The 288,358-nt window shown below is 45.1% G+C and overlaps 1 protein-coding gene across 3 annotated transcripts; it reads right to left on the bottom strand.

The window, feature by feature from the left end:
- Positions 1 to 21,731: 21,731 nt before the first annotated feature.
- Positions 21,732 to 242,212, bottom strand: TBC1D9B (TBC1 domain family member 9B). 3 transcript variants are annotated; one of them, XM_078653542.1, is made up of 22 exons: positions 241,796 to 242,179; positions 237,204 to 237,314; positions 183,036 to 183,154; positions 153,442 to 153,670; positions 151,500 to 151,758; positions 127,694 to 127,901; positions 126,905 to 127,135; positions 125,334 to 125,495; positions 124,098 to 124,248; positions 84,675 to 84,889; positions 74,430 to 74,547; positions 73,390 to 73,675; positions 59,646 to 59,775; positions 58,268 to 58,366; positions 56,583 to 56,651; positions 54,492 to 54,735; positions 53,051 to 53,116; positions 52,682 to 52,753; positions 50,604 to 50,654; positions 40,881 to 40,946; positions 39,450 to 39,553; positions 21,732 to 25,583 (listed from the first exon to the last, which is right to left on the bottom strand). In XM_078653542.1, exons 1-22 carry the CDS (start codon positions 241,911 to 241,913, stop codon positions 24,891 to 24,893), a joined length of 3,801 nt encoding a protein of 1,266 aa, XP_078509668.1. In that variant the 5' UTR covers positions 241,914 to 242,179; the 3' UTR covers positions 21,732 to 24,890. The 3 variants fall into 3 exon arrangements, with proteins under 3 accessions (XP_078509668.1, XP_078509667.1, XP_078509669.1); XM_078653541.1 differs by having other exon boundaries at positions 50,604 to 50,657; XM_078653543.1 differs by lacking the exon at positions 50,604 to 50,654 and having other exon boundaries at positions 241,796 to 242,212.
- Between the last annotated feature and the right edge of the window lie 46,146 nt (positions 242,213 to 288,358).

Below are 288,358 nucleotides of genomic sequence, written 5' to 3' on the forward strand. Positions count from 1 at the left end.
TCCAAGCAGACCGCTATCTGCTCCCCATTTCTCGCAACAAGGTCCACTAGCAGGCGCCCCGAGTCCTTCGTGACCCACCTGTGAAGAATGCCCTTGTTTCTTTTTACTATTACTGGCATGGTAGTAACCCCTGCTGCTTCTCACTACCTAGGGATTGTGATCGCTCATGCAATTCCGCAAAATTAGGAAACAAAATCAATGGCCTTGTGCTAATATTGTTGCAAAAAAAGAAAATTAAAAACATCACCACACAAACTGTGCTCAAAGTGGGAAGGGTTCTCAGCATCTTGTCCTGGCACCGCACAGACAGGGCTTTTGGAAATTGGGCACTGTCTGCAATTAAATTACCCCTTGATTACAATACAATTCTTAAGCTCATTCAAGACCTTTCTAAGGGTCTGATCAAGAGGAGCAGCTATATCTGTATTACAGGAAACACAATAGTTATGGTAAAAAAAAAAGTATAATATTAAGCATTTTCCAAGTCTTGTGCAAGAGGTTAATGATTTGAAAATGGGGCAAATCAAGGTAGGTTTAATGAATTCTCCTTACTAAGAGAGTGAAGATCAAAGTTAACATGCCACCATTATGATGCCCGTCCCCCATCTTGAATAGGAGGATGGGGGTATGGATGGAAATAAACCCTTCCATATGGACTACTTCACAGGCCCGGGTCTCTGGTAAGCAAAAAAAACAACAAAAAAAAACTGAAAATCCTTAACTAGATCATTCCAATCAACATTCTCCACCTTGTTCGGCAGGCCGGCCACATTCCAGAACAGACATTTAAAATTATATTGAAGTGCAGCAGGCTCTAAAACAACATCTGGAGTTAGTCCAGAAACTGTATCCATGTGTGTGTTACCATAACAGAGTTTGTATTCTTAACAATTGTCTCCTCAACTTCCAGAGAGGCTGGATACTGCTTTTCCCAGGCTAGAAGATCTGTCAGATTTCCAGTATGGTTCCAAAAGTTTTTAGACACCATGTCAGGAAGCATCTTCCCAGATAATAACCGCCCACCAGTATCAGACTTCAAACCCTTGCTCCAGATTCAGCTCGTTCGCAAAACTGGATCCAGTGATAACATCAAGTCAAACAGTCAGTCTACCTGTTCAAGAAATGTAAAGCTGTTTTCTGTTGGTATTAAAAATGATCTGCATACAGGAACCTGGTCAATTAGTGGGTTCTATACTGGCTGGTCTATAAAAATAACCCAGGGACATCGCCTTGATGCGCTTGTAAAACTAACAAACCAGGGGGACAGCATGTCCAAGGGGGACAGCATGTCCAAAGGGGACCCTACAACATATGCATTCCTAAAATGCATTACGACACAATCCCCCAATTCCTCTTTTGGTTTTTTCCTACCCAAAAGACTCAATGCACATTGAATATATTGCTAAATAAAGCTTTGCAGCCGTACAAGTCTGTTGATTTTGCCAGCCAGAGTACAACTTTCTTTTTTTGTTGAAAATTATCCTCAGCCTGGTTATTTATGTGTATATATATATATATATATATATATATATATATATATATATATATATATATATTTATTATTTTTTTTAAAGTTAACTTACCTTTGCTGGCCCGGTCCCACGTTGTCTCTGCTCCTCTCTTGAACAGGAAGCAGGTAGCCTCCCAGGGGTTTATGGGGAGGCCATTTTCTCCACGTAGGCTGCATGCAGCCTACATGGAGAAAAGGCAGAGTATGCACGACTGGTTTGGTCAGCCCCAGAGGGCCGACCAAACAGTCAGCACCCTCAGCAGTGGTGTGGCCCTCCTCCCCTGCCCTAGAGCAGACTCACCCACCCCCAACCAAACTCTTCTGCTTTCTCGCAGCGCGAGAAGCAGAAACATAAAATGGTATTTATAATACCATTTTATGCTTCTGCTTCTCGCACTGCGAGAAAGCAGTGGGGTCGACACTCCTCCGCCCATATGGAGTAGCCGCCTCCGATTTCCCAGCTGACCAGCTATAGAGATAGTGCTTGTGGAGGAGGCATTGTTACACAATAGACTGGGAGTTGTGAATCTGGTGTACACCTTATTACCCAGATGGCCACTTCCTGAGCCAACATTGGTCCCACGGTGCGAAGTCCCAGCGTGAGGGGGTCTATGTATGTGTGAAGGGCTAACAGGTCATAGGCCTTTTGTCTGCCACCTGGGCTGCTATTCTGGCCTACTAGGATTTTCAGAGAAGAATCTATGTTCTTGAGAGTGGCAGGCACCAGGTCAAAAAATGTAGCCATGGGTATCACAAGAGCCTTGATGAGAAAAAGTGCAGCGACGCCTCTGTGGGTTTCCTTCTCACGGCTGCTTACAGACTGTATTAAGCCCTGGAGCGGCTGAAGTTTTAACAGTGTTTGTTGTTTCTTTTGTTGAACATGTGTTGGTAGAACGAGAATTATTACCTTTTGCCTTTTTTCGAGGGGGGAGGGGTGTCATGTTTTCATTCCTTTTCTGATTGTAAGATAAAAGTTCATTCAACCATATGCACTTGAAGAAATGTCATTGAGGTCCAAATGAGTACGTTTCTTTATCTGTAATCTTTGTTACACCAAAAAGCAACCAGCCTGTAACAAAGATTAAAGATAAAGAAACTTACTCATTTGGACCTCAATGACATTTCTTCAAGTGCATAAGGTTGAATGAACTTTCATCTTACAATCAGAAAACGTGTGCCCAGGACTTTGATTCTTTAGCTTTGTGCAGGATCTCTCCTACACACATACAGGCCTTAACCAGGCGGCGCCTTATTTATTAAACATAACTAAACACTGCACGCATACTGGCCAGAGCGCCACACTTCCTAGATCACTAAAAACCCTACAGCTAGAGAATACCTTCATTACTATGGTCTGAGCAATGCTGGTGTCAATTGCGAGATTACCATTGAAAACACATGGGTTGGGTCTTCTCTAGTAGCTTCATTATTCACGCTAGCGGCTATGGCCTGGTGGAGGAACCAGTCATGGCAGCAGAAACCGGGTTCACTGAAAGTGCTTTCTTTGTAGCGCCCCTAGCCTCATTTCCACACACTCAGTCTCACTACTGGGCGCACGCATAGCATTAGTAGGGAAGTTGGGAATTGTTGCAGATCACGTGCGCTCCTTGGAGGACAACACTACGGATTTCCTCTTCCCCGTTAAATCTTATCTTCAGAGACTGAATGTCCCTAGCAGTGTCACAGGTTGTAGAGCATGACTTTAAGTGGGCCAGGTCTCACCGGTGCTGAGCACCAGCAGTTTTTTAAAGGGGTCTCTATAGGGCTCTGTTTTGGACCCTGGTACAGGCGGTCCGTTTTTTCTGGCCTGCAGTGACAGGGGCACACCGATGTGTGCGTGCTCACACTGGTCACTTCTCACTAGTGGAGCAGTTATGGCTTGACGTCATGCCAGGTGAGCGTTCTAAGGCAAGAGTCATTTTCTCTCTGGATTTCCCTTCTCTTTTTGAAACTCAGGAGCAGCAACATTGTCGTGGTGTCACCAGGGCTTTAAGTGGAAGCTTTTTAAATACTATATACAAGCAATAGTTGCTGCTTATTTATCTTATGCAACTAACAACCATTGAAAAAGCCAATAGTCCTGACTTATTGTAGGTACACTATGCTAAGCACAGATTTTTAGTTTATGTGTTTTAAGCCACACCCTTAATTACATTGGCCATGCCTCTTTGAGAGACCTCCCCTTCCACCCAGTTTTTTTCTTCCCACTTAAAGCCCTGTTGTAGAGTATATTTGAGCGGGCAGGCCAAGGGGGTGGCCAAGTGACAGCCGGGTGCACAGGGGCCTGCTCTTTGCTTGGGCGCGTCTCACGCCACGGACAGTGTAGGAAGGTGAAATAGCGTCCAATCAGAGAATAAGTACAGCTTGTTCACCTCACAAGCTTGGGGCAATGCAGCAGTCCAGCCCCGGCCCAGCCCGCACAGAGCAGTGTCCCCATTTTTTAATCCCAGGACCAATCTAAGATTAGATTTGGCTGAGGACATCTTTGTTTCTAATTTGCGGACAATGATACAGAAAATTCACTTTTTTCTTGTGTTGCAGAATCCTTGGACAGTTACAGGCTATTTTGTTTATGGAGCGTGAATAGATGACAGCTTTATTAGTGACACTGAAAAAGATATGCAAGAGTGACCTGGCGTTTCGAATGAACAGAGCACCGAGAAGCAGCTTGCAACTCCAGCGCCTTGAGACCCTCAGGGGTGATCTGCCACATTTTATAAATCCTAATCGATTGATGATAGGGAGCGATAACAATCACATTTCAATCGTTTAGGTATCAGCTGGCGTAGGCTGGGCACATGCGCAGTCTCGCCAGCGAAATTTAATGTTTTCTAGGACTTTCACTAAAGGGTTTCAAGCCCCACCCCTCTTTCCCATTGGCTGGCGTCACAGTTTATGCTAAACAGTGGCCAGCCATCGGGAAAGAGCATTTTCTGACGTAGACTTTTCTCTTTTGGAGACGGCCCACTTGGACGGGCTCGTCTGCCTTACGTGTGTAGTAAAAGCTTTCTTATTTTACCGGGCGTGTTCCCCCCCCCCCCCCGTTAATTGGAGCATTGCAGCTGCTTTGCTGAGAGAGGAGTGCTTCTACGTGAAGGTAAACTTTTTTTTTTTATAGATTCTTTGTTGTTTTACTGACGTTTTTGTTTAATGTTTTTTTGTTTGTTTTGTGTTTAATTTGCAGGCGGACCCCATCCCGTTTTGGACTGTGCTTTCGCCGGTATGTATGCAGCGATGCCAGCACAAGTAAGGTAAGCGATTTTGGCTGCGTTTTTTTATTTCTAATGTTTTCTTTCTGTTTATTTTGCAGGCTGACCCCAGCCCGTGTGTGTAGGACAGAGCGGCCAGGACTGTGTGTTTTCGCCGGTATGTATGCAGCGATGGCGATGGTATGCAGGCGGCCCCCAGCCCGTGGTATGTATGCTAAGGTAAGCGATGTTGGTTTTGTTCTTTTTCTAATGTTTTCTTTCGGTTTACTTTGCAGCCGGACCCCAGCCCGTATATGTAGGAGAGGGTGGCCAGGACTGTGTGCTTTCGCCGGTATGTATGCAGCGATGGCGATGGTATGCAGGCGGCCCCCAGCCCGTGGTATGTATGCTAAGGTAAGCGATGATGGTTTTGTTTTTTTTCTAATGTTTTCTTTGCAGCCGGACCCCAGCCCGTGTGTGTAGGAGAGAGCGGCCAGGACTGGGTGCTTTTGCCGGTATGTATGCAGCGATGCCAGCACAAGTAAGGTAAGCGATGTTGGCTGCGTTTTTTTTATTTCTAATGTTTTCTTTCGGTTTATTTTTTCCAGGTCCCCCATTGCCAAGCGCGAGCACAGGATGGCGGACGGCAGCGATGCAAAGGTACGCTTTATTTAGGGCTATATTATGTTTTCTAGGGATGAGGTTGTTGACAATTGTGTAAATGTTTAAAGTGTTTCTATTTTTCCAGGTCCATCATTGCCAAGCGCGAGCACAGGATGGCGGAGCGCAGCGATGCAAAGGTACGCTTTATTTAGCGCTATGTTATGTTTTCTACGGATGAGGTTGTTGACAATTGTGTAAATGTTTAATGTGTTTCTTTTTCCCAGGTCCCCCATTGCCAAGCGCGAGCACAGGATGGCGGAGCGCAGCGATGCAAAGGTACGCTTTAGTTAGAGCTCTACTACAAACTCTCTACTACTCACTCTCTACTACTCCCTACTACTCACTCTATACTACACACTACTACTCTCTACTGCTCACTCTCTACTACACACTCACTATTCTCTATTACACACTCTACTACACACTACTACTCTCTACTGCTCACTCTCTACTACACACTCTCTACTACTCTACTACTACACACTCTACTACACACACACTCACTCACTACTACACACTCACTACTACACTCACTATTCTCTACTACACACTCACTATTCTCTACTACACACTCACTATTCTCTACTACACACGGTCTACTACACACGGTCTACTACACACGGTCTACTACACACGGTCTACTGCTCTCTCTCTACTCTCTATCCTCTACCTCTCTCGCTACCTCTACACCTCTAACTCTCACACATATATATACAAATGTATATATATGCATATGCATTTATATATATATATATATATATGTATATGTCACCACAACCTCCTTCAAAAGAACGAGCAGAGGCCTCGTAGGGGAGACTTGGAAGCATCTTTATTTTGTTAAATGGCGGATGCATTTCGGCCTTTCCGGCTCTCGTCAGCGCCATAAAGTTCAGGGTGCTTCACTTAAACATCAAAGTGCCTCCTGCTGGTCACTAATAGTGAGCGTCCGCTCCGCCCATCCAGTGTTAGCTCACCTAACCCAGTCCGTGATGTTGTGGCGGACTGCAGATCCCAGGATGTATTTCTCTCTCAGGTAAGTGGTGCCGGACATTTGGTCAGTACTTGTCCCAGAGTGGATTAGCGGACTGCAGGGCTAGATGTTTGTGATGCCGGTACCCTGCAGAGTAGAATGAAAAGCACCTCCTCGGGTCCCCAAAACCGCTTCAGCCGCCAAACCCAGGATTCAGTGGAGCGGGGGCAGGTATGACATGCATCCCGCCCGACTTCGAAGTAAAATACTCCAATGCAACCGATTTATGTAGTCCTGAGCTCGAGGGCGGGCCCAGTCCAATCTAATCACATGGAAGACACACAACCTGCCGAAGCAGCAGCCAGCGAGGGACCGGGCCAACTTGTAAAGCCGGGGCCTCTGTAGCGCGATACTGGCACGCACGCATAAATGTCACCACAACCTCCTTCAAAAGACTAGCAGAGGCCTCGTAGGGGGAGACTTGGAAGCATCTTTATTTTGTTAAATGGTGGATGCATTTCGGCCTTTCCGGCTCTCGTCAGCGCCATAAAGTTCAGGGTGCTTCACTTAAACATCAAAGTGCCTCCTGCTGGTCACCAATCGTGAGCGTCCGCTCCGCCCATCCAGTGTTAGCTCACCTAACCCTGTCTGTGATGTTGAGGCGGACTGCAGATCCCAGGATGCATTTCTCTCCCAGGTAAGTGGTGCCGGGCGTTTGGTCAGTACTTGTCCCAGAGTGGATTAGCGGAGTGCAGGGCTAGATGTTTGTGATGCCGGTATCCTGCAGAGTAGAATGAAAAGCGCCTCCTCGGGTCCCCAAAACCGCTTCAGCCGCCAAACCCAGGATTCAGTGGAGCGGGGGCAGGTATGACATGCTTCCCGCCCGACTTCGAAGTAAAATACTCCAATGCAACCGCTTTATGTAGTCCTGAGCTCGAGGGCAGGCCCAGTCCAATCCAATCACTTGGAAGACACTATATATGTACATGTGTATACATATATATATATATATATATATATATATATATACACACACATCTGCATATCTATATAAATACATGCATACATATACATAGATATACACATCTGCATATCTATATAAATACATGCATACATACATATGCATGTTATGTACATGAAAGTTTGAAAAACACTAATAAAAGCAAAGCTAAAAAAACACCTAATTACAAACAGAATTGCTTTAACTTAAACGAGGGCGATACCTATTGCATTTTCAATGCTTGTTATATAATGCCTTACAAACGGGTAAATGCATAATATGTAACAAAATCTCTAGCTTCATATAAAAGTTTACTTGTGCTTTACGCAAAAGCCGTTAGTTAAAAACAATTCCCATAAAAATTACTACTAAAAAAGCAGGGCAGATTTGAATTGATGGCTGCATAGATAAAGGTTGTACGAGCATTTCCTCCAGGCAGAGATGATTCCCAAAATCGATACCCGAGAAAACCTCACTTGCAGGACCACAACGGGGGATGTGAAGTGAGACAGAAAAAAAAGGAACATGACATCTCAATACCAGAGCTTATGAGGGCTCACATCTGCTGGGGTTGAATGAAATTTGCCTTAGAAACTACCACTGGGAAATCCTTAATCGCTGAACAGCTGTTCACGGAGTGTCGGCAATGAACTGCTGCCGAACATCTGGAGGGGGGTTGCATAGAGTGCAGAAAGCTGGTTAAGACGATTTAAAGCTTTTATTGTGAACATGATCACGTTACACCAGCCCAGAGAGAAAGACTGTCTGATCAAAGGGCCCTTCAATCTCCCCTCCAGCAGAGATAGGAAACTGCAACCGAGAAAGGAGAGGACCCGTTTCTGAGGGTAGAAACAAATCATCAAAGAAACATCATCAAAGAAACATTAACAGAGATTACATTCGATAGACTAATCCCAGTTACAAAAGAATGCACCCACGCAAGGAGAGGGACACTATACGAAAAGCTACAGTTAATTTGCAGGTGCAAGTTTCTTCTGATCGCCTACTAAATGTAGGCCTATACCGCTGCCAGCTGGAGGTGGCACGGGTGTATGTGGACAGAGTCAGACGGTAAATGCCAGGAAGAGCTCTGTAGTGGTGTGATTATCTAGGTAACTTGCCAGTGTTATATTTGCCAACATTTCATTCCAGGAGCGGGGTGAGGCTCAAAAGATGCTCCTGCAGGTTGCTGCGGTAGTAGTAGGCCGCCAATGAGGCAAAACGTCTTTAACCATTTTATTTACTCTGATGTGCATGTGGGTGACTGGTGAACAGCCGGTAAGCGGGCCTTTAGGCAGTGATTCCAAAGGCACTGCAGGACATTGGGTTGACCTGTAAAGTTTTTGTTGTGTGATAAACTCAGACTCCAGAAATCTTGTATTACTGCTGTACCCAAGCCAAGATCATATCGTCCAACCACAGACACACACGTATGCATTTCAAATGTTTGAATTGCTCATATACCACAATCATCCAAAACCGACCCCTCGAGGTCATCTAACTACACTAAGTGCCAAGTCGTTGGTGTCGACTTCACTCACTTGAGGTGGACCTGTGCTCCTGTGGAAAGATTATGGAGCAGTTTTCTCACAACTCTCGTTAATGCACGGGACCGACCTAGCCTGACCCACTGCTTGTCCTGCTGGGGTATGTAAAGGATATACCGCGTGGGGTCCATAGATTCACAGCTATATCATGCCTCCTAGTAAAGCGCGAGATAGCCACACACGGGGTTAGTAGACTGTGCCCTACTGTTCCTCACTGGTTGAAAAGCTTGACGTATTGCGACACCACTAGCAAGATATGGGTCACCCTACAACCCCCCACCCCCGGGATAGACACATCTGGTAACCACTCCGAGAGTATCTCCCGTCACAAGAACACCAGGGTCCGGAATGATTGGGAAGGCCCTATACTATTTACCAGTTTTATTCCTTATTGCTACCTTACATGAACGGTCACTGCTGTGATGCCCCCCTGATGAGCTCACCACCGCCCCTTCTTCTGCTGTATGCATCATGTCTTCTGCTATCCTGTCTTTGCTACTGTGTTTAACTTTCTGAATGGACCTTACGGAAACCCAGTTGTAGACTGCTGATCATCACTGCTTACCCACAATGTGGGCTCTACATTTGTATGTTGTGTACCTTATCAAAATGATAAAGACCAAAAAAATAAATAAACTGACCCCAGGTGAGAAATACAAACTTTGCAAATTCATTTTGCGCTCTTTTGAGGCAGTACATAAATCCAGATTGGTCTACAGAAACTCTTATTGGAGCCTCGAAAGGAAGACTTGCTCCACTCAAAAACAGAGCACACGGCAGCAACTTGCATCATAAGAGGCAAACATCAATAGAGGCCACATACGGTTAGTCAGTGGTCGAAGTGGGGAGAAAAAAGTAGGGGAACTGTGGGTGGAGAATCAGGGAGCGGGAATAACCGAAGATTGGATCAGTGGGCGGAGTAGGGGTGTGGCTAGAAATAGCAAAACATTCCAATTTTTAGTAAGTTTAGCATTTCACTGACCAGTCACAGCTTATAACGTTATTTAATTCAAACAATGGATAAACATGTTTATTTTAGGTTTAATTCAGGAAAAAGCAAACACTCAGAGAATGCAGGTTTATGTAAAGCGTGCAACATATGCAAATCAGTCTTGATCCTGCGCCCAATGGGAGCAGTCCAGCCCAAACTGCCAGGCCAGGTCCTCCCTGGACTGGAAACAAGCATATTAGGACCGGTTTCGGGCTTTCAGCCTTCATCAGCCAGGATAGCTTTAATCCAGTGGCATGGAGAGCACGAGATCCACGTCTGGGCATACCCGTCCCACTTGGGGTGATGGAAGCAAAAATAACAAGATGGACAGAATGCAGAACAATGTCATACATTCACCCTAGTACAGAGATCTGGACCTAAATCCTTTGTTTTTTGCTCACCATGCCATTCCAGTTTGGACCTAGCCATATGCAAATCAGTCTTGCTCCTGCACCCAATGTGACCAGTCCAGCTCAAACTGCCAGGTCATATGTATTCAAGTGTCCTTTAATTCGAGAAGTGAACACAAAGCAGTATCCACGGAACTATGCACATATAATATTGCTCTTTGATATGCATGGTACACGTGCTTTGCAGCAGGCATATTAACCCTCTGCGCTACCTTAGATGAGTAAAACAGCTACTAGACAAAACACACTCCCATCTCTCTGCAGCAGGTACATTGATCACCAAAGCTATCTTGGCACTTGTATTGTTGACCAAAACCCGCTGAATGTACAAAGAACTTTGCTGTGTTTTTAAAACTCCTGCACTTGTAGAAAAACGGTCCCCCCCAAACTAAACAGGCCCCTACCCTTCCAGTAGCCCTGGGAAACGCCTGATGCCTGGAACGGCCAGTCCGGCATAGTTTCCTTTTTCAATGCAATACTGCAGATATGTATACTTATTAGATATAAACGTCATGGATCACTGTTAGTGTAAGATACAGATTCTTCCTGAATATCCTTCGATTTGGGTTCCTACTTGAATGACACACATGAGCATGTTTGGTACACAAAAGAAGGTATCTGGGTAGATCTCTGAGGTATGCACATTAATGTTATTCATAAGGACCCTCATACATGACCACTTACCCTTTTGATCTTCCTGTACAATTCCTGCCTGTGCTTAACTATGCATAATCTTTTGGCAGATGTTTTAAAGTTCTCTTTAAAGTTAATCTTTCTAACAAGCAATATAATGTTTTTTAACTTCTAGCCAATTTTGTAAATTTTTTAGGGCCATTCCGAACAGAACAGAAGGCAGAATGCATTCATGGCATCTGCAGTCCTGTGACTGAGTTGAAGAGAAGTTGGTTTGTGCAGAGATGGGTTTGGGTCCAGGCCGGGGAAACTCCCAGCCAAACCCTTGCTGAGGCAGAGGTTCCTGTGTTGTGCCAGAGGCTAAGCTCTCCTCTTGCTGGTTCAGAGACACTCTTGCCATAAGTGGATTGGAAGCAGCGTGACCCAGACGGTGCTTTGTCAAGGCAGAGGACCATCCAGCTCTTTAGAATGTGTTCTGCCTCTTCAGGGCCTTTCTATTAGTCCCAGATTTGGCGGCACTGTCTAATCCCAAGTCTCTTGTGTTATTCAATGTGTTTCCAGTTTAGGGCGCACAGGTACTCAGTTCAGTGTAGTCAGTTTGTTAAAATAAACTAGTTTGTGTGCCTGTAGATAGAAGGGAAGGGGGAAGAGGTTGTGGGTACTCCAGACTAGGGTGGCCAACTGGCATGGGTGCAAATTCAGGATGGTGAGTGTAAGAGTTCAGGACAAGGGGTCAAAATTCAGGACAAAAATTTGGCGCAACAGGTATGCTTTGCAGACACATCAGTAGATGTCATGCAATAGTTAAGGTTTCCAAAATAAAGATGTCCAACACTGGTGCGGTGACCGATTGGTGAACCCTGATGAATCTGCCATAAAATACACATGGCAGTGAAACATGTCGGTTACAGGTAGTGGTATGCGACAGTAAGCTACCAGCCTTTTTATTTCACCAGATTTAGTAATAAAGTTGTACAATTGATGTGGCTGTTGATTTTAATCACTTTGTCACATCAAGGAGCGATTGCTTCTTGTTCAGCACCTATCTCTTTGCACTATTTTGTTTTGGACACTGCTTTCTTTTTGAAAAGGAATGGCGACCGATGATGAGAAAGGGACATAGAATTGGTAACATCTGCCAAGTTCCCCGAGGGTTGTTCGCCCGTGAGGTGCATTCCTTTTCACCACACATTTTTTGTTTGTTTATTATTTTTATTATTTAAGTGTGGGTGGATGTACTGTCTCAGTGGGGCAGACATCATTGGTTGTGTCGAGTTGAACTCTGCTCGGAATCTCCCACTTGCAGTTCACAAACTGTTTTGATGTGGACGGTCAGGCATTAGAGAAGATACACCTAACCACAAATATAGAGGGGGTGATGTTGGACTTAAATAGTATTTCTTCCAACTAAGTATATTTTCATACCTATTAGATGAATGCTAACCAATGTCCAGGGTACAGGGATTTTTTGGTATTGAATACTCTGGTTTTCCTCATGCGAATGATAAATGCGTATTAGCCGAATATTTTTTTTGCCTGTATATGTCGCCGAATGCAAATCGACATTATACCCACATTTAGTATTTTATTGCCATGGTCATGATGTGAGGGCATGAAAATGCTCGTAGTGTAAAAGGGAAAACATATTACTGCAAAGAGGCATTATTGTGCTGGGAATGTATAAACAACTGAGAATAAAGGAGCGATATGCTTATAATGAAAACAGAAACCTCTTCATTTTGTCCCAATTGTCTGTCCTTCCTTGCCAAACAACGTGCCTTTTTTCTCCCCATCAATACAAATTATTTTTGGGAAAATGTAGTTCATTCATGCTGCGTGAAAGGGGCATTTAAGGTTGAGCCGTGCCCACACAAAAGGGAAGGCAACAGTGGAGCCCTGGGAGCAGAAGGAGCAAAAGTTGGTTGATGTTCATTACTCATAGCTTGATGCTGGTGAAGAGGAAGGTGGGGGCAGAAGGAGCCCCACATCATTTTGTACCGCTGTATAATGTGCTACGCACACACACTCCACACTCACACACAAAGCACAACATAAACAACGCAAATTCACCCACAATAAAAACAAGAATGTGCACACATATAAACACAACACACGCAATCACGTAACACAAAATAAAAACACACACACATACAAAGGCACACAGCACACACACAGGCACACAGCAGCAGCATACACACCACAGCACATATACACACAGCAGAAATTCCCAATATTTGTTCTTGGCTAGGAGTTGATTTATTCCCCTTTTCGCTCTCAATCTCTTGCCTGCTTCCAGAGGCACTGGAAAACAGCCCTTGTTTTGGTTCCAATCACAGTTGAGTGTACATTTGTATATTTGTTGCACAACGAGCCATGGCCAGCACCCAGATACCAGAGACACCTCATGCAGATCTCACAGGCATATGCTAATGGCAGGCGCATTGTCATTCCAAAGGGGATAATCAGCCTCAATCGGAATGACAATGGGCCTGCCAGCAGTCTGTGCTAGCTCAGGGAGGGGCTGCTGCAGCCTCTGGAGTTCAACAGAGAAGTGCGAGCAGCCCCTGGAAGCGAACAAAAAAAATGTGTTTTAAGTAGTACTATTCTTGCCGTCCTGGGATGCTTTTTTTAAAAGAAAGAAGTAGGGGAACGGGCTGATATAATTTTTAGAAGTAGGGGCACGCCGTGCCCTTCCGTCCCCGCCCACTTCTACCGCTGCGGTTAGACCACTTTCTGCACTGGTGCCTGGTTGAGGACTGTTGCGTTTTCTACATGTCCCAACACGGTCCTGCATCACAATGCTCACAGCTATTTGGGTAAAAATCTCAGTAGGTCAAAAAGTCGCACTCTTTGCTACACAGAGAGGTTTTATGCCTAGAAATGACTATATTCTTAAAGTGACCATTTACGATTTCACCATATTTTGGGCATGCCCACTATATGTATGCAAGACACAGAAAAATATTTTTTACGATTTAAAGAAACATGCATCAAGCTCTAAAATAATACTCATGAATGCATACCGAAAGCTCAACTTCAGGAATCTTATCAAGTGGCTTAAAATGTGTTGTATCTATGATCTGTGAATTAAAAAATGTATCTGTCAGTTGCTGTAAATCATACCATTCAGCCGAAATACTTATTATAGTCAGGTGAAGTATTCCAATATAAAAGGTTTAATACGTGTGCAGCATCTAGCATCCAAACTGTCCTTAGCTACACTACCTACACGCAGCATTTACAAGTCATGCAATAAATTGTCTAAATTGTTGCTGTTTGGGACATATATTTTACAGAAAAGTAATGCCTGTGCTGCCCATATAGCACATTACAAAATATATAAACTAATTGGTAGTATGCAAACACAAAACTATATGAATGTCAGCAGCCCTACATGCCAAGAACAGATGCATACTGGGCATGTGGGCTGCTGAATTCATATCTTAGCAGAGACTGTATAGCAGTTTCTCCTCTAGTGGTGGTCGCCTGTACCAGCTGCAGTGGTTTGAAAAAGAGTTTTAAAGGACAGCCTGGCCTACTGCAGCTTGTTGCTTAGCTTGCACATCAACACAGTAGTGTTTAGTGATGGTGTGTATGGTAGACGATGTAGCTGCCCTACATATGTCTTCTAAGGGAATATTTCCTAGGAAAGCCATGAATGCCCCCATTTTGCGCGTTGAGTGGGCTTTTGGGGGAACTGATAAAGTGCGCTTTGCCTTTTGATAGCATATTTGAATGCATTTAACTATCCATCTGGCTATTCCCGTCTTAGAAATGGGATTACCCTTATGTTGTGGAGAAAAAGCAACAAAAAGTTGCTTTATTTTTCTGAATGATTTAGTTCTGTCCACGTAATATAGCAGAGCTCTTTTGACATCTAGTGTGTGTAGGGCTCTTTCAGCTACCGACTGCGGGTTTTGAAAGAAAACTGGCAATTTTATGGACTGATTGATGGGGAAAGTGGATACAACTTTTGGCATGAATTTAGGGTTAGTACGAAGCACCACTTTATCTTGGTGTATTTGCATGAAGGGTTCCGGAATGGTTAGTGCCTGTAGCTCACTCACTCATCTGAGGGAGGTAATGGCAATTAAAAATGCCACTTTCCATGTTAAGAATTGTAGTTCACATGAGTGGAGTGGTTCGAAAGGTGGCCCCATGAGTCTGGTTAGTCCTACATTAAAGTTCCAGACTGGCGAAGGTGGATGCTTTGGAGGGATAATTCTTTTAGGTCCTTCCATAAAAGCTTTGATAGGTGGTATTCTGAACAGGGACACGTGTTGGTTGTTTTGAAGATATGCTGCTATAGCAGCAAGGTGTAGCCTTATGGATGAGTATGCTAGATTACATCTTTGAAGATGTAGCAAGTAACAGATTATGTTTTGGATGGAGTCATCTAATGGATTGATTTGGTTGTTATTGCAATAGATTACAAATCTTTTCGATTTAGCTGCGTAGCATGCTCTAGTAGTGGGGCGCCTTGCTTCCTTGATAATGTTCATGCAGTCTGGAGGCAAGTTAAGGTATTCGAGCTCTAAGACCTCAGGAGCCAGATCGCTAGGTTCATCTGATTGGGATCTGCGTACCTGATTTCGCCATGGTTCTGTTAGCAATTGTGGCGACAGGCGTAGTCTTTGGTGCTGGACTACTGATAGTTCTAGGAGCGTTGTGTACTATGGCTGTCTTGCCCATGTGGGAGCAACCAAGATCATTGTGAGTGACTGTTGTTTTAGTTTGAGTGCCACTAATGGAATCAGTGGGGGTGGCGGAAAAGCGTACGCAAATCTCCCTGACCAGTTCATCCATTTCGCATTGCCCTGTGACAACGGGTGTGGGAATCTGGCGGCAAAGAATTGTATTTTGAATTTTCTTTTGTGGCAAACAGATATATCTCTGGTTGTCCCCATTTTTGGAAGAATGGTTGGAGAAATTGAGGGTGAATCTCCCATTCGTGTATTTGTTGGCTGTGTCGGCTCAGTAGATCTGCGATCTGATTGTCTATTCCTGGGAGGTGTTCTGCCAGGAGAAAGATGTTTTTTGGAATTGCCCACTTCCATATGCTCTGCGCTAGGTGAGACCGCTTTGGAGAGTGTGTCCCTCCCTGTTTTTGAATGTAGTACATGGCTGTCATGTTGTCCATCCGGATTAACACAGCCTTGTTGTACAAGTATCTCTGGAAGGTTTTCATTGCTAGAAATACTGCTAGTAACTCTAAGTGATTTATATGCAATGTATTTTGTTTGACTGTCCAGAGACCTTGGACTGTGTATTGAAGGAGGTGGGCTCACCAACCTGTCAGTGATGCGTCCGCAGTTAACACTACTTGTGGAACTGGCTCTTGGAACAGTCGCCCCTTGGAAAGGTTTTGTGGGTTCCACCACTGCAGAGAATTGTAAGTGCGACTGTCTACCAACACTAGGTGTCTTTTAGTGGTCCTTGAGCTTGGTTCCACTGTTGTGCTAGGCATTCCTGCAATGGACACATTTGAAGTCGGGCATGAGGGACAATGAATATGTAGGAGGCCATCATGCCTATAAGCTGCATGAACACTCGAGCTGGCAGGTAGTGTTGTGGCTGAATTTTTGAATGAGAGACTGTATGTTGGATATTCTGGCTGGATTTGGATATGCCTTCGCCACTGAGGTATCTATTGTTGCTCCCAGATATTGTTGTATGTGGGAGGGATGCATATGTGATTTGGGGTAATTTATGGAAAATCCTAGACTGTGCAGAAGCTGGATTGTCTGAGACGTACGATTTGCACACTGTACGTATGAGTTGGCTTTTATGAGCCAATCGTCCAGGTAGGGGAACACATTGATGTGTTGCCCTCTGAGGTGTGCTGCTACTACTGCTAGGCATTTTGTAAAAACCCTTGGTGCTGTAGTTACCCCGAAGGGAAGAATTTTGAATTGGTAGTGGTGACCCTCTATTGTGAACCTGAGGTATTTCCTGTGAGCTGGATGTATAGGTATGTGAAAGTATGCATCCTTGAGGTCTAATGTAGCAAGGAAGTCGCCTTGCTGGAGTAGCGGAAGTACTTGTTGTAGAGTGATCATATGGAAATGCTCTGAAAGTATATATTGGTTCAGAGGTCTGAGGTCCAATATTGGTCTGAGGGACCCGTCTTTTTTGGGAATAAGGAAGTATAGAGAGTATACCCCTGTGCCCTGGTGCTCTGTCATAGCGTGCTAAAAGAGCTTGTGTATTGGCGATTTTCCAGGTATTTGCTGCCTGAGAGGCCACTTCTTTCCTGAGGCTTCTAAGATTTTTGACTCTTTGTCAGGAGGACATCACCTGTTTGAGAATTCGCCCTTTTTCTGGTGTTAGAATTCGCCCTTTTTCTGGCGTTAGAAACAACAAGAGAGTCTAGTGGTAACTGAGACTTGATACAAGAGGGGTCTGTAGGGGCTGGTTTATATTTCTTTTCAATTCTTGGATTGAGGACACGCGCTCTGGCTGGGTCTTTAAAGATGTCTGGTGCGTGATTAAGTACTCCCTTTAGCATAGGTAGTGTGCGTATACTCTTCTCTGATGTTGGGAAGGTATTAAATAGGAAATCCTCTTTTATAGGGTCAGTGTGCATGCTTACACCATGATACTGAGCTGCTCTGTCAACTAGCTGGTTAAAAGCAACTGTGTTGTCAGTAGGGGATGGCTTAGTGGGCTATGTGGAGGGATCTGGTATGGGTTGTGTATCATATGGGTCATTAGGGTCATTTTGATCTTCCCATGTGTGATCTTGGTTTCCCTTATCATCAGGGTCTATAAAGTCCTGATGAGGGTCTTCACCCATGTCCTCTTCCTCATCATAATGTGGAGGTGTAGGAGAATATGGAACATAAGGCATGTCAGGAGTGAAAGGAGGTGTAAAAGGTCTAGAAGGGAATGTCCCAAAGTCCTTTTTCTTGGGGGGAACAGGAGAAGGAGCCTCAGTGTCCAGTTTTCTCTTGTTCTTATTGTAGACTGTTATATGTCCTGTATTAGGGTCTGTATGCAGTCTATTTTGGTCTGGGCTCACTGGATCAGGATGAAAAAGTTCTTCTTCCACTGTCCGTGGCTTCGGCGCCGATGTTTTTGGATCGGTCGCTTGCTTGTTTTTATTTTTATCTTGAGCTTTTTTCGGCTCGACGTCTCTTGTCGGCTCGACGGCCTTGTTGGACTCGACCACCTTCTTATGTTCGACGGTCTTTTTCCGGTCGACAGCCTTTTTTGGCTCGATGTGTTTTTTCGGGTCGACTACCTTCTTCGGTTCAACTGCCTTTTTCGGTTCGATGGCCTTTTTCGGGTCAGAGGCAGTGTTCGGATCGACCACCTTTTTCGGGTCGATTCCTTTTTTCGGCTCGATTACCTTTTTTGGGTCGACGGTCTTTTTTGGATCGACGCCCTTGTTTGGGTCGACCATTTTACTTGGATCGACGCCCTTTTTCTGGTCGACAGTCTTTTTCGGATCGATTACCTTTTTTGGTTGGCCGGTGTTTTTCGGATCGACGACTTTTCTAGTGTCGTGGCCCGTTTTAGGCTGTGGAACAGTCTATGGCCTTTTTGGAAAGGGTCTTGCTCGGTCCCGGGGTAGCGGAAGGCTTAGTAATGGTCTTCGGAGCCGAGCCGGAAGGTGGGGCTTCTGAAGCGGTGTTTCGGTCGCGGCTAATGCCTTTTGGCGATGCTTTGACCGGAGCCTTGTCTGGAAGTAGAGGCAGAGTAGGGGCTTTAGTAGGTTTGCCCTGGTGGGAGGTCTTCATCGGAGTCCGATTGGTCTTCTAATGTGACTAGCTCTAGGTCGGAGTCCGCTGCCTCTAGAAGTTCATGTTCGTCGCCGAAAATGTTTTCGGTCAGGTGCCTGTCGCTGCATCTCTTGTCGAGTAGCTCTTCGGTTCCGGATAGTTTTCTTCGACCGGAACTGAGCACAAGCTGGACAATCTTCCTCATTGTGCTCCGGAGACAGCACTTGTTGCATACTGTATGCTTATCGCTATGTGGAAACTTGGATCGGCAGTGTCGGCATCTTTTAAACGGGGTTCTTTCCATCGGCGGTAGGCCCACGTGGCATCGAAAAGGCCCAACGGCCCGTGTCCACTACCAGAGATGGATGGAAAGAGTTGTCGAGTCGAGGGATACCGAGCGGAAACAATACTGTCGAAATTATGAGGTTTTTGGCCTTAGAAATTAGGAATCTTTTGATCCCGAAGTTGGAGTTGTCGAAGTGCATCCGAACCCAATGGCGGAGAAAAACAATCTGAGGATGGAGAAGATGCCCATGCGCACTGAAGTCCAAGGGAGGAGTCACCCATCTCGTGATAATATGAAGACTCTTCCAAGACAACAAGGTGCAAACATCCGGACCCAACACTAGGCCGCGATCTATGCTAAGATATGAATTCAGCAGCCCACATGCCTCGAACACAATATTTCTAAAGTTGAATGATTGGTTTGACTTCGGTATGTAATTCAGAACTAGATCAAAAAGAGTGATGGTGTTTGGCAAATCTTTTGACACTGTTTCACAGACACATTAGTGAACTAATCAGCCTGGCTGTGGGACCAGGGGGTACCACTGACTGCTTCCTACCCACAAATGTCTTCCCAAACGGGAAACATTGTTTTAAGGCAGTAACAGTTCCTTTAGGAAACACTCGCTGGTTAAACAAGGATTGGCAAAGCCAATTGGCTTGGTCAACTTTTTTTTTGTCATGTTGCACAGCAGCACAACCGCTGTGCAGCATTGCTGAAATTAAACAAAATAAAAGAGCTATGGTGCGGTCAATGCCCAACCTCAATGGAGGAGGGGGGGGGGGAAAGGGGAAAAGGATGTGGCGCTATGGCTAGAGATGCTGACTTAGGAACTAGGTAAGTAGGTTAGAGTCTTGGCGTTGCCTCCAGATCCTGTGATTCTGGGGTAATCACTTATCTCCCCTCTCTAAAAATAAAAAAAAATAAAAAGAAATGAGCGGGAACTTGTGTAATGCAACTGATGCTCATGTAAAGTGCCCCAATACCTTCCGGTCAGGTTGTTGCTATTTAAAAATGCACAAAAAAAAAAAAAAGAAGAAGAAATATGACCTCAATTAAAGTGAAAGCAGCGGACAGACACTAATTGAGGTGATACATCTGTACTTGGTCCATGCTCCACACAAAGACAGGGAAGATACGTCTCACATGCACTGCAGAATTAGAAGGCAGCAAAAAAGTGATAATTACGCCAATAAATGGTACTTAATGGGTGGGCTAAAAGCCCCCTTTTAGAGGTTATTTTTACACAACAGATTGCTGCCAAGGGAGTGTATGTGCTCTGCCTTCAGGCAAGACCTAAAAAATAAGGTTCCTTTTTTTAGGAATGCAAACAAATGGATGGTAGTCTGCTGTGCTTTGCAGGCCAATTGCCCTTTGTAGCCAGTCACAATGAGCAGTAAATAGTTACCCGTTATTAGACAGTTGTCCTGTGTCTACTCACAGGTGTGCAAGGCAACATCGCAAAATTAAAAACAGATTGTAAAATGTCAGTATAAGATTTTCATACCAAGGACGCTTATATTCCATTTAATGAAATGACAGATTACAGTATTATGCCACTATGTACCGCTGCAAAATGGAGGGACATCACTGGACACCCTCAGACAGGAGAGGGTTTATATAATGAACTCAAAATATACGAAGACTAAAGTGCAGTGCCAAGAAAAATAAATACTGGTGTCCACAGGAAGAGACTAGATATAAGTTACTACAGTTTTGGGTGCATTTCTTGAAGCCATGCCTTCATATGTCTAGCTGAGAGCAGAACACAATGTTTCACTGTGACTTAGGTTTTTACAGCTAACCACATCTTGTAAAGCTTATCACAAATGTATGAAGCGGCCAGACCAAAACAAATCAGTGCAGTATCATCTTGTATCCTTTCATACCATCGCTCTTTCAAGTGACATGAATAGGTCATAAATCAGCTCAGGTCTGGCTCAGTAAGGAGATCTCTGATCAGTGGTTTAGTAGTCCAACTCTCTCCTAATGATTGTAATTATTAGCCAAGCCTTCATTAAGATTTTGTTTCGTTAGACACCTTTTAAGACCATATGCCAGCCCCACCCCAGACACTGAATGGGGATAGAAGAGATGATACATTCAACTTACCTCCTTTTCTTGGCACAGTAGTGCAAAGAATGACGTCATTGAATAGAGCAGTTACTTGCTACATCTGAAAGGCAATAGAGTGCAATGACTGGCTTCTTGAAAGAGTAATGATAACCCACCTTCCTTTCCTACAGGGTACTGAGGGTAGATCTGGATGGATCATTCAAGTTAAGTGGAGACATTACCTAAACTCCCTACAGCTTTTCCTGCTCGAATGTTCCCAGGTCTTTAAAGACTTCACTACTGCTCAGTCTTTACCTCCGTTTAAAGATTAAATGAACGTGTGTACTTTGAAGCTCTACTTTCTGGCAAATGGTTGCAGGAAGGAGAAGTGTTGCCTTAAGCAGAATTTGAATGGCACCTCAACTTCCTTTGATAGGGGCGGGTGCTAGTTTATGACATGTGCCTCCTTCACTACTCTTTGTAATAATGCTGTCATCCTTCAGTGAAGATCTCCCAAATGTTTCCATAAACCAGCTGAAGTAAACCATAGTGATGAATAACACTAGCATATCTGCAGCACAGCGGTGTGTGCAGAAAACCACACAGCACTTTAGCCGCCTATTCAGCTATTTTAATGCGGAAAAGCAGTTGTGGTCTAAGTGTGTGTTTATATATGTGCCACATTGATAGCCCTGGTAATAGAAGAGCAGAAGGAACCACAAACCAACACGAAATATTGACTTGAAACAACTCATTTAGATTGTAACTTTATTTATTGATTACGAGCGGGATTTGAAACAGACATTTAAAAGTCATACAGATTACAATATTCCACTTAAAAAACACAATTGAAATAAATTACGGTGGGATTAGCAGAAAGGGGGATGAAGCTGCCTCGCAAACACTCTGCGAGGGATCGGCAGAGTGGCAAACATGAGTGCTCACAAGTTCACTAAAACCTCCCAGAAAACTACACAACAGATGAGAGCCCTCTCCACCACAGTCACCCAAAAGAAGGTTTCTGTCCACATGCCCCCATGAATGATGAGGCTCACGTGCATTTTGTGAAGTAGCTACATCACAAATCCCTGCTAAAATCCAACAAAAATCGAGCGCCCTATTGTTATTAAAATATTTATAAAAAAAGTACAACAAAAGACGGGTTTTCTTTTGCTGTGTATGTCATTATTAGATTTGTCTTTGCTCTCACCATCTCACACAACCGTCTGATCTTCCACTGTGTGTGCTCCTGTGTGTGATCACCTGTCCAACCATGTGTGGACAAACTGGGAATGCCCAGCTGGGATAAGAATTCTGTATCCACTGCTGGTAGGTACTCTGCGAGGCCCTGAAAAATTGAGACTAACTAAGCAGTTCTATGGTCTTCCAAAAAGTGCACAAGACACCGCTTTGTCTATCCCCAAATTAATATCTTTACAACCCTTACTTTGAATCTCTTAACTCCACAGCAACTGAATTCCTTTGTTAAACAGTCTGTGATATGTGAAGGGGCATGACTAGACATTCCGTCACATGGTGGCAGCATCTCTTATGGAGGAATAAAATAAAAGTTTGAGGAATGTTTTAATTTTTAGCCAGTGCAAGCAGATGCTAGGAAATGCCGAGACTTAGTATGATATCTGAAATAGGTGTTTTCTGTAATAGAAGGATTACTGTTGAGTTGGTGAGGCCCTATGCTACGGTTAGCTTAGGAAACTCAGAAAATATATGGACTTAAAAAATGGGAGTGTTATTGGACGTAGCAAACATACATCCTCAGAATGATTGCAAGTAATACGCCAGTCATGGAATACAAACTAGCAGAATACTTCAAATGTTTACATCACAGCATTGCCCTAATTCACTGAGTTCTGTGGTAAGGCCGTTCACCAACATTAAAACTGCACACAATTCTTTAAAAATTTTGCACAAAATTCATACTGGGTGAAACAAAGAACTTTTCCAAACCACACCAAAAGGCATCTGCTCACCAGCAGTTGGGATGAATGTCCTTTTATGAGAGGTCTGCACTCTCGCAATTTGTCTCTCAAGCCAAACCTCCATTGGCAGAGTGAGCATCACCTCATACAAAAGACCAAGGGTCCTCCTCTCAGATATTCTGCTACAGCCCTGCCATCTTTCCCTTCTGAGGTCGGAGGGCCTGCAATAAACAAGCCTTGGCTCGGTTGTCATAGGCGAGCCATGGGAGCCAGAGGCTTTCTGCTGTGGCATGCTTTCTCTGATAACACACTTTGGATACGCACAGGGAATGATTGGAAGTCTTACTGTGTGCACAACTTCCACAAAAAGTGTTCACACAGCCTCCCCAACTTACGGCTAATACACAGCGGCACATGCACTGGTATATCGCACACATACCAGTGAATACAAAGATTCACATCATGAACCCTTCTATTCACAACTGCTGAGGTGTGTATACATTTGTGCGTAGACGGGCAAAGCCACACAGTCCCTTAATATGCAAAACCTATACTGGCCAACTGGCTTTCAAGGGCAGTCGTAGACCCAAGCAAGCATCCATGCAAAAATGCTCGTAGACCATGCCCTTAACCCAAGACGTCCATATGGACACAAAATCCTACACAGTCCTCATAGCCACTAAAGTGCAACAATGTCTACACTCACTAATTATCAGAAGCTCATACATACAATACACATCCTCAGCATTCATATCAGACAATCATCCACCTGCACTTCACACATACTCATGCATACAGAGTCCTATACCTACGGATAGCTTGCCACTATGCGCACATATGCACTCCCCAAACCAACCACAACAAGAGCGAGCTGCTGCCACAGACACACATAGGTTATGTATCGGTTGGAAAACTAAAAGCAGTCACATTAAGGTTAAGGATAAAGAAAAGACTATTCTTTTACATGTCAGCAGATTGAGCTTGCTAGGAAGATGAGAATCGGCTGCACTACTACCATCAGACCTGTTCCTACCAACAATTGGTCATACATAACTCCCATATCAACATAAACTTGTGTAGCATAGAAAGTTCTAGGACAGCACATGAAAGGATACCTTGGAAAAAGGAGATGGAATGGAGGCACATTCAGCATCAAGGTCCGAACCAAGCTATTCTGAAATGAATGAATAACGAAGAAACACTGTTTGCTCGACAAATAAATATGCCACTGGACTCCACAAGCACATCATTATGACCGGCCATGATTTGCTTGAGGAACCGACTATCATGTACTTTTCAGACCACCTTATAAAGTACAATTTGAGGAAAAAGGTTAACGTGGAGGCACACAACTGCACCAGATTTAGAGAAAACAGCGACATCCCTTTAAGTGCAAGGACAGGAATGTCGGAAGTGTAAAATGAAGCAAGTGACTTTAGCGTGCTGAGCTACTTCATGACATATGGAGGACGACACTGGTTCCCACAGTTTAGGCATTCAGGGCAAGTGGATAAGTACCACAACCATGGTGCAGAGCTTAACAATAGTTGAAGGGGGGTGGGGCAGGCACTGGAGGCATGTCAAGACCGGGTTCGGAGTGGCACATATTAACCTCTAGTAGCAGGGCGCAAACCATACTCTAAAGCATCCTACTGAAGAGACACGGCAAAGGGCTGCATGCAGGATGCATGGTGAAGACAAAGCCTTGGGGCTGAGGCGTTCCATTGGCTATTTATGCTCTTCACAAGTGCAAAGGTGCTTCCGCTTCCTCCTACAGGATATTAGAATTGGTCAGTCAGTGAAAAAAGACCCAAGTTTCATTCAGATGAATATATCTGAGGGGCAGAGATACAGTACATTTTCCTGGAGTGTTTCTCAGTACTTCATCTTGCACAATGAGACTACAGGGGGATAGTCATCAGTCCCACCTTTCCCCATCAATGGTCCATTGAGTATACACTGAGTTTGATAGGTCAGCCGGACACTGAAGAAAGCTCGTAGTCACTTGAAGAACTGATCTGCCTCTCCATTTTCTTCTGTTGCTTAATATTCTGACGGATGTCCACTTTCTTCTCGAAGTAGTCCACCAGTGGAGCTTCAGTGAGGATGGATGCCAAGATCTGCTCAAAGGAAATGGACCAGTCTGCATCAATAGTGCTACCATACCTCGGGCCAGGGCAGGTGGACTCGCTGCCAACCAGAACAGTGTCATCGGCAATATCTTCGCAGGGCAGGGACCCAGCACTGACCATGGAATAGGAGGACATGGATAGATCATCTTTGTTTTCATCATCTGATAGCAGCTGTGCTGGAGACCCCGTTCCTTCCTCACTCCCTGCTCCCTCATCGGACTTCTGGGCGTCCTCCTGAGCCTTTCCAGGGAGTTCATAATGAAGAACATCTGTCTTAACCTGCCCCCTTTGCTCCGGTTCTGCATCCTGGCTGTTCTCCGAAGTAGGCGTTCGTTCTTCCTCATCGCTTGGTGATTCTTCTGCCATTGGTGTTTTATCACCTGCTTTCGAGGATGGGTTTGAGAACTTTTTACCGACCTCGCCAATCCGCAAGAGAAGACTCGCCACCGTGGCAATAGCATGATACAACTCCTGCTCTTGAGGTACCTCGCTAAACATGTTATAGAGGGTCTTGCACAGTTCAATAAATTGTTCCTGGAAGAGAAGAAAAAAACATTTAATGACTCAGACTACAGAAACGTCAAATCCATATTTATAAATATTTATTTTCCCCTATAGCTGCCAAGTAATTCAGTGACTTGCACCACAGCAGCAAATCGTCTGCAATTGTACGAATTATTATGTGCATGGGTCAAGAATAACCCACTTTGTTGCAGCCGCACTGTTGCATTCTTTTTTAGAACTCATTTTTAACTACTAGTGGCATCTTGGCAGACTCACCTACAGGTGCCGCCTCCCACTAAAAAGCTAGTCATTACCAGCACTACCTTCCTTGTTTCACCTCTGACTTATGGCAGTTTCCCAAACCCCTTCCGCTTGAACCACTTTTCTCTAATACATCTTCTATGCCTTACTCCTACATCTGGTCTACTGTCCACTGCACTAATGGGATGCTTTTTACACCGCACATAACGAAAGCCCTGGGGCACTCATAGCCCTGTACCCAGCTCCAACCACCAAAATGTTTGTTGGCGTTCAAAGCTCCAGTCTGTTCTCAGGCAAATCACACATCTGTGCACAGCACCCACAGGATGCTCGGACACCATCAATAACTATAGTGCCTGATGGCACTTTTTCAACAGGAAGGAAATCTCTCCCGATCAGTACTCTGCATCTTTATTTGTTCTGCCACAGATTGAAGGCTTTAAGGAATATGAATGCCCGCCGCCTCATTTCAGAGACTGATCCACAGAAGTAACTCAGAGTACCTGGCTGACAGGTATCCTATACTATCTTTTTACATGTGTGCAAACGATTTTCTGATATATGCCAACGACTTCAGAGTCCAGCCTCTCGTAGAGATCTTGATTTTTCACTATGAAAAAGAAAACAAGTAGATCCTGTTTATAAGCTGGTCCCCCGGAGATCTGTTCTTGCCAGACAGACCCTCTGGATTACAAAAAGGCTCAAACCCAAATGTGTTTCCGTCCAGAGTGTGCTCGCTAGGGAGAGACCTAGAGGCTCCTACTAACATCACCCTAGTTTCTGATCTGTGGCGCTAAAGAGAACTTACACCAAGCTTGGTCCTCATGTACCAACAGGGCAATAATAGCGGGGCTTGCCTACTGAACGGACATGGTTCACCTGATGAGTTTGCATAAAAGTCTTAACATGCCAACAGAGGGTCTTACCCTGAAGTGCTCCGTAAACCTAACCCAAAGCTAATACGCCTCCTGAGACATGAACTCAACCATCAGTAAGTAGAGCTAGGTGAGTGAGCAAATCTCTATAAAGTGACCAGACCCAGGCAGAATAGCCTGTAAAAAGCATAAACTGTGCTGTTATGGGCGCCTATGGATGCCACAGTGTAAGAGAAATGTAAACATGGGAAGTAGTCACACTTCCGGGATGTCCCCTCCGCTTATTTGGGGTCTGCAAAAGAACCACTTTAAAACATATGGTACCATATTGAAGATGTTGTTCAATTAATTGGTGCAACAGGTCTAGCAGCATGCAAGTGTCATAACAGGAACCATCACCTCATTCACATGCTGAAAGGCATTTTCAAAACTCCAAAGACCTTTGCCAGCAACCAACATTCTATCCACAGACAGAAAAGTCAATGGAGAAAATAGACCTGCCAAGAACCTTCAGATACTGAAGTTTGTGCAACAGACAGACAACTCATCACATCAGCCAAAGCAAAGTACTACAATAAAATATTCAATGAAGCTGCCAACAGATTATGAAGCACTGCATTAACTGCCTGCCTAACTCTCCTATCCCACATTGCACATAAAAGCTATATCATCAACCTCTTTTTCACTTAAAAATACGGAAATCTGACAGCGTATCAATAATAAGTCTGCTTTTCTTCCTAGGCCTCCCCCTTATTGTAGCATACTGCAATGGACAGCCTTAAAAGCCTCATCTCCTTCCGATGTTGTCAAAATACTCCACTCCCTCAAAGATACCTTATACACGTCTTACTCTTGCCCTTCATTAAAGCTCTCGCAATAGAAGTGCTCTCACCCCTACTCCCCATTATCGTTCCCACTCTCACTCACTTCACAGAATGCCTAAAGACAACCCAGATCCACCCCCTCCCAAAGAAATCGTAGACCCTGAAGACCTGCCCAAACCCTAGAAGAAACACTAGATCACGATGACCGCACCAACTACCGGCCCATCATTTACAGGACTGTCATCAGCAAGATAATCTAAAAGAATAGCCTACAGTCAGTGCCAATGATCTTCAATGCAACCATCTTCTGTTAACCAATGTAGCTTCACATTACACTGCTGAACAGGCACAGCAACCTTACAAATCATAGACAATGCACTCCGGACTACAGGTAAAGATGGCCTTTGCTTCCCGATACTGTTGGACCTCTCAGCTGCCTTCCACACTGTCAAATATCCCACAATCATCCACACCCTGAAGTCCTGAATGATATTTACTGGCAAAATCCTTAACAGTTTCACCTTTTACCTATCCAACCAAAACCAGTTTTTTAAAATTAGCACCTTCAGATCTCAGAAGAGCCCCCAGGGTTCCATCTGGTCCTGTTTTATTTTCAAACTTTACATGAGGTGCTCATTTGGATGTGAATTGAGCTTACACTCGCTCAGGTCTCCAATATCAGCATGACAAGTCTGAAACATGCCCATGAAGCACAACTCTAATTGAAAATCTCCAGTGCTCCAGACATTCTGCACCTCTAGCAATGCCTGCAGCTCATCCTATCCTATCCAGCACCACCTTCAAGCGCAGCCCACCATGACTGAACTCCTGAAGAGGTGTGGCGCCGTGGCCAGGGCGACGGACGCTGGGGATCACGGTTCGATCCCTGGCTCCGCCGACGGGGGTTTGCCCAGCACCATGCGACTCTGGGCAATAGCTCGCTTAATCTTCCCAACAGCCCCCAGCGCCGAGATACCCCTTCGGGTGTGATAAGTGCGCTATACAAGTAATGGATTTACATTTTTACATTTATTTGCCGAGAGCAATAAGCAACATCTAGTCCACACCAGACTCCATGACATGAACCTGGAAGGATTCAAACCCAGAAATTGACCCAACCGCTAAATCACTTTGATTCACCGTGGACACCAACCTTCTACTCAAGCAACACATTACCAAGAAAACAAAGGCTGCCAAAGACCAGCTCTTTCCACAAAAGAAAGTGCAACTATTTCTCCCTGAAAGCCACTTTTGAATTTGTGAAACTATGGAGGGCAACAATGCCCCGTTCCATGGCCTCCCACACTCCATATTGGCCCACTAAGGCGCACCATACACACAGCAGCACACCTCGCCCAGTACCTGAAGAACGAGGACTACATCATCCCCATAGTAATGGGATGCCAACATGTCACTTTGCCGCCCTGCACCTTCTCAAAGATCAGCTGAATCGTATAAACGCCAGCACAATAAGCACCCCTGCATTTCTGACAAATTCACCATCTCTGGTGACTCAAGGCGTTATGAAAACCTTACGATTGACAAGCCTTTTTAAAGGGTTTTAGTAATGTCACATACCACACAGGCCTTGATGTATTAACATAATCCTGACTTGTACATCAGAATGAAGGAGAAGCTTTTAAAAGCGTCTGTACTAATGTAAGCTTGCATTTAAATTACCACGATTGCCACATATTTTTCTGTTGCTCGTAATAACAGGGCAGAGAAGGGATTTTTCATTCATTATCTTGTATCGATGGATGTGCTTTAGTAATATTCTTGAATATTGCCTATGAAATAAAACTAGAGAAGAGACTCAAGGGAGAGGTGTGGCGCAGTGTTTACTGCTTACTCTATAGTGCAGGGTTCACAATTCGATCCCTGGTGCGGCTAAGCTCAGCAATTTTGTGATTCTGGGCAATAGCTCACTTAATCTCCCCGACGGCCCCCAGTGCCTTGAAACCCTTAAGGGGGTGATATGTTCACGATTAACAAATCGGAATTATTATAACTATGGGGACAAGTAAGAGACACCTTCCAGTTTTCATTTTCTCTAAAAAGATAACAATTTTGAGCTTAAGAAAGACAACAGATATTATAACTATTATGGGAACTATAACAATCCATCAGGAGGCCTCGCTTGGGTTCAATATCCCAGGTAAAGTTGTGGGATGGCAGACTGTATACCTACCTAGCACATAGATTACCTAGGTTAGGGGGAAGGTTATTAGCTCACCGTGTTCTTTATGCAGCTTGACAAATAAGGTGCAAGGCGCACACTTACTTTTTTCATGGGATCACTCTAATCGTGGGGTAACCTTTACAGAGTATCCTTCTTCCCAACCTCAAGCTTCTAGCTTAATCGGTCAGTCATCGGCCAGCTTCTTTTTTCCATTACCTTCAGGCTACAGATTTCCTTCACAAACACAAAAACTTTACTATGAAAGTTTACTATGAAAGTTTACTTTGAGGAGCAGGAAAATCATAGTCAACCAGCAGCCCATGGTCTCCATCGAAACTTCCAGTTTAACCAGGTCTGCTGCTTCTATGGCTCTTACCTCTCTAATGGGATCAGAGACAGGTGGCCTGATCAGGCGAGAATTACCAGAGCCCTCACAAAAAGCTTTTTAACAGAATTCACCTAATCAGCCTGAAAACCCTAAAAAAAAAAAAAAAAAAAAAAAAAAAAGAGGATAACTTGGAAGAAGTGGTGGAGGAGTATTTTCTTTAAGTACAGGCACTTACACAAACACATTGACAATCCAGCAAGTCGCCCCATAATAGGAAGGGGGTTCTGGCTCTAATAGGTTTGCATATATATGGGCTAGGATCTTCTATCATTACAAAGGATGTTGGTAAAACGTGGTCTTTAAAATATGATTGCAAAATGGTACAAATCCCACTCTGTGATACTAAAGGGAAAAAAAGTCAACAGAAAGTCTGCAGTGGTCGTTTAGGGCAAGTGCCCCACGCCTACAGCACAGGAATGCTAGATAAGTAGCCTGAATTTATAACTGCATTAGAGATGTCTTTATTACAAGGTTTTTCGATCCCAGCTCAGAAGTCAATGGGCTTTTACCTTCCAAAAGTTTGAATAAGTAGAAGCTTATGGATTTGCACAGGGAAGACCTGTGCAGAGGAGCTACGCTTGTAGGCTAGGAGGTACAGCAATGCCGATTACGCTGTGCTCATCTTAACAAACCTTAGTAATTGAGCACGGTTTTAAATATATCCACCACTTGTATCTCCTAGTTTTCAGATCACAACTGGTTTGGAACCAGAATTTTGTTTTGTCTTCTCTAGTTTACTTGAGCTACGCCCGCTAATGATTTGAAAATGAGGTAATTGAATAATGATGGTGGTAATTTCATAAAAATTTTCCTCGTCTGTAGAAGGGTGAATTGTTTTTTCTGCCTTGCATCTAGTTCCTCTTGAACCCATTGTAGGATGGGCTGCTCCAAATCTTCATAATAGGTCGTCGACACAGTCTTCAATGTGGATGGTAGATTCAGAGTCGACTTTGGCTATGAAGTCAATGGTGGCCTTGGTGCTAGTGCCAAAGGGGCCCGAACTATTGTGGATCTTCGCGCTCGGCAACTGGTGAGGGGCGATGCTAGCAGACAGGCCTCGTTGGCTGTGAGGCTTTTAGTTGGAGCCTGCCAGAACCCGAAGGTAGCACAAGCCCTTGGATGTGGGGCTTCACGCCCCAACCCATGGGGGTGGCATCCTACCTCTACATAAGGCCATCGGAGGATTGCTGCTACATCTTTTGAAGTGCCCAACGCCTCTCCCACTGTTATCGGAGGTGTTTTTGTAACGGAAAGTGAGGCAGGCCTTGCACGCAGTTGTCGTGGGGTGGAGGCAAAGGTTACAAACCTCATGTCAGTGGGACCGGGAGAACTTTGCGTGACATTGGGGACAATTCTAGAAAGACGTCCATTCTATCTGTGTACATTCCTTAGGTCATCAATACAATGGGAGTTTCAAGGGGAATAACAGGACAACCAGACCCCACTCAACGGATTCACTATCAATAATTGGCTGTCCCTGAACTGATACACAATACAATAGAATCAAAAAAGTTTTTTGTATTAAAAACTTTTTATGAAAAAAGGGGGGCATGGATGGCATATCTCGGTCATTAATAGTGGGTCATCTCAAACACATTGTACTATTATTGTTAAATTGATAGGACCCACAAACTGATGCGCTTTTATCATGTTTATCACGGATGGAGCCAAGTTGTAAATTAATTTGCCATTCGTGATATTACAATTGTAGTCAGCTGGGCCGATTCATACACCCAGGTTGCTTTCAGACTTAAGTCTGAAAGCGAAGTCAAAAAACTTTTTTGATTCTATTGACAGACTCTTACGGGTATTGAGAATGATGGTATGGTGTTTGTAGATCTTCTGTGAAATGGAAGATTGTCATATAGTTGGCATTAGAAAGCTATGTTCCCCTTTACTTTCAATGTAGTTGTGGGCTATGACCTGCCCTGGTACTGTAGGTGTGCGACTCACGAGCAGATGCCTTGACACGTTACACTGTGTTTATTACATGTGCAGCTGTGGCAATATTCTTATCAATGGGCTGGGTCTACAATCTGTTGGCAACTGGAGGAGCGCAACATAGTTGAAGTGAGCCAAATTACATTTGTTTTTCTATCCCCTTCCCCATTCCATGATGGCGGCTATTATGAGCGGCTCTGATGCCGTAAACACGTGATCCCCGAGCACGCGCCACGTAACGTGACACGTCACACCGTGTTTATCATAGACGTAGCTGCAGAGATGGCGGCCGGACGATTAGAAACGCACCAGGTCCGAGGTCCCGGTAAGAGTATGAATGGCAATTAAGGTAGTGAACACGAAGTTGTGTATGCTTGGGGAGGTTAAAGCTAATTGTAATAAAGAACGTGTTTCCATGATAATTATACATTAACGAGTAACAATGAAAAGTGGTATGATGTATACATGAAAACCGATATTTTCACCGCTGTGTATAGTGAAATGGCGAGACTCCCTCAGATGCAGGGGTTGTGAGAGACCCTTCAAATGAGGGTTGTGAATTTTAATAATATCTATCATGGATGGTCATGGGGTTGTTCTGCCGTCTGAATCCGATTATAGGTGACAAGACCTGCTGGCGGTTACCAGACGGGTGCGCGATCATAGGACGCATCTTTTTCGTTTCAGTGAGGTTGCCGGTATGCTGCAGTGACGCAACCGGAAGGTATGACATTCCTGTTAACCTTTGAAACACTGATGTGGAGTACTACGATATACTGGGAATGCCATGAAAGAAATTGCAGCTATAACTCGTTTTTACCTTCTTTGTCTTTATTTACTATCATCACAGGTTTGATGCAAATCCCACATGAAAACATTTATTTGGATCCCTAGCCCTGACGAAGTTGCTTAAAGTTGATAACAAAACATGTTGGCTAGTTGTTTCTTGATTATGACTTGATAGGAGTCATTTTTAATGTGGAAAAGCTTACAGCGAGGAATAAAGAGTATCAGGAGCAATTAAGCTTTACCAATTTTTATTGATGAGGATTATGTTTTTGTTCTCACGGGATCCTTGAACACGTGGATGATTCTTATACACATAGGAAGTACACTCGCACTTAGGTTTCTTCTTTTTGTTTTCATTGGGCTGAGGTTTTGTCTTAATACACATGCACATTTCCCTACTGGAAAGGAGGTAACCAATGATAAGTGGGTTTCTGGCGAGTACCAGTCAGGTTTCCCCCTTGGTGTTGCTACCGTGAGGTGCCTTCTTTCCTTCTCACACTTTTTTCTGTGGATGAAAGGTTTCTGTATGGTAGTCTATTTCTTTTTATTTTAGAAATTGGATACACTACAGCCTAATGACCAATTCAATTGGTCCATGTAAAATGATGTCTCAAAATTATTGACCCGTTTGGGCTGTAACTTGAAAAATATTCATGGTGTATCAGTTCAGGGAGAGCCAATTATTGATAGTGAATACATTCCTTAGGTAACAGACATCCAAGACAAGAGGGCACGTGGCCACAGAGAGGACCTGAGGTCATAACAGATAGAAGCCAACCAAATAAGGTGTGTCTCTGAAGCATGTTGCCAAAAGCACATACGATAAGTTTCCAATTTTTCCAAATATCTTGTTGAATTTTACTGCAAAGGCCTGAAGGAACGTGATGGACAAAGTGAATGTCTGAGCCCCACTGGTAAATGCCCGAACACACTGGCGAAAAAAACCAAAACACAATCTAACAGAGTTGGTGCCCGTGTGCATTGTACATCCTGTGACTCGAAAAACGTTCTTAGAAGAAAAACAACTTGCAAACTTCCCAGCCCAATAGATGGCAGGAGTATACCAGAAACACGTTTTACTAACATAATATAAATTATTTTTTTATATATATATATATATATATGATGCTCAAAGTCTCCACCAACTTCAGTACAGACCACGCACTCAAAGGATAGTTTCTCCAAAATTATTTATTACGCTTGTAACAGACGCGTTTCGGCGCTCCGCCTTCCTCAATGTTACAAACATTGTGGTTAGGCGCCATACTTTATCTGTCGCGTCCCCGTGACTTAATAATGGAAACAAACAAGGGACTAATTTCTCCGCCATTACATTGGTACAATCTTTATATTTGAGAAATACCTTGCCCATATGTAAGCTGGTTTAAAAACGCAATTATTATTATTTCCAAATTGCGTTTCCATCTGAGTTGAGAGTAAGCAGCAACTCAGAGTTCAGTCACGGTGTTTATCGTACATGGCCCCGTATTCGTATTGAAACTAGCAGCGCCATGTTAGTAGTTTTGAGCCCGGACTATCTAGAAGTATTCAGCCATGTATTGGCTTAACCAGATTACAATTGGCAAGGTGCATCTCCATGCGTTATCAAGCTGTGGATCGGCCTATATCCCTTGACACAAATTGTTCCCAAAATAATAATGAGTCAATAATATTCTTAGTTCATAAGGGGTACATTCATAATCAATTTGCTAATCATTCACTTATTTCTAACAATAAGCGATGCTGGAGGATTTCTCACAAATAGGTTTCAATAAATTCCTAGATCACTCTCTCTATAAGATACAGTACTGAATTCACTAAAGTATCAAATTATAGAGAATATTTATCACAAATAATTAATTACTGGTTTCAACATACTTTCAAAAAACTTTAACTTTTCAAAAACACTATTCACATCAGTTTATTCCCCCATAGGGACATTTGTAGGTGTCATTCAATACGTTTTTCAATGTTTGTAATGTTCTCATGCACACATACCCTTGGTCACCGTTTCGGGGATTGAGTTTTGTTACTCTTTCACTTATTTTTCTTTTTCTTTTACTTTTTCTTTTTTATTTTTATCCCTAGAATCCGATATGAGACGCTAATTCTTCTCCCGCATTAAGTCCCTTTGGATGTTTTGTCATCAAATCTATTATATATCGGGACTCTAATCTTCTCAATTTGTGCAGCCTGTCTCCTCCCCTTGGGCTCTCTACTACATGATCCAGACCAAAGTACTGTAATTGGTGTCTATTGCTGGAGTGTTTTTCCTGAAAATGCCGTGCAACCGGATAAGCTTGATCATTTTTATCGATTGCTCTTAAATGTTCTAAGATTCGCATTTTCAGGGGCTTAATAGTACTTCCAATATAGGAAAGTCCACACGGGCACTTGAGACAGTATACAGCATAAGGGGTGCTACAGGTAAGATATTTATTAATAGTTTTTGTTATTCCTGTGCTCGGTATCTCATAGCTTTTTACTCTTCTGCTGTGCGCACACGCTTTACATTTAAAAAATGGTTGGAATCCCTTCAAATCTGCAAGAGTGTTAGATTTCTTTTCCAATTTTGGTAGGTGACTTTGTACCAGCATATCTTTCAATGATCTGGATTTCTTAAAAGTCACCAATGGAAAAGCTGGAATATCATCTTTGATAACACTATCTGTCTTCAATATATGCCAATTCTTTCTGAGCATATGCTTGAGGTGATTGGCTTCTGCCGAATAGGGGGTTACCAGCCGGAACTTTCCCCTTTCTGATTTGTTGGCTTCAGATGTTGTATCTTTTGTTCCCAGCAGGTTTTGCCTAGGTATGGATTTTACTTTCTTTAAAGCACTTTCCAATGTGTCCATGGCATAACCTCTATGTTTGAATCTGGAAACGCATTCTAATGCTGCTATTTGGAAGTCTGAATCTCTAGTGCTATTTCGTTTCAGTCTTAGCAATTCCCCGTAGGGGATACTCTGTATTAACGCATCTGGATGATTGCTGGTTGCATACAATACAGAGTTTCCTGCCGTGCTTTTCCGAAATAGAGATGTTTCTATCTTTCCATTCAAAATGAACACTTTCAAATCTAGATATTCCACACATTTATTGCTTGTAGACCCTGTGAATCTTAAGTTAACATCATTACTGTTGAGGACATCAATGTAGGCCATGGCTGTTTGTTCTGATCCCTGCCAAATTATGAATAGGTCGTCTATGTATCGACACCATTCAATCACCTGGCCCTTTTCTCCATCCTTTTCGAGCGACCTGGACACCTGCTCCTCCCACCAGCCCACGAATAGGTTCGCGTAGCTGGGGGCGAAGCAGGTGCCCATCGCTGTCCCGGATGTTTGCCTGTAGTATATATCCCCAAACATAAAAACATTGTTCCTCAAACAGAACTCCACAAAAGTTACAAGCATAGTGTTGTGCTCCAAAAACCTCAGTTGTCTTTTGTTCAGATAGTGCTTCACTGCTTCTATACCCTTGTCATGACTGATGCACGTGTATAGACTAGTTATGTCTAAAACCAGCATTCTATAGCTGGGGTCCCATTTTATTTTGTCCATTTTTGACAAAAAGTCTTTTGTGTCCCTTACATAAGAGTCCAGTTCCTGTACTAGAGGGGTAAGAAAATGGTCAACAAAAACAGAAAGATGTTCGGTTAAGCTATTCTGGGACGAAATTATAGGTCTCCCAGGAGGATCACTGCAGTTCTTATGTATTTTTGGGATGTGGTAGAAAGTCGGTGTTACCGGATTCTCACTTCTCAGAAATAAGTACTCTTCTTTACCCAGCATGTTTTTTTGATACCATCTATAGATTAGTTCATCATACAGTTGTATGCTGGTCAGATATTGTTCCTTTGTAAATATTTCATAATTTCTCGTATCCGAAAGTTGTTTGTTCGCCTCTTTACAGTAATTGTCTCTGGTCTGTAGGACGACATTTCCGCCCTTATCTGAGGGCTTGATTACCACATTCTTATCCCGCATTAGATCAGTAATTGCTTTCCTTTCCTCTTGATTGATATTGCTTCTGTTGCTGCCCTTTTTGGCCATTTTTGATATTCTCTGTCTATATTTCACCAAGTCATTTGTCATCGGAAAACACATCAATGGCATCTAGTGTTAACTGGGGATTGAAATGTGATTTAGGTTTATATCCACTTTCTTCTCTTTGTTGTTCAATGCCTAAAGCCTCGGCTCTTATTGATGGGTCATCTGTAATTGATGGAAGCTGACTTGTATATTCCTCGAGGACTAGTCCTTGTATAATCTCTACTGCAGGTAAATCCTGTCCTCTTAGTGCATCCGTTGATGTAACTCTCATGGGTGTCCCAATTGTATTTTTTAGATTTGGTCTCATTTTAAAATATTTGTGTAATTTTAACTTTCTGACAAAGTTGAACAGGTCTATACGTGTTTGAGTATACTCAAGGTGGCTTGTGGGACAAAAGGAGAGTCCTAAACTTAAAACTTTTTTCTCCATGGTGGTTAGAACTCTCGGTGTCAAATTTATGATTGTAATGTCTGCTGTTGGTTTTTGGATTTGACGTATTTTTTCCGGTTCACCCAGTTGGATCTCTTGGGTCTTCCGCGTCCTCTTCCTCTTGTAGCCCCCCCCCCTCCCCTTCTGGTTTGTCTTCTTCTCGTTCTGGGGGTTTGGTCTTGCCATCTCGTAACTATGCCTGTTTGATGACTCGGAACTCGTCCTGAATTGGTGTCCTAGTAGTAGTTGTGGCTTGGTCTCTGTCCCTTGTTGTGATTTCATCTGCAGATTCATTTTCCGTTGCGCTTGATTCTGAAGTTTCTACTACTGTTGTTTGATCTTGCCCACTTCTCTTCTTTAACTCTTTTCTCGGGGCATCGAATTTCCGCGCAAACGTTAGAATCCTTCCTTGGGAATAATCTCTCTCATCGCGGTCAAATTTTTCTTGTTTCCGCGTTTTTATCTTTTGTTCATATTTACCAAGTCTCACTTTCATCTGTGTCCTGATGTTTTCTATAACCTCTTTGTCTTCCTCCAACTTGGCTAACTCCTCTTCCATGATCTTAATTTCTGCTAACGCCTTATCCCGGTCACTCCATGCATATTTTATTAGGAGTCCGAGAGTACCTTTACAGTAATGCGAGGTAAGTTCCTCTCAGTCCGTCAAAAGCTGTGGATCAGGGTTCTCGTATGACGGGACTGTGTAAACTCGTAATCCTCGTGGTACCATTTAGTCATCATAATAGTGTTGCAGACTGGTTGCTTCCCACCATTTCCTGACCTCTCTTTCATATAATCTCTCCAAAGATGTTACCAGGTCAGTCATTTTGCTAGGTGGGCTTTGCTTGGAGCTAGTTACCCCTTCTTTACGTTTTTTAAATATTCCTTAGTCACGGTGTTTATCGTACATGGCCCCGTATTCGTATTGAAACTAGCAGCGCCATGTTTGTAGTTGTGAGCCCGGACTATCTAGAAGTATTCAGCCATGTATTGGCTTAACCAGATTACAATTGGCAAGGTGCATCTCCATGCTAACGCATCTCCATGCTAATCTGGCGCTGCTAGTTTCAATACGAATACGGGGCCATGTACGATAAACACCGTGACTGAACTCTGAGTTGCTGCTTACTCTCAACTCAGATGGAAACGCAATTTGGAAATAATAATAATTGCGTTTTTAAACCAGCTTACATATGGGCAAGGTATTTCTCAAATATAAAGATTGTACCAATGTAATGGAGGAGAAATTAGTCCCTTGTTTGTTTCCATTATTAAGTCACGGGGACGCGACAGATAAAGTATGGCGCCTAACCACAATGTTTGTAACATTGAGGAAGGCGGAGCGCCGAAACGCGTCTGTTACAAGCGTAATAAATAATTTTGGAGAAACTATCCTTTGAGTGCGTGGTCTGTACTGAAGTTGGTGGAGACTTTGAGCATCATAATTTTGCGGATCCTGTCACCGCAACTCGCACCCGTCTGCGAGTGCTCCCGAATACCGGCAGGAGGAACGAGCGCGGATATATATATATATATATATATATATATATATATATATATATAAAGACTTTGGTCATTTAAGGAGGCCCTTCGCCACAGAACTTAACTATTATTATTGTATTAGTCATTCCCTGCAAAAAAGCATAAATGCACCTGCAGTTCAGCTCAAGTTGGTCTCGGGTCACTGATACACCACATATTTTCTGTAAGCTTTATGCATTGAAACTTTAGGGTTTGTTAAGTTTTTTAGGTGCTTTATTTGTAGAATCCCCAAATCAATAAAGTAATTATTGTTAATCTTCACATTAGTATTACAGAAGGGGACTGGGATGTAGACATTAGCACAAACGACTGACTCCAGTGAATACTATAGTCCTAGTCTGCGGTCCTGCCACCCCCTGCCTCAGTCATTTTAAGCCTTTGAAAGTGGCAGAGAATAATGAATGGATTTTAGGAAGACTGCTTGTGCTTTCAGGTGGGTCTTCACACACGCCTGGCATCAGTAATTATTAAAAATACTGGACCTTTGCTGTTGAAATGTGTTGTGAAGGGTAGATTACCTATTTGTATGGTTGACAGGAGATGAAGTACTCAGAACATGCAACTGGTTTGTTTTGAATTTAGAAAAGAACTATCTGGGTGCCTAACCTGGTTCATCTTAGGTAGGTCTTTTATGGTCTCCTTCTTCGGCTCCCGCTGTTTGGCCCACATGCGCAGATAGTACTTGTAGTCAGGGGGTTTGGCCTCCTCCTCTGAAACAGAAAAAAAATGCAAAAGGAGGTTATGTGACAATGTGCACACAGTATTCAAATGCATACTCCGTGCTACCTAGCAAGAAGAAAAATATGCATATTTCCCGAGACGTTTGTCTATGCAACACAGATAAGGGAAAATCAAAAAAAGCGGAGGTAGAAGTATGCAGAAATCTCCACTCAACTTCCAATCATAACCAGAAATAAATCAAAGGGGAGTGGATAACGCATGATCACGTATGATAGGATAGTGTTCCTTTTTTATATTCACATATAGGGATCTGTCGCAAGTAGGTCCAGAGAAAAGCCACTAGACCAGGTCTGAGCCCAGGTGGCTAAATAATGTTACCACACTTTCACATTTGATGTAAGGGATTATAATTACCCCCAAGTGCATCTCTTTCAACCTTACCCCAATTCCCAGCCACATAATAAATATTGTTTAGGGACGTTTGAGGTAATGTTAACACACATTTCACAGATGCCATTTTATAAGTGCTCCCACCGTGAGGCAGTTGAGCGCACTCAGCCACATTAGGTAGCTGTGTATTGACACGATTTTCAATGCCACCGCGGTAACATGGCAGGTCGTAGCGACTCCTGGTGGGAGTGCTACCGGGCGGTGACGTGGGACGGTGGAGGAGCAGGGTGGGGGGTAGTAAACACTGGAATACGGATGAATGCAGTTAAGTTGACAATTAAATCAATAAAAAGAATTTCGTTGCGCGCGCTGCATCACATTTTAATTGTCAACTTACCTGCATTCATCCATATTCCGGTGTTTACTAGCCCCCCCCCATCCTGCCCCGCCCCACGTCACTGCCCAGTAGCACTCCCACCAGGAGCCGCTACTGATGGTGGGTGAGGGTCTCTTGAAAAACCTTAAGGGATTCCTGGCTGTTTCTTTGAGGCAACCCACTCTCCTTGGGTTATTGCAGCAGTATTTTCTTCTTGTGCAACATAGATAGCCAGGAGGCTACGTCGCTGCCCATTGCCAGCTACATAGTTTGAGGCAGGCCTAACATACGACTCAGTGTGCCTAAGCATTATCGGACTTTTAAAGGCTCAACATTTACTTGCTAAAGTCTTATTTACACCACAAACTGTAAAACCAGCCAGAGCTGCGGTCTACTAGAACTGTGACACTTCGGTCCACTGGTTAAGCTGTCAGCAGTGGAAAATGGCTTGTATCGAATTTCCAAGTTTGAATTTTGGTTAAACGTCATATCTCTTTGCACAATTTATCCTAGCTGTCAAAACTGCGAGTCTACGAATGGATAAATGCAGAAATCAACTGGTGTATGAAAAAATGAACATTTAAATGTACCTTTCTTCTCAGCAAAGTCCTCATTCCCATCAGCAATTCCAGCTGTGTTCTCTTGAGCAGCAGCTTCTAGACAAAATGGAGCAAGACAATTACAAGGTCATTTACATGTTTTAATTCAGGGTGAAACAAACAGTGAAAGTGATGCAGAACAGCCAGGGCTGCAATGTGACATTAAATAGAACCACTTAGTTGCGCGGGGGCTACACATGATAAAATTGCCTTATTATTATTTCTGTGTTTACCTCATGAACATAACCTTCTCTTTGTATTATTACTTAACGCATTAGCTTTTCACCATATTCAGAAGGATGAAAGCCCGATTCTGTCTTGTTGGGATTAAAGCCTTTAAACTGTAGGTGTTTGCCTTTTAGACACACAAGCTCATTGAGCTACCCATCCCATTGTTAAACATACACCCTAAGTTTTGAGTTGAAGCTTCACTGAGCCTGGAAGACATTAGAAAGTTGCTGGCAATGAAACAGAGGCAAACAGACCAAGTGATCGTGACTACTGCCAAGGACACATGGAGCTTCACTGTGATCAAGGAAGTAGGAGCGCTGTTGATCGCAGTGCACCATGGCAGCATTGTTTTGCCCCCGGCAAGTAGGGGTGGTATTTTGCCCAGGTGCCCCTCCAGTACCATGTCAGCCTAGCAACTATCGGACTTTGGAAGCATGGGGAACTCCGCCAGATATCTTTAAAGTATAAAAGCCAAGATCAGACACGTACTAACTGTAGAATAAAGGAAGCACAGTCAATACTCTAAGCAGTACACCTCCAACCCCTACCATTGCATTCACTGATTAAACAAACAGAAGAGCGTCCAGGATGAGCGCACACCCTTAGTATCTAGACGTTCATTTGAACGCCACGATGCTCTCGATTCAGCATCATCCTATGAATTACTTATCAAGCCTTTGCTTGAGATCAGCTCAGCATTCTTCCATCTCAAAAAAAGCGCCAGAGAGCATGGGAGTAGCATGTGAATCTATAACAGACATCAAGCCACATACTAGGGCTACCGTTAAGGAATGTTTTCTTTTGCAGCATGAATCGGTTATAAATCAAAAGGCTGTGCACAAGGCAGCAAGCAGTACCTGTTGTAGGCAGTGTCTAAAGGCTGACAGAGTACTGAAGACAGTTTCTAACACCTACTGTCACATTTAAGCATCTAATTTGAACTCCAAGCATGTGATGTGGCAGCCCTGTGAAGGTTTTAGGTGCATTATTCATAAATGCCACTATTGCCACTTTCATAGGTGAATGGTGCTACTGGGTGGCCATCAGATGACTTAGTAACTGACGGCAAATGCAAACCCGGGTACAATCCAAACAGCTAAACTTGCATCAGTAGTTCCCAGGTAAGAGCCTTGTGTTTCAAATGCCACCATTTTGAAAATGTCAGTGTTGTGGCAACTCTTTTTGGAATTTGTCAGAAGCGTTGTGGCAACTCTTTTTGGAATTTGTCTGAAGCATTAGGAAGAATACTGGCAATTCAATTTTTTTTTAGATAAATCCAATATGCTTTAGACAAAAAAATGATAGACCTGGCCTCATTATTGTTTAAAGCTCAAAAAAGCTAGTAGCACAAAATAAAAAAAGCCATAGTATAACGTCTACTTAAAATACCTAACATTATTTTCTTTTTTACTTTAAAAGGGGTTGCATTCTTTTGCCCCAAAGTCATTATTCTTCTTTTTGCACTTCCCAAATTCTGTCTCCTCATTCTGTGATTTCCTAATTTGTGAGAAGTTCAATCTTGGGAGTCCAGATGATCCCAAAGTAATATGTGATAATGGTCACAATGCACAGCACTTTTAATGAAATGCCTTATATGCCATTATTTCAGTAAAGTGAAGTAGAACTTCAGTCCTTCTTGGAAATTGTGAATCATCAGGGTATTAAATAGTTAAAGGATTCCCAATCACCTCCTACATGTTTCGGGGTGAATAGATTTAGGTCTACCCCTCATTTTAATACCTAACTCTATGAAGTACAATACATACACAGTGTTGTACTGCACGGGATAATTGTTACCTGCCTCACACACCACATTTCTTCCATTCAAAAGACTTCTGTTAATTCACCAAAGAGCTTCATAGATTCAGGTGGACAAATTAAGTATTAAAAAATCTACAACCCCAATAGCTATGCTTCCAAACCCATGATCTTTGGGCTGAGGTGCCTTACTCTCAGATTCATTCTACTCTGTAGTTGTTCATGTAGAAGAAAGTTGTGATAGAGCTAGGAGAATCCTGTGATCCCAGTTGTAAAATGGCGTCCTTGGCCAAAACAGGTCAGCTTCATTTAAAAGCAGGTTTGATGCTAGAACTGAAAGCAAAGTTTCAGGTGCATCGAGAGATCTTCAGAAACAAACATGCAAGACTGACCAATTAGATTGAAGTATGTCTCTGCAAACATCTGAATGCCAGACAGCAACGTCTCAACATAATTATCTGTCTTGAAGCCAATGAACGACTTATTTTGCCTGAAAGAAAAATGGCCAATTTTACAAACCAACGAAGGTCTGGACTATCGTGTTCGAGGCAAGTGCTAACCATAGCAGATGAATTGAAGGACTTGTGTAAATAGAGGAAACAATTTTCGGGCCTGAACTGATAGCAACTCCCAGGCCAGGCAAACAGCATTCTTTTACATCAGATAGAAAGAGGCAAATTTAAGGACGTTTTGCAGTTTGATGTCTAGGGTTATTTTAAATTCCCAAAATACATCAAAGTTTTAATTATTTAACAGCCACGAGAAACTGTCCATGCAATGCATGCAGTTAGATATTAAAAGATATGCTCTTAAGGCTGAAAAATATGGCTTATTCTTCTCATTCAGATGCATCCTTTAGCAAGTCATCCAATCTTGCACTGAAAGTAAGCAGCAATGGAATTCAATGTGAGTGCCTAAGTCCTAATTATTTTATATATAGTTCAGTGCCATTTAACGTAGGCCTGGGTGCCAAAGGAGGACCAATCTACAAGAAAAAACACTGGCAAAAAATACTTTTAAAAATACCATGGGCTGAGGCAATCCCTACGACACTGCATGAAAGACAACATGCTTGGGAAAGAAAAAAAGGACAAGCTGAAGAGACTTAGATCAACTTGTTAAGAAATACAAAAATAAATATGATAAGAAAGTTAGCAGTATACAACAGGATCCAGTGATACACAGAATCAATGGCAGCATATATACCCAGTCAGCCACAAAGGTGCCAAGACCACTTTTAGCAGATTTACCGGCCTTGCCCCCAAAAAGTGCAGTTTGTTTCTAGAAAACTGGACTAGAGCGGGAAACGGCGGTGTAATTTGTCTAGAAAGAACTGTAAATAGGCTACATTAAAATTTTCCTAACTGTGGACAGAACAGGAAGAAAGTGATTGTCTACAAATTGCTTAAGACTGGCACATCCATGCTGGATTTATTCAATAAAGCTAACATATCTGCCTCTAGCACAGGTAGTCACAGTTCCCTCCTTTAATGTTTAGAAACGCCGAAATATCAACATGGTCTTTAAGAACCACAGAATGCACACTATGCTATGAGGTGCCACCTGACTTCAAGTACTTTTACAGCAATGGCACAGTTTCCACTTTCCGTAGGTGAAAGGCAGAGGTGACTACATAGGGAGCTAGTGAGATGGCGGCATTTTTGGTTAGGTAAGATGTACGATGAAAAATAATTCAGCACCACATTTGCCAAAGACACTTCTTTAGATGTACCACACTGCAGCTCTCGTAATGACCACTCAACCCAGCAATTCTGCTGCATACTCATTCCTTAAATGACTTGAAAGCGAGTGGAAATGTTCTTAATTACACAGGATATCATGGAACTGTATTTTTGCTAGAATCAATTTGTTTTGCTCTAATTTCTGGTATATGCATACCCATCCTATGAAGGAGGCATCTGTTCATATAGTCCTCTTTGCAGACAGGCTCTTAAATGTACTTCCTTTTGACAGGCTCGATCACTTCTAATGTTATTTTAAAGATTGTGCTAACTTATGTTGCGTCACAAGCAATAGATTTCCATTTCACCCTTCAACTACATCCTTTTCTGGATCAGTTTTGAGTACAAAATGGCACCAATGCCAATTGAAAACCTAGTTTGTGCAAGAGATGCATGAGTTGGGTATTGTACTTGCTTGGCAAGCGTAATCATATAAAAAAGTTGTGTACGCATGGGTAGGAGTGAAGGCCTTGCCGTCTCAGATTTAGTCAGTGGGGTACTGTCTTTTATGCATATTAGGAGTGGAGGTTATTTTGGCAGTTAGCACTGTGATGAGTGGTACTTTTAGTAAACAGAAGAGAAAAGCTATGTATCTGACTGGAATACAAAAATGTGCATGCACCCTTAATATGTATTGCCAGTGTGTCATCAACTTGTTCTATAACATGGATTATGTCTTGTAATGTCAGCATTCAGGATGTCTGAAGAGACTTAGATTACTTGGGGTGGGAGACTGCCCAACTTAAAGAATAATCATAACTCTAGTCAGAGTGAACCCTTACAGTCACTTAGAGCCAGATGTACGACCAAGCATTTTGCGAGTAGAAAATTTAGTCGCAATTTGTGACTCGCAAAATGCTAAGTACAACAGTGTCAGAGACACTGTTAGCAATTCCCAATGGGGTTGTGAAATGGGGTTGTGAAATGCGAGGCTCATGCATATTAATGAGCCATTTACAATTTGCGACCCCATTGGGAATGGCAGGCCCTCCCAGGTATGGTGGTCTGCCGGGCTCAGCAGACCACCATGTCTGGGACTGCTTTTAAATAAAGCAGTTTTTTGACTGCAGCCCGTTTTCCTAAAAGGAAAACTGGATGCATTTTTTAAAAAAGAAATGAAACATTTTCGTTTAATTTTTTTAAGGGCAGGTAGTGGTCCCTGGGACCACTGCCTGCCCTTAAAAAATATTTTCTGAGCTAGTCACAAAGGGGAAGGGGTCCGTGGGGTCCCCTTCTCATTTGCAACTGCATTACCACCCTCTTGAAGAGGGTGGTAACATGGCGCATGAGGTTTTTGCATGGGCAAACGGGTCGCAAACCATGCAAAAACATCTGGCCCCCAATCAACCGGAGCTGAAAACCTTGGTAGCGGGGTAAAGAACAGGCCGACTTAACTTAAGGCAATGTATTAAGTATTTATGCAGTACGAAATCTGTAATTATCTCAAAATGCAAAACAAGAACATTTTCAAACCAAACTAGAAAAACAGTCAAACTGAATGAACAAAATTACTAAAATCCGATAAGGGGAAACAGATCTACATTTTAAAAATTTAATTAGAAATAGCTTCAAAAAGCACAAAGGGCCAATGATGATCACTAGTCCCGGTACTCTGACCAAGGTGCGATTTGTCTGAGATTGCAAGGGAGCACCGATTGCAAAAGGCCTCTTATATCTTTTTGTCTCCCTTTAGCCACACAGGGGGTCAGCCAACTGACCCTTGGAGCCTACTTCTTTGTCCTAGGTACACAAGAGAGTAGGTCTAGTCTTTTAGGACTCCTTCCAGGTTTTCAGCAGGTCCAGAAATTGTTCTGCAGTGTGTGCGCCTGGAGATGCCGCATTTATTCCTATCACGAGCAAGTGAGTGGAGTGACTCCTGGGACCTCCCTAGACAATGGGTAAACATTTCTGGGGACGATCCTACTCACTTTTCAGAAGTTCGTGTTTGCCTTATTGCAAAAAGGCCCAACATGCAATGTCAGGTCACTTTCAAGATGGTGAAAGTCTTTGGCCACACTAAACTTGGGTTCTGAGGGCTGGGTTGTTTGTGGGGTGTGGACTATGGTAATCATAGGTTCTCCCACATCTAACACTAAAATCCAGCTTGAGGCAGGCACTGTACCCAGAACAAACTCAGAGTCAGAAGTTTGGTATGACAAAAGTAGGGCCTGTCCAGCAACCGGCAGTGGATACCTGTTATCCGGTTCTCTCCCTTTCAAGTATGCTTAAGTGCTACATATGGCTCAGACTTGTCAAGTAGGATTTGACATTTTGCTATCAAAAGGAGGCCCGCAGCCCTCACCCTGCATATTCTGAGGAGTTCAGAGGAGTACTCTCTGCCCACTCAGGTCAGCATAGGTTTGCTCATGAATGGCATTTCACACCTTTTTCATCTGCTCAAGGCTGATCCCACCTATGCTAACAGGCCCACATATGCTAACTGTGGCAAGTAAAGGTAAAAGTTCTAAATATTACTTTTCCTTTATTAAAAAATATGTCAACCACTAAATTGTATTTTTAATTACTATTAAAATAGTTTTTTTTTATTATTTTCCTAGCTGGTCCCATTGCAGAGATACAATATAAGCATTTTAATCTGTACTCTGGTTTCTACAATGGACAACTAGGTCTGCCATAATCAATATAGCTTTTTGGGCCTTCCCACTGTAGGTATAGGGGAACAATGTTTCTACATGACCCACCTTTACATTTCACATACCCTGCCTTGTGAGTTACAAGGGTTACATAGGTGTGCCTTACTAACATTATAAAAATAGTTTTTTAACTGTTGAAAAGTGATATTTAATCTGGTCACACTACAGTAGTCAGGGTACACAGGGTAGGCCTCAAGTCATGTTTTATTTTGTCACACTAGTGGATGGCACAATAAGTGCAGCAATCCACAAATGACAGTTAACTTTTCATGCCATGAGTGTACTTCCGCACTATATATTGGGGCCCTACAGAAAATTAAATCCGTAATTCCGGTATTAGGCAATTTACCCATGTTTAAAGTGGAAGCACAGGCACTTTACTACTGATTAGCAGGGGTAAAGTACACAGATTTCTAAATCCAGCCCAAATATAGAATTAAGCACAAGGTGAAAATCAGAGAAGACAACACAGAAAAGACCGATTGCCTACACTCTTCTTCCCTTGATGTCTCTGGAATGGCTTGAAGAGGACTTGTTCTATTGAACCTTTCAGCAGTAGTACAACTATCCATTTCAGTAGCAGCGTCACTCACCTGGGGGGCTAATTAGGAGAAGATGGAATGACTTTTGTGTATAGTGTACCCAGAAGCCATTTGTCAATTAGATATCCATTTGAGTATTGTGGGAATAATCATATACCTCTAATCAGGGTGTCATGATCAAAGACCTCCTGAAATTGGGCTTACCATGGAAGAGGCTACACCTGCAGCAACATTTTCTCCAATGCCTACTCTTACTTGGCCCGCACGGATGGATCCTCCTTTGTTAGTGGCACAACAAAAATGTTTGCCCAGAACATTTATAATATCCGCTTCTAGGTATCCCGGGATCTTTATATGAAGAGCCTTCTCTGCAGCAGGGCCTCTTTTCTGAATCTTTCAAGGACTTCATCTACACAGTTTATTGCCATCCTCGATAGCAATACATGAAAATGTTAATAAAGAGACCTTGATTAGAATAATGACACACTCATCCATTATTTGTTGGGCACACACTACAAAATTAATAGCCTCCAACCACCATTGAATCGAAGAAAACCTAGTCATTCAAACTAACTGCACCATGTATTATCAAATTTCAGCACACATGAATGTCAACTAAGAGGTTAAACAGATATCCTTCTGAAGAGAATTTTATATTTACCTAACAGTTTTCTGTATTACTGCCGTGCCACTAAGGCATTGGTAAGATGTAAAAATAACAATTAGAATTGAGTAATAAGTGCATCGAGCAGTTAATGGCATATGAAGAATTACATTAAAAACAGTTTAGGTGGAGCTGGAAAAGGTGAGTTTTCAAGAATTTCCTGAAAGAAAGTTTTTGGGGGAAAAAATTGCAAGTTATCCGGAAATAAGCTACGTAATACTGTTGCCGCATTGGTAAAAGACTGATTTTGAACCGGTGCTTTTATGAATCTAGCTTTAACCACAAGAAAGTTCCTGCTTTTGAGGACCCCACTCAAAAAATAGAAGGTTCATGAGGTATGAAGATTTTAGATGGATTGCTCTGATGGTAATGCTGCTTTTTTAAATTGGATAGTCACATTAATGAGGAGAAAAGGTAACTTGCTAATATTTGGGAAGGCATATTTAAACTTCACTGTGGAGGAGAGGAGTCCTGCTACTGAACGGAAAGTGGCTTTCAGTGGGGTGAGGAACTCCTACCAGTGTCTCCAAAGTTCAGACCTGAGATATTTATGGCATGGGCTGCTCACTTCTGCCCAGCTGAAGTCAATAGATTTTCTTTTCTTTATAGGATCAAGAAGGAAATGAGTGGATTTGTCAACCTTGTTGATGTTCGGGATAAGGGAGAGTGGTGTGTCAAAAATAAAGTCAAGTGATTAAGTGACGAAGAGCCACACAGGAAATCTGTGATATCCCACCCAGTGAAGCTTAGTTCAAAGGGTATTGCAGACAATTTGAAAACTAGTCCTATTTAGGCCTGCTGGAAGGTGAGATTTATTTATTCCTGAAAATATAGGGGGGACCCTTTAGTTAAGTCATCTGAACGCCAAACAAACCAGTTTAAAAGTAATGTGTTTGATACCGCTAGCCAGTGAGGGCTTCATAAGCCTTAAACTTTTACATCCTATTTTCTGTCACAGGACCAGCCTTGCTGTAAACTTTTGCACTAATTGAAACTACTCAATCTCACCACTAGATAATCATCTCAGTTTGGATTATGCATAGTGTGATGCCCAAAATCTCTCATGACAGCAACCCACACATTCCATGCTGTGTTGGTGTGCTTTTAAGAAGTTATACTACACTCGCCCAAGTCTGCAGTTTGTCCTCAGAAATGCTGGATGCTTGCACACATTTCCTTCCAGTTGCAACTGTTAGATGATAATACCAGAAATGGCCACTTACAGGGAAAGGGAAGACCCATCATAGAGCTTTCTCCACCAACATTTCTACTCTATTACTCTTTCTTTTGTGTTATTTCTAGGGTGCAGCTGATGTCTGCAAACCTCGTGTGGCCATCATCAATCACTGAATCGTTTGCCATACTACAATTTTTAAGTCACACATTTGTGAATTGCTTCAGGCCTTGAAGTTACTGATTTGGTTGTATCTGTCACGGAAAGGATGGCGATAAAGGGCTCTGTGAAGTAGTACAATGTGTGCAAAAGTGGTGATGCTGCAATATATTGTGGCTTTAGCATCTGAAATAAAAAGCTTTTGTGCGGATGTCACTCTACCATACATACCTGTGGCTCTTTGTAAAAAAGCTAGTTGTATGCCACCATTCCATCCTGTAGAAAAGGTTGTGCTGTTTGTTGAATTTAGGGATACACACAACAATAGTTGTTTATTAATTAAATATACATTCAAAATGACGTATACTTGCGACCCAAGTCATTCTTATAGCTTTGAGAGCTGGGAATAGTCTGAACTGTGGCATGCTGTTGTAAGTGCAGGTGTTGACATTTACGTGCAGGTGTAGAGCACCGTATCAGAAGCCACAGACTCAAATTAAGCACTGAGTAAAAGGGACAAGTTATCAAGGGCTGAAGCAACAGCATGTATACCTGAAGCGATTAGTCGCTCTGAGTGGATAGATGGTGCTTGCATGCATCTAATCCGTGCTACCCTAACCAAGGGAACTGCATCTGCTCAGGTGTCCCCAATAGCCTGCTGTTTAAGCCTTACTGTGGGAAATAGAGTATAATAGAGGGCTGTAGATGTCGATAGTGAGAGGTGGTGAATAATCCTAAAAAACAAGAATGGAGGGTTCACTTTGGAGCAGGGGGGATTCAAGACACTAACCTTGCGACTCGCAGTTCAGGAACAGCTCCAGCTCGGAGTCAAAAGGAGATGCTGCTGTCGGCAAAAGTAATCCAAGTAAACAAATATAGAGAGAAGCAGAGAAGGGAGAGGGAAAGAGGGACGAGGAAGCAAAAACACAAGAAAATAGTCAGAAACAGAAGAAATAGGAACACTTAAAAGGTACGGCAGGCATGGTGAGAACAACCAGAAGAGCCACGGTGGATGTAGGAAGTACATGCATCGTACCCAAGGCAGAGTGATTTCAAGCAGAGCGACTGGGGGCAATGCAAAAAGGAATAGGGAAGGCAGACTGAATACCAGCAGGACAGGTAAGATGAGAGTAGGCAGGTCAGATGGTGTGACGGAGGGTAAACAAACACGATAAGTGTATATAGTGTGACTGCAGTACAAGGAAAGTGAGTGAAGGCAGTAAGCATTCAAGCAGGGACAGCTGGCACAGCCAGGATAGACCAACGAGGTACAAACAGTGCAGACAGGCTGAGTGACAGCGGATGCAAACCGCAGGCGTTTCCACTCATGGAGCAACTACTGCACTCAGAACAAGGAAATGTGGGACCATTAATGGAAGGCGTGGTCGCGAGGCAGGAGATGATGGAATGGTTAATTACACTGATAACTCGATCGTAGCACTTCTCAATTAACTGTACACCTAGAAAAGTATCCAAGCACTAACAGGTCACATATTATTCGGGTTACGGACATAGCTTTCATTCCAAAACCAGAAAAGGATAAAAGTCTGTGCTGGTCTTGTTGAAAGGGGAAAACATATCACATGTTGCAGATTATTCACCTCTTATTTTTTAATAGGCTTTGACATAAAAATACTATTTAGTTAATGTGGCATTCCTAAATTGGCATGAGGTGTAGAATAATGTATCTCTAGACCAATTCAACCTAGACTAAAGTGGTTTGGGGATGAAGAACAGAATGGAAACCACGCAGAGATTATTTTTCGCTGTTTACCACTAAATGCAGGCGAACTTTGTATGTCTTAATAAAATCAATATTGAACAAGCTGCTACTGGGGCAGGATGCCACAGCAAAGCTTGCCTGGAATTTGGTTGGAAACAAACACACACCCTCCCCAGCCACCCTCCAAACCAAGCCTCATAAAACACACTGCAAAGTCTCTACAAATAGAATGCAGTATTCCAGGCACAAAGTGTTTTGGAATAAACACTCAGTATTGAACAACCAGAAAACTGCACTCGGACACTTCACTGGTAATTTGCAAACCCTTTTAATCGCAAGAAACAAAGGGGCTGATCCCTCAGGCGACCCTTTGGCCTCTTCCTGATAGCACTGCCAAACTCACTGCGGCATAAAGCAGGTAAAAAACTACCATTCCGAACGGAGCATGAAGTGCAGTGTTACTAAAGCCTAATTGCCTAAACTGGTACTGCAGTCAAAGAAAAGTGAATGGTCAGCAACCCACTCTATTTCACCATTTACTGAGGGCATAGTGAAAATGTCTGCAGCTATGAATTTATATTAATACCCAAAAAGTTGCCAGATCTCTCCCCAGTTGACTAACTGTGTGCACTGAACAAATGCTCTTAAGTGATCGTAAGGGGACTATACAGTAGAAAACATCATTACTATATAATTGTACGCCATTCTAAAAGCAAGACATTAGGTTATTGTGCTCGGACACCTATGTGATGCTGTCCTGCAGGAGAATGCGGTGCTGTTATCTTCTGCGAGGTGTGTGGTATCCTCCTGAGAGGATGTGGTGAAGGTTTGCCTCCTCTGACAAAGGTGCTCTTCGACTGTGGGCGGCCAGTGTGGGCTGTAGGTTTTGTATGTGGGGCATTTGTTTCACAGGAAAAAGCTGAAGCGCTTGATCCTTTTAAAGCAAAGACCAAGCTGGCTCGGTGTAGCTTCTTGAAAGTACAGACATTGCCTTTTCACAGGGGCGATGCACACTACCTCTCTGGTTCACATGGTGTAAGCAGGTGCACAACATTACAGTGTGGAGAGGGGCAGCACTGCACCTGCTCCTTGAAGGAGTGATGGTCACAGTGTCCTCCCTCGTTACCCACAGCCGACAAGATTACCTGTGATGCTGGTGTCCTCCGTGAAAAAGCTGGCAGCTTCCAGGGCAGACTCCGCTTCCTCAGGGTTGAGAGCTGCAATGAAAAATTGTGGTGGGAGAGGGTAAAGGACAATGCGCATGGAGGCCCAGCACCAGCGGGCATAGACGAAGGAAGTAAGACGAAAGGCAGTGTACAAAAAAAGCACTTTAAAGATGATAGAGAGCAGAACATGATTGATGATAAATACAACAGATGAAGAAAAGGAAAACCTAACTCTTGCACCAGCAGAAATGCCTACAGCGAGAAGTAAAGGTGAATAGGACCGTGCTTTCCACAGTCATTCAGGTGGAAGTGAGCAACAAAAGCATTAGTATGTAGTGCACTACTCACCAGGTGGCAGGTGCAGCTTGTACAGGAACTTGAGCTTCTCTGTGAGATCCCCGTGGTACATCCCACCTGCAGAGCAGAGGACAAAGGACCAGATGCTGCATGTTAAATGCAATCCCTCTAAACAGAAGATGTCGTTGTTGCAGTAATCTATGTTGCCCTTTCCTAGAAAGGGGTCCCCAATTACAAAGCATTCTTGAGCTACAAATCACTGAACTCGCATACTCATCTAAATAATGAGAAAGCAATACTTCCATTTAGTTTTATCTTATGAATCAGAGGTCTCCTAGCAAATGGCAAATGCCCATGCCTTCTATTCTTCCAAACACTCCTTCGAGATGTATTTTTGATTACTAAATGTTCTATCGAATTCATCTCTCCATTAGTGCAGAAGTCAGGAATAAATGGACTTTAATCCCTGCGGTTTTAAAGATTTCGCTTTTCAAACCGTACATTCTTGCATGCCCAAACACCCTACGCCTTCTGTGGTGCAAAGAGACCTTCTTGGGGTGATGGACCTCTCTACAAAACGTGGACCCTATTTCCGTTAAATAGGTAAAAGGCTCTATAATGGATGAAATATAACAATGTTTTCAGTTTATCAGAAAATATTGGTTTTAATTAAGGTATTCAAGGAACACCTCGGCCTTAGACGGCAGTCTAATGGTTTATCTTCATAGGGACCCATACCTTACAATTCCATTACTGTTCACATTGCTGACTACCAGAGGCAGAGGAAATGGTGACTACATTACACGCTTGAAGACTTTAATGTACACCATCTGTATTTTTCATTTAAACAAATTTGATATCAACTACATCACATTCAAGTGTCCTTAACTGGGAATAGATGTTCACGACTGATAAACATCTTGGAAATCATTCAAGCAGGAAGTAGGACTCCTTGTGCATGACTTTGCTGGCCAGTTCCATGCCTTGGATCTGGAGTGAAAAGCAGACAACCCTGTGGAATTTTTTTGTCACATTTCAGGAAGGTTCATATAGTTGTGTGTTCGTCAAACAACTATAATGTTCAGGCCCTTAATCTGTATTTTTCACTTATTCTCAGCATTTATGTGTTTGAAATTCAATCAAGTGAATATATCAAAGGTTCTCTTCTGAAGAATAGATGTACAGGTACGTGATAGAGGGGTGGGCTCTGGGGCCTACTACAGAGCCCATATACAAACACAGCGTTCAAAAGAAGGAAATGTAAACTGTTTGGTTACAGGGCACACTGCGTATGAGGGTTTCTGAACTATTCTGCACACATCCCATTCCAACTACAAAGCTAGACAGTAGGTGATATTTAACCTGTATTCTTACTGGACACATTAGACTCATACCAGCCAACAAAAGGGTAGCAAACGCACAGCCACACGAGCAGGCAAAATATACGGCCAAGACCATTCAGGAGGAGTACCCCAGCCCACGCCCCACCTACCTAGCCCAGTCACAAACTCCTTGAAATTGATGAGCGAGTCCTTGTTCTGGTCCAGTAGGCGAAAGATCCGGCCTGCCAGAATGGAGGTGTGCTGGCCGCATGACCAGGGGGTGAGATGTCCCAGCAGCTCTCGGAACTGTTCCTGGTCAATGCGGTACTGCTCCAGGTAGGGAAGGCTTGGGTCGTGCCGAATGGCTGCGGCCGTTCCATTACCGCCCCAATAACAGTTCATAAGGTGCTGTGCCTACAACACGGAAAACAGTAGGGATGTTTCTGGTTCACCAAAACAGCAGACACTTTGACAGACAGAGCTTTTATCAGCTTAGTGCTTCTTTCCTGTTGCTAAAATTAACTCCCACCTACCTCACCATCACCTTTCCTCACTATTCTGCACATATTTCTGTTCACTGCACTAGGGCTCACCATTCTAAATCATGCATGATGCGTGTGCTAAATGCTGGTCTGTATTTCTGGTTTGTGAATTGTCAACATTTGTGAAAGTCTCTGTTAACAGGGACTGTATTGTATGAATACAGTATGTGTGGTAATAGTACAAACACCCATCATGATGAGATACTGCATAGGCAGCAGCAATAGAGGCACATTTCTTGGAAGCCTTACAAGCCCCAACAGGGATGCTGATCTTATTTAGAAAAGCCTCATCTCTCCAGGAATAGTCTGCAATATGGGAGGCATTTGGTAAAGTCAAAAGTAATTTAGGATCTAATGACTAACGCATTCTGATCCATAGACTTAGCAGGATATCAAAACACAAAGGGTGTATGTCTCCACACTGACACTGTTCAGTTTGATAAATATATGTGAGCTGTAAAATGTATGCAATGCACTTCTGTTCCCAGTAAAAAAAATAAAAAAATTGTACTGGATGTGTTTAAAAGCACTCTGATATAATGCCCTTCGTGGAGTTTTGTGAAATATAAATACTTTTTCAAAAGTGAAAGTATGCATCACCCTCCTAAGCTTGTTTCAATTGGGCTTCAATTGGGCTTTGGGTTGGCAGATTTGCTGGAGAAGTAGACTCCTCCTTGGGCACAACTAAGCCTGTGTTCAAAGGTACAAATTGAGCAAACTTTGATTGGAATTTGTAGCGCTGTAAAAATAACCTATTAAGCTGTCGTACTGAACCAATAACTTTCCCTCTCCAAAAGTGACGAGCAGTGAATATCCAGTTTTAAAATAGTGCATAATTGAGGTGGTTAGATTTTCATGAATTATCATTTTCAAAAATAAGAATGCCGAGGCACACGGAGATTTGGAAAAGTTAGAAAGTCAACATCGGAAGTCAGCGCACCCAATTGAACAGCCAGCATTTAGAGCTTGACTCAACTTTCCAATAAAGAAAGTGTCTAAGGCCATAGAGGATATCAAACCATCGCCTGCACTGTCACACATTTGGGAAACTCAAATCTTTTTTAATGACTTCTCTTGCTACCAGGTGGTAGACCAGGTTAGAAGATTTTGATGGTGGGATGGAAGCTGGTGATTGCAGGAGGGGTTAGGAGAGAATGCGGAGTTTAAGGTACATTGACAATTGTTAAACTGTATTAGTTATATTGTTGGGGACTGGTGACAGTGGGTGGGGGGTTGTACATGGCTTGTTGTAATGAAACAGGCAAGTGGCTGTTGACATTGGGCACGACAATAGTGGATGCAAGGAGAGAGGGACTGGTTACATTGCTAAGGGAAAGATGATGACTGACATGAGTGGGATGAGTAGATGAGAACAGCAGGACACGTGTCATGATACTGGGCGCAGTCTAAGTTAATGATAATAGGCAAGAGCTGGGCAAGAATTAGGACAATGGCAGGGGCACCAGATCATACTGGACATACAAACAAAAGAGCATTTCCAAGTATAGGCATGGATAGATATAGAATGCCTAGGGGTTAGTGGGCACTGGTTAGAGTTAGGCAGGTAGACGACTTTGGTGACAGTGATAAGGAGGGTCAGTAGTTAGAGTAGCTAGCATACTAAAAGTGAATGAGATACTGGGAGGTAAGAGTGACGAGGAGGGCAGAAGATGGTTGGTGCAAGGTGACCTGAAATTCTTGTGCTCCATCGCAGCTTACCTTAAAAACCATGTACAGTTCTTCTAACTCTTCCATGGAGAAGCCCAAGTCGGTTGCTACTGCCCGGACCTTCAAAGAAGGAAGAGGGGGAGAAACAGGATTTTGATTCACGGTGCATTAAAGGAAAAAGGCTTATATACGGTGGGCACTAACCTGCTTGCTTGCAGAGAGTTATGGAGTGATCCACACAGTAATAACAAACGTGAACTGAGGAAAACTGAGGATGTCATAGAATCAGCTGGTGGTCACAAATGATCATTGTCAAACGGTGTTAAAAAATCCCCCCGTGGTACTGACACCTGTTGCCAACCACAGGGTATACAGCTCTACTCTTTCAAGTGTCAAGCTGCATTCATCTCATCAACTGAGGCAGGAGCCTCAGCCTTAAAGATTTTTGATTAATGGTTTCTCTAGTAGAGGCTCCATCTAGCACAGCCTTCCCAGAACATCTTCAACAAGAGTTCCAAATACGCTCCAAGAATACACATTTGGGGTTCTTCAAATTCTCATCTTAATCCCACACTGCCACCAACAGAGGAAAATAGATCTCAACAATATCTAATCCATAATATGCAAGTCGATCAAGATACAATTTGAAATACAGAGTCAGATATGCGCTGGTTTTTAATGAAAGTAACAGCACAATAAGAGCCTACATGTTGGGGCATATTTAAGAGAGGAGTCATTAGAAGAATCACAACTGCATTTCCCTTCAAACTAACAAGCATACCCGACCAAAGACTGTTTCACGATCAATGGAAAGATTTTTTTAACATCTTTGTGGTGCCACACCCCATCCATTTCAACGCTGTATGCATTATTCCAGATTACAACACGTCCCTTTGAGGAGAGGAACCTCATCACTGTGTCTACACCCCAGAAAGAACAGATTATCGATATGCAAAAGGTCACAGATATTTACCATCAGGGATAGTAATAATATCCGACTAAAGGTCAAATTTCCATCTATGAGAGGTTCATGATCCAAGAAAGGACTAATCCTCTCCATCCAATAGAGGACCAATCATCAGTCAATGAAGCACCCAATTGGAAACCATGAGAAGCAAAAGTCTTAAGTGACAAATTACTCACAACCTTTGCATCACAGAGCAAAGAAAGCCAAAGGTCAAATTAATCACACTCCAATAACAGTCTTCTTAAGCAGTCCCTACGCAATCTTCCAGATACCAGGACACAAGCAGTACATAGGAGAATCACAATAATATGGAGCAAAGCAACACAGACACGCAGGAAAACACAAAACACCATTCTCGAGCAGACTAAATCAACATTAAAGAGAATTCCAATTTTCCCTACCCAAAGGAAGAAACATTTCCATTTCTGGAGAGAACAATATGTCCATTCCAAGTGAGGACAAATACTCTCTATCCAATGGAGTAACAATATGTCAAACCAATGAGAGCACCAATCTTAATGATCCAGGAGAGGGCCAACATTTCCCATTCATGAAAGGAACAATGCTTCCCTTCAAAACCTTAATCTTCATGCAAGATGGGTCTTAACTTCTTAATACAAGAAATAAAACAGCTAACCTATCCAGAAAAAGGCAGCTTGTGTGTCAGAAGTGATATAGCACATCCAGGGCCGATTAATTGGCACCTTCATCTAGTATGTTCATGGTCTGTTCTCCAGGATTAAAGACTTTGAAAATGGAAACTTCATACCACACTTCTCTTGGCGGTGTCCTCCAAAGACTGGATGACTTTCAGCCTCTGTTTGAAACGCATCTGTTCCATGTCATCCGCCCGCAAACTGCTGAACTTCTAAAACCAGAAGCAGAAACAGAAAAAAGGTCACAAAAGGATTATAAGAGAAACAAACAACCACTCAAACCCCAACTAAATGTGGATGTTATTTTCACCAAAGTACCTTTCATGAGACATCTCAAACATCCCTACACCTATAAAACAGAATCTTTCTATAGGAAGCATTGCTAATAGGTTTAAGTAAAATGTCAAAAGGTAACCCATGAAATATAATTCAAGAGTACGAATACTTGGATTCAAATCAAGTCCCTATGCAAAGCTCTGGAGTTAAGAAGGTCTGTACTTCAGGATTCACAATGAATCCAACAGAACACTGCAGGATGACGAGAGATAGGTAATGAAACCCTTATGATCCCACTCTACACAATTTATGTTTATTTGGCTTCCATGGCTACAATATATAGTTAGGCCAGTATGGTCACGTAATTTGGGAGGTGGCACACAAAGAGTGATCTCTTTTTAGGCACTTTTTGTAGTAAGATCTCGGTCAGCTGTCTCTACTTGCAATGTAGACCATTTAATGGAGCATGCATAAGACTGAAAATAGAAATTGAAAGAAATGTATAAAATATATATAAGTGACCTCTGTTAAAATGAATTTGTAAAGTAGGAGTTCACTCATACGTAGTTGAAGTAAAATTGCATAGTACTGGACCACCAGTGAAGATACAAAGAGACAACCTTCACCTTCCCCTGCAATTAACATAATCCTTTAGAGCTTCCCAAACGATTCTCCAGAAACCCGATGAAGGCATGCACAGTAGGTTCTGTTGAGTTCATGTCAATAGCCGCCACTTTTGGAAAGTATGAGTCCACTCATACATAGTTTAAGTAAGATTTAATAGTCCTGGAACACCAGAGAAGGTATAAGCAGACAACCTTCTGCCTCCTCCTAGCTCTGCCAGATACTCAGTAACTGCCCTAGAAAATAATCTGGACCACCCCAAACACACCCCTTACCAGGGAGCTAGACACAAGCTTTACAAGATTAAAGGACAACAATGAAGAAATGCTTGACATAACACAATCTCGACATAAAACAACCCACATAAAAAGGCAGATGTAGGGCTGGTTTTCCTACCAGTACCAAACATGTAGACTCTGACAGATATAATCAGCACAACACCTTCAAGTGAGCAGATGCGCTTTACAGTGGAAAAGTAAATATCACAGTGCCCTTCATGAACCTTCTTTGAAATAAGGTATGAAAACATTTCTACTTCTGTCCCTAAGTCCCACTGCGTCACTTTTGCTCCTCTCACCCTCTTGTGCTCACCTCATAGGAGGCTTTGATGAGTTCAAAGATGTCAATCTCTAGTGGTGGTTCATCACCACTGGTGAGCAGAGCATGCAGGTGTGGAATAGGAGGGGAGACGCTTTGCCGGTTCACAACATTATCAAGGTACCTGTTTCAGAGAATGAAAAAACAAGGTTAGAATAACAACGATTCAATGCACCCAACAACCCATCAACAATTTATGATTGATCTCAAAAGTACAAAGAATTTTGAAGTGGAGAAGGCAATTGGACACATGCATAACTATGAAGATGACAATGTCATAGAAGGGGTAATTCTGGTACATTTGTTGGTTTCAGAGTTATTTAATCTGGACAGCATTTATTACAACTGTGGTTCGATTCTGAGTGGAAGCAACAATTCTCAGGGTTATTTCGGTGCGGATTTTCCTGTATGGCAGATCTCTGAGTGAGTGCTGCTGCACAGAATGCTCCAATAACAGCAAGTGTTGCAGAGCTAGTGATGTGATTTTTTGAATTCTGGGGACTGGGGATAGTGTGAAGAGAGAGATAGCTAGAGGGGGAGCTGGAGGTTGACATGATTGGAATCAAGAGTTGAAACTGGGTTAAGGCAAGGAGCCACACTTTATATATGGGCTAAAACATGCCCTGCCATATTTTATAAGGATACTGCAAGTCATCAAGAAGGTTTGTGACCAGTTCCTTCATAAGGTCACAGAACGAAAAAGTGGCTTGAAATGATCTTGTAATATAAGGTAGGGGGTAATGTATTCCTTATAATTCATGGGTCACACCATCACTCTTCCAAAACTGATTAAATACTAGATTTCTTGCTCGATTGTGTTCACTGCAGATCAGGAGAACAGAAGCAGAAACTGTACTGCTAAATTCAACACCAAAATGCAGCTAGCAAATTTTGTAAAAAATATATTAGAAAAGCCCTTTCATGAACTGTTTTACCAGTCGACAAGAACAAAGGTATACGTTTCTAGAGGAACGTCTGTAAGTAGAGATAGCAACAAGAGGTACCTTAATAGAAGTGAACATAAGGCCAGATATAGCCAGAGAGAGAAGATAAGAAAACGTTTTATCTGGAGAAAACTCAAGTGGGTGCACATTGCTAAGATGGCACCATGAACAACATCATTTCCATTTAAGACTCAGTCTAGCAGCAAGTCTAGGTCTTTAAATTAAGTGAGTTCAGTAACCACGCATACAGATAATGGATGGAGAATCTGGCCCCTGTTCATGGTTAACAGCGTCAAAGATACTGGAAGAGGGTGAGGCTTGCATTCGGAGAGCAGAAGAAGTTCTGTGAACCAATGTTGGCGTGGCCAACGTGGAGCAATGAGGATCAGACGGCATGGCTCCCTTTTCATTTTCATCAGAATCCTTGGTATTAATGGGAAGGGAGGAAAGGTGTAGGCGAAGATCCAACAACCTTATTGGAAAAAGCGTTTCCCCATGATCCTCTTTCTGGTTCCCAGCTGGTGAAAAATTGGCATTTCCGATTCATTCCAGAAGCAAAGAGATCCAAGCTGGGCTTGCCCCATATCTGGAAGATGAATTCGAGAACCTTCTGATCTAGCTCCCATTCGTGGCAAAAATTGGAAGTCCTGCTTAAAGCATCCACCAGACTGTTGTTCACCCCGAGAATATGTTCCACCTTGATAGAGATGTGGTGTGAGAACCCATTCCAACATTTCCTGTGCTTCCAGAGATAGGATATGGGAACAAAACACCTCCTTGCTTGTTGAGGTAATGCATGCATGTAGTATTGTCTGTTCTTATAAGAACCAAAGCCCCTCGTATTCTTGAAAGGAATTCCTGCAAGGCTAGAGAAATGGCTCTAAGCTCCAGGAAATTAATGTTCATACTTGAGAGCTTTGGACCACTTGCCTTGAGGTCTTGAATTTGTGCTCCCCAACCATCTAGAGAAACGTCCGTAGTGAGGACGAAAACTAGCATCCTAGAAAGGAAAGTTAGCCGAGTTGAGAGATTCCTGGAGGACTGCCACCAAATAAGTGCTGTTTTCATGACTGAAGTGATCTGCACTAGGTCAAATGATCCAGTTAATTGGAGCCATATATTGTCCAACTCCGGCTGTAATGGTCTCATTCTGAGATGAGCACAAGGAACCATTAGAATTGCTGAGGACATCATTACGAGAAGAGATTTTATTAGTCTCACAGAAGCAAAAGTTTTTCCTGTTAGCCTTGTCGCTAGAGAAATAAGGTGAGTTTGCCTTTCTGCAGATAAGAATGGCTTGTCTTGGACAGTGTCTAGGATTGCTCTCAGAAAAGCAGTTCTGAGACGGTTGCAGAATGGACTTTTGATAGTTGAGAATTAGCACCAGTGATCGAAACATTTGTAAGCAGATTGAAATTGCCTTTGAGGCCCGCTGAAAAGACAGTGCTCTTACTAGCCAGTCGTCAAGGTAAGGAAACAGTTGCAGACCCTGAAGCCTGAGATAAGCAGCAACTGGAGCCAGACAGTTGGTGAATACTGTTGGGGCTGAACGAAGACTGAAAGGGAGGGAGGACTCTGAACTGAAAAGGAGCGCATGCCACAGTAAAACTGAGAATTTCTCGATGTTTGGGATGAATAGGGAAATGGAAATACGCATCTCGCAAATCTACAGTTGTCAAAGTTCGCATGACTGAGAAGTTAAAGTATTTCCTGCAGGGTGACCATGCAGAAAAACATTGCAGATATTTATTTAGTTTTCTGAGATCCAGAATTGGCCTCCATCCTCACAACTTCTTTTTTTATTATGAAGAAGCAGGAATAAAAAACGTTCTCATCTGAGAACAAGGAACTTTTTCTATAGCTCCTTTGTGGAGCGTAACCATGGCTTCCTTTCAGAGCAATTTGAGATGAGGTGGAAGCCTCTTTAGAGGTGGATGAGGCGGTGGGTCTTACGAAATCTAGAGTATGACCATACTTTACGATGTCCAGGACCCATTTGTCATTGTCATTTTGTTCCATTGATCGTAGTGGCGGGAAATATTTGTCGAATTGAGGTTGGTGTTTAGTTGAATCACAGCAGGTGCTGGGAAGTTGTCACTGCTTTCTAGCATGGTCTCTGGTCTGAGTAGGTTGTCTTCTTCTGGTTTGCTGTCTGGAGTATGCAGCAGACGGTGAGGCTTGATAAGACTTCTGTTGTTGATTGCGGTTGGTACTTCTGATAGCTCCCTTGAAAGGAATAAGATCCTCTGTCACGCGCTGCTAGAAAAGGTGTCTTCCTATAGTGCAGTGTACCTAATGTGTTAGCTGTATCAGCATCCTTCTTTATTTCTTGTGAAGCGTCTTCTATATGCTTCCCAAATAGTGCGTCTCCATCAAATGGCATATCTGAAATTATTCTTTGTACCTCTGGACGGAAGATAGTAGACTTGAGCCATCCTTGGTGACGGAGAATTGCAGCTTCTGCTGGTTGTCTAACAGCCAGAGAAGCCATAGCCATGGATATATCGATTATCTCAAAGGCGGACCATTCCCCTTCAAGGATTCCCCTCCTGTTTTTTACCGTACGGCAACAAATCGAGATATGAAGACACATCAGACCACATTTGGCAGTGACAACTTCCTAGGATTGCTAGGGAATTTGCGGCACGCTCTGATGCAACAGCAATAGAAGTGAACCTCTTCCAAATGTGTAAAAGTCTTTCATCTTTATCAGGTGGGGGCCCAATGGGTACCGAAGGATTCAGCGATCTTCGTTGCCCAGCCTGACTAATAACAGAATCTGGTCTAGGCTGTCCCACTAAGCATGGTGGTGCATCGTCAGGGGCTTTATATTTATTTACAATCCTAGGAAGGATTGCTGGCACCGAATATGGATTCTTCATGATTTTAGCTCCTTCCTCCCAACTTTGATCTATAATGGGAATTGTGCGTGCAGGTTTCTATTTTGATCCTTAAAATCATATAAAAAACAGTCAGACTGTTTAACCAGCAATGGTAGGTGAAAACGATTTGCGGCTCTTTCCATTAATGCATGGAAGCCCCAATATCTTCAGGCGGAAAGTCGATCACTTGAGGAGCTGTTGGAGAAGATGTAGGGATAAGATAATCTTCCCACTCGTCTAGAATAGTAGATGTTTTAGGAATCTCACCTTCCTCTGCATCATCGTCGGCATCCTGTGGCATCTGATCTTGTGGTACAGGTACAGAATCTAGTGACTCAGTAGTGGGCATAGAGACCTGTCCAGAATCCAAAAAAGGCAGAGGAGACCTTTCCATATCCACAGTTCCTGCTACTGTAGGGAAGCGGGTGTGGTAATCATGCAGCATAGCCGCGAAATCTTGGACTAATGCAAAAGGCATTTGTATCATAGGCTCTTGGCGAGGCATCAACACCTGTGACTTTTTCATGGGCTGATAATGTGGCCAATACTCATCTTCCTGAAATTTTACATGAAGTTGAGAAGGGCTGCTGGCCAGACTAAACAATCCATCATCCTCAGATTCTTCAAAAATTGACTTGGAGGCAAGGGGAACTATATGAAGGATCTAGGTAAAATTAAAAAAAAAACAAAAAAAAAAAAAACAAGCGCGGGCTCCCGTGCATCAATGCTAATTAGCCCACAGGGGGGCCAAATCCAGGGGGCTTGGTAAGAATGAAGTGGTGGGGGGGCCCAATCCCCCCCCACACTGCCCCGGGGACCGCCACCCCTGGGGCAAAGTAGGAATTATTGCGGGAGGCACACGGCCCCCCTGAAGCCCCGGGGACCAGCACCCCCCGGGGCTCGACTTTATTAACATTGCGTGAGGGCACACAGCCCCCCCCGCAGCCTTGGGGACCGCCACCCCAGGGTTTTTTAAAAAAATAAAAAAAATACCCTGTGTGAGGGGGCTCAAGCCCCCCCACAAGCCCCGGGGACAGCCACCTCCCCGGGGCATTAAAGATTCTAATTGGGGGGCTTTGTAAAACATGGGAGGGGGCCGCATGGCCCCCCATCCTGGAGCCTTGTTGTGGCCCTGGGGACCACCACCCCCCAGGGATGCCTCCTGCAGTGTTCCGGGTTGCTCACCCTCCGGACACTGTCGTTTGCTATTTGGAAGAGAGCAGGAAACCTGCTCTCTCATCCAAATAGCAAAGCAAATTGCTTTTCCACAGGGGGAGCTGCATCTTAGCAGCTCCCCGTGTGAAAAAGCAATGTCGGCTCCCGCAGAGAGCCCGGGAGGGGGGCCATACGCCCCTCTCCCCAAAATGTAAATTAAAAAATAAATAAATAAATAAAGTCCGGCCCCGGGGGATGGGGTCCCCGGGGCCATAAATGGCCTAAGGAGGGGGGCAAGGCAGCCCCCGCATACAAGTAATTTTATTTTTTTTTAAAAAGAGCCCCCAGGAGATTGGGTCCCTGGGGCAGATTATGGCCTCTGGTGGGGGTTACGCGGACCCTTTCCGAATTTATAATTAAAAAAATAATAATTAGGGGGCATGCCCTGGGGGATGGGGTCCCCAGAGCCGAAATATTAGGAAAAGAAGGGGGGCCACACAGCCCCTCTTAAACCCAAAAAATAAATAAGAAAAAGACCGGAAATGTGCCAAAGGCCAAGCCCTCTTCTTGTAGCACTCTGCAAACGCACCCCCTGGTATGTATGTATGTATGTGTATATATATATATATATATATATATATATATATATATATATATATATATATATATATATATATATATATATATATATATATATATATATATATATATATATATATATATATATATATATATATATATATATATATATATATATATATATATATATATATATATATATATATATATATATATATATATATTTTTTTATATATCTTAAAAGCAACCAGTAAACGCCAATTGAGGCCTATATAAATTGCGACTTGCCTGTAATTGATAAAACAACAGAGACAAAACGCAATCACTGAGGTGCATGTTTATAGATTATTGATGGGTACTCGCGATATGGAAATGTTGTAAATATATGATGAATGTTTTAAACATCTACATGAATTTTTCACATTATGTGGCATGAAGGAAATTAACACTTTATTGTTTCTTTTTAAATGCGACTTTTCCAAAATTTGAGAGTATACTATACATGTGTAAACACATGAAATGCATGCACTGAGATATAGAGGATTTCTTCTTTTTGCGCGCAAGTCACGTATTCAACGTTTTATTTATTTTTTGCGAGTTTCTTTTTAATGGTTTTTGAGCACGAGCACTTTGTTTATCACCATTTATTCTCCATGTTTAATTGTGAAAAACAGTATTTTTGCACTTTACAAGATGTCTGCCATTTTCAGCATTAACTGTCGGCTTAGTCCTCTCTTGATGTTAATGGAGAGGAGGAGATATAATGGCGTGGTAACTTTAATATGTTGACACTGAGGAAGCCGTTTCTCGGCGAAACGCGTTTGTCTTTTCCTGGGGCAGGGGGTCTGCTATTAAATTTTTGTTAACACCTACAGCTTGGAGTGCCGTCTGCTTTCTACGATTGTCAGTGAGCGTGTGTGCATATATATATATATATATATTTTAAATGTATCATTCACCACTGAGAAACTTGTTCTTATCAAACAAAATGGCTAGAAATAGAACTACAAGGTTCTCTGTATCTATAAGCCAGTTGACCGAAATATCAACTGTTCCACACTTTTATAAACCCCCAAGTGCCTGCACGTATAGTTAGTTTGCACGTGTCAGTCAGATAATGGGAAAATATTCTAGTAGTGGACAGCTATACTTACAAACTGGCCGCCCATTCTGCATGCGTACCATAAAGTTAGAGATGTATTTTGCTTGGTACGTCAGGTATTGCGTGAAGAAAGATGTGCACTGGACAGAGGGCTGAAGATTGACTACTTGGCAATAAAAGATGTCACTTTGTAAAATAATTAGTAAACTAGTGAAGTTAGCCACAATAGTTCACATTTTCATAGCTGCCAAGGTTTCAGATTGCTAGTTAGCCACAATAGTTCACATTTTCATAGCTGCCAAGGTTTCAGATTGCTACGAGTGACATTTTCATAATTTCAATGAAATTTTGAGTGACATTTCAATGACTACGAGTGACACTTTCTCGCAAGCAAAAGACAGCAATTAAGACACGGGAAACATATAAATATCATAACTTAGGTATTTCAGTTTGAGTGTACTCTGTACATGTATAACATGTCGCAGATGTTGTACAAATGAATCCGAGGAAGGGCAAGTATTCTGTGATTACCAAGTATTTTCTAAATGACAATATGGCTATTTCCAGTAAATGACCACCGCACAAAATAAATGACACAAATTATTTTTTGAGGTGCAAACTGGACTCCTGTCCGTTGCTTTTTGTCGCAGTTTTATATAGCGTGCATTGGAGCACTTTACATGAGCACCAGTTATATTAGTGAAGGTTAGATTTGGTTTTAGGACCAGTCACTTGTGAATAGTTACACGATGTTGAGCCAATGCTCAGCCTTGAACCTGGTTCCTAATTTCAAAAGTCTGCAGCTCTAGTGATAATATCACATGCTCTCCAATGTCTTGTGTTTGATTTAATTGCTTACAATGTTACTCCAGCTGTAACAGGAATGTAGTTTGCATATAGGTACATACGAGAACTGACTTACCGGTCCTCCCATCTCACAGCCAGTAAAAAACACGCTATGCAGAATAAAGACAGTGCTCCCAGTCCCATGAAGTGAATGCTTCTTTTTTGGTGTTCCCTTTTTAATTAAATGACTGCTCCCCTTTGTGTCTTCTGCTCCTGCCTCTCTTGCCATAATTTCTATGTGTGCTTCCCATACCCACCGGGGCACCACCACCGCCTTCCTTACTGCTATTGGGAGGGGAGAGCATGTGATAGCTCTATCCGTGGTGCGCCGTAAAAATCGACTGACAGCCTTCTACACAGTACACTGCGAGGGGTCGCACCACCTCCGTCTCGGGTACTGGGTGGGGTCAGGTGTTTTAAAGAGCCCACACGTGCCTGGAGGCAGCAGAGCAGAAGAGGCCTAACATATTCCTGCCCTCCTCAAACACGATAATGGTGCTGGGGGCTGTGACGGCGGGCTGTGTCTACTGGCGCAAGGCAATTGGCGGGCCCACTGTGGGTGCAATCTTGTACGTGAACATTTGCCGACCAGTTTATTTGTATGCCCATGCAATATTGATTCTTCCCTGAACATGTACTGCGGACACACCTGCCATTGCGTGGTACGGTTGGGTTCAGTTGCGGCCGCCACCGGCGTGCGAGCAGCCGTGAGCTCTGCCATGATTATAAATTAATTATATTGCCATAACGGTCGGTACCTCTGAAATGCTGCACAAGAAGGCCGATGGGGTTGGGTCTCTCTCACGGGATCACACACTGCAGGGCAGCCTATCTGCAGCACTCTCACTCGGCCCGGCAAAGCTCCTGGCACGGAAAAAGTTTTCGCTCGACGCTGACACTGCAGCAATAATTATTCTGCCCCACAGTGCGGGCGGCCCGGCCGTGCAGCAGCCAGTGCCATCAGCGGCGTTGCAAGGCGGGGGTGCTAACCATTGTGAGCAGCCGGCCTCCACCTCCATAATTTCATTACGGCGCGCACCCTCAGCAGGACGTGACGTTGTGTGCGTCCCCACATGGCGCCAGGGCAAAGTTGCCACATTAAAGTTAACTGCGGCGGCAGGCCCCGCCCGGGTCTCTAGGCACCCGGGCAGATATAATGCAACATTGTAGCACTGGGAGCAGTGCGCCTCTGAACTTTCACTGTTCTATTCGGAGCATGCTGCCAAGTGAAGTCTGCTGCGGCTGGGCCGGGCGCAGGGAACACAGGTGTCAGAGGCGCCAGTGCGTGCGCTAGCACCTAGCATAGGCTAAGGCAGCCTTTCAGCGCTGTCGGGTCAATGGCGAAAAATGCGTGACAATTCTTTCAGTGCGGTGATGCGGGAACACCACACTGAAATGCGTTAGCGTCACGCCTAATGCGTGACGCTTGACAGGACTGCATTTTGTGTATGGTTGGTAATATGTCTTCACCAGTATCTAATTAAAAAGGGATCCTTTTTTCCACTGGCAAGAGTGTCCTGATCAGTGTGCAGGGAAATTCCAGAGAGGACATTAGGTGACGAGGAGAAGAATGGTTATTTCCGGAATTAACCAGATTTTCTTTTGGTGCCTGGAATACATCATTAGCTGTAAGGCCAGGGACTTGATAAATGGTACCCTGCGGGAAAATCGTGGTGTCTGCTACTTAAATGATGCAGGGCCTAAGGGCTAAAATGTTGTATCTCTAATAGTCGGCATGCTTTACATATTACCAGACTAATTTTAGTTTCTGATGAACAGTATTTAACCTCCTGTGGATGCCTTAAGTACCAAAAGCAGAAACATTTAGAAAGCATTGCACTATATACCAATCCAAAACTCCTCCGCCAGATTAAGCTTTCACCCTTTGGGACGGTGGCACAGCATGGCAACCGTTCTCTCATCCCTGGCCACTAGGAAAGCTAGGGGTGGTGAGTTCATTAACTCCTTCAACCTTGGGCAAGGTGGCAGAAACATGTATCTAGCCCCACTGATCCTGGACAGGTAATGTTTTTTAATCTCTCCTGTGCCTGTCAAAAAGGCGGGGAAAGATATTCATAAACCAGCTGGCTTACCAGCCCATTAATAAATTATGCAGTATCTGGTCTCTTGGCACACCCTGCATTTTTTTCTATCCCATTTTGTCGATTGTTTTGTTCCCAATGTTTGCAAACACTGGAAGGAAAACACTTGAGTGCGCAGTTCAGACAAACAAAGTGTTGGGCACACACACACACTGAAGTCCAATAGGTTTGCTAAGCCCATTTAGGCGTTTGTAGACTTTTTCCAATTTAGCAATAGCTTGACATGCGCAATGGACACTCAACTTTTACCGTGTATATACAAAACAGCATAACAGGGTTTCACCAAACCAAGAATAGGCACAAAAAGACTGAAGGGCCAAAAAAATGTGATGACTATCCATTAATGGTTTAAGAGTTTTGTGCAGACTACCTATGGAAAGCGGTACAAAAGGGGGTGGTGATAGACGGAGCATCTGAATCAATCAAACACTCACACCCAGTCAAAAGATCTGGGTTTAATCCATCACCGTTCTTTAGCCCACTCTGCCACTCCAGTTCAGACATGGCTATATGCAAATCAGTCTGACCCTGTGCCTCATGGGAACAGTCCAGCTCGAACTGCCAAGCCATGTGTTCCCTGGACCGGAAACAAGCTTCCGAGGACCGGTTTCTGGCATTCCAGCCGTCTTCAGCCTGGCTTGCTTGAATCCAGTGGCAAAGTGAGCAAGGGACTCACGTCTGAGCATACCCTGCCACACTTATGGCGGCCAAAAGCAGTACAAAAGGGGGTGGTGATAGACGGAGCATCTGAATCAATCAAACACTCACACCCAGTCAAAAGATCTGGGTTTAATCCATCACCGTTCTTTAGCCCACTCTGCCACTCCGGTTCAGACATGGCTATATGCAAATCAGTCTGACCCTGTGCCTCATGGGAACAGTCCAGCTCGAACTGCCAAGCCATGTCTTCCCTGGACCGGAAACAAGCTTCCGAGGACCGGTTTCTGGCATTCCAACCGTCTTCAGCCCGGCTTGCTTGAATCCAGTGGCCAAGTGAGCAAGGGACTCACGTCTGAGCATACCCTGCCACACTTATGGCGGCCAAAAGCGGTACAAAAGGGGGTGGTGATAGACGGAGCATCTGAATCAATCAAACACTCACACCCAGTCAAAAGATCTGGGTTTAATCCATCACCGTTCTTTAGCCCACTCTGCCACTCCAGTTCAGACATGGCTATATGCAAATCAGTCTGACCCTGTGCCTCATGGGAACAGTCCAGCTCGAACTGCCAAGCCATGTCTTCCCTGGACCGGAAACAAGCTTCCGAGGACCGGTTTCTGGCATTCCAACCGTCTTCAGCCCGGCTTGCTTGAATCCAGTGGCAAAGAGAGCAAGGGACTCACGTCTGAGCATACCCTGCCACACTTATGGCGGCCAAAAGCAGTACAAAATGGGGTGGTGATAGACGGAGCATCTGAATCAATCAAACACTCACACCCAGTCAAAAGATCTGGGTTTAATCCATCACCGTTCTTTAGCCCACTCTGCCACTCCAGTTCAGACATGGCTATATGCAAATCAGTCTGACCCTGTGCCTCATGGGAACAGTCCAGCCCGAACTGCCAAGCCATGTCTTCCCTGGACCGGAAACAAGCTTCCGAGGACCGGTTTCTGGCATTCCAGCCGTCTTCAGCCCGGCTTGCTTGAATCCAGTGGCAAAGTGAGCAAGGGACACACGTCTGAGCATACCCTGCCACACATATGGCGGCCAATGGAAAAGCACACGCTGAAGGAGAGTGGCAAAACCTCCAAGGTCGGCTTTAGAGCTGGTAGCGCCCGGTGCGACCATTTTTTGTGCCCCCGCACCCCATGACCGCCTCCTCAGATTCTCTCAGTACCACCTGGCAAAAGTGCACCAGATCTCTATAATCATAAGCTACTGCTAAACAGTGTCCCTCCATCAGGTCGGTGCCCCCTCAACAGGTCGGGGTCCCCTCTACAGGTCGGGGCCCAGTGCGGCCGCACCAGTCGCACTGCCCTAAAGGCGGCAGTGAAAACCCCCTTTCTAATTTTTGAACCATTTGACTTATCTGCATCAAATCTGGTATGCACTGAGATTCCATCTCCAAGAACCCCCCCCCCCAACCCTTCCCACCCCTTCCAACCCAACTGTATATTTTAGTTTTCTGAGTCTGGTTGGGCTAGAACAATGGGAAGGGGAAATTATTAAGGATAAAAGATACATAATCAGCTTTCCTGTGGAGTGAGGTGTAAACCTTCAGTGCAAATGCACAGCTGAATTTCTGTAATATATATGTATATACAAACACACACAATGAAAATATGCATTCGTCTGGCTTTTTGTTTCATTGTTCTTAAAAATACCAAATGGGTGACCAAAAAATGAAAAAGCAGGAAAAAGAAAACCTCACAAAATTGAAAGGTTCCGCCCCAGGTACATGTTACAATAAAGAAAACAGGACTAAGTTGTAGTTATGTTGTATTTTTTGTTAAAACACAGAATTTTTCAAGTGCGCTGAGGGTTTATAGGACAGCCCCCTAGTGACATTACTAAAAGGCTACTATGTATATGCACTGTGACAGCAGAATTAGTTCTTAAGTATCTAAGAAACTCATGAAAGCCACCATTTCCAAAATGAAAGTAAAAGTTACAGAGATTAACAAAGGTGAGTTACATAGATTAACAAAGTGAGTTACAGAACTTGCAACAAAAGCAATTTGAGAACTGATTTCATTAACTTAAGGCCTAACTCTAAGACAGGTGGACAAATGGTTTTGTGAGTAAGTAAAACCGCTAAAATAACATTCTGATAAGAGATCAGAACTACTGTATCCCATCAACAGTGACAATATAGCAGGCTGCCAGTAGGACAGATCTAGAAAGAAAACCAAGGATACTTTCAAAGAGTGGTAAGGGGTAATTGCTCATCAGACACTAAACTTATGTCAAGAAGATACAGTGTGGTGATATATTTATGTACTATGCATTCACTCTAAATATGCATGACATTTCTGAACCAAAGGATTGTGGTGGGCGTGTGGACTCCGGCCCTCAGTGAACCTGCTGCAAAGATGTTCCACAGTAACATGTAAAGGTATTTCAATGGTTTGTAGGCTTTAAGCAAATGCTAAACTTTGAATATCCTCTGACAATCAGTGGTATTGGGTTTCAAACATGGTGAAATATTTTCTTTTTTCAAAGCTGGACAATACATTCCTAAACCCTTTCAAAAGTAAGACATGTAGGGAGGTTAAAGGTCTCTTTTAGAGTTTATTTCTATTGCACTTTAAAGGTGATGCTTCAGTGAATAGGTGTGGTGTTCTGGTAACTGGAGGGCTAAAACCTTCTCCTGTACCTGTTAGAGGGAGACTATTTTACAGACCATATCCCCATGTAAAGTACATACAGTCCCCCCACCCCATAACTGAAGGCATTACTCAGGTGTTTGTACAACGCGGTGTTACATTTGTTAGGGATGGAGGGGTGCAGAGAATCGTGGGCACCTTGCCCGGAAACTGTTGCTGTCTGGTGGGCTTGAAGAAACATCTGCTACAATGTCAAAGCCATGTCCCCGTACCTAAAGCCCACCCTTAGAGTTTTCTGTTGAATGCTTGGTGTAGCCCAACAATCCAGGGAAACAAGCGGGTGTACAAGATAGTAAATATCTGCACATAGGTGCAATTCAAAGCTGCTTTTCTGTGGATCAGATGCATTTTGTCCCAATCTTTCATTTTTAGGAGATGAGGTTTGCTGCCTGAGTAGCTGGAGTGATTATAACTATTTTTAATATTTTGAGTACTGATATGACATCCTATCTAACATTATTTCAAGAAGGAAACTTTGAAAACTCAGAGCCAAAGATAAGTAATATAAATCTATGTGACCACCGAGTCCTCTACTCTGATACTGTACATGTAAGTGCTATTACCTTAAAACAGATCGGTAGAGACTGTCCATGCATACAATATGTATTTTATTGTAATACTGCAATGAATTTTCAATTTCGCAAGTAAAAAACTGATTCCGACCAAAACCCTTTTAGGCGATCATGCTCTCACCTTAAAGCACAACTGTACCCTTAAGGTAAAAGGGTTATTTACCTGCCTATATCAATGATGGCTTGTTCATTATGGAATCTTACTGATGTAAAATAAATGGAGCCTACCTGCCCAGAGCAGTCATGGCTTCCCCTTCGTCATTGCAGGTAAGAAGGGTCTTCATGTTAGCTTCAAGAATGGCCAGGGACACCTGCAGAATGAGTTTGATGCCTTCATAAAAGAAGCAATCCACCACCACCACAGCACTCTCGAAGGGCATGACACTGAGGAAAAGAGTGAGGAACCAAGAGAGCGAGATGGTGGAGATGACACCCAGTTCCTGCATCTTCTCCGCCAGCTCGGGCAGCAACTCTCGCGTCAGTTCCTCAAAGACGCCCTGGTCCACCAACGCTCCTGGAGAAAGAGGTGGAAAGAGCACAGTCATAGATTACATGAAAAGGAAGTCTTCGGAAAAACAAAAGTTGACCCAATGCAACAAGTTCAATTTACAGGTCAGGGTCTACAGAGGAAACGCATGGAGATGTCAGAACATATGTTACCATGCAGTGGCCAGTGATAGTATGGTATGGGTCAACCCTCCAAGTTGGGAAGCATAGATATGATGGCTCCCTGCTACATGAGATCACTGTACAGAATCTTAAATCATGGAAGTTCTGTTACTGCACCACCAGTTACAGCATAAAGTTCTACCTCTGTCAGACAGAGAATCAATGCCCTGTTAAAGATGGCACTGAAAGAAAGGGAGGGAGTAGAAGTGCGAGTAGACCGGATTTAAAAAACCTGTCAGTTTTAAGGTTATCAGCATCACAAACTTACAACAGACCTCTACAACACTGAGCAGAACATTCAGATTTGCGGACGCAAACAAAATCTACCATCAAGAGCGCCTCAGGCTTGGGCTATTTCTGTCCTGTCAGTGAACTTAAGAGAGCATCTCCAAAGAAATGGTTCAATGTGACAAAGTTGTCTTTTGCCCTCCTGCTTTTAAAGACACTTGGCCAAAGATGTAATCCAATAGTTTGTATTAAATAGACCTTATTCTAATTGGGGATACGCTGTGTCTAATAACCTGTGGATAGAGGACATTCAATTATCAGTTATCTAACTATGCTTACTGGGTTATGAAATGATTAACAGTAGAACTCACCGACCACACGGGTGTTGTAGTAATCAGGCAGCATCCGCTCACATAGAGCAACCAGCAACCAAAAGGCCTCCTCCTCACTGCAGTAGAGAAGCAGAACTGATGTCACAATGTTCATGGCCTGGGTAAAGGGACACACACAAGGAGGGAGTTATTACACACCACTGAGTGGTGCCTGTGGCATGAATACTGCAGAACTACACCCACAGTAAGAGAGGAGCATGCAGAGAAAGGGCAAGTATACTACACTGAAGGCACCCATGAAGATGGCAATGTACAAATATAGCTTTGGAAAACAAATAAATAGCCTTTGCATTTTTTACTTTAAGTTTTTCCACTTATCGTTACAGTAACAACTTCTTTACAAATTTGTCGAATTAAAAAAATATATATTACAATTATTTATGCATTGTAAAGAGATGAACTGTTGAAGCAGCACTCTACATTCATTTATTTCTTTAAATATCAAAAAGCATTCCTTAACAATTTCAGTGATTTGTCCCTTTGTTGACATCCTCTCTGACTCAACAATACTATTTTCTGCATTGGCACTGGCATATTTCCCAGGCTGCTATGATCGTTGTAACACGCTAATACACAAGCTAATCACTAACCCGGTATAGCAATGTGTTCAATGAAGCCCCATTCCCAGCCAGGCGCCTTCAATAGTCTGCCAGATTTGTGCAAAAACTTTGGTTCCCATATGAAACAACTAACATCTGGGGCCCTGGACTCGTACTCCTTAATTCTGTGGGACCATGATAAACTCAACCAGATCTGAAACACCTTTGATGGCTTTCTTCGGATATCAGAGTCCTTTTGTGGGCTTTTCTTGGAGTCTTTGAAGATTTAGAGGCGATCAGGTAATACCCTCCACGAGTACTGTTACCACTGGTGTGCTCTGGCCATAATAATGGTACACTCCAGACTGGCTAGCCAAGTTCTCTTTTAGGCACTAGGCTCTCTTTGGATAGTAAGGGTCACAGTCAAACCATATTCTAGCAGGGGGAGGAGTTTGGAAACTCAGATTCAGTGTGACCAATTACACTTTAAATACAACTCAATAAGATGAATATCCAGTTTGTACTTTAATTTGTAACCGGAAAAATATTTTAAGTATAGGTAAGTAAATAGAACAGGTAAAATTAAGGAGACAATTGAAATACTTTAAGTATAGGTAAGTAAATAGAACAGGTAAAATTAAGGAGACAATTGGAAGGTGCTAGCACCTTCAGCTGTTGAGACAACCATAAAAATGTCCAAATTAATGTCTATCTAAATGACTACTGGTCACCATCCAACGTTTCCAGCGGTGGGTCACCCACAATGACCGATGCCGAAACAGCGGTCAATATTACCTGTGGGTACTGGCCATAATAGGACTACGCTTGACAGACTTCACTGGCGTCCCTAGGGGTACTGGTTGGGCTCCATCTGTAAAGGTATGCTCCCCAACTCGGTGCCCCACCACCGGTGACAGCCGCAGCAAACAAACACAGACAATGCCCTCTCAGCCTATGCACATTTTCTTACAAGGTATTTCTCAAGTATATAGCATAGTGAGAAAAGAGTCTATTATAGAACTGTGAGAGTTCAGGTTGAGGGTGGACCACCAATGGCAGCTGTTGAGTTCAGACCAAATGTAGTACAAATTTCTCACAGTACCGGTCAGTGGTTCATAAAGGAGTTCGAAATATATGTTCATCCAATGCTTGGTCTCTCTGCAGAGCAATGATCAGGTGTGCCAACTGTAGTTGTGGTTATGTGCAAAATTGTGTATAAGAGGTGCCCAGCTGTCAAAATATTGACACGGCACAAGTTAAAGGAAACACAGTGTATACATGAGTGGATGTATTGTGTATGTAGGGGGGCGGGGGTTGGTGAAGTGAAGGAGATGCAATTAAGTATGTGCAGAAGAGAATGGAAAGAGGGTGCTGAAGAGGAAAGAGATGAAGTGTGAGATATGCAGATGGAGTGTTTCAGAAAGATGTGTAGAAAAAGTGCTTAAATGTCTAACAGACTACATAAAGAGTAGTGGGACTGGGCGAACAGGAGTGATTAAGACACTCCTAAGACCTTGTCATATGTATGTGAGGAAAAGAGAGAGCGAGAGAGAGAGAGCGAGAGAGAGAGAGCGAGCGAGAGAGAGAGAGCAAGAGAGAGAGCAAGAGAGAGAGCAAGAGAGAGAGCAAGAGAGAGAGCAAGAGAGAGAGCAAGAGAGCGAGCAAGAGAGAGCGAGAGAGCGAGCGAGCGAGAGCGCGAGAGAGAGCGAGAGAGAGCAAGAGCAAGAGCAAGAGCAAGAGCGAGAGCAAGAGCAAGAGCAAGAGCAAGAGCAAGAGCAAGAGCAAGAGCAAGAGCAAGAGCAAGAGCGAGAGCGAGAGCAAGAGCGAGAGCAAGAGCGAGAGCAAGAGCGAGAGCAAGAGCGAGAGCAAGAGCAAGAGCGAGAGCGAGAGCGAGAGCAAGAGAGAGAGAGCAAGAGCGAGAGCAAGAGAGAGAGAGCAAGAGCGAGAGCAAGGGCGAGAGTGAGAGCGAGAGTGAGAGCAAGAATGAGAGTGAGAGTGAGTGAGAGCAAGAGCGAGAGAGCAAGAGTGAGAGCGAGAGAGAGAGGCTCACAATGTTCATGATGGCCCGTTGTAGTTGGCCCCACCAGTTTTACCCGTGGCCCCTTGTCTGCTGCCATTCCCCCTTTAAAACTCACATCTAGAGAGGTCACGGAGTGACTTCAACCAGTAGTACCTCAGAAATACAGGGCTTAGAATGAGTGTTTGAATGCTTTAAAAATCAGGCCAACCTCTGCCAGCCCGCGTAACTGACAAACAGAACAAGTGTACACCATTGTCTACTGGTCACTTTGGAGCTGAAGCAAAGGGAGTGAGGATGCAAGACAGGCAAGAGATGGACTAAGTCAAGGCCAATGCATAATTGCATGGCTCCATGTGGGAGCACCAGCTTCCCTGAATGAGCTGTGGATTGCAGTCCTCCTTAAAGTACTCACTGTGTAGGTCTTTCAAAATCCCAACATTAGTTAGTGTCGTGTGAAACCACGAGAATGATCTGCGGTAGCAATGGAGTAGCTCTTCGACTCCAATCTGCTTTCTTTCTTTCAGAGTATCTAGGTTATGTCGGTCCCATAGTTCCTGGGCAATTTTAGTCTGTAGAACTCTTTACACAGGTCCTACAATTCAGCTTTGTCCTTAGCAGATCTTCCTGGCAATCAAGTTATTCCTCCTAGCAGGCACAGTCCAGCTCCTCCTCAGACAGGTGAGTTCTTCTCGCATTCCCCAGCTCACATCTGCAAGGCAACTCTGCAGGCTTTTCCTGGCTTTGGTCTGAGCTGGAGGAAGCATGCCAACTAGGGAAAGGTTCCATTCCTCCTCTGGAACCTTATTTCGCTACAATAGTGTGTTGGGGTCAGACCTATGGTGGTGAACTCAGTAGCTCGAGGGGTCCAGTTATACCACTGTGGTGGACAAGGCAGCCTGCCAGTGACAACCTGAGAGCCTGTCTCTTTCCAGTTAGTGGCCTCTTCCTATACAGGAGGAGCATCCTGTTTTTTTGGACAGATTGTGTAGGCTTCTCTGCTCGGTGCCTACTGTGAGAAGAGTTCAGACTGGTTCAGGTGTAATCCATAGTCACTTCCCTCCAAGGTTTTGCTTTGAGACCCATTGCCAAGGGAGACAGCCGCAACACCGAAAAAGGGGAATTGGCGAATTTCCCCCAGGCAGGTGAAACTGGATCTATATTTGTAACCTCCCCTATCCATCATATGAACTGGTAGGTGCAAGGGATATGGAATTTGTATATGCAGATTGTTATATCAAAGATGTGCATCACCAGCTCAACATAAAAGGGAACACCATTTTGTGGAGGTCATAAGCAAGGGCCAATTTGGCCCCACCACTTACTAGTTGGTTCATTACCCACACATCCACATTTTCACAAAGGCATTCTTCACACGTTCCAAATATAATTAAACTTTAAGAATCCTGTTGGGGGAACAAGCGGATCTTTTATTGGAAGAGCAGAAAAGGTAAGCTATTGGCATGCAAAAAGGTATGTTCCCCTGCACAAGAATTTAGCTGCAATGACCGCCAATCACAGATCGGCTGCTCACAATGGGGGTGTACTTCATTAAAGTATGTTGAAAAAATTCAAAGCTCAGGGAGAGACTGCAAGAGGAAAGGCCACAGGGAAGTGAAAAAAAGGGCTGTCCAAAAAACATGCAAGGACAGGACGCAACAGCTTCTCAAGTCCATGTCAACAACTTTATTCCAATAGTCCTTGAACAAGCCCCTCATACATGAGGAGCCCTGATCAACCAAGATTATCTGAGAGGTCCTAACAATACAACACCCTTTATTAAGAGGGACCCCGACCAACGGATATCCACACATTTCCATGGCCATGACCAAACTGTGTCAATAACATCTGAATGACCTAAGACCTCTCGGGTCTAAAGCAACTTAAAATACCCCTCACACACTATGAATCCCATAGTGTAATTCTCCCATCATTGGGGTCTTCCCGTCCCTCTACGGGGCGGGGCGTGCTTCAACCTACGAGTGACGCGGGAGCACTTCTATTTTTTGACAATAGGCTATGTGATGTGATAAGGATAGTGATATGTGTTAAGGAGTGTAGGGACCCGTTTACGTGAATGGTGGTGTAAAAAAGGGTAAAAATTCCCTGGCTAGTCGAAAAAATTAATTTTAATGGCTTCGCAAGCTGGGAACATTAAAAAGGGGTTAGTAGGGGAGGAGCCTAGCTCGAGAGCGTAATGGCCGCCTTTTAGCTCGGCTCCGTCGGCCCTCCGGCCAACCTCGAATATCCTGCAATATATCCTGTACTGCGACGATACTTCACTACAGATTTTGGAACTTAACGACCCACTCTTACTCACCGTCTGGTCCGGAGGCTCCTGCGTGCTGTGGGTCCGCAGCTGTGCCCTCGGTGGATTGGGGCCTCCGGGCGCTCGAGACCGGGACCTCGTCTGTGGGACCCGACCGGCGGTGCTGAGATTGCCGGCCCCGGCCGCGAGAGTGAGCCACTGGTGGGAGCCGTTGTGTGTATGCCCCGGCGATCCTGAACCGGCCCCGATTTGTGGACGTGCGGCTGGAGGGGGACGAGATGTGTCGGGGGCTGACTGTGTGAAGGGGTCCCTTCGCCTTTGTTCTGTCCGGCAGCCCTGGACCCCGCGCCTGGCTCTCGCTTGTGGGGCCCGCCACTGTTCGGAGGGGGCCCCCCCCCCCATTGAGCGCCGGCCCGTTCTGTGCCGGTGAGGCCATTGTTGGGAACCTCCGTAGGTCTGTAAAGTCCTACATTTGGGAACTGTTTGGGGGCCCACGGTGGAGTGCGGGGCGGCGAAACTCACAAGATGGCTACCAACAGCGTGGGGGGTGATCCGCTCTGCACCGACGAACCTTGCTGGCCGGATTGCGCGGAGGCCTGGGCGTGTGCTCGAGCGCCCACGCTCGGAGATGTCCTGGACGCCTTGATGTCCCTGTACGCTGTCTTGGTGCTTCTACCGACCCCATGCGGCCCGCCGCCATTTTGGGTCGTCGCTCTTTCATGCACCCCTATCGTCCTGATGCCTCCATTGCTTTGCCCCCTTCGGCTGCGCCAGGAGTTGCTGTCGCTGTTCTTCGGCCGCTTGATGGGCCGGCGGCTTTTGAACCTCCGCTTTCTCACCGCCCGGACTTCGAGGACTTGCACACGACGCGGAGATCTGCTCCTTCCCGGACAATTGGGAACTATGGTGGGCCGCTGTTTGCTCCCGCTTCGATGGATTCGAGCTTTTGTCCTGGTGGGGTACCTTTGCATTGTCGAACTGCGAAACTGTACTCTGGCTTGCCTTTGCTTGCCCTGTCGTTGCTGCTACAATTGACTTGCTTCATTGACTTTTTGTATTCCATTAGTATGGTGGCTATCCCTACTCTACATCACTGCCGTAACCCTTGTCAACATTACGATTATTCTGTGCTGGGTGGTCAGCTCCATGTTATCCTTTATTGTGTTGGTTTCGTGATTAGGAAGGGCTGGGGGTAAGTTGCAAGACACTGATAGACTGCTGGTTTACCTGTCCGTTGCACTGATGCTTGTACTCTCGACATTGTGAAACGTTAAAATTTCCCCCCCTCTCCCCCCCCCCCTGCGGGTTTTTGCTGTACGTGAAGGTGTAGCATTGATTTGATAATTATTCATTTGCTGGTCGGGGGAGGGTCGTAGCCGAGTGTGTTTGCTCATATCCTCTGGCTCCTCCCTCACATCTTATTTTTGTTTCATATTCCCTTTCCTCCTTCTTTTCGTCTCCTTATTCTACTTTCTTACTATATTTCGGGTTTCGGATTAGGGCGACAGGCACGCTGTTTGGAGGGTAGGCCGTAGCCTTCTGCAGGGGTGCGGGGTGGGACGGGTGGGGTCTTTCAGATGTTTCTTTTTTGGTTCTATGGCCCTCTTCTATCCCTTTATAGCGGTGCCGCTTCTGTCCTCGCTTCTCTGGCATGAGTGGGTTGGGGTCTGTCGCTATGCCACTTTTATCTGTTTCGATGCTCCGTCGCGACTGCCATACCCTTCTTCTCGCCAGCTCTCTACTTTCTTCTGTATCATTAGCCGCGGGATGCCTGGCCCGGGGTGGCGCCCATCTTGCACGATTGTGTTTCTCCTTTTATATTTCTTTTATTTCTTTTTTCCTTTTTTTCGTATATTTTAGATCAGACGGGGGGTCGGGTGGTGTTCCTTTTGGGTAGGATTTAGCACTCTGTGCTCATGTTGTTTGCACTGTTTATTGGATTTTGTGTGTACGGCGCTGATATTAATACACGGCCATTGAATGCTCGCATATCCTGTTTCACTTCCCGATTATATTTCTTAGAGGGCCCGTATCCTCCTACATGGCTTGTTCCACGTAAAACTCGCTTTATTGTATGACACTGGATCCTTTCTTCCTGCTGTAAGAATGTGCCCTCTCACGTCCTGCTATATAGTGGCTAAGTTTGCAAATAAATCCTGCAGTGATATATTGACTGGGTGGGCACTGACTGGCGCGGAATGAAGTATAGTGTTTATGTATCCTGCCTACAATGTTCAACGCACAAATCCTAACTATTGCTGCTCTTTTAGTTGATACTATGTCGTATGGCTCGCCCTTTCGGTTGTCTGGTCTGAATGTATGACACCTCTTTAAATTTATAAAATGAAACCTACGTTATTCTTCTTATGTCTGCTGCTAATACACCGTAGCGCTCTTATTATTAGCTTTTCCGCATAGTTAGACGACCTGGAATGTTGTTGATTGTCATAGCGGCCGGCCCGCAGTGGTTGTAGGCAGACGCTGTGTAATATGCATAAGGTAAATAAAGGTTTTCACAAAAAAAAAAAAAAAAAAAAAGGGGTTAGTAAGTAGAATCACAAGTGTAGTCTACTTTGTCGACATGACATGTTTCATAGGCAGACCCCTCCTGCCTACTCATCAGGACCTCTGTTGATCCTTACAAAAATGCTCAATTCTAAACTAAATGTAAAATGCCTATGGTCCTAAAACTTAACAGCAAAAATCGGCTGCTAGGTTTTGCCTCTGGGCTTGAGTTGGCCCTTAGCGAGGCGTTATCATGAAAAAATTGTCATGAAAAATGACCTAATATGGTCTCTGTGGAAAGACAAAAGGGAGAAAAAGGGGTACATGGTTGTAGAATTGCAATTTGTCAAGCATAATTCATACATGGCTCATTTTTGCGTTAGTCACAATGTGACTTAGTATCCCAAAGTATTCTCAACATAAATTCTGTATATGACCTGATGAACTGTCTTTCGCCATCCTGGCCAAAGGGTAGGAACCCTTGGAAAACTTCAACACAAAGCGTGATACACACTTCAAACACAAACACATTCACAATCCAACACGACCCATCTGATGGTGGGTTTTTAGACAAGCAAGAGTGTGGGCCTTGCAGTTCCAGGACAAGTGTCTAATCAAGAAAAGCGTCTCACTAGTGGCATGACATCAAAAATCATACTAATAAGTGGGTCATTTATCACACATGCCGGTTGATGTATTATTCGTAAATAAAAGATGGCTTAGTGCCTCCCAGGCATCAACCTAATAAGCTCCCAAATGCGCCGTAGTCAAACATGCTGGTTGAAATAATGATCGTAAAGACGAACGAAAACAGATGATGGCAAATGCCTCCAAATGTGCAAGCATGCTACAATTGACCTCATGAGCCTGCGTCTCAGGGTGATTAGTTGACTGGTTACTAAGGAGGAAAGTTTTAACATAGTCACTCACGCTGTTTTTGGGCGGCAGAATCTCACCATCAGAGACGCCCCCCTCCGCTATCACAAGACCAAGTTTTTAAAGACCCATGGTTAGGGTCTCACTTACGTGATCGCATGCCTAATCTGGCTTCATTCCATACCCTTCAGCAGCTCCGTGGATGTGGCCGGAGTCCTGCCTCGGCTTGTGTTCTTATGCCGGAAAAAAGCCTAGTCATGATTGCCTCTGAAAAAAGACTAGGCCTGATGATATCTCATGGACAGTGATAGAGCAGGTATCCATTTAAGAAAGTTCGAGCCCGCCTATTATATTCAGTGAGCCTCCTGGCAGACTAATTCAAAACAAAATAAAAACAATAATCGCTTCCAAATTAATTTAAGATGTTGCGGCACAAATGAGATGTATTTAGAAAGTACTGCGCAAATTTTCCTAAAAAACACGATCAAGAGAAGAAAAAATAGAAGACAGACTATAGACCAGCAGTATCCCGATGGACGCCGCCATTTTGGGTCAGCTCTCTAGTCTTTTTTCAGAGGCAATCATGACTAGGCAGAGACCATATTAGGTCATTTTTCATGACAATTTTTTCATGATAACGCCTCGCTAAGGGCCCAGAGGCAAAACCTAGCAGCCGATTTTTGCTGTTAAGTTTTAGGACCATAGGCATTTTACATTTAGTTTAGAATTGAGCATTTTTGTAGGGATCAACAGAGGTCCTGATGAGTAGGCAGGAGGGGTCTGCCTATGAAACATGTCATGTCGACAAAGTAGACTACACTTGTGATTCTACTTACTAACCCCTTTTTAATGTTCCCAGCTTGCGAAGCCATTAAAATTAATTTTTTCGACTAGCCAGGGAATTTTTACCCTTTTATACACCACCATTCACGTAAACAGGTCCCTACACTCCTTAACACATATCACTATCCTTATCACATCACATAGCCTATTGTCAAAAAATAGAAGTGCTCCCGCGTCACTCGTCGGTTGAAGCACGCCCGCCCCGTAGAGGGACGGGAAGACCCCAATGATGGGAGAATGACACTATGGGATTCATAGTGTGTGAAGGGTATTTTAAAAACACACAGTGCCCTCATTCTGCCGGCCCGCAGAGAGGCCTAATTTTCACATTGTAGTTTTTCACAAGTTTAGAGAATATCATATAAAATTAGTCACCACTCACATTGATAGAATCCCATTGTTTACAAGTCTAGTTCAGGAGGGTGATTCTATCATCTCCTCTACACTTCCCCAATTGATTTTTTGGAACTAAAGCAACTTAACCCAACTCATCACATTTGAAGGGCCCTAACTAAGGCTACTCATATATGGAGATCTACGACCAAGATTCCTCAAAAGTGCAGTGCCCTGCTGAGACACTCCTCACATAGGAGGGCCCATGACTATTACCTCATGTCCCATGAGCCTTGACCTAAACTCCCTAATGTCTAAGGGACCCCGAGTAAAACAGGAGGTTGTTACCAATTCACACACATCACTGACATTGTTAAGGTGTGCGCATAGCATGTTTTAATTAAAGAAATAGAATTTGATAAGTTTTTCTTAAAAAAGTTAAAAAATGATTGAGGATTTACAATCGGGAAAATACACACCTACAGCAGACAAAGTTTGTGAAAATTAGCAGCTCGTTGTTAGGAAATCTTGCCCCTGCTCCATAGTATTGCTTTCTAAGGTTCACCTGTCGACGACGAGTGCAGTTACGTTAGATGTAGCATAATTGAATTAGATGGCTGGATAGCAGGACCAGAGGGGTCTGGGATTGCATGCTTTGCAGAGCCAGAATGCTGTAGAATGTACTTGGCTGCTACAGAAATGTGTGTGTCAAACATGCCAATCGATTTCTACCACAAAAGGCTTCCGCCAGCAACCTACAAATGAAAGGCTACACCATAAATCTACTGCAGAGGGGGCATACTGTATGCCATAAATTACTATTCTTGTGCCATCAATCTCACCTGACAGTAGCCAATGTTGGGGTTTCGAAAGGCGTAGGCAGTAAGCACTCTACGAAGGGCTGCAATACCCAGCTCATTCTGGAAAGCAGGGTGCTCCGGCATGGAGCGGTGCAAGTCTCTTTCAATTTCATCTGTGGCCAAGTTGCACTTCCCCATGGACTGTTCCACTAGGCCTGCATAATAGCCAGGGTGAGTCACCATCTCATTCCAGGCTCCTGCGAGGTAGAAACACATAGTGGGGAATAACTCAGTAGAGCATGTATTAATCAACAGAAGAATGCTTGCCATGCACTTTATAGTTCCTACCCAAAGCATAAGATTCCAATGCCTCATGTTGCTGCCTACGGCACTCGACGGGTGTCATGGACTGTTGGAAGCAATGTAGAAAGATTGTCACACAGGAAAACATATTCAGAGCAATATTTTTTTACCCATGCGAAGATGCCAATCATATTACATTTACATCTAAAAAGGGAGAGGCTTTTGACGGTGGTCTGATCAGGAAATGCCTGGGTGCGGTCTTCGACTGGTTTCGGCGGCACAGTCTGAAGTGCAACTCCGACAAGTCGGAGCTGCTTTTTTTCGGGTGTTCGCCGGATCCCAATTGGAAGACCTGGTGGCCCCAGGACATGTTTCCGCCTGACGTGGCCTCTGTGAAGGCTAAAAACCTTGGTGTGCAATGTGATGACAGCCTTTCTTTTGGACCCCAAATCATCGGTCTATCTGGGAAATGCTTTGGCATTTTGAAAATGCTTCGGAAGTTTCTTCCTTTGCTGTCTCTGCAGCACAAAAAAAATCATTGTGCAATCTCTAATTGGCTCGCGACTGGATTACGCGAATGCCCTGTATATCGGGCTGCCTAAATACTTGTTGGCCCGTTTGCAGATTGTGCAGAACTCTGCTGCAAGAGCCATTTTTGGTCTCCCACGCTGGGCAAAAGCCTCGGAACTACTAAAGAGATTGCATTGGCTGCCCATTGCTAAAAGAATCACCTTTAAGGTGCCGACCCTGGCATTTAAGGCCCTCCATTCAATTGGCCCAAAGTATATGGAGAAGCGCCTGGCTTTTTATGTCCCGAGGAGGACGCTCCGGTCGGCCTTGTTGGCCAAAGCCGTTGTTCCCCCGATTAAACTTGCCCGGATCGGAGGGCGTTCCTTCCGATATTTGGTCCCGCGCTGCTGGAATGAGCTTCCTGTCTCCATAAGAAAGTCAAACAGTCTCCTTGCTTTCAGAAAGGAGCTGAAAACCTGGCTCTTTTCAGTATAATTTTTCTGGTTGGGCCTCTGTGAGCTGCTGTATTGTGTTTCTCCTCTATAGTTCTCTTTGCCAAAGCGCCGGGACACCCCTTGGGGTAGCCGTGCGCTATAAAAGAGACCTAAACATAACATAACATGACATAACATATTTATGCACAGTCTGTAAAGAAATATGCGCACAGATACTGCAGACAACATCAGACCTGAGAACCAGTATAGGGCACAATCCCAACTGACCTTAATAGTATATGCAGTATGCAGAACACATTATGATCTGCCCTCTGTACAACTACAGGACACATTTATAAATAACAGAAGTATTAATGGAAATACTTGAACAAATGTTCACTTGGGCTGACTACAGTATAGAGTACATGTAAGCAAATACAGAGTGCATTCTCATTTCCAGACAACATGTATATAAAATAAAGCCAGCCACCTTATCTGCAGTAAAAGCTTCAGACGACACCTCTGGACATGCTTAGTTCTACACTTCCCAGTAACCCAGAGCGACACTTAAAAGTTGTGAAACGAGCAGACCAGTTAAGGACTCTAGGGGCACACCTCCCCAAGTAGGCTCTACGATTATTTCTGGTTAAAGAAAACCCTTTGGCAAAATGACTCCTGGTAGTGCAAAGGTCAAGACACAATGCCTGGCCCTGAAAACACTTGACGGTATACCACATATGCGAGTTCTGAAAGGGCAAGGGAGACCCAAGGGACAAAGAGTAAAGCAAGCCAACTAGGAGACAGAAGTGACAAAGGGAAATACGTCAAGGATATGGGTCCCTCATAAGGAATGTCCCGTGGAGCAAGGAGAGGTCCTGGACTGCCGAGAACTACTACATAGGGCGCATTGGGGGTAGACTTCTCGTAAAAAAGAATGGCGGAAAGAATTCCAACAAAAAGAACCAGTAAAAACTTTAACTGAAACCCAGTATTACACCCCAAAGGGCACCTCGGATAAACAGAGAACTTAAATGGAGTTGGGCAGGAGCTCAAGATAACTCTGCAGTTAGGCCACAAGGACACCCCATACACAGAGACTCTTGCTGGAAGTGGTATGCACCCTGCCCAAGTAGGGACTCTAGTCAGGGTAAGTGTAGTACACACTAAGTTTACTGGTGCTCACCCTCTGGTAGCTTGGCTCAGAGCGGTCAGGCTAAACTAAAGAGCCAATATGTAAAGTATTTGTGCGTGCATACACACCGACGCACACCCCTCCCCAAACACACACAGCAATACAGTGAATACACCACATAAGTACTACACACCAGTTTAGAAAAATAGCCAATATTTATCAGAGTAAAAGAAGACCAAAATGACAAAAAAACACAAGTCAAGATATGAATTTTGCAATATTAAATGCAGTTATAGCGCTTAGAAACACAATAGCTCCGGTCAAGGCATTTGACGTTCTTGATGGAGTCGAATCCAAAAGCTGTATGCTGGAAGACTGAAGCAGTAGATCGCAGAACGTTGGGAGCGTGAGTGAGAGGAGGGTGAGAGGACGCGTTGGAAGGCAGTGCGCGGGCTTTACAGCCTTCGGCCCCTCCGCCTCTCTGCCTCTCCCTGGTACGACCGCCTGACGATCTGCCTGCTGTACCCTGCCTGTACCCTGTCCCCTCCGTGCAGTGAGGTGCGGAGCGCGGGGGATGTGAGCGCAGGAGGCCGCCAGAGCTCGCAGTCTAGATAGCAGCTGCGCTGGGCAAAAAACGGGAGCGGCCCGGTAGCGGCGGGAGCTCTCTGCGAGGCTCTGTGCAGGCTCTCTGCAAGCAGCCGGCTGGGGCCACGGGAGCTCTTGAAACGCTTTGGGACAGTCCGGAAGGCAGTGGAGTGAGGCAGTGACTCCAGCGAGGCTCCACAGCGGAAGGAGCATTTCAGAAGCAACAGTTCTCCAGCATCCAGAATTTTCCTGTCTCCAGTCCGTGTTTTGCTGCTGGCTGCCACTGCCAGTGCCAGTGGTGAGTTGAGTTGTGCAAGTAAGAAGCAAGGGGCTTGACCGTGCCGCCCCAGCTCTCCAGCGTCTCGCCGCGAATGCGACCTCAACAGAAGCTACAGGAGCGGTGGCTCAGTGAAAGAGAGGAGAGTGGAGAATGCTGATCGCCTAAACGTCTAACGCCACACGGTCTCTACCAGCCTCCACTGCTTGACCCCGACGGCTGGTGTTCCCGGATCCTGCAGTTGTCTGGTTGCTTGTCAATTCAAAAGGTACATTAATATTTTTAGACCTTTAGATTTAAGTGACCGGATCTGTGGGGGAGAGGAGTACACAGGCTGGGGAGGTGGAGTGAGCTGATACAGGGACTGTAAAGACCAGTAATTCTTCATTCCTTTTGCTCCAATTTGGAGAATTAGTGATAAGTTGGAGGAGAACAAAAGTGATCCGATTAGGGATATTGGTGAACTATGCGTTCCGGTAAGGAGAGAACAACAGGAATAGCGGTTAAAAGCACAAAGAAAATGCAACAATCAAGGGTAGCGAAAAAGGTTAAATCAAATATATTTGAACCAAACCAGTCATTAATCTCCCCAATAGCGAGGATGTTTGAGAAGTCAGGTAAAATACCAGAGAAATTCTCATTTTTGAAGGATCCAACGGGGGCGTTAATGATAAATCAGTTTGAGGGAGAAAATGCAAACTTACAGACCCCAATTAAACCAATAGCCAATGAAATAATCAATAAACTGAGTATACAGAAATGCTTACAACACGGGAAGTGTAATTCTCAAACCAGTGCACAGGAGGTAGTGAACAAGGAAATAAGTGACTGTACCACAAATACCGAGTGCAACATTAATGAAAACAACCAAATTACTCAGGAGTGTATGAAAGAACAAAAACACTTAAGGATACCTATAGAAGTAAATGTAGTAATAAATAAAAGGTTACACATACCACTCGATGAAAACTCGCTAAATCTTCAGAATAATTACGAACATAAAGAGGGATGTGATATACATGAGGATAGTGAACATCAAGGCATAAGTCATGGCAATCTAACAGGAGACGAAGAAAAAGGGAGGTTTCGAAATAATGGATTAGATGGAAAAATAAATGAAAGCTTGGTGGAATATATATCTACAGAAAATACCTGGGAGAACAACATGGCAACACAAACTACAGCTGTAAAGAATAACCCCCAAAATCAGAAAACTATACAAAATAACCAATTGGGAATAAAACAACAAAATTTCGAAATAAGTTGGGATATTTTCTACCAAACATCGACTCTTACTTTGGAAGCGTTACAATACCAATCCAGCAAAATGGATATACAAATTGAACTGGTAAAAACAATGGCAAAAACAGTTGTAAGGATTGATAATAAAATTGCTCAACTAAATGGATTGATAATTAGGGCCCAGAAAGAGAATGAGAAATTATCTACAGAACAAATCTATTCACCAATCATAGATAAACTTGCCACAGTACCAGAGATTCTGACCAGTATAATAGAAGATACTAAGCGAAGCATGGAAATGAAAAAAGGTAAAAACTTTGACAATAAGGAAGACAACAGTAACAGTAAAAACAACAAAATAAAAATTAAGTTGGAAAATGAATTTACCAGTCTCAAAGAAAATGATAAGGGCCAGGAAGAAATATTATCTACAAATATATACAAAAATACAGTAGCATCCAGTGAAGAACATCGAATAATGGACAAACAGACATTCAATGACCAATCAATAGACTGTATAAGGGAGGATACTATTAATACTGAAATAAGGGAAGATCAGGGAGCTAAGGAAGAGAATATAAATGGCTTCACTAAGCTGTCCAAACGTCAAAAGAAAAAAGTACGGAAAGCGAGGAAACAAATAAAAACTAAAGTGTGTTACAATACAAACAGATGAAGACCAGATAACCATAGATGGGAATAGATACGAGATAGGGAAAGATAGTGCTGTAGATCAAAACCATAAGATAATCTTAGATTTAAACAGTCAGGAACAAGGATTAACTAATGAAGGAAAAAAGGTCGTAATTTCGAATATGATAGGAACAAATACTTCCCATTATTTGATCAAAAATTATCCAAGGGATTTGTTCATGAAAAATGCGCCAAAACAAAGCAAAAAGAGAACGAAAAAAATACCGGTAGAAGGAAATTAGAATTTAAAGGTGAACCGGTGAATAAAGACCAAAAACCACAGCCGGAGGTATGGAAAATAAAGGAACAGCAGGAGGATAAAAGGACCATGGATTCTTCGCCTCAGTTGGAGGAAGAGATACTCGAATGGGAGGAAGAAGAAGAGACTGGTCCACTAACCAACAGTCACCAAAGAAGGAAGGATAAAACCCCCAATAAAAGTAGTAATAAATACGACAAACCAGCAATATCAACACGCTGGTGAAAAACCAGAATTATCCACAAATCCAGTATAACTGAGGAAGACAAAGATCATTCAAAAAATATAGAATGGGACCAGTTGGTTATAGAAAGTAGTGAAGGGGTAAAAACGAATTACCTTTAAAACAAAGTCATCAAATGAAAACCTCCCGCAGTACAATTATTCACCAAATAACAAAATACAAATTATCTTTAGACCAGAATTTGAATCTAAAGGTAGGCAAGATACCCTAAATCGAGGCAATATACTTAGACTATTCAAGTCAATTCCATCCCTCTCGAAGATAGCGAGTACGGATATCCATTCGATTGAATTTATGTCAGGAAATGAGAATTCACATCCTCCCACTTTAATGACATTAAACTCCCCGGTAATAGCGGAATTGATTTTGACAGAACACCACGCATTTAAAGCTTGGGGTATATTAATTATGAAACAAGGACCAAAGGTTTATCCAACACCGGTCATTGATGAAGAAAATACCAAACAGGCAAAAATAGACAGACAAATAGTACCAGTACTAAAAAATGCCAGAGGAAAATCACCCAATAAACGAGGAGAATGGTTGTCTCAAAAGGATATGGGCAAAAACCCTGTAATAAACAAGCATTTGCAATGCAATAGGTCTCGCAGCATTAAAGTTTGAGTTATTGGCATTGTATATGACAATGTGTTGCATTACATTTTTAGCAAAGTCTGTATTGGTGTATAAAGATGATTTGCAAGATGATAGCGATGGAGTGGGGGATGGATGAATGGATGGAGTGGAGGGGATGGATGGTTGTGGAGGGGATGGATGGATGGGTGGAGGGGATGGATGGATGGAGTGGAGGGGATGGATGGATGGAGTGGGGGGATGGATGGATGGATGGAGTGGGGGGATGGATGGATGGATGGAGTGGGGGGATGGATGGATGGAGTGGGGGGGATGGATGGATGGAGTGGGGGGGATGGATGGATGGAGTGGGGGGGGATGGATGGAGTGGGAATTCCGTTCCCTTTCGTTTGGAGGCATGACACCTTCTGGTAAAGTCCGCACTATATCAAAACGCATAAATAAACAAATTCTGGAATGGTAACAAAAAGTCCCTCCATTGCCCGCACCCATATGCGTATCTCTCTGCATTCATTGTCCTGGGCGGACCACTCCCCCAACTCTTCTCATTCTTCCTTTACCCTGCAATCCGACCCTATTATCCCTCCTCCATGGTCACCTAATTGGCGCCCTTTCTGTGATTTGCCCAGATTCACAGGATCTTGACCCTCCCGCCGAGACTCCAACTCTGTTCCTCAGCTTCAAAAGCGACCGCTGTAGCCGTTATGCCACATCCTGTCTTGGCGGCAGTGTCTCGCATTTCCCCTCCCCCTAGCAATGCCAAGAGCATGTTATGCTAGCACATACGGACGTCCTTTTGCCCCCACTCTCCATACAAGTGCATGTGTTTGAACTCAGTCTCCTGTGTTTTTTCTTCACTTTAATATAACGCAAACTCGGCTGATGATATCGGAGCGCTTTACATGATGAGCCAGTTGCAGTGCACACAGACAGATTCATTTTTATGCATGGAGAGATTAAGTGATTTGCCCAGATTCACAGGATCTTGACCCTCCCGCCGAGACTCAAACTCTGTTCCCCAGCTTCAAAAGCGACCGCTCTAGTTTTTTGTTTTTTTGGCATGGGTAGATTTTAGTGATTTGAGGCAGGGGCACTCACTCACAGCATCCCTCCCGCCTGCCTGCCTCCCTCCCTCGGCTGTTTCTGCCTCGCGCACACGGAAAGAGATAAACGAAACCGAAACCTAAGAGGCACGTGACGTGAGCTGTGTCGGTAGAAGCTCACGAGTGCGACACACCACGCCCCCTCCCGCGGCTCCGTGACGTCCAGTAGAGTGCACGTAAACCTTGGCCGAAAAAATGCCGGTAGCGGCCAGGAGTGCACCCTGTGCGTTGCAAGCGTCCGGCGGGGACCCTACAGATGCCCCGCTGTTCTTTCTGTCCGGTGGAGGAGGATTTCAGCCCGTGATCCCGCAAGACGGACGTCGAGCTCAGGAACTCGACACCGAGGACTGCGTCGGGGGTCAGGCTCTCACGGAAAGGTAAGAAGCAGTGGCGCAAGCGAGTCTGCTGAGCCCGGGGAAGCGTGTGGCTAGGGGGAGCACTGATTTGTGGTTGTGTTGAAGAGCGATGGCTGCGACAGGGGAGAGCAGACAGTGGGGACTGGGTCTCCGTGTATGCGCATGCGCTGGAGCTTTCCAGGAGACAGCCACAGCGAGCGTGTTCGCGCGGCCAGGTGCTGTCTCCTGGGAAGCAGACCCAGCGACAATAGATCTCTGGCGAGACAGCGCTTACGTGCTGTTCAACGCCACGAGACCTAATGAAAAATGGATTACCAAGTCACTACACAGTTTCCTCTGTTAAGACTCTTGGTATCAAGCTAAATAATCAACTCACTATGCACTCCCAGATTGGTTCTGTGGTTTCTTCTTGCTTTCTCACTCTCCGTACTATCCGTTCTATTTCCCGCTTCTTTTCTTTCCCTGCACTTAAGCTAATTATGTCCGCATTGGTCCTGTCCCGCCTGGACTACGGGAACATTCTGTACAATGGTATCCCTCAGTATTGCCTCCGTAAATTGCAATTAGTGCAAAATCAGGCTGCCCGCCTCGTCTTTGGTCTGCCTAAATTCCACCACACCTCTCCCCTCCTGAAAACTCTTCACTGGCTCCCGGTGCGGGAACGCGCCCTGTTTAAACTAGGCTGCATGGCGTTCCAGGCCAGGACGGGCTTGGCCCCTTCATTCATATCTTCAGCCATCAAGGCTTATGTCCCGGGCAGAGACCTTCGCTCTTCGGCACAACTCCTCCTGGCTGTGCCCCGCTATCGGAAGAAAAAACAGGGGGGCTCAAAATTTTCCCTCCTTGCCCCTTTGTTCTGGAATTCCCTCCCCTTTTACCTTAGGTCCCTCACTGATTATTCCGTCTTCCGCAAAGCTTTGAAGACCTTTCTATTTCCTCAGCCTCTTCCCTAGCAATTTGCCTATTTTTCTGCTGCTGTTTTTAGTGGCTGTCCTCGCTCAGTTGGTTGCCTTCTACTTTAGCGCCAAGAAACCGCTCAGGTGTATGTCGCGCTTAACAAATACTTTAAAACTTAAACTTAAACTTCAGAGGAAGTCCAACTCCCTAACAGCCGCATTTAGAATCTTGCAGAGATCGCTGGGCAACCTCACATATGGGCCATTTTTAAAGGTTATAGCGGCAAGATTACTACCAACAATCACATACGGCAGTGAGACATTAATGGAAAGGGATTCGGAATCAATAATGCTGTATCTAAAACATATAAATTACTATTTCATCTCCCAACAAATGCCTCACCAGCCCAAATTAGACTTGAGTTTGGCTTAACCAACCAATATTATGCGAGGAAGGGACACTTTATCAAAACCTGGAACCGGATTAAAAACGACCAAGATAACCAAATCTCCCAGTTATTATGGAAGGAGATAAGTAATAACACGAAGGCAACACCATGGATTTTTCTTAGAGGCTATAGAAGAGTTTGGAGTCACCTCAATTTGGAATAATACCATAACTAACGCTTCCTTTAAGAAAATAATTAATAGAACGTCAAATCAACTATCAATTTTAAATGATTAAGATAGTCTGACAGAAAGAACACATGCCTGGACAATAATAAATGGATATAAAACAAAGAAGGTACAAGACTATTTAGAAATACCATGGTCAGGAAAAAACAAACAAATCCTTCTCAAAGCAAGATTTGGAATCCTTCCGGGAACCTGCCACCTCCCGCCTTGGAAAATCTCTGAAAGGAGTTTAATATGTAGACTATGTAACAACGGAAAGGAGAATATTGTCCACTGGCTCTGTATTTGTCCGGGACTGCGAAATGAAAGAACTACTTAAAGTCCCTTTTAATGTACGCGGAATACGATCATTTAGGCAAGCCCTGAAATGTTGCCTTCAATCAAATGATATAGCCATGAATGCTACCTTTGTAAAAAATGTTATTAATGGTAAAAACAAAATTAGTAGACTAAGTCCTAAATGAAGTATACTTAGGATATATTTTAATGAATTTTATGATGAAAGTTTTATTGGTTTTATACTAAAAGTACTTTGTAACTGTATATTGTAAGGTTTTAAATAATCAAACAATAAAGTAAATTGTATTGTACAAGCGTGGGCTTGCTACGGAATAGTACAGACCCCGGTAAGAGTGCTGACAAAGACGTTGCGAGGTGCCGGGGAGGTATGGCGTGGCTGGGGGAGGTGAGGCGTCGCTGAGGCCGGTGTTGCACTGGTTCCTTACTGCTATGCAGGTCGTTGGCAAGTCGCCACTCAGGACGGTGCATTACACAACAGAGGTGAGGCATCAGTGAAGCAAGTGAGGCGTTGGTTCCTGGAGGCGGTGCGAAGTTGTTGAGCCGCTGACACCCGGGTATGTTGCAGGGCGCAGGGGAGGTGGTGCGTCGTTGGCGGAAAGACGCCCATTCCCCTGGCAGTGAAGGGCTGATAAAGTGTTGAGGGTCAAGCTGCGAGGAGTCGACTTGGCGGTGTCGATGTCACACCACGGGCCACAGGTGCTGAGGCAGAGTCGAGCGTCATTGACTTCGGTGACTCAGTGCTCAAGACTCACGGCGTGGTGGATCTGTCGAGGCTCTGTGTCAGACCTGCGTAGCAAGTTGCAGTCGCTGAGTTGAGCAGAGTCCACAGCTCTGGTGCAGGTAGCAGCTTTTTGTCAAAGAGCAGCGCCAAAGTCACAGTCGAGGTGCTGGTTTCCGCTCTTTTAGCACAGCCAACTCACTTCCAAGGGCCCAGAAAATCGATGTGGCACCAGTTGGCAGAGTAGGGCTCTCAGCAGAGGAGCCCAAGTGCTGCAGGTTAAGTGTTTGATGGCCCTAAGACTTCCAACAGGAGGCAAGCTTAACTCGGAAAAACTTTAGAAGGCAGGATGCAGAGAGCAAAATCCAGTCCCCACACTCCCAGACAAGAAGCAGGATACAGCAAGCCAACACAGCAAAGAAAGCAGCAAAGTGGCAATCCCTCCAGGCAGTACAACAGCTCTTCTTCCTGGCAGAATGTCCTCAGTCCAGAAGTGTTCAGAGTACATTGTGTCAGTGGTCCAGTTCTTATTCTCATTTTAGCCTTTGAAGTGATAGAGACGTCAAAGAAAGGTCTTTGTAGTGCACAAGACCCTGCCCTTCATTGTCCTGGCTCCAGACACACTACAGGGGGGAAGCAGCTCTTTGAGTGGGGACAGGCACAGCCCTATCAAGGTGCAAATGTCCACTCCTCCCACCACTCTTAGCTCAGGAAGACCCATCAGCCTGGCGATGGGCCAACAGGATATTCAGGGTACACCTCAGCTCCCTTGTTACTGTCTAGAGTGAATTCACAAAGCCCAACTGTCATCCAACCCAGATGTGTATTCTAGGGATAGGCAGAAGCACAGAATGGTTAAAGTAAGAACATTCCACCTTTCTAAAAGTGGCATTTTCAGACCTGCTTCTCTAAAAGATATTTATAACTTGTGAGTCCAGAGACAACAAACTCCAATTTTCTATCAGCTCTCAATTAGAAAATACACCTGTAAAGTGTTACAATGCAGCCCCAACGGTAACCTATGGGAGAGATCGACCTTGCTGTAGTGAAAAACAAATGTTGCAGTTTTTCACTACCATGACATGTAAAACTTAAAAGCACAGGCCCTACCTTTTAAATACACTGCATCCTGCCCATTGGGCTGCCTAGGGCCTACCTTGGGGGTGCCTTAGATATAAAAAACGGTAGGTTTGGGCCTGGCAAGTAACTGAATTTTAGAGGTCAACATGGCAGTTTAGAACTGCACACAGGACCTGCAGTGACAGGCTTGAGAAATGTTTGAAGGGCTACTTGTGTGGGTGGCACAATTAGTGCTGCAGGCCCTCTAGTAGTATTTGATTTACAGGCCCTGGGCACATGTACACTATACTAGGGACTTAGCAGAAACTCAAATATGCCAATCATGGCGAAACCAAATACTGATACATTCTAGACACAGAGCACATGCACTTTAGCACTGGTCAAAAGTGGTTAAGTGTACCGAGCCATAAAACCAGTAAAGGAATATGCTACTTACCAGTATGCATCTGTTCTTGGCATGTAGGGCTGCTGACATTCATATCTGTGCATAGATCGCCGCCTAGTGTTGGGTCCGGATGATTGCACATTGTTGTCCTGGAAGAGTCTTCGAAGTATCACGAGATAGGTGGCTCCTCCCTTGGACTACAGTGTGCATGGGCATCCTCTACATCCTCAGATTGTTTTTCGCCATTGTGGCAGAGATTGAGTATAGTACAGTAAGAGATGTCCATGCAAAGAGTGAATGCTACAGCTGCGACAGGCACCGGGGAGGTGGATGGGCGATATGAATGTCAGCAGCCGTACATGCCAAGAACAGATGCATACTGGTAAGTAGCATATTCCGTTCGAGGCATGTGGGCTGCTGAATTCATATCTGTGCATAGAATGTATAGCAGTATCTCCCTTAGCGGTGGTTGCCAGTGCCAGCTGCAGCAGTCTGAAAAAGAGTTTTGAGAACAGCCTGACCTACAGCAGCTTGCTGTTTGGAATGTACACCCACACAATAGTGTTTGGTAAATGTATGTATGGTTGACCATGTGGCTGCTCTACAAATTTTGTGTAAAGGAATATTTCCTAGGAAAGCCATGGATGCCCCTAGCTTGCGTGTAGAATGCGCCCTAGGGGGGGAACTGTTAAGGTACGTTTTGCTTTTAAATAACATATCTGAATGCACTTAACGATCCATCTGGCTATGCCTGATTTTGAAATAGGGTTACCTTTGTGTTGCGGTGAGAAAGCAACAAACAACTTTTTTGTCTTTCGAAATGCCTTAGTTCTATCTATATAGTATAGCAGAGCTCTCTTGACATCTAGAGTATGCAAGGCCCTTTCAGCTACTGTCTGGGGATTTTGAAAGAACACCGGCAGTTCTATTGTTTGATTTATATGAAAATGGGATACCACTTTTGGCATGAATTTAGGGTTTGTTCTGAGAACAACTCTATTTGCATGTACTTGAATGAATGGCTCTTGAATAGTTAGGGCTTGCAGCTCACTAACTCTCCTAAGTGAAGTAATGGCAATAAGGAAAGCCACCTTCCAAGTAAGAAACTGCATCTCTCATGAGTGTAGTGGCTCAAAAGGTGGTCCCATAAGTCTGGTTAAAACGATGTTTAGATTCCAGACTGGTGAAGGTGGGTGTGTTGGAGGAATTACTTGTTTAAGTCCTTCCATAAATGCTTTAATTGCTGGCACTTTAAACAGTGAAAGGTGTTGCCTGTTTTGAAGATATGCTGCTAAAGCGGCTAAATGTATCCTGATGGCTAAATTGCAACGTTATAGGTGCAAGAGGTAGCAAATGATGTTCTGTGTAGAAGCATCTAATGGGTTTATATCGTTGTTGCGGCAGTTTATGACGAAATGCTTCCACTTAGCCGCATAACATGCCCTGGTAGTGGGTCTTCTTGCCTCCTTGATAATATTCATGCAGTCTGGAGGCAAGTTCAGGTAACCAAACTCTAGGATTTCAGGAGCCAGATCGCCAGGTTCATCTGTTGCGGATCTGGGTGTTAGATTTCTCCATGGCTCTGAGTTAAAAGACTGGGTGTGAGTCGCAGTCTTTGATGAGGCCCCACTGACCGTTCTAGGAACGTTGTGTGCCATGGTTACCTTGCCCATGTGGGAGCAACTAGGATTAGCGTCAGCGAGTGTTGGCGCATTTTGCGTGCCACTAGCAGTATTAATGGAGCTGGGTGGAAAGTGTACGCAATTTTGCCTGACCTGTTCATCCATATCGCATTGCCCTGCGACTGTAGATGTGGGAACCTGGCGGCAAAGTATTGGCATTTCGCGTTTTCGCGTGTGGCAAACAGATCTATCTCCGGTTGTCCCCACTGCCGGAAGAATGGTTGGAGCACATTGGGGTGAATCTCCCATTTGTGCATCTGTTGACTGTACCTGCTGAGCAGGTCGGCTATTTGATTGTCCTTGCCTGGGAGGTGTTCCGCCATGAGGAACATGTTCCTTTGAATGGCACATTTCCACACACTTTGAGCTAGATGTGATAGCTGTAGGGAATGTGTTCCTCCCTGTTTTTGAATATAATACATAGCTGTCATGTTGTCCATCCGGATCAACACAGTCTTGTTGCAAAAGTGTTTTTTGAACGCTTTTAGTGCTAGAAAAACCGCCATCAACTCTAGTAGATTGAGGTGCATCTTCTATTGTTGTATTGTCCATAGACCCTGGACTGTGTAATGCAGGACATGGGCTCCCCAGCCTAGCAGGGATGCATCCGCCGTCATCACTATTTGTGGGACAGGCTCCTGGAACAGTCGTCCTTTGCAAAGGTTTTATGGATTCCACCAATGCAGATAGTTGTGTGCCCGACTGGTCACCAACACTAGGTCTTTTAATTGTCCCTGAGCCTGGTTCCACTGCCGTGCTAGGCACTCCTGTAGCGGACGCATGTGTAGTCTGGCATGAGGGACTATGAATATGCACGAGGCCATCATGCCTATTAGTTGCATAAACACTCGAGCTGCCAATGAGTGTTGTGGTTTAAACCTTTGGATTAACGTTTGCATTCCGTTGATCCTTGCTGCGTTTGGATATGCCTTTGCTGCTAGTGTATTTACTGTCGCTCCCAGGTACTGTTGGACGTGGGAGGGTTGCAGGTGTGACTTTGGGTGTGACTTTGGGTAGTTCAGCGAGAAGCCTAGACTGTGCAGGAGATGAATGGTCTTTGATGTGTGGCTGGCACATTGCTGGGCCGATGGCGCTTGTATTAGCCAATCGTCCAGATATGGGTACACATGAATATGTTGTCTCCTGAGATGCGCGGCCACTGTTGCTAGGCATTTGGTGAACACCCGTGGAGCTGTTGTTACACCGAATGGTAGGACTTTGAACTGGTAGTGTTGCCCTTGAATAGTAAACCTGAGATACTTTCTGTGAGCAGGGTGTATTGGTATATGAAAGTATGCGTCTTTGAGGTCTAGAGTTGCTAGGAAGTTTCCCTGCCGCAGCAGTGGTAAGACTTGGAGAGTGAGCATGTGAAAATGCTCTGATAAAATGTACTGGTTGAGGAGCCTGAGGTCCGATATTGGTCTGACAGAACTGTCCTTTTTGGGAATGAGGTAGTATAGTGAATATACTCGTGTTCCTTGATGTTTGAATGGGACTGGTTCTATGGCCCCTTTTTGCAGCATACTGATGACCTCTTGCTGCAATAACGTGATATGTTCCTTTGACATTGGACGGTGTACGGGTGGTATGTTGGGTGGTGTTGATGTGAGTTCTAGGCAATAGCCATGTTGGATAATTTGCCTGACCCACTTGTCTGTAGTGATGTTTAGCCAGACTGGTAGGAACTGTTGCAGTCTTCCCCCGACCGGTGGTGTATGGTCTGGGGGTAGTGCCAAGAAGTCACTGTTTGGTGTTAGTGGAGGATCTATTTGCATTGCCTCCACGACCTCTGCCCTTGTTATTATTTCCTCTGTATCCACCCCGGTTTATGTTTTTATTGTATGTGGATTGTGTATTAGTCTTGTATGTGGAGGATTGCTGCGATGTGTTACTTCGCGCTTCTCCTTTATAGTTGGAGCGACGAAAGGAGCCTCGGTGTTGTTGGGACTGAAGAGCTCCCATTGACTTTGCAGTCTCTGTGTCCTTTTTCATTTTGTCCAGAATTGAGTAAACTGCTGGACCAAATAAAAAATCTGGGTTTATTGGCTGGTTAAGAATTGTGGCCAGGACTTCATTTTTAATTCCAGATATGCGAAGCCATGCGTGTCTCCTAAGCAGTACGCTTGTGTTGATAGATCTGGCAGCTGTATATGCCGCGTCTAGAGCACACTTAATGGCGGCATTGGCGATGAGCTTTCCCTCCTGCATGAGTTCATCTGCCTGCTTCTTGAAAGGCTCAGGTAAGTGTTGGAGAAGTCCTTCTAAACTGTCATAGTGCGCTCTGTCATATCTAGCCAGCAAAGCTTGAGTATTGGCTATTCTCCATGAGTTTGCTGCTTGAGCAGCTACTCTCTTGCCTGATGCTTCTAAAATCTTGGACTCCTTATCAGGAGGAGCCTCTCCAGTAGTTTGGGAATTAGCACGCTTTTGTGCGTTGGATACCACCAATGAGTCTAAAGGGAGTTGTCCCCTGATGTAAGTCGGGTCTACTGGTGCAGCCCTATACTTTTTCTCAATTCTAGGGTTGATGACACGTGCCCTAGCCGTGTCTTTGAATATGTCATTTTGCGTGCTTGAGGACCCCTTTTAACATTGGAAGTGTTTTGACACTTTTTTCTGATGTTGCAAGCGTATCAAACAGAAAATCTTCCTCTATAGTATCTGAATGCATATCTACATTATGGTAGAGTGCTGCTCTGTCTATTAATGAGTTGAAAGCCACCGTGTCTTCTGTAGGTGATGGCTTAGCTGGGTATACATTTGTGTCTGTAATGGGTTGAGCCCCATCAGTGTCTGGGTTATCCCCCCATGGCTGTGAGTTGGGGTCTGCATATGGGTTTTGTGGATAACCAAAATCCACATCTGCGTCCTGATCTACATCTGGGTTGTAGTCAGAGCGTGCAGGTGAGTATGGTGCATATGGAGTAGCAGGCATAGCTGGAGAGATAGGTTGGAAAAGAATAGGAGAGGTTGCACAGTCTCTTTTCTTTTTGAGTAGTATTTTAGAAAAGTCTTCAGCAGGCACTGGTCTTTTCTTCCTTGTATAAACAGTCATTTTGCCAGTATTTGGGTCAATATATAGTTTGGACTGATCTTCTGTAGAGGGGTCTGGATTGATGATCTCCTCTTCCACAGTCTTTTGCCGTTGTTTTAGGTTTGACCTTTTTCGCTTCGATGCCTTTAGTCGGGTCAACCGTTTTTGGTGCCTGTATCTGCTTTTGAGGCTTTAGTGTCTGTCCGACAGGTTTTGTCGGTGCAACGTCTTTTACAGGTTGCACCACTTTTTTCGGACTGATTGGTTTTGTCGGTTCGATAACCTTTGTTGGGTGTCCTGACTTGTTCGGCCGTAGAGGTGTCCTCGGAGCCTGCGGCTTTGGCTCGATGCCCTTCTTTGGATCGATGGGCTTCCGTTCAACCGCTCTCGGTTGGCCTACTTTCGGTTTCGCTTTGACGACCGCCTTGGGCGTAGGCCTTTTGCCTTCGTAGACAACCTTTTGTCCCATTTCGGCTGTCGAACTGGATTTGTTCGAGTCGACGGCCTTTGGCTTCGAAGGTTTATATGGAACGCTGGCCTTCGGCTCGGCGCCCCTTGTGTTCATCACCTTCGGTTTGACTACGTATGGTCCGAAGACTGTCGTGTCGATGACTTTCGGTTTTGATTGAACCGGCTTTGGATTACGTGTCTCAGAAGGCTCTTTTTGTATATTCTTAGCCGGGCGGTATTGCGGGGCTATAGAATGGATACAAAGTGTCAAGAGTTCTAAAAAATGCCCCAGTAACTACACAGAGGAGAAATGGGGATTTGGAAGTCAGGAGGCATGTTGGGAGTATTGTAGAAAGCTGGCGCTCTAAATAGTGTACCAATATGAGGTGCACTGTGCAGGGAGTTCAGGTATCCCTTATTAGTGTACGGGGATTACTTTAACCATCCCAAGGTGCTCTATTTGAGGTGGTGAAGTCGAACAGCCTTAGGCTTATCAGAGGGGAGTGTTCGGCATTTGTTGCACACACCGAGTCAATAAATGACACACTTAATAAGGAAATCCAACACCAATTTCGAAAATTAAAAGATTTCTATATTAATTGGGACACTAAGATCTTGGGTATTAGGTATATACTTTTCTAGTCAACAATTTTCAGACACTTAGAAAATACAGCTGTCAGATTTGAGGCATGAGCCCCAATGTGGTAACTTTATCCTATGGAAAAAAAATACACTGCATAGGGTCACTTGCAAACGACTTACATGACCGTTCTTCTGGACGTAAGGCAAGTATGGATCAAGGTCCTTAGAACCACAAGCAGTTTTTGTTTACCTGTCCTGATGTGTCCTGGTGCAGAGGTGCTGGCTGCAAGGGTAGCCTTGAACGCTACTGCTGTAGTCTATGGAGAAAACCTGTAAGTAAGTGCTGCAAGTAGGGACATGTCCATCAGAACCCAAAGAAGGGCTCAGTTCTTAAGGGTCTCTGGGGCAAGGGTGCATCATTGGCGTTTTGTCTCGCAGGTCACTTGCGTTAGAGGATCTCACTTTTTGGCCTCGCAGAAGCAGACGTCCCAAGTCAGCAGGTCAGTCTGACACTGAACAAGGAGTCCAAAACCCTGGGTATTGGTGCAGGGTGGTTCCTCAGGGTCCTGGTGTCTCCAGAATTGGCAGGGAGACGGATTAGATGTCCTGGAGTACGGTGACCTTCACTCGGGTACTGCCCGAGGGACACACTACTAGAACCCAAAGAAAAAAAAAAACAGAATCGGCTAGTATGTGTGACCACGTTCTCACCCGTCTCCAATGCCATCAAAAGAAGTATTACAAGCATTTGCAATGCAATAGGTCTCGCATTAGGAAAGTTTGAGCTATTAGTATTGTAAATGACAATTTTTTTATTTATGTTTTGTTTTTGAAAATAGCGAAATGAATAGCTTTGTCATTTACAATGCCAATAGTTATAACTTTCGCCAATGTGACACCTATAGCATTTGTAATGCAATATGTGTTGTATTTACATGTATTGATATTACAAATAACATTGGCTTTTAATTTTTTCCGTAATTAATACTTAAATAAAAGTTATTGTAATTTATAATGGCAATAGCTTAAAGTTTTGTAAATAACTTTTGTGAAGAGAATGTTCAGTGTTTTTTATTGTGATGAAAATCCAAGAACAGAAGCGAAATATTAACATCATTTTGTTACATTTGTAATAAAGCTTGAAACATTGAGAGAACATATTTGAACCAGGTGTTGTTGAATGGTTGCACAGATTGAAGCTGTGGTGGCGCTGAGCGATGTTGTGATGACGAACGAGTGATGTTGTGGCGTTCAGTGATGCTGTGGTAGCGCATAGTGATGTTGTGTTGCCCCTGAGTGATGCTGTGGAGGTGCGGAGTGATGCTGTATGCTATGCTATGTTTTGTTTTGCTATCCTATGTTTTGTTATGCTATGCTATGCTTTACTATCTTATGATTTGATTTGTTATGCTATGCTGTTTTTTTATGCTATGCTATGTTTTGTTATGCTATGTTTTTCTATGCTATGCTTTTCTATGCTATGCTATGTTATACTATGCTGTTTTGTTATGCTATGCTATGTTTTGTTGTGTTTTATTATGCTATGCAATGTTTTGCTATGCTATGTTTTGTTATGCTATGCTTTGTTATGCTATGCTTTGTTATCCTATTCTAAGCTTTGTTTTGTTATGCCATGCTATGTTGTGTTTTGTTATGCTATGCTATGTTGTGTTTTGTTATGCTATGCTACACGTTTTGTTGTGTTTTGTTATGCTATGCTATGTTTTGCTATGCTTTGCAATGCTATGTTTTGTTATGTATGCTGTTTTGTTGTGTTTTGTTATGTTTTTTTGTATTTTGCTATGTTTTGTTATGCAATGTTTTGTTTTGTTATGCTTTGTTTTAGATTATGTTATGCTATGTTTTGTTATGTTATGCTATGTTTTGTTCTGCTATGTTTTGTTGCGTTTTGTTATACTATGCTATGTTTTGTTATACTATGCTTTGTTATGCTATGTTTTTATTATGCTATGCTATGTTTTGTTGTGTTTTGTTATGCTATGCTATGCTGGTGAAGGTGTGTGAGTGTGTGTGAGTGTGTGTGAGTGTGTGTGAGGGTGAGTGAGGGTGAGTGAGGGTGAGGGCAAGGGTATGTGAGGGTGAGAGGGTTGTGAGGTTGAGAGGATGTGAGGGTGAGGGTGAGGGTGGGTGAGGGGGTGTGAGGGTGAGGGGGTGTGAATGTGAGAAGGGTGGGAAAGTGGGTGAGGGGGTGAGTGTGGGTGAGGGGGTGTGAGGGTGGGAGGGTGAGGGTGTGTGAGAGGGGGCAAGAGGGTGAGAGTGGGTGAGAGGGTGTGTGAGGGTGAGAGGGGGTGAGAGGGTGTGTGAGGGTGAGGGGGTGTGAGGGTGTGTGAGGGCGTGAGGGTGTGTGAGGGTGAGGGGATGTGAGGGGGTGAGGGTGAGGGGGTGTGAGGGTGAGGGGGTGTGAGGGTGTGTGAGGGAGTGAGTGTGTGAGGGAGTGAGGGTGTGAGGGGGCGTGAGGGGGTGTGAGGGTGTGTGAGGGCGTGAGGGTGTGTGAGGGCGTGAGGGTGTGTGAGGGCGTGAGGGTGTGTGAGGGCGTGAGGGTGTGTGAGGGGGTGTGAGGGCGTGAGGGGGTGTGAGGGTGAGAGGGTGAGGGGGTGTGAGGGTGAGAGGGTGAGGGGGTGTGAGGTTGTGTGAGGGTGAGGGGATGTGAGGGTGAGGGGATGTGAGGGTGAGGGGATGTGAGGGTGAGGGGATGTGGGGGTGAGGGGGTGTGGGGGTGTGAGGGGGTGTGGGGGTGAGGGGGTGTGGGGGTGAGGGGGTGTGGGGGTGAGGGGGTGTGGGAGGGTGAGGGGGTGTTAGGGTGAGGGTGAGGGGGTGTGAGGGTGAGGGGGTGTGAGGGTGAGGGGGTGTGCTAGGGCAATGTCAGTAGTATTGGGCATGGAAGTCCAACTAGAGCCCAAATGGTTCCTCCTAATAACAGAAGAAAACGAGGATTGGCCACGACATGTGAAGCAGTGGCTGGTGTTGGCGGCTGTGGTTGCTAAAAGTAATGTGGCAAGGAAATGGGGGGGGGGTGATGTCCACACCTACACTGGAGGAATGCGAAAATGATCTGGACTGATGCTGGCAAGCGGAATTGACGATTTACGAAAGGGGAGAAAATCTGGACTGCATGGCAGACATATCGAGGACTGTAAGAGGGAAGCAGGGTACCAAGGTGAACATTATTAACCTGGCCCTAGATTTGTTAATAGCGGTAGATAAGTGAACTGTAAAAAAGGGATGGATGATGCAATATAAACGCTCTTTGTATATACAACAATTTTGAGGATTAATAAAAAGTTTAAAAAAAAAAAAAAGTTGAGGACCTACATGCACTTCATTGCTATAATGACACTTCTGAGGCGCCAGCAACAGGTTACTGTTTAATAATCAGCAAAAATTGATAAGGCTAGAGGTCTAGTCATGTCCAGACCACATTCCAATCTTTTTCTAGGCCTTTGTAAACCATGCATTCACCGGCTGTGCGTCTATCAATAGCATCCAATACCTTTTATTGTTTTCTGAACAAAACATTTCAGTTTGATGAATCACAGCACTTCAGGCGGAAGGGGTACAAGTCCACACAACTCTCAGGGCTACTCACTAAGGGACAAGTACTTTAAAAAAAAAAAAAAGTGCATCTTTAAAATACTGGCGTGTGTGGGAGCAACCCATGCACCATCAGCAAGGGCGAACGTCACCCCAGCCTATCAAGGTTGATCGATAACCTTTTGAGGCACAAGGTCATAGCAGACTTAGACAGCCAACCCACATTGCCAGCCATGTCATAGTGACCTAAACCTTAAATAAACCAAGGCTTCATCATCCACCTCACCCCAAAAGCATGCAGGTGCGCGACACTATCTTTTTTAGATTGCTTTAAAAAAAAAATCCTCCATTTATGAATTACCTAAGCAAATTTCTGCATTAAATTTCTAATAACACAGATTTGCATTGTAGAAAGGATCTCTATTAACGAGACACCAATTCTGCCGGTCCAACCATGACAAAGAACTCTAATTTTACAGCTTGTGTCACTGCCCATTTTTCAATTTAATTTTTTTAATTAAAGACCATCTAAATGTTAACCTGTAGTATAACAAAACCTCTATATGAATATTTATAAATGTATATGCAATATCGGAACAATGGAAACCCAGCCCCAGAGGACGATGCAACCTGCAATTGCCAAATCATGCCCTACTGTTACAATGCAATTCAAGAGTTGGCCAATGTATACATAATGATAATGTTTGCCGATTGAGAGCTAATGAACGCATCAAGATGCACTTTGAATTTCAGTGTAAGGTCGATTCCGACCTGTAAAAACCAGCTCACCAACCTAGTTACGAATGACTTTTGTCCTCGCTGTATGGAACCAGCCAGCCCCGGGGATCCTCCCTGCTCGGCACCCATGCGCACGCGTAACCCCCTCCCGCCTGGCAGCTTACCGTCCCCGGGTGAAATGGTCTCGATCTCCACTCCCATGACGGCAGCTGGGAAAAGAAAAGGGGGTGTCCTCGCGCGGGCTGGCTCTGGCTGGCACCCCGGTCTGGGACGTGCTCGTGATGCCTTGGCGGGGCTTGCTGGGCTTGCTTGTGTGCTTCCCAGAGAGACAGGAGATTGGGAACGCGCGCGCGCGGCCGGCTCCGATCGCTTTCCTGAGCGTGCGCGCGCCAGTCTCTGTCTCCTGGGAAGCAGACTCCGCAACTATAGTATCGCGCCTGGCGCGATGCATATGGCTTTGCCATATGCATCGCAGGCGCGAGACCTAAAAAACCATTGGGCTACCCTCAATGCAGGCACACTTGACTTGGAGCAACCGCTGTTCGCCTTCAAAAAATCCAAGAACGTGAAAGACCACCTAGTAAGAGTGGCCTTGCCCTCTGACAGCACAAGAGGAACTATAAATGAATTGTGGGGGCTCCCACCACTGACAGGGCATGTAAAATGTGGCTCATGCAACGTTTGCGATTGTACAATTGAGGGAAAGGACTTTGTCTTTGAACAAACGACATTCCACAGAAAACATTTAACTAATTGCAATAGTACAAATGTTATATATGCAATTCTGTGCCCATGCCATCAAATATATAGAGGACACATTTTATTCTTAAGACTACTGGACAATATTAAAATGTGTGTAGATACAGTAACAGGTATAATGACCAAGTGTATCTGGAAGGTATGTGGAGGGTCCCATTACGGTTTGAAACATGTAGACCCTCCACATACCTTCCAGATACACTTGTTCATTATACCTGTTACTGTATCTACACACATATTTTAATATTGTCCAGTAGTCTTAAGAATACAATTTTTCTAAAATAAGCCATACCAGGACATTTTTTAACACACCCACTTCTTTTTCTACATTCATCACTCACATACCAGCTCCACTGTATTTCAGGTGTTGTAGCACACCTTGATGGCACTCGGCCATCGAGGTGGCCCCGATGATGAAGCATGTCACCGACCAGGTCGGTGAGTGAGGGGTTATTAATAGCCAAAGAAGGACTCTTCTTTCAGGAACTGAATCATCCCGCCGAAATCGCTCCATGAGCATCTTTTCAGGTGGTACTCCTTTTTGTTAAATTAAGCTTGAGGATCTGCCAGCACAAGAGCAGGATCCATTGCAGGACACCTAATGCACCCTTGGTGGACCACTTCACGGAAAAAGACCACAGTGAACTTGACCTGCAGTGGACAATCATCGACATAATCAAAATTCCACCTAGGGGTGGCGATCTCGGAACACACCTAAACAAAGAAGTACTAAAATGGATACTAAGGACAAAAAGTATTCATACTGGTCTAAATCGCCTCGAGGATTGGACCTCTTTGATATGAACATCGTATGCGAACTGCTGCTATTGAATTGAAACTGACTCTTACAAACACTTTTTCTCCAAAAGGTTTTCGCTCAAGCTGCCGGCATCTGACAGCGGTAAGGTGCCAATTATCGATCACTCCATCGCCCCTTCGTGTCCTACGGCACGATTAATTTGATACTCGCTATCCTTTCCGCCCACAAGCTTCCACAATTTTTAATCTCCGGTCTCCATTATGACTGACGCCTCCCATACCTTGGGTGAGGTAAGCAAGTCCTATCTCATTCCCTGTTAGCATGGAGGTTCGAAACGCCGCTCCCCCGTGTCTGCCCTCCCACAATCACTTCACAGTCTCTGGCTACTCGGATCCTTGTAATCGCAGGTTATTAACTCAGTCTCTCGGCTTCACGGAACCGTCATTATTTCGCGCACTAGCATAGACTACTCTCGATGTGATTGCTTCGCCTACATACCACCGGTCCATGACTATTGAACCTTAAATTGTTGTTCTACCGCATTAACACCAGCACACTTCTCCACTTAAACCGCCTGAATATGACACGCATCCTCCCTTTTGCACGGACCACAGCGCGGAATATCACTATGTGCTCAAACTTCATTAAATTAACAATTACTGGGTATAAATTGATGGTTAGATATGCCTTCAAAATATGTAATTTAAATATGACACTAACCCCATGTATATATTCCCTTCTCTCCCTCCTACCCCCCCCCCCCTGTTTTTTCCAATAACTTTTCCTTCCCCAATGTATTGTTTTACCTCACATTGTTGGGCTTGATTTTATGATTTGATGTTAGAATTGTACATAAGGCATGAATTACAATGTCCTGAAGATGATCCTACTATTGTAAATAGGGATTGAAACGCCGTCGACACCTTACACTATATGTTAGACTATAGTATATAAAAAGTCACCATAGTGTACTCATGAATTATTAGTCTGCCAAATGTGAACAGTATGCAGACTGCTTCCTCTTGCCTAAATCCCCACCTCCTTTGTATGTCACACTTGTCTTTATGTGGTAGTTGGACACAGGCCGTGTCCCACTTGATACTACAAAGATTACTGACTATACAACTATACTTGTTATTAAACACTGTCCGGCTGGACAGACAATATAGAACCGATTCTTGCTCTATATTTATTGCTTCACAGTATCTCATACTGCCTAGCGACCATTGTCTTTTGAAACAGTAGCTGCAGGACGAATCCCGTCTTTGCAATTGTTGGGACAGAAGCAGGCAGGCAGGGTTTGGCGCCAAGTCCAGAGCTAGTCCACCATTTTTGTGTTTTCGGCTCCTCTTTGTCCTTTAGTCAGGTGCATCTGCTTTCCTGGTGTCAGGGGGTCACCTAAATGCTCAATTTAGGGGTGCAAAGGGGCATGTAGGGTAGAAGCTAATTGGCTACTGACCCCTGGGCTCACTACATCCTCTATATGACCACTTCCTGTCCCAGAGCTCCTAAATCTATCAAAAACAAGTCAGTGAGACCTTTCTTTCACAGAGCACATCAGGTGGCCCACCTTAAGAGTGAGACTAGCCTGGTGGTGTAAAACGCCTACTTGCATAGCTTATTTTCTACCTGTACGGGTGCCAAATGGGCCTAAAGGCAGGGGATGGCATCTCCCAGGTCTTGGGGAAGCCAGGGTCGCATGTCAAAGGTGCCCTGGCTTTGATATGCTTAATCACTAGCCAGTCTGCTGGAGCAGGTGTGAACACCTTCATCCGGAGCAGGCATAATTTCCAGCCTCAGAGAGCATGCTCTCACCTGCCTGGGGTCAAAAATGTGTCTGGTGGCAAGCTGGACGATGCCAGTCAGCCTGCACACTAGAAACCGGTAGGTTTTTCAGGGGGCACCTCTAAGGTGCCCTCTGGGTGTATGTGTGTATAGGATTTATAAAGTGCAGGAATCAACCCCGAAGGGGTATCTCCATGCTAGCTTAACAGGAAAGTCAGACAAATTAGTGAAGATTGAAATTATACTCTGAATAGTGCCGTTTTCAAGAGTTTCCTAAATTGTAGAAGATTGACGCAGGTCCAAAGGTAGGGTGTTCCAAAATTTTGAGGCCAGATGCACAACAGTTTTGCCGCCTGTCCTAAGTTTCTTAAACCGGGGAATTACGAACAGCCTTTTCCCTTCCGATCTAAGATGGCGATTCGGACAGTAGACTGAATTGATCCGCCAGGTAGCTGGGGCTCGTACCATAGAGAGCCTAATGGGTGAGACACCCAAGTTTAAAATTAATTCTCTGGAGGATATGGAGTCAGTGAAGCTGTTTTAATAAAGGTCCTACCGAAGTGCGAGGAGGTTTTTTCAGTGACAGGCAAGCAGCTACATTTTGAACAATCTGCAGTCTGCTGAGAAGGTACTCGTGAGCAGATGCCAGCAGAGTATTGTAGTAGTCCAAGCGGCCAATAATCAATGCCTTGATCAGGTGCACTGTGCAGGGAGTTCAGGTATCCCTTATTAGTGTACGGGGATTACTTTAACCATCCCAAGGTGCTCTATTTGAGGTGGTGAAGTCGAACAGCCTTAGGCTTATCAGAGGGGAGTGTTCGGCATTTGTTGCACACACCGAGTCAATAAATGACACACTTAATAAGGAAATCCAACACCAATTTCGAAAATTAAAAGATTTCTATATTAATTGGGACACTAAGATCTTGGGTATTAGGTATATACTTTTCTAGTCAACAATTTTCAGACACTTAGAAAATACAGCTGTCAGATTTGAGGCATGAGCCCCAATGTGGTAACTTTATCCTATGGAAAAAAAATACACTGCATAGGGTCACTTGCAAACGACTTACATGACCGTTCTTCTGGACGTAAGGCAAGTATGGATCAAGGTCCTTAGAACCACAAGCAGTTTTTGTTTACCTGTCCTGATGTGTCCTGGTGCAGAGGTGCTGGCTGCAAGGGTAGCCTTGAACGCTACTGCTGTAGTCTATGGAGAAAACCTGTAAGTAAGTGCTGCAAGTAGGGACATGTCCATCAGAACCCAAAGAAGGGCTCAGTTCTTAAGGGTCTCTGGGGCAAGGGTGCATCATTGGCGTTTTGTCTCGCAGGTCACTTGCGTTAGAGGATCTCACTTTTTGGCCTCGCAGAAGCAGACGTCCCAAGTCAGCAGGTCAGTCTGACACTGAACAAGGAGTCCAAAACCCTGGGTATTGGTGCAGGGTGGTTCCTCAGGGTCCTGGTGTCTCCAGAATTGGCAGGGAGACGGATTAGATGTCCTGGAGTACGGTGACCTTCACTCGGGTACTGCCCGAGGGACACACTACTAGAACCCAAAGAAAAAAAAAACAGAATCGGCTAGTATGTGTGACCACGTTCTCACCCGTCTCCAATGCCATCAAAAGAAGTATTACAAGCATTTGCAATGCAATAGGTCTCGCATTAGGAAAGTTTGAGCTATTAGTATTGTAAATGACAATTTTTTTATTTATGTTTTGTTTTTGAAAATAGCGAAATGAATAGCTTTGTCATTTACAATGCCAATAGTTATAACTTTCGCCAATGTGACACCTATAGCATTTGTAATGCAATATGTGTTGTATTTACATGTATTGATATTACAAATAACATTGGCTTTTAATTTTTTCCGTAATTAATACTTAAATAAAAGTTATTGTAATTTATAATGGCAATAGCTTAAAGTTTTGTAAATAACTTTTGTGAAGAGAATGTTCAGTGTTTTTTATTGTGATGAAAATCCAAGAACAGAAGCGAAATATTAACATCATTTTGTTACATTTGTAATAAAGCTTGAAACATTGAGAGAACATATTTGAACCAGGTGTTGTTGAATGGTTGCACAGATTGAAGCTGTGGTGGCGCTGAGCGATGTTGTGATGACGAACGAGTGATGTTGTGGCGTTCAGTGATGCTGTGGTAGCGCATAGTGATGTTGTGTTGCCCCTGAGTGATGCTGTGGAGGTGCGGAGTGATGCTGTATGCTATGCTATGTTTTGTTTTGCTATCCTATGTTTTGTTATGCTATGCTATGCTTTACTATCTTATGATTTGATTTGTTATGCTATGCTGTTTTTTTATGCTATGCTATGTTTTGTTATGCTATGTTTTTCTATGCTATGCTTTTCTATGCTATGCTATGTTATACTATGCTGTTTTGTTATGCTATGCTATGTTTTGTTGTGTTTTATTATGCTATGCAATGTTTTGCTATGCTATGTTTTGTTATGCTATGCTTTGTTATGCTATGCTTTGTTATCCTATTCTAAGCTTTGTTTTGTTATGCCATGCTATGTTGTGTTTTGTTATGCTATGCTATGTTGTGTTTTGTTATGCTATGCTACACGTTTTGTTGTGTTTTGTTATGCTATGCTATGTTTTGCTATGCTTTGCAATGCTATGTTTTGTTATGTATGCTGTTTTTTTGTATTTTGCTATGTTTTGTTATGCAATGTTTTGTTTTGTTATGCTTTGTTTTAGATTATGTTATGCTATGTTTTGTTATGTTATGCTATGTTTTGTTCTGCTATGTTTTGTTGCGTTTTGTTATACTATGCTATGTTTTGTTATACTATGCTTTGTTATGCTATGTTTTTATTATGCTATGCTATGTTTTGTTGTGTTTTGTTATGCTATGCTATGCTGGTGAAGGTGTGTGAGTGTGTGTGAGTGTGTGTGAGTGTGTGTGAGGGTGAGTGAGGGTGAGTGAGGGTGAGGGCAAGGGTATGTGAGGGTGAGAGGGTTGTGAGGTTGAGAGGATGTGAGGGTGAGGGTGAGGGTGGGTGAGGGGGTGTGAGGGTGAGGGGGTGTGAATGTGAGAAGGGTGGGAAAGTGGGTGAGGGGGTGAGTGTGGGTGAGGGGGTGTGAGGGTGGGAGGGTGAGGGTGTGTGAGAGGGGGCAAGAGGGTGAGAGTGGGTGAGAGGGTGTGTGAGGGTGAGAGGGGGTGAGAGGGTGTGTGAGGGTGAGGGGGTGTGAGGGTGTGTGAGGGTGTGTGAGGGCGTGAGGGTGTGTGAGGGTGAGGGGATGTGAGGGGGTGAGGGTGAGGGGGTGTGAGGGTGAGGGGGTGTGAGGGTGTGTGAGGGAGTGAGTGTGTGAGGGAGTGAGGGTGTGAGGGGGCGTGAGGGGGTGTGAGGGTGTGTGAGGGCGTGAGGGTGTGTGAGGGTGTGTGAGGGCGTGAGGGTGTGTGAGGGCGTGAGGGTGTGTGAGGGGGTGTGAGGGCGTGAGGGGGTGTGAGGGTGAGAGGGTGAGGGGGTGTGAGGGTGAGAGGGTGAGGGGGTGTGAGGTTGTGTGAGGGTGAGGGGATGTGAGGGTGAGGGGATGTGAGGGTGAGGGGATGTGAGGGTGAGGGGATGTGGGGGTGAGGGGATGTGTGGGGGTGTGGGGGTGTGAGGGGGTGTGGGGGTGAGGGGGTGTGGGGGTGAGGGGGTGTGGGGGTGAGGGGGTGTGGGAGGGTGAGGGGGTGTTAGGGTGAGGGTGAGGGGGTGTGAGGGTGAGGGGGTGTGAGGGTGAGGGGGTGTGCTAGGGCAATGTCAGTAGTATTGGGCATGGAAGTCCAACTAGAGCCCAAATGGTTCCTCCTAATAACAGAAGAAAACGAGGATTGGCCACGACATGTGAAGCAGTGGCTGGTGTTGGCGGCTGTGGTTGCTAAAAGTAATGTGGCAAGGAAATGGGGGGGGGGTGATGTCCACACCTACACTGGAGGAATGCGAAAATGATCTGGACTGATGCTGGCAAGCGGAATTGACGATTTACGAAAGGGGAGAAAATCTGGACTGCATGGCAGACATATCGAGGACTGTAAGAGGGAAGCAGGGTACCAAGGTGAACATTATTAACCTGGCCCTAGATTTGTTAATAGCGGTAGATAAGTGAACTGTAAAAAAGGGATGGATGATGCAATATAAACGCTCTTTGTATATACAACAATTTTGAGGATTAATAAAAAGTTTAAAAAAAAAAAAAAGTTGAGGACCTACATGCACTTCATTGCTATAATGACACTTCTGAGGCGCCAGCAACAGGTTACTGTTTAATAATCAGCAAAAATTGATAAGGCTAGAGGTCTAGTCATGTCCAGACCACATTCCAATCTTTTTCTAGGCCTTTGTAAACCATGCATTCACCGGCTGTGCGTCTATCAATAGCATCCAATACCTTTTATTGTTTTCTGAACAAAACATTTCAGTTTGATGAATCACAGCACTTCAGGCGGAAGGGGTACAAGTCCACACAACTCTCAGGGCTACTCACTAAGGGACAAGTACTTTAAAAAAAAAAAAAAGTGCATCTTTAAAATACTGGCGTGTGTGGGAGCAACCCATGCACCATCAGCAAGGGCGAACGTCACCCCAGCCTATCAAGGTTGATCGATAACCTTTTGAGGCACAAGGTCATAGCAGACTTAGACAGCCAACCCACATTGCCAGCCATGTCATAGTGACCTAAACCTTAAATAAACCAAGGCTTCATCATCCACCTCACCCCAAAAGCATGCAGGTGCGCGACACTATCTTTTTTAGATTGCTTTAAAAAAAAATTCCTCCATTTATGAATTACCTAAGCAAATTTCTGCATTAAATTTCTAATAACACAGATTTGCATTGTAGAAAGGATCTCTATTAACGAGACACCAATTCTGCCGGTCCAACCATGACAAAGAACTCTAATTTTACAGCTTGTGTCACTGCCCATTTTTCAATTTAATTTTTTTAATTAAAGACCATCTAAATGTTAACCTGTAGTATAACAAAACCTCTATATGAATATTTATAAATGTATATGCAATATCGGAACAATGGAAACCCAGCCCCAGAGGACGATGCAACCTGCAATTGCCAAATCATGCCCTACTGTTACAATGCAATTCAAGAGTTGGCCAATGTATACATAATGATAATGTTTGCCGATTGAGAGCTAATGAACGCATCAAGATGCACTTTGAATTTCAGTGTAAGGTCGATTCCGACCTGTAAAAACCAGCTCACCAACCTAGTTACGAATGACTTTTGTCCTCGCTGTATGGAACCAGCCAGCCCCGGGGATCCTCCCTGCTCGGCACCCATGCGCACGCGTAACCCCCTCCCGCCTGGCAGCTTACCGTCCCCGGGTGAAATGGTCTCGATCTCCACTCCCATGACGGCAGCTGGGAAAAGAAAAGGGGGTGTCCTCGCGCGGGCTGGCTCTGGCTGGCACCCCGGTCTGGGACGTGCTCGTGATGCCTTGGCGGGGCTTGCTGGGCTTGCTTGTGTGCTTCCCAGAGAGACAGGAGATTGGGAACGCGCGCGCGCGGCCGGCTCCGATCGCTTTCCTGAGCGTGCGCGCGCCAGTCTCTGTCTCCTGGGAAGCAGACTCCGCAACTATAGTATCGCGCCTGGCGCGATGCATATGGCTTTGCCATATGCATCGCAGGCGCGAGACCTAAAAAACCATTGGGCTACCCTCAATGCAGGCACACTTGACTTGGAGCAACCGCTGTTCGCCTTCAAAAAATCCAAGAACGTGAAAGACCACCTAGTAAGAGTGGCCTTGCCCTCTGACAGCACAAGAGGAACTATAAATGAATTGTGGGGGCTCCCACCACTGACAGGGCATGTAAAATGTGGCTCATGCAACGTTTGCGATTGTACAATTGAGGGAAAGGACTTTGTCTTTGAACAAACGACATTCCACAGAAAACATTTAACTAATTGCAATAGTACAAATGTTATATATGCAATTCTGTGCCCATGCCATCAAATATATAGAGGACACATTTTATTCTTAAGACTACTGGACAATATTAAAATATGTGTGTAGATACAGTAACAGGTATAATGACCAAGTGTATCTGGAAGGTATGTGGAGGGTCCCATTACGGTTTGAAACATGTAGACCCTCCACATACCTTCCAGATACACTTGTTCATTATACCTGTTACTGTATCTACACACATATTTTAATATTGTCCAGTAGTCTTAAGAATACAATTTTTCTAAAATAAGCCATACCAGGACATTTTTTAACACACCCACTTCTTTTTCTACATTCATCACTCACATACCAGCTCCACTGTATTTCAGGTGTTGTAGCACACCTTGATGGCACTCGGCCATCGAGGTGGCCCCGATGATGAAGCATGTCACCGACCAGGTCGGTGAGTGAGGGGTTATTAATAGCCAAAGAAGGACTCTTCTTTCAGGAACTGAATCATCCCGCCGAAATCGCTCCATGAGCATCTTTTCAGGTGGTACTCCTTTTTGTTAAATTAAGCTTGAGGATCTGCCAGCACAAGAGCAGGATCCATTGCAGGACACCTAATGCACCCTTGGTGGACCACTTCACGGAAAAAGACCACAGTGAACTTGACCTGCAGTGGACAATCATCGACATAATCAAAATTCCACCTAGGGGTGGCGATCTCGGAACACACCTAAACAAAGAAGTACTAAAATGGATACTAAGGACAAAAAGTATTCATACTGGTCTAAATCGCCTCGAGGATTGGACCTCTTTGATATGAACATCGTATGCGAACTGCTGCTATTGAATTGAAACTGACTCTTACAAACACTTTTTCTCCAAAAGGTTTTCGCTCAAGCTGCCGGCATCTGACAGCGGTAAGGTGCCAATTATCGATCACTCCATCGCCCCTTCGTGTCCTACGGCACGATTAATTTGATACTCGCTATCCTTTCCGCCCACAAGCTTCCACAATTTTTAATCTCCGGTCTCCATTATGACTGACGCCTCCCATACCTTGGGTGAGGTAAGCAAGTCCTATCTCATTCCCTGTTAGCATGGAGGTTCGAAACGCCGCTCCCCCGTGTCTGCCCTCCCACAATCACTTCACAGTCTCTGGCTACTCGGATCCTTGTAATCGCAGGTTATTAACTCAGTCTCTCGGCTTCACGGAACCGTCATTATTTCGCGCACTAGCATAGACTACTCTCGATGTGATTGCTTCGCCTACATACCACCGGTCCATGACTATTGAACCTTAAATTGTTGTTCTACCGCATTAACACCAGCACACTTCTCCACTTAAACCGCCTGAATATGACACGCATCCTCCCTTTTGCACGGACCACAGCGCGGAATATCACTATGTGCTCAAACTTCATTAAATTAACAATTACTGGGTATAAATTGATGGTTAGATATGCCTTCAAAATATGTAATTTAAATATGACACTAACCCCATGTATATATTCCCTTCTCTCCCTCCTACCCCCCCCCCCCTGTTTTTTCCAATAACTTTTCCTTCCCCAATGTATTGTTTTACCTCACATTGTTGGGCTTGATTTTATGATTTGATGTTAGAATTGTACATAAGGCATGAATTACAATGTCCTGAAGATGATCCTACTATTGTAAATAGGGATTGAAACGCCGTCGACACCTTACACTATATGTTAGACTATAGTATATAAAAAGTCACCATAGTGTACTCATGAATTATTAGTCTGCCAAATGTGAACAGTATGCAGACTGCTTCCTCTTGCCTAAATCCCCACCTCCTTTGTATGTCACACTTGTCTTTATGTGGTAGTTGGACACAGGCCGTGTCCCACTTGATACTACAAAGATTACTGACTATACAACTATACTTGTTATTAAACACTGTCCGGCTGGACAGACAATATAGAACCGATTCTTGCTCTATATTTATTGCTTCACAGTATCTCATACTGCCTAGCGACCATTGTCTTTTGAAACAGTAGCTGCAGGACGAATCCCGTCTTTGCAATTGTTGGGACAGAAGCAGGCAGGCAGGGTTTGGCGCCAAGTCCAGAGCTAGTCCACCATTTTTGTGTTTTCGGCTCCTCTTTGTCCTTTAGTCAGGTGCATCTGCTTTCCTGGTGTCAGGGGGTCACCTAAATGCTCAATTTAGGGGTGCAAAGGGGCATGTAGGGTAGAAGCTAATTGGCTACTGACCCCTGGGCTCACTACATCCTCTATATGACCACTTCCTGTCCCAGAGCTCCTAAATCTATCAAAAACAAGTCAGTGAGACCTTTCTTTCACAGAGCACATCAGGTGGCCCACCTTAAGAGTGAGACTAGCCTGGTGGTGTAAAACGCCTACTTGCATAGCTTATTTTCTACCTGTACGGGTGCCAAATGGGCCTAAAGGCAGGGGATGGCATCTCCCAGGTCTTGGGGAAGCCAGGGTCGCATGTCAAAGGTGCCCTGGCTTTGATATGCTTAATCACTAGCCAGTCTGCTGGAGCAGGTGTGAACACCTTCATCCGGAGCAGGCATAATTTCCAGCCTCAGAGAGCATGCTCTCACCTGCCTGGGGTCAAAAATGTGTCTGGTGGCAAGCTGGACGATGCCAGTCAGCCTGCACACTAGAAACCGGTAGGTTTTTCAGGGGGCACCTCTAAGGTGCCCTCTGGGTGTATGTGTGTATAGGATTTATAAAGTGCAGGAATCAACCCCGAAGGGGTATCTCCATGCTAGCTTAACAGGAAAGTCAGACAAATTAGTGAAGATTGAAATTATACTCTGAATAGTGCCGTTTTCAAGAGTTTCCTAAATTGTAGAAGATTGACGCAGGTCCAAAGGTAGGGTGTTCCAAAATTTTGAGGCCAGATGCACAACAGTTTTGCCGCCTGTCCTAAGTTTCTTAAACCGGGGAATTACGAACAGCCTTTTCCCTTCCGATCTAAGATGGCGATTCGGACAGTAGACTGAATTGATCCGCCAGGTAGCTGGGGCTCGTACCATAGAGAGCCTAATGGGTGAGACACCCAAGTTTAAAATTAATTCTCTGGAGGATATGGAGTCAGTGAAGCTGTTTTAATAAAGGTCCTACCGAAGTGCGAGGAGGTTTTTTCAGTGACAGGCAAGCAGCTACATTTTGAACAATCTGCAGTCTGCTGAGAAGGTACTCGTGAGCAGATGCCAGCAGAGTATTGTAGTAGTCCAAGCGGCCAATAATCAATGCCTTGATCAGGGTTCTTTGCACAGAGAGTGGCAACAAGCGAAACACTCTTCGCAGGAGGCTTACGGTGTGGTAACAGGTCCCCGTAGTAGTCTTAACTTGGTTCTTCATGGATAGCAGAACATCTATGCGGACTCCCACATTCTTGGCCACAGAGGTTGGAGAGGGGGCTGGACCTAATATAGCAGGCCACCACCTAGGGGACCAGATGGTCTGAGCTGTGCCAAACAACAGAATTTCCATCTTAGACGCATTTAACTGAAAACAATGGTCCGTCATCCATTCAGATATAGCTAACATACCCTTAGCAAAACGCTGCTCAATATCCTCAGAATTCTTATCAAAGGTCAGAAGCAGATGGGTATCGTCAGCACAAGAGAAAGGGGTAAAACCGTGCTCCCCGATAACCTGCCAAGGGGGGCCGCATATATATTAAATAAAGTCGGGCTTCGACAAGAGCTCCGGGGCACCCCCTTAGTAAGTTTCAAGGGTTGGGAATGAAGCTGACCCAAGTTGATGGTCTGAGTGCCCTGGTCGAGGAAACTGCCAGTTGAGAGCCTGTTCCTGCAGCCTGGCCTCTCGCAGTTGAAAAATCAGTTTCTGATTAGAGACTGTGTCGAAGGCTGCTGTCACGTCCAATAAGACCAGTATCACTGCTTTATTAGCATCCAGTGCCATATTGATATGATCCGTAACCCCAATAAGGGTTGCCTTTGTGGAATGATTGGATCTAAACCCAGATTGTGAAGGATCCAAAATAGTGTGATTATCAAGGTAGTCCATTAGCTGAGTGTTGACATAGCTCTCCAACATTTTACTCATCAGCGGGAGGAGCGAGATGGGGCGGTAATTTGAGAGCATGTCATCAGGCAGCTGATCTTTTTTCTTAATAGGAATCACTAGAGCGGATTTCCAGTCCAATGGTAAAATACCTTCACATAAGGAGGAATTCAAAATCTCCGTAATGGGGGCAGCTAGGAACATCAAGGAACACAGCAATGCTGTCGCAACGGCTCTGATGTCATAATAAATCTAGTACTGGCAACAGTACGGATTTCTTAAGACAGGGTGTTTGATACCAAACACCAGTATTTTTAGGGAAACCATCATGTAGCTGGGTAACTCGTGATGTCTTAAGAAGGGATCCCTGAGCACTTGCAATATCTGGTGATAGAACTAGACATCATAGGGGCGTATCTGCTTACGCAGATATGTCCTCACAAATACTATAATGCACCCTGCCTTAGGGCTCTAAGGCCTGCTATAGGAGTGAACTACATATAGTACCTGCAGTGCACTGCGGCATGTAACAGGGGAGTGTGCCGTGTCAGGTTTTCAGACTGGTTTTCCCCATTGCATGCAGCCTGAGAGGCAGTCTGCATGTAATTTGTGTGTGGGTCCCTCAGGGTGGCATAAGACATGCTGTAGCGCTTAGGGACCCTCTTTTGTACCAATGTCCTAGGTTCCAGGGGTACCACTTACTAGGGACTTAAGGAGGTGCCAAAGTCCTTACCAATTAGGTTACAATTAGACTTTAACTTGTTTTCGGAGAAAGAGCCCTGACACTGTGGTCTGGTTAGCAGGCCTCCGTGAACTGTCAGAGTTGAAAACCAGCATCTAGTAAGCACAAACGGGGCAAAAAGTGGGGGACCACTGCAACAAAATTCCAGTTTCCTACAGGTATGCATTTGGCACAGCTTTACTACATATACACCTGGGATTAAAACATGTTTAACCTCTTTTTTGTTGGCCAAAAACACTCCTATGCTACAGCCAGAACATAACACAAGTCCGGAGGAATGAGGACTTGAGGTACTAGTTTGTTATTTATTGTTCATCATATGCTCCTTGATGCTGCTCCAAGTTTCTGACACATATATGGAAATAGTACAACTTTTGTAATTTGCTGTAGTTCTAAAAAGCCATCAAAAAGAAAGTTGTTCATAAACAATGAGCGCTACTTTTGATATAGTTCTATTATTTCTTACTAAAAGGGGAGTGGCCCACAACATACTCACTTCATCTGTAAGAAATAATAGGACTATATCAAAAGTAAAGCTGAATCACTGTTTCTGAACAACATTCCTTATATTTGCGTTTTATAACAGCAATTCACAAAACTGGTGCACAGCATATGCTTATAACGAGAGAGTGATTACATAGAGCACCAGAGAGCAGGTACACAAATAGTTCCTCTGAGAAACAGTTCGGAGTTAACTCATGTAATTTCAGAACAGTGTATAGAATACTTACATTGTTCACAAACAAGAGTCCAACTCACTCCCACAAAGGAAGGCAAACAAGCTAGGTTCCGTCATCAGAGTAAAGGTACATTGCACATTGCCATCTCATTTGTGAGCAGCTAAACAGCATGCTTACATCACCCAAGAAGAGATGGTCAGTGCTCTCTTGACAACAGAAACACAGGGGGATTAACTTCATTCAGTAGCAGGTCTAAAGAACAAAGTAAGTGAAAGAATATAGCAAGTGTGAACAATTCACAAATCACAAATATAATGGAGTGAACAATCCAGAGAACTCTTCCCTCTACTTAGAGTGGGGTCATTTGATAGTGGTCACAGTAGAATGGTATACTACACCTACGACACCCACCCCATTTAAGGACAGCACAAACCAACCTCACATCACTTAAGAACATGTTCATAACACAGTCAGAATACCTGGGAACGGGCCAACATAGTCTCGCCAGAGAACATAACATGAAAATGAATGCTCACATGTAAAAAAAAAAAAAAAAGGTTACTAACACCAGCAGTTTGTGTATTATGTGTTCTAGATTTTGGCCACTATTGTAATTGGGAGACAGTCTTTTAGAAGGATTATAAAATATAGCTCACCTGGAAAGCCAGGATAAGCCCTCGCATTCTGGATAAAAGGTAGTTATGTAATCCTTCTGACCATATCTCCTGCACAACTCTATGCAGCATAACTCAATTCCCTAAGCAAAAGTTAAACATCACACTCACCCAAACAGAGAAAGTAGTCCATTTAACTCACTTGAGGACAGTATTTGAGTGTTTGTGCAGTTTGAAGACATTATAGTGCTTTACAGAGATTCAGACATACAGTTACAAGAAGAAATAAAACAATCATGAAAAATGTAGCTAACAATCGAAAGCAGATATATGGGATCAACATCAATTTCAGAAAACTTATATATGGCAACAGTGTATTGAAAACTCAGGAGGGAGTGAAATCAAAATGGAGAGGCATAGACACAACGAGGAAGGAAAACAAATGGGAGATACTGAAGAGACAAAATCAAAAGGTGAGAAGAAAATGCCAGAAGAGTGTGGGACAAATTAATGAAATGCACAAGGAAGGGAGGTGGACGTAGAAGGTGAGGGGGGACTGCTGACCAAGGCAGGAGGTGGAGTGAGATAGAAATAGTGGTGTGGAAGATAGGAGTCCGTGGAACTAGGAAGAAAGTTGTGTGAAGATGAGAATCAGACATACGAGAAGGCTACCATCTGGGAGAAGAACTTAGCTGCAGCAAGATAGGGAGTGCCTTTGGAAGAGAGAATTGAAACTCTTGAATGTCACCAGTGAGAATATAGGGTATAGATTTAGTGGAAAAGAATACCATACTTTTGCCCCATTTCTAGAAAATGATTGTTCCATTGTACACTCCTTTCTGAAGCATGAAGTTTAAGAGAAGTGCTTCTGCAATCCAAGTAGGTTTAAAACTGACACATTCAGTTTTGAAGCTAGGTATCAAAAAGTGGTGGTGTGAACAACTCTGTGGGTAATAAATGTGGTCCTGAAGCGGGTTATTGCTCCTATAGGGGTTGCAGTAATGTCAATAATACTGGAGACGTAGTTAAATGTTTTGGATCCAGAGACAAAGGTTACCGCTGCATGAAATCCATACTTCAAGGGGGTGAAATGTACATTCAGAAGTCCAGTCAAATGTGAGTTACCATAGTCAAGTACAGAGATTGGACTAGTCTCTTAAATTCTTGTTTTGGGTTAAACTGATGGATCTGCGAAAGAACTGGAAAGTGCACACTCTTGGACATCGCATTAACTTTCATTTGAAGACTGAGCCTCTTATCAATGATGAAACTTAGAAATTTAGCAGTCACGGATACCATATTTGCAATCAAAAACACCATAGCAATCAATCCAGGATTGTATTGGTAACATTGAGTGTTCAGATGACAAAGATAAACTTGGTTTTCTGGGACTATGTTTCAGGTAGTGCGAAGTCATACATTCTTTAATCTTTTCAAGGTTAGGGCGAGATATCATTGGGAAAGGAAACTGAGATAAATCTGGGCGTTATCAGCACATTAATGATACAGGATCCCTGAACTCGAGGACACCAAGAGGCTCGAATTAGAAATGTAAAGAGCTGGAGCTAGTAAGGAAAATTGAGCCTCCTCCCATCCCCCTCCCCCCATACACATCAAAGCAACTAAATTAGAAAAACAGTTATTCATTTTGATCTCCTGTGAATGGTTAGTTAGGTAGGCGTTCACTCATCTAAGGATTACTCCATTAATGCCTATACAATTTAGTAATATCCAAATAAGCCTAGAGTGGTTCATTGTATCAAATGCAGCTAACAGTTAAGGAAAACAAGAACACAAGGACTACTCGAATCAAGAATGCGAACTGTATCAACTACCTGTAACAAGGCTGTTTAAGTTTTGCAGCTCAGCCTGAAACTCGACTGGCCCGCTTCCAAAAGTGCAGTCACCCGAAAGTGTGTAAACACAATGTGTGCTTGATAATCCAAGAACAGACAAACCGAGCATTCCTCTCTCGTTCAGTTAAGCTATAAACCACATACCTGAGAACAGGGAAAAACATGCACCTTCTCACCGGAAAATGGGTTTATGGTACACTTGCTTCATGGGAGAAAGTGTTTATTGAACATTTGTATCATGTGGCAAAACGTACCAGATGCACTGTCATTACCTAGGGAAAGTGACAGCCATATATTCCCCTTATTAAACAATTTGAACAAGGTACCTTGAAGTAATCTGTGATTAGTACACTGGAAATTCACCTAGACTAAGAATTAGTCTTCCGCTCACTCGTCTCCCATGAAAGCAAGTGCACAGCGTCATCAATTTAGAGAAAAAGTGAACAGAAGAACCAACTGGCAGTCCATGCACGTCACTTTAGAGCAGACAGTCGGCCCACTCACCTCCTGGAAAACAGGTACACTAGGTGTGCTCTTACCAGAGAAAAGAAGCCAGAGCTCTCCCCGTAGATTTTCTGGAATACCCTTCAGAACCAGTTCGCGGGTCTTGGCTGTCCGATACATGCACATACCCCGCCCATACTCAAAAAAGTGGATGTTCCATGACTCTTCTTTCATCTTTTCCTTGGCCTACAAGCAAGATACCACAAACAGGTAAAGACGTGAAAATATAGCTCAAACAACCGAAGAATGGCACACAAGAATTGGGCAAATAAAACACACTGGCAGCATGCACAGAACTGCAAAGCTCATAACAGGTTCTAAACAGGAAGGGTAATATATTTGTACAAAAGGATTGTAATAAAATACCAGAAGCCATCACTTGTCCAGTGTGTCACCCTGTCACAAAACTAACTTCAAAACTTAAGTTCGATCAGGAGCACCAAGGAGTAAGTCACCTTTCCGTCATTAACAGCCAACTTAATAAAGGGTGAGAAGACCCTGGTCTTCTTGGTTTGTCATCCATAATTTCTAAAGTGGAAGCCACTGCTATCTCTCTTAGAAGTACTTTAGATTCACTCAGTGGCCCAGTTCCTGGGCCTACATTCTCCCTCTCCCAGCATCACCTTTCTGCAATACATTGCAACTCTGCTGGGCACAGCTCATACTGCCTTATAGATGCTCAGGTCATAGCTTCCTGTACTGCATCACAACCCCCCTGGTGCCACTTTTTTGTACTGTATCATATGTCCTTCAGGTCTAGTTGCCTACACTGTGTACTACCTTCTTAAGAGCCATCATTCTAGATCCCTGTAGCATGTAGTACCTTTTTCAGCTCCCTGTAGATCCTCACCATCTGGGACTCACGTACTCCATGACCCCAGTTTCCCGAACTACGTCACAGCATTTTTAACTTTAAATTTCTGATCGGAATTTTACCTCATGTGCCTCAACTGTCTATACTGCAGTGTAAATATTTCAACCCTAGACTCTGAACTGCAGCATATGCCCTTGGACTGCACCTTCAGCTACAGCATCATGCTTCCTTGGGCACAGCTCTTTGAACTATATAGTTTCTCCTCAGAACTCCGCCCCCTTTTCTGTCTCATCCCTGTTGTATATGATGCTTCCTCTTGCTCCAGGTCTCAGGTGAATGCGGAAGTTCCTCTAGCTACTGGCCACTACTGTGCTGTACACAAGATCATTCTACAGCACCGCCTGTGCCAATAAATCCCTGAACTCCTTAGGCTTCACATTCCTGTACTCAGTCTTACCTCCTTTGGCCCCAGCTCCCCCACAGAGTTCCCTTGATAAAGTTTCAGGAGTCCCTGTGATGCAGTCGGAGCGTCCTCTGCACCAAAGTGGTTTGGCTGGTTGCTGGCCATGAACGTAGTGCCTGGAGCTGGTGGGCTGCTAGGAGGTATCTTGGAAATCTCCTGCAAACGGAAGGAAGGCAACGCAGTGAATGGCAGGAAGAACTCACAACAGTAATGCTTAATCCATGCACTATCACACTTGTAAAGTACATAACTCTAACAGCAATATGTTGGATTATCACAAGCTAATTTGTATAATTGGCTCAACCAAGTGGAAGCCTTAGAAAGTGGGTAAAAGGTACTTTTGTTATAGAAACTGCATTCTACTTTTAGTGAGAGTGTATATTAGTTTCATGCAGCACTTACGGATAGTAAACATGTGTGTCCGCATATGGGAGAACAATCTGGGAGAGCGGGACAGGTGTTAACAGCTTTATTGCGCAGGGTTGCTGGGCCTAAATAACTGCTAATTGCCTTTTCATCTCACTAGTAGGTGCACTGGCACTAGCTTAATATAGTCAATATGGGCTGGGCAATAAACAGCTTTTAGCACACACACCTTAAGGAAAGAAATACTTATTTTTAAAAGTGCTAGTGTACATTGGAGGTTGTGCACAACAGGCGGACGAGTACTCCGCAATATTTAGTAACAAGTTCCTATGGTGTGCTATTAGTCACATTTGTAAATGTCTAAGAGAACCTTAACACAAGCAGATCCATGTGTAGTGTAGCTATATTGTGCAATTGCTGAGCACAAAAGCCCAAGAAACAGTTGAACATGTACGGTTTTGCTGGTTGAAGTATGAAACAAATTAGTCTGCAGATAGTTCAGAAGGTGTGTGCGTTTGTGAACTTTCAGCCTTTTGAATTTAACACACACATATATACACACACACACACACACACACACACACATACATGAACAGCCACACACCATCACGCTAGTAGCTATCTTGCATATGTAACTACACATTAGCATTTTAATCATGCAAAAAGATGTGTCCATGCCTAGCAGGATCATGGAATGTCAAAAGCAGACCAATGTGCGCATCCCTCCCAATTTGTACCATAAATAGGAATGTGCAAACATTTTAGGGAGCTATAGCTATACGTGGCCAGATTTCAGCATTCTAAATAGCCACATGGAGATATTTTAGGTAGCTAGTTCACTGTTTATATTCCTCATTTCAAAACCACAGAAAGGCCTAGATAGACATTTTAATTAGCTACATATATATTTGCTCATCCTTCTGCACCATGGATAGTAAAGGACATGCGACACTTCGATCTCACCTCATATATAAATGCTGCACCAATTTGTCCCACTCCTTCATATAACCTACCCACCCTCCTTTAACTCTGGAACTTCAAATCGAACAAGGCAAGAGCCTTATATGTTTGCTCCATGTTTATATTTAGACAGAAGCCACCCCAAAATTACGTTAAATTTGCTATGTTTTAAGAAAGACTCTGCCCTGATGTCAAAGTTAGGTAATTTCTTTCCTGTTCCTATAAAATATATCAGAAACCTCAAAGCCAGTGCTGTCTTTGCTTCCTTTCCTCTCAAGCAGCCCTCTCTCTGCAGGGCTGTCCCCGCCTTGCTTGCCCAGCGAGGTTCGCTGCAGGAAATCCGAGATACGTTGCACCAGGAAGTTGCGATCACGAAGATTGGCAAACAGGAAGGTCATCTTGCTCTTGGTGCTGATAGACAGGGGGCTAGGCAGGACACTGGAGCTGTCTGCCTTCTCCACGATGGTCACCTGACGAGGAGTGGAAGAGAAGGACCAAAGGTCAATTCAAATGTTCTGTTTAAAGGAACATAGGCAAAGGAAACCAAAGTGCTTATTTATCCCAGTCCCAGAATATGTGTTAAGATGGAGTGCATACAAGGGTGTTTGTGTCTCATGACTCAACAGACGCCATATCCACTAGAGACAACATCTCCTCTGCTGCGCTATTCAGTTGTTCATAAGAACAGGACACAAGGGAAGGCAAGTGAAAATATGGAAATACTGTGGTTTGGTTCTATGGTGCTTGGTTGATACAACCAAGACAACAAAACTGATGTTTATTTACTTAAAAAAGCTGCTTTTCTCAAAGTGAAAGTGCTCTTGTATCAGTGTCCAGCATTTTCAAATATTTCAGATATGAGATTAGGTTGTTTTTTCCGAACACAAGACCATAAGCAAGAATATCTATCAATCTTCAGAGACTATGAAAATGGGACATACTGATGGCTAAGGTACAAGGTTCACTACACAGCCCTCCCACTCATGCAACCCTGCCCTTATGTGCCATTCACCTAAAGCACCCCTCACCTCGCGCAGCGGGATGATCAGCTGACAGACCTCCTCTTCTTTGCTGGAGAAGCAAATGTAGTTATTGGATACAAACATCTGGCCTGGGACGTGCATCTTGCTGAAAGGTGTCCAAAGTGTGCAGTCGGTGTGTCCATCCAGCCGCTCGTCTTTGGGCAATCGGAAGGTTGCTCGGTAGCGCTCGTTCTTGGCACGGGCATCTAAGTCTCTACGAAGGTAGAGGGAAGGTTTAAAAAAATTGAGGTAGGAGGTGAAAGGGTGATTAGACTTATATTAAATGTAGAGGACACATCAGTGGAAAATAAGCATAGATGGAAGACACTAAAGAAGCAAGGTAGAATAAAAAGCTTAAAGAGCCACAAGAGGAATGGCAGAGAATGACAGAGGGAATAAAGGGGAAAGATTTAAGAAGGGGCATGGAAGGAGATGAAGAATAAAGAGTCGAGGGATATGGGACAAACCAAGGCAGAGAGGGACAGGAAAAAAATGTATTAAAAAAAAAATCTTAAAGGAAAAACGCAAACATGATCAGGAGGGAATGAGAGAAGAGAGCCATGGAAAGGGAAAACGCAACAGCAGAGGGTGGCCAAAATGTTCAACCGGAGGAGCATAGGTTATCAATTTTAGAGATATTGAGCCACAGATAACCTCTAACATGTCTGATTCTGATCTGCCTCCCTCATTCCGCCCCCTGAGGAATCTATTGCCAACCTCTGCTTTCCTCATCTCAGATTTAAAAATCAAATCATCACATTGCCTTTGCTTAGAATCCCCCAAACCATGAACACGGCTTGTGAACTGTAAACTGAACAGCCTCACCAGGACTCTGGCAACACTAACCCTTTATGTTAATTTTCTGGTAATGTATACACTAAAGACTTGCTTCTAGTATCTCAAGCATGGAAGTATTGTAGATAACAAGAAATGGTTACATTTGATTAGTGACAGTCTGTTCATTTTTGGTTACATAAGCTTTGATGAGCAAAGGCATACGCACGGATGGGTAAAGGTGTGGCTACATCGGCCAGAACCTTGTCTGACTGAAGCCACGACTGAGCGCTTGCAGTTAAGACTGAGTTCATCAGGCATTTGCGAGGAATCTTAAACAGCGAAAATGGACAGCAAAACGCTGGAGGACTATGGTGGTCAGAGCATGTCTATCTTGAGTTCTGTCTGAACTGCATCATAGATTGGGCTGATTTCCATATCTAGATTGTACAAGAGGTGTGAAGCTGCCACTGAGAAGGACGAGGCAGCTCTGTTTTTGCATTTCATTATGTGGATGTCATTCTTCTGCTGAGCAAGTTGTATGTATGATTTCAAAGTTCAGTTTTTTAGGTCCCGGCTGAACGCGCGGAAGCGCGTGTCCGCCGAGGACCTATTGTGGCCGTGTCTCCTTTCCAGGAGACACTCCTGGCCACGCGCATCGCCTTGGAGGCGATTTCAAACGAGCACGCGCACGCTCGCTGCATTCTCTCAGACACACACACACACAAGCGCCCATGCATGCACGCACATACAGCCTCCCCCACACACATACACACGCGCACAGACACACGAGTGCTGCCCCCCTCGCCCCTCGCCCCCCCCGCACTCCGCACCCCGCACACCGCACCCCCCAGCCCTTTCTAACTTACCGGGGCAATCTCGGGGGACTCCGCCGCTGCAGCTCTTGCCAGCTCCTTTCACGGGGCTCCCTCTTGGTCAAGGGAGCCCCGCAACAGTCGCCTAACCTCCTGCTGGCGGGCCCGGGGCTCTCCACTGCTCACAGGAGCCCCGGGCCGCGATACGCATGCCTCCTCTTCCGGTCCTGACGCGGCCCCGCCCCCGTCACAGGCGACATTGCCTGACTTCCGGTGGGTGCGTAGATTTCCGTCTTCGTTATTTATTTATTTATTTATGCAATTTTATATAGCGCGGACTTTACCCGAAGGTGTCAGAGCGCTTCACAAAAGGACCAATAGTGATACACGAGGAACAAAATACAAAAACAAACGAATGATATGTTGCGGGCAGTTCAGTGCATTCTCCCACATACCATACACCTGGGGCTAAGGACAGCTCATTGCCTAAAAATGTTTCGACATTCACGTGTTAAATTAATCATGTCATGTACAATGCTAATAGCTCTAACTTTTGCAATGCCGAGACCGTTGCATTGTAAATGCTTGTTCTTTAAGGAATTTGGACACTGTTCCTTCAAAGCTTTTGCACATGAGGCACAACATTTTAAATATGATTTTTCCTGGAAGCCTGTGCATGCTTCCTAGGTGAGGTACAATAGGTTCATGCTTTTTAAATCAGAAATCTTCTTTAACAAGGCGTTACTATAATCTAGTGAACCAGAGCCCTACTAGTGGGTGATGTTTCAGTGGTATGAAAAGATAGGGACTGTTATCAATGCAGAACTAGTTCTGCGACAATTCCTACTTGCGAAAGCATGACTTTCGCACTTGACCTATCCCCCACCTTAACCTTCTCTGGCCTACTCATCTACCGCTCTCCAGGCCAAATGGGCGATTTTATGAACTGTCTCCCCTCTAAGGTCGCCGAATCAGCCGTCTCTCTGCCTCATTTTACGGTTTTGGCGACATGAACATTCACTTAGATGATCCTATGGATCCACTAGCTACCACCTTTCTGAACAGTCTAGCAGCCATTCAAATTGTCCAGAAGGGTTTTGAACCTACACACAATAAAGGTCACCTGCTAGATGCGGTTCTAAGTAACGATCAGAGACTTAAAACTGGGAACCCAGTTCCGCTCCCATGGACCGATCATTTCTTGATCCCACTTCTCTGGCACATACCTAACGCCCCTCTCTGCACCTCCTCGAGCTACATTTAGAGGAAGGGATTGGGCGAAACTATCCACAGATAAGTGGGTGGAGTGCCTCTCTACCACCCCTCGACAGACCGGGGGCGACGTAGACATACTCTACACCCATTATGCTAACTGGCTACAGACCACCTTAGACACAATCGTACCACAAAAACCTCTCAAAGTGAGAACCAAGTCCAAAAAATCACCGTGGTTCACTCCAGTGTTAAAAGAATTAAAACTAAATTGCCGGAAGCTTGAGAGAACCTGGAGACGTACTCTCAAGGAACTGGACAGAAGTCGCCATCGAGAGGCAATTAAAAAATACAAAGCTAAGATTATATTGGCACAAGCTCTATTTTACGAGGAAAAAATTACAACATCCGCCAACTCCTCGAGGGAAATATTTCGGATAGCGAAATCCTTGATTAGTACCCCTTCCAATTTACAGGACCCCCGTGAAGCCCAAACTCGCTGTGACAATCAGGCGGAGTACTTCCACCAAAAAATTCAAGCCATTTCTTCATCATTTGACTTGGTTAGTCAACAGCTAGGGGGAATAGATAACCCTCCTCCAACCACGATCTGCCAACTAGCTGAATTTCCATTACTTGAAGAAAACTCGCTTAACACTCTTATGCTGAAAGTCACAACAGGCTCCCCTTTAGACCCGGCTCCTCCACGCTATCTCCTGGAAATTGCGGATATCATCAGACCAGTAATTTTAAATATCGTAAATATGTCAATTACTACAGGGAGAGTTCCAGAAATCTGGAAGTGTGCACAAGTCAGGGCCCTATTAAAAAAACCAACCTTGACCCTGGAAAAATGACTAATTACCGCCCCATCTCACTCCTTCCTTGGGTAGGTAAGCTGCTCGAGAAACATATCAACACCAGTCTGTCTTACCTGGAAGCCAACCATCTGCTCCATGATTCTCAAGCTGGCTTCCGCCCAAAATTGGGGACGGAGGCGGCAGTGCTGACTGTTACAGAATTAGCCCGCAGGCACATGGATCAAGGCGGCACTACAGCAATTATGCTGTTGGACTTAAGTGCCGCCTTTGATACCGTAAATAGTAACATCCTTATCTCCCGATTAAAACAGCTTGGAGTGACGGGAAGCGCCATCTTATGGCTACAGTCTTTCTTGGAAAACCGTACATTCCAGGTGGTGGAGGGTGATACTCATTCCAAAACCTGGCCTCTTAATCAAGGCGTGCCTCAGGGCTCCTCCCTGAGCCCCACGCTTTTTAATGTTTACATGCAACCATTGGCGGAGGTCGTTCACCCTTTTGGTTTTGAAATTGCGACCTACGCTGACGACACTCAGCTTGTGCTGGCCCTGAATCAGCCAGGTCACACCCCGTCGAACTTGAACAATTGCCTAGTAGCTGTTTCAGAATGGATGGCCTCTTCCCATTTAAAACTTAATGGGGACAAAACTGAACTGATGTTCCTGGGGAACACAGCTGACCCCAGACCACCTCTACAATGGCCACTCTGTATGGGCCCTCCCCCAGAATCAAAAAAGCAAATTAAGAGTTTGGGCATGTGGCTGGATAATACTCTCACTTTCAACCAGCAAGCCACAATACTCTCCGGCACCTGCTTTGGGATGATGCGCATGTTGCGGAAAATTTTACCACTCCTCCCTTTTCAAGCCTGCAGGATAATGGTCCAGGCCATCATCCTGTCCCGCCTCGACTACGGGAATGCGCTTTATCTGGGTGCACCGACCAGCACTCTTAAAAAGCTGCAGGTCACCCAGAACGCAGCAGCACGTCTATTGCTAGGCCTGCCCCGTAGCCACTCAGGCACCGATGCCCTAAGAAAATTACACTGGCTGCCCATCCAAGCCAGAGTAAAATTCAAGGCGATGTGCATAATGCATAAGGCCATGTGGAAAAACGCCCCCGCAATGATCTGTTCTTTAGCTACACCCTACCAGCCGCAAAGATCACTGCGTTCAAGCACGGCCTTTTTAGCAACAACACGCAAAATCAAACGGGCCAGGTGGGGCGGACGCTCCTTCTCCCTGAATGCGGCTGTGACTTGGAACTCCTTACCCCCCACGATTCGGAACGAGTCCAATCTTTTAAAATTCCGTAAAACCCTGAAAACATTTCCTTTTTCTAAATAAACCAGTAGACCCCTAGAAGTATGCAATTATAGCGCTACGAGGCCTTCGGGTAGTAACGCGCTTTACAAAACCCACTTTCATTTCATTTCAGCACCGACTTTGCACATTTGATAGTTTTAAATAGGACACATGCACCAAAAAAGGCAACTTGGACAAAGGGTGTCAATGACTTTTTGGGGTGATGTATTGGGGAATATATCTGAGATTGAAGTTTTTAAGCCATTTAGTTTGCACATTTTTTGCCCCATTCATACCTCAATGTTTTTGAGGCCTTCGCTCATGGCTTCATTTTGGTCAGGAAGCAGAGTCAATCTCAGGTTTAAAATGGTCAAATTCACAAAAGAGTGAAAATAGAGGTGTCCATTAAGGGTTTTATCTGGATGTTGAAGGTTTGCTTTTTCAACACCCCAGGAGACCTCATGTGAGGGGAAGACTAGTTCTCCAATGCTCAGGCTTTGAATGCACTCCTCAAGGATTGACAAGAATCATCAACACCTTTGGGATTACATTATTACCATTCGTTGGAGTAGGGCAGGGTTGTCTACAGTGTTGGATGCAGCCGAGAGATCAAACGGGACACATTAAAATCCACCTTCTGATTATTTGGAGGTCACTTAATATCACCAACATTCAAAGCTGTGTTTTCACTGGAAAAATGTATGCTTCAGAACCATACTTTGCCACATCTCAGAAGTAGCTCCTCTCCTCTTTATTAGCCTGAAAGTTTCACCGGTCACTCACAGAATTAGCTTGCAACCTCTGGACCGAAGAAGTGGTTTTCCAGAATTCAAATAGTAACTTGTGACCAACTCAGTTCCAAGACCTCTGCTATTAGAGGCATTAGCCAGGCATATGACTACAGTGTGCCTTTGAAAGGTCTGGGGCAAAAGCAATGTTACAAATTTCGATTTAGTCCACTGTTTCTCCATCACCCCCGTAGTGTACCAGTGTAGTAATGCATGAATGTCCACATTGAAGGATAGTGAAATCTGTGAGCTACATACAAAAAACATTTCAACCTTTGTATATGTAAAAACAAATATGATTTCAGTATGTCTGGTAAGGCCCCTCCATGTGACCAGGCAGCTACTCTTAAAGATTGTGACCGGAGGATAAATATCAAAACCCATTTACACAAATTCAGCAGCCACTGGGGTGTAGGCAGAGTTTTACATTGTAAACGAGGCATGATGAGTTTGGCCTACAAAGAAACACTGGCATGATGGGGTGTGGGTGGTTTGAACCACATTTTGTTAGACTTTGGGAGAAAGACCTTTCTTACAGTTGAGAGCCCCTGTTTCTCCAGTCTTGAAAATCAGTGTTTATTAATTACCGAACAGGCTGCAAAGGGCAGGAAGATATAAATATGCAAGATGGCCCTTTGATTCAGGAGGCGCTTTGCACACCTGAACAGAAAAAAGGTTTCACTTCAGGGAAGGAGAACCAAATATTGGGAGCAACGTAGAATAGAGCACCACACCCAGTTTAATAAGATGCCTACCATTTATAATGCCCTCAAGATTCAAATGAGGCAGTTGACACAGCTTCTGAACATGGCGCATCACACAATGGTCTTAGATCATTAAAATTCTGACGATGTCCACACAACACTAAACAGAAAAGAGGTCCATAGGAAGTTACTTATATTAGGTAATGATCCTTCTGGTGCATACTCTTTGTACCTGTAGATATCTCGCCTCTTTAATCTCTCATGTTCGAGACTGGATAGTTGAAATAGATCTCTTGTACCGATAAATGGTGCTTAACTTAATCTTGATCCCGGGTACCACCCCAGACATGATGTCACTAAAGCCATATAAGCGTCACCCCGGCACTCCCAAACATCAGCTGCTGATCTGTTTATTCCACACCCAAGAGGCAGCGACAAGGCCAAGTAGACTGCCAATTCATGTAGTGCATCAAAACTAAAGTAGGACATGATAAACGGGCCTAAGACAATTCCTTAGAACAGGGAGACAGGGGTGATCAGTTAGGATCTGCAGGCAGACAGAGTATCAACAAGGAAGGTAATTACCAAAGGTAAGAACTTTTTCTTCTGATAGATTCCTGTAGCTTTACCTCTTGAATGCATGGAGCAGTACCTGCATTGTGGGTGTTGAGGAAATGGACAACCGAAAAAGTCCAGCAGAACCGATCTTGCAAAGTTGTGGCTCTTCCATACTTGGAGAATTAAAGCAGTAATGATTGGTAAAGGTGTCAATCGAAGCCCAAGTCGCAGCCTGACAGATGGCCAAGATGGGAATACTCCAGACAACATCATAGAAGTGGCCTGCACCCTGGTGGAAAGGGTCCCAACACTATAGGGAAGCCCCTTCTTGGCCATGGAGCAGCAGATCTTAATATACAACACAATCCACCTGGACAAAGAGCTCTTCCAATTCCTCCACCTTTCTTGGCATCCACAAACATAGCCAATGAACTGATCATTGATCCAGTGTTCCCATGTCCTGTTTATGTACAAGCTTATCACCCTACGAAGATCCACGCAGTAGAACCTTTCCTCCGCCTTAGGGGGATGAGGAGGAGCGTCAAATGTAAGCACTGTGCAAGCCTGACCCAGGTGAAAGAGGAGCACCACCTTTGGAAGAAAATAGGCTTTTGTTCCCGAAACCAGTCTGTCCGGAAAGAAGGTAGTTAATGGTGGGCAGACAAAGCATGCTGCTTGCTAATTAGTTGAGTCAGGGTAATGGCATTCAGAAAATCTGTTTTGCTCAAAAACCACTAACTAAGGGCAGCTATGCATGGGCTCAAACAGAGACCCCCTCCAAAAAGGTGAATACCAAGATATGGTCCCCCTGTGGTTCTACAAAGGAGGAAACATGCAACTCGCCTTAAGGAACCTTGCATTGACAAGACCAAAACGGGTAGTCGTGCAAACAAAGACAGGCCAAAACAGACTAAAGATAGCCTTGAACTGTGCTTATAGCAAAACCTTAGACAGAAAGTGCTAGACATCAGAAATATGCACGAATCAGGCCCCTGTTGAGCACACCGACCAATAAGACAGGATTAACATACAGAGTAAGCAGATTCGGCAGAGAGATAACACATTGATAAGAGGAGGTCCACAACATCACCAGGATTTCAATTTGCTCTGCTTAATTCTCGGGCTCGCCCTGACTGGGAGAGCAGGTCTGCGCCTAGAGGTAGCCGGGGCAGGATCAAACACCGGGAGAAGCAAATTAATAATCCCTCTGCAGACAGTCCACCACGACAAAGATCATCTGTGCACGGCCCAGTAGCAACTTCCTCAGTACTTGAGGATTCAGTGGGAAGGAATGGAATGCAGAGTAAAGGTTTCCACCTCAGTCGAAAAGCATTTCCCAGGGCTCCCTTCGACAGAAAAACTGCCAATGCTAGTTCATGCAAGAGGGGCAAATGTCCACCAGAGGGCAAAAATGTTTTGAACCACCTACACCTGAAGTCGCCACTAGGGTTGCCAAGATGGCATCAACAGATCGACCTTTATGTTCATGTAACCAGTCCCATGGTTGACCTTGAAAGCCTGAGCATAAGCGCACTCTCTCACTGACTCCGGACAGAGGACGTGAGAACGTGATGCCCTGATTGTTGACATGCCACTCACATCATGAAGACCTGAACTAACAGACTGCGGATTGAAGGTAAAATCCGGTCAACACCAGTCACACTGCCCACAGTTTGAGCCGCAGGTTGATATAACACCTCTGGTCTACTGGAAGTCCTCAGATCTCCAAGGCCTCAGATGAGTACCCTGCCAGAGAGAAGGGGTATCAGTCACCAACGAAGCCACCGTTAGAGTGCAGAAAACTCACAGATGTGAGGTTTCTAGCCATTGACCAACTCTAAAGATCTACTGTTGCTTCTGGATCTAGCCAAATGGTGTCCGCCAGCCCACCCCAGTTTTGAGTGCACTGGATGCAAAGGCGCACTAAATGGCCTGCATGTGCCAACAAGCACGAGTGACAAGAAAGGTAAAGTTGCCAGAAGGCAAAAAAAAAAAATTCGGAATCAGAACAGTAGCCCCCTTCTGAAACATTGGAATCATATCCTGAATGCCCCAACTCCTCAGGGGGTGCAGGATGGTCCTGTGAGATGCCTTATTTAGCTCTGCCCCAATGAACAGAAGGTGCTGAGAGAGGTACAAGTGAGACTTGGGTAAGTTGATGGAGAAATCCAATTTGAACAGCAGTGAAACTGCGTAATTCAGATGGTCCAAACTAGCTGTGGTGAGCCACCTTCAACAACCAGTCGTCCAGCTACAAGAATTGGTCCATACCTGTTCTGCGGAGATGTGCCACTACCACTGACATCACCTTGGTATAAGCTTGCGATGCAGATGTCAAGCCTAACAAGAAGACTGTAAACCGGTGGTGGGTGGATCCTACTACAAAAAGCAGGTAGCTACTGTGAGACTGCAGGATTGGTATATGAAATTATGCATCCAGAAAGTTGAATCTTCAAAAGAGACAGCATCTTGATATTCTCCTTGAGGAGGAAGGCATTCAAGACCTGAGAAGGGGTAAATAGGAACTCAGACTCAATCTTTTTTGTGAACAAGAAAGTAAGAGGAGCATCATCACTTCCCGATCTAATTCTCCAGAGCGCCTTCCAAAATGACTTGCTCAGCAGCATGGATACCTTTTGCTGCAGGATATAAGCCTGTTCCTCTGCATTACTTGAGGGTGGGGCCATTGGAGATGAGAATGTCTGGAAAAGGAGAGCAGTAGCCTTATTCTACTTTCTGTAGGACCCAGTGGTCTGTCACAATGAATTCCCAACATGGCAGGTGGTTTGATCAGCTACTCCCCCACCCCCCTCCCACACTGGCCGCATTGGCTCATTCGCAAGTGACCTAAGGTGGTTTCACAAAGGAGTGGGGGAGGAAGAAGGCTGCTACTGTTTCCCCTCATGACAACCCTTGAACCCACGTGCCCCCTGAACTGGCACAGAAATTGGTTCGGTTGTAGTACAGGTTGCTAAGAGCTCCCCTGGAAAGCCCACTAAACTTGCCATTTTCCAAGTGAAAGGGACAGGAAGAGGAATTCAACCTCAGGGATCAAGCCGGAGCCATCAACAGGCATGTCGTACAGGTTAGTTTTAAAGTCCCCGACAATCCGATGGAATGTAAAAAGGTAAAACTGCAGATGGCAAAGGAGGAGCTCATTAAGCTTGCCACCCAGTCTATGGTGTTCAGACCCCAAACTCGGTATTTGCTTGGCTGCATTCTGCCTATTGCAAATGACCTCTGTAAAATAGTCCTGCAAGTGATCTGGCAAATTTGGCACAACCATCTGTGTCATTTCCTACTTCGCATAGGCGTAATACACTATGAGACAGGTCACATCATACTAGTGGAGGAAGGCCGATAATGCCTGTGTGAAAGCCGTACCTTGTGCATGGTCCGCTTTGGGAGCTACAAACTCTGTGTAGGCCGGAGTTGCCGATGGCCCGCGGAGGGCACTGGAGTTTGTATCAGGGTGACAAACTAGTTCCTGCTCAAAGAAACCAAAGATGGGGATTCGTGTTAATTGTTGAGACATCTACTGCTCCTCCGGTGCATCTTTATCTGTTTTTCAAAGCTTTGAATGATTTACTGGTCAACAGAGAGCGGGTGGGCCTGGAGCAGGACCTGGAACTGTACAGACATTGAGCCCAGCGTTCGTCATGTGCCAGTGCCATGAACATCTTGGTCTCCTGTTCTTTGATGACTTTGGCATGCCATGAGGCTGCATTTCCCACATGTGGATTAATGCTTCGGCTCCAGACGCTACAAACATACCTTGTGAGGGCCTGAAATGGACATTTGCTTGTGGCACAGGATTAATACAGCGTAAACCCTGATTTTGTGGGGTGGGGACGTAATATCCTGCCAGCACTGCAGATAATGAATGTGGAAGTTAAAAGTGTTTCCAGGAGGCGTTGGTGCAGGGTTGCACTTATATACCTATATGGCTCAAAGCAATATCCTGTTCAGGGTGGTCCTGAGCGTTGAAACAGGGCCAAGAACCACCTACTGGCACAGGAGAGCGGTTTCAACTTTTGAGGGTCCCCTGGCACCTGGGAGATTCAAGAGGCAAGGAACCTCCCTGTAGAAGTAGCCATCAGAATTATAAACATAGTCATAGGACTGATAACTAAATCCTGGAAACCTGAAAATAAATACTGTTCTGTGATGTATTCCTATAGGTACTGTATCGATTCCCCTATTCCTGACCCTGGTCTGGTTAATAATTAACTAGCAGCCATCTAACGGTGCAAAAACCGTTCTGATTAAGCCACACCACGGCACAGAAGCGCGTTATCTGATTAGGTCATAACGCATGCCATCTAATTAGACAAGCGATATTCCTCCAGCCCCTGATAAGGCATACGGAGTTCTCAAAACAAATCAAACCTACAGCGACCTGGGAAATTCCCTTAGCCATTGTTTTGATTTCACAGAGAACTTCAGCAAAAGAATGTGCGAACGAGCCCGTTCATAGGACATCCTTATTGACGTATATATGTCCATCCTTACGTCAATCTCGGCACCTTTCAGGTATAAATATTACCGACATTGCCTTAAGCAAACACATGCGGTGGTGACGAGATCGGAGCAGCGAGACGTGCCGAGGAGCCCAGCAAAGAGCGAAGCCCACAGGCGCTGCCCCGCCTTCCTGACGCGCTGAGAACGAGACGCTGCATTTCTCCTGCTTAGAAATCCAGCTCCGGCGCTTCCAAGCAGCCCTCGCAGGCAGCTGGAATATCAAGACCTGGGATAAGAGATACCAGCCCTCCATCATTCTAGATCTCAGGTACAGAACTGAATAACCCCTTGCAGAGAATTCTCAAATCAGTCCCTTGGCAAACAAACTTAACTTAAACTGCTACTTATCTACTCCCGCCCACGTATTAGGCTTAGGTCAGGTACACTGGGGTAGGCGTGGTTAGAAGCACCAGTTGAGTATGATTAGTCAAATGTATATATGTATTTATCTATTTTATCCATTTTAAAGTATCATATGGCTTAGAAACCATATCAATGCTTTTACAGTATTATTTTATAATTCTGTCTTTACTGTATGCACTTTACTTAACTATAAGTATTACAATAGTAGCGATTCATTTCTCATGTATGAGAAAGGAGACTGATCAATAAATAACATCTTTTATTGAACACGCCTGTCTCTTCCTTTTCTCTACAATCTGGTGAAACTAAGAATGCACTGAACTGACGGAGTAAAATAAGTTGTCTATTGTTTTCACACGACTCTAGAGATACACTCTTGATTAGGGGAGAGCAAAGTTGTCATGTTCTATGGTTGTCAGAAACTAAATCCCTTCTTGTCTATCCAGGGAGGTTAAAATCCTCCTTGCCTATTCGAAAAAGTTTCTAGTGAACTCTGAGCTAGCTGGCAAACACAAAACTTTAAGTCTAATATCGTCGGTAGAAGACCTAGTTAACCTCTGCCCTAGGTCTATACTATTGAAGATATTATTCCAATGCGCAGAGCCTATTGGGATAATAGGAACTACACTACATGGCGCCCAACCGTTTGGATAGGCGATAAAACTAACGCAAGACATTAGAGTAACTCAGTCGTGCTTTTTCACACAGAACCCCTTTTTTCCCATAATACTCCAAAGACGTCTGGAGTGGGTGAAAGGTCATATCCGCCAAACCTCGCAGGAGGAGACTCCTATGTATGGTTCTTGGTTAATTCAACGTTGAAGGATACACTGTTCCAAAATATTGGGCATCTAATCTTTGTTTCCATAGAAACCTGATCTGCAAACAAACAGAATAACCTTCCTGTCAGTAAAATGACAGAAAGTGAAGAAGAAAGGGAGACAGTTAGACTAGCAGCTGAACTCCTAGTAGCAGACAATACTCTGCTGGAAAATGACCCAGATGCAATACTCATCCCGGTCAACATAAGGAAATCTATAACCCTAAAACTTATAGAAAATGGACGGACACCAAGAGGTGGTACAGTCATATTCGTAATAGAGGCACACGAATATCGGCAGACAGAGGTATTCTATTCATGGATAAACTTTCCAGCAGCAAACGCTGTAACAAAGGACTTCCACTATTACAAAATAGAGGAACCTCCTAGTGAGTACACTCCTTTCGAGGAAGTGGAAATACCACTCAAATTCCAAGAGCACCTGCTCTTGTTTCATGGCGCCCTAAAACATAATAATCACATCACCAGGCTCGGTCCACTAGGTAGACCAGGATCAAACGTGGCCGGTCCTAGCCGGATATACACCACATCCAGACATTGAAGAAATGCCTGCACCAGAGCTTTTAGCACAGCTAAAACAATTAATAAAAATACATAGACAATTAGTCCAATATGTAATGCGGACTTCAACAATCCAACCAGCAATTAAAATTCCACAGCTGACCAATCATCAGGGGAACACAAATAAAATTACACCTCAGAACATACAGTCCTGTCTAGGTAAAGTACCCGCAAAACGGGAACAAATTCCTTTCTGGCTAGCACAAAAAAATCACTCAAATAGAGGCGGTGTTTCCAGATACCACCCCTGTTGAGAAACATAGGATTCTGACTATCTGTCTCCCAATGGGAATCGCACCACATGTGGAGGACTGTGACACTTGGGGAACAGTCTTTGCCTCCATTTACACAAAAACACATGGTGTACCATCCATGTAAGTAATACCAGATGTGCTAAAACAGATTCAAGATGAATACGGTCCAGAACCCGCTTAAACTCTCGGTATGAAACTACTGAAAGATTTCAAGCAGGTCTCTGCAATATTATTAGCCAACATAAAGGGAGAAGCAGCAAATGTGGCGATTCGCCAGAGGTTAAAAGAGACAAATATAGCAGACCAACCATCTGAAATTGCCAGAATCATAGAAAAATCCTATGAAGAACTAGGAAGAGATAGTTTGGGTGGAATACCAGTGAAACCTCAACTAGTTGAAAGTCCTGAAAAGGTATTTATAAAAAAAAATTTAAACACTCAAAAAAAGAGCTGGAATGGAAATAAACAATCCAATCCTAAAGAAAAAAGATTCCAGTCCAGAGGAAGGTCTCCTCGGCGGAGAGAAAGATCTCCTGATCAAGGATGCAAGTCTCCCCAAAGGGAGCCCTCTGTGAAAAAATACAACCTTAGAAATAGGGATAATATAAAAAAACCTGATAGATATCAAGATATTGATACACGTACCTCTCAATCTTTTCAAACTTCCTCGCAGAAATCGGAAAGAGGACGATCAGAACACAGGGAAGAGCACGTCAAGTCCAAAGACAAAGAACCTGCTCATCAGAATAAAAAATTACAATTTCCAAAAAAGAAGGTAGCCAGTATTAAAGTAATTAACAATGCCGAGAATACTGAGGACACAGCTGAAAAACGGAGAATGGGCTCAGACAATGCTAGACAGCGCAGCAGAAGTGAGCATAGCTCGCAAAGTCCTTATGAATCATCTGGAGACAGTGGACACGAATGAATACATTCAGGTGGAAACTGCAGATACCAGAGTTAGCAAACCTCATAAAATATATGAAATAACATTGCGTATAGAAGGGGATAAGACTAGAAAAATAAGGGGTCTATTTTGGGATAATCTCTCCAAGGGCTATGACATCCTTCTAGCTGAACAAGACTGGCCTCCAGAGTTTGTCAGGGAGTGCCCACATGGCGAAGAAATAATTATGCCTGCCTTCTCAAACCATATTCCAATTCATAAAAAATATACACTTGCAAGAAAGTGGGCAGTAGCTCAAGCCCCTGCCTTATATAAAAATCATGTGGGATGGGATGAGGACTCTCCTCCTCACAAAATCCAGTTAAAATCACAACCTACTGCACAGAGGCAGTACCCGATTAAGCAAGAAGCTAAAAAACAGGTAAAAGAGATCCTAGATCAACTTGAATACCAGGGGGTGATTGAAACTTGCACCTCACAAATGAACAGCCCTTTGTTTCCTGTCTCCAAGCCAGACAATTCATATCGTCTTGTTTTGGACTACAGACACCTTAACTCATGTTGCAAAACATTTGCGGTACAAAACTCGCATGGTGCTGCACTAATGAATAACATAGTGCGCAAAAAATACAAAACAACCTTAGACATTTCTAATGGATTCTTTTGTCAAAATATAGCACCAGAGAGCAGATATTTGACGGCGTTCTCAATAAATGGCACGCACATTTTTTTTCTGTCGTTTGCCCCAGGGGTTCAAGAACAGCCCAGGATTATTCTCAGCGAGAGTAACTGAATTACTACAAACATATGATGACGAGGCATTATCTTATGTCGACGACATCTATCTAACAGATGATGACTTGGATACTCACTTGAAGAGAGTGAACACCATAATACTTGGGTTCGCAGCAGAGGGTTACAAATTCAACTTAAAAAAGTCAAGAATTGCCCATCTAACAGTCCTGTTTTTAGGATATGAACTATCAAGTGAAGGCAAAAGCTTGGCTGACAATTTCCTAGAGAAATGTGCTGTAATCCAAGCACCTAGAACACTGAAAAACTTACAATCAATTCTAGGCTTCCTAAATTTCGGAAGAACATACATTATAAATTATGCAGAGAGAATTAAACCTCTCTATGATCTAATAAAACCAGATTTTAAAAGAATCAATTGGACTCAAAAACACACAGAAATTTTGAGATCCTTACAAACAGATATGTTAGTTAAAACAAAACTACAAACACGTGACAACACACGCAACCTTGTGATTCGAGTCATCCCAGGAAGATGCGGATTCACATACCTGACCTCTAATGAGGGAGAGAAGGTACCAATAGCATACAAATCACATTTGTACGCAAAAGCTGAAATGAAATTTAGCCCAACGGAAAAAATTCTGACCGCGGTACAGACTGCTGTAGCAAAGGAGCGGGCCCTAGCACAGGGTAAACGAATAATAATCGTGACACCTATACCAGCCCTAGAGGCGGTAACAAAGGCAAGCATTCCGAATGCTAAAGCACTCCATCCGAGGTGGATACAGTGGGCTAACTCTCTTGCTGCAACAGACGTGGTATACGAATTTGATCCCAATTTAAAAACACAAGAATTTCTCCAGTATGAATTCGAATGTCCTCCGCCGACCGAAATTCTGCCTCAAGAACACTACGGCTGTATAATATATACAGACGGATCAGCACAACCCGCAGTGGGGGTAAGCAAGCCTACAGTGCTGCGTGCGCGATTGTTAAAGGTCGCTGGCATGAAAGAAAATTTAAACCTGTGGTCACTAAAACGCAATCTCTAGGAGACTGTACAGCTCAAAGAGCAGAACTACTGGCATTCAAGATGGCGCTTGAAAATACCGATCGAGAATTCCCCACACTTATTGTGTGCGATTCGTATTACTGCGTCCAATCTTACAATGAATACTTGCAGATCTGGGTTCAGAATGGTTTTAAAGATGCAAAAGGTGGCACAATCAAACATAAAATGCTTTGGGAAAAAGTAGTTCTTTTGCAAAAGGAACTACAAAAGACTCACGTGATACATACACTGAGTCATCAACGTGATGGCGTTCACGTTGCAGGGAATTCATTGGCTGACGAAGCAGCGAAGGCAGCAATGCAAACGGCTTCCGTAGCTGCTATCACCCGGTCAAAAACAAAAATAGACAGCAAAATATTACAGGCTGTCAGCGCTACAGTAAAAGATGCGATAGAAACACTCCCGAAAGGCTTTCCAGTAAAGTACTCATACATAACTGATGCAAATAATGTTCCGTTTGCTCGAATCCCTGGAGTGGGGGTAGGGCAATTCCAAACATGGAACATAGGTTAGGACTCATCATAGCGGCACACGAAGGGCTTGCTTCTGTACATGCTGGCGTTTCAGCCACAGTATCATTATTAAAACAGAGGTACTGGTGGCCACAAATGAGAAGACAAACAAGGAACTATGTTCTAGAATGTGAAACATGTCAAAGAATGAAAGTGTCAACAGTGAAACGACCAGCACAGACGCCCCTTCTAATCTCAGATAAACCATTAGCCTGTGTTTACCTGGACCACTGTGGTCCCTTACAAAGGGATGGTAACTATAAATATATCTTGGTCGCAGTGGATTCATGCACGAGATTCATATGGATGTGGCCCCAGCGATCGGCTGACGCCCGAACTGTTATAAAAGATTTGCGAGTCTTTATCGGCACATACGCAATTGGCATGCTACATTCTGACCAGGGACCTGCTTTTAGCTCCCGGGCTTATAAGGAGGCCATGACCAGCATGGGCATTGCATTGCGGTACTCTTGTCCATTTCATCCCGAGGGAAACGGAATCGTAGAAAGAAAAAACCGTGACATAAAGCAATCTATAACAGCAAAGGTATTAGGTTCGGGTGCTGGGTGGGTCAAACATTTAATAAGTGTCCAACGTAGTCTAAATAACCTGCCAAGGAATTCTCTGAAAGGGTTCAGTCCGTACGAACTATTGTTCGGGACTAGAATGATGATCCAAGATCTTGATAGTCAGACTTCAGTGGTTAAAGACAAAAGCTTTGATATCAAAGATCGTTTGGCTATTTTACAGGACTTAAATGAAACAAGAAAAGACCTGAACATAAAGTTGAAACAACAGCCAACAACCACTGAAGAGAAACCACCTGTCCCAGCAAGGCCTGTCTGGATTCCAAAAGTCGGGGATCTAGTCAGAGAGAAGATCGCGGTAAAGAAGGAATTTGGGCCTTCTTACAGAAAAGCAGTTCCTGTCTTGTCTGTCAACGGGACAAGATCAGTAGTACTACCGCCCCTTGCTGGTAAAAAGGAGAACCGAGTTGTATCCATCGACCTGGTTAAACCACAATCATGTGACCGATAACAAACAGTAGGCCAAGTGGACTCCCAAGAAGTAGCAGAACACCAATGTTTGCTACGAATACAGAGGCTCAAACTGGAAGACTGATCACATTTGGAAAAACTACAGTGAATCAACAAGGACTATGCAACAAAGCAATGGAACTTGAACCTCTTAAAACCCAAATTAAAACTTTTCATCAAGAAACAACAACCTATGATGATGTAACTGCAGACTTTGCTAATGAAACAAAGCAAAATCAAAAAACAATTGGAACAATTGACAGAACAGCATCCGGCTACTTCATCAACTTCGATGATTCATCTGAAGACCTGAGTGAAGCAAAGAAACAGCCATCAACAAAAACCTTTAAAGACAAAGCTAAGGAACTTTTTCAACAGCTGAAAGAAACCTATCTGATTTCTCCATGGATTGAGTTTTGGGTGGCCTTCGGTGCATTTATCCTCATTCTTTGGCTCATCATGGTACTATGCTTGGGACATTTCATTGAAGGAAAATATGCTAAAATGGACACAGCAAGCCAGAAAATCAACTTGGTCCTTAAACCACACACATCTTCACACATCGAGAGAAGAGAACTTTCTTCAGTGAACTTCACAGCCAATCCTATACCAGGCGGTGTAGCATGGGACAAAACTGATTATGAAATCTATGGTCCGGTTGAAATCCTGAAGTATCCACACCAATTCAAGATCTCATTGAGTGACTTTGTAAAACCGAGCTCCTTTGCTGATGATTGGGACTTTGAAAGTATTAATGATATGATGTCTGATCTTGTGATGTCTGCTAAATTTACAGAACATGATTATTTGCAGGGTTCGTCTAATTATGATCAGATGTTCTGCTACAACCACTATGGTAACCATTATCTACATAAATCTGCTCAACCTAGAAATGTTTTAAATTATAACCAATAGGAACATTGTGCTACTCCTCCAAAAGATAGCTCAAACACATTTTATGATAAATATTCATACTTTTCAGGGTTTAACACAAGTAATGCAGAAACATTTTATTTCAAATTGTCAAATAAGACAGGTATGAAGACCATGCTTACAAACACAAAATTGATATATTCCGATTCATTTTTTGAACAAATGAATACATTTGGGTTTGATTTCTGGAACAATAATATTGAAGCAAAAACTGTTTGGGGTACAAGAGATTGGCAAGTACAAGGTATAGAATCATTGTTTAGATCCTGCATGATCCCAGAACAAATTATATTCTTGAATGACACTATTCAACAAACTACCTGTCTTGGCTTAGCCAAAATCAAAGATTTGAACAAACCGTCTATTCCAAAGCCAACAATGAACAGTAATAGCTCTATAGATGATGAGATAGACGTAAACCATATATTAAACCAAAACAGAACACATCCTGAATGATCTGGCCCACAGATACAAATAACTGTCAAGACAGATTCCTGAACAAAAAACAGGGGTTCACATTGACTAGGCCAGACCCTAGATATTCCCAAAGACAACATCCAGGGATAGTAACCACCTACAGCGTGGGCAAGCTCTGCCTTCAATGGCTACAAACGTCCACACTGGCTGAAATTAAGCAACACCTAACTTTACTTACAGAAGGTGCTGACTTGCGTGATTTCATATTGGGACCACGCAAACAGTGTCAAAAACGTTTCATAGCGGCCTCTATATATGCAGCTTATAACGAAGTTTGGAAAGTAACTCAAATTGAGACAGCAGAAAAAATACGGGAAATTGACCGTATTAATTTGGAAAAATCACTTTCTGTGGTGGACAATGGGTTAATGACTCTGTCCTCCAGAATATATTCTCTGGACAGCATTGTGTCTTCAGCAATCGATATAATATCGCAAGACTTACTGATGTTACAACACGGTCAGTCCCAATTGCGTTCTATTGTACAGCTTGGCTGGACGTTACAAAATTTGCGTTCTGGCTATGTGCCTTGGCATCTAATCAACACAACGTCATTATTTAATATCTTTAACCTTACTGATAAACAAATCAGTTTGGCACAGAAGGGTGCTGACTATACAATTCTGAGCATTGAAAAACTTGAGAGATTACCATTGACAATGTCAGAACGACCTGTCATTGAATGGATAATACATGGAATAATAAATATTCTGATAACTACTTTCCAGTTTCAATTCTGCAAAAAATATATACAGGCAGGCCAGTATGAAAGGTTGGGTAAAGGGTACATTAAGTCAATATGGAACTTGCCCTATACACACTAAGGTGTCAGTAATAAAGGCCAGAAAGTGTTTCTCAGTGGCAATAATTGTGCAAGATCACTAAGTGGTACACTTCTGTGTCAGGGTATTAGCTTGCATGGAGCCTGTGAAGGGACTTCAAATAACCTTTCATGTTACCAGCTAGGCACACCTGCAACACAAATAGAACCATTCTTTAGGAGACTCTCGAACGGGAGTTACATTCTAATAGTGAATCGCAGATGTTGTAGTTTGCTGCCCGGAAAACCTTATCTCATAACCGTGACTAGGAAGGTCATGTGCTGTGAACGAGTATTGTTCCCGAACGATTCCTCAGACAGGGAGGCAAGGTTATGGCCCGATTTGAAAATTGCTTCTATTCGAATAGATACTTTAAGCAGAATGAAGACTGTGCTCCTACAGACGCCGACCAGGCTCACGTCATCAAAAGAAACGTATGATCTCCAAGTTGCAAGGACAACAGAAGAGATTCATTCATTATTATCAACTAATTCCCCCATACATTTCGCAGAAATACTGAACGAAATCTTAAATATTTCTGATACCACTGGTGTCTCCAGTGTATTTAAAGCAGTGTTTTCGGGTGCTTTAACTCCATTCAAAGCCATCCTGGGTATTTTTCCAGACTTTGTCCATTCCATTTTTGGCGGACTTCCACTCCTTTTGGGACTAGTAGCGGGTATTCTATTTTTGATCCTGTTATTTCGCTATGGCAAACCATGTCACAGACAAAACACCTGCGACAAGGGAAGAAATGATCCTAGCCATTGGCTACCGGGACCGGGTAACTAAAATCCTTGGACTATCCCGGCTTAGAGACCTGAACATGAATTGGTCTCTTTCATTTAGACCAATGTGGCAAAGTTGTGTTATGCCTGTATTAAGGTGCTTGCTATGCGGCGAAGAATGCGTGTTGGACACCTGTCTGGCACTACAATCGGATATGCCAATGGACGCAGATACCTTGTTGGGTCCGGTAACGGCTCATGCATTGTGCTGTCCCCAGCGGCTACCAATCCTGATGACGGCATTCGTGGAGACTTCACCACTACGATTGAGGGGTAGTGAAGCACAAGATGAAAGCAGCATCGATCAGGTACGACCTTCAGTCAGCTATGCTGATCAAAACATCAATGGAGGCATTCATGCTCAGGCTCATGAATGCATGGTAACAACCTTTTCCGAATTAGTGGAACTTACGCAAGAAGCTGTTGACAGTTTTTTCAACAGTCTAAACGATATGATGTTTTCACCAGAGCAGCAGGAATAACTTTGAGCAAACTAGCACTCTGAGTTCCCTACATCCTGAATTTGGCCTTCGACATTTAAAAAGCGATATGAAAAAAAAATTCTCATCAGTTTTTCAGACTGCAAGAACCTTTTTTCCCAATTCAAAAATATTCACGATTTTTGGGAGACTTATCTTCTGCTTAAAGTAGACATTATTCTTAGAGGACTAAATTTCTATTTTAGGTAGTCACGAGACATTCGCTATCCTCTAGCACTATTATACATAACTTTATGATTGTGATGAAATGGTCTCGCCCTTTTTTTTCTGTATTAAGAGCCATTTCATGTGTGGTTTTCGCATTTATTCATGTTGAATTTAGAAATATGCGTTATATGTATAGCATTATTAGACTGCTTGTGCATATAGTACACGTGATAGTACATGTGATTATGTTTAAAAATTTTCAGAATACATATGAATGTATTTTGGGGTGTTACGATATACACAAACGCTACTGGTTTCACTATGCCTAGATTTGTAAATATGGACATAGTCTACGTGGAGTGGGTGTGATGTATTCCTATAGGTACTGTATCGATTCCCCTATTCCTGACCCTGGTCTGGTTAATAATTAACTAGCAGCCATCTAACGGTGCAAAAACCGTTATCTGATTAAGCCACACCACGGCACAGAAGCGCGTTATCTGATTAGGTCATAACGCATGCCATCTAATTAGACAAGCGATATTCCTCCAGCCCCTGATAAGGCATACGGAGTTCTCAAAACAAATCAAACCTACAGCGACCTGGGAAATTCCCATAGCCATTGTTTTGATTTCACAGAGAACTTCAGCAAAAGAATGTGCGAACGAGCCCGTTCATATGACATCCTTATTGACGTATATATGTCCATCCTTACGTCAATCTCGGCACCTTTCAGGTATAAATATTACCGACATTGCCTTAAGCAAACACATGCGGTGGTGACGAGATCGGAGCAGCGAGACGTGCCGAGGAGCCCAGCAGAGAGCGAAGCCCACAGGCGCTGCCCCGCCTTCCTGGCGCGCTGAGAACGAGACGCTGCATTTCTCCTGCTGAGAAATCCAGCTCCGGCGCTTCCAAGCAGCCCTCGCAGGCAGCTGGAATATCCAGACCTGGGATAAGAGATACCAGCCCTCCATCATTCTAGATCTCAGGTACAGAACTGAATAACCCCTTGCAGAGAATTCTCAAATCAGTCCCTTGGCAAACAAACTTAACTTAAACTGCTACTTATCTACTCCCGCCCACGTATTAGGCTTAGGTAAGGTACACTGGGGTAGGCGTGGTTAGAAGCATCAGTTGAGTATGATTAGTCAAATGTATATATGTATGTATCTATTTTATCCATTTTAAAGTATCATATGGCTTAGAACCCATATCAATGCTTTTACAGTATTATTTTATAATTCTGTCTTTACTGTATGCACTTTACTTAACTATAAGTATTACAATAGTAGCGATTCATTTCTCTTGTATGAGAAAGGAGACTGATCAATAAATAACATATTTTATTGAACACGCCCGTCTCTTCCTTTTCTCTACAATCTGGTGAAACTAAGAATGCACTGAACTGACTGAGTAAAATAAGTTGTCTATTGTTTTCACACGACTCTAGAGATACACTCTTGATTAGGGGAGAGCAAAGTTGTCATGTTCTATGGTTGTCAGAAACTAAATCCCTTCTCGTCTATCCAGGGAGGTTAAAATCCTCCTTGCCTATTTGAGAAAGTTTCTAGTGAACTCTGAGCTAGCTGGCAAACACAAAACTTTAAGTCTAATATCGTCGGTAGAAGACCTAGTTAACCTCTGCCCTAGGTCTATACTATTGAAGATATTATTCCAATGCGCAGAGCCTATTGGGATAATAGGAACTACACTACAGTTCTGGTTTTCGATTAGAGTTGTGAAATCCAGAACGTTATGGTAACAAGTCCAGAGAAAGAAGATTCAATCAAACAACTCCCTGAGCATCAAAATGACAATCCTACTTTAACATACCAACTGTGGGATTTTATAGTGGACCCAATCATTAAAATCTCTGAATAATGAAGGGAAGAAGACAAACAGCCTTCCAGTACAGATGAGGCCAGTGTGTTTTATGTCCAGCTCTAACTAAGCCAACAGACTGGGCCACAGAATATCACACCCAAGTTCTCAGCACAAACCTGATCAGCTTCTAAAATTGTCAAATGTGCACCATCTACAAGCACTAATGTTGCACAGAAAAATAGGGATTCACTTTTTGTCAAACAATCCACATCATTTGTCAGGGGCCTTCTGTTCAAGGGAACTTTCCACAGAAGAGAGGGTGGGGGCGAGGGGTGGTGAGAAAGAGCACCGCATGCAATGGCTGAGCTTAAGGAGATGCACACTTCAAGCACTACATGTATATTTGGGTGGCACTCTACCTGATGCTCAAAGATAATGTTTTTCTCAGTCCCACGCTTTGCCACTCCTCCCAAACTCTCTACCCCCACTATCTCCCATCCAAGGGATGTAAACTCCTACCTCTTGAGTGCAGAGATGTTCTTGAGCTGCCGAGTGGGCTTGGGCAGGCACTTGTCCTCGAGGAAGCCCTCATTGTCCAGCAGTTGCCGCATGGCGATTGTGGCCAGTTGCTCCATGAGCTTGAACGTCTCGTTGATGTTTAGGAACATGGAGAAATAGAGTTCACTGTCACGGGTGCGCACCTTAATGCATTCTGGGAAAAGCATTGTGGCATTCTTATCCAGCTGGGTGACATCCAGCCACTGAACAACCAGGGTCACTGCAGAGGCAAGAATGTACAGGGTGAAAGATAGAAGAAACACAGAAACCATGGTTACAGCCAGTTGACGCGGGTGAGAGGAGCGAGGCAAAAGCTCTTCAACTGAACTGTTTGATGGAGAAAGGGCAGGCTTGAAACCTCCGCCCTCCACACCATAACTGCAGCATATGGTCAACAAATGCTGCTCGCTCCAAACTCCCCCCCCCCCTTTAACCCCATAATTTTTGTTTTATAAAGTCTTAATTATAGCTTCTCAATAAAATAAACATTCCTCTTGAAAGCCTACTCCACTTTCTAACTTGCCAATTAAATTGTAAATCCATTTACATTTTTGAACACATTTTCATTTGTATTTTTTAATCCAGTAAAACCACGAAATTAAATAAAGCCTGGAAAAGGCAATAAAAGGGCATGAACATAAACGAGGAGACATGCAGAGCGTTGTGACAAAGCACAGGTCACTGGGGGTAAGGGGGGGTATCACCTTATACGTTTTGTAAGGTATAAGATTGTTAGTATTCAAGGTAACACAAAAGAGGACACCTTACTCATGTATTTCTCCTGAAGTAGAAAGTAAGGAGTTTATTCATATTTCCTTACAATCATTCAGTAGATTACTTCTTTGGGCCAGGAACCACTGGAGGGAACAGCATTTAACTTGCAGGTTAAAGGTTCAAATCCAGATAAGCTGTTCATCGGCCCAAGGTCAAAAAAATGAGAAATTCCGAGTTGGGTAACAATAACATCTATTAATTGAGCACAAATAAATTATTTCATTTGGGGTTGGCACAACAAAAATGTTTACTACTGTGTGTGATGTTGTCCATTACACATTCAATTGCCATGCACATCTTTTTGGCCTGGGTCACTCTTGTTGGCGAGTCTTTCGTTTTATAGCAAATGTGGCTCATATTTTGGTCCCTATTATGGGAGCCGGTCAAATACCCGACCAAACATGTAAACACGCAAACTTGCTGTTTCAGCTCACATAAATCATTTGGCTAGTGCTTCCTGTAGACATCAGCTCAATCAGTGTTTCTACCGAAGTTGGGAGGCCATTCAATGATCTTCAAAGCAACTAGGCTTCCTAAACACCATACTGTAGATATAGGCCAATCAGAAAACAACAACCAACGCTAGTGTGGTACTGTACATGGTGGCCATCTTGAAAAATGACGGTTTCAAAATCCCTTTCAAAAAGAGAGACAAAGTGCAACCAGAGTACAAGGTTATGAGCAAAAGATGGCCAATACTGCTGTGCAGTGAGTACTCTCTACATTTGAACAGTTCAATGGGTTGCATGGATTCTGCAGCAATGTGTGATTAACCCGCAGATCTTCAGCTAGGGTCCCACAGGTGTTAACTCACTCACTCGTCAATTAAAGGCATACCGCCTGGTAATAGTAACCCTTATTTAAACAGCAAGAGAAATGTGTTACGTAATCAATAACAGGCGCGGACACAAGTGTTACTTCAAAATAAAGAATCTCTTGGAATGCATGTTGGATTTTTTACCGTTTGCTACACTTCATTTTGTTAACAGAATCCACTTCAATTATCACTGAATGCAATAGACAGTTGTCAACTCACTTGTGCATTATAATACACAAAGGTTGAACCAGTCACCACCACTGAGAATTTGGAGCGTGATGCAGGAAGGTGTTAAAGTGGTGGTTGTCTCACCTTCTTTTCCGAGCAGGAAGGAGTAGAAGCAGAGATGGTTGACTGTCAGGTAAAGCCAGCCCTGCCGGGGAACCCGCCCCTTCCAGTAGCTGCAGGAGTAATAGTTGACCAGCTTCTCCACCTCTGGCATTCCAAAGAGTTTGCGCATCTTCACCTCAGCCTCGCGGAACTTGCCTGGGTCCTCCTCATCCTTGGGCTGAATGTTCTTGTTCTCCTCTGCGATGATACCCTGTGAAGCGGAGTAGGCGTGTCAAAGGGTAATCAATTGGTGTGCCTCTGTTACTCGGTTTGAAACCAGGCTTTCAGAAAAGGCTTACAACCTAGTTACATTAACTGTCTTGTAATACCGTGCAGGTGCTTTCTATTCAGTAGGCTTCTGTTAGTGACTCCGTAGGTACTGAGATCAACAATATAAATATGAGCTTATTGTAGAGGTTTATTATGTTGAAGTCACATTTCTGTAATTGCATTACACAGTTGTGTGCAAGACCTGTGTAATGACAGTGAATGAGTTCGGGCTACTCTTAGCCCTGGATCTGTTCAGAGTATCCAACTCTGTTATGGGTTCTCTAAGGCCTCAGTTTATCAACTAAGAGATTCTACCAAGGATAACAGTAAACCTACTGCCTTAGTGTTTTTCAAAATATTACTCACAACTGATAATCACATCTAGATCCACTGGACAGGATTAGTGGAAAATTCAGTCGATTTAATCCAATCCTTCCAAATTGGTCATCACTGCCAACTAAATTATCCTCAGAGAGTTTCAGGCAGATACACTGCCTCCTCTACTCTGATGTCCCCCAGGACTCTTCTCTGTTGTGCTACATGTCTACACTAGGCATTCCAATTTCCTGGTCAGTTTTATCGGTCAAGCAACATGCAGATAATACCAAGGCCATGATTCCATCTGGGATATTTGTATGCTTTAAAAAAGTCTTATTCATTCATCCACACAGCTATTCTTACACATCTAAGACACAGACAACATTGATCAAATGGTTAACTTCTCTGAAAGAAACCAGAGTTATCCTGCAATTGAGTAGAATTAAAGAATTCCAAGACTTATTTAAAGAATTTACACTCATAAGTACTGACATAAAACCTTTAGCAGGGATGGCGTCGTTTGCTAATAGAGACTACAGAAGAAGAACCAGGCTGAGATGGAAAGTGTCTCCCCATGACAAGCAACTAATTAAACCTCACCAATTGCAACTCGGAAAATACCCCACCATTTAACTGACAAAACTTCATCACTGTTCACCAAGCACCCTACCCTCTCACTTACGCGCTGCCGCGTGCTCACTCATCACTTTCACCCACAGCCATAACTCCCCACCACTCTCCCCTCTTAACGCGTTTTCAAATAATTCAATTTACCCTCTGTTTTCCTTGCATTTCAGTCACTGTCCTCACAAACATACCTCCTTTTTATGCATACAACGATGTCCTCCCATTCTTTCTTAATTCCACTCTACTCACCACCCCTTTCTTCTCTCACTCAAATCCAATAATCATCAATCTACTTTGACTTGTACTGCCCTTTTAATCTACATATTCATGCAACAATTTATACTAATACCGGATTCCTGTCTATAAACTGTCCGTACCTGCCACACCGTTTAAAACAAATACATCCTCCTCACATCTACAAAAAAAGTCATTAGCCCCACCCATACAGGCGTCCATTTTAACATCATTCTCACTCCCCTGTCCCTCAATTAGGTGACGTAATTAACTGCTCCGTTTTTACCAGTCTCCACCTCCCTCCGAATCAAAAAACTGCATTTCCCATAAAGCAATAAATTCATCCAAATCTCCCGAAAGGAGATACTTTTTAACGTCTCATCAGTGTCATATGAATTCAACGTTGTTGTAAACGATACAACCAATATTAACACTATAGGCACCAATTATGTACTGGTAATTATCTCAAAATCCATATCAAATCTCCTTTAACACCAACACCGACTTGCTTAACGAACCTCATCGTTTCGCCTTGCGTGGGGATAGTTCCATTACTCAGAGTTTATCAACTTAATTTGTTTTCTTCTTTGGGTGCAATCCAGGTTAGGGCAACATTCAAATTCAGGATCAATAATAGGTGTTGGATGCACTCCTGTTAAATCCAAAAAGTTATCATTAGTTCTTCCTGAGAATGAGTGGAATTAAGAAAGAATGGGACGACATCGTTGTGTGCGTAAAAAGGAGCTGTGTTAGCGAGGACAGTGACTGAAATGCAAGGAAAACAGAGGGTAAATTAGATTATTTGAAAACACTTTAAGAGAGGGGAGAGTGGTGGGGAGTTATGACTGTGGGTGAAAGTGATGAGTGAGAGCGCGGCAACGCGTAAGAAAGAGGGTAGGGTGCATAGTGAACAGTGATGAATTTTTGTGAGTTAAGTATTTTCAGAGTTGCAATTGGTGAGGTTTATTAATTGAACAGTATATTGAGTTATGTGAGATTTTCACAATGGGATCAATTCAACCATGCACAGTGAAAAGTGAATAAGCAAGATATAAAATTCATGTATTGTTTATGCAAATTGCACAATACGCTAATGGTAAATGTTTTGTTATTTATAGTTACCGCTGAAGAAGGGCTCTGGCCTGAAAGGCAAAGGTTTTTAATAAACACTGCCTTGAACGAAGTTTGCACTAGTCGTGTTTCAGTAGGAGTTCCGGATGGGCACAAGAGTAACATAAAAAGCTTGGGAAATGGCAAAAAATTCCTGCATGTGGATTGAAATAGGAAAATAGATTAAAAAGGTGAAACTAAATGAAATAAGAGTCCATGGATTAAAAGGATTAAAATTGGCATAATACAAGCGCGAAAAATGTGCTCATTCTAGCAGTGCGGCTGGCGGCGGAGCAATATGCTGCCCACATCCTGAAATTGTTGTTTAACTTCGAAGTGTCCATTGGGCAAGGCACTTCTACCAGCAGGCACACATTCTCAGGAAGAACTAGGAGAACTCTTTGGATTTAACAGGAGAGCATCCAACACTGATTATTGATCATGAATATGGTTAAAAGCCCAGTGTAGTCCCCACCAAGCAGGGACTGCTATTTCCTATTTAGAAATGGTTGGACCTGGCCCTTTTGGCAGGTTCACCCCGAGACTTTTTGCTTTTTCCTAGCCTGTTTTTGGAACCTGGGTTGGTGATTTTAGGCCTCTGCGCACTTTTTCACTGTGGTACAGTGTAAAGTGCGTGTGCTCTCTGTGTATGTGTGGTGAGTGACCTGCCCTCCCATAGGAATGAATGGGGAATATGTATGCCCATGGTAGTTCCTGATGTGTGGGGAGTGCAGGGTCGAGTTTGATATGTGCGAACTCGTGAGATTGAATGCTGCGTAATGGTGTAAGCGGCATGGTTGTGTCTAGTCTAGAAGTGCCACTTTGAGAAAGTGGTATATTTGTGTAATTTGTGCCTGGCGAGTGATTGGCTGTTGAGCCTGGCCCAGAGTGCCTGGGCCTGCTTGTGGATGGACTGTCTGGTCTGAGGGTGACAGGGGCTGCAGAGCCCCCAGGAGGTTGTCTGAGTCAGCACGTGGATGAAAGGCAGCATCTGCTGCCAAGGAAGTGGGTGGAGATCGCACCTGATAGTGAGTGAGGCTGTGCCTGCCTGCCACAATGCTGGCTCCACCCCCCCGCTGGGTGACTGTCACCTCTGTCCCTGATACTGACAGGACTTCCCTATAACCAGTTCTAGCTGGTTCTCACACTGCCTGCACAAAGACTTCAAAGACTTTTCTGTGTATAAGAAGGGGCTGTGTCCCCTTCCAAAAGGTTCTTGTTGCTATCTTGAATCTGCCAGGGGCGTGCTGCTGCTGGGGCTCAGGGGAATCCCTGAGCCCTGCCCAGCCCCTGGACACCTGATGGACTTTTCCTGCTGGGGGCGATGCTGCTCCCTCCCTTACTCCTGGACTGCTGAGGTCCTGGACTGCTGAAGGACTTCTTATTGGCTTTATGATTGCCTTTAGCGCTGGGAGCGCTTTATCCCTGCACTAAGCGCCTGGGAGCGCTTTCATTTCCACTGGGACCTTGTTGGACCTCTAGCGCTGGGTAGCGCTGTTATTTTTGTCTATTTAATTAATTTACGGGTGCCACCCTGTTTTTATTTAATTATTTGGAGCCAAAGCCCACCCGGCATTTGATTCCCCTTCACCGCCGCTGCCCGGGGCTGGAGATCGCCGAGAACCGAAGGAGCGGAGCCCTGATTGGTCGAAACGGACGAGCCCCCTCAGCAAATGCCTCGCTGTGATTGGCGGGCCGCGGGAGGCTCGCCCTGAAGGCCGCGCTGGGATTGGCCAGCGCCCGATGATGCAGGAAGAAGATGGCGGCCGTTGCGGGGCTCCGGGGACCGAGAGGGAGCCCTGAGAGGAGAAGCGTGGCCTGCTGCTGGGGCTCCCGTGTGCTGAGGGAGCCCCGAGTGAAGAGAGCGCGAGCCAGTGAAGGCCCGGTCCCGAGATGGGGGACCGGGTGTAGAGCGGAGCCGGGCGTTCGTAAAGGCGGGGCTCCCAGGAGGAGAGAGAGCCCCGCCGAAGAGAGATGTCTGCCGGATGGCCCGCCTGCACCGAGGAGCCACTGGTGAGTGATGCAGAAGAGAAGGGAGGGGCGCCGGGACACATTGTCGGTGTCCGCCCCACCCCCCAGTAGCGCGATCTCGCGCTTGTTGTCAGTAGGAAGCCACGAGGGCTTCAAGGGCGGCCCCGGTTGGCAGTGGGTCGCCCCAACGTGGAAGGAGAGCCGGAGAGAGGATCTGGGGGCATGCTTTGTTCACTGTAGCCCCGAGAGGCTCCCACCCCTACATTTGATTTACGAGCCCAGCAAGGCTCAAGGGCCATTTTGTGTTTAGAGCCACGGAGGCTCTAGGGGGCACATTTGATTTATGAGCCCAGCGAGGCTCGAGGGGCCATTGTTTGCAGAGCCTGAGGGCTCCAACGGCCATATCTAGTTCCAGAGCCTGTGTGGCTCCAACGTTTGGGACATGTACGATGTCCAGAGCCTGTGTGGCTCCAACGGTCTGCGCAGTGTGACAGAGCCTGTGTGGCTCCAGCAGTGGGCGCAGTTTGCGCCAAAGGGTCAGTGAGGGCCCTGCCACCGTTTCGCTAATGTCCCAGCTGCCCAGCAATTAGTGGGCAGCTGCACCGTTTAGGCCCCTGACATTGAGACTCAGGGCGTCTTAGCCCCAACAAGGCCAGTTGGCCTAGGGACTGCCACAGGTGGTGGCTTATGTTTAGTTTTGCGCAATGTGGTTACCTGCTATGTTTAGGATGGTAATTGCCTACTGTGTGTTTTTGCGCTATTGTATTGTCCTGGCACCTCTGAATGTTTTCAGGCATCATGTGTCTCTGTCCCTGCGCTGCACCTCTGAATGTTTTAGGCGTCATGTGTCTCCTAGCGCTGCACCTCTGAATATGTTTGTGATGCATCATGTGCTCTGTTCTTAACACCGCTGAATGTGTAGGCTTATGCATCATGTGTTTCCCTTTACTACTCCTCTGAATGTGTTTCATGCATCATGGGTAATGTGTTCTTGTTTATACCCCTAAATGCTGTGTGATATTTAGGTGATTGTTCTTTTTAGTACAGGTGGTCCTAGTGAGGTCCTGGTCCCCTGCGTGACATTCTCCTAAGGTGGTTAGGGTTGCGTAGGTGGTACTTACCTGTTACCAGTAGATACTGGTTGTGATTTATAACTGTTACTTTGTGCTACAGTGATTTTATATCCTTTTATTCTAATTTCTGACAGTATTTCTATTTCTAAAAGTGTTGATTCTGACAGTGGCCCATGTGGCCCTGTCTTGTAAATAATCCCTTATGAATGTTGCCCGTGCCAGTTGGCACAATGTACATGTGTGATTTTTATCTGATGTGTGTTTACAATACAAAAGTTATTTTACTATAACCTTGTGTGGAGTCCCTTTTGTGGTGTGCCTAGTATGTTGTTGCTGTTGTGTGCTGGCGCAAATGCTTTACACATTGCCTCCGAGTTTAGCCTTGCTGCTCGTGCCAAGCTACCAAGGGGGTGAGCAGGGGTTATCTTGGCGTGTGACTTCCTTGCCCTGACTAGAATGGTGGTTTCTGCCTGGCTTTGGCGTCAGCCTTAGCCTACCAGAAATAGCCAGTTCTAAAATTGTTGGTCAGCGGTGCGGATTTGGACTTGTGTTTGCGCAGTGCCACAGCGACAACTGGCTACATTACAAAACTCTGCAATTTTTAGATGGTCACATGTTTGGGATTATTGTTTTTGATTTTGTTTTTCCTCAAGAGTGTCATTTCATTATCAGATGGTGTTCCTGTGCTTTAGGTTTAGTGGCAGATGAGAGAAAATGACAGGGCGGGACGCCAGTAGAGGGGGAGGTTCCCATAGATAAGGAATCCCTTGCTAGGTCCAGTGCCCAATCCCTGTTCCAGTCCCTGTGTGGGTAGATGGAAGAGAGGGAGTGTGGAGGAGAAATGGCTTGCTCAGGAGGGTGGTTATCCCCGGAGTGTAGTGTTTGTCTGGATTCCCCAGTATGGTAGGATCCAGTGGTGGCAGCTAAAAGGTGTCCAGTGTGTGAAGTCCCATTCCCAGTTCCCAGAGTATGGTGCCTGGTGCTCAGTAAGAGGGGTACAGGTTGAGAGTCAGGGGCAGTGAGGAACTCTCACCAGTCTGGAGGGGGAGTGTGTGGATGAGTGGTGTCTTGAACTGGAGGAGTTGGTGTGAGTTTTTTTTTAAGGAGCTTGCACGTGAGGTGTACCTCTGGTGGTGTGCAGGAGGTCCTGCAGAGGCATTGGACAAGAAGGTGGATGTCTGGCGGTGTGCTAGATGTCTTGCAGAGGCATTAGGGAGTGATTCTAAAAGTAGTGGCTTGTGTATCTGATGATCCTGTGTAGGTGAAGAGGTTCATGTGTAGCCCACCTAGGTCCCATTAGGATGGTAGGGGTGTAGGGGCTCGTGTCCTGTCTCAGTGGAGGCGGAGTGAGTGTGGGACGGTGTGTCCCACGTTGGCCTGAAACCCTGTCTCAGGGCCTGGAGGGTTCCCTAAGGGAGCGCCAGGTCAGGGGCCTAGGCCGTACTTACAAGTCATTTGAGGAGGATCTTCCTGTGTCTAGAGGACGGGGAGTATCTGTAACCAGAACTCCGGCGGTCCTGGTGTTGGGCTGTACCGCTCCTAAGTGGAGGGTGCAGAAGTCCTGGTTCGCTGGGCATTTGACCGTCTAGAGTGCTTGACCATTTTTGGGGCCTCTGGAGGTCGTTCCCCGAGGAGGGGGGAGGCCAGGTTCAGCCTGACCTGGAGGGAAGGGCATCTGTAATCAGTGTCCTGACCTGGTGTTTGGCTTCTAGGGGTACCGCTCCAAGGTGGGAGGGTGCAGAACTCTGGAAGGGGGTGCAGAGGGACGGTGTACTTCTGACCCCGGTGCAACCTGAGTGTTTAGATCCTAGGTTGGGAGATTAGGAAGCTTCCAGGTCAAGAGGAATCTCTGCCAAGGTAGATCAGCTGAAGAGACTGAGGGGGCTGCCCTTGCTGTGTGATCTGGGGCTCACCTGCAGTTTGTTGTTTCCTCTAAGGTAGAGGAAAGGGGGCTTTGCTGTGTGCTGTGTCCCCCCACCTGCTTGAAGAGGGACTGTGCTGTGTGCTTTGTACCTCAGAAGTGAAATAGTTTCCAGGTGGTAGACCAGTGACGGAGAGAGGTCCTGATCTGGTGACAGAATTGTGTTCTGGTGAGTGCTTCCCTGTGAGGGTGCGGGAACCCAGAAGTAGAGGTAGGGTGGGGTATTCTTGCCCGTGACCTCTGGCGAGCCGGAGGGTATGGTCCCTAGGTTGAAGGATCAGTGGTAGTTGTAGCTACACAGAGAGAGAGTGGAGAATGGCTATTGTGTGCCAGGGGTTACTGCCCCCCACTCTGTGGATTGGTTAGGACCTGTGACATTTGGATGGCCTAGGGCCTGGTCCTGGCTGTGGATGACTAGTGTGTACCAGTGGGGTACCCTAGTTGCGCCAGAGGGCTTTCGTTGAGGGAAATCTATGTAGGTTCAGAGTGGCGAAAAACTGGAAGGTGTCCCTGCCTTGCGGGCCCGTGTCCGTGTTTTGTCGCCCAAAGCAAGGAAGCCCATCAGTGGAGTGATTGGTCTACCCTGCGTTTTGGCTGCAAGGGGGTTGTGTTGGACCTGGCCCTTTTGGCAGGTTCACCCCGAGACTTATTGCTTTTTCCTAGCCTGTTTCTGGAACCTGGGTTGGTGATTTTAGGCCTCTGCACACTTTTTCACTGTGGTACAGTGTAAAGTGCGTGTGCTCTCTGTGTATGTGTGGCGAGTGACCTGCCCTCCCATAGGAATGAATGGGGAATATGTATGCCCATGGTAGTTCCTGATGTGTGGGGAGTGCAGGGTTGAGTTTGATATGTGCGAACTCGTGAGATTGAATGCTGCGTAATGGTGTATGCGGCATGGTTGTGTCTAGTCTAGAAGTGCCACTTTGAGAAAGTGGTATATTTGTGTAATTTGTGCCTGGCATGTGAGTGGCTGGTGAACCTGCCCCAGAGTGCCTGGGCCTGCTTGTGGATTGACTGTCTGGTCTGAGGGTGACAAGGGCTGCAGAGCCCCCAGGAGGTTGTCTGAGTCAGCCCGTGGATGAAAGGCAGCATCTGCTGCCAAGGAAGTGGGTGGAGATCGCACCTGATAGTGAGTGAGGCTGTGCCTGCCTGCCACAATGCTGGCTCCACCACGCCCCCCTCCCGCTGGGCGACTGTCACCTCTGTCCCTGATACTGACAGGACTTCCCTATAACCAGTTCTAGCTGGTTCTCACACTGCCTGCACAAAGACTTCAAATACTTTTCTGTGTATATGAATGGGCTGTGTCCCCTTCCAAAAGGTTCTTGTTTCTAACTTGAATCTGCCAGGGGCGTGCTGCTGCTGGGGCTCAGGGGAATCCCTGAGCCCTGCCCAGCCCCTGGACACCTGATGGACTTTTCCTGCTGGGGGCGATGCTGCTCCCTCCCTTACTCCTGGACTGCTGAGGTCCTGGACTGCTGAAGGACTTCTTATTGGCTTTATGGTTGCCTTTAGCGCTGGGAGCGCTTTATCCCTGCACTAAGCGCCTGGGAGCGCTTTCATTTCCACTGGGACCTTGTTGGACCTCTAGCGCTGGGTAGCGCTGTTATTTTTGTCTATTTAATTAATTTACGGGTGCCACCCCGTTTTTATTTAATTATTTGGAGCCGGAGCCCACCCGGCATTTGATTCCCCTTCACCGCCGCTGCCCGGGGCTGGAGATCGCCGAGAACCGAAGGAGGGGAGCCCTGATTGGTTGAAACGGACAAGCCCCCTCAGCAAATGCAGCGCTGTGATTGGCGGGCCGCGGGAGGCTCGCCCTGAAGGCCGCGCTGGGATTGGCCAGTGCCCGATGATGCAGGAAGAAAATGGCGGCCGTTGCGGGGCTCCCGGGACCGAGAGGGAGCCCCGAGAGGAGAAGCGTGGCCTGCTGCTGGGGCTCCCGTGTGCTGAGGGAGCCCCGAGTGAAGAGAGCGCGAGCCAGTGAAGGCCCGGTCCCGAGATGGGGGACCGGGTGTAGAGCGGAGCCGGGCGTTCGTAAAGGCGGGGCTCCCAGGAGGAGAGAGAGCCCCGCCGAAGAGAGATGTCTGCCGGACGGCCCGCCTGCACCGAGGAGCCACTGGTGAGTGATGCAGAAGAGAAGGGAGGGGCGCCGGGACACATTGTCGGTGTCCGCCGCCCCCCCCCCCCAGTAGCGCAATCTCGTGCTTGTTGTCAGTAGGAAGCCACGAGGGCTTCAAGGGCGGCCCCGGTTGGCAGTGGGTCGCCCCAACGTGGAAGGAGAGCCGGAGAGAGGCTCTGGGGGCATGCTTTGTTCGCTGTAGCCCCGAGGGGCTCCCGCCCCTACATTTGATTTACGAGCCCAGCGAGGTTCGAGGGGCCATTGTTTGCAGAGCCTGAGGGCTCCAACGGCCATATCTAGTTCCAGAGCCTGTGTGGCTCCAACGTTTGGGACATGTGCGATGTCCAGAGCCTGTGTGGCTCCAACGGTCTGCGCAGTGTGACAGAGCCTGTGTGGCTCCAGCAGTGGGCGCAGTTTGTGCCAAAGGGTCATTGAGGGCCCTGCCACCGTTTCGCTAATGTCCCAGCTGCCCAGCAATTAGTGGGCAGCTGCACCGTTTAGGCGCTTGGGATTGTTCCCAGGTGCCCAGCAAGTAGTAGGCACCTGCACCGTTTAGGCCCCTGACATTGAGACCCAGGGCGTCTTAGCCCCAACAAGCCCAGTTGGCCTAGGGACTGCCACAGGTGGTGGCTTATGTTTAGTTTTGCGCAATGTGGTTACCTGCTATGTTTAGGATGGTAATTGCCTACTGTGTTTTTGCGCTATTGTATTGTCCTGGCACCTCTGAATGTTTTCAGGCATCATGTGTCTTTCTGTCCCTGCGCTGCACCTCTGAATGTTTTAGGCGTCATGTGTCTCCTAGCGCTGCACCTCTGAATATGTTTGTGATGCATCATGTGCTCTGTTCTTAACACCGCTGAATGTGTAGGCTTATGCATCATGTGTTTCCCTTTACTACTCCTCTGAATGTGTTTCATGCATCATGGGTAATGTGTTCTTGTTTATACCCCTAAATGCTGTGTGATACTTAGGTGATTGTTCTTTTTAGTACAGGTGGTCCTAGTGAGTTCCTGGTACCCTGCGTGACATTCTCCTAAGGTGGTTAGGGTTGCGTAGGTGGTACTTACCTGTTACCAGTAGATACTGGTTATGATTTATAACTGTTACTTTGTGCTACAGTGATTTTATATCCTTTTATTCTAATTTCTGACAGTATTTCTATTTCTAAAAGTGTTGATTCTGACAGTGGCCCATGTGGCCCTGTCTTGTAAATAATCCCTTATGAATGTTGCCCGTGCCAGTTGGCACAATGTACATGTGTGATTATCTGATGTGTGTTTACAATACAAAAGTTATTTTAATATAACCTTGTGTGGAGTCCCTTTTGTGGTGTGCCTAGTATTTTGTTGCTGTTGTGTGCTGGCGCAAATGCTTTACACATTGCCTCAGAGTTTAGCCTTGCTGCTCGTGCCAAGCTACCAAGGGGGTGAGCAGGGGTTATCTTGGCGTGTGACTTCCTTGCCCTGACTAGAATGGTGGTTTCTGCCTGGCTTTGGCGTCAGCCTTAGCCTACCAGAAATAGCCAGTTCTAACAGAAATCAACATGCAGCCTAAGCAAATTCTTCTGAGGTTCAACAGCTTTGAGGTAGGTGTCAGATCTTAATTCTATTGGAAGTAAACTTCACTCTGTGGTAACGATTAAATTTCCCTGGTGGCAAAGCGAATGAGTTCAGTGTTACATGCTAACCAAGAAGAGGATTTGTCTTGTAGTCACCTTTAAACTATTGTTACCTTATAATTGAGCTCAATAAATGTATCCTGGACAAGGAGAAATGAGAGAGCATAATTCTGTGACGAGTTGAGTAGTTGGATAAAGAGTAGAATGAAAATATAGCTGCCTAAGAGCAAACGCTGCTAGGCCACGGGTAGGTTTCAGAAAAGGCCCAATGTTCGTATGTTGTGCTGCCTGGCAGGCTTCAGTTGCACCATAAGTTCACTTGCACACCATCACAAGCACATTGTTGAAAACTAGCAGGAAATACTTCCAATGTGGTCAGCAGCTCCCCAGGATTTGGAGCTCTCTTATCCCCGCTCCATCCATTATGCACTGCAACTCACCAAATCCGGAGGTAGTTTGAATTTTGAATAAAGGTACACCACTTCTGAATGGTGCATCCCAGTGTGTGATGAGCCCCCCCACCTCATGCACTTCACTGGATTCGGCCAGTTTTTTTCCCTTTGATATGCAGCCTACACCTGTGAAGAGGCGTGTGTGACATTTCCAGGGCTGAACCACAAGGGTGCCATCCTGTTGATGGCATGACAAATAGAATCTGCCTGAGGCTGCAGACTCTGAATCTCTCGATAAGCAGTGACTTCGTATGAGAGTGCTGCAGGGATTCCCGTGATCGGCATCCGGACCAATTCACCCCACCAGAAGTCTAATGTCTCCACATCTATTTGCAAAACCTTCCATACTGGGATCTGCCGGTTTGGATGCTGCCAACATAAAAGTGGGACATCTGATCTGCCTTCCTACCTTTGGGTGAGATTCAGTCAGGGATGAGATGGCACAAACAGAAGAGCTCTGTCATCTGAGTTAGAGTCTGCTCTTCTGAGTGCAACTTGCTCTGATAAAGCACCTTAATGCCACAGTAAATGGGCAAGGACTAGTAATGCCGAGTATACACCATGAACATTGCTGTGCAACTTCATTGGATCCTTGCTGCATTCTGTAAACGATAGCTCCTTCAATGCAGAAGAAAACTGTTGCAGCAGAAAACACCCCATTACTCCTTTGAGGGTTCAGAACCACTTCCGAGGTGCATCTAAGCACACTGGACAGAACGGTGAAGTCCTGGCTCTTCATGAACTGGCTTTGGCACATTCATAAATTAATAACGTAAAAGGGCTGTCTGAGAAGAACCAAAGTACTGGACTGCCACTTCAGAGAACACTTGTGTATGGCTGTAAAGAGGTGAGTGCACTTTGACACCTGCACATGAGGGAAGGTGTCAAGGACAATAGGATTCAGTGCTTTGTTAAAGATTCTAAAGTACAAGATGGATGCACGAGAATTAGAACTGCAGTCTAATTTCAGGGTTGTTCTTAATTTAAGGCGTACTTGGAAGTGTGAGAATAATTTATGAAGATGCTATAAAACCAGATTATGACGGATGCTCTCCATCGTAACAAGTATGGCCCCAAGGTGAGGGACGCAACAACTGACTGGAATGCAAGAAACCAGACATGCTGATATTGGGAACAAAAAGTGACTGATTGTTTACTTCACAATTGAGTTTGAGCAGGAGTTACGTTTGGAAGCAAGCTCATATCTGTGGATTACAACTTGCATATGAACATTAAAGACACAATGTATGCACGCTTTCCTATTTGAGCCTATTTAAAAGAAAGGAATCAGACAGGCGCTTGTCAATTAGCGAGAGCACCGTATTGCTGGACTAGTGACATCTTATGTGGAGTAGAATACCATCTTATTTTCGTTGAGTTCTTACACATGGGGGAGAATCACGCGAGTGGTGCTGTTCGATTGAATGTATTCATGTATTTTAGGTTGGGGCAAGGAACTAAATGGCTGTCACCTACAGCTAACAAGAATTCAAGGTATAAATAGGACGAATGCCTACAAACCTAAGGTATACTCCTGAAATAACTACTATTTGTGTCTTTTGTTGGGTATCAAGGGTTAATCTTCTATCTACTGAACACTAGCCCTGTGGTCCTTGGTTTTGGACTCTGGTGCTTCCGTAGTGTGCTAATCGTTTACCTTCCTTCGCACCCCCTTCACAATTTGACTAAGCAGCACTCCGTTATTCTCTGCCAGTTCCCTTGCTTTGGGGCAGTGCCCCTGTCTGGTTCCTCGCAAAGTCTCCTCATTGAAAGACGGCTTGGATGGACCCCTCACCTTTCCGCTAGAATGCGAGCATGTTTCCCCTCAGGACAGATCCTCCTTTAGCTCAGATTGTACTGCACACCTCATAGCTGGTGGTTTAATTCACCACAGACCAGATTCCTCCAAGCACTTCACCTCAAGTTTCTGTCATTTTTTATGTGAATTTGACAATCTTTTGGTTGCTTTCTTCAACTGCCTCATGACTGTCCCAATGATTACCTTGGTCAACTAAATCCCTTTGGAGCCGATACGTCAACACTTTTTTTGCAATAATGACCGTTTAAATGACTGACACTTATCGGTACCCTGATTACTTTAGGTTTTAAATTTACAACGGATGTACAACGGATGTACTGTGATACAAACAGCCTACTGCCCCTTTGTATGTACGTCAACTTTCTTTATAAATCACTGTAGACTTCCTTTGTCCCCTCTAGCAATGCTTCGTTACACTACTTTCATATTGTGACAATAGATCTGTGTTTATGTACTCTACAAATATTCCTTTGTTTTCTGTGGCTTACCTCTGTATTCTGATATTTGGTTTCTGCTGTCGCAATGGAATGCATGATTCACCCCTTGGAGTGATTTAGTTTCCTCTTCTCCCCTGCCCACTTCCGAGTGAACCAATTTGAATGCAATTGAAAATTACAGTTTCAAGTGGAGGAATAGGCAGTGCCATCTTTGCAACTACATTAGTTACTAGAGACTTGTGGAAGCATTATAGGGCTAAATAAAGAAATGGTTTGCTTAGGACACATTGTTAGAAGCAAGAGTGTATACACACACACACACACACACACACACACACAAACATTGACAGATGAACACATCCCAAATATACACCCCGCCTCAGAAATTTATCAGCGATTTCCTGCAAGTTGAAAGCCCAATCGTAGCAAACGTTCTCCCAAACAGTTGAAAATGTGCTATCTGCTATCGTCTGCCAGCAAATGCATTAAGGAGGGAGGGAGGGAGGGGGGGTTCTTCTCTCTTCTCCACACCTTGATGTGAAGAAGAGACCATGTCATAACAGTAGGAAGCGAAAATTCTAATACATGGCTCTCTGTACTAGTGAGTACGTCAAAAAGGTCCCCTAGTGGAAGGCAGAGATGGGTGCTCTGGATGTTGGCCACAGCTGGGCCAGTTTAATGGACAGGTACATTAGGACCACAGTTGAGAAGTAAAGCACTCGCAGCACATGCACACCTCCTCTGTACAGTACAGTCTCATAACAAGGTCTATCAGAGCCCAAAGACACAAACATGCTACATGTAGGAGCAAAAGTGCTCGTATTTCTGGAAACCTGACCCTTGCTTAGGTTTCCCCCAAATAATTCAACAATGTGAGTGTCAACAGGAGGTGGTACATGGTTTTGGTTGCCATGACAGAAAAGTCAAACCTTTACAAGAAATGGGTTGCACCCAAAGAGTCCCCTTACCCATGGCCACAAGTGGATTGTGAATGTGATCCATCATGCAATACTAGCATGCCTCAAGATGTGTGGTACCAGATTACTAATACAGCTGTAGTCAACTTTTTCCCCCACACCCCTAGTATCAAGGCTCCATTCCAGTACAATTTGCACTGTAACCAAATCTTCCCTAAGGTGAGCATAGCACACTGAACAAAAATAAATATATGTTCGGCGTGTGGAGGTCCTAATGAATATGTGCATGGTGACTGCTGCCATCTAAGACACAGTATGTGGGTCTGCAAAATGTGGTGAATTCCCTGCAGGATTTCTTTATCTTCTTTGAACATAACACCCTGAATATTCTTTGTACCCGTCCTTGCTTTTAAAGTGTTGTTAGGTGGAGGGCTGGGGAAGACACCAGGGCTGGACTGGGAACCAAAGGCAGCCCTGGCAAAAATGCTTACACCAGCCCAGTTCTCTTCCTTTCTTTTTCTACCTCTCCCTTCCCATCCAGTCTGTTTTTTGTTCTCTGCTCTCACTCGTCTTCATCTCTGATCTCTTTTAGTCTCTCTCTTTAGAATCTCCACGCTGTGCCTTCTGCAATAGAGGTGGGGACAAAGTACAGAGGATCCAGCAGCCCTGGTCATTCAAAACAGGTCTTCAATGGTTTCAGGACACCTAGCGAACGCCTGGGCCTGGAAGACGTCTGTTCCATGGAAAACCAGTTTCCCATCCTTAACACTCTCCCTTTTCTCTGCTGTGCTTGGCAAAGCCTGGCAACTACAAGAATATGATCTACATTAGGCCAGGGATATCTTTACAAGGCTTAAGGTCCTTATGTGGCTACCCTCACCTAAAGCACAAAACAAAAGTAGGAACAGTGCTGTCCTGTGTCTTTGCCCTTGAGCAAGAAGATGGAAAGCTCACCCAAGAATAGTAAATGTTCCCTGAAACATGGAGATCACAGCAAGTCCGAGCTGACAGAACTCCCAGGAAAGATGCCTCAAGGAACTGAGACACTCTGGGAGCCACGCAGACATTGTAGTCCAGATGGTATTACTGACTGTTTCCCCAAAGGAGGAAATAAGGGCCAAAGAGATGCAGCAAGCCTAGGAGGACTGCAAAAGTGAGGAGTCTGCATGGACTCAAGCATACCTGATACTAAGACGACATTGGACGGCCCATTATTCCTGTTTAGACAAACAAATTAACATGGGAAGGGAGCTAGTGGGGCCTGGCAGTGGAAAGGATTTGCATGTGCTAGGCGCCAGCTGAATCAGTGACACATCTTGTTAGCCATTACAGTTCCACAGATTAAGTACCTTAAAGGTGTGCTTGAATGCCATTTCTAAATCCCTACTCTACAATGCAGCCTGGCAAATTTGTAGCTATGCGGGTGCCCGCAAAACAGACTCCACCTTTCCTTCCCTCCCAGCCCCTTACCCTACAAAGAATTTCTCAGCTGTTAATATCAAGATGGGGGCCCTCGAATTCCCTGCCACGGAGGGTCTTAAATGCGGGTACCCTTCAAATGGAAGAAAATCTTTCTACATTTAACTTTAAAGCAGTTGAGGCACCAACTGGCACAGCGACTGATCCCTGCACTGGAATCCCTAACAGACCACCAGTAGCCCCGTGAATATTGATATAGGCTATATGTACACATTTTATTAGAACTCTACTTGACATTCTGATGTAACTCTTATGGACTTCGATGAGATTATACAAGTCAATGTTTTCCCCCACATGGGATCAAATCCACGGAGTATTCTTATCTTACACCCAGAAATACCCACAATATAGGGCATGGGGAAGACAGATCATAAGGAAATTTGATATATTTAATTTCTCTGTCACTTTGATTAACTAGATACTTATTAACTGCAGTAAACCCGAAGCTCCCACAAGGGAGCCAAGATCCCAACTAAACACCTATAAGGACTACAGTGCCCCATAGTATAATAATCTGGTGCAGGTGTCTCCAACCAGTCGATCGCTAGACACCTTCGAAGTAGCTTGCAGCCTCGAGTTCATTTTTAAATAAGCATGGGGACACCTTTTTTTTTTAATGTTCAGAGAAGGCTGTGTTTACATTATTAACTGCAGACAGGAGAGCCTGATATGGAGTAGTGCTCACTCAGATTTATGGGCCATAAGAAAAATATGTAAATACATACAGCAGAGAGCAGAACTACCATTGCTCACTAGAGTGGGGTCTAGGGAGACCCTGCTGGAGACTAAAGCAGCTTGTGAATTTTCTCTGCTTCAGTCACAGAGAGAAGAACTGAAGTATTTAACTTTTGAGTAAAAGTCCAAACAAAAGGTTCTTTCGGACTGCTTTTGAATGGGAGAAAATAAAAAGTTACCATAATGATTACCTATTAATTTTATTGTTCTACCATTTCAGTGTCACATTTACAAACAGGGGACCTCTTGCTCTCAGTGGCCAGTAGACACTGTGCCGTATTTATAACTGAAAAATAGTCTTTTTTTTTTTATAAAGCACTAAATATTAATGTATTTCTCCACTTTCAATTAAGGTAAATGCCTCAATGTTTTATGAAGCATGTTTATTCACTTAAAATTCCTCCTATTCCAAAAAGTTATTTTTCAGTCATAAATATGGATCCATGTCTGCAGGCCACTGGGAGCAAGATGCTTGGTGTTTGTAAATGTGACACTTGGAAATGGGAAAAATTTAAATGAGGAATTTTATAGAATCAATTCTAAAGTTAACTCTTCAGCTTAATGTTCTCAATACAGTGCCATATTTATAAGTGAAAATACAGCCATTATTTTAAGTAAAAAATGTCTCCAATCCAATCCAATCAAGACATTTATAGAGCGCACTACTCACCCGTAGGGTCTCAAGGCGCTAGGGGGCGGGGGGTGTCGTTACTGCTCGAACAGCCAGGTCTTGAGCTTCTTCCTGAAGGAGAGGTGGTCTTGGGTCAGGCGCAGGTCGGTCGGGAGGGAGTTCCAGGTCTTGGCGGCCAGGTAGGAGAAGGACCTTCCTCCTGTTGTCGCTCTTCGGATGCGGGGGACGGCGGCGAGGGCGTGGCTGGTTGATCTGAGGTGGCGCTTGGGAGTGTAGAAGTTGATTCGGTTGTTGAGGTAGCTCAGGCCTTGATCGTGTAGGGCTTTGTGTGCGTGGGTGAGGAGACGGAATGCGATTCTTTTGTTGACGGGGAGCCAGTGCAGGTCTCTCAGATGTCCGGAGATGTGGCTGTTTCGTGGGATGTCGAGGATGAGTCTGGCTGAGGCGTTCTGGATCCGCTGGAGTCTCTTCTGGAGCTTGGCGGTGGTTCCGGCGTAGAGGGCGTTGCCGTAGTCCAGTCGGCTGGTGACGAGGGCCTGGGTGACAGTCTTCCTGGTCTCGGTGGGGATCCACCAAAAGATCTTCCGTAGCATGCGCAGGATGTTGAAGCATGACGAGGAGACGGCGTTGACTTGTCTGGTCATGGAGAGGGAGGAGTCCAGGATGAAGCCCAGGTTGCGTGTGTGGTCCGTCGGTTTGGGTGCGGTGCCCAGGGCGGGGGGCCACCAGGAGTCGTCCCAGGCGGAGGGCGAGGAGCCCAGGATGAGGACCTCCGTCTTGTCTGAGTTCAGTTTCAGGCGGCTGGTCATCATCCACTCGGCTACATCTTTCATCCCTTCGTGCAGGTTGGCTCTGGCGGCGGCGGGGTCGTTGGTCAGGGAGAGGATCAGCTGGGTGTCGTCGGCGTAGGAGATTATGTTGAGGTTGTGTTGGCGTGCGATGGCCGCGAGGGGGCTCATGTAGACGTTGAAGAGGGTGGGACTCAGCGAGGATCCTTGAGGGACGCCGCAGATGACTTCGGTGGCCTCTGACTTGTACGGTGGTAGGCGGACTCTGTGTTCTTCCGTCGAGGAAGGAGGTGATCCATTCCAGTGCCTTCTCCTGGATTCCGATGTTGCCGAGGCGCTGCACTAGGGTGCGGTGGCAGACAGTGTTGAATGCCGCGGAGAGGTCCAGGAGGATGAGGGCCGCTGTTTCTCCGTTGTCCATCAGGGCTCGGATGTCATCGGTGGCAGCGATGAGGGCGGTCTCGGTGCTGTGGTTGGCTCGGAAGCCAGACTGTGAGGGGTCGAGGGATCCATTCGTCTCGAGGAAGGCGGCCAGCTGTTTGTTGACGGTCTTTTCGATGACTTTGGCCGGGAACGGGAGGAGCGAGATGGGACGGTAATTCTTGAGTTCGGTGGGGTCCGCTGTAGGTTTCTTGAGTAGAGCGCTGAGTTCGGCGTGCTTCCAGCTCTCAGGGAAGGTGGCGGTGTCGAAGGAGGTGTTGATAATGTCCCGTAGGTGGGGTGCGATGACAACGTCGGCCTTGTTGAAGACGTGGTGAGGGCAGGGGTCGGTCGGAGATCCGGAGTGGACGGAGTTCATTGTGCGGACGGTGTCTTCGGTGCTGATCGGAGTCCAGGCGCGGAGGGTGGTGGTGGGCGGCGTTGCTGCGGTTGTGGCGTGCGTCGGTTGGATGCTGAAGCTGTTGTGTATGTCCGCGATCTTGTTGTGGAAGTAGGAGGCGAGGGAGTTGCAGAGGTCTTGCGATGGGGTGATGTCGTTGTTTCCGGCGTTGGGGTTGGAGAGCTCTTTCACGATGTTGAAGAGTTCCTTGCAGTTGTGTGCGTTGTTGTCCAGCCGGTCTTTGTATGCATTTTTCTTGGTGGCGCGGATCAGTTGGTGGTGTTTCCGGGTGGCGAGCTTGAGGGTGGTCATGTTGTCCATTGTTGGTTCCCTTCTCCATACTTTCTCGAGGGCTCGGCAGTTCTTCTTGGAGCTCTTGAGTTAGTCGGTGAACCATGGGGCTTTTCTGCTGCCGGGTCTGCTGGGCGGGGTCCTCAGAGGGGCGAGTTCGTCCGCGCAGTTGCTGATCCACTTCGTGAGGTTGTCGGCGGCCTGGCTGGGGTTCGCTGAGCCGGCAGGAGGGTGCTGGCTCAGGGAAGCGGTGAGCTGGTCGGCTGTGATCTTGTTCCAGCTTCTTCGGGCAACCTGTTGCTGGTGGTGGTGGATCGTCGTTCTTTTGAAGGTGAAGTGGACACAGCTGTGGTCCGTCCAGTGGAGTCCTGTTGCGTGGCTGAAGGCGATGTCTTTGCTGGATGAGAAGACGGCGTCGAGTGTGTGTCCGGCGAGGTGGGTGGGGGTGGACACCAGCTGCTTGAGTCCGAGGTTGGCGAGGTTGTCGAGCAGGGTGATGGTGTTTCGGTCGCTGTTGTTCTCCAGGTGGAAGTTGAGGTCCCCCAGGAGGATGTAGTCGGCGGAGGGGAGGGCATGCGGGCTGATGAAGTCGGCGATGTCCTCGCTGAATCGTGTGCGTGGTCCCGGGGGTCGGTAGATCAGGGTGCCTCTGAGGGTGGTCTTCGGGTCGGTGTGGATCTGGAAGTGCAGGTGTTCGGCGGTGGTTAGGGTGTCGTCGGTGTTGGTCGTGATGCGGATGGTGTCCCTGTGGATGATGGCGATGCCTCCTCCAATCTGGTTGGCGGTGCGGTCCCTCCGGGTGATCTTGTAGCCCTCTGGGATGGCGATGGCGATGTCGGGCGCTGAGGAGGCGTTCATCCAGGTCTCCGTGAGGAAGGCGATGTCAGGGGCTGTGGTGTCGAGGAGGTTCCAGAGTTCGATGGCGTGTCTGTGGACGGAGCGGGTGTTGAGCAGGATGCACTTGAGGTGGTTGCTGCTGGTGTTCGGCTTGGCGGGTGCTGGTGCAGGGTAGGTCCGGATGCAGGTGAACTTGCAGGCGTGGCAGCTGAAGGGTCCGTGGGTGTGCTTCGGGGTGGCTCGGTGACATCCCGGGATGCCGCCGGTGTTGAGTGCGATGAGTTCGGCGGCGTTGTAGGTCAGTCGGGTCGTCTTCTGTCGGTGGGGGCCAGGGGTCCTGGCACTGGGCGCGGTCCAGGCGCGGACGGGCGCAGACGGGCTTACCTTTGGCGCGCCTTCGGCGCACAATCGGCACGCCCGCTGCGCATCACCGCTGCGCGTTCGCGCGGTCGCCATATATGGCGAAGTGCGCGGGGGGGCGGAGCAGCTGGGAGACGGGAGCGGGGAGGGTACAGAAGGAAAAAAGGGGCGGGGTTTAGCGGCGGTGGCGGGAAGCGGGGAGCGGGGAGGGAAGACGGAGGGCAGCTACTGACAGCAAACAGCAAACAGCAAAACAGGCAATACAGAGGTAAAAATTAAACAATTTACAACAATTCTAACAACGATGACACCAGGGAGAGAAGCGGCGAGCACGGACCACGCCGCTCGATGGAGGGGGCGTGGTCACGCGGCGGCAGCCGGGCGGCGAGGCAGTAAGGCAGGGAGGCACACGCAGCAGCTGGTGGCCGTGCGGCGCGGGGGTGTCCTAGAACTAGGTCACACTCACCTGTGCCGCACGGTCGCCATATATGGCCAAGTGCGCGGGGGGCGGAGCAGCTGGGAGGCGGGAGCGGGGAGGGTACAGGGTACATTTGTCTTATACATGTAACTGGGCCACATATGGTAAAAGGTATGTCCTGTGCCACAAGTACATACCACACAGTTTCTCAGTCACCCGTACACACATATCCCATTCATACGCACACATGTTTACATCCCCAAAGACCACACTCTCACTGACAAACATGGCAGCCCTGTCATAGTGCCCCTAGTGAAAGTATTTTGGTTGAATCATAGCATCTGGCTATATGGACATTAGGTTCAGAGCCAATTAGGTTGGGTGTGGGGATGTCTGGTAACAATGCACAAGTTGATTAGCCTTCAGTAGCTCACAAGGATTCTCACTGATCAGAAGTAGCTCTCACTACAGAAAAGTTTGAAGATCCTTGATCTAGTGCATACAACATAAACACTTAGAAGAGTCTGCAATTTTATTTCTGCCTCAGAAAATCAAGTGAACTACAAAAGACATGGGCAGCTTTCACAGAAGAATGACAAAGCAATACACGATGACAAAGATAACAAAAATACAAAGCTCACTGGCCTAGTAATAAGAATGTTGGCATATGTGGCAGAAAAATACAGATTTAGGGTAAGAGTTGCCATGACAACACACAGCTCTTTAGGGTGCTGGAAAATACTGAAAATCGTGGCCTGATGGATCATAACTACTGAGCCTCAGCTGTAAGAACAAAGCGCACACAATGCATAATGTAAAATAGAAAATCTCATGACTATTTATTGCGTGGTACTGCACCTCCAGCAGGAGTGACTGACTGTCACAATGGCCAGGAATCAAATTTTACCAAAAACAGAAGACATTTGCTTTCAAGGCTGACAAAACAAATGACTAGAGAAAAACATGTGTATTCACTCATATTCTAGGCAGATGGGACATGAGTTTTAGTCTTTATGAGTAGCTACCACAGTTATCAGTCAAATAGTAAATCAAAAAGAATTCTGAGACCCTGGAGAACTGGCTATGTTTATCAAAGTACTTACAAATGCAAAAGAAACTTTACATCCAATCGAAACGTAGGATACTGACCAACCACATTTTGATTTGAAATTTGAGAATATGAAAGTAATGTGCAAGATAAGATAGAAAGATTTTTTTTCCAGGAACCAGGAGTATTAACATACGGACCTTAAAATCTTTCATACTGCTTTTTATTGCCTGAAGAAAAATATGTAAAATACATACAGCAGAGAGCAGAACTACCATTGCTCCCTAGATTGGGGTCTAGGGAGACCCTGCTATAGACTAAAGCAGCGTGTGTATTTCCTCTGCTTCATGCATGCCTTTTGGGCCATCACCAGCAGAGCAGTATTGGGATAAACAGTTGTTACCTTAAAGGGAATCCCAGAAGTACTGGTCAGCTCCTGTAGGAGGAGCAGCGGCCTACATAGTGGGGAAAAAGGAGGTCGACCCAAACAAACATCATGGATAATTGTAAACCACCTCACTTTTTCCACACTGCATCAGCAGCTGCTTTGTTAATGATTCATAAAAAGAGGAAGGTACTGCCTCTATAAGAGACCAAGTTAGGGATGAACCAACCCATAACCTCTAGTGAGGGCGCTGCTTAAGGCCAAGCTAGACACAGCATAGCACTAACCATCAGTCGGTTTGACAATGCAGGCCAGAGATGCATCCACAGTTTTGTCGCGTCTCTGAATTAAACTGTCCTGATTAAGTCCCTGAAGCCAGGGGTGAGGGTGTGGCAGGCGCATTGATGAGGCAGTGTCAAAGCAATTGTACATTTATTCTGTCAGTTTTCATGAATTATAAAATCATACATTAACACTTTGGCAAATAAATATTAGGTTAGCTACTTATTAGAGAGGAAAAATGTTGCATGGACCGCTTTTTGTGACTACACTAAATTAGGAGGCATGATTTCTGGTAAAAGAACTACCCTATGTCCTACGGCGATACCAGAGGATGGCAGTAGAGACAATTACTGCCCAGTGAAAGAAAAATGAATAGATATAGCAGTAGAAGGCGTTCTGGTCAGAGAGAAGTCCAGAGTTACTCCATATAAAAAAACTGAAAAAAGACTTGTAAGAGGAGGAAGGCTAGTATACCTGGGGGTGCAGTGACTCTACATTCTCTTTTTCCCAGGCATGTGTAATCGATGTAGGTTGGGTTACCGCTAAAAAAAGGATGGGTGTGAGAGCAGATGCAGATATAGTGGGAACAGGGAGTCCAGGAGACCAAGGGAAACTGGGATTTCTACCTTCCCCACGAAGGAGACTACGCCCTGGGCCGTGAATTAACAACTGGGAAGGATCAACCACTACTAAAACGCTATGGCTGAGCTACCTATGACTATTTAGAAACTGTGAACCACTCTGGGTTTGGTGCAATACCAAAGAAGAATTTAAATGAGTTGCTCAATAAAAGAGCAACCTATATTTTGAAAGCTCCCCACATCTACAGTTCCAATTCTTTCTAGTACGAGGCTATACAAATCTGGCGAATAATCATGACAACTTTAAACCACAGACAACAGTGGAGCAATGTAAATAACAGAAACATACAGGAAAATGAAATCAAAGAACATTACAGGATAGTCCCTGGAGACCCTACAAGACTGCTACAGGAACAAATAGCAATTCTAAATGTAAGAGACATTGAGGGTGTGTTGCTTAGTTAAGTGTTTAGACTTTTTAATAGCCCTCAACGTATCACTGTGCCCCTTACAAAAAATGTACAGGACTTTAATCAGAACTGCCTGAAAACTGCTACTGTGGAAAAAATATCAATCTGCACTAGAACATTTGGCCAAATATGTAGACATTTTTATTGACCAACATGTCCATTCACCCTGTATCAGGCACCATGAGATCCATAAAACGGACTATACAATTAGTGAATTGGATCAAATAGAAAACCTTCAACTATAGATATTTTTCTTACATTAGTCATGTACACCGATATACCATGACAATGCTATAGGTATGATCTTTATCACATCAGTAACATGTCCAAACCCCACAGCAGTCCGCACTGAGTAAATTATTGAGGGCGCAAGCTCAGCGTTCACTAAAAACATTTTGCTATTTGACAGTACCTATTGTGCCAACAAAAATAGAGAAGGAAAACGCTACGTGGGCTTGATTCAAATTAATTTGTGGGCTCATTCATGTATAAAACAGTATGTTATGGTTCACCTTAATGTTCCATATTAGAGGTGATTAGATTAAGGAAACTTTTAATTAATCATGTTTCTAGGTTGACAGTACAGAAGAAACCCTAAAACCTTCCCTGAGCAGATCAATGGGAAAATGTACTTTCTAATGTTGACGATGTTCCGCAATAAATCTCAAATCAGCTCCTGGGTCGAGTATCTCCAAAAGTATGGAGGATGGAAAACTTTACACCACACTTCACTGAAAACTAACAGATAACAATTCCCTCCTAAGATATGAAAGCACCCGCCTTTGGAGCCTCAGGGGCAACTTGCCGTTCATTCAGTTTTTAATGGTTATCCAGAACTGCAAAAGGAAGACCGACAACTTTGCAGCAACGTTCCCAATAAAAAAATGCCATTGAAAGGCTATCCTGGCACTTTGGAATAAAGGGCCAGAAAAAGAAAGCCCAGACATAGGTCACAAATGCACTGCTTACTGCATTACAGCACAGGCAAAACATGGAAATTAAGAGACTCATTCTTTTCTGTGACGACCTTTGACACAGTTAACAGCAACCTAAAAGTAACCTAAAAAAATATTTTCAAATAAATGGCATGTCCTAACCAAGGACAAATGAAATTTAAAGAAATTCTTATAAGCCCCCAAAAAAGGCCCTACGTTATATCACCAGGTGCTAATATTCAAGCCAAGTGAAAACAACCGCCGAAACTGCTGCATGTAGTTTTCATCCAACTGTAGGCCTATTCAAGTGTGGTCACTGCACAGTGTGAAGGTTCACCAGGCGTTCTCACAATTACCAACAAATTCCAACAAAACTAGGCCATAATACAATTGAAAAATAAAGTAAATTGTACGTCCAATGTAATGTAACTGGAAAAATATGTAAAGCGCTCTGATACCTGATTCGGGTCTAGTTCGCGCTATATAAAACTCCGCCCAAAAAATAAATTACACTTACATTTAAACTCTAAACACTACCAAAACACACAAATTATATGATAGAAAATGTTTATTTTCACCAATTAAACAGACTACGATATTACACAGGGCCCATCAAATCACCTTTGTTCGAACTTGAGATGTTATAGATAGGATACTGTGGCACACTTTAGGTGTGCCGCAAACATGGTTACCGGAGGGACGACAATCCTTACTGTGATTGCAAACTACAAGTGCATACAAGTAGAGAAACCGAGCATTTGCCTATCCAAGATGAGCAGACAACCTGAGCAAGAATCTGGCCAATATGTGTACTTACCTCTATTCCTCTGATGGTGTCGACGTTATTTAAAATGAAACAATGCTGCTGGTTTCATAACGGATGATGCATTTCACAACTAATGGCAGTGGATATAAACATCACATACAAACACAGGTATGTCCCGAACATGTCATTCTGGCCCATTTATAAGTTGGTATACTTTGACATGGTCGTTAATTGCAAGGAGCTTGGGGTAGGGTGACCAACTGGCATTGGTGCAAATTCAGGACGGCGAGTGTAAAAATTCAGGACAAAGGGTCAAAATTGAGGACACAAATTCAGGACAGGAGGTCAAAATTCAGGACAAAAGGTAAGTTTTACAGACACAACAGAGGTCGCGCAATAGTATATAATTAAGCCCAGCCATTTCCAAACATATTCAACCATTTGCAAACCTATCCATCATGTATCCTTCCATCTATCATTTCACTCATCCATTCCTTCATCCATCCTTTCACTCATCAATCCATTATCCATCCATCCACCCTTTCACCCTATCCATCTGTACACTTATCCATCCACTCTTCATCCCATCCATCCATTCACTCATCCATCCAGCCATTTACCCTTTCACCAATCCAGCCATCCTTTCACTTACTAATCCTTCCACCCATCCACTCTTTTAGTCATCCATCCATCCTCCCTTTCTCTCTCCATCAACCCTTTCACTTAGCCATCCTTCCATCCATCCATCCACCCACCCACCCACCCACCCACCCATCCACTCATGAATCCATCCATTGACCCTATTACTCATCCATCCATCATTTCACTCCTTCACACATCTATTCATCTTTTTGTCCATCTACCCTCCCTTTCACTCACTCATCCATCCTTACATCCACCCTTTCACTCATACGTACATTCATTCCCCTTGCACTTATCAATCCATCAATCCATTCATCATTTCACTCATCCACCCAACCATCCACCCAACCACCCACCCACCCACCCACCCTTTCACCCATCCACCATCCACCCACCCACTCATCCATCCTTTCACCCACCCTCTCATCATCCATCCATCCTTTCACCCACTCTCCATCCATCCATCCTTTCACCCACCCATCATCCATCCATCCATCCATCCTTCCCCTCATCATCCATCCATCCATCCATCCTTTCACCCACCCCCTCATCATCCATCCATCCATCCTTCCCCTCATCATCCATCCATCCATCCATCCATCCTTTCACCCATCCACCCATCCATCCATCCATCCATCCTTCCCCTCCATCCATCCATCCCCTCATCCATCCATCCCCTCATCCATTCATCCATCCATCCTTCCCCTCATCCATCCTTCCCCTCATCCATCCATCCTTCCCCCTTATCCATCCATCCTTTCATCCATCATCCATCCTTCCCCTCTCCCATCCATCCATCCATCCATCCATCCATCCATCCATCCTTCCCCTCATCCATCCATCCTTCCCCTCATCCATCCATCCTTCCCCTCATCCATCCATCCTTCCCCTCATCCATCCATCCTTCCCCTCATCCATCCATCCTTCCCCTCATCCATCCTTCCCCTCATCCATCCATCCATCCTTCCCCTCATCCATCCATCCTTCCCCTCATCCATCGTTCTCCTCATCCATCATCCAGCTACCCTTCCACCCATACATCCAGCTATTTACATTTTCTCTCATCCATCCTTCCCCCTCACTCATCAATCCTATCATTATCCATTTATTCAATCTTTCATTCATCCAGTCACCCTTTCACTAATTCATCCAGCCATCCACCCATCCCTTCACTTACTTACTCGCCCACCTTTCCATATTAATTTGAGCTGAGCCCTTTTGAGAAGAGGCCCATCAGGAACTTCACCCTCGCTGCAGGAGCCGTTCCAGGACTGGGACAGAAGCCACCCAGGGCGGAGACAGGATCCACCACAGGGGGGGACAGGAGCCATCACAGGCAGGGGTGGGGGAGGGGGACAGGATCCACCACAGTGGGGGGACAGAAGCATTCACGGGGGGTGGGGGGGACAGGAGCCATTACAGGCGGAGGGGAGGGGGGGACAGGAGCCATCACAGGAGGGGGATCAGGATCCACCAGGGAGGACACAGGGGTGGGCATGCAGTATTCTAGTATAATCTTGGGCTCCTCGCCCCCTCCTGCACAAGACAACGAGATGACAGGCTCTTTGTCCAAAATGCCATCCCCCACTTTGATGTACAGTACTTACAGGAGATAATCTAGTCTAAGAGAACTGGTTTAACTGATTGTCCTCCATACTTTGTTAATCAGTGTGGGTGCGATTGTGCCATTTCTTAATTTTATTACATTATAGACTGCATGTTTGAAGAACAGAGATTTGATTACAATTTAGTGACAGTAATTAAGCTCTTTGACGAGAGAGAACCACGTGCTGCCTCTGTGTAATCTGGCGAGTCTAGGATGTTTGGGGCCCTGGGTAGAAATGGAATGTGTGAGGCCCCTCTAAATTGCAGAGACATGACGCATTCAGGGCTGTTTGCATCTGAATAGATGCCCCTGCTCCTGAAGCTGCAGCCCCCCCCCCCCCCTCACCTTCAAGCACATCTTAACAGCTCATCAAGGGCTGAAGGTGTGAGGGTTGCCATCCCGCTGTGCCTCTCTAATGCTGCGGGGTATCTGAGCTTTGGAACAGCATCGGTGTCAAGAAGGGAGGTGGGTGGAAGCTGTGCCTGGTTAAAATGACGGACAAATGGCGTCCGGTAAAGAATCCTTCAGGGACAACGGACAGACGGCCAAAATTACGGACTGTCCGTGAAATTTACGGACGGTTGGTCACCCTAGGCCTTGGGGCCAGATGCATCGAAGGGTTTTGCCCATTCTGTGTATGAGAAAATGTGTTCATGAATGCTAAGTCCCTTGTCCTTAAAATTCACAAATTATGCATGGTAAAGTAATGGAACTGAAGTAATCACATTTTTTGGGCAGAACAAGTTTTATAAGCCTTCCTTTGACACAGGACTTTGCATGAACCCATGTTTGTTCGTGGAGCTGAAAGTTACTAATTTAACCGCAATTTGTCACATTTAGAGGTGTAGAGATGAGTGTATATCTGAGTTAAAGGGAACGAGACGTTTCATGTTGATGGAGTTCTATGCGAGGCTTTACTTTTTATCTGGTTGTGTGTTTAGAGGGTTGCCTAATGCCTTTCAAAGTAATAGTACGGTCTCTCTTTACCTTCTAAGTAACTCCCTGAAGGTGTAATTACTGGTAAATTATGGTTTGATTTAGTACTGCAACTAAAGAATAATGTGTGCAATAAATGTAAACAGGATTACAGATGAAACAATAGATTGATGCTGTATAAAGTGGTCTACCCGTGGCACCTTTTAAATCACAAATGAATACACAGAAAAACCGGCTTAGCATTACATGTACCTCTATAACACCAGGCGAGTCATTAGTTTATTTTCTACATTACAATGATGGAAACGTATATTGCTCCACTTCACTTTTCTTGAGAAAATGGTATGATGAATTAATCTGAAACAGTACCTGAGACTTCCATTTACAATACAATAACTACATGAGTAAAAATCACAGCAATATCAACAAAAAATATATAACTTTACGAAACTTATGGAAATGAAAAAAAATACCATACGTGTGTAATAAGTTCAGGCATGATTCACCACACAATTTGAATTTTGGAACGTGTTTGTAGATTAAGGGGTTTAAGCTTCTTGACGGACTCGCAGGTCAACCCTCCCACCATTCTAGATGATGGACAGCATATTCCCGATTGGGCATCCGCCCATCACTTTCACCGAGCCCCCTACCACCCCTGCTAAGTTGTTACTCACTTGGATCTTTCCTTTCACAAAGGTAGTAATGTCATCTTCATTGTCAAAGATGGAGAGTGTTTGAAGCAAGTTATTCTCTAGCCATTCCCAGTGAGCTGTGATCTCCTTACGCGATGAGCCTATGGGTGGGGTGAGAGAAACCAAACACATAGTGAGATCAAGGAAGGGATGTGGAAAAGGCACATGGCAAGCTCTTCTGTAAAGTTAAGCACAAAATACCTAACAAACATGTCACATTGTGGGCGAGTGTTTGGGAGACAATGGAAAACAAGAAATTTCCACAGACTCATTCGTAGGGACAATCCAAATATGCAGAGAACTTGCTTTATTTGAGTGGAAAACATAGATGTTATAAGCAGCACACATTTTAAAAGTTACCCACATATGTGATCGGTCTACTGATTTTCAATCTCTGCTTACACTTATGGATTAGGGAAAGAAAAACATCAGAAAGGAAAGAGGAATGACTGGAGCCCAGAAGATGTATCTATGAACAAGGTGATTGACATCAACATGGGCAACTTAGGCTGAGAATGTAGCCCACCCTGTCATCAGGTGGCAGTTCTATTATCTCTCCAACGCTAGAAAAAATAAAAAAGGTCAGTACTAGCAGTCATTTATTGGACTGAATTTGTTAGCTGCATATGTACTCTGCAGGCCTTAAACTAAGCGGTCTAATATTGCAAAAGCAGAGGACCAGGAAACAGGGTGGACTTAGAAGGTGCATTTGTGAGGGAGTCCCTGGTCGTTAGGATGCATAAACGGAAGGGACAGCAACCCTGGCAAGCTAAGTGAGACAGGTTTAAGAGTATGTGACAGCTGACATTAAGGTAGGCAAAGGGGTTATTAAGAAAGATTGGTATCCGCAAGACAATTTCAATATTTAAAAAAAACAGCTATTTTAGAAATAAAACGTCAGTCAAAATTGTAACAAGCATTTGCAATGCAATAGGTCTTGCAGTTGTTAAGAGTTTGAGCCATTGGCATTGTAAATGGCAATGCCTTTTATTTATGTGTTGGTTTATAAAACGTAAATAAAAGGCATTGCCAATTACAATGTCAATAGGTTAAACTCTCGCAAATGCGTGACCTATTGTCCTGTCCTGGATTTCTTTATACATATATAAAGTTTGAGTTTTGCTTACTTTATCCGTTCTTTTTGGAGCCCTCGTGTGTGACTTGCAATGGACATTCATGTGTCTTCCATCCGGGTGCGACGGGTTTGTTTCCTAGCCCTATACGTAGTTTTCATACATTTCATTACAGATAACACAATTCGTTGGGTATGAGATGTCGCCGGCACCTTTGCTCGCCTCTTCCTAACATAGATGGGTCTTTTCAGTTTATTTTTCATATGGTTGTGTCGTGTTCGGTGTGGGTTTCGATGTCACCTATTGGCACAATTAGTTGTGGGTAACCTTTACCAGCAGGTGTGTTTTTCACGATGCATGTAGATGGCTGTCTCGCTCTATGACTCGTTTCCGCACAGGTAGACATTTCTGATTTTTGTTTTTTTGTTCTAAGAATATTCCTCTGATGGACAGGAGGTCTGAAATGCCTGGGAACCAGAGTGTTAGAATTCTGCTGTGACTGATTCATGTCGATAGAAATATCAAGAAGTGTTGTATATGATGAAATAAATATAATTCAAGCTAAGTCACAGGATGTGCATGAAACACTTGAACCTTTTAGAGTTTTCTTCATTTCCGCTGTGCTACTTTGGACTGTGATTGTGCGCCATTGTACCAACTTTAATTCCCTGGTGCAGCCTCGCAGCACGAGCTGCAGTTGACCAGTAGCATGTTGGTGCACTCGTCTGAGCGCTCGAGAGACTTGGTACATCATATGTGTCCTGGGGCCTCACATGTATGACCAGTGCACACACCTGCCCTGCGCATGCGCATCCCTGGCCTAGGCTGTGACCGCATGGCATGTACCCTGAATGCCCCAGCAATGGTGAGGTGCCAGAGCGTCTCGAAGCCCAGGGTGGTAAGTTGACCAGTGCTTAATTTGTAAAGTAAGTGCCGCGAGTGTCAACCTTGAAATCTAGCTGCACAGCCAATCCTGGTAGCGACACAGAACCTGTCTGCTGACTCCGGTCACTCTGGCTCTGACTGCAGCATTCGTCCTCTATGCCTTCTATTTTCCTCCCCTCCCATAGGCCGTGAAGCGGCAGCACGTGCTTCCTCCTCCCCTTAGTCACATGGCGCCTGTGGAGGTGGGGGCAGGGGGCGGCGGAGCACTGAGGTCCCCTCCCCCAGCTCCTCCTCTGCCTCTAGCTTCCTCCCACCCTCCTCCCGTGTCAGCTGGAAGCTCCTGAGCAGGAAGTGTGCTCAATGCCCTTTGCCTGCTCTAGAAGCCGAGCGGAGAGAGGAGGCTAGGAGGCCATGAGGATCCCCTACCGGGGAGAGGGCCCCCACTTCAACCCACAGGGGATGCTCACCTGCTGGCCCCCGTCCAGGTGAGCGCACCCACGCCACTGCCTGCTGCCCCATCCGCCACTTGCTCCAGTCCGTCGCCGGTGCCACCGATCCCGTAGAGCCCCCCCCCCGTAATCACAGTGCCGCAAACTTTGATGCCACAGTAGGAGTGCGTGTTCAAGTGCGCGTCCTAATCGGATTCAGGCACGATGTTCACAGCACGAATTCGCGCGCACGACCTGATCCAATTCCGGCATGCTGCGCGTGCCCATCTTCTGTCTCCTGGAAAGCAGAGCCGGTGACTATAGGTCTCACAGGCAAGACAGCGCTTTAGCGGTGTAATCGTCAGGTGCGAGACCTAAAAAGGGCTACAAACCTTTTTTTTATAAGCACTATATTCGAATTGTCACCCTCTCCTTTGCTCTGATAAAAACAATGAATACATTAAGAAATATGCATGTATAAATTGAGGCCTTCACCTATATATTCCACTGGCAATTTAGTATGGCTTTCTATGAAGTAAGCTAGATCTAGTTACAAAAGGTTTCTTGAACGTTGAATCCATGCATTATTCCTCTCTATATATAGTTCAGAATATGGTTTAATGACCCATATCTTACTATAACAATGAAGAATCATCATAAAATAGGTCTGCATTGGAAAGGTTTTTTTGTGTGGTAACCAGAAATTGTAATCGAACATGGGTTCAGCAACTCCTCATTCAGAAGTATGTGAATATTATACTATAGCCTTACAGCCCGCCGTAGAGGGCTATACCGGCTATTAAAGGCCCTCTCCAGCGTTAAAGGCCCAAGCCAAAGGTGAGGGCCTTTAAGAAGGGAGAGAGACTTTAATAGCCGGTATTGCCCAGCTACAAAGGGATATAAGGCTATTAGAACATTCTGCCCTCTAGTGGCAGAATGTTCTAACAAAAAGGAACAAAGCCTTATGGGAGCGTGAGGGGATTGGAATCCCCTCAGGCTCCCTGAAGCCTTTGTTCACAGCCAGAGCTGTGAACAAAGAAACATTGGAATGTTGGAGCTCCAGGTTTATACCAGACATTGTAAGTCCGGAGCACTCCATTGTTTTCAATGGAGCTCCCAACATTCCAATGTTCTAATATCAGTTACATGTCAGTAGTTTGTTAAACCTGGTCTCATAGTTTGGGTAAAGTGAACCTCTTACTGAAATTCTTTTGTTAAGTTAGTGATTTTCTGACGCTGTTTTCCAAATTAAATATTTCCCATTTTCAACCACAGATGTTTTAGGAGTTATAGGAAAGATTGAGGTTTTGGATGAGCCTAGTCATTGCACTTCCCTTCAAAAGACGTCTTTAGAGGCCACTAGAGGGAAATAATGTTAGTGTCCAAGAACAAGTGCTCCAAGGGACTATATGGCATTTAGCACATCCATTAAAATCCGACACCCCAGAGTTGGTTATTTGTTGGGTGAGTTAAATACCACCTTTTCAGGCCTCAGGCCTCAGGCCTCAGGCCTCAGGCCTCAGGCCTCGTGGTGCACTGCGCAGCAGTGCGCGTGAGGCATTTTGAGAGGTGAAAAACAGGGAATGTGAGCGGACTTAGAAATCGCACACGCTCGTGCGTTTCCTTTTCAGCTCCCCCATTGGCCTTTGCGTGCGTCTTATTGTAAAAGACTGCACGCAATTGGCCAGAGGCGCGTGCATAGCTCCTCCCACGGCCTATTGGTGTTTATTACGCACACCAAGCCCGTATTAGACACCAATAGGCCGTGGGAGGAGCAATGATCGTGCCCAGACACAGGCGTGTCGTGCGCGCCACTTGTTTTTCTTTACTTTTGGTATAATCGCTGCACCCACGCTTTACTTTTGATGTTATAAGTAAAGCGCGGGTGCCACGATTATACCAAAGGTAAAGAAATAGAAAAAAACATCTATTTCTTTACTTTTGGTATAATCGCGGCACACGCGCTTTACTTATACCATTAAAAGTAAATCGCGGGTGCCGCGATTATACCAGAGGAACAGAAATAGATTTTTTTTTCTATTTCTTAACTTGTGGTATAATCGCGACACCTGCGCTTTACTTTTAATGTTATAAGTAAAGCGCGTGTGCCGCGATTATACCAAAAGTAAAGGAATAGAAAAAAAAGCATTTGCAATGCAATAGGTCTCGCATTACTAAATGTTTGAGTTATTGGCATTGCATTATTATTAGCAATGCTAATAGCTCAAACTTTTACTAATGCGAGGCCTATTGAAATGCAAATGCTTGTTTTATGTTATGTTAGGGGCACTTATAGAGCGCATGGCTGCCCCAGCAACAGGGCGTCCCAGCGCTAAATCGGACAGAACGGTAGGGCGAGGCGGCTAGTGGTAGGAGAAGAGCTATGTCTTGATCTTTTTTCTGAAGGCCCAATGGTCTTGCATGCAGTGAGAGGCAAGAGGGATTGAGTTCCAAAGGGTTGGGGCAAGTGCCCTAAAAGAGAGCCCCCCCGTGCTTCACTTGCGTAACCGTGGAAAAAGGACTCTGCTCGATGGATAGCCAATGGAGTTAACGTAAAAGGTCCGATGCATGGCAGTGCTTAGGTAGTGCAAAAAGCATGGGTGCAGCTGCATTCTGTGCCCGTTGCAGTCTTTTAGTTACTGATTTGTTGACGCCAAGAAGCAAGCCATTGCAGTAGTCTAGTCGTGCCAACAAGGTGGATTGGACGATTATCTGCCGAATACAGTGGCTGCTCTTCCATAGGGGCGCGAGGGTGTCACCCCAAAACTTTCTCACAGTGCGAGAAGCAGAAACATAAAATGGCAAAACTACCATTTTATTTTTCTGCTTCTCCCGCTGCAAGAAAGCAGAAGTGCCTGGTTGTGGCCGGTCCTGGTCGAGGGCAGGGAGGGTGGCTTGCCCACTGTTGTGGGCCCTGACTGCTTTGGTCGGCCTGGGGCGACCAAAGCAGTCATGCGCACGGTCCCTTTTCTATATGTAGGCTGCATGCAGGCTACATAGAGAAAAGGGCCTCCGATTAGGCGCTCGGTTGGGGCGCGGTGCTCCTGCGCCGTACCAATCACAATGCTGCCATTGCAGCGTTGTGATTGAAGGAGGGGAGGGAGGCTGCCTGTGGGTGGCAGGACGGCTTTCTGTTGAGGACTGGAGCAGGAGAAAAAGCACAAATCAGGACCCGGCCAGGAGCCGAGGCAGCCTGGAGAAGGTAAGTTTTATTTATTTTCATTTGACATAAAAACCAACAAGGCAAACCACAAAGGTGTTTTGCGCTAAGACGAGGGCACCTTTTGGATAATAAATACCAGCTGAGATTTTGCAAACCGTTAGTATATCTGGGCCATAGTTTGTGACTGTTCAGTGATGACGTGGCGTTTTATGCGTTACATTGCAGATTTAACTGTGTAGTGTGTATCTTTCCGTTTTTTTGTTGATGGAATAGGTTTTCACACGTGCACACATGTACCGTTTACAAATGCAAGGTAAGTTTTCACTGATTTACTATTAAAAAACACTTCACGTATTGGAGTGCATAAAGAGTAATTATACAGGAAGGCACTTCACCTTCGTGATGTCAAAAGTATACGAAACAACGGGTATGTTTGTAGAGCTGTGGATGGCTGGGGCAGGAGCCTCACGGTTTAATACATTCTTGACCCCAGTTTGCACTGACAGGTGATGCGTTTCAAATCCGTCCCACTGCCGGGGCAGGATGAGGGGTTGACTGCTTGACTACCAACAGGTGTGCAGGGCAGCAGGCAGAGACCCCCATAGTTCTCTGCCTGGGGGGGTAAGTAGGCGGCTCCTCCAATGAGAACTTGAAAACGTGAAACAGGGCGACAACGTCACCGTGCATTCTGTGCAATTACCAAGCATGGTTGGTCATGAGGGAAAGCTTGGCGGCCACTTTCCAAAACCACGTGGCGACAACTAAGAAAACAAGCATGAGGACTGCATTAGGTCTCGGTTTGTTTGAGTTTGAGATAATGGCATTGTATATGGTAATGTGCACTGACAGCTGCTGATGATTGTGCCAATTGAAAGAGTGGCTGGTGTACTGTCAGCTGTTGGTGTGTGTGTTTAGTGAAAGTTGCACTGACATTGTTTGTTGTGTGCGTGGGTGTTTAGCGGCACGGATGCATGGTGGAGGTTTTTTTGGTGAAAGCGTACATTGGTGGTTGTTGGTGTTTGTGCATGGTGAAAGCATTCATTGACGGCTGGGGGTGTGGTGTTGTGTGTGTTGTTTTCTGTGTACTGGTGAGTGTGTGGTGGTGAGTCTGTGGGGGTGAGCCTGGGGAGAAAGTGTGGTGGTGAGTGTGTTGTGGTGAGTGTGTTGTGGTGAGTGGTGACGAGTGTGTGGTGTTGAGAGAGTGAGGTGTGTGGTTTGTGTGTGTGCTATGTGTGTGTGGTGTATGTGTGTGTCACACAATGTGCACCCTGCACCCTTACACACGGTCTCTGCAGTCACTCTGCTGTCACTGTACATGCACTCATGCACTCACAATCTGCACTCTGAATTTGCACTCTCCACTCTGAATCTGCACTCTGAATTTGCACTCTCCACTCTGAATCTGCACTCTGAATTTGCACTCTCCACTCTGAATCTGCACTCTGAATTTGCACTCTCCACTCTGAATCTGCACTCTGAATTTGCACTCTCCACTCTGAATCTGCACTCTGAATCTGCACTCTGCACTCTGAATCTGCACTCTCCACTCTGAATCTGCACTCTCCACTCTGAATCTGCACTCTGAATCTGCACTCTGCACTCTGAATCTGCACTCTCCACTCTGAATCTGCACTCTCCACTCTGAATCTGCACTCTCCACTCTGAATCTGCACTCTCCACTCTGAATCTGCACTCTCCACTCTGAATCTGCACTCTGAATCTGCACTCTGAATCTGCACTCTGAATCTGCACTCTGAATCTGCACTCTGAATCTGCACTCTGAATCTGCACTCTGAATCTGCACTCTGAATCTGCACTCTGAATCTGCACTCTGAATCTGCACTCACAATCTGCACTCACAATCTGCACTCACAATCTGCACTCACAATCTGCACTCACAATCTGCACTCACAATCTGCACTCACAATCTGCACTCACAATCTGCACTCACAATCTGCACTCACAATCTGCACTCACAATCTGCACTCACAATCTCCACTCACAATCTGCACTCACAATCTCCACTCACAATCTGCACTCACAATCTGCACTCACAATCTGCACTCTGAACCTGCACTCTGCATCTGCACTCTGCATCTGCACTCTGCATCTGCACTCTGCATCTGCAATCACAATCTGGAATTAAAGCCTCCTGCTATACATATTCATGAAGGGGAGGGGAGGGCGGACATCTGCACGCTGTGTCCCATCATAGAGGAATGTACCATGTAACATGGGCCGTACCAATGCAAGGGGGAGCTCCCTGGCTACCAGATCCGCACTTACATTGAGCTAATTAGCCCCATAGTAGTTACGATCGTGACACCCAGTTCCTTTTCTTTCGACCATGTCCGCGCGGAAGTCGCAATTGCGTCCTCAACCGTTGACAAAGTCTGGAAAACTGCATTGTGGGAGCTGTAGTCTAGTCGCACTTCCATTAGACCGATTCCGCGGAAGGCAATGATCTGTGGTGGAAAATCCCCGGCCTAGACACGCTGCTCCGAAATCCTGTCTAACAGAGCTTGCCACAGCAGAGCGCCTCGATACGGTTTAGTGTAGGCGCTTGACAAACACATTAAACTCTACATTGGAGTGGCTGTGCCAGATTCTTTTGTACTGATAGGGAGTTTGCAGAGAGGCGTCTCTCGTGCCTTTATATGACAGCCCACTCATCCCAGATTAGCAGAGGGCACGACAAGGTCTTCAGTCCTTGCTAGGGCATGTGGAAATGTTTATTTTATTCGTGTTTGCTGATTGGAAGAGAAGAACGCGCGCACACAATGGCCACGTGACGACTTTGTGGTGGTTGGTGACACACGGCCAGGTGGCTATAAGCGCTGTTAGCTGCATGTGGCGCTTTACACAGACAACGGGATACACACTAACTAGTGCTTGTTTGGGAGAGTGCCAACAGCAGCACATGGTGGCTGCTATATTGCGCGTGAAATTCGATTTCCTTGCACACCCCGAAAATATTCGCGGGGTGTTCTGTACCTAGCATTCCCATCGAGTGCAGAAGGGAGGCGTCTGGCCTGAATTTGTATGAAACATCCGACAATGTTAGTGAGAAGTCCGGGGCTGCTTTAAATGACACTTCGCTGAGAGCTTCCACTGGCCCTTCATTTCTATTTTATTTTAAATGCACGGTGTTGTGTAAATAAAGTTGACCGTGTGTCTCCATCGCTGGACACGTAATTTACAGATGGGCGTTTCTTACAGAGGTAATTTTTAACTAAAATGCACATTTCTGCCGAGTGACCGCAAAGTCCAGATGTCCTTCATATGCCCTTGTAAACGCTTCACTTTAAACAACTTGTAAATGTCCACGGATAAATAAAAAAAAATACAAGAATAAAGAAACATTTACGTTTATAAACACCATATTTGCTGGTTTCTCGCACGCGCCCGCAAAACTCACTGCTGAATGGTGAACGCGCCCCGGCCATCTGGATTCACTTACCGAGGCACCCCGACAGCTCCTAATTGATATTTATGGACTGCCGCGCTCGTAACCGCAGACAAAATGCAGGAAATGCCCCTGGAAATATATATGGCCTATTGCGTTAAGGGTATTACAAACACGGCACCGCGAGGACCAATCACCATAAAGATGGTAACAAAGCACTGAAAATGCTCGCGCACTGAGGAATTTTTCAAGCACGATCCAGAAACCCCTTAACAATACGGCTCGCAGCTCCGCCCCACTTCTGACGAAGTGGTGACGTCGCCGAGCCCTAAAAAGAAAGGGGTGCCAGGTGCCCCAAAACAATTTCCACACCATCATTTAGAGTCATTCCAGGAGTTTCTTACTTCCAATAGCCTGACTGCTGCTGAAGAGGAGGAACTAACTGGATGCGTGCAGTGAAGGAGCTTGGACACTGTAGGCGCTGCACAAGTGAGCTGCTGAGTCACAGGAACTGCCACGTGTGAAGGTAACTGACTCAGAGCACTGGTAAACCACGGTAAACTGGCATCTTCCTAGCCTGGCTTTGTGAAAGGCAGAGCTGGTCCATGTGCACTGTACTGCACAGCAGGCTGTGCTGCGTGCAGGGGCCGTGGAAGCAATTACTGTAAACAGGGCCTCATGTGTGCTTCCCAGTGCCCCTGACGTTTGTGCGGCCACTTATAGCCTCCCTAGGGGAGGAAAATGGGTGGGGGGTTACTTTCCTTGGCTATATAGGTGAAAGTACAGGGGTGTAACCACTGTGACCTTCGGAGACTAATTTATCAACTTTCCTAAACGTAATTCCCTGGGTTTTGGGGGGGTTATTTCCATACTGAGTAGCCAGTGTGTCCCTGATAAGTTCTTATTGGTTGACTTTTCCAATTTTAATGTGATCTTGAGGTCCTCCAGTCAATGAAGGTGCAAGCAGGGCACATTGTTTCTGCTGCCAGCAGAGCTCGCGTTATGAGACTATTTAAATGCGCTCCTTTCTAGTTTATGCCGGATATGAAAACTGCCATTGTGTTTAGCAAAGTTATTTGAACATTCATTTTTCTGGACTGGTAGTTAAGGGCTTTGACGGAAGATGGGAATGTTCTTAGTAGGGAGAATAAAATATCAATCGTCATATTTGCTTTCCTGTAGCCTGAAAAAATCGTTCCAGCTTTTCCCCCCAAATGGAATTAAAAAAAAAAGAGTCATTTAGTCCAGCGGTGCACAGGAGTCTCGGGTGGTATGGGTTCCCGTATAGAGCTAGCTCTGCAGAGAGATCCATATAAAAAGCTTATTTTACATCAAAACAGGACTTCACAAGTAAGAAATGTGAGGTCGTCACAGAGATTATTTGCAGTACTATTAGTGAACATTATTGATGTTAAAACTAGATTTAACAATTGCTTTATTAACCTTCTTGCTTTCGCAAATATGCTTGAAAATGCACCATTTGCCCGCTCTTCTTTTCAACATTTTCTCGGGGGAGTACCCCCCCCCCCCCGATCTCCCTTGTGGCTGTCGGGCTCGCTCGCTGCGCTCGTTCGTCACAAGCCACTCATCACAAACTTTTACGCCTCACCACTTTCAAGACTCACCAGCCGCCACTGGCCAAATAGGTGCGTCAAAGAGTTCCACGATTGGCTTCAGGCCATCTAGAAGACCAAAACAGATGCCGGCCAAAGTCCTTGCGTGCTCCTCGAAGGAAAGAGCGACGTCTAGCAAAACTCCCAGGTTCTTGATCCCCAGTTTTGGTTTTGTGGGAGAGGGAGGGAGGGTGGTCTGTACCAAGGGTTGCAGGCCACCAGTGCTTGCACATAGGTGGGTATTTCGACCCACCAGGAGCATTACTGACTTGGAGGAATTCAGTTGGAGGCAGTTATCGCCATCCATTCAGCAATGGCCATGAGGTAGTCTTGGAATTTCACTTTATCCTGATTAGAATTACTTGAGAAGGTGAACACCAGTTGGGTGTCATCTGCGTATGACACAAGCGCGATGCTCCGAGCTTTGGGCATGATGGCCAGGGGGCGGATGTAAATGTTGAATAAAGTAGGGCTCGGGGTAGATCCCTGGGGAACACCACAGTGCAGAAGTTGGACACAGGAGAATGGAGGGGCCGAAACCTGGAAGGACCAATCAGTAAAGAAGGATGAGAACCAGACTAGGGCCTTGCCACCGACCCCGATCTCCTCAAGCCGGTGGAGCAGAATCTTGTGAGCGACTGAGTCGAAGGCCACGCTCAGGTCCACCAGGATCGAAGCCGTGATTCTGCCTTTATCCAGGGCAGATCGTAACTGCTCTGTGACTGAGTAACGCAGATTTGGTGCGATGTCTAGGGCGAAACCCATTTTGTGACATGTCCAGAATCGGATTTGCTTTCAAATACTGGGTCAGGCTGATGTTCACGTAGGATTCCATGGTTTTAGCGAGATATGGGAGCAGCGATATTGGGCGAAAGTTACCTGGCTGAGACGCATCTAGTGCCGTTTTTTTAGCAGGGGGATAACTTTGGCATGTTTCCAGGACTTAGGAAACATCGCTACTTCTAGGGACCTATTGATCGGCTTTCGGCATAGACAGGAAAGGGCAGAGTAAGGGAGTAGTATGTCAGAGGAAAAGAAGGCAAACACAAGGAGATGATGGAAGGAGTGCTGAAACTTTTCAGACACTCACCCAAAGTCACAGATCTGGGTTGAATCCATCATCATTCTTTAGCTCACTTCGCCACCCCAGTTTAGACACACCTATATGCAAATCAGTCTTGACCCTGTGCCTCTTGGGAACAGTCCAGCCCGAACTGCCAAGCCATGTCTTGACTGGAAACAAGCATCCTGGGACCGGTTTCAGGCTAACAGCCCTCATCAGCCAGGCTAGCTTGAATCCAGTGGCAAAGTGAGCAAGGGACCCACGTCTGGGCATACCTTGCCAACTTAGAGCAAACAAAGCAAACGCAAGGAAATCATGGACGGAGTGTTGAAACTTTTCAGACACTCACCCCCAGAAAAGAAGGAGCAGTTAAACGAAAAGTGAGAAAGTGACAGGAGAGTACCCTATACCCTATGGTGGAGTAGTCCAAGATAAGGCAACCTTAGAGTGGACAGGCGCAGCTGGGCCCGATTAGAAGAGTCTTCAGTTCTGTCTTGAATGTAGACCGTGAGGTAGAGGTTTGTAGGACCAGGGGTAAAAAGTTCCACATAATGGTAGTGCTACCTGAAAAGGATTGAGCTATTTTGAGTTCCTTTTTAAATAACCGGGGTTCAAGAAGCAGTGTACCAGCTCTAAGGGAGTACCAATACTACAAGATAATCTTTGATGCCAAGCATCAGGGAGTTGAAGTGTGAGGGGCACAATGAGTTAAGTCCACTGTTTTACAAATGAATCTTGATTTAATGAGAAGCTGCTAGAGAGTTAGGTTTCTGGTATAATGTGGGCATATCTTGTTGTACCAAAGATTAAGCATGCTGCAACATGTAGTACTGCTTTAACTTTTGGAAATCCAGTCCAGGGAGAGTTACCATGCACAAGTGACTGGACAAGAGTATTAAGATCTGATTCACGAGTATCCGAATCCCCTAGAGATTAGGAGAAACTCAGTTTTTGACAAGTTAGTGTTATAGGTTGGGGAGTCTCCCAGTCTTGAATAGATTTAAAATAGGAGCATGATGAGACATCTACGGGAGAGGAAATCTTGAGATACACCTGTATTGTAACGCATACTCATGAAAGAGAGGATCCCAGAATTTTTTAATATGACTCAGAGGTTTAATATACAAGTTGGAGAGAGCATGGGCCAGAGCAGAGCCTTGTTGGAAGCCATGAGTTACAGCAACCAAGGTCAAGAAATAGGAGTCTATTGTGATATGCTGCAACCTCCTCGTCAGGTAAGAGGTGAAACAATTGAGGAAAACACAATGAATGCCAATGTATTAAGGGTTTTACTGAGTGTCAAGTGATTCACTGTATCAAGCGCAACAGACCGGTTGAGAAGGACAAAGGGACATGAGCTGTCCGATTAAGGATTTGCAGTGTCATCAGTTACCCAGAGCATGTCTGTTTCTGTACTGCACCTCTTTCTGAAACCGGATTGGCGTTCATCTGAGAGGTCATTCTTAACAATGTTTTGTTAAAGTTGTGTTGCAGCACAGCTCTTCCATTGCTCTCGAAAGTTAGGAAGACCTCAAACAGGGTGAAAGTTACTGAGACTAGCCACATGCACAGAGAAGTGGCCGCACCCTCGCCATGCACAATGATGTGAAAGGACATGGCAGGAATGATGTAATATATTCGGTCATAAACAGAGCATAGCGATGGCGCGAGTTCTAGTTACTTCAGTTAACTAGAACTAGTGAATTTCAGTGTTTTGTTTAAAATTCTAGGTTTTAATTGAAACGGTCACTCGATTAGAACTTCACTTTAACCGTTGTTTTTTTCAGTGGATTTGTGACTTTTTTTATTCACCTAACTATAGCATCTCTGTAACCTTTAGTTTTGTTACGCAAGTTTCTGACAGTTTTTTTTTTCTGTAAAGTAATAATACTAAGGGATGTATTTTTCAGTAAGGAATACCTACTGGCGTTTTCAAAAAGGCACAACACCAAAATATGAAAGGCAGGCATATTGGCTTTATCAGGGGATCAGTCAACATATATGGTGCATTGGCATTGTCAAAATGTTACCACAACAAAGTATCACTATTAATTATCATATGCTGTTCTTTACTAATACACACATCAATGGTCAAAAAATCTATTTCCACTATAATATTTAAAATAAAGCAACAGCCATAACATTCTTCAAGTTACAAAATGCAAGCACGGGACCAACCACAAGGTGTCCCCATACTCCAGCTCAAGAACATACAGCACAAGCGCAGAGTATTTTAAAACTGATAGTTCTCCTGGGGTCAAGGTCATGTATTCAATGACCCAGGAGATGTACAGTTTTTTTCCTACTTTTCTGGGGGCTGATGTGGCTCCCACAGCCCCCTAACACTTTTTTAATTTAAAATAGTTGGTTCTGACCTTGCCCCTCCTTGGGGCACCACACAAGTACAATTCAATAAAGAAAGCCCACAAAGGGCATTACCTACTTTTTTTTTTTTTTACGTTTAGGATGGTCAGGCCTTCCCGGTTTACTTAACTGTGATACTGTTTTTTTTGCCCGGTTTTGCCCCCACAACCATCCTCTACAAGGCCCTGCCCCACTATATGTTTATTTTTTATTTCCAGGACACAGGGACTCAGTCCCCGAGTCTTAAATGGCTGCCAAACAGGTTTGTTGCTGTGAGGCAACTGATCAAATCTTATATTTCGAAGGGCTAGTCCCTCAATACTACCACATCTCTAGATATCTATAAATGTTGAACCTTCATTTATCAAAAACTAAGAGATATAGCCCAAATCATAAAAAAATGCATGTTTTCTATGTAAAGTTCTTGCTCTCTGCCAAACGTGGTGTAATTCCTTTTAGCCTTTTTGGCTGTAGCTGTGTCTAAAGTTCCTGGTAGAAATAGCATGAGGAAAATGCATTTTAGCCCCCCATCTCTTTTTGCCCCCACTTAACAATCACCCCAAATGTTTCAAGGAAGCAGCTTGGGTTGCTGAACTTTTTTTCGTAAGATTCATCAAACAGAACTAAATTTATTTGCAAACCAAAAAATGTCAATTTTCTCTGTAAACGTGGTCCTAACTATAACTACACAGTTACTACCACCACTGTTGTAATTATTATTACACACACAAATACAAAACTATTTTTTTAAGCATACTGTGAATTAAACATTACTACAGTCTGTGGATGGGGCAAAGCCTTCGGAGACTTAATCACAGCAATTCTTCTCTTCACAACACTCTTCTGCAGTCTCTGTAAGACATTTATGCTCCTTTTTATACCTCATAACTTTCTGAAACACTCAACTTGCATATCTCGCACCATCTCTTTCCTCTTCAGCTCCCTCTTTTCACTGTCTCGCAAGTACTTCCTTGCATCGCCTTCATTTCACACAATTCACCTACTTAACTATACACACTGCATTTTCTTCAACATTCACCCTGTCAAAATGTTAACAGCTGTATACCTCCTTTACAAACCTTTACGTATAATCACAAATACAATTGGCAAACTGAACCAGTGTTCTGCGCTCTCTGCAGAGAGGCCTGGATCAAACGAACATGTAATCCAAACCCCTTGAAAACCCACTGGCAGGCACTGTGAGAAATGTGCATCGTATTCAGCCTGAACTCCACAGCTCTTAATTATAGACTACCCACAGCCTGAATTCACATAGCTACAGAGGCGCAATTCTTCAGACGACACACGAATAATATGTTGCATGAAAAAAAGGTACAGAAAGACACCATCCTAGAAAAAGCAAACACTTTTAGGAAACGCAAGAGTGAGAAACAGGAACAGCATTGCTTTTCCCAGGCTGCGAAGAGGGCAGTCTATATTTTTGCTGGCAGCAGCAGTCACAGGTGGGGGAGGCAGAAGAGGAACCCGGACATTCAAAGGTGGGACACAGGCCCCACCTGCCTCTCCATACCTGTGACACTACTAGCACCAACCGTAGGTCCCAAGCTAATAAATTCCAACTTTAGGTAAGCGGAATGGCACTCCTTTTGTAAGTCATAGCAAGGTCTTTTAGATCGACTAGTTAGCAGCCTGGCTATTAATAGCAAAGGGGAATCACTCCCTAGTCCACAGTATTTTCTTTCAGAATGCCTTTTCTGAACTGCGACCCCATCTTCAATTCCCTTTGCGTGAGACTGAAACCGTCATGGCTTGTTTAATATGTTTAGGCTGTGGGGTTTTAGGTTTAAACCTATAATAACTGATAAAACCCCACTGAAAGAAAAATAGCCCTCACCGGTGAAAACATAAACACTGAAAAAACACCTGCACAACCACAAACTTAATGCCATTCAAAGAAAGGAAAAAGAAAGTGAAAGAGTCATTTTGTTCTTACTGAAGGGGTCAATAAAATGTAACTGTTATACAAGCTAGCAGTAAGAAAGACTGGCTAACATTATTCTGCTTGAGTTTTGTTCTTTATGGATGCCACTATAATATTGTTTCTTCTTCCTTTTACTTTTTTCAGTTTTATGGCCTTTGGTCTAAAGATGCAGGGTTTAGTTTCACATTTTAGGTTTAGTTTCATTATTTTATAAACTGTAGACCATCAGGACATATCAAACTCACATTTGATATTTTGGCTGCATTTGATTCTTTCACTGATAGGTAAAATGGCTAGTTTCATAAAAATCTTTCCTAATATGTGTAATCACATTTGCCCACAGAGTATGGGTAAAAACCCTTAATACATCAGACCATAGTTTCTAGTGGGTTTAGTACTGATAGTAGGTGAATTGCCAACACCTCAGGCTTTAAACATTAAATCTAAGGTATAGTGACAAGTATATACATCACCAAGCATCTGGGATAGTGGTGAAAACGTGACACCAGACTTTTGGAAAACATGGAACGCTGTGTCACTTGTTATGCTCTGCAAAAAAGGTTCTTTCCAAGTTCAAAGATTGGAGTGATATTGTTTGTATTCGTAGTGATTCAGCTACGTATATAAAAGATTTGTGTGATGACCTGTCAAAATTGATACCCGAGCTGAAGTGATACGCCTGTAGGAGATCCTTGCCACTTGTTAGATGGTATGCTGAAAGCATCTTTACAATCTTCAGAGTTAATGAGGGATGCTATTGACTTTTTAGAACATTCTGTGCACTGTTTTCTTATGCCCAGGAACTAAAACGCGAATATTTATCAATTTGTGCTTTATGTGGCATCAAAGAAAGAGTCATCCAAACTGTGCCCCTTAGCGGACGGTTCTCAGCCCAAGGGGCTATGAATGCTGAGAGGGCCATTTCACAGAAGTTTACATGGGAAGGAAAGCGCGAGCGCACATGACCAAAGACTCACTGAAGAAGTATTGTATGGTGTACTACAATAAGATTAATTTGCAAAAATCTCTTTGGACCTTATCTACACTATACGTACACTGTCTATATACCATGTTCATTCAGGGCAGAAAGCAAGCAATGATAAAAGCAAAATGTTCCATAAACACCGGAAAAACACTTTTTCTGTTGTTTTTAGTGGCGTGAAAATGTGTAACCACTGATAACAACTGTTTTTTAAGATATTGAAAACACTGAAAAAACCCCACCAGAATTTACCAAAAATAGAAACTGAAAACAGGACAGCCTAAATATGTTCTAGTTGTTAATCAATTGAACCAATCACGCCTGCTAGACCCGATGTAACACAATATATGTACAGGGATCATGGAAGGGTCGCTAAACACTGATGTGCACCATAGAGCCTCGCAATTGATATATAACTTTATGATGTTACTGCAAAACAAAATAAAGAAGGTTTTAAAACAAGCATTTACAATGCAACAGTCTCGCCTTTAGGAAACTTTAAAGTATTTCGCCATGCAGCACATTATGTACATATAGTTAACACTATGTGTAACACCCCCTTTCCAGACTCCAATTAAAAATATCACGTCACTCTTGAGAAGTGCAGGTACTCTCTTTCTCAAAATAAAAAAGTACCAGTACTTAATACCAGACAGTACCGGGCCATTTGAAGCACTGGTTTGTTGTTCAACAGGAAACTGAACTGCAATTGAATTACATTAAATGTAAAAACACATATTGGACCCACAAAGAAGAACAAGGCTTCATACGAAAATAAGTATTTATATTATAATCAGTCATAGCTAAATTGCCAAAAACGTGATACAATAGTGAAAGGTGAAGCAGCATAGTGTTCACTTGATTTTAATGAGCAAAAAACGCTAAAAGACATCGGTGCAGCAGGTGACAAGCAATGGCTCTTCGAGGTTTTGTTGAAGATTTTAAAATAGCTACAGTAATTCATTCCCTTGGTCAGAGTAATGTAAGCCAGTCCAAAGTTCTAATGATGACAACGTTTCGACCCCGATAGCTGAGGTGCAAGTGATCATCATGAGGACTGAGTCTAAGACATTCACGTTTGTAGCAACCCTTCAGTCATGAATAGATGTGTGCCTACTGGCGTATTTTGGAAGAACTCAAGGCAATTGGCTCACAACTAAGGTCGCACTGCAGAAGGAAACTGTATTGAACTAACTTATCCTGCACTACCCTCATGCTGAATGCATCTGCAATTAAGGAGTTACAATGTGCATGCAGCTCATAAAGGTAGGACAGAAACGTCAGCATGTGACTTAGGGCAGGACTTTCATGTGCCAGAAAAGCGAGTCTTAGTCTGACCATGTCATTCCACTGGCACTGCTTGGTCTACAGTGGCCTGAAGACTGATGGGTCAACAGACATCACACATGTGCAACGGTGGACAAGGTCAGTGTGTGTATCTATCATGTTTCAGGAACACGAGTGAGTTGTTTTTTCCTGCATATTTCATAACATGAGAGGTGTCCTTGTGACAAGGGTTAGCATCACATCGATGTTTGGGTTGAGCGTCAGTCTGCTGGTCTTTGTGTCCAAGGCATTCACAAGTTTATACATGTGACTGGTTCGATATACTGGAAAGAATGGTGCACCGAGTGTACTTAGAATGTGCACGAGGGATAGAGTTGGCAAATCAGGGTCGGTAAGCTAGGCAGACAAAGAACATTTTGGAGAAAGCATGCCTTTTGACTGCCACGCGGTAATCAGTCAATCAGTATTTGTAAAGGGCTGCTAATCACCCGTGTTGGAATCCAGGCGCCATTCAAACAAAAGAAGGGAAATCCAGAGACAAAATTACTCTTTAGAGGATTTTACTTCCCCTACAACGCTCACCTGGCAGAACGTCATGCCTTAAACTTCTCCAGTAGTGAGAAGTGAGTAGTGTGAGCACTCGCACACCGATGTGCCTGCTGTCACTGCAGTCCGGAAAAAAAGAGCCCAATAGAGACCCGTTTCGAGGCCCCCTTTGAAAAATTGCTGGTGCACAGACAGACAGACAGGCCTACTTAAAGGCCTGATTACCAGGCAGGGAAATCTTCCCAAGTTCAGGAAGACTTGAGCGGTCTGATTGCCTAAGAAATGTGCGCAGATGACGCGGCTTCTTGACTCTCTTTGAAGGTGGCTTTGGCGTAATAGCTCGGATGGCGAATGCACGGACAACAGAGATGTGTGGGTTTTCACTGGTTCGCGCACTAATGCACGTTTAATCCTCTTATGTCGATAACAAGAGTACCATTTGGTTGGGGATGGGGGAGGGGTCAGTACAAGTTAGCGCGTCGCTACTAAGCCACAGGAGGAGGTAAGCAGTCGCTGCCTAATGGTTATTTTTGTACCATTAGCTGCAGGCGGGGTTTACCCCCAGATCCTCGGGGACTTCCCGCAGTTCCCTTGAGCCGGGTACAATATATAAATTAGAATATGGCACTCGCTGCTGGCTGTTGTGAGGCGCTGAAGAAGACGGTTCTGAAACCGGCACATACTCTGTAGCAGGTGCATTAAGCCGCTGAGCTATGGGCGATCGTGCAGTGTTTACTGGAGGTGGTTGTGCTGTTGTTCAGTGCCTAATATCATATGAATAATGAACCAGGAGGCCAGAGAGAGGCTCGTGTGCACCTTCGTGTTCCCTACAGGAGGGGCGGGGGTAGGCCAGTCTTGAGCAATCAGTAGCGTTAGGCATGCTGGGACGAGTAGGTCGCCACTTGTGACAAGTGAAACTACAAGTCCCAGCATGCTTAGAACTGCTAACTGAGATACAGGGCCCTCGCCCCCTGACACCACTTAGTGGACGCCTCGATGTCCAGGCTTCCTCGCGCTGGACCTTGCATCTGCCTCAGCAGTGCGAGTGAGGGTGACTTCGTTAAACGGGGGCGACACACACGGCGCCAACACCCACAACAAGGTTTCCATGAGTAGGGGACCGCGCACCCCATTAGCCAAGTTACGGAGATGCCACGTGCCAGCAAAAGGTGCCGACAGAAGTACATGTATCTACCTACTCCCAGGACTAAACAGCCCATCTGTCGTGTCACTTGAGCATGTTCCCACATTTGGGGTTCATCTTATCCAGGCACAACATTCACCGGGAGCATTCTTGGCACTACAGACAAAACGAGCCTCAAACATAAGTAATGCGCTTATCTCGGAACTTTTCGCTGTTCAATGCAAAGAATGGCAAAAAGATGGCCACAGTGTCACCCTGCTGCTAAAAACGTGATTAAAAGACACTCAAAACTTCGTCAAATGAGTCATCGACGTGATGGGAAAGAGTAGGCCTTCGTCATGAAGATGGCGGGTGTAAATGAGAGGTGAGGTCCCCGGGTCTAGCAAGGGGCACTTGGGGAGTAGAGTGATGAGAAGAAACTAAGCTTGTTGGGAAGTTTCAATAAATACATTTAAACAAGGGTAACAATGCCCCCCCCCCGCACAGTACCTTGACATGAGAGCTCGATTAAGGCCGATGGTGATGAGACAAGTAGCCGGGCTCGCGCTGCTGATGCTGTGCACAGGCACAGGCAGCGAGAGCTCCCAGGCCCCTCCCACCGACCCGCCCACCTACGCCTTGGCTGAGGTCGCGGGCGGAGTGCAGAGGAACAAGCGTGTCTCAGAAGTGTGTCCACAGACCGGAGTCTGCTCGTGCACCGGTCTGTGCCACTTGGGGAGGGAAGACAACGACAATAAGGCTCGCTAGCGGCAGCGCTTCGCGCTGCTACGCCAGGCGAGCCCTAAAAAAGAATGCCTTTTTGAGTGTTCTTAATTCAAGCCTTGATTGGCCAGTCATGGTTTCTTCTGCATTATTTTCATCGAAGTCACAATTTTCAAGTATTATTCTCTCATGCCGCTGCTGATCACTAATACGGCGCCATGTGATTTTAATTGTGTAACTTGTACATAGCTTACACTAAGTAATGCGAGATACAGATTTGTTTGTTTTTTAGCAACTCTTGGACCCATGAAACATTTTTATTGAGGCAATACGTGTTGCATATTTTTTCTAATATATACGTATGTCCAATTATTACTGTGTTTAAATAATAATGCTGTATTCAGGATTATATGATGGTGCATTTTTTCAGAAGTTTTAGAATGTTTTTCGTCATCTTTCATCTCATGTTTGACAGATGGGTATTCCACAAGGATGTAGGACGGAAACACATAACTATTACCACGCATGGCTTTACAACACGGTCATTACAACAACTGCAACACAACACTACCACGCAAGTTTTTACCACCCATATGCCTTTACCATGCATGCCTTTGCAACAAAATTAACGACTAAATGAGCCCTTTGATGAAAGGGCTCTTGAAATGCATTTGGACCAGTACTTTTACTTGCAAGTTGAAATTTTTAAATATTACATGATAGATAGAAGTTTAACATGAATTCAATACATTTTGATATGATTTATGACAAGTAAAGCTGAAGAATAGTGCTCAAAGAATTCTCAAAATTATCGCATCTTAGCGAATTCAAGACTGTGCACTAAGCCATTTTCTAGGAAGCTCCTTGGACCTCGTGAATGACTCTCTGGTATCTATCCCTCAGGTTTGACGTCAAACCCCAGAGGACAGGGTGATGCAAATAATGCAGAAGGATATCTGATTAAAGGGAAGAAGGATGATAAGAAATACTTAGTAAATAAGAGATAAAGGATTGGATAGAGGAATGGAAACATTTCAGCAGGATGAATAATTTTGGAGCAGGAGGTTTATGCAGGAAGACTTCACATTATAAATTAATGCCCAAAATTGGGTAACAGTACATTGTATCTCTACATGCAGGTCATCAGTAAAATAACTCCTTTCTCACACAAATTCAAAAGTTGATTTACTTGATATCTAATTAAAAAAATTAAGGTGGTGTACAACCAGGGTGAGTTACGGACGGTGGTTTGGGGGGAGGGTTAACACAAGGGAGGGTGAACTGGGCTATAACCTTGTTTTTTTTTTTACCTTTGGTATTCTGGGATGTGTCCTACTTTAGAATTGTAAACTAGGTGAAGTACACCCCTACCGCACTTGCCTCTTTGGGTAGCGCCGGGAAGCAGTTTAAGGATTCTCAGAGAGGTCATTTGGAGAGGGGGTAGAGATTCAACTCAAGTAGTCAAACAAAAAAGGCGCACTAAGTGAATGTTCAGCCTAGTGCTTTACCTTTAAGGAAAGGAGAAGTACTATGATCACATGCAAAGTCATTATACATAAGGTATGCACAGCGCTGCAGAGAAGGGGTCAAAGGGATGCTGCATGGTACTTTACATACAAACAGAAGCTTTAGAGTTCAGCACTGGTCCAGGTAATCTATGGAGAATTGTAGAAGCTTTTCTGAGTTCTATGACCCACAGATCAGTAGGTATGCTTTGACTAGGCAATTCTCTCATGCGGGCTGCACTAACTTCAGCAAAGTCCAACCTAGCTCTATTAGTCAAGCTCTCAGTAAATGTTCAGTTCTGGCGTTTGTCAGCTGATGTGAAGTACACCCAGGATCTCAAAGTGAAGGAGTCTTCAACGCAAACAATGGCAGTCGTATGGCCTCATTTGATCAGACCCACTACTTAGGCACTCTTAATAGGGAAGATGCAGCAATTGTGGCTGGGGAAGGTCCAGCAATTGTGGCAGGAGAGATTCCCATCTCAGGTCCGTGATGCAGGGTCTCGGTCCTCAGAATGTAGCAAAGGCAAAGAGAGCATATATCCACAGGTTTTCATCTCTGCAGTCACAAGAGGCAGGGCACACTGGCGAGCTGTAGGTTTACGTTGGCTAATCTCGGGAATGCAGGGTGTTCTTCGGGTCAAATTCAGGGCAGTGCTTAATTTGTGCCAGTGGTATCCAGTACTCAGCACCGGCACTTAATTGTCAGCACCGACTCTAGTGACATTTCACCACATGGTGGTGCTCTCTTTTTAATTTCGAGATGAGAACAACGTTTATTAAATCAATATGCATTAAAAATGATTAATACCAGACTCTTTACATTATTGTAGCTTTGTGTGGCCTGAAATAGTCGGAATTCTCACAGCTGTAGAAGTGTGATAGTTGGGTGTTCTGTTGGTACAGTCATTGCCAGCCCCGTCAGTGTATGGGTGGTGCAGGCTACTGTGGCCTTCCGACAAGGGCCCTGGAACTTAATTGTTTACAAATTAAGCAACGATTCAGGCATACTATCAGCGCAGTCCAATTCTTCGATGTTGTTCCTCTCTCTGGACGCAGCAGCTGGCTTAGACTCCGCAGGCACACAACTCCTGTGGGACAAGTTGTTCCTTCTCCGCTCTCAGAAGGCAGGGGGAATGGCAGGTGGACACAAGTGTCTCAGGCAGACCCAAAGCTCTCCAATACAATGCGCAGACTTGAGGTGATGTTCCCTCGATACCAGCACTGGATCACAGCAGCTCTCCAAATACTCTGCAGACTACCCACGCCCTTCGTCAGTTAATTTTCTTGGAACTAAAAAGTAAAATAGGGTCCCAATTTTTTTTATAAAAGATTTCCAGGAAGGGGATGAGGATTCACTGTCAATCCAGAAAAAAGTTTGGGGTGATCCCTTTTTACATTTGAATATGTTTTCTCAGTAGGATTACAAAATAAGGGCTCACAACCATCCCTAACAGACACCAATCCTTCGCAACTGCCCCAAGAAATCCCCCCCTCGTAACTTCCTCCCTGCCCCTCACCTGTAGTCGCTTCATCACTCGCATTACATTTATAAAGGGCATAGCATAGCACATACAGTCCGTCCCCCATCTCAGCCGATGTGGATCGTCATTCTGGCTCTCGAATTGATCCATAATAATTCTTTATTTTCGAGTTTTCTAGGATTCGTAAGGCTCACAGTCGCTTTGGGCATGCAAGTTCTTTGAAGTCTGTTTGAAAATATTGCGGCAGTGGTCCGCGCTGTTTCTGGAGGTCTTCATCTCCCCTCTCGCCACCTTAGCCAACTTTTTTATCCTCCAGCCACCACAATCATGCAATCTATTTTATCTTGGAAGGCATCAGCCCCTGGTCTCATAGTGCTAGTATAGTTTGCTTGGCTGCCAATAACAGTAGGGTTATAAGCCGTCCTTTCCTGCCACCCAAGTGGTAATGGTCATCATTTTAACAGTGTAGTAGTGATGGAGCGAGGTGGCAATGCAAAATTTTGTGTACCCCTCTTGAAGTCAATGTCCCATAACGATAACATTTACTAAAGGTGTTTTGTGAAATTAATCAACCATAGAATAAGATGCACACAGTTTATTATACACTGGAGTACTAATTTTGCTTGCATGTTGCCATATAAATAATTAATATGTGTTGTGAATTAATGCGCAGCTTAAATGTAAACAAACGAAGACTAAATGTGCTTATTGTATACGTTTTGTGCTAAGAAGTGGTCGATTATGTAAGTATAAAACGCATTTGTGTGGCTTATTTGCCAGGTAACAACTAATGGGAAACATTAGTATGGGGGAAGGTAAACAGAATGGGTTTTAATTCAATAATTAATATGAATTTGTGTTTGTTTCTATGATAGTTCCAAAAGTGACTTCTGAGGCCTAGATAAAAGATGGACGCTCGGGTAAACAGTAAGCAAGAGCTGAACAGCGCAGGCGCGCCAAAACCTGCAAGTCAGAGTGAACTGCCTGTGCTCGAGGAGGTTCAAGGCTGCCTTGGCCCGGAACCTAGGATGGGTGCCAAACATGGACGCTTGAACGTTGTGATCGTGGGAATGGGAGGTGATGATTCAACTTAAGGAACTAGCTAAGCTATGGACTATCCTAAAACAAATACCCCTTATTTTTCTGCTGATCCATCGAGAAAATGATGTTGTAATGGTGAGATGATGCTCACCCACCCCGAGATTGTCCAATCAGAGTTTGAATAAGTAGGGTTAGAAACATTTTAGATAGATTAAGTTAGGGAATCAAGGTATAAAAAACCCTGCTTTTGTCTAGAAGGGGTCGCTCTTTCGATTTCTACACGAAGTGCTGCCAGACTGAAGATCGCTTCCTGGATGTAAGAACTTTTTCTTTGTGAACTTTATTTGTTTGCTTTGCAGGACTGAAGGATAAGATGAGGGTGTTAGTTAGGGATGTTAGGAGAGAATGAATTTGGAACTATCTGTTCTTTGCTAAACTTTTAACTGATTTCTAAAAGCGACTTTTTCTGAGCTCTAAATAAAATGATCATTTTGAAATAAAGATTACGATTTTACTGAATAAAGAATTTGTTAATGCATAAATGTTAGACATAATAAAGTTTTGCTTTTAATAGAATTGGGAAAATGGAATTTTAAAAGCTGGTCTTGTGATTTTCCTACGCCTAATTTTCTTTCTAGCAGATCCATTGCCACTATGGTGGTGCGTCTGAATAATTAAATGTTTGAATAAAACCATGGTAATGTATAATAATCTATAGATGTAAATAATAACTGATTTAAATAGGTTTTAGACACTCCACCAAATGTTACAGCATTTCTCCAATATGATTCATCAGAAGCCTTGAAGCCAAGTGTAAGTGTACAACTGACGAATGGTTGTGTGTTTAAAGGTTTCAGGGTAATGGTGAGTAATGATTAGAAATGATTTCTGGAGCCGCGCTGTAGCAGCTATATCTTGGTAGCAGAGTAGTGGTTGCTAAGGAAATTAGCTAGGGTTATGTATAAAGTACTATATACAATTTGATGCATAGATTTAGGAGTAACATCTGTTGAGTTTGTATTACGTTACATGTAGTTTTGAAAAGGCTTCCAAGTGTTGCGTGAAGCCAGTGCCTCTGTCTGCAGACGGAGGAAGTGTGGCAAGATAAAGTCGCACAGTGCATTAGTCTGTTTAAAAAAAAAAAAAAAAAAAAGGAGTATCGCCGAATACTGCGGTGGTATCGTCGCATATCACTGTTTAGGGACAATAGGTGTGAAAGGATAAATGTATAGTGAGGACAGTCCATGAAATTTCAGCCTTCAAGCACAGGGATCATTGCGTATCCTGATTAAAACTTACTGCTGGGAGAGTAGTAGGACTCAACCCTAGCTTGAAAGAAGGGTAAAGGAGCGGCGTCTACTTTACTAACGATAGAGGAATTCTGTGGTAGGTTAGATGGACGCGCTGCCTACTGGTAACACAGAGGTCATGCGTATATGAATAGGGTTTTCCGTATGAACATGTGTAAATGATATTGCAATACGCGTTCTGGTGAAACTCTGGGATGGTCTCTAAGGAGGTGAAAAAGATCTCTGTATGTGCTTTCCTGGAGAAATGAGTTTGTTATTGCCTGATAGAAGGGTAAGGCCAGTAGTGTTGCTTTATCGAAGAGTCTAAAAAAAATTAAAAAAAATTCTGAGGAGATAAGCGTCGTCTACTCCGGTGACAGAATACTTGTGCGATTGAAAATTCTATCACTTTTAGCTAAACAGATTAGTGGAATTGTTTTGTGTAAGTTACTAACTGATTTTGTAAAATATCTTGTAAATACGGCTTCTTGAACAAACCCTGTAAAGGAGGGATCAGTTGGCGCTGCAGAAGCCGGAGCGCTGGTGACGTCAAAAGTGTCGCGCTGGGATTGGTCCACGTGACCAAGACAGAGTAGGAGTTGATTGGTTCATCACAGAAAGCAGGAAAGGCTATTTGTTAAGCACTATATTGATGTATCGTGTTCTAACTGGTGCATTAGTGCGAACCGCGCTGTGATAGGTTGGTGTTACGGAATCAGCAACAGAATAGTACGCAATCTTTTGAAAGCAGGAAAGCTTACCGAAAATGTCATACTACTATTATGATGATGACAAGAAAAAACCTTCATGGTTTAAAAGGCTGAAAAATATGTTTGTAAAAGACAAAGAGGTAGTTACGAGAGAGGGAAAAATACTTCATTCACCGAAAACACCTGCTTCCTAGATGTTATCGAAATATGGATATCGTACGTGTGTTTGGTTGGAGAATTGGGTACAGTATACCAAGGATGATGGTGTATTAGCCTTTCCAGAAGGAGGATCGTTTGATTTGGCCATTTTGAGGAATTTGAGAGACAAAATGATGAATCTTGAACCAAGACCCAGACCAACTCAATTTGAAGCACTGGTTGAGTGGGAAGATGAGATGCATCAAATGGAGAGTGAGAGGTTAAGTAGGCATCTTAGACCAAGAGATAGAGGTAGAGATTTGTGGGGAGAAACACATGAGACTAGAATGCGAAGATGGAGGAATGGAAATGTGTGATGGTATGTATCCAGTTAGATTGGTAGAAGAATATGAGGGACGAAAAAGTACAGAGAAGAAAAAGAATACTGAATTAGGAAATCAAAGTAATGGTGAAAGTGAATCAGAGGATGCTGTTTTAGAAGAAATATTAAATAGGAGACTGCCCCCATATCAACCAAGTTCTTTATGGACTACCCCAAATGCCCCGATGGCAGAAGAAAGAGTTAATGAAACGCCAAGACAATCATCACATTTTAGAGATTTCCCTGAAAGAGTAGAAACAAGATATGTCCCGAGTACACCGATAGGAGAAGCTAGAATTACGGGTACACCTGTACAAAGTAATGATTCACACAGAATTGTGCTAAGTGCAGAAAGACGAAACAATGAACAACCAAATATGTCTGATTATGAGCGATCTGCACATGAATTGATTCAAACTCTTACTAAAAATATGGAAGCTGTAACTGTCCCCGTAACTATAGGACCTGTGATACCAGTATTTTAAGATCAGAAAATAAAAGAGCCGAGATTAAATATTCCATTACAACAAAGTTTACAGAGAGCAAAAGGGAGTCTTTATCCTGATTTGTCTGAAATAAGACAGAATATAAGTGTAAATCCACCCGAGTTAACTTTTAATCAAAATTGGTCATGCGGATACCCGACATGAGCAGAATCTGAGTCTGCCACTCCAGAGAGAAGTGCAGACAAAGTAGATTTAACGCAGACACCCATGGGACCATCAGAAAAAGAGTTGAGTGAATGGATAACAACTTTAAAATTAAAAGGAGCAGGAATCAAAAGTGTTGGATGTGGCTAAATTAAAGGTAGATCTGGAAGAATTAATAATTGGAACGATTGGGACAGACAGATTAAAAACTTACCAGGATGATGAGCTCATGTTTTTATGTAAAAGCATAACATGGAGAGCTAAGACAATGTACGATCAATTAGAAGAAGTGGCAAGTGAATGTGGAATAGAATTTCCCAAAATAAAATCATTGCAGAAAACTTAGAGTAGATTTTGCAGAAAGAGACACGAACACTGGAGGAAGATTAGTTCAGATAAAAGATTTAATTGTATTGTTGCGCAAATGGGGTGATGTAGGAAAATGGAGAGTCAAGTGGGCAAAGAAGAAAGAAGAGAATAGTGATAAATCTACATTAGCTTGCCCTATTAGAGAAAAAGGGACCTGTGGCAACTGAATTCCCTATGAGAGAAATTTCTGGAGGAGGATATGTACATGTTCCTTGGAGCAGATAAGAATGATTTCCCCAGGTTAGGAGAGAAGCCAGTAGAGTGGTATCGACAAGTTGACAGATTTGTAAAGGTATCAAAGCTATTATTGATTGATTTGGATGGGTTGTTTGACATAGAGGTGCCAACAGATTTATGGACAGAATGTAAAATATCTGTGGATTGGCCAAGGGAGGAGTATCCCAGAGATGAGAAAACAGGAGCTCCATCACCAGACGTGATGAGAAAATATGAACAAGTGATAGTGTGGTTGAAAAATAAAATACCTCCAAAAGAAACTGATTGGGGAAAAATAGACAGGACCACCCAGGAGCCGAAAGAAACTGTGCATTCATTTTATGAAAGGTTGTTGTTAGTTTTCAAACAATATAGTGGTTATGAGGAATTAAATGAAAAGGATATGAGCCATTTTGTGTATAGGTTTGTATATGGATTAAGACCGGAAATTTCAGACATGATTAGACATAGCATGATGGATCGGCAGTCGAGCTCAGTAGATAATGTACTGAGACAGGCAAGTATTGCAGTGAAGAAATTGATGCAAAACAGAAAAAGTTGAAAGAAAAAGCCATGTGGGCACAAGTAAAAGTAGCAGAACAACAAGTAGCACAGATGGAGAATAAGAATACAGGGGATCAAGGTGGGTTTAAAGGCAAACCTAAATAGGTAGGGAGTATTGACGAATTGAAAAAGAAAATGCCATGTTTCAATTGCGGCAAGGTAGGGCATTGGAAACGAGAGTGTAAATGTCCGCCTAGAGTTAATGGGGAACATACATAATTGAATCCGCAGGTGCAGTTTGAGGTAAATCAGCAGCAACAGCAGATGGCAAATCAGCAAAGTCAGGTGCCGCAACCGCCACTGCCATACAGTGGGAATCAGCAGAGATACAGTGCAAAGACAGGATCCAGCGGAGGTGAGCAGGTAAAAAGACTACAAAGAGTAAATGCGCGTCCTCAATATTGGTTGCAAGAAGAGAATGGCAGCGAGCCGGATGAAAGTTTCTGACGGTGCCTGAGGGAGGAAGAAGAGTGTATGCTTGGAGCCACTCGAGGTAGATCAGTCAGGTTAATTTGTGAGCGGAAAGGTGAATGATGTGGAAATAACTTTCCTAGTGGACACTGGTGCTACCCATTCTACTGTTAGATCAGTGGAAATTCAAAATCTTCCTCTCTCGGGGGAGACAATCCAGGTTGTAGGTGTAGCTAATAGACAAATAAATACTCCTTTGACAAAACCAGTTGAAATAGAGATTGGGACATACAAAGATATGCATCGGTTTGTGGTGTGCGACAGCAGTCCTGTTAATTTGCTAGGTAGAGATATACTGTGTAAAATCAACTGTACCATATATTGCTCACCAGATGGCATAAAATTGCAAACTCCAGATGAAGATAGTTTGTATAAACTGACAATGCTCATGATTGAGGCAGAACAAGATAAAGTGTTTCCTGTTTTGATAAAGAGAAAATTCCTGTTGAACTGAAAGAGGCAGTGAAAGAAAGCGTATGGGATTTCACTGGGAAAGATATAGGATTGATGAAAGGAGTTGATCCTGTGAAAGTGTCTATAAAAGAAGGTGCAAGCTACCCACATATACCTCACTATAAAATGACTGCAGAAGTACTTGAAGGAATTACTCCAGTAATTGACAAAATGATTGAGCAGGGAATTTTAAGAGAAATTGAGAGCAGTCCTTGTAATTCACCGATTAAGGGATTGAAAAAGCCAAATGGAACATTTAGAATTGTGCAGGACTTGAGAAAGGTTAATAGAATTGTTGTCCCATGTTGTCCGATTGTTCCGAATCCAGCAGTGATTCTGTATCAAATTCCTCTTGATGCAGAATGGTATACGGTGATTGATTTGTGCAATGCGTTCTTTACGGTTCCATTGCATCCAGAAAGCCAACCAATTTTTGCGCTTCGTTTCCAAAATCGTATCCTAGCATGGTGTAGAATTCCACAAGGGTACACTGAGAGTCCATCAATTTTTAATCAGCTGCTAAAGAAATCTTTAGAAATTTTGAGCATGCCTGGAGAATCTGTGTTACCACAGTATATTGATGATCTTTTGGTTGCATCAAAAACAAAGGATGCCTGTATAACTGATACAGTGGCATTGTTGAATCATTTGGCTGAGCAGGGACATAAAGTGTCTCCATCAAAATTAGTTTTGTCAAAAAGAAGTACAGTACTTAGGTCATAAGATTGCTAAAGGAATCAGACAAGTCACAATTGAGAGAATTAAAATGATACAAGGAGGGGGGCGTGGCTAGCAGCCGAAGGGTATGGTCGCTTGTTAATGCGACTCCCGGCCCTCGCCCGTAAATCCGTGAAAAGTTCTGCATTCTATGCTGGGGGCTCCCTTGCCACGGGGAGGCCCCTGATCCTTGACCTCTGTAGCGCACTTGGCCAAGGTGCTGGACTGATTGGGGCTGCTGGGCCGGAGACGGAGCTGCCGTTCTGAGGGTCCCCCCGGTGCTCGCAAGATGGCGCCTATGACCTAGCCCGGAGCCGAGCGCTTCATCGGCTGCTGTGGGGAGAGCTGACCCTGCCGACAGCCCTATTAACTCTGCCCTGTACCATCGCGCCTTGGTCGCTGGCTTCTGAAGTTACCAGATTGTCCCCTGGACTCCCGGGGGGCCTGTGAGAGCCTTTTGGACTGCCGGGGGACGGCTTGCCGGCCTGCAGGGTTGCCAACTACGCGACGCCCTGGCTTTGGGGCCGACCATGAGCTGGTCACCTTCCAGAGCTGCGGCTCTGGAAGGTGACCGGCCGCCTTCCCCCTGATCGCGGCGGATCAGCCGCCTGCTGCCCGGACGGGGCCACCGCTCTGAGGGTCACGACAAAACTGGGGGAAAAACGATAAATGACGCTGGGGCCCGGGTCGCCTGCGTTTGGCAGTGTCACCGTGTCACCGGGCTGCACCGCGGGTCGCTGATCTGGGCCTTTTTCGGGGCAGGTGACCCCTCGCTGCCTTTCGTGGGCCTACCTTGAGGTCATTGGTTGTACTAGGCTCCCTCCCCTCTGTCTTGGCCCTTGCTGGTGACCCGCGGGCCGCCTGGGGAGTCATTATTGACCAGCCGGGGGCAGGCTTCTGATCCGCCTTAGCTTTGAGGACTGCTGAGGCTCCTGAGAGAGAGGTCCTTGCAAGCCCTCAATGAGCGACCCCAGCTGAACTGGGCATTCGGGGGTTGCTAACTGTCTATTTGTTGGCCTGCGCGAGGGACACCGGACCACCCAACGTCGACCTGACTGATCGCTATTAGGGTCGTGGCGTGGCCCTGACGGGGCCTCGGGGGTGTCTCCTCTGCCCGCAGCGGGCGGGACCTCCGAGAGCACCGGTGAGTGACGTACACTGAACACAACTGCATCTCTGGAGGGTGCCCCGCACAGTGCCCCCCACCCTGCAACATTCCGAACTGTACTGCACGTGGGCTCCCCGGAGTGGTGGGGAGGGGCGGGACCCTGTCTTACTCTCTCTCTGGTTGGGCCTGGACGAAGTAGTGCCCCTCTCGGCGTGCAGCGATGTCGTCTAACAAGGGCGGCAGGCCCCTGACGCAGAGGCAACTGAATAAAAATTCTTGGGGCTCCAGAACAGAGGCTAAGGATGCTGCCCCCTCCGCTGAATCGAAAACGGCGTCCCCGTCGCAGGGAGCCAAGTCACTCACACTGGAGGATGTCATGGAAGCGATCGCTGGAGTCCGCTCCTCCCTAGAAACCCGGATTGACTCTGTTAATATCAAGGTGACCCTCTTGCGCGCTGACCTGCGCAAGATGGACACTAAGGTCAAGGATGTGGAGGTCAAAACGGCAGCCCTCATTGACGACACCTCAACGCTCCAGCAGCAGGTTCCCCAACTACAGAAACAACAGAAGCAAATGTCTGACTTGCTGGATGACTACGAAGGGAGGGCGAGACGGAACAATGTCCGAATCCTGGGAGTTCCGGAGCGAATGGAGGAGCCGGTGGCGGACCTGTTCGTCGAGGAACTGGTCACGAAACATCTCCGACCCAAGCAACTCTCGGGCTACTTCTCCATCGAACGGGCGCACAGAGTTCCGGGGGGCAAACCAAAGCCGGGGGCCCCACCGCGCCCCATCATAGCTAGGGTCTTTAACTTTAGAGATCGTGACGCTATACTCCAGACTGCCCGACCTGGACCCCCTCTTCTCCTCGACAAAGCCCGCATCTCGATCTTCCCGGACTTCACCATGAAGGTGCAGGCGAGGAGGCGCAGCTTTCTTGAGGTCAAGAAAGCTCTCCGAACTCAGGGAATCAAGTACTCCATGCTTTTTCCTGCTTAACTCCGCCTAGAGATGGATGGCAGGGCCTGGTTCTTCTTATCGCCGGAGGAGGCGTGGGACTGGCTGGAGGATTGGCGCCGGGCGAGACGGTCTCCGCGAAACACCGATGGCCTGGAAGACCCTCCGAGAGAGGACCAAATGCCAGAGAGTCAGGAACCGTTTACTGAAAGCGCTGAGGACGGGCAGGGGTGACTCCCGGGTCCGTGGGGGACAACTGAACTGCTGCAAAATGGTTTCCTACCGACTCCCCTTTGTTTCTTGTGAATGCCGGAGGCGGCTGCCTCGGCTGTTCCATTGGACACCTGTTCTTGACCATTGCCTTATTTGGCCCCGATCGGGCTACACCGGCTGACCAACAGTAACTTTTCTAATCTGTGAATGATGTACGAGGTATAATTGTATTCTTACACATGTATAATACTTATTTCGCTTTACGAATCGGGCCAGTGGCACTACCGGCCAACCAAGTACCCCGATTCTAATGGGGAGGGCGACAGGCACTCTGCCTAGTTGGGGTGTGGATAGTTCTAAGTCCGCGGGCAGGGAAGCGGGGAGGGGGGTTGAGCGAAGGGGTGAAGGGATGTGGGGTTGTTTTGTTTCTTCCTTTTGTATTTAGCAGAGTCTTCCTTGGTCGTGATTTCCTGCTCGCACATGGTCCCCTCCCGACAGTTGGGCCACCTCGGTTGGCTTCCGACCCCCCCAGGGGCCAGGGATCCTTCCTGTCCCGTGACCCGAGGAGTCCCGGGGTTCTGTCGAAACGGACGACTCCCCCCCAGTTCTTGCTCCTATCGGCTCTATTATTCCTGCTCCTATGGCTCAGACACTAACTAGGACCCTCAATGTCCTTTCCTGGAATGTCAATGGGCTGGGTCATAAAATAAAAAGGAGTGTAGTCCTCCAATTTCTTCGGCGCCATTCCCCATGACATCGTCTTACTCCAGGAAACCCACTTAGTAGGTAACACCTGTCAGGCACTCCAGCGAGGGGGGTACAAACTACTGGTCCATGCGGGGTTCTCCTCGGGATCACGTGGCACTGGGATTCTGGTTCGTAAAACTCTCGCTCTTACCCATACTCGAACCTGGGCGGACCCGCTGGGCCGATTTGTGCTCGCCGAGGCCGCTTGGGAAGGACGCCCCCTAAATATTGTCTCAGCTTATCTCCCACCGACACTACTCCGAGACTCCCTTCAGGAACTAGGTGCCCAAATACTGGGCCTCTCCCCAGGTACTCTCCTGGTAGGGGGTGATTTTAATATGACGATGTGTGACGACGATCGTAAACCCAAACGTAGCTCCCATCGCCCTACCACGGACTTGGCGGACTTCGCACACGCTGTGGGACTGACTGACATTTGGCGCCACCACCACCCAGACGTGCCTTATTACACTCACTACTCCAACGCTCACAATAGTATGTCTAGGATTGACTATCTGTTTTGCCCCACTTCGGACATCGGTTTCTTTGTCCGCGCAAGAGGCCTCCCTCGTGGCATCTCCGACCACTCGCCGCTTAGTGTCGACCTTACTTACAATCGCCAATTTACGCGAGGCCCCATTGTCATTAACCCTTGGCGAATGCAAATCCCCGACATCCGGGAGACGTTGCAGAAATGCCCCGAACTCTACTTCGCGGAAAAGACTGGATCTGTGGACTCGACGGTCTCACTCTGGGAGGCATATCTAGCGGTGATGAAGGGAGAAGCTTAAGCCTTAAGGACAGGTTATCTGCGGAAGCATAATGACCTGATCTTTCGGGCTGAGTCGGAACTCCTCGACCTTGAGAAGTCCCACAATGACGCACCATCAGAGGATACTGCAGCCAGACTCCACACCCAGCAACTGGCCTATAGGGCCTTGTCCCAGGAGAGGGCGCAGGCTAGGTTGCTCCACACGCGCCATCGGGTCTACGAGTTTGGGGACAACGCGGGTAAGATGCTTGCTTGGCTGGAGCGTCGGGATCAGTGATCCAGGTGGGTCTCGTCCATAGCTAAACCAGATGGCTCCGTGGTGACGGACCCTCAGGGTAATCGCGGAGGCCTTTGCTGACCACTTAGAGGGGGTCTACACAGCCGACGAGGGGTACACATCGGAGGAGTCCAGGCAGCTTCTGGACGAGATGCGTCTCCTAGTGGTGTCGGACGAGGACAGAGAGGCCCTAGACGCTGTTATCACAACTGAGGAAGTGACGGCGGCGCTGTTTGCCGTTAACTCCAGCAAGGCCATGGGTCCGGACGGGGTCCCGATCGAATTCCTGAAAGGCATGGTCCCAGACGCTATCCCTCATCTTCGGAACATGTTTATACAGAGTCGTGAGATCGGGGTCCTTCCGCTTGCCCAACGGCTGGCCTCTATAACAGTCATTCTCAAACCCACTAAACCGCCCACGGACTGCGGATCCTACCGGCCTATCTCCTTGATTAGTGCGGAGGCAAAGGTCTTGGCTAAGCTTTTGGCGACTCGCCTCCTCCTTGTGCTTCCCTCCCCGATTCATGACGACCAATCTGGTTTTCTCCCGGGCCATAATACGGCCTTAAACCTTCGCAGAGTGTTCAACGTCATCAGTCGTCGACCCATTTTGCAACAGGATGCGGCCATTCTATCTCTTGACGCCACAACGGCGTTCGACTCTATCGAATGGCCTTATTTGTTCGAGGTCCTTCGCCGCTTTGGCTTCGGACCCCAGTTCATTAGCTGGGTGCGACTTCTGTAAACGGATCTCTGGGGTCAAGTCCGGGTTAATACACACACTTCCAGAAGATTTCCGCTGCACCGAGGGACCAGGCAGGGCTGCCCCTTATCCCCGCTATTGTTTGCTCTTACCCTGGAGCCCCTGGCTCAATGGATCCGCACAGACGCCTCTATCAGAGTCCTACATTGGACTGAGGAGATGACGGATAAAATCTCCCTCTATGCTGATGACATATTAATATATGTGTCGTCCCCTCAGTCCTCTATCAACAGTCTGTATCATGTCCTTACCAATTTTGGGAAGTATTCTGGATATTCTATAAATTGGACCAAATCAGTGCTATACATGTTGCATGGCCCCCTGCCTCGACTACCCAGGGGATTCGCTATCACGGAGGCCACGACGGGCTTCATGTATCTTGGCATCCTTGTTACGCCAGACCCCAAGGTGTTTTATGATCGCAATTTATTGCCCCCTTTGAGTAGACTTCATAGAGACATCGTCCACTGGCGCTTCCTCCCATTGTCGCTCCCGGGTAGAGCTGTGCTATTTAAGATGCTGGCGCTTCCACGCTTTTTATATGTTCTGCAGAACTGCCCTTTCTTGGTTCCAGATTCCTACTTTTGCACGGTTGAGAGCGAGCTTCGTCTCTTGCTCTGGGATGGGGGAGCCGCTAGGATTGCCCTCTGTAAACTTTTTCAGGGGTGGTACGACGGAGGCATCGCCCTTCCTAACCTCCGCCTTTATTATTGGGCCTCGCAACTGGTGGCTGTAAACCAATGGGTGCACGGCTCGCCTCTTAACCTAGCCTTTCTTCTAGACAGATGTCAGACCGGACGGGAGGGATATCTGGGGGCTCTCTATGGTGGGCCTTCCAGGGCTCGGTATGTCGGTCCGATGGCACACACTGTGGCTATATGGCATAAGGCTACTAAGTGTCTAGGATGGGCAGGCAAATTTACTAAAGCGACTCCTCTGTGGTCTGTGCAGAGTCTGGGTTCCCTACGCTTCTGTCAAGACTTTGATAAGTGGGACGTACTGGGGATTTCGGAGTTGGGAGACCTTGCCCGCAAGGGTAAATTGATGACCTTCACCGACCTACAGTCCAAATATGCCCTTGCGCCCACCGAATTCTTCCGCTATCTGCAAATCCAACATGCTATCCTGACAGCTGTCCCAAACCTGACCACCCTTCCAGTGTCTTCTCCGCTGGAGGATAGGCTACTATCGGAGCCCCTTCCTGAGAAGGCCATCTCCTTCACCTACCGTAAACTATGCAATAATCTCCCGGACTCCTTTCAATCCTTACGCTCCAAGTGGGAGGCTGACTTGGGCTCCCTAGCCGACGAAGACTGGCGTTCGGCGCTAATGTCTCCGAGGGAATCGGCTATTTGCCATAGATTTAGACTGATCCAATTAAAAGTGTTACATAGAGCGTACATGTCTGCCCTTACCCTGGCCAGAATTGGGCGGCGCCCCGATGCCCTGTGTCTGAGGGGCTGTGGCCTCCCTGGTACCTTCTACCACGTTTTGTGGGACTGTCCGGTGGTGCAGCAGTTCTGGACTAGGGCAATCCGAAAAATGAGTAGTTCCCTGGGTAAACCGCTCTTGCATTCATCCAAGGAGTGTGTCCTTAACATTTGGGGGCCAATGACTTGACTGATCCTGAGCCGCAATGGGCGGCCTTAGGCTTCCTACTAATTAAGCGCTCCATAGCCATCAAGTGGGGCTCGCCGGACCGACTGCTGGTGGTGTGCTGGATGGCTGAGATGGATCGCTGCATGATTGCGGAAAAGACAGTATACAAGATTCGGGGATTCCCCAGACTGTGGGACAAGAAATGGGGACACTGGAATGCCTATAGAGGGGGGCTCTGTGATTCTCCTATGGAGGAATTAGCCATGTCCCGGGATGGCCATGTGGGAGGTTCTTTACTGTAACGAGGTGGCATTGATTGCTTTGTATGTGACTCAATGTGTATTGCAGTGTGCGCGACTGATATTTAACTCTGCTTTCCTTATTTAATTTAAAAATCAAAACCAAGTCGTTCGTATTTCCTTGGTTAGACTGATGGTTCTGTGTGCACCTTACTTCATCACGCCGCCGGGCCTCAGGGCTGTCGGCTGAAGGCTGTGTTCAGTGCTGCAATTCTGATTATGTCTGCCGGCCCCTGGGTTGTAGGCTTGACATTGTATTTTACAGAACTGAACAATAAAGGTTTTAAAAAAAATAATAAATGATACAAGGAATGCAGCCACCTAAAACTCAAAGACAGGTAAGAATGTTCCTAAGAATGGTAGGTTATTGCAGACAGTGGATAAGTGGATTTTCATTGATTGCAAAACCATTGCAAAGATTGACAAAGGCAGATATCAGAGACCCTATTGTCTTGACCAAAACAGAGATGGAAGCATTTGAACAGCTAAAAACTAAGTTGTGTGAAGCACCAGCTTTGGGAATGCCGGACTATGAAAAATAATTTGAACTATACTGCAGTGAGCGAGAAGGATGTGCTTTGTCAGTATTAATTCAAAGACATGGAAGATTGAGAAAACCAATTGCGTATTTCTCAGCTGTTTTGGATCCTGTTGCAAAAGCTTTGCCAGGTTGTTTAAAAGCAGTAGCAGCCACAAGTGTAAATGTTGAACAAAGTGAAGGAATTGTAATGGGATTTCCTGTGAGTGTGTATGTACCTCATTCAGTGGAGATTCTCCTTACTAGAGCAAAGACCCAGTACATGACCAACAGCAGAATGACACGTTATGAGAAAATAATTTTGGGAGCTGAAAATGTGACAGTTGCAAGATGTGTGAATGTCAACCCATCGATATTGTTACCAGACACCATTGAAGCAGAAGTGAAGGGTGAGCTTGATCACAAATGTCTGGATGTTTTGGAGTATTGTACAAAGCCTCGTCCAGACATTAAAGATCAACCTCTACCTGAATCAGATTTTGTAATGTTTGTGGATGGATCATGCTTGAGAACAGAGAGAGGTGTTCTAAGTGCTGCATATGCTGTTTGTACAGTAGCAGAAGTGTTGGAAGCATCTTGTCTGAAAGGAATTAGTTCTGCTCAAATAGCAGAGTTGATTGCTTTGATACGAGCATGCGAATTGGGAAAAGAGGTGAAAGTAACCATAGTGACTGATAGTCAATATGGTTATGGAGTTGTTCATGATTATGGACAGCTTTGGTCCCAAAGAGGTTATTTGACCTCTGCAGGAACACCTATACGGAATGCTGAGTTTGGGAGGACACTGATAAATGTGATACAGTGACTTGAAAAATTGGCTGTGGTAAAATGCTCTGCTCATAAAAAGGGTGAGGATTATATCACAAGAGGAAACAGTTACGCTGATGCAATTGCAAAACATTGTGCAAAGAATCAAATTTCAATCAATCGAGAAAAAACTGAAGAACACGTTCCAAGTCCTTTAATGCTAACCACTGTAGTTGAGACTTGGCAGGAAGTGAAACAGATGCAGGAAGAGGCAGGAGCAGAGGAAAAAGATATTTGGTTAAAATCAGGCTGCAGACAAAGGGAGGAAGATTAAATTTGGGTTTACAAAGATGAAAGACCAGTAATGCCCAATAGCATGATTTCAGATATGGCCCGAATGTACCATGGTCAGGCCCACATTGGTAGAGATGCTATGATTCGTCTCTTTAGACAGACTTTTTTTTTTTTTTTTTTTTTAAAAACCTTTATTGCACAATGTCAAGAAACAAATACGGGCCTACAACCATCCGGCCGGCCTCAACAACGTTTTGGAGCACATCAGCAAACAATACGGCATCGCAGCAGTATTTCAAACAAATTACAGTCGATTCGAGTCACACCGGAAGATATGTACTACTGGGAAGCAGGAGAAGGGGAAGGTTCATTGTTAAAGGTTTTCCTTTTTTTTGCTTGTAAATAAAGAATAGTAAGCTGGAAAGACTAGAAAGGATCAAGGACCAAACATATCAAGCAAAATTGAAGTGGGCAACGCACAGCAAAGAATCCAGCGAGCATGAAGACATCGTCAAAATGGCGGCACCAAAACAGTACATAAGGATTGACAATCGCAGAACGCGTTGTGCGCCAGTTGCTACCCACCCCCTTACAACTAACACCAGTGACCCAAAGAAAAAGGGGAAAGAAAAAGGCATATAAAAATAAAAAAGAAATAAAGGCCCATAGAAACCAAAAAGAACAAAATAGCATCCCCCCACCCTACATGCATGCAAAGGCTACGGCCTACCCCCCCTTGCAGTGTGTCTGTCGCCCCAAAAAGAGTACCCGAAATGAAGAAGAAAGAAAAGAACAGAAAGAAAAAGAGGCAGATATTACCGGAGGAGGGCCATCCATAAGTACCCAAAACAGCCAGCAAGAATAGTATCGGCCACCCCACCCCCGACCCCTAATGAAACATAGCCAACGTCCAGCTCCCCCGCCTATCCATCATCGGTAAGTAAGAAGGGGAAAAACAGAGTCAACCCTGTCCCTTGCGATCCAGTGTGCCAATGAAGTACTGTAGCGAAGTAGCCCCACGGAACAGTGGAGGCAGCCAGAATGACCACAGCAAGACACGGCACCATCCACCTACGGCCATCCGATTCAGGGCAATGTGATCCAGAAAGGCACAGCACAGGCAAGCCCACAGCAGCAGTCCACCAAAGTGAGTCAATCCAAGCGCAGGCAACATACCCAGGATAAGAGTGTCAGTCTCGCAAATAGACCCCAACGGAGGTATCAAACATGGCATCCAAAGGCGATCTCCCAGCATCTGTACAAGCGCAGGGCGCATATCAACCACCATTGCCGCGATCGGCAGAGTTGCGATGTTGTATGGTTCCCTCACCACCTCCTCGCATCTCTGAAGCGGCAGCTTGTAACAGTCGAGCCCAGGGTGTGGCAAAACGCTCCGCATGCGAGCGCCAGCTCGGCAAGGCGAGGAGAGTGGGGGCAAAATGACATCCAATCGGCCCTCCAGATCACGGGCGTTGTAACACAGGGCATCGCGCAAGTCGGCCAGAGCACACAAAACGTCGCCGATATTCAAGGGCGCCTCGAAAAAGGATGATACTGCAGTCCCCTGCACATGGGGCTCGCAGACGTGTGGCGACCCCCGGCCCCGATCGCCGGAGTCACTTCCAGGCAGTCGGTCGTCAATTCGGCTCCCCGACAAGCACAGCCAGGGCGTGGGGACCATGGCAGCACCCTCCATTTCAGCGCCGCGTGTGATGGCAACACAATGTTAGTCAGAACAGGCGCCCACGGCAAAGAGCAGCTCTCCAATGCAGGCGCTAGTCACTCCGCCCAAAATGGCCCCCACCACTCCGCTCGACAACAAGAAGACTCACGGAATCATCAGGGGAGAGGGATACAAGTATTGCAGCGCCAGCGATGGAACCATGAAAGCGTGGAGATTAAAGGGGATATTGTAGCGCCGCAGCGGAAGACCCAGAACCGCCGCCGCGTCTCGCCAGCCGATGCCGCCCTGCCGTCAATGGCCGATGTTGTCGTCCGGCCGGGCACAGCCGAGAACAAAGGACCGGTCCCCTTCCTCGAACACCAACAGGATAGCAGGGCGTCCTGTCACTTCCATCGCAGGAAAACCGACGGGGAGCACATCGCTGGAAACAGTGTCGCTTCCCGGACCCGATACCGCAGCATAGTTACAGATTAGCACGCAGGAGAAGAAGCGGTACGGGAGGGAAGCGGAAGGGTCGGCGGAGCCGAGGGCTCAGGCGGCCATCACGGTCGCTGGCTAGGCTCCTCCCCCTCTTTAGACAGACTTGGTATAGTCCAAAATTTAGAATGATTGCTGAAAGTCTGTGTCAAAGATGCTTGATCTGTCAACAATTTAATCCAAACAGAAAAACTGTTGTAAGTTTGGGAACCATAGGACAGGAGGGAGGTCCATTTACAAGAGTTCAGATGGATTTTTTTGAGCTACCTCCATGCAACAGGCTCAGATATGTTCTGGTGATAATCTGTTTGTTCTCTCGATGGGTAGAAGCTTTCCCCACGCGGAGGAATGATGGATTAACTGTTGCTAAACTGTTCTTGCGTGAGATAATACCACGTTTCGGGTTTCCTGTGACCATTGAGGCAGACAGAGGCCCGCATTTTCAAAATTAACTTATGCAGATGATCTGCGAAGCTCTGAACGTTCGCCAGAAGCTGCATTGTGCATATAGACCTGAGGCTTCAGGAGTAGTTGAACAGGTGAATGGAACAATTAAAAACAGAATTGCAAAAATGTGTTTGGCAACAGGAATGAAGTGGCCTGATGCTTTGCCACTTGTTTTAATGACACTGAGAAGCATACCTGACAGAAAACCTGGATTAAGTCCACATGAGATCTTGATGGGCAGGGTGATGAGACAGGCCTATGTACCAGTTGATAAGTTGTTGACAATTAATGAGGACATCATACTGGATTAGTGCAAAATCTTTCTGATGTGGTAACTTCTGTGCTCCACCAGGTGGGAACTGAATCAAATTCCAAAGAGAAAAATCCAGCTCATGATCTAGTCCCTTGGGACTGGGTACGAGTGAAAGTCCATCCCAGAAGGAATTGTTTGGTACCAAGGTGGCAAAAACCACGTCAAGTTATCTTGGTCAGTACTACTGCAGTTAAGTGTGCTGGACTGAAAAGGTGGGTTCATGCTAGTCACACCATCCGTGTGCCTGAACCTGAATACCCATACGACGGGGAAAGTACAACTGACTGATTCTGAAGGTGAACCAGAAAAGAATCCAGATATTGAAGATCGACAGGAACGTCGAAATCTGGAAGTATCAGAAGCCAGTTCTGCGTCTGAAGGTGAAGGTGAAGGTGAAAGGGAGATTGTTGAAATACCAGATTCAGATGATCAACTTGAAGATCGAGAATCGGTAAAGACAAGCACCAGTAGAGACACAAAAGAAAGTAAAAAGAAAGTTGCTGAAAAGAAGGAAACTGAAAAGCAATCCGAAGACTCTGAAAGCAGGAACGGAAATCCTGAAACTGGGGAAGAGGAAGTAACTCATGATAGGGGTGAAATTCCAAGTAACAGTTATGAAGGTGTTCCTAACAGAGTAACAGTAGAGAAAACAAAATCTGATGAAGACAAAGACATTGTGAAGATAATAATCAATGATACAGCAGAAGACACTGAAAGTGAAACTGATGACAGTGCAGACGAAACTCCATTAAGAAAAAGTACAAGAAAAAGAGCTTGGAGAGTGGAGCCTAACACAATAGAGCCAAGTCTGTAAAGGAGACAATTTGCCTAAAGAAGCCGGTGGATTAAGATTCAAAATAGTGAACAAAACAAAAGAGCAAGAAGACCAAGTAAATGAGATCACCAGCCAGAAAGAAAAATTGGGAAAGATAAGAGACTATTCAAAGGCCAAAAAGAGGAAGACGTCCAAATCAGAGGTACAAATCTCCTGAGTGGACATATATTGTTTTGCCACCAATTTAAGAGGTTAATAGTAGTCAAGAAAACCTGTACAACCCAAAGCAAATTGGGAAAAGTGAGTAAAGAAGTCAACCAAGAAATAAAAGATAGGTGCCTAAAGTATATGATACTAAAGTAAAAAGCCTGAAGTCCTGTGAGACGGATATTGAAAATATAGGAGAGGTCGGAGTTGACAAAAGGTCGAAGAAAACTTGTTAGAAAAATCCAATTATAGTATAATTTAGAATAGTAATTGACACATGGTCGAAGAAAACTTGTAAGTGTGTTGAGTGAGGTGTGCAACACAACTTGTAAGTGACATAAGGTTGAAGAAACGGTGTTAGGGGAAATGGCAATGAATAATCACAAAACTAAATGTTCTATTTTTAGAAAATGGTGTATATGCTTCACGATATGCATGGGGTTGTCGATTATATTGTGGATAATTTTAGCTATTGTGATCCCTTTCCAAAGTAATTTAACAAAATTAAAACCGAATGCGAGTTCAAGTAAGCCAGTCGAGAAAGAAAAGGTGCATGAAACGCATGTGTACAAGCCAGAGTTGCATCAAGATAGATCTATAAGTGACTAAACCAAAAATACTTTTGCAAAGTTATTGCTTGAGTACATTAAAACTATGAATGTTGATGACTGATGTTTGTGTAAAATTACCAGCATCGGTGTCAGAAGGGGTGACATATCACCACCTTCCTCTTACATATGGAGTAACATGTAGTGTAATTGCAAGTTTGTTTTACAAGACTGGGAAATTGGAATATCATTATTCCAATGTAGATGAAATATTTGCAAAATTAAAAATTGATGGTACATTAAATAAAAGAAAGCCTGCAAAGAAAATGGGAGAATATTTCTTAGAGGTAGATGAATTAACACATGAATACGATTTTAATCATAATTTGACATGTAAAATGAGAGTTGAGGAGAAGGCATTCTTAAACATGGTTGAGGCAAGAAGAATTGCTTACAAACGAAATGAGAAAATGAAACCTGCAAAGTCTAAATATTACACATTTGATGATGAGAATATGGAGGATAAGAATATGAATGTAGCAATTAATATAGATGCACCAATGTTGAGAAAATTTTGTATTAGAAGAGACAACTAAATGTATGACAATTATTTTGTGGGTGCAAGTCAACGTGAAGATACCTATAGAATTATAGGGGGTTGGGGATTTAAAGGAGGAAACTATCCTGTTTTTCCTGGAATTCATTTTATTTGTGGAAATCGAGCCTACTATAGATTACCAGACCATTGGTATGGGACATGTTATGTGGGTTTGGTGTTTCCTAAAATTTTTTATGTAGCTAGAAGTACAAATGGAAAGCATGAAATAGGTAAAGTTCTAAGTCGAAAAAGAAGAGAAAGTGTGTTCGAAATAATAGGTGATGTATTTGGAGCACTGATACCAGCAGTGGGAATTTCATTTAATGCAAATAGAATCAGAAAATTGTCTACAATAGTTGATCGATTATCAACAGATACAGCAGGAGGGTTCTTGATGGTAAATACTGAAATGGTTGCTATGAGAGCCATGGTTATGCAAAATCGACTTGCCCTTGATATAATTTTAGCAAAAGAGGGAGGAATCTGTGGAATTTTGAAAGTTCACCATTGTTGCACTTATATTCCAGATAAAAGTCAGAATATTGAAAAGTATATTATAAATATTACAGATTTGCATAGAGAAATTGAACCACTGGAGGTTGAAGGTATCCTTGAAAGGCTGGGAAAAAGTTTCTCAGCAATTAAGCATTGGTTTCAAGAAATAGGTAGTTCAATTATAGGTAAAATACTAATACCGATAATCTTAGTGATAGTAATTTTTATGATAAGGCTATGCTGTATATACAAAGGCAGAAGAGATTTTAGAAAGTCAATAAGGAAAGAAAATGAGGAACAACAGGCAAGAGTGAGAGAAAAGAATGAAATAGAAGAAATAAAAAAAGTTTTTCAAAGATTCAAAAGAGAAAGAAACAAAAGTATAGATGATATTAACAAAAGAAATTGAAACATGTTCTGCTAAATTTTCCAAAATTTTGAGGTTTTTGGTGATAAAATCACCAGATGACGGAATTGATGGAGCGAGGTGGCAAACGCAAAATTTTGTGTACCCCTCTTGAAGTCAATGTCCCATAACGATAACATTTACTAAAGGGGTTTTGTGAAATTAATCAACCATAGAATAAGATGCACACCGTTTATTATACACGGGAGTACTAATTTTGCTTGCATGTTGCCATATAAATAATTAATATGTGTTGTGAATTAATGCGCAGCTGAAATGTAAACAAACGTAGACTAAATGTGCTTATTGTATACGTTTTGTGCTAAGAAGTGGTCGATTATGTAAGTATAAAACGCATTTGTGTGGCTTACCTGCAGGTAACAACTAATGGGAAAAATTAGTATGGGGGAGGTAAACAGAATGGGTTTTAATTCAATAATTAATATGAATTTGTGTTTGTTTCTATGATAGTTCCAAAAGTGGCTTCTGAGGCCTAGATAAAAGATGGACGCTCGGGTAAACAGTGAGCAAGAGCTGAACAGCCCAGGCGTGCCAAAACCTGCAAGTCAGAGTGAACTGCCTGTGCTCGAGGAGGTTCAAGGCTGCCTTGGACCGGAACCTAGGATGGGTGCCAAACATGGACGCTTGAACGTTGTGATCGTGGGAATGGGAGGTGATGTTTCAACTTAAGGAAATAGCTAAGCTATGGACTATCCTAAAACAAAGACCCTTTATTTTTCTGCTGAACCTTCGAGAAAATGATGTTGTAATGGTGAGATGATGCTCACCCAACCCGAGATTGTCCAATCAGAGTTTGAATAAGTAGTGTTAGAAACATTTTAGATAGATTAAGTTAGGGAATTAATGTATAAAAACCCTGGTTGTGTCTAGAAGGGGTCGCTCTTTCATTTTCTACACGAAGTGCTGCCAGACTGAAGATCGCTTCCTGGATGTAAGAACTTTTTCTTTGTGAACTTTATTTGTTTGCTTTGCAGGACTGAAGGATAAGATGAGGGTGTTGGTTAGGGATGTTAGGAGAGAATGAATTTGGAAGTATCTGTTCTTTGCTAAACTTTTAACTGATTTCTAAAAGCGACTTTGAGCTCTAAATAAAATGATCACTTTGAAATAAAGATTAAGATTTTACTGAATAAAGAATTTATTAATGCATAAATGTTAGACATAATAAAGTTTTGCTTTTAATAAAATTGGGAAAATTGAATTTTTAAAGCTGGTCTTGTGATTTTCCTACGCCTAATTTTCTTTCTAGCAGATTCATTGCCACTATGGTGGTGCGTCTGAATAATTAAATGTTTGAATAAAACCATGGTAAAGTATAGTAATCTATAGTGTAAATAATAACGGATTTAAATAGGTTTTAGACACTCCACCAAATGTTACAGCATTTCTCCAGTATGATTCACCAGAAGCCTTGAAGCCAAGTGTAAGTGTACAAGAGTAAACGTGCAGTGTTATGGGCCCCACTGACGAATGGTTGCGTGTTTAAAGGTTTCAGGGTAATGGTGAGTAATGATTAGACATTATTAGAAATGATTTCTGGAGTCGCGCTGTAGCAGTAGCATAACTTCTGAGCAGCGGGTTAGTTCTGACCAGTTATCTATTGCATCGCCAGTATGATCCCATCCCAGAACCCCTAGATCTTTGGGCAAGACCATATAATGTGCGTAAGAGACCCCTCTTCTCCATATCCCCTCATACAGTCCACACAGCACTCCCTGGTCATTTGAGTCAAGTGCTGTGATGTATAACACTGTGTGCGTGGCCCTTGTGTTCGCTCTCTGAAGCATATCCCAACCCTAGTCCGCCTAAAGGGTCATCTGTAGTTCTCTCCCCCATGCTTTCTGGAAGGGAAGCTTCCCTGCATCTAGATGGGAGTTCAGAATTCAATAGATTCTAGACACAGCATGTGCGTCACTGGAAGCGATGATCAGGCATTTCTCGAAAGGCGTCAGTGCCCTGGTTGCTCCCCATTTAACCGCCAGGTGAAGGAACCAGTGGCCAAGCTGCCAATATTGGGATCATTCTCTCTCCGGGGGGCCATATTCTTCCTTCATCTTGTCAATAGGTTTGATCTGGGTCGCGTCAGACAGGTCTAGCAATTTTTTACATCTCCCCTCCTACCAGAGACTATAGGTCTCTGTTGTGCCCCGGTGTAAAGTCTGTGTTGCCCCATAAGGGGGTGAAAGGTGAGGAAAGGTCGTAAGCCGCCATTTCACTGCCCATCTATCTCAGACCTCCAACATCGCCTTTGTTACTGGCGATTTATATAATGTAGGCATTCTCTGCACCATACGTCTCCACGATACTTCCTACAAGGGCCCCGCCATCATTGTGTGTTACACCATGCATGTTTATGTGATTATAGAACGCACAGCTGCCCATGGGCTTTCCAGCGCAGCAGAGAGAGCGACAGATCGGTGTGGAGGGGCACTCAGGGAAAGAGCCACGTTTTGAGTTTCTTCATGAAGCAACATAGGTCCTTCAGAAGGCTCAATTTAATGGTCATGGAGTTCCAAAGTTTTAGGACTAGATGAGTGAAGGATCTCCCTCCCCATCTGGCTCTTTTTATTCTTGTTGTGCTCATTAGAGAATCAAACGAGGACCTGAGGTTCCTGTTGGGTACATAAGGGGAGACAAGAGACCATAACGGGGCTGGGCCCCTGCCATGCATGGCTTTGAGGGCTAGGCAAAGTGCCTTGAACTTAACACTGGAATGGATAGGAAGCCAGTGTAGTTTGCTCAATGAGGCTTTCACTGTCTCGTGCTTGGGAATTTTTAGTATCATCCTGGCCGCCACATTTTGAACAACCTGCAGCCTATTGACTACATATTTGGGGGCCCCTAGGTACAATCAGTTACCGTAGTCCAATCTTGAGACCACTAGTGCCTGAATCACCGTTCTCCGCACCTGGTCTGGGAGAAGGTCTATGATCTTACAAATCAAGCAGAGAATACCAAAGCAAGGGGCTGAGAGTTTTATAGCTTGGGTATTGATGGAAAGATTCTGGTCAAGCCACATCCTCAAGTTCTTGATGGAGGGCTTAGCGAGTCAGGGCGGGCACCCCAGTTGTCTGGCCAGCTGAATTTTTTCCAAGGGTCTGTGCAGTTACCCAGGAACATTAGCTCGGTTTTCTCCCCATTGAGTTTTAAACTGGTGTTGGCCAGCCATTTGGGATTTTTTTCCATGCAAGGGACTAGCTGCATGTGATTTGAGTTGGTAGCGTCAGACCCTGAAATTACCAATTGTGTGTCATCTCATATAAACATTGAACAAGATGGGACTGAGCGTCGATCGCCGAGGGACTCCATATTGGGCATTGAACATGTCCAAGAAGAGGCCCACTTCCATGCATTGAAAGGTTCTTTCACTTAGAAAGGAAGATAGCCATTGGATGGCCTGATCCTGAATCCCAAGCTCTCCTAGTCTATGCATCACCCCTTGTCAGCCTCCCATCTCGTCCAGTGGTAGATCCAACAGAGGTGGGAGGTGGCATAGTAGCATGCAAGGTTTGGGGCTCCCAGTCCCCTTTCTCAGGGTCAAAGAAAGCTCTCGCCACCTGATATCCTTGCTGCCATTCCCTGCCAGAGAAAGGACTGGCACGCCGCCTGGATGTCTACAATATAGTCTTTGGGGATCAAAATGACTAGTGTTCGAAAGAGGTATGGAATTTACATTTTAAATGCCGCTATTCATCCCAGGAGCGAGAGCTATTTACATTTTCAACTGTTGAGGCCCATTTTCTCCAATTTTCTTAGACTCTGGAAATGTAGGTCTTTAGTTGTTTGCAGTGTGAAGGCTATATCCACCACTAAGCATTCAATATGTGGGGTGGTCCACCAGATCGGGGTAAGCTGCTTCATCTAGGCGGTCCAGGGCAGTAATATTAAGAATCCCTGATTTTGTGAGGTTAATTTGGAACCTCAATACCACCTGATAAGCCATGAGCTCGGTTAGGAGCAAAAGAAAGGATGAGCGTCGGAACATTAGGGACACCAAGATGTCATCTGCGAACATGGTTAGCTTAATGTTCTGCGTCCCGAAGCAGATGCCCTGTATTTAAAGGTTGTCCCCGTTCCTCTGCGCCATTGCCTCTAGCATCACACAAATAAGAGAAGGGAGAGCGGGCATCCCTGCCTCGTGCCCCTTGTAATTTCTAGCCAACCCAAGCATCTGGTTAGATCACATGCGGGTTTGGGGGGTCTTATAGCCTGATAGCACCCAGTTGCTAAATGATTTGCCACAGCATACCCAGCTTATGATGTCAGGCATAAAGTCCCAGTCCACCCGGTCGAAATGCTTTCTCAGCATCAAGTGATACCAGGACCGACTGTTTGGCCCCTGCGCTGCCTTTATCAATCAGATGCAGGGCTTTCTTGGTGTTGTCGCTGACTTGTCGTCCCAAGATGAAGCCTGCTTAATCCGGGTGGAGGATGTCCTCCATCACCACGAAGGCATATGGAGGTGATTTTGGTCAAAATATTAACATCAACATTCAGAAAGGACAAGGGACGGTAGGAGCTGCAGAGGCTGGGATCCTTACTGGGCTTAAGTCTAAGCAAAATCATAGATACCGCCATGGAGGGTGTGGCTCGTCCTTCTTGGATCATCTCCTTGTAGACTTTATGCAGGAGGGGTACCAGTGTAGGAGCCAAAACATTTATAGAAAGACACAGGGAAGTCGTCTGGGCAGGAGGAAGTCAATTTCTTCAGTTGGCTGAGATCTCTTTAGCTAAAGGCTTGTCTAGCTTATCTCTGTCCCGACCTGTTAACCGGGTAGGACTTTCCCTATTGAGGTCGGACAGTTGGAGCTTGTACAGAGTTGTGTAGAAAGCCCCAAAACATCCCGCCTTGTCCCTTTAAGTGTGTGGAATCGCCCTTCCGGACCCTTAGTTTCTGTTATGGCGTGTCGTGTTTGCTTAGCCCTGAAGAGGTTTGCCAATAGCTTGCCTAACTTCTCACCCAGGTGTAGAACTTATTGTCTAACTTTGCAAAAGACATAGGTGGCCTTGTCCATCTCAAGTGCTCCGAACTGACATTGAGCTACGATTTTCCTCCAGGTTTTTTGAGCGTGTGTATGTTTATGTTTATCCTCTAGGGCTTTCAAATCAGAGAGAATTTTCTGTCGCAGTGCCTCCCTCAATTTCTTAAGTTGAACTACCTCCGTAATTACGCTGCCGTGGATCACAGCTTTGAGGATGACCCATTGGGTGGCTGCCGTTGTGTCATTAGTAGTGTTCAGCTCTATGAATTCTCTGATGCTTTTGTGGATATTGTTGACGGTTACGGGATAATTCAGAAGATCCTCTCGGAATCCCCAAGATGACCCAGACTTTGGCACACTCATCTGATTAACTGGAAGGAGCCGGAGACTGGGTTGTGATAGGACGTCAGTAGGACCTGCTCCACCTCAGTCAAGTTGGGCAGGAGCCAAACGTCCACCAGGATATAGTCTAATCATACGTATGTTTTATGAGCACCAGAGAAGTGGGAGTGGCCCCATCCCAGTGGTTGTCTATGACTTCATGTGTCTATAAGGCTCACCTCCTCCACCGTGGTTCTACCCGAGGGTGAGAACTGCACCATACCACTGCGGCCTGTGCCATGTGTGTCCATTGTACTGTTCCAAACTAGACTGAGATCGCCCCATTTGGGTCAGGGTATGAAATGTGTACTGAGAAAGTGTTCTTGGCCTCGGTTTGGGGGCAAAAGACTGTCTACTATCAGAGGTGTCCCCTGGAGCGAGCCAGTCAGGGCAATCCAGCATCCTATCTTATCTCTGCAGACCATACCTCTAGCCTTAACAGACATTGTGAATGTACCAAAATCCACACCCCTCCCATCTTCCTCTCTATAGAAGGAAAGTACTGTAGGGGGAAGTGTTTGGACCTCAGTCGCGACCAGTGTTCGCAGGAGGTGGGTCTCTTGGAGTAGCGCTATGTCAGTGGAATATAGCTCTTTGCAACTAATGCATTCCATTACAACACAGTTGTTACAACGACTGCGTTATTACAATGTGAATCGTTTCATCGCAAGTAGTTACAACGATTAGCTGCAGGGGGCGCACTGGGCTTAGGAATAGTATAATTTACTATTCCTACTCCAGTTTGTGCAACAGCAGGGAAGGTGTTGGATTGTACATCCAACACCTGCGCACACCCTAAAGCAAGTCATGGTTGTAGCGCATTCAATGTAAATGATGTCTCCCATGTCAGTGTGAAGACTAATCAGTGCTTTAAGTATAGAGCGCCGTTTGGGGAGTTGTTAAGGCCCCTCACTTTATATGTTGTTACCCAGAACGTGTGTATCGGCATGGCAATTTAGGGTCTGCTCACCCGCTTGCGCATCCATGGTCCTAGCACCTAGTGTAAGCATGTATGCAACTTTGTCCTCCTCCTCCCTGACCCATCGCTCCCCCCATACCCCTCCTGCCAAACATAACTACTGATCCTAACCAACTAGATAGCTAATATATTTGTGGACAGAAAAGTTTTAAACATGTACAACTCCCAGCCCCAGATGATGTGACTCCGCTCCTTCTGCTTGGGGCAATCTGGGCCTCTGTCAGTTCCAGTAACATTGCCTCTAACCCTTGACGCAAGTCTGTGTCTCTAAGCTATGGAGAATGGTCACCCGCCAGTGCGTCCACGCCTCCTGATTCGGGTCAGTGCCACTCCCCTGCTCTGGTAGCTATGCGGTCACCTGAGGAGTCATTGCTAGAGTTTCTCAGCTTGCGTTTCAGGCAGGCTCGAGAAAGGAAGCCACCACTCACCTGGTGTATCTGTTCGAGCGTTGCTTTGCATCCAGTCAAGCGGTCCTCCCTGCTTGGAGATGCCAGTCTTGCTTTGTGTGAGAGTAGCTTCCAGATTATGTTATGGGGTCTCGAGAGCTCATCTAAGTTGTTTTGGTTATCATCCGGCTGTGAAAGTTCCAGGGTTTGGCAAGCTTCCACAAGTGATTTTACTGCCCATTTCTTGTCCCTCCATTCAAAAGTGGACACGGAAGGGGTGTCCCCACCGGTATTGTTCTTTGTGGCCCTTAAGAAAGGTGGCGTCAGGGTGAACGGCCCTGCATTTAGCCAACATGTTTATAGAAACTTCTTGAAAAATATTGAGAGAATCCCCATTGTAGCTAATCGGGCCTCCCCCTCTCTCCTCATCCGCATAGTGGTGGAAGCAGAGCAGATGCCAAAGCTCGAGCATGCATCTTGAGACGGCAGGCCTGCTCTATGTGTTCAATCAGTCCTGAGCGGCTCCGGTCCACGGTCATCTAGTAGTGTTTCCACAAGACCCTAGATGTAATGTCTTTTCCCTCTCTCCCGGGTGGGACTTATGTGTTGGTTAGAGGGCCTGGACCTGTTCTCCAAGTCTTGCTTATTTTCTTGGATCTGTAGCACTTGGTCGTGCAGGTCTATCAATCACGCTTGGTAGGATTTGCGGTTCAAGCAGCGTTCCCCTTGGGCGGACTCCAGGAAGTTAACTCTTACCAAAGTCATCCAGGTCTCTACAGACTTCTGATAGGCTCCGTTTTAGATCTTTCTGCACTGAGCCAATATTAAGTCTGTAAACATGTGAATCATAAAGGACTTGGTGATGTTCGCTGGGGGGGGTTTATTTGTGAAGTCCTGCTGTTCTAAGGGTAACAGTTTGGCTATATTCGACCCCTCTCTCTCATGTTTGCTGTCGGCGGCTTGGAGGAGCTCTTTAGTCATGCAGTCCCATTTGTGTCTAGTGGTGGTCATGACCAGTTTTGGCAGCGCACCTCCACGGGGGTGATAACCCGGCCCCTTTGATACACCATTGTTCTGGAGCTCTGTAGGGTGGAAAAAGTTTAGAAGATCACAGCTGGACTGCTGATGTCATGGAACTCCAGCAAACAGAGGTCCCCGCCCCAATGAATCCCTGCTGTGATTTGGAGGTAAGAGGGGAGCGCGCCCCCCAGGTCATCTGTTGTAGTCTCCCGCTCACCTTTGCCAGTTAGTATGGTTTTGGTGACACTCATGACTGCAGAGCCATGCCCTGGGTCTTGTGGTTAATTTGTGGTCGAGGACTCAGCACTTTGTGAACTGGAGCCAAATGCAAAGTAGGATAACAGTTTCACATGTAATCAAGTTACTAAGAGCAGGGGTGCAAATCAGTTTACCATGGGTGAGGGAGGGGGAAGGTTACTCGCATCTCAACAGATTGTGTGAATTTATTTTTCCTAAAATGTGGCTATGCGTGTTTTGGCATATTTAGACAGACAGTCTGGGCTTGTTTTTGCAGCAAACCGTCAACATGGAAAACCAAAGTGAGCAGTCATATGGACTTTGGGCACCTTCTCAATCTAGGCTACATTTGCTGCTTCCAAGGGAATATTTTGACCCAAGCTCCAGGGAATCAATGGATGTGCACAACAGGAAATCACACTAGGTACGGATATCTTCCCTGTGAACTATTGTTTTAAAAATGCTAACTTCAGTTAATAACCAAACAAACAATGTGTAACTAACATTTTCTCACTGTTGCAGCAAATGCAAAGTGAGTTCAGACTACTGAAGAAGCAGCTTCACGTGAACAACCATAAAGAAACCCAGGAACAGTCCGGAATCCCAGAGATTTATTGTACCCCTGAACACAAATGGTGCAGTGACCTAGAAGTCACATCCTTCCTTAAATGACAGTGAAACCCATGAGGTACCCATCCTAACTGCGCCTGTAAATGTATCAGGGCTAACCAACTTATCCAGTCTTTTTTTTTCTTTATTTGTTTTAATAATTTCCATGCATTACAGCTTTTGCAAACAATTGAAATTGCATAGTTGCATCTCGCTCAGTTACATCTTGTAACAAGTGGTGAACTACTTTACAGCATATTAGGTACCTGGTAGCGAGAAGTGTGTACAACAGTTGCTAAATCAGTATATTATCACTCCAACACAAACATATCCTGTTATGTACTAGCTCAGAAATATATATTTCATCAAGAAATAAAACTGTGGAAGGATTACGAGTCCCGAACTTTGCTTTAAATTACATCATGTCAAATAAAAAGCACATGTACAGGAGTTCACGTTGGTGCTCTGTTGTCCAAAATATTGACTCCAGGAAACCTAAAGCCTGTAGTTATGCACCTGCATACCAATCAGAAATGACAATTTTCCACACGTGCTTCCATTACAAGATGAATGCCTCAGAACTGCAATGAAAGGCACAAGAGGCCCACATCAGCCGAAAGAGCTGCACAGATTGCTAAGGGCCAACGATTAACCAAATGGTCCTCCTAACCCATGAGACCTACCACATGCCACAGTCCAATAGATTTGTGACTCCTGTGTCTGGTGCAGGATCCGGTAAGGAGCGACGCGGGAACTGGAATCCAACACCACATCCAAGGTTCCGACCAGCAGACCTGAGAAGCAAAAAGATTTCATTGGCCGTTAGAACTGCAGGAACTTAAGTTTCACTAGGCACAAAATGCAGACTTACAAATAATTACCTTAAACTCTCCATCCTCACATTGCCGCATAAACAGCAAAATACGTGTTTATTTGCTCCTTAAGAGATGCCTGCACAATACCCAAACATCAATCTCCTATAGCAACCATAATAACACCCATAAACGCTACCCTCCCAATATCCACTTGTCCTGCTAATATCCACACAATCATGCAATAATTCCAAAATAAGATGTACAATCTAAGTATTCACCAGCCATCAATACACATAGAACAGCTGTTGTAGGTTATCGCTCCCACTACATACCATTATATCATCGTTATATATAGTCATCAAATTCAACTGCTTGGATATCATAATGTCCTACAAGCAAGTGCCTTGAGGGTTCCGAGTGACTGAATTCAATTAAATGCAAAACATTGAGGCATCTCTCACTACTGCCAATGTTGCAAGCGTATAAATAAAAAATATAGGCTCAACTATTACGTATGGCAGGAAAAGCCTTGTATTAAAAAAAATCTCGATTATGAAACTCTTGAAACCAAACAATTAAAAAAAGTGTTTACTTTACAACTCTGCTGGAGGGGAAAAATAAGAACTGAAGCAGGATTGCAAGCCTTGGGGACTGAAGCTGAGGTTTTGGTAATGAAATATATGACCAGGTTTTGGAGCGACAACTCTCCTTCTTTGACAGCTGTGTGTCAGTGCGAAATTAGAGTAAATATTTTATTGTTAAGAGATTAACCGAAAATATTATTTAAGAAATATGACTGACACAAAAATCGAACGATGAAGAAATAGAGAATGTGTGTTTGCCCACAGACGTTATTTAAAGGCACAGGTGGTTGAGATCGCTTTTTCAAGCCCTACTCGGTATATATCTATTAAAAGTGTTTGTATAAACATAAGATTTCTTTCACGGCTGAAAAATATATATATATATTTTTTTTTTTTTAAACCTTTATTGTACAGAAAGCGCTCACAGATACGGGCCTACAACCCATCGGGCCGGCCACCACCATAAAAGAAACATATCAAGTAGTACAGAAGCTCCCACAGGACATCACAGCAATCCATACGAGAAGCAAAGGCAAAAAGCCACCGAGCAACCACCACGTACAGGATGAGAGAAGGTTGATTTTATAATAGAAGAAAGGGTGTCTCAGAATAAGGGCATTCCGTCAAGTCCAGAGGGCCGTGGTGGGCCGCGAACAAGCAGAAGTATCGAATACAGGAAAATTCAAAAAGAACAGGTACATTTTGGCAAAGGCAGAACGTGAGTCCCACAGTAATAAACAATTGCAACCGCCGCCCAGCGCCCTCCCACCACTACGAAAACACACAATAATACACAAAACTAAAATTAAGCTTGCATAACAAAGAGCCCTCTGCCACAACAACCCAGGGGAGAAAAGAAAAAAGGGGGAAAGGGGAGAAAAAAAAAAAAGAAAAAGAAAAGGGGGGAAAGGACATAGGAAAAAAGAGGGGAGAAGTAAGAACGCAGCATCACTGCACGCGCTCCACGGCTAACGAAGCACTCAAGAATAGACCAGCACATGGAACCAGCGGTAACAGGAGGAATGAATGCGTAGTAAAACGTGACGGCAGGAATACCAGAAGGCCCATGCTAACAAAAACACCCCAGGGGGCCACATGCCGACACCGCGTCTCGAAAAAAAGGGGATACATAAGAGCCATAGAACCAAAAAAGGAATGAGGGGAAAACACAATATGACAGACCCCCCCCCCCCACCCCGCACATCCCACCCTGCACCCCTGCAGAAGGCTATGGCCTACCCCCCAGCAGCGTGCCTGTCGCCCTAATCAGAACCCGAAATATAGAAGAGAAAAAAGTAAGAAAGAACCACAAAGACAAAAAGAGAAGGGAAAACAGGGAAGTAATAACGGGAGTGGAGCCATATAATCAAAACCCCATCAGCTCCCACTCACGTCCGAAAATACTCAGAGCCCACGGGAAGATAATAAGCACAAGGATAAGCTCCAGGAACATGAAGGAGAATCGAACATAGTCATACAGTTACAAACGGATCATCCGACCATACCGCAAGATAACAGTCCACCGAGGCAAGTTCATCTCAACCCTGTCCTTGTTTATCCCAAGCAGTAGTCGTCCAACGCACAAGGAACCAGATCATGTGGAACAGGAGATGAATAACAGGGAGTCCGATCGGCAACCCACACAAGTCATATCGATGGCGACCCGGATGAACCGGAAAGGACGGCAACCACCTCAGGCAATGCAGGGAAGCCGATCCGGCGGAGCAATCACAGGATCTCCGTTCGGCCATTCGAGGCAAAAAAGGGGAGAGGGAGATCCAACAAGGTCGGTCCGGACGGGACCCGGCCGGCGGACCCCCTGCACAGGGGGGAGCACAGGATGAAGGAGGGCAGCAGACATCCGTACATCCACACCAACGGCAGCCGCAGGGCCCACGACCTCCAGGAAAGTTCCAGCAGCACACAACAGAGATGAAGCCGCACACACCGGGGGGGGCCCAGCAGGCCCGGCAAAATAATCCTCCTCCAGGTCAACGATAGGTGCGGCCATGGAAGCACTCCAGGAGCGCAAGGCGGCGAGGATGTCGCCAAGCGTAGGCTCACCTTTACGGTATTCAGCAAACTTGCCATGCGGCGGACCAGCGTCGCCAGTCTCGGCCAAGCCGAGAGATATGGGGTCGGCCACCATCTTAGAAGCCCGGCGGGGCCGCGGCAAACTCCGACCCCCGTCCGGACACCAGCGGGGCAAACAGGATACAGCCGACCACCGGCAGAGGCACCACCAGAGTAGGAAGGGGGGCCACCAGAAGAGGGCGGGTCGCCGGCTCCCCACACGCTACCGGCTCCGTTCTCCGAGTCCGGGCGGAGGGACTCAAAATGGCCGGACCGGAGAACAAAGGGGAGACGAGCCACATATACGGTCAACCCCGTCCATGGAAGGCAGCGCCCCAACACCAGGCCGCAGGACCGCCGGATCAGGCCCGGATAGCCGTAATCGGTCTAATTGCACATCGGCCTCTCCGACCGAACCCACACCGCCACCAAGGGCCAGCCACAGCGCTCCGTCCCGCCCGGGCGCCGCCAAGGAGTGTCAGGCCCGCCTGCTCCGGAGGCCCCGAAGCAGACAAGGGTGCAGCTCAGGATCCGTGGCACCCAGGAACAAACGGATCAAACGGTAAGTGCCTGTGAAATGTCGTAGTTCCATAGTCTATCAAAGAATACTTCCCGGGGCAGGATAAAACACAGGATAGACGTTCCAGACAGGAAAGCGAACGGAGCCGAGCTAAAACGCGGCCATCTCGGACGCGAGCTTGGCTCCTCCCCCCCGGCTGAAAAATATTTAAAGGGAGTACCCTGCCCTGAACTACGAAGACTTATGTTGAAAGTTGGACATTTAAATAAAAATACAGCATCCCAAACAGCAACTGGGATTTAAAACTCTAGTTTTTAAAAACAGAATTGATGTATTCTACGTACAGGCGAGGTGGTGCTATAATTTGTAAATGTCTATCCTGTTATGTATACATGGCAATATTGTAAATGTTTTACAAGACTGAGAAATAAATGTATTCCATTCTCAGCTGCGTAATATCAATCTATCTCCTTTTCACACTCCCCAACTATTGAGCATGCGCATTCCATTACACTATTGCCCGAACATATTCTTTCATATACAGTTGAAAGTGGAAAAGATAGAGGACACTGCAATAACCACTGAATTAATGTAAATATATTTTACCCGCTCACAGTCCTCCTTGGTAATCTCACACGGGTGGGACAATGGGGCACCCGCCAACATAAAATGTAAGAAATTGTGTCTGGGTCTGACATCTTTAAACCCAAAACTAACAGAAGGCGTACCAAAAACAGTCAATCCAGCAACACCAACGTGTTACCTCAAACCACTGTGTTATTGGGCAGTGCCTGTAAATTACTATCTATGCCACCTGAGACTTTGGTTTGTTTGTAAAGCTGTAAGCCTAGAAGCTTTGTCTCCCCAGGCGAGAGCGCATGGGTACATTGTGAAATAGTTTTGTTAAACTGAAGCCTAAACCTATAAAACCAGTGAATGCGTTAACTCTGAGAAAACAGAGACAAAGTCACTGCATAAAGATGTCGGTAGGCACGCTGAAAGGGGTCCTGCCCCACTTAAAGTGTTCTTCCACTCCGTTACTATTACTTTTGTAAAAGGAGCTCCCTTTAATAATCCTGTTTTTGTCCCTGCACTATAGTACCAGCCAGCCTCTGAAACTCTCCATGATATTTCCAAACACTCCACTCCCGAGGGCTGCTCCTCCTTATCCGGTATCATGCCAGTCTCTTGCCATGCCATCACCCTCCCCCTATACCGTCAGCCCCTGCCACCCCGGTGACATGCATGCCCCTGCCTCATCCATGCCCCTCCCCCGCCATTACCTGTCAACCCCTGGCCCCTCCCGTGCCCCCTCCTCCGCTGCAGGATGAAGAAGGGGTTCGCTCGCTCCGTCACCCACAGTGCGTTGGCAAGCAGCACCTCCTCCGGGGGCAGGAACATCCTGGGGGCTGCGAGGGGACCCGCGGGTCGGGGGCACCTCGGGTCCCACCGGGGTGGAACGGTGAAGGTCCTGGGTAATGCAGCAGGCGGTCTTTGGCGTGGGGGGACGGGGTGTCGGGAGCCTATATGGACCCCCACCAGGCAGGGCTGCTCCCCTGGGTGGACTCGCAGGCCCAGGCCCCAGCTGCACAAGAAGCTGACTGAGCTCCTCCGCCGCCTCGGTGTGCGGGCGCCACAGCTGCCCTTCTCACTCCAGGGCGGGGACTGAGCACGGCCTCCGGGCCGAGACAAAAACACTGGAGACTGGAGAGAAGTGCACACAGCGCCCTCTGCGGGCCCCGGGGATATGACAGGGAGGCGGGCCCGACACCAACCAGCGAATACAGAAAACACAGGAAAGTGTGTCTGGGCTGCACTCCGAGCACACGCGCTTTTATGAAGTGTGCTCGTGTGTGTCAACACTATACAACGTATCTTAACTATTTAGGAACCAAGCCGCCGAATAATACGTAAGAAGAGCTTCGCATGGTGATTTAACTTTTACTTTTGTATTTTTGTTTGTAAGCAACGTGAACACAAATGTTAAAGTAACAACACGTATAGAGCAGCGCGGCAGTACCTAAATAGCTTTGTTGACGTATAGCCCCGACCGAATAGGGAAGCACCTTTTCAGATCTTAACAAGCATTTACAATGCAATGGTTTCGCCTTTGGAAAAGTTTGAGCTATTGGCATTGTAAATGACAAAATTTGTATGTATGTGTTGGTTTGGAAAACAGAAAAATAAATGGCATTGTCATTTACATTGCCATTAGCTTAATCTCTCGCAAATGTGAGACCTATTGTACCCTACGGACAAGCTCAGCAGACAGCAATTACTACCACACACACACACACCCAGAGCCAGCCACACACACACACCCAGAGGCAGTCAGCAGGGCCCGGTGCAGCTCTTCCTGGCTATCACCTCCTTTCCCTGCTGGTCTTTCCTCCCCACTGACCTTCTCCTGGTTGGTCACAGCAGCACATATTCTCCAGTGCCAAACGTGGAAAGCTACCGGCAAAGAAGGACCAGTCGCTGACAATCTCTTCCAGTTGAGAAGCGAGGACTTCTCAAAGTCCAGGTGAAGCACCAGTTACTGGTGCAAAGAGACTGATAACTATCCTACTTTGGGTGTGCAAAAGTTAAAAAATTAACTACCAATTCTGAGACACGGAGCCCTCATCGCCAGGCAACAGCCAGTAGTATAAGAAAATTAAGTGATTTTACCACACTCTCCAGTAAACTTTTACAGCAGTGAAAAGGAGGAGCTCTTCACACACCCTGATTTAGATCTAAGACAGGAGTCACACCTTAAACGAACTTGAGTACTGTTAAGCGGATGAATGCAAAAACAAAGCAGATCAGAGAAAAAAAGTCACTTAGGACAGGACTGCGGTACTGAGAGGGTCTAGGTTCAGCAGTGCTTCCAGCAAGAGTCGCTACCCAGATTTTAGTTTCTAGTGTGGTAGGATCAGTCAGGCTTACTCTTTCCCTGGAACTCCATATTGCCTCAACTGTAAAATACATCTAGGTCTGTGGACCTGAGGGAACCTGAATCAAAGTACTGGCTACGCTGCCAAGTGCATACCCCCTGAGATACCCAGAACTAACCTTAGCTCTCTGGCATCTGCATTTGTTTTAGGACGCGCCACAAATCAAAGCACCTCATGATCAGATCTTGCCAGGGCTACGGCACGATGAAGCACTCCTGATAATGTTTCAACCAGCTCAGGCACAGGAGTTTATTGGGATCAGACTGTAGGCCAAAGTCTTTGTGAATGCAGATCAGGAATTATCTCCCTCTCTTTCGTCGTTTTGAATCTGATAGAGCCAGGTTCACTAAGAAAAACTGCCTCTTTGCGAAAAGCTGATCTCTGCCACCCCTTCACGCATTCTGTTGCTTTCTTGTGATGTTTACGCCCTGAGGCTCTGTTTTAGGCATAAGCTGCGCTTTGTAAATCATATTTCAAATTCAACATATGCTAGAAATAACACATGACCAATAGGCAACTGCCGCCCTGTAAAGCACAACGGCCCTGGCCGAGCAACTGATAGCTCTCATGCACAGCCTGAACCCCAGAAGCTAAGACCAAAAGAGTCAGTCGTTAATAGCCATTGACGAGGCCCTCTTTTTTCAGGCTAGTTCCTTTTGATTATACAGATGTTGCTTTATCCCATATAACTTTAATATTTGACTTGTGGCATATATGATCAGAGCCTTTGAACACTTTCTGCTAAATAATAAGAGTGGTTGTGCAATTATTATTTCACGTTTTCTGTCGAGTTATTTGATTCTGCAGGTCCAGTGTGGAAGGTTCGGCACAACGACCCCTGAAGTGCACTATCTGGCAGCAACATAGAAATTGTTTGCTACTGTGAGTTTGATAAAGAGTGCCTGATTAAACCCGCATTTCTAACGGCGATATGTACCAGCGTGAAACTCATTGAAAAAGCCCAAGGCCTGACCTGCATTTTATATGTTTCTGTTTTTTACGAGTATGTTTTTTTTCAAATCATGTGTTTGTTTTTGCAGGCACACAAATAGATCTTAATAAATAACTGTGTGTATCGCATGGTTAATGCAATCAGACCCGCAGCCAAGCTGTAAACACGGTGTTACTTGTGTAATGCGCGTGTTGAGCCAGACACTAGGCAGACGTGAACACTGCTGTTTGTATGCCATGCCTAGTGCAATCAGACGCACAGGCAGGCTGTAAACAGTGTGCTCCCTTCATCATGTGTCTACTGTTGCTAGGCACAGGCAGACAATGGATATTGTACTATTCCTTCCAGCCGTGTCTCAGAAGACCAGGAAGTGACAGAAATGTCATAGCAAATGAAAATCAGAAGGCAGTATGCGTGGACGGGGGCTGCTAGATGAGCATACCTACCCATGCACATGCACCAGTTTATCGAGGCTTTGAAGCACACACCTGGCCACAGACACGGACCTCCTGTGCCCTCCGAATACAGTCAATAGAAATCCAGACAATATCCTCGTTGATAATGTTTGGTAAGACCCGCAGTTGAGGCGCTAAGGTGAAATATGAGAGCTATAGCTTTCCTAACTCCGACAGGAGACATTAACAGTGGGACCAACCATACATTAATAGCAGATTCCACTGCCCCTTTGCAAAGCCAGTCACGCCACACAGTCTTCCCGTCAGCGTGTTTGGAGGCGGGAACCTCAGAGGCTGCTCGTGTGTCCGGAAAGTTCTTCCGTGCCTTTGATCACTGTGCGGCCCTGACAGAGATGCCAGCCAGGCACTCTCATCGGCTGATAGGAGGGGTGTGGGCATCTCGAGTGACGTCTTCCAAGCGGCCGCAGTCTCTGCCATCAATCTCTGCTTATTCCTGTACCAAGTAGAAATTGTTTTGTGTCATGACAAAATAAACAAAAAAGTTTGAAAAAGAAAGATTAAACAAGCACCTACGAGGACACGGAGGGGGGGGCGGGAAAGCACACGGACAGCGGGAGGGGGGCGGGGAGGCACACAAACAGCGGGAGGGGGGCAGGGAGGCACACAAACAGCGGGAGGGGGGCGGGGAGACACACAGACAGCGGGAGGGGGGGGCGGGAACGGCCAGCACTCACCTGGACCTGGACTTCCTCTGACGGAGATCGGCCGCACAATGACCAAACCAAATGGACTAAAAAAAAAAAAAAACCCCGCCCACCGCCTTGATGACGATGCGAAAAGGGTGGAGAGGGGTGGAGAGGGAAAAAAATGCAGGAACGCCCACGAATCTGGTCCGTGAATGACGGACAGATCTCTGTTCCAATAGCTAGCCTCCATTTATGGAGCTAGCCAATGGAACAGAGGGCGTATTCAAGGCACCCATACTGAAAACTAAAGATTTCTCCTGGGTGCGGAGCTAAAGCTCCGTGCCCCAGGCGAAACCTAAAAATCAGCCTTCTAACCGCTTTTTTACAAATTACGCCCATAAAGAATTATGGATACGTTGGCCAGCTTCGCAGTAAGCAACCCACATCTACCCCTGTATGTGTGTGATTAAAACATGTTAAATATCATTATGTGTATGGTTATCCCTGTGAAGCGTTCTGACATCCCTCTGGATTACTGTACTTTAGAAAAAAAAATTAAGATGTAAATGTAGTTGAGCTTATATAGCGCACAGCTACCCGCAGTGGGTTTCCCGGCGCTTGCTTAGGGAACCCTTCCTGATATTCCCCTGTGAGATAGCAGGGTATCCACAAGGTGAAAGTCAGGCATCACGCCGCGAGGGGCCGTTGTGGAGATTAAGCAAGCTGTTGCCCAGAGTCGCAGAGTGTGAACCCGTGAGTCGAGGAGGCACCGGGGCGAGAATTGTCGAGTCCATGGAATTTTTAGCCCAAGACCCGCCGGGGTGGGGAATTGAACCCTGGTCCAGGACCAATCTCAGATTCCGGGTCTGCCGCCTCTAACCCCTGAGCCACACTTCTCCACAGATAAATAGATAAATAGAAAAAGATAAATGAATGACAAGAAATAGACCAACAGAATCACACCCAATCCGAAGACGTACAGCCCAAAACCCTATTCTACCAAGTATTTTCTGTTAAACTATTTTCAATGGAAAAATAATGTGCGTCTAAAGGAATGTTTCATATTTTATTTGTAAAAAATGATGATTATCAACTTTTTTTTTAAATGAATTAACTACACGACTGTATTCATACCTCCTGAAAAAAACCTTTAGCTGAGGTTGTTTGTTGGGAGTCAAATAGTGCATGCAAACCAAAATAGAATAAGTATAACAGTGAAGTATCATAATTTATAATCTACAATTACACATCATAAATACGAAATATATACGTGCGATAACCACTTCATACTTCATTAATGTATCGAGGCGTTGCAGGTACCCATGGTTGATATAGGTCACAGGACTGGTCTGGGGGAGTCTGCTAATGCTGCAGCTCACAGTGTGAGAATGGAAAGGACAGTGAAGCCCTTGATGTTGTGAGCTTGGGTTTTACCCAGAAGATTTGTGTGGTATTAACTGGTGTTCTCACAGGTTGATGTTGGCCACTTTTCCTTTAGACTATGAGAGGTATAGATCAATATGCTTACCCCTTTGATTATTTCCTAAGTGTGGCTTAGGCTAACACTTATTTTGCTATACCTAGAAGACTCAGCCGAGCTTCTGCAATACCGATATTGTCCTACATTTTCCACCTTTTTTGTATTTCCCTGACTTTTTAAGACTTTTAATCACTTTTTATGGTTTTAGACTCTAAATTAGAGGACTTTAGACATTACTCATGGTTGAAAGAGGGGATCGGAGACTTTGCTCTGAGCATCAGATCCTACTGTTAATTCTTTGTATTGCTGTAACAGAACTTCTTGTTTCCCTCATGGTGATGTACCTGAAAGTCTTTAGGAGTTTGGCTATCCATTTTTTATTCTGTTCCCTTACAGCATTCTGTACCCTTACAGCATGGTATTGAGATTTGTTTACATTAACTTAACTGCTAACTTGTGATAACATTTCTTGACTTTATTCACTGATTCCTGGTCCTTATTAAGTAGCCAGATGGGTTACACTTTTAATGCTAACTCCCTTCACCTCTCAGTCGACAATGAAAAGACCCATCAGAAAATCAATGGTAAGAGGTTGGCCCATCACTGGTTCAACAGTTTAAAATAAAAGCTTATCTTTAACGTCCTCCCTCATCATGCTATCTTTAGAGACTCACACTTCATGTGAAGCATACAATACCACACTACATCAGATAAAATATCAGTAAAATGGTATGCCTAATCTATATAAATGGATAGACCAACACCTATAAATGGGTGGAGTGTGGAACACCAGCACACAATGCACAAACTACAATCGTCTGGTTTTATAAAAGGGGTAACATAGAACACTGCATCATCAGCATAGTTACTGATCCCCTAATCAATATTTAGAGTAAGTAAAAATATGTACGTGTCAGGAAGGAGCGTGCTAGCACAGTACCTTTACCAAAGCATGCACGATTTAGACCCTTTTTATTTCAGAAGATTTCAAGGTTTGTGGGTATGGAGGACAGGAAAGCTAGGCTAGTACTCACATCTGGGTTGTGGGGCAGGACTTCTGGGGCCTTTGGGTCAGTGCCTATAAAAGGCCAGAGCAGGCACGGGGTCATGTCTGGCAACATCTCCCAGTTGTTTCATCTTACTTTGCTTCTGTCAGTTCATCACTCAGCAGTTACGATCCCTCACTGTTTATTTTTACTCTTCTGTGTTCACTGGCCTTGCTTGTCCTCTGAACCCCTTTGTCACTATTCTTACTTCTCCCTTCACCCTTTTGTACCTTCAAACAATTTTTGCTCCCTTAACCTTTAATAGCTTATCCAGAAGCTAGCTTCTCCATGGCATTTGTATATGCTTCTCTGTCAACCTCTGCAACTGTCCAGCTTAACCAGCATGCTGCCTCACTTCTTTCCAGCAATCCCTGATCCTCTCCTTGGCCATTCGGCTCCCGGCCTGATTTCTAGTAGGACTGGAGCTAGTCGCATTATGTCCTTGTCGAGCCAGAGATAAGGTATAAAGGCCACTGGTGTGATATATTCATTGTTTCTTTAAAGTCATACAGTTGATTTGTTTCTCTCTTGAAGATATCTAATTGGTGGTCTGAGCTGGCCGTAGGCTTCTTTGGCACCATTTCCAACCAGTGTCTTTTGCCTACCCTAATTTTTCACCAGATTCCAAACCAAGGTATTATTATTATTCAGTACCTAGGTTGGAACAGGTGGACGATTGGGATTGTAGGCTATATTCCTTTTGAGGAATTGCATGGTTATCCTTAAATCCTGACATCAAGCATAACATTAAAATGCCAAACTATTAATTTACTTCTCCAATTTAATTACTGAATTCATGAAAGTGTCATAGACTGCGGTACATACTCACTCAGTGTCTTGGTGCATAGAGAGTGCAGGTAGCAAGCCTGACCACTGCCAAGGGAGGTTTGGGGGTTCCCCCCAAGAACATTTGGGAAGAAATGGTGCATTCTACAACACCTTTGTCATTATATATTGATTTGTTTTAGCTTTTAAAGTATTGTATAAATGATGACCTTACTGTGCACCAGGATACAACAATCTTTGGTAGGGCTCTTCCATGATTCCTTCACTCTCACCCTCCAACAGTGCCTCATCCCTCCATAGCGGCTCTCTCACATGTATTTTATTTGATTTATAACACCTTTCATACCAGTATAGGGTGTCAAAGCACTTTACATCACACACACATACAGAGACAATGAATCGTGCATGTGTAAGTGTATATAAAACGTTGCATAAGGCAAAGGGGGCTATAAAGTGTATGATTCACACGCCATCCATACTAAGGGGCACTTCTTAAGAGTGCTTGGTCTGAAGAAGCACAAGCTCAATATTCAGAAGATGACACAGTTGTTAGGGTTGACTTTAATAATTAGAATTTATTTCTAACCAAACAAATCTTGTTCAGCAAGAGGTTTATGAAATACTCGGAAAAACATAACTTTCTAACCTTACCATGCAGCTTGCATGCGGCTCTTTGATGGCAGTTTATAGCTCGCTGTGCTGAAATACAATTGTAATTTATGAATATATAGTAACAAAAGAATCTCTTTGACAAAAGCAGTAACCCAATGACCTATGCTCATAAAATATTGATCATTGATATGCATGGTACGCCTTCTTTGCAGCAGGCATATTAACTCTCTGTGCTACCTTAGATAAGTCAAAACTGTCATTAGAAAAAACTTCCATCCCACTTCAGCAGATACCTTATATCACCAGAGTACACCTGACACAAAAGAATATTTTTTGTTTATCTTCTCCTTCCGCTCCAAGTACACATTCCACAGAGCGTCAGTATCCAAAGCAGGAAGCAAATTGTCACATACTGTTCGACTGCTAACCTCAAATGATTAAATAAAAGCAGCAAGTTCCTGGAAGGTTATAACGGCATGCATCAATTGTTGTCAGATAGGTTTCGAATATGCACAGTAAGACGCTCCATTTTATCCCTGGCATGCCAGCTTTTTGTAAACAAGCATTTGCAATGCAATAGGTCTCGCATTTACACAAGTTTAAGCTATTGGCATTGTAAATGACAATGCCTTTTATTTATGTTTTAAAAACACCACTTGGTTTTTATTGGCCTTACCCCAGCCAAACGCGATATAGCCTGCGCTTGGAAGGCTGAATCCCCAACTCTGCTGGGCGTTTGGAAGAGGGGGATGAATTTATGCATGGGAGTTGGAGGAGCCAGTGTTTCGAGCTAGGGGCTGCCTGATAAACACACACGCATATGGAAGCTCTGGGACGATTACCGAGGCATTGTACTGGCCCCAGCGCCATCAAGTTCCGCTTCATTAGACTCAGAGGTATACATTTATGGCTAAAACACGAAACATATCCACCGCCAACAGACTGAGGATAATGTTCACCAGCTGGGCGACGCGACATAGGGACACAGACAACTCTCTATAGTATGGTTCTTTTTATGTTCTCATCGCAGCTTGTTAATGCTTTTGTTGACAAAATACTATATTGTTTTATAAGACCAATTCTGCACATATGCTTGTACCTGTATACTATGGCTCATACAGCACGATTTTGACACAAAAAATAATATGTTATTTAAAAAAAAAAGCCATAGAGTGCTGTAAAACCAGGTGGAAAGCCCAGCTACAAAATTAGAGCAAAATGAATTGCTACAAACTGCGAGACAGGTGCCATGTGTAAACACACTATCACCCCAGGTACTACTATGTGGAACTTCCCACTGAGTCCCTGACTTCAGAAAGATGGTTTACAAACCCCAAACCAGTCTCCTGCTCGGTAATCACTCAACGGTGGTGGGAAGAGGAGAAATACCTTCCAACTTGAAGTGCCATTAAAGGGTTGTTACAATCAGATACGAAGTATGTCCTTATTTGTGATTTTGAAAAGCTCTGGTAATGTCAATAAAGCCTTCTCAAATTGAATTGCATGGGAGAAAAAAAATGGAAGCGAGCGGTAGTAATTATAGCAAAGAGTGTTTTCCAGAAAACTGAAGAGAGTGCATGCCTACTTTACAGTAGATTATGTGCTCTTGCATAAGAGGAGGAGAGGATGTGTTACCCAGGGCTGCCGACTTTAAAACAGGCAAACCAGGTTCGAATCTCGGCGTCAGAACAACATCCTGTGAACCGGGGCAAATCACATAATCTTCCCGTTGCTAAAAAAACAAACAAAGAAAGATAAATGTGTCCTTTGGTGATGTAACTGGAGCTAATGTAAAGCGCTCTAGTGCCTTCTGGTCGAGTTCGACATAAAACTACGAAAAATTTAAAAAAGAGAATGTTGGATCAGACCATAGGTGTGAATAAAAAAAAGCAACGCATCAGGGGTTGGAGTGCAGTTCACACCTTCATTGCACACGTGTAACTGCATTTCTTTCATTTTTGTGACTAATCATTAAATCGTACACACGCTCTCGCGTGGGACTTGTCCTGATATTCATGTTCACATGTTTCATCAGGTGGTCCACATTTTTGTGCCTTACCGAGAATACACCAAAGCCGATGAAAAATATAAGCGCTTTTGCGCTGATCACAACAAAAAGTCTCTGTGTAAACTGATGATTTCGCAAATAACGACAATTGCTGCATAGAGGTGCAATGTATGACCAGTGTTTGTAGAGGCACTCGCTGTCCAAAATACTGCCCAGATGTCAAAACAAGCATCGATCTCTTAGCTTTATGGGGCCATGTGTTTCAAGTTAGCATGGAGGCACACACTGCCCCCAAACTCTCAAAGAAACACATGGCCCCATAAAGATAAGAAAGTGCTTCACGACAGCCGTGAAGCAGGCCACCCTGTCCGATCGCAAGCCAAAGGGCGGCAACCAAAAACCCTCACTTCCAATGGCAGGCCACCATTTAACATAAACGGTGATGCCGGCCAATTGAATGAGGGGCGGGGCTTAAAGCCTTCTTCTGAAAATCCTCTCCTACAAAATGTCTCGCGGAGCAGGGCTCTGCCCTGCAACACACACGAGACCTAAAAAGGTGGTGGTTGGACAACTCCTTGACTAGTTGCCTTTGTAAAAGATGAACTCAGAATAGCAAAAATAGTACTGAGGCAAGTAAGTAAGAGCAAAACTAGTACTCGGGCAAGTGAGCAAGCGAGAAATGTACACAACAGTAGTCACCTAAAGGTAAGTTGAAGGCCTTACTGCCGAAACATCCCAGAGAGTAGCCAAGGCATGGCATAACATCTGATTTGGCCATAATGCAAGGCATCAGTTAATTATCACAAACACGCCAAGTGGAGCCTGAAAACACAGCACTACAGTGCTATAACTTGAGAAACACTTGATGCAGCTGTAGTACAAAAGCAACAGTCCAAGATGAGAAGCGTGCTGAGTTCAGCTTGTAAACGCTACTGCTAAAATACAATTAGCTGAGCAAATCACCCTGAACAAAATCCAAGATGGCTGTCCGCTACATGTGTGGCGCAGTGATTGCACACGCTGGGGGAGCCACTGGATAGGATTAAGACGATAATGAGCTTGCGCGTCGACCATTGTGACGTCACCCTCACCCACTACGCCAGACACACACTCGACCCCGTCTTCTCATCCAGCAAGGACATCGTCTTCAGCCACACCACCGGACTCCACTGGACGGACCACAGCTGCGTCCACTTCAGCTTCAGAAGGACCACGATCCACCACCGCCAACAACAGGTTGCACGCCGAAGCTGGAACAAGATCACAGCCGACCAGCTCGCGACGTCACTGAGCAAGAATCCACCCACCAGAGCAACTAACCCCAGCCAAGCGGCCACCAACCTCACGAAGTGGATCAGCGACTGCGCTGACGACCTCGCCCCCCTGAGGACCCCGCCTAGCAGACCCGGCAGCAAGAAAGCCCCATGGTTCACCGACGAACTCAAGAACTCCAAGAACAACTGCCGAGCCCTCGAGAGAACCTGGCGCAGAGACCCAACTCCGGACAACATGGCTGCCCTCAAGCTCGCCACCCGAAAGCACCACCAACTCATCCGAGCCACCAAGAAAACCACATTCAAGGAACGACTGGACAACAACGCACACAACAGCAAGGAACTCTTCAACATCGTCAAAGAGCTCTCCAACCCCAACGCCGGAAACAACGACATCACCCCTTCGCAAGACCTCTGCAACTCCCTCGCCTCCTACTTCCACAACAAGATCGCGGACATACACAACAGCTTCAGCACTCAACCGACGCACGCCACGACCGAACCACCGCTCCCCACCACCACCCTCCGCGCCTGGACTCCGATCAACACCGAAGACACCATCCGCACGATGAACTCCATCCACTCCGGATCTCCGACCGACCCCTGCCCTCACCACGTCTTCAACAAGGCCGACGCTGTCATCGCACCCCACCTGCGGGACATCATCAACGCCTCCTTCGACACCGCTACCTTCCCAGAGAGCTGGAAGCACGCCGAACTCAGCGCCCTACTCAAGAAGCCATCAGCCGACCCCACCGACCTCAAGAACTACCGCCCCATCTCGCTGCTCCCGTTTCCGGCAAAAGTCATCGAGAAGACCGTCAACAAGCAGCTGGCTGCCTTCCTCGAGACGAACGGATCCCTCGACCCCTCGCAGTCTGGCTTCCGGGCAAACCACAGCACCGAGACCGCCCTGATCGCAGCCACCGATGACATCCGTGCCCTGCTCGACAACGGAGAAACAGCGGCCCTCATCCTCCTAAGCCTCTCCGCGGCCTTCGACACGGTCTGCCACCGTACCCTAGTACAGCGCCTCAGCAACGTCGGAGTCCAGGAGAAGGCACTGGAGTGGATCATCTCCTTCCTCGCCGGAAGAACACAGAGAGTCCGCCTCCCTCCGTTCAGATCGGAAGCCACCGAAATCATCTGCGGCGTCCCTCAAGGCTCCTCGTTCAGTCCAACCCTCTTCAACGTCTACATGGGCCCCCTCGCTGACATCGCACGCCAGCACAACCTCAACATCATCTCCTACGCCGACGACACCCAGCTGATCCTCTCCCTAACCAACTACCCCGCCACCGCCAAAGACAACCTACACGAAGGGATGAAAGAGGTAGCCGAATGGATGAAGAACAGCCGTCTGAAACTGAAGACGGAAGTCCTCATCCTGGGATCCTTACCCTCCGCCTGGGACGACTCCTGGTGGCCCCCCGCCCTGGGCAGCGCGCCCAAACCGACAGACCACGCACGCAACCTGGGCTTCATCCTGGACTCCTCCCTCTCCATGACCAGACAAGTCAACGCCGTCTCCTCGTCGTGCTTCAACATCCTGCGCATGCTACGTAAGATCTTCCGGTGGATCCCCACCGAGACCAGGAAGACAGTCACCCAGGCCCTCGTCACCAGCCGTCTGGACTACGGCAACTCCCTCTACGCCGGAACCACCGCCAAGCTCCAGAAGAGACTTCAGCGGATCCAGAACGCCTCAGCACGTCTCATCCTGGACATCCCCCGTCGCAGCCACATCTCCGGACACCTGAGAGACCTGCACTGGCTCCCGGTCAACAAGAGAATCACCTTTCGACTCCTCACCCACGCACACAAAGCCCTACACAACCAAGGCCCGGGATACCTCAACAGCCGCCTCAACTTCTACGCTCCCAAACGCCGGCTTCGATCGACCGGCCACGCCCTCGCCGCCGTCCCCCGCATCCGAAGAGCCACCACAGGAGGTCGGTCCTTCTCCTACCTCGCCGCCAAGACATGGAACTCCCTCCCGACCCACCTCTGCCTGACCCAGGACCACCTCGCCTTCAGGAAGCAACTCAAGACCTGGCTGTTCGAGTAGTAGCGGACCCCCCCTCCCTAGCGCCTTGAGACCCTTTTGGGTGAGTAGTGCGCTATATAAATGCTGTGATTGATTGATTGATTGACCCTCTCTGGCGCACTCCAGAACTGCTTGTCACGTTAGCGCAATTCTCAAGAGAATCTCGTGGTAAGAGGAAGCCAATGTGCACTGATCCTTGCAACTCTGTAGTGCGCGCACTGTTCAGCTGTCGTTGTCCAGGTAACCTGAACAATGACTGTTGGTTCACCGTTTATCGCCATCATGTAACTGATGCAGTTATTCTTTTAGATTTCCTAAAAGTTTTCATTTTTTTTTTCAAAATGTAACCACAAAACCGGGATTTCTCAGAAAGTTGTGTCAATTTAACCCTGGGCGTAGTGTGCGGAGTGGGGCTACGCGGAGCTACGCGAAGTGGGCGCAAAACTACGCCCACCCACGCACTCCGCGTAGCCCCACTACGCGCCGCCCGCCTCCCTCTGCCCTCCCTAAATATTTAAATAAAAGGATAGAAAGCTTTTAAAAACACTTACCTTGTCCTCCGCGTCCCCGGGGCTCCCTCTCGCCGTCCCTGGATTCGCGCCGCCGCCATTTCAGATACTAATGCGCATGCGCGGGTGCCCGTGCATGCGCATTTCTCATGAGAAATGCGCATGCGTGGCCGCCCGCGCATGCGCATTAGTATCCGAAATGGCGGCGCGAATCCAGGGACGGCGAGAGGGAGCCCCGGGGACGCGGCGGACAAGGTAAGTGTTTTTAAAAGCTTTCTATCATTTTATTTAAATATTTAGGGAGGGCGGGTGGGGCCGGCTACGCACCGTCTGCGGAGCGCGCGTAGTGCCGCCTGGCTACGCCCGCTATGCAAAATGCGTAGGAGACGGCACTACGCGCACTCCGTGCACGGAGCGTAGCTGGCCGCCCACCCTTATCAATGATGAGTAGAATACAGTTGAGCCACTACGCAGCAATGTCGATGGGTCCTAGTGTCAATAGCGGCAACACTCGCCATCCCCCCATACAGCAATCTCCTAGAGAAATAACCAGACAAGACACCTTCTTTGTGGAGAAAACTGCTTCAGGTTTATTAGCATTACAAATATGCCAACATGGTGGGTTCTCTTCCGGGCAATCCCAAGGCAGGCAGCCCCTCGCCACCTGCCACCTAATTACACTGTGGCCCTACCCAAACTGTGTTTGCCATATTTTGGGGAGGGAAGACCCCTCCCACCGGTGGACCAACAGCCCACCCCCTGCTCACGCCCCAGAAGGGGGCGGAACCTGTCAGGCAACCCCCGGTTGCTCAGGTCCACAACCGCCCGTAGGACTAACGTGGTGCAGTCGCTCCTCTAGGGTTCAACGCGAGGACCTCCCTGTGGATATTTGGCCTTTGCACCCTTGTTGTGCTCCTGCAGAGGGTACCCATCTGTACCTTACAGCCTCTGGATCGCCCTGTAACTCCACCACAGCTCTGGGTGTGGCCATCGTCACCCCAGAGCCCCCCACCAAGATAGCCTCCAATACTTACACCCTGCTGTCTCCAAGGCCTCTCACAGATCAAGTAAGAACAGGTCCATACCCATTCTGGGCAGGTGTACCCCAGCTGCATCAAAACACCCTGTGGCCTTAGTGTGAAGTAACCCATGACGGATGAAGCCAAACCCCCTTTGCTTAGAGAATTTCCTCATGGCGCTGTTAACCTTCCTGTGCGTGACCTCCATGGCTTCCCTTGATTGTGCACCCTGCCCTTGCCGGGGGGAGTTATCTCAGACCACCATATTTCACAAGTCCCCAGCTGGCTACTCAACTTACACATTGTGGCCGTCAATGCTTGAAGCAACGCCCTTCTCCCCGGAGATGCCAGATTATTCCCTCCCAGGTGTATGGCCAACACATTCGGAGGAGAAATTCCCCCCCCCCACCCAGACTCTGCTGCAGCTTCTTCAGCAAGTAGTTCCAGCGCATGCCTGGGTATTCTAGCCAAATAATGTCTACTCTGTTCAGTGAATTTACGCATGGCGCGGTTAACTCTTTTGTGCGAGGCTTCCTGACCTCCCTTGACCGGGCTCCTTGCTTCACTAAGCATGGGATTATCCCTGACCCCTATAACTCACATGTCCCTTAATATTTGCTTTCTTACGCATGGAGGACTTTATTTGTTACAGCAGTGCCTTCCTACCCAGGAAAGACAACTCATCGCCTCTTAAGTGTATGTTCCACTGTTAGGAGGGGAGACACCCCCCGCCCCCCGGTCTGTGCCGCAGCTATCTTCAGCAAGCTGTTCCAGCGCTAGCCTAGGCCCCCAAACCGAATTAACTCAGTAGTGGAACCAACACCTGTCTCTGATTCCTGTATTCCGCCCCTTGTGCCACCCTGAAGACGCACGAAAGGCCATTTACACAACCATTGATCCTGACAAAATAAAGAAATGCCGGGTTGCTTCACACCCTTAATTGAACACTGCACACCTTTCTATACACTCCAGTTTGCACCTAAACCTTTTTACCTACATCCTGCTTGCTCAAGCCACTCTCCAGGTCCAGCAAATTTGTCCATGCCCCCTCTGGACAAGGGTAGTCATCTTTACCTACATCCAGCTGATACCCTGGCCTCTCCCCGGCCCAGCAAACAAGTCCAAGGCCACTTTTAGCAGGTGAAGCCCCATATTCTTCAACACACCCTGTGGACTAGGCAAGCAAAAGCCTAACGCACCTGCCCCCAATTGTTGCTTAACCTGTAGGACTTCATCTCTTGCAACAGATCCCTCTTCCACAGAGAGACAAGTGTGTGCACAGGGCCAGTGTTCTTGGCCAGTGGAGCCCTGTGGTAAGTCATACGCATAACTTGCCTGCCCTTTCTTTTCCTATTGCCTGCACATCCATCACTGTCTGCAAGCGATTAAAGATGCTGAGTCACCATGCTATTGTCCCCACCCTGGCGTGAGTGACCCCCTGCCGAACTACTGATATTGTAACCCGGAAGTTTACAAGTGGATGGTGAGAACGGGAGGACAGTTTGCGATGAATCCCTCCCCCAGTCTGACTGTGGACTTTTATGGATGTTGTGTAGCCATCCCGGTGTACCCACCCTGGTGTGGAATACCCAGCCCCCGGATTGGGATGTTGTTGGGAGCAGGAGAGGACATGTAGGAGCTCTAATCTACTTTATCAAACAGAGTCCTCCAACAAGTGTATCCCACACCCTGAGGACCCTGCCCTCCTCTACAGGCAACCACTCCTACCCATCTGGCTGGGCCAGCTATGGAAAAACAACAATCGATGGACAGAATGCAGAACAATGTCAAACATTCACCCCAGTACAGAGATCTGGGCCTAAATCCATAGTTTTTTTGCACTCCACACCACCCCAGTTCAGACATGGCCATATGCAAATCAGCCTTGACCCTGTGCCTCTTGGGAACAGTCCAGCCCGAACTGCCAAGCCATGTCTTCCCTGAACCGGAATCAAGCATCCTAGGACCGGTTTCTGGCTATCAGCCGTCTTCAGCCAGGATAGCTTGACTCCAGTGGTGTGGAGAGAACGGGACTCACGTCTGAGCATACCCGTCCCACTCGGGGTGACAATTGCAAAAACAACAATTGATGGACAGAATGCAGAACAATGTCATACATTCACCCCAGTACAGAGATCTGGGCCTAAATCCCTCGTTTTTTTGCACTCCACACCACCCCAGTTCAGACATGGCCATATGCAAATCAGCCTTGACCCTGTGCCTCATGGGAACAGTCCAGCCCGAACTGCCAAGCCATGTCTTCCCTGGACCAGAATCAAGCATCCTAGGACCGGTTTCTGGCTATCAGCCGTCTTCAGCCAGGATAGCTTGACTCCAGTGGTGTGGATAGCACGGGACTCACGTCTGAGCATACCCGTCCCACTCTGGGTGACAAATGCAAAAACAACAATTGATGGACAGAATGCAGAACAATGTCATACATTCACCCCAGTACAGAGATCTGGGCCTAAATCCGTCATTTTTTTGCACTCCACACCACCCCAGTTCAGACATGGCCATATGCAAATCAGCCATGACCCTGTGCCTCATGGGAACAGTCCAGTTCGAACTGCCAAGCCATGTCTTCCCTGGACGGGAATCAACCATCCTAGGACCGGTTTCTGGCTATCAGCCGTCTTCAGCCAGGATAGCTTGACTCCAGTGGTGTGGAGAGCACGGGACTCACGTCTGAGCATACCCGTCCCACTCGGGGTGACAAATGCAAAAACAACAATTGATGGACAGAATGCAGAACAATGTCATACATTCACCCCAGTACAGAGATCTGGGCCTAAATCCATTGTTTTCTTGCACTCCACACCACCCCAGTTCAGACATGGCCATATGCAAATCAGCCTTGACCCTGTGCCTCATGGGAACAGTCCATCCAGAACTGCCAAGCCATATCTTCCCTGGACCGGAATCAAGCATCCTAGGACCGGTTTCTGGCTATCAGCCGTCTTCAGCCAGGATAGCTTGACTCCAGTGGTGTGGAGAGCACGGGACTCACGTCTGAGCATACCCGTCCCACTCGGGGTGACAAATGCAAAAACAACAATTGATGACCTTCCCTAACTCCTCGCCATCACACTGCACCAGTGTGACAATTCAGATTGGTCGAGCCCCCCAGGCTTTAAGAATTGTTAGGCTGGCAGGTATTAGTTGTTTTGAACCTGTGTTGGATTAAAAAACAACAAATTTTCTGCTCATTTTAAATGAGCAGCTGTCCTAAGTGCCGGTGCCCGTGTGCATGTCGATGTGCATGAATTCAATTTCCGAAGTCCACACGACTGAACCTGCACCCATACACATTGTCAGGTCATCCAACACGGTCCAGAATGCGGCAGCTTTTACTTCACTATCGCGATTCCAGTAGGTTGCCCCCGGGCGGACCTGAGTCCCCTCCCCAGGTGGCTTGCACTCCGTGTACAATTTAAACACCCATATAATCTTTTGGTATGCCTGCACACCTCCCCTTAGTGTGTGCCCTGGCCATACTTGCTCCTGTTCCCTGTAATCCCCTCCTTCTGTCGTGCCTGAATCTTGCTCCAGTGTGTCCTGTAATGAGAAACACGTTAAACTCATTCCAGGCATTCCTGTCTCTTGGGACCCTGTTTCACTGTCCGGAGTGCACTGTTTGCCCTTAAACCATGTACCAGATCCTTTGCCTAGCGCAGGCTTGGCGCAAGAGCATTGTCTATCCAGGACCAAGTAAGTGCTGGAAGGTAAGAACAACAAGCATTAGCACAGATAAACCAGAACTGATGATGGCCATCCCCTGGCCTCTTTACTAATGTTGCCCCCACGCTGCCCCCAGAAGTGCCAGGCTCATGTCCTATCATGATGCACCTCCTAGAGGAGCGCGCGGTATGCTGAGCTGCAGCACCCGCATCCTGCCCCAATTGAAACTTAACTGTCTAGGGAAGAGGTCTTCAAACCTTTGTAGGTTGAGCCCCCCCAGTTGAATTTTTTTAGATGTTGGCCCCCCCCCACCACCTGACAGAAATTTCTGGAATTTGGTACACTACATAATCGACTGCCACGTGCATATCACGGGGCTATATTCGGCAAATAATGTTTAACACAATAAGAGTGTTTAGTAAACTACAGGTTTGTGAATGGGTGTGGTGAAATGACAGAGGCTTATTACACAGCTCAAAACACAATTTTCCAAGATAAAATGTGTGCAAATTCTTTTACTAGGATGCTTTGTTTTACACATGACCTAGATTAATAATAACACCACCAACATAAATGTGTGGACCCATTTTGATCTAAAATTGCATGAAACTAAAACATTTCTCTGCAAGTAGTAATAGACTCTCACATCAATCAGATTAAAAAGAAATGAAACAAAACAGTATTTACAAGAATCTGTTTAGGAATTAGTCCAGGCCATCAGGGCAAAAACAGAGCTGCCTGTATCAAGGGAACCCCTGAAAGGCTGGATTGCAGTGCATGTTAATATGTCCTTTTGTAATTTAGGAGTGCATGGTGATCAGAGTGAGTGCAGGGTGAATGGTGTGAGTGCATGGTGATCAGTGCGAGTGCATTGTGATCGCTATGAGTGCAGGGTGAATGGTGTGAGTGCATGGTGATCAGTCTGAGTGCATTGTGATAGCTGTGAGTGCAGGGTGAATGGTGTGAGTGCATGGTGATCAGTGTGAGTGCATTGTGATCGCTGTGAGTGCAGGGTGAGAGGGTGAATGGTGTGAGTACATGGTGATCAGTGTGAGTGCATTGTGATCACTGTGAGTGCATTGTGAGCATGAAAGTGAAGGACGAGAATGAGGAGTGAGTTGTCTGAATGCAGGTGCATTCCCAGACACTTGAACTAACACAGCAGGTTATTGACGGCAGCATAGGGTTTCAGATATGTTAAACTATTGCTTTTATGGCATTAACCAGGGATCAGGGTGGAGGAAATAAATGTGCTGATCTTGCAACAAACTTCCAGTTTTATGGTTAGGGTTGCCAGCTCATTGTTTATTTTTGTACCAACTGGGCCATCAAAATAGTCACCTAAAGCTGCATTGTCAGCACTTGTCTGTGCATACTTTGAACAGCACATATGAATAGTAGCACTTTTAATTGTGTTGTAGGGCTGCCTGAATGGTCCATGTCTGATAATAAAATGGAACAAAGACAGAAAAGTCACATTACAAATGTATACATACTTATTTATTTATAAGTATATTTGGTGTCAAGACAAGCAATTTGCAGGTTGTTTAAAAAAACACATGGCTGGCTGGCATTTTTCTTTTGGTAACTTGAAGCCCCGTGGGCGTTGCAGCGCCTGCCTGTGTAAATTGAAAAGAAACTTTGTCTCCTTTCTGCTAACAGCTTCCTCCTAGGACAGGGTTAAACTGGTAGAGCTGAAATGCTTCAGCTGCTTTGGGAGGCACATGTCTCCTTTGCTAAACCTGAAAGCAAGGAAAAGATTTCCTTTCAGCTGCAGTGGGAGGCAAGGAGTCTACTCTGCTATGAAATTGAACGCAAGTGAACAGGACTGTCTGTTCATTTGCTTTCGTTTTTAGCAGAGACCCTTCCTCCCACTGCAGCTGAAGCAGCCCAGCTCCCAATTAACCCCCTCCTGGGAAGGTTAACTTTTCACTCTAAAGCGCAAGTTGTGCCTTATCTATTTCCCCTCCCTCCCCCTCCTCCAGCTCTCAGTTACCGGAGCTCGCAAATAAACATTTGAAAGGGGTGAAGACTTGCATGCCTCGGGACAGTAAAAAGACTCTGAAAGGGAAGATGCTAGTGTGGAGTGCGCGCCCCCCCCCCGAGATGGTGTTGCGTCCCCCGGGGGGGGGGCGCGCCCCACAGATTGAAGAACTCTGGTCTAGGGTGAGCGCGGAGGCACTGTAGGCAAAGCCCCCCGCCCTCACCCTGTGCCTTTGCAAAGGTGGCCAGTAATGCACGCCGGACGGCAGGAGTTGGGCGAGTCACTGCGTATGCCAGGCCCCCGAAGTCTAATAACATACCTGCGTTGCGGGTGTGGTAGAGAGAAGGCCCCAGCTCCAGAAACGTCCCGCGCCAGCTTTGGGCGGAGCCTGCATCCCCCCTCCCCAGCCCAACATACCTGCGCGGGTAAAACCCGGGAGGACGGCTCCAGAGAGGGTCCACCAGAGGTAATGTGTGCCTAGGAAGGCCGTGCCCTCAAGCCGGAGAACCACCGGTACAACCCCTGTGTTTACCCCCCAGTAGCCCGTCCCTCTTTCCGCACAAGTGTAAAGCCCTTGTGAAACCGCTCAGGCTTGCCGCATAAACCCCCGGGGCGCTTGCACAATGCGCGGGGCTCACAGGACATGAGAGAGTGGTGTGGACACCCGGGCCAAATGCCTCACCCCTCCTCCCTAACGCGTGATGTAAGGCCATGCACAATGGAGGCAGTAGAACATTCGCCTCGGGCCCACACCGCCCTTCCACCCGGCCCGAACATAACTGCCCAGGGGAGCTGCAAAACTGTTATCACACATCTCATCCTGCCCCCGGTTGCTAACCCTGCCTGGGGACCGATCGCCTACCGAAGGCCTCTTTGCCACCCCCCCCATTTGCCTGTGCCTGTGGGGCCCGGCCCACGCTCACATGAGCTATCGTAGAAGCTTGGCCTGGGGGGGGGGGGCAGATATCCTAAACTGCGGGAGAAACCACCCCTCCCGCCCCCGTCCCAATCCTGGGCCCCCTCCGGACAACAGGCGTCCCTGACAGTGGGGGCCGGGCGGACACAAGTGCTTGGGACGGGGTCCCTCCTGGGCAAGGCCCAAATGGTGGAACCCCAGAGGGCGGGGGTGTACTACTAACCTCGCTTCCGCAAACCGGAGAGCCACCTCTTCCCCCGCACTCCCACTGTGTGACTACCCCCACATTGAGAGATCAATAAAGTAGGCGGGGAAGGGGTGCAGGAGCCTACACTCGGCCACCGGGCCTGTAGCCCCATCCCCTTTCCCTATCCAAAATCACGAGGCCTAGTTGACTCGGGTTTGGGCCTGCACCGCAGTACCCAAGGCCAAGATTGTACCCGGAGGGGAGGGCTCGTAAGGCCATCACAGGAGGGGTGGGGTGCCCCCACTCTGCAGCCCCACTCCTCTTTGGCCCCTAGGCCGCCAATTTGCACTCGAGCAACCTGGGCCTCGCTAGACCCCCGTGGGCGCACAACGCCACGCGCGGAGTAATTGGCCACAAAAGAGTGCTAGATACACCCGGCCCTCTCGGTGATCATCCCATACAGCCTAATGCCGGGCCTAGAACACGTGCAGGCCGTTATAACCCCACTCGGTTATACGCTACCCGAAGTGCAGGGGTTCCCAGGATCGGCCCGGGGTGCAGGCACCCCGGCTTGTTGGCCCGCTCATCTCGTGCCTGTAAGCATAGCCAACCCCGGTGCCAACCGGCCGCTAGGCTCTGGACCTCTAGGCCCGCCCTTCAAACCTATTGCGTGATGCCAGGCCTATACGCATAGGGTGGCTAGGATACTCGCCTCTGGACAGAACCCCCTCAGAACCTTCTGCATAATGCCCGGGGAAGATACCCCATCTCCTCCCTCCAATCATCGGCCCCCGGATGAAGAGCCCTGCACAGGGAGGGGTGGGGCCGGCAGACTCCCGGAAGGCCTATAAGCCCAATAGCCCCACAGTCACACTTGCGTGATTTAAAAGTGGGAGGAGAGGGCCCCGGCTGCAGATGGGACCACCTCCCCTGCCCCCTCCCACTCCCAAGCCCCGGGCTCCCCCCACGGCCTGCAAGCTCGTATCTGACTGGGGCGGCGTGCCTAACACATTGCTTGGGATGGGGTCCCTCAAGGGCGTGGCCCAGCAGGGGGGACCTCCGGGGCGGCTGGGTGTTCTGTGGGCCGACAGACTCCTGAAATGCCTAATTGCTCTACAGCCCCCCACTCGCCTGGGTGTGAAGTAAAGTGCGGGAGGAGAGAGGCCCGACTGCTGGTGAGACCACCTTCCTTGCCCCGACCCCCTCCCAACCCCCGGGCCCCACTCCACAGCCCGCAGGCACATATCTAGTTTGGGCCCGGGCTGGAAAACTTGCTTGGGTCGGGGTCCCTCAAGGGCATGGCCCAGATGGAGGGATCCGAGGGGGCGGGGTGGTCAACTAACCTTGTCTGCAGCAGCTCGAAAACACGCCCAAACGGCGTCAGTGTAGTGGGCAAAGAATGACTTGGAGGAGAGTACAAGGAAAGATCAGGAGACGTAACAGTTGAAATTGAAGTAAAATCCTTTATTAATTAAGGACCCATGACTGCACCAACCACCAGACAGGTCCTGAGATGACCAGGCAACTGACACAAGCCAGTGCATTCTAGAGCCATCCCCGTGCTCAATTTCATCATGGCTCCAACAGAATACCGAGCATATTAACAGCAATACACAATAAATAAGTATATAGAAGTAAAACAACCAATATATATGAATGCTGCAAGGAGGACCTAAATAGAGGTCCAGGAAGAAAATGCATCAAGAAAAGAACACATGTTGCTGAATCATCTAGTAGTAAAGGAGCCCAAAACTGCTCAGTAGGAGCTGTGGTCCGAAGCGGCACACAGAAAAGTCAGTTTTACACTAAAAGTGGTTTTGATCCTAAAGAGGAGATGGGAGTGCCAGAAGAAGGGTCTAGACTTAAATTATATGGATAGCCTGGAAGAGGAAATAAAAAACTGTAATAAATATAAGGAGAATTATACATTAGTAGATACTTTGGGTGAAAGTTATTTGACCCTATAGAAAGTAGACATCCTAGAGGTAAGGAACGGTGGGCTTTAGACCATGTTTCTAATTACTTTGAGTTTATATTATGAAGACCCTTAGAAAAGGTAAAGAAACATTTTATGAGGGAAGAATACTCTCGTCCTATGATTGATGAGAAAGTGACAATGACACCAAATCTAGACCCTGAACTAATACCTTACCTTTTAAGATGGAGAAAGACCCTAAGAAGGGTTTGGAGAAATCACTTAAAGAATGCCAGGACAAGATACTGGATATCCTGACTCATTTGGCAAAAACATGTGATTCTGTTAACTTACGGAGAGGATGGTGTCAGTGTGCCATTTGTTTTTTGGGCAATGCTAATGCAGGCCTATTGGCGGAAAGACGCAGGACTGTGCTTATGTGCATAAAACCAAAAATAATTGCCTGATCACACAAAGTCACAAATGTGGCGGAGTAACCCTGTCTGCCAAATTACAATTCCATTATATCCTATGAAACTTGTGATACGGCGGATGGAATATCCATCACGTTTGTGATGGAGTATCCCTTCTGCCTAGATCCAAATCAGACCCTAAGTGATTTAGCCAGGAAGGAATTGCACAATGAGGCAAAGGGAATGCTCTTCGGAGATGGGATGGTGAAATCCTTAACTAAATATGTACAAACTTTTACATTCTATTCACAGAATGTTTACAGGTACTTTTTATGGCAGGGCCGGTAGGAGAGGACACCCTTTCGGACAGACAAACGATAGGTCGCAGTATCAGAACGTAGGATAGCAGGGGTATGAAAATTACAGTGAATCAAGGAGGATCCCAATTTTATCCCCAGAAGAGGAGAGGAGGACATGGTCACTCTAACAGAGGAAGAGGACAAACTCCCAATCAAAATCAAGGTGAGTTTTAGGACTGTTTCTGGTTCTATCCCAACAAGAGTGGGAGGATGGTTAACATTTTTCAAACAACAATGGAAAGAAATAACAAAAGATACATGGGTATTACAGGCAATAGATGGTTATCAAATAGAGTTCGACACAGAACCATACCAGTTAAAAGATCCAAACAAGTTAGTATTTCAAAAAGATCTAGAACAGATTGTACAGGAGGTAATATTACAAATGATAGAAAAAAGTGTGATTGTAAAGATAAGAGAGGAAGAGAAGAGATTTGTAAGCACATTGTTTCCAGTGGAGGAAAAAGACAAAGGTTGGAGACCGGTGATCAATTTGAATAAATTCGTAATAAACTGACATTTCAAAATGGAGGGGATACATTTACTGCGAGATATGCTTCAAGATTAGGAGTGGATGGTGAAAATGGATCTCAAGGATGCCTATTTCACAATTTCAATAGCAAAGGAGAGCCAAAGATATTTGCAGTTCAGATGAAAGGGGCAGCTGTATCAATTCCAATGTCGCCCATCCAGACTGTCAGCAGCGCCATGGTGTTTTGCAAAGATACTAAGGCCAGGTGTAGGCTTTCTAAGAAAAAGAGAAGACAGGATGATCGTTTGCCTAGCCAATATATAAATAATGAATCAAAATGCAGGAGAATTAAAGGAACAGATGAATTTGGTGAAAAGTTTTTTACAAGATCTGGGTTTTGTGAGGAATTCAGACAAATCTATAGTGATTCTAAAGCAGAAGTTGGAGTTCTAGGGTTTGTGGTAGACACAGTGCTGTTAGCCCGAAACTGGTCCCAGGATGCTTGTTTCCTGTCCAGGGAAGACATGGCTTGGCAGTTCGAGCTGGACTGTTCCCATGAGGCACAGGGTCAAGATTGATTTTCACATAGCTGTATTTGAACTGGGGTGGTGTAGTGTGCTAAAGAACGATGATGGATTCATCCCAGATCTGTGACTGGGGTGAGTGTCTGAAAAGTTTCAGCACTCCAGCCATCATCTCCTTGTGTTTGCTTTGTTCACCCTAAGTTGGCAGGGTATGCCCAGACGTGGGTCCCTTGCTCACTTTGCCACTAGATTCAAGCTAGTCTGGCTGATGAGGGCTGTTAGCCTGAAACCGGTCCCAGGATGCTTGTTTCCAGGCCAGGGAAGACATGGCTTGGCAGTTCGGGCTGGACTGTTCCCATGAGGCACAGGGTCAAGACTGATTTGCATATAGCTGTGTCTGAACTGGGGTGGTGAATTGAGCTAAAGAACGATGATGGATTCAACCCAGATCTGTGACTGGGGGTGAGTGCATGAAAAATTTCAGCGCTCCGTCCATCATCTCCTTGTGTTTGAGTCAATTACAGTTACCAGAGAATGAAGTGAAAAAATAAGACTGGAGGTAAAATTACTGTCAATGAAGAACAAAGTAAAGTTGAGAGAGTTGGCTTGAGTGATTGGTCTGTTGTCATCTTCAATACAAGCTGTATTTCCGCGACCACTACATTACGGGGCCTTCAGCGTTTAAAAACTTTAGGTGTGGAGAAAGGTTTGTGGGGGCATGGTGTCTCTGAGCAAGGATGCAAGAAGGGAGTTGTTATGGTGGAAGAAAAATTTGGAAGCCTGGAATGGGCGGCTATTTTGGAGACAAAACCAGATTTTGTTCTGGAGACAGATGCGAGCAATTCAGGATGGGGAGGCACATGCTCAGGTCAGGAGACAGGTGGAGTTTGGAATATGTTAGAAAAAGTGGAGCATATAAATTATCTGGCGATGTTAACAGGTTTGTTTGCTCTTCAAAGTTTCAAAAATTGAAGGCTAATTCAGTTTTATTAAAGATGGACAACATGACTGAGGTAACAAGTTGTGAGGAAGCAGGCGTCAATGGCTCTTTACCTGCATTTTGCCATCTCTCTTCTATCTTAAGTGGTTTATTTTGTTTTGTGGTTTTTGTTTGTCCTCCCTGAAGGCCCTGTATAGTTATGTTACAAATTTCCTTCCCCCTGCCATTTTAATCATAGTGTCAGTGTTTGTGAGTGTTCAGGGGCTTCTGGGAATGTTGGCCATAGGTGTCGGGCAGTAGCTGGCATCTTTGCATACTGCAAGAATTGTCCTTCACCCAACGCAAATATTTCCATAGCGTCCTGGTAGGGTATGAACCTATCCTCCGGGTATAAGTCTGTCAGCATTAGACCGCCCCCTCTTTCCATTTCTCCAATGACATCGTCTGTGCTGCGTGGGCAAACTGCGGGATGTTCCAGACTTCTGCATCTGGTGCATAGGGTGCTCTCTTTAGGACTGTTCTTATTGTACTATCCCTAATTTTGGCAGTTAATTGTCTAAGCGGCGGGTACGTTTTTTGGATTCCTCGCCCTTTCATTATCAGGGCCCCCAGTTGCTGTCTTCCGCAGGTGCCTGCGAGTAGAGTTCTCTCCCAGAAGGGGGCTGTATCTAGCCACTGTATTGTGTGCTGCAACTGTGATGCCAGGTAATATAGTTCTAGATCAAGGATCTCTAGTCCCCCTTTTCTCCACTGCTGTTTCATCACTTCTAATGCTACTCTGCTAGGCTTCCTGTTCCACAGCAGCCTTATCAACAAGACATCCAATTCCTTAAACACTTTATGTGGTATTTCAAAGAAGGACCCCTGCATAATGTAGAGGCATCTAGGGAGGACCACCATCTTGATCAGGGCAACTTTGGCCATCATGGACAGTTCCAGCGTGATCCAGAACTGGACGCTTCCTTTTAGTACCTTTACGACCCTGCCCATATTTAATTCATAGAAATGGTCTTCTTCTCGGGTGATCTGTATACCTTGGTACCGAACACTCTCTATCTCCCAGGGTAATTCTAGTCGCAGAAGCTGGGATGACGTATGTCTCGTCGTTATGCCTATCGGGAATAGTTGGGATTTGGATTTACTAATTCGGAGTCCCAATGCTTCTTTAAATTTACATAATGCATGCATTAGCACTGGGAGAGAGTGTGTCATTCGATTTAGGTACACCAGGGCATCGTCCGCATAGAGCGGAGTCTTTGCTGTCATCACAGCCAGCAGGGGCAGGGGTGGTGAGTGCACTTAAGTGCACATGACTGTTTGGCCAGCTGTCTTGGGCCGGCCAAACAGTCATGCGCACTTAGCATGCTCCACACCTGGTTGTAATACACAGCCTGGGTGGAGAACATGCACAGGTTCCCACTCCCTGTCTAAAAGCCGAACCTCAGTGCTCAGACCAAACTCGACGCTGCTGTCATTCTGGTGTCAGCAGCCTCGTGATTGGTTAGGGGAGACTGGGAGCCTGTGTGCTTCCGGTTCACAGAAGTCGATGACAGAGGAGAGGTGGCAGCTGGCCAGCCAGCCGGCAGGTAAGTGATCTTTTCTTTTTAACCCCCCTCCCTGCCCTACCACTACTGCCAGGGAGCAGCCGCCACTGAATATAATTTTGCTTTAATCCTGTGTATTTTAACAAGAGTGTTTCCTTTCACATTTTAGGATATACATCGCACCATTTTGGCTCCTCATTTGTACATCTTACACTCCAGCATTTATATATCTGAAGCTAAATGCCCAGGATATTCATTCAGATTTCAATGCAGTACTCATCTACTCAGGCAACAGCATTTTTGCGGGTAAAGTTCAAAATAATCTTTCACAACTAATAAACGTCATGACAGCAAACACGCCTCAACCTATTTGTAGCTGTCATTAAACTTTAGTGTGCTTTTGCTCTAATGCTAACCAGTTGAAAAATAAATTCTATATTTCCGCATTGTTCCAACAAAAATTTACCCCGCAGATATCTCTTTCAGAGAACTTTTAACTGAAGTTACTGACCTCTTTTAAAGTATGCATGTGACTTCCAATCTTACTGCAAACTTTATTGCTGCTCTTTCTTTGTATTAAGCTACTATCTCCTCTGTAAAGCATGTTAATACTCTGTGCTGCAGACAAGGAATAAATAAAAATACGATACCATATGAATTTTGTGGAGGATATTTCACAGCACACTGAATTACAGCCATGCAGATTCTTAGTGCTGGCTGGAAAAGATAATTTATTAAATCCCACTATTATATTGTGCATTCGGATGTATGACGTTATAACGCATACTATTACTCCGCAGACCATTACAACGCGACTTTTACTCCGCATACCGTTACAACGCATAGCGCCTTGGGGCGCTGGATAGTGGTAAGTATAATTTACTATTCTAACTCCAGTCCCCGTGGACCCTAGGGAAGGTGTTGGATAGTAAATTATACTTATTCCCTATCCTAGAGCGCCCCCCAGCGCAATGCGTTGTAATGGTATGCGGAGTAATGGTCGCGTTGTAATGGTAGTGCGGAGTAAAAGATCCGTTGTAACGGGTGTATACCTGTGCATTCCAGTAGTAACAGTTTATCTAGGCGTCCGTGATAAAAATGCGCAGGATTTGAAAGAAGCAATGGCTACCCCACATACAGTTGGATAAGTAAATACATATTATTGAACCCGCCTGTGAAGGGTGCACAGTGAATACCCGCATAGATACTGGGCAGTCCGTGAATGTCATTTGTGTCAAGCAATTCCAATAACTGAACCCCCGTTCCTAGCTCATGAACACAAACACACTGTTCCATGCCTGCGTAAAATACAGAGACCATCCTGCTGACGTGCACATACACAATTAGAAAGGGAAACCTATTCAATTGTACACTAACCAGTGGCGGCTCCTCAGCTAAGGCAGAGGAGCGTCCCCCACTGCTTTTTAGCAGTGTAAATAAAGGAAACATAAAATGATAATAACTGGTTGTTATTATCATTTTATGTTTCCCTGATGTGGCAGCACTGTGGGCGAGGCTGCTCGGCTCACAGAGCAGGGCAGGGGAGGAGTGGTTTTCCCACTCCAAATACGCATGAATGCTTGACCGGCCCTGCTGAACCCGCCGAACATTCTTGACCACTTTGCATGTCTTCCAAGCAGGCGGCATTACAGCCTGCGTGGAGAACATGCCCAGGCCCCCATTCCCTAGTCGAGCGCCGAACGACGGTGCTCAGACCAATCACGCTGCTGCATTGCAGCGCTATGATTGGCTATGGGGAGCCTGAGAGCGGATGCTTCCTGCATCCTTGTTCCGGCCTGAAGAGACGACGGAGGAGAGACGAGGAGGAACGCGAAAATGAGGTCAGTTTTTAAATTTTCATCTATAACACCTCACCCCCGATCCGTGCCAGTCACTACTGACACTAACTGTTAAATCTGCCCCACATCCTTGACACACCGTCAAGTCCCTTTCTACAGCCGGTCCTTGGTGGAAGAGGAATTGCACAAATTAGAAGAGCGTGATGTCATTGAAAAAGTGTCAGGTCCAACTGCATGGGTGTCCCTCGTGTTTTTGATTATGAAACCAAAACAACCAAGGACCATGCTACTGATCTGTAATTACATGATACTGGCCAAGAGGGTCATAACGGGCAAATGCCAATTCACCACCATGATACATAGCATACATACTACATGACCTGAACAGGGCACAGTGGTTTTCTAAGTTGGACTTGAACAGAGAGTACCAACTGCTTAAATCAGAAAAAGTGAGTTACTACATAACAGCATGTTCTACCCACATGTGTTTGTGCAGAGACAAGCTCTTCAGTTTTGCAATCTCCTCAAGGGCAGAGATGTTCTAGAATACAATCAGGGAAGCCCTCTTAAGTTTAGTGGTGGTCCTAAATATACAAAACGACAATATCATTCATGTCAGATCAACTCCAGACCATCACCAGTGTATGGTGGCTGTCCTCCAGATGACGTCTGACTGTAGTTTCACCTTGTACTTCCCAAAAATTGACTTCTATATGTATGTCTTCTCCAGACAAGCTGTAAATGTAGATCCCAGAAGGCAGTTGACATCAGGGAGGCCAAGGCCCCCAGTATTCATTGACAATGAGGAGCTTCCTTGGGTTGGCCACCTACTCTGGGCAGTTTATCCCAAACTTGATGACCCTCATAGAACCATTTAGCTATCTGACCAAGATCCATTGGTAGTGGAAGACAGAACACCAGGAAGCATTCTTTAGGATCAAGAAGGCCCTGCTTAGTGAAATGGCAATTAAATAATTTGACCCGATATTGAAGATGTAACTGTTGGTTCATGCAAGCCCCTTAGGCATATGGAAGAACTGCTTCAATAACAGCATGAGGACATGTAAGCAGCTGTAGTGTTTGGAAGCAGAGCCATCGTAGACCAAGAGTCTAATGGCAAATTGAGAAAGAAGCACTAGCGATCAAATGGGGAGGTACATATTTTTCACCTCTCCTTCCTCCTTTCTGTATGAGCAAGAGTTTGACAATTAAAGTCCACACATCACTTATAAACCTCTATCTAAGGTCCTCACATTTGTCTCGGCTAAATATATATAAATGGATTATCCAACTCAGCGACGGTTAGTCCATAGGAGCGGAGGAGCATCGCCCCACACCGCTGCAGAAAGCGTGAAAAATAAAATGGTGATAAAATGATTTTAATACCATTTTATTTTGTACTGTCTGCTGAACGGAGTGTGGGGGCGGGACCAGTGTGTCATTGCTGCTGATTGGCAGCAATGAGGAGTGGCCACTTCAGTTTGAAGTTCACATGTAGATTTGGCCGGCTAGGTTACTACAGACAGCCTGACGTGCAATTCAAACCTCTCCAACCTGGCTGTTTTACACAACTGGGTCGGAGAGCTTTGAGCCAGTCTTCTGCAGCCAACCCAGACACTTCACTCATGCTGCTTAACAGCATGAGAGCAGCGTCTGTATTGATAAGGTAGTGGGCTGTGTGATGTCAGAGATTTGTGTCAAAATGCATGGATGGTTGCATGGGAACGCCCATGTAACACCCCCTCGACAATAAATAACGCAAAGCAGCACTTTGCTCTAGTTTGTGTTACTTTTAGGCAATTTCCAGAGCAAACCAAATTTTGCGCTAGAAAGTAAATAACAAAACAAATATTGTGCTGCTTTGCTCACTTTTGTGATGTAAACACAACGCAACATATTGGTAAATCTGGCCCTTTGTGACTCTGATCTTTTATGAACTTTTGCAAGATTCTTGGCCCGCCAAAAACTCTCACTTGCCTTCTAAAAATAAGACGGTGGTTTTCTTTGTAGTGTAACCATATGCTAAAGTAAATAAAGAAGGAAATAAAGAAAAACAAAAGAAAAAAATATAGCAACTAAGGGGTCTATTATGATGTCGGGCGGATCGCCACCACCCGCCCACCTCCCATTTCCCCCACCATATTATGATGGCAGGGGGGACCACGGCGGACGGGAAGACCGTCCGCCGCTTTTCCGCCCTGTCGACGGGTCGACCGGGCGGAAAAGGGTTGCATATGGTGGCAGTGTCTGCTAGACACCGCCAGTCATATTACCATGACAGCGGGAAGCATGCGGATTCCTGAGTTTGGTGCCCGTAGCGGTGTGGGGGGGCACCTGGGGGGTACCTATGGTACCCCCAGCGTTTGCATGCACAATGTGGCATAGAGGATGCAGAATACTGATTTAAGATGGTGGCATGGTTTTGACACTTGCAGCGGTGATGCCTGGTGCTCTGCATAAGAAAGCTCTGGTCCAGTAGAAATGCAGCAAAACTTCTGGCACTCGCATTACTCAATTAACAAAAGTATGCATTTGCAGGTGTGCTGTTGGGGGATGAACTAACGGAAATATCTCCTGAAGTCAGACACCTCTGGATACAGAGTAACCCAGAGTAAGCAGGAAAAGTGCAGTTACTCAGACTACTTGAAATCCTAAAGACCAACAGTTGTATGCTAGTAGCCTTACGGCTAGAGCTACCCACTCTTTAGCCATATGAACCCCACAACTCACACCTAAACAAAGTACACAATTGCCATAATTAATTATTTAATATGAATTAACAACCAATTAATAATTATTTACAAATAGATTTCTTCCCACAATTAACACTATAAAATCTAAAGTAAATAAATGAAAAATAATCATTAATTTATTGTCATTAAATTACTTCCCACTATATTACCCTATTAACCCACAACCCGCTACAGAAAACGCAAAATTTAATTAAAATAAAATTGATAACTACTAAAAATTTAACACATATATTAAAAACGTAAACAATACTTATACAAAAAAACATATATTACATACATTTAAAATATAAACTAACATACATAACACTAATTAAAAAAACGATATTTTAAACAACTATATTTTTGCAAACAATATTCATGACTTCTATATTTAAAAAAAATGATATTTCTTACCTTAAATTCGATATTCTTGACCAGGATATTCTGAATCACGATATTTCCAACTTGATATTTGTATAAGTTGAAGTTTCCTACTCAATATTCTGTCTCAACACCAACCCACACATAGGGTGCATGTGACAACGAATTTGCCTCTTAGTTCACTAATGGTATAATGACATCCGAGTGGGGTGTGGAGGTAGGAATGTTTCTGAGTTCTTGTTTAAAAACTTTTACTAAACGCCTCTCAATGCAGTGATATAATCTGACGTACTATGGTGAAAAGCATATCAAAGAAATATACGTTTTTGAATTTTGAAGATATTTAATCATATTTTTACATATTGTTTGCTGCACGTTTTCAATGCCAAATGTTCCAATGGCTCAGCTCGTGCCTGGGCTCTTAGAGCCAAGACAGACCCTTAACTTGGTTCTCTCTGTTAATTTGTTGGCTCACCCACCTCTGCTACAGTGCTGAGTATAACAGCTACCAGAGTTCCATTTCTCTCAGTATCTTGCTTTGGGAGCAACATATTTTCTGAGGTTCTGCCCGGTTTCCATGGATCTCAAAAGGATAATGATTCCTGTTTCTGGTTTTAATAAGGAATAATTATGCATTAGTGACCCAAGAAGTAGTTTTAGAGTTAGCTGTGCATTATTTTAGCATAAAATGAAACAAACAATTTGCAAGTTTCAGTTCTATGCCCTAAATAAGTCTAAGTAAGTCTATATTCTTTTACTAATTGCCATTGCTTTCCCTCGGTATACAACCTTTACCACGCAACTTTTACAACGACCTACCATTACCACGCAATTTTTACAACGCAGGATCCATTACAACGAAGTACCATTACAACGCATGTATTTACAACGCAGGTACCTTTACAACGCATACCATTACAACGTAAGTATTGGTAAGTATATAATTTTATTAAAAATATTATAAGTTTGGGTTTTTGGGTAAAGGGGTATTTTTAGGGTTCAGGGTCAGTTTTGGGTTTTTGGATAAAGGGGTATTTTTAGGGTTTAGGGTCAGTTTTGGGGTTTTGGATAAAGGGGTATTTTTAGGGTTTAGGGTCAGTTTTGGGTTTTTGGGTAAAAGGGTATTTTTAGGGTTCAGGGTCAGTTTTGGGTTTTTGGGTACAGGGGTATTTTTAGGGTTCAGGGTCAGTTTTGGGTTTTTGGGTAAAGGGGTATTTTTAGGGTTCAGGGTCAGTTTTGGGTTTTTGGGTAAAGGGGTATTTTTAGGGTTCAGGGTCAGTTTTGGGTTTTTGGGTAAAGGGGTATTTTTAGTGTTCAGGGTCAGTTTTGGGTTTTTGGGTAAAGGGGTATTTTTAGGGTTCATGGTCAGTTTTGGGTTTTTGGGTAAAGGGGTATTTTTAGGGTTCAGGGTCAGTTTTGGGTTTTTGGGTAAAGGGGTATTTTTAGGGTTCAGGGTCAATTTTGGGTTTTTGGGTAAAGGGGTATTTTTAGGGTTCAGGGTCAGTTTTGGGTTTTTGGGTAAAGGGGTATTTTTAGGGTTTAGGGTCAGTTTTGGGTTTTTGGGTAAAGGGGTATTTTTAGTGTTTAGGGTCAGTTTTGGGTTTTTGGGTAAAGGGGCATTTTTAGGGTTCAGGGTCAGTTTTGGGTTTTTGGATAAAGGGGTATTTTTAGGGTTTAGGGTCAGTTTTGGGTTTTTGGATAAAGGGGTATTTTTAGGGTTTAGGGTCAGTTTTGGGTTTTTGGGTAAAAGGGTATTTTTAGGGTTCAGGGTCAGTTTTGGGTTTTTGGGTAAAGGGGTATTTTTAGGGTTCAGGGTCAGTTTTGGGTTTTTGGGTAAAGGGGTATTTTTAGGGTTCAGGGTCAGTTTTGGGTTTTTGGGTAAAGGGGTATTTTTAGGGTTCAGGGTCAGTTTGGGGTTTTTGGGTAAAGGGGTATTTTTAGTGTTCAGGGTCAGTTTTGGGTTTTTGGGTAAAGGGGTATTTTTAGGGTTCATGGTCAGTTTTGGGTTTTTGGGTAAAGGGGTATTTTTAGGGTTCAGGGTCAGTTTTGGGTTTTTGGGTAAAGGGGTATTTTTAGGGTTCAGGGTCAATTTTGGGTTTTTGGGTAAAGGGGTATTTTTAGGGTTCAGGGTCAGTTTTGGGTTTTTGGGTAAAGGGGTATTTTTAGGGTTTAGGGTCAGTTTTGGGTTTTTGGGTAAAGGGGTATTTTTAGGGTTTAGGGTCAGTTTCGGGTTTTTGGGTAAAGGGGCATTTTTAGGGTTCAGGGTCAGTTTTGGGTTTTTGGGTAAAGGGGTACAGGGTAAAAATTAAGTAGAATTAAATTTCAATTACAATAAAATTAATTGATTAAATTAAATTAAATTAAATTAATTAAATGAAATACAATTAATTAAATTAAATTAAATTAAATTATATTAATTGTAATTAATTTACATAATTTTTTTTTATAAACTTACCAATACTTACGTTGTAATTGTATGCGTTGTAAAGGTATCTGCGTTGTAAATACATGCGTTGTAATGGTACTTCGTTGTAATGGATCCTGCGTTGTAAAAATTGCGTGGTAATGGTAGTCGTTGTAAAAGTATGCGTTATAACGTCATACATCCCTTTCCCTCCACCCATCAGGCAGAATGCAGTGATTACTGTGACCAGTGGCGGCTCCTCCGCTAAGGCGGAGAAGCCTTGCGCCACTGCTTAAAAGTAAAAATAAAATGGCAATTACTAATCGTTATTATCATTTTATTTTTCCTATTGAATTCAGTGGCTCAGTGCGAGGCTGGCCAAAGCAGGGAGAGGAGTGGTATGCACTCCTTAAGTCTGAATGACAGCTTAGCCGGCCCTCTCAGACTGTTCAAACAGTCCTGCGCACTTTGCATCTTCCCCACCAGGCTTGCTTCACACAGCCTGGTGAGCAAAGTGCAAAATTTCCCAGTCCCAGTCTGAGCACCAAACCATGGCGCTCAGACCAATCACGATGCTGCTTCACAGCGTTGTGATTGGCTATGGGGAGCCTGGGAGCCGTTGTGCTCCCTACTACTTCCTGCTGCCGGTGGAAACAGGAAGAAGAGGATGGAGGAGAGGTGGTAGCCGGCCATGATAAGTGTTTTCTTTCCATTTCCTTCCCGGCACCCTGCTCCACCACTCCAGATGAGAAGCAGCTGCTACTGACTGTGACTGTCTTATCTTCAGAAGCCACCCACCAGGTATACCTTCCTATGTGATATCTGCTGGTGGAAGGCAGCCAGGGCTAAGTGGTATACTCTGCATTTTGAAAAGTGAGTATGTCACTGCTCGGCCATTCAGTGCTCATATAAAGAGGCCTTTGCAGTGCCCCTGTAGGTACTTCAATTGATACAACCACTAGGAGTCTGACTCATGCAGCTGATGGAATTGGACAGAGCTAACACCAAGCTGTCAGTGCTATAAGTGCTTCTGTAGCTAGTATGAGTAGACTCGGGATAACTCAATAAACCCTTGTAGGCTTGGGCAAGGTAAATGTTTAAGGTAAAGCGAGAGCTACAAGAGATTTTATTTGTTCACGAAGTACACTTAATTTTGTTTATGTCAGTCATACGGTCATCAATTAATTAGACCCTTTTGTATCCATAGGATGACTAGTACATTCAAAATGTAGTTCAAAAAGTACATTCAATGAATCATAAGGCGAGGCAAATGAATATTTGTCATTTGCATATCACCAAGTAAAGTATCTTAATTTGGTTTGATCCTATTAACATATTCGTTTCCATAATACTTTAAAATTAGAAAAAAGAGCTTAATTTGTGCTTTCCTGAGCATTTATTTTTAAATATTTGTTCAGTTCAATTATAGATATTTACATGTTGTTGTGTGTTAGAAGAAAACAAGAGTCATCCAACCTTCACTTTCACTCCAGCAAGATTTTAAAATAGTACACTTTACAAAATCTGATACTTAGCACTAAGTGAAAGAAAAGTAAACACCGGTCTCTAGGTTAAAAGAATTCATTGAAAGCACAGCAATTGTAACAAGATAAAAACTAAATTTAAAGTAATCTTGAATGCTCTTTCACCTTCGGAACTCAAGCATGGTTATTTAGGTGCCATCTCCGGGCTCAAGGGGCTGTTGTATTTGGGCCCCCTCCCACCATTGGGCCCAGTACATTGCAATCAATGCACCACTGGTAGTTACACCCCTGAAGTTTACACCAAATATCCAGTAGTGGAAATTGTGAATACAATGCACTTTGAGCAGGAACAGCCAAAAATGGTAAAGGTATTTGTGGCATTTGACATCCCCAAATCAGTGAAGATGGACAATGGACCCCTTTTCTTTTTTTGTTGTTTAATAAGCTTTATTAAGTAAGTAACAATTACATAAGAATAGGCCATGAAAAACAAAATATCTATAGTATAATTGAAATATAAAAATAGACAATAAAGCAGAGTAGAAGGCTGTTTTCATTTTAGCAATAATAAAGGAAAAGGGGGAGGGAAGAAAGGAAAAGAGGGGGTATATAATACAATTCTATAATTGAAGATCATGAGATTAAATTATAGACTTTTTAAACCTATTCAACTTATTAAACTTATTATACTTATTAAACTTATCCAAGAGGCAGGCAAACACTCAAAACATAAGAAATGCAATATACGAAAAGGGGAAAAGTAGTGTAGGTGAGAAAATAGTGATCAAATGATCCATGGAGGCTGGAAATTCTCAGAACGATTAAGTGATACATGAATTGAAATCTTAGTTAAATAATTGGGTAATGATAACCAAAATAAATCACTATTTACATATGGTTTAACAGAAGAAGCAAATGCAATGTCTAATCTATGGTAATGACAAACGTTGGACCCCTTTTCAATTGGCCGACTTCAGAAGAAACATGACTGAGGTTGGCATAGTGCACAAAAATATTACTCCAAGTTGGCCTCAGGTCAACAGAGATGTTAAAGATGTATGTGTGCACTGAACAAGACATTGAGAATATGGTTAGAACTATAAGTCATTATTGAATGGGACATCCATCACCTCCTGTGAGTATACCAACTCACCCCCCATTGTACTGTAAACTGCACCCCGGTAAATCCTTCGCTCTAGAGACCCATAGGGGTGTGTTTATACTTGTATGTATCTCCGAGAACGTGAATGGCCTCAAAAACAAGGTTAAGTGACGGACTGTTTTTTATTATCTTGAACAACATGCTCCACACATAATCCTCTTGCAGGAAACCCATCTATTGTGTAATAAGGGCATGGTTATAACAGCAGCAGCTACAGTAGACCTTACCACTTTGGATATACTAACATTTCTCGTGGCACAGTGATCCTCACTCACAAACAATTCCCTGTTCAAGTCACCAACATTCACATTGATGAATTAGAGCAGAACTCCCCAGTGGAAAGCACCCTGGGGAAGTCCAAATGGATCTTTGTTTTAGATATACATCCCGCTGCTACTTTCCCCCTCCCCAGTAGACGGCCCCACGAAGTCCATGACTTTGCTGTTTCTTCATCTGCCAATAGGAATTAATGTGGTAGGCGGGGACTTCAATTCAGCCATGCACCCTCTCCTGGATACAAGGGGCACCCACGCTACCTGCAGGTCCTATAACTTGACTAAATGGATACAATCACTGGGCATGACCGATGTCTGGCGGGTGACTCACCTACATGATGAGACATTTACACTCTCACTCAGCAGAACACAACTCAGGAGCTAGAATAGATTATTTCTTTTGGCCAGCTGCCCCTGTTGGTTACTTAGAAGAAGCATGAATCTTGGCATATGTCCTGGCGGCTCAGCATCTAGCATGGGGGTCAACTAGAGTGGAAGGTGCTGACAAAGCTCATGGTGACCTCGCAACCAACACTCAACACTTTGCTGAAAGCATGCAGACCCTAATCACTGACTAGGTTCAAATAAACACTGGCTTGGTCTACTCAACAATACTCTAGGAGGCTCTGTAGGTAATGCTGGGTGAGGAGACTATCTCATACTAATCTAGGATGAAGACGCGAAAAGAATAAAGAGGTCAACCAGTTGGAAACCTCTATAGGCGAGCTAGAGCGGTCACAAATGGGACAGGAGGATGCAAGCAATTTTATTCGATCAAGAAGAAATTGATCATTTTACAGGAATAAAACCCATCATAATACAATATCAAAAACAATTAAGTAAAAGGAGGATGTGTTAACCCTGCATCAGAACTTGCTTGATCCCACCGCAATGGCATTTACAGTCTCACTTTGGCATTAATTCCAGGGAACTGATATACTGGCATGGCAGCAGGGACTTGGAGTTGAGGCTGGTCTGCAGGCCTCATCGGGTTGTGCCATTGCTGATCATATCACTGAGGGGTTTGCCTCTTATTATAGCTCTCTCTACACAGCCAGCCACCTCTGTTGGCCAAACGTGACTATCCTATTATACACGATCTGGCGATCCTTGGATTGACTGAGTCAGCCTGTCTGGCTTTACAAGCAACCCTGAGCGAAGATGAAATATTGGAACAATTAGAGACCTTCCATCTACGATGGCCTCAGGTCACAACAGGTTTCTATCTGAATTATTTTACAAAATATGCCTCATACCTAGGCCCTCCACGCAATGTATGATGAGTCTGAACAAATAGGAGCACTACTTCATTATAACAGAGAAGCTCTCATATTGGTGATTCTCAAACAGCGCCCTCCTCTGATTGGGCCTCGTATTACCCCATATCATTGATACACCTGGAATCCAGATTACTGGCTAAAGTGCTGGCTCGAATGCAGACCAGTATAATGCGTCTCCTGATACAGAACAGATACATGCCAGGGTGAGGCACACAACACTGTCTTAGGTGACTGCATGTGGTACTCACGCGGTACAGGGAGGCCGGGACTGACAGGCAGTGTGCGGGAGCAATTTTCAGAGTGGGATAGCTGCCACGTCATTGAATGCATAGGGATAGTGAAAAATCCAAGCATCACAGAAATAACAAGAGTAGCAAATGAATGGTAAGGGTATGGAATGTAGAAGGTGGTTAATTTTGGAGCACACTGTTGTAAATATGTTACTAAAGCATGGTGTGGCAGCGCACTGGCATTCACAGCTCATTTTCCGTTGAAGTGGCCTTTAAATTTACACAGTCATTATTTCTCATCTAACATCCACATGATACCTTTTTAATCATATGTGGGTTACCCCGTTAATAAAGTAGAAATGTTCTAAGGAGTACTACTACTTTATACTTGGAGCCCTGCAATTGTTCCATAGATTTCATCTGAACTCCGTACATACCCACCTTGGTGTGGACATGTCACTGACGATAAACCATGCCACAACAATAAGTGAGTGAGGTGGCCTATCAATAGCTTTTGAATATCTGCAGTCAACCTATTGTACTATTACATGTCCTTTGTCATAACCCAAGCACTTATGGTGTGATACATTGTTCTATGTGAGGCTGTGCTTGTGGTTTTATATTCCCAGTCTCTCCAGGCGGATATATATAAATCTATCAGACATATATTTCTTTTTCTATATATTGCTAACCCACAATCGTGGAAATATCTCCTTACACATTTTTCTCTGATTCTTATATTAACAAGTTGTATTTACTATTTAACATGATAAAGTATATTTCCACATAATAAAGTGCATATATATCAGTGAAGCGAGCGTGCTGGTCTAGAATTTTGATAATGTTGATATAAGGTAGTGGACAGTATACTAAGTATAAAAATGATGGTTCTTTACAAAAAATAAATTGGAGTTCCACTAAGTTTAATAAGCGTTGATTCATGAAATTGTAATGTGGTTTTATATACATGTTTATGTATGCAGTTTATAATGTGAAAATTCACTTTATTATTGTGAAATAGCAAATATCAAATAATAAAATAAAAATTAGAGACAAATGTGTAAGGAGCTATCCTTACTATTCTTCTTGTACTTATTTTAAAAACGTTTTTGCCTGCGATAAGAAAAGCAAAGTCACCAACAGTGCAGATGAATGATGGGAAATTAAGGTGAAATCACTTCCTGTACTGATGGATGATGGGAAATTCAGTTTCTCATTACACTCCCTTCAGAGCCCAGACAGCAGGGGAAATGCAATAGCTTGCAGCAGAAAAATCGTGATTTCAGAGGTGTAAGAAGACCCATTCACGCTCTGTTACTTTTAATCAATGCTCTCTTCCTTTTCCAAGTTTGCATCTCTTTGGAAATTACGGGCATGGGGCGTTTTACAGCCTTTCGGCCTCCGTCAGCACCACACTTTGGTCGATCAGCTGAGAGGTGCTGACTGGGGCCCTGGCAGGGTTTCATTTCCACCGGCCCCGGCTGAGTCAAGGCCTTTGTCGGCCCTTCAGTGATCACTTCCTCTTAAACACTGCAATGTTTATGGTTACTGTTTCATGTCCTCACGACCATCACCATCAGTCCCGTGTGACTTCCACTGTCCCTGGACCACATTCAAAGAGTGTCCTGAATTTGCATCCTGGTGAAAGGTCTTGCACGAGCACCCTGTCGTCAGACTGCAGCTGGCTCACTCTGCTCTCCCTGCCTGGCTGGTACATGCATTGTTTCTCGCACTCTTACCTGTGTGTGGTGGAGGTCTGGCTATGCAGAGATTCAGTGTGGGGAGCTGGTATTACATGCCCTCTATTTCCAATCATCCAACTGCACAGGATATGATCTCACTGGACCTCATCCCAAGGCAACACCTGGAGCAGCAGATGCAGTTTATTCTGGGCTGTGGAAAAGAATCCACGGAACACTGAACACAAAAATGGCTGGTCTGATGGAGCATGACAGAGATGCCTCTTACAAAAGTGCTTCACTTTTGTTCAACCTGAGAAGCTCAGGCATAACACAGTCCCCCTTCACACGCCAGAGCCACCATGAACGCAGTCTGCAGAGTCCTTTTGGCCTGTACACTGATACCTTTCTTTTCTATGAAAGGCTTTATACAACGTTATCTCTTCCTATGATAAGGATGTAGAGCTCCTGCTCAGGCATGCCAGAAGCTTCGGTGGGGATGGGGCCTAAACTCTTGAGGGCCCTTATCTGTTTCCCATCAAGTTTTAGTATTTTTTGGAAACAAGTATGCTTGGAAAAGGAAACCTCAGTGTTTGCAACATCTAGTGATGTTGCAGCATTGGCTAATTTATGAAGGAACAGGCCAGGCCTGGTAGGTACAAGATGAAAACAAGGAAACCCCGCCAGTAGCAGACACCCTGCTGCTCAGTCCATACCCAACTGACACTCACAGACATTCAACATTCCATCCACACCACCATTCCACTCCACATTCATACTGGCTGAGCAGCAGGTACAACATATCTCCCTTCTTTACGGGGGACAAATGCATTGTGAAACAAATTAAATGAAACAATTAGAAGAATGACAATATGGCAAATAACATATAAACATATCGTCAAGAAATTGGATGCAATGCAATAATACATAAGAAACTATGCATAAATAGATACACTCATACCCACAATGAATAATAAAAGAGACATCTCACATCTCAACATCCCACACTGTACCACATCTCATCTTAACCTTTACCATGCTCATGATGAGCTTAGCTCGTCATGAGGCACGGTGCTACGGTGCTCATGACGAGCTCAGCTCGTCATGAGCCGTGGAACACTCAGGTGCAGGGAGAATTCCCCTACTGTGCTGAGCGTTCCACGGGAGCCGGTGCACCTGTGACGAGCTCAGCTCGTCATGAGCACAGGAGCGCCGTGCCTCATGATGAGCTGAGCTCATCATGAGCATGCGGGCGCTGTGCGCGCCCCCCTAGCACAGGGGGGGAATTACCCCTGCAGCGAAGGAGTTAAAAGAGACGTCTCACATCGCAACATCTCACACAGTTCATCTACACTGAACTGTAAGAAAAAAACATCACACCACATCACACTCTGAACATTGAAACAGTGAACCATACAAGAGACATCATATCACATCTCTTCCTTATTTAACCATTATCCAACATCACAAACCAAACAACCACCATCCCACATGCCACAGATCATGCTAGTTGGCCAGACTGGCACGAAGAGCAATACACAGGGAAAAACCTGAAAATGGTGCCTCTAGGTACAACACAACATAAAGGCGCACCACACATCAGCAAAACCAACACCCTTATAACACTGCTTCAAGCACTCAACAACATGGCGCATCACATATTCGCAAACTAACATACCAATCAAAACAATACCACTCCAACATACCCACAAAAGGGAAACTCGAACACAGATACAAATGAGAGAATAGGTGACTTATTCGCACATCGTCATTCTAACAACAAGTATCTTGTAATGAGTGACTTAACACTATACAGCCATCTCATACACAACATTCAAGCAATGAGTGGCCTAACACTTCACAGCCACTTCATACACAATATCAATAGTGCTTCAAATTTTGGGACCTTTGTCCCCTCCCAATTCTAATTATGGGACTAGGCTCTCTATCGTGGTTCAAATTCTGGGACCTTTGTCCCCTACCGATTCTGACTCAATGACTAGCTTCTGGGATCGCTATCCCAATTCCAGGCTCACTCTGGACTCTATGTTCTAGAATCACTGTCCCGGTTCTGGGCTCACTATGGACTCTCTGACCCTCATCCGGGCCCAATCTGGATTCTCTGAGCCCACTTGATGGATCACAGTCTCGGTACTGGGCTCTCTGCCCCTTTCTCTCTCTTGTATTGTTTTAGGTCTCGCCTGAGCTAGCAGCTCTGGAAAGACTTTTAGTAAGGGCTTCAGAAAATGCTACCACTGTGGCCAAGAGCTTGAGTGCATGTGCGCGGGCACGCGCTTACGAGCAGAGGCGCCATATGGCTTTCCTCTCTCGTCATGGGTCATTAGCTTTCAAGATAAGAGAGCTTTCTTTCACATTCCTGAAGTCGATAGCTTGCTTCCTTGTTGCTCTTCTCACTAGTACATTTGTGTTTGGAACTGTTACTACAACTGTCCACAAGGTGGTGGTGTTCCCACATTGTATATGGAAGCTACTTAATATAGACAACATAGAAGTTAATACAGCATGTTGCTTCCTGAGGACATTCCAGCTTTAATGCGTACATATATTTGTATGTGAGGATGTAAAGAGCAGTAACTCTTTTCGTTATTTTTTTTGCGAGTTGGGCGTCAGAACATTTTCCAACATCTGGGTCTCCAGTCTTTCCATGCAGGTGCTTAGCATGGAGATGTATTCAGTTGTCGATGTTTGTAGGGTAGATCCCGTACAGAGCTCAGACGTCATGATCTCCGCCTAACAAGCTGCAATGCATTCCTTTCACGCCCTAAATAAGGTTAAGGGGTTCTACAGCACCGGATGGATTTGCAAGGGAGGGGCCCGACAGGATCCCTCCCCACTCACTGTGCTTTTGGGTAGGATTTGAATCGTACTCTGTTTACTTGCCAGTAACTTTGAGATATGAAGGTGCAGTTCTGTGGCTATGAGTGGCTGTGCAATTTAATGTGACCTCATTCAGTAAAGATAAGCTCTTCTGTCAAACATTAACTGAATATGGTGCCACTCCCTTGGGCTCGAAATATGAAATGGAAACGTTTTGCAGAATGAGTGAAATAAGTCCTTTTTTCATATGAAGGCCAAATTGTGGCAAATTGCTCAACCGGTGCAGCCAGGAAAGTGGGCACATTTCAGTTTTTCCTTGCAGTTGTGTTTCACCAAGGACAAACAATAATCTAGGGTAGTGATTCTTCACCTGTGGCCCGAGGACCCACGGGAGTCCACACGGACTTCTCAGGGGTTCTGTAACTGTTTAATAAAATTACATATTAAAAATAATAAAGTATATACAATTAAAGAAATAAAATGTCTACACATGAATGTGAAGTAAACAAAATATTTCAATACTTGAGCATTTGTTTGGTTTATACTTGTTTTCATATTTTTTTGTGTATTTTGAGGTTTAAATCACAGTAGTTGCTTGGGCTCCTCGGTTTCTAATAATAATTCAGTCGGGGTTCCCGGATTCAAGTAATGATTCAGTGGGGGTCCACCGGAATTAAAAGGTAATGGACCACTGGTCTAGGGAGAACTACACAAAGCCCTAATAGCTCGTTCTACCTAGAGCAGACGGAGCTTAGAGAGAACCATAGAAGTGCCACTAACCGGCCAGTTGATTTTCCGCCTCCTGCTTTTTTTCCCCATCTGTGGCAGTCCGAAGCAGATCTTGGAAATTGTGTGTGTTCACACCAGGACCTACTTTGCCTACAGAGAATTGGAAACAAATTAGTTCTATCCTAGCCCAACGAGGAACATGTTACAAAAGAAAGGCAGAACATCCTTGATGTTGTAAAATACGCCTTTATAATAGTAACGTTACTCTTAAGTAATCCATCTCAACATTCTGATTCCCATCTGATGCCCGCTTCGTTCCACCCATCTCCTTTGTACCTCCCCACCATTGTAAGCTACACCGCCCACCACACACAAGAGAAAAAGCTGCTTTTTCCCGTTATCAGAGAAATGATAGTTACTACAGAAAGTAAACGATATTTTCCCGGACACAGTCTGTGGGGTTGGAGTACCCTTCTTTACAAGCTGTGCCAAGTCCACAGTCCTGCAGTGAGCTGCCGGACTATTGAGCTTTTTTTTCCTCGTGATTCTCTTTAGAAATTAAGTTAATTCTTTCTAACACTCTGTGTCTGGAATTGTGGTTGTGCTAGTAAAAAAAAAGTTTTGCTCTTTCATTGTATGCACAACTTGACACTAATTCCATTGCTTGTTTATTATTTCAGTTGCTTTACTGTACCTGCCAGAGAGAGAAGGATCATAGTGAGGTGGAATATCGCCCTTTCTCACCTGAGGACAAATTCTAGGTTTTTAGCCGACCGTCAGAATTTTAGTTGCCTTGCACCTCCACTAAGGCTTAATTGCATTTTAATATTGCTCTGGTTGATACGGTCGCCCCTCTTGGGAGAAATTATGGAAAAAATACAATGGTGCTTTGTAGAAATATATGCGGGCAACCTTTCTAGTGAGTATGGCAATCGTGCTTGCTCTTCCAGTTTCAAAGAAGAAAGGATTCTGTAAATAGACAGAATATTAGGTTAGACCAACAAGGGGAAAAAGCTTCTAGGTCTAGCAAGCTGGCTCTGAAGTTATCCAAGTATACTTTCTTGCCAGGTAGTCTTACGATTTTCTTGTTTTTGACCTTCAAGATCACGTTAATACCAAATTCGCTTAAAACTCTAACGGTGGCCTCAATGGCCCCAAAAAGTTATCTGATAAGAGTGATCAAAGCAACAGCTAATGTATTGGGTATGTTTTTTTAAATGTTTTGCAGGACAGGAAATGGCCAGTACTGCAAGTTCGGTGAATATAGCCACTGGCAGAAACTTCAATAGTTTTACTGACTGTTCAAAGCCAACTTGTATTTTGCCATCTCCTTATTGGTCTATTCCACTCTCACTTGAAGCCTCTTTTATTTCTCAGTTCTGGTTCTTGAGATGCTAATAGGTGTCTGGGTGGCATATACTTTCTACAATGGCTAAGGATAACCTTGGATGAGTGGGTTATATTCTGCCATTCTTGAGTTGAGGGCCGACCGTTTACTCTCTTCCCCCCCCCCCCCAAATCTTGATTGCAAACATTGCAAACATTTTGTCCTAGAAGTAATTGGTTCCTCAATTTTAGAGTGGTATGGGATACTATTCTAGGTTACTTCTGGTGCCCTAGATAGGGGCATGTCCAAGGCAGATTCTGCCCCTTCTTTTCCAGCCAATTTCTTGAAAATGGAAAGGCTCCGGATGGGTAAGCTTCAGATCATCCTTTCAAGTGTTCATTTTTATTCAAGTTTTGTTGGATCTGCAGAGCACCTACTTCCACAATTCTCTCTACACAATCCAGCTTACACAGGAAGTACTGGGAAAGTATAACTTTTGAAAGTAAATAAACAGACCGCACATGGTTGTTGCGTGCAAATAAAGAGCAAAGTTAATTTTGCTCTAGGCTCACGCGTAAACACGCAGTGAACAACTGCCAAGTGTTCTACCTCACTGGGGTTACATTGAGCCTTTTATACAAGAATTTATACAATACAATATATTGAAATGACTGAATCATCTATTACGTCCAGCTGCAAGGTCATTCTTATCAGGAGCTGGAAAGCATCCGTTTCAACAGTTATGTATCTTGGCAGTACATCTGTTACTTGTAGCTAATTGTTTTTCTTAGTTTCCGAGGCCCAAGGTTCCCTTGCATTC

This window comes from Lissotriton helveticus, chromosome 7 (assembly GCF_964261635.1).
Source record: "Lissotriton helveticus chromosome 7, aLisHel1.1, whole genome shotgun sequence".
NCBI lineage: Eukaryota > Metazoa > Chordata > Amphibia > Caudata > Salamandridae > Lissotriton > Lissotriton helveticus.

Excerpts from the sequence above, each read along its gene's own strand:
- TBC1D9B (XM_078653541.1), bottom strand. The coding sequence starts at position 241,913 with ATGTTCCTGCCCCCGGAGGAGGTGCTGCTTGCCAACGCACTGTGGGTG. Across the intron at positions 127,136-127,693 it reads TGATCATCCCGCTGCGCGAG|GTGACCATCGTGGAGAAGGC; the intron begins GTGAGGGGTGCT and ends ACTCCTCGTCAG. Across the intron at positions 25,584-39,449 it reads ACCTACCTAAGATGAACCAG|GAACAATTTATTGAACTGTG; the intron begins GTTAGGCACCCA and ends CTTCTCTTCCAG.